We start from the raw sequence: 288,358 nt of genomic DNA, 5'->3' as shown, positions 1-288,358 counted from the left end.
CATTGTTTACATCTGGAAATCCTCTACTCCCCCCCCCCCCTTTCTCCTTTCTCCCCTGAGGGCCTATAAAAACTGGGACCTTTTTCCCCTGGAGGTCGACTCCTCTACCCCTGTGTGGGATATGAGTCGTCCCCAGAGCTCTGGCTTTCCCCAAATAAAGCCTCATGTGGTTTGCAACAAGCTCGGTCTGTCGTGAGTTCTTGGGTGTCCGCTATTGTCCTGAGGCCTGAGTGAGGGGCTCCTTTCAGAGTCTTTCAATTCCAACTCACTTCTTCATAGAGTTAGAAAGAAAAATTTGCAAATTCATTTGGAATAACAACAACAACAAAATCAGGATAGCAAAAACTTCTCTCAACAATAAAAGAACTTATGAGGGAATCACCATCACTGACCTAAAGCTGTATTATAGAGCAATAGTGATAAAAAACTGTATGGTATTGGTACAAAAACAGGCAGGTAGCTCAAATGAATAAAATTGAAGACCCAGAAATGAACCCACACACCTATGGTCACTTGATCTTTGACAAGGGAGCTAAAACCATCCAGTGGGAAAAAAAGACAGCATTTTCAACAGATGGTGCTAGTTCAACTGGTGGTCAACATGTAGAAGAATACATATTGATCCATTCTTATCTCCTTGTACAAAGCTCAAGTCCAAGTGGATCAAGGACCTCCACATAAAACCAGATACACTGAAATTAATAGAAGAGAAAGGGGGGAAGAGCCTCAAATACATGGGCACAGGGGGAACATTCCTGAACAGAACACCAAAGGCTTATGCTCTAAGATCAAGAATCAACAAATGGGACCTGATAAAATTGCAAAGCTTATGTAAGGCAAAGGACACTGCCAATAGGACAAAATATCAACCAACAGATTGGGAAAAGATCTTTACCAACCCTACATCAGATAGGGGGCTAATATCCAATATATACAAAGAAATCAAGCAGTTAGACTCCAGAGAACCAAATAACCTTATTAAAAATGGGGTACATAAAAATTCCACCAGAGAACTCCTAAACCTGTTAAACAGCTTCGGTGAAGTAGCTGGATATAAAATTAAGTCAAACAAGTCAATGGCCTTTCTCTATACAAAGAATAAACAGGCTGAAAAAGAAATTAGGGAAACAACACCCTTCTCAATAGACACAAATAATATAAAATATCTTGGCGTGACTCTAACTAAGGAAGTGAACGATCTGTACGATAAGAACTTCAAGTCTCTGAAGAAAGAAATTAAAGAAGATCTCAGAAGATGGAAAGATCTCCCATGCTCATGGATTGGCAGGATCAACATTGTAAAAATGGCTATCTTGCCAAAAGCAATCTACAGATTCAATGCAATCCCCATCAAAATTCCAACTCAATTCTTCAACAAATTAGAAAGAACAATCTGCAAATTCATCTGGAATAACAAAAAACCTAGGATAGCAAAACCGCTTCTCAAGGATAAAAGAACCTCTGGTGGAATCACCATGCCTGACTTAAGCTTTACTACAGAGCAATTGTGATAAAAACTGCATGGTACTGGTATAGTGACAGACAAGTAGACCAATGGAATAGAATTGAAGACACAGAAATGAACCCACACACCTATGGTCACTTGATCTTTGACAAGGGAGCTAAAACCATCCAGTGGAAGAAAGATAGCATTTTGAACAAATGGTGCTGGCACAACTGGTGGTTATCATGTAGAAGAATGAGAATTGGTCCATTCCTATCTCCTTGTACTAAGGTCAAATCTAAGTGAATCAAGGAACTCCACATAAAACCAGAGATACTGAAACTTATAGAGGAGAAAGTGGGGAAAAGCCTTGAAGATATGGATGGGCACAGGGGAAAAAATCCTGAATAGAACAGCAATGGCTTGTGCTGTAAGATCGAGAATTGACAAATGGGACCTCATGAAACTGCAAAGCTTCTGCAAGGCAAAAGACACCATCAATAAGACAAAAAGACCACCAACAGATTGGGAAAGGATCTTTACCTATCTTAAATCAGATAGGGGACTAATATCCAATATATATAAAGAACTCAAGAGGATGGACTCCAGAAAATCAAATAACCCCATTAAAAAATGGTGCTCAGAGCTAAACAAAGAATTCTCACGTGAGGAATACTGAATGGCTAAGAAGTACCTGAAAAAATGCTCAGCATCCTTAATCATCAGGGAAATGCAAATCAAAACAACCCTGAGATTCCACCTCACACCAGTCAGAATGGCTAAGTTCAAAAATTAAGGTGACAGCAGATGCTGGCGAGGATGTGGAGAAAGAGGAACGCTCCTCCATTGTTGGTGGGATTGCAGTCTTGTACAACCACTCTGGAAATCAGTCTGGTGGTTCCTCAGAAAATTGGACATAGTACTACTGGAGGATCCCGCAATACCTCTCCTGGGCATATATCCAGAAGATGTTCCAACTAGTAAGAAAGAAACATGCTCCATTATGTTCATAGCAGCCTTATTTATAATAGCCAGAAGCTGGAAAGAACCCAGATGCCCTTCAACAGAGGAATGGATACAAAAAATGTGGTACATTTACATAATGGAGTACTACTCAGCTATTAAAAAGAATGAATTTATGAAATTCCTAGGCAAATGGTTGGACCTGGAGGGCATCATCCTGAGTGAGGTAACCCAATCACAAAGGAACTCTCACAATATGTACTCACTGATAAGTGGATATTAGCCCAGAAACTTAGTATACTCGAAATATAAGAGACAATTTGTAAAACACATGATACTGAAGAACAACGAAGACCAAAGTGTGGACACTTTGCCCCTTCTTAGAATTGGAAACAATCACCCATGGAAGGAGTTACAGAGACAAAGTTTGGAGCTGAGACAAAAGGATGGACCATCTAGAGACTGCCATATCCAGGGATCCATCCCATAATTAGCCTCCAAACGATGACACCATTGCATACACTAGCAAGCATTTGCTGAAAGGACCCAGATGTAGCTGTCTCTTGTGAGACTAGGCCAGGCCCTAGCAAACACATAAGTGGATGTTCACAGTCAGCCATTGGATGGATCACAGGGCCCCCAATAGAGGAGCTAGAGAAAGTATCCAAGGAGCTAAAGAGATCTGCAACTCTGTAGGTGCAACAACATTATGAACTAACCAGTACCCTGGAGCTCTTGACTCTAGCTGCATATGTATCAGAAGATGGCCTAGTCGGCCATCACTGGAAAGAGAGGCCATTGGACACGCAAACTTTATATGCCCCACTACAGGGAATGCCAAGGCCAAAAAGTGGGAATGGGTGGGTAGGGGAGTTGGGGGGAGGGTATGGGGGACTTTTGGGATAGCATTGGAAATGTAATTGAGGAAAATACATAATAAAAATAAATAAAAATTTTAAAAAGTAAAAATAAAAATGGGGTACAAAGCTAAACAAATAATTTTCAACTGAGGAATATAAAATGGCTGAGAAATACCTAAAGAAATGTTCAACATCCTTAGTCATTAGTGAAATGCAAATCAAAACTACTCTGATATTCCACCTCACACCAGTCATAATGGCTAAGATCAAAAACTCAGGTGACAGCAGATGCTGGCAAGGATGTGGAGAAAGAGGAACACTCTTCAATTGGTGGTGAGATTGCAAGCTGGTACAACCACTCTGGAAATCAGCCTGGTGTTTCCTCAGAAAACTGGACATAGTACTATCTGAGCACCCAGCTATACCACTCCTGGTCATATACCCAAACGATGTGCTAACCTATAACAAGGACACATGCTCCACTATGTTTATAGAAGCCTTATTTATAATAGACCGAAGCTGGAAAGAACCCAGATGTCCTTCAACAGAAGAACGGATACAGAAAATTTGGTACATTTACACAATGGAGTATTACTTAGCTAACAAACAATGACTTCATGAAATTCTTAGGCAAATAGATGGAACTAGAAAATATCATCCTGTGTGAGGTAACCCAGTCACAAAAGAACACACATGGTATGCACTCACTGATAAGTGGATATTAGCCCAAAAGCTTGGAATACCCAAGATTCAATTCACAGACCATATGAAGCTCAAGAAGAAGGAAGACCAAAGTGTGGATGCTTCAGTGCTTCTTAGCAGGGGGAGCAAAATACTCACAGGAGGCAATATGGAGACAAAGTATGGAGCAGAAACTGAAGGAAATGCCATCCAGAGACTGTTCCACCTAGGGATTCATCCTATATACAGTCATCAAATGCAGACACTATTATGGATGCCAAGAAGTGCATGCTGACAGGAGTCTGATATAGCTGTCTCCAGAGAGGTACTGCCAGAGCCTGACAAATACAGGGGTAGATGCTCACCGCCAACCATTGGATGGAGAACCGGGTCCCAAACGAAGGAGTTAGAGAAAGGACTGAAAGAGGTTAAGGGGATTGCAACCCCATAGGAATAACAACAATATCAACCAACCAGATCCCCATCAGCTAAACTACCAATCAAAGAGTACATATGAAGCAACCCATGACTCCAGCCACATATTAGCAGAAGATGGCCTTGTAGGACATCAATGGGAGGAGAGGCCCTTGGTCCTGTGAAGGCTCGATGCCCCAGTGTAGGGGAATATGAGGGCAGGGAGGTGGGAGTGGGTGGGTGAGTCAATGAGCCCCCTTATAGAAACGGGGTCGGGGGTCTGGAGAGGAAACTGGGAAAAGGGATAACATTTTAAATGTAAATAAATAAAATATCCAAGAAAAAAAGATCTGTGTCATTTGTTTTAAGAAACTTTTAATCATGTGTGTTTTCTTGTTTATTTATTTATTTTATGTAGATGCCGGTGTTCATGGGTCATGTATGGTGTCGTGGCTTCTATGTGGAGATCTGATGACAATTTGTAGGAACCAGTTTTTTCCTTCTATTGTATGGGAACTTGGAATTGACCCTGGGTTGCCAGGTTTGGTGGCAAGTGACTTTACTTCCTGAGATATCTTCTTGGACTCCCATCTCCTGGGTTTTATTTTCATCGAGGAAATGCTAAAGAGGAGATGAGTAAAAGTTCCAGTTACTCAAGGCAAAACTGTTGAATGCAGGGCTGAAGGAAGAGGTGGCTTGGCAGTTAAGAGCACTTGCTCCTTTTGCAAGGACCAGAGTTCAGTTCCCAGTGTCCATATGGCAGGTAATCTACCACCTGTCATTAGTTGTCAATCATCTGTAACTAGTTCTCAGATGGGTCAGACACTTTTTCTAGCCTTTTGGGGCATGGCATATATGTGATGCACTTATAGACATACAGGCAAAGTACTCATATATGTAAAAAAATTTAATAAGAAAAGAAATATCATTGAGAACCTCTTGACTAACTAATTCCTAATTTTTTGGAAACTATGATTGGTACAATGTGGTGACTTTAATTCATACAAATTATGTATATATATGGATAAACTAGGAGACAGAGGTTCCTCAATGAAAGAAGTAATACATATTTGAAATGGAAAAGTTACTTATGATTCATGATTATATATTGTAAGCATGTACTGAATCATCACATTGGTTTGAAAATATGTAAAGCTAAATGTCAACTTAAAACAGTGGGAGGATGGAAATCCATTCCGACACAAAAGAAACAAAGCTTATTAGAGAAAACCAAGCTTGTTTTGTATTTGTAGTTGGTTTGCTTCCTCTCGAGAATGCTATGAAAGTGAATGAAAAATTGTATTGATCCCTCTCAACCCCATCTGTACCTTCTTTGTTCTGTGTACTTACAGATTCATTCCTTGCTTTTCCTGTGCTCTGTCCATGTCACAGGACATGGAGCCTGACCCCTGCAAGGCTCTTTTCTCAGGCTTGTGTGTGCTTCATTCTAGCTGGATTTGGTCTAAAGGGACAACTGGCATTGATATGTAGACAGGGAACAATGGAGACATGGGAGAAAGTAAGATAGTTTTCTTTCTTTCTTTCTTTCTTCCTTTCTTTCTTCCTTTCTTTCTTCCTTCCTTTCTTTCTTTCTTTCTTTCTTTCTTTCTTTCTTTCTTTCTTTCTTTCTTTCTTTCTTTCTTTCTTTCTTCCTTCCTTCCTTCCTTCCTTTCTTTCTTTCTTTCTTTCTTTCTTTCTTTCTTTCTTTCTTTCTAAGTTAATAATTCTCATAGAAGTTATTGCAAAGTCAATCAAACAAGTATACCAGATGGCCTGAGAATAGAGTTCTGGTAAATTAACTGCTCCATTCCTTTAACCCTTTATACCTGGGTTTGGTAACTGCTTCTGCTGTTGCAAGTTCCTGTGTTTGTGCGTTTCCCTTGTTCCTTTCTTGGCTTGTATTAGTTAATTCTTCTCACTGCTGTGACCAAAACACCTGACAGAAAGCAATCTGAGAGGAGAGTGATTTGTTTGGGCCCAAGATCCAGGCATCATGGCAGGGAAGGTTGGCTATCTGGACTGACTCCTTTTCATGGTTGTAGCTCAAGGCTGTTGGCTCACATTTCATCGATCAGAAAGTAGAAAGAGGAAAAAAACAGAACTCAGCTGGCTTTCCTCTTTCCTTCTTATTAACCTCAAGACTCATTGCTTAATACCACCCACATTCAGAGCATGTCATTCCCCTGTGGCAATCCTCTTTGGACATGCCTGCATACACATGCACACAAGTGCCTCACTGAGGTCCTGATCTGTTCTAAGTCCAATTAAGTTAAAACCCAAAATTGGCCATGCAGAGTTGTTATCTCATGGTTAATACACTGCTCATAATTCATGTGTTTTTAAACATAACTATGAAAAAAAAATCCTAAAACACACAATATATGATACACTAATGGTCATGGCCACATGTGCATTCCATGGTAACAACATCTGGAAATGAAATGAACAATAATTCCATTGATGCTTTACAAACTATCAAAACATTGGCTTTTTTGGAGACTTTACACAGATTATATAACTAATAAGTTCCAGATTCACTTAAAACATATCCACAATGAATAGATATAAAATAGAAGTTTACATCTCCATAAAAACAATTAAGTTTAAAAGGAGCAAGGTGATATACTTTTGCATAATTTTGAATATACAGTACTTTCTAAGTTCCTAAAGACCAGAACAAGAACACAGCTACAGTACTCCACCTGCTTCCTGTAGGAATCGGGTAAATAAGGTACCAGCAGAAGCTGTTTTTGCTAAGCTAACATTATTGCAGGGACTACAACAGCAGAGTCTACTCTCTCAAACAGCATTGATGCTGTGTCAAGGGAATCAGAAACACAGACCCTACGTGAATCAACAAAAGCATGCTACAACCCATAGAGAGAGGTTGTGACTACAGGAGCTGTTGGGAGAATGAGCACAGCCTTCCCCACTTACAATAGAAAGCATAGCATTAATGAAACTTTCTCACAATTATCTGAGACTCCATTAGGTGAAGGTTTCAAGAAAACAAAGCCATTTCTGTTTTACTCACTTCATCTCACAAATACCTATGTCTGCCTCTCACGGGATACTCAACGAATATGTGTTGGGCAGATTAATAAATAAAGAATGATGCTGTTTTAATTTTAATGTCTCAGGTGTTTAATGACAATGTAAATTGCTGATTTATTAAGAATGTCATTTAAATTAGTCTACATGAATAAAATTCCAATCCAGTCTGAGAGGCTATTAAAAAGGCTGAATCATCACCATGAAGTCTATTTCAAATCCAGCATGACTTCCCCTCATGGGTCAGTAGAGCTAACAGGGGCAGTGAGACCCTCTACCAGATAAAGAGTTCTTCCATTTCCTGGATCTCAGGGTATGTATATGTATTTGTATGTTTATATAAGATTTTTTATATATCTTTTACATATATTATATATTTATTATAATATATTTATATATATATATTTAATATGTATGTTTTATATAGGTCCCCTGCTCAAGATTTTTGTCCTTATTTTCCTTCTGTGAAAAGCTTGTAAATGACAATGTTAGAAAATTGACTTTACAGTTTCCTTAGGAAGACATTTCCTTTGGCCGTTTACAATAGAGCCAGGCATCCCTGTAGTTTGATGAAGCCCACTTGCCTGGAAAAGGCTAAAAGACATAATAGGAAACTGACCCAGTCCCTGCCAGTTTCATTCTTTTCAAGGAACGAACTGAACTCAGAACCAACCCTTAAGCAAGAGCTTCCAAACAACATCCCATACCAATTAATCTAATTCCCTTCTCATAAAAAGGAACGAAACGTCAGCCCCATAACCACGAAGAGACTGACACATTACTAGAACCAATAAAATTTAATAGTTTTTGAAACAGGGCCAGATTCTAAACACTGGCCTTTTTTTTTTTTTTCCTTTTCTGTAATAACCACCTAATTTCTATTCAAATATTTGGTAGAACGCTACACTCAGACCAGGCTGGTTTTCCTTATTAGCTGTTTGATTAAACACCAGTGTGGCAGAAGGAAACACATATCTGCAAACAATGCTCATGCAACAAACCTAGTAGACAGAATTGGAAAGCATTGCAAGGTGTTTTCTCCAGGATTCTGCATACTGTCTGTCATTCTGCTACCCACTGAAGCCACCAGTTGGAAGGGAGTATAAAGGAACAAATAATTTGAGGCTCCACCAGTAGCACAAATACAAAATATTCTCCTTCCTCCTCTTGCTTCTTGCCTGAGAGAGACAGGCAAACAGCAGGCTCTACCCACGTGTGCTCCCGGGGAGGAGACCTCATTCTATAATCAAACGCAAAAGAGACAGGCCCTTGCTTCTAGAACATCAAACACGAAGAGGATGCTTTTCTACAGAAAGTAAATAAGCAGATATCAAAGATTTATAGAAATGTTGATTAAGAAACTCTCTCAATCTTCCCACGCAGCACTGCTGACTGGTGCCACGGCTAGAGATAAGCAATGGGGCTTTATTTTTGCCTGCAATCATAAATTGCCAAAATAATGATCATTTTATGAACCTGGTCTTTTAAATAAAAAATAAAACCTCATTCATATAAGAACATGAAAATAGTTGTATTATTCAGCACTTCACCCAAGAGTGGCGTTTTAAAATCCTTAGAGAAATTGAAAAATAAGTGATTCCTAATCAAAAAGTGCTTGTTTCGGTGAAATATCAAGGCGAAATATTTCCTTGCTCAAGGTCATTATAGCACGTTTTATCACAATAAAATGATTGCCCAGGAAAGACAACAAATTGTGAGAATAATTGTCCTTATTTCTTCATTTAGGTCTAAGGAGCTAATGAATTAGTGAATGGCTAACAAACCTCAAAGTTGCAACTATAGCAATATGGGCATACTTCCAATCAACAACATCTAGCTACAAACATACTAAAAAGTCAAATCTGTGAAAATAACTGCATGGAAGAGAAAAACCTGTTCAGCAAATGACAGGCTCTGGAACTGAAATCAGGTGACCAGAGTGGATATCTGTTCCAGTTTCCACTTTGATACAATGTGTACGTTTTACCCAGAAGGTTTTCTTTGCCCATTGAGTTGAGCTTCATCTTTATTCTATCTCTGAATCCCACATGACACAGCAAGCAGCTTTTCTGAAAATAAATTAGATTGCATTGTGGAAGGTACAAGACCTTACAAATGACAGTTCAGGTAGAAATTTTAAACAGGATAATCTCCAGTTTGAATACTTCACCTGTGGTTATATAACATGTATGCACTAACACACACACACACACACACACACACACACACATATTTCAAATTCATCCATTTCCATGATATAAGACTTGATTGATTTACTATCAACAAGAAGACAGAATCCATAGTCCCTTGTCCTAATTACCTACTAAGATTAAATCAAAATTCAGACATGAAACCCCAAATTCTCAGCACACAGGACATATTTCAATTTGATATGTCGCAGAGAATATAAAATTTCAAGCGATCCAATTCACAAGCAAGTCATAAAAAAATAAAATCACTACCAAAGTAAATTAACTCTATGATATTTTAAAAGACAAGTTTCAATTTATTATTTTTACAATTAGTATGTAACTGAGTGGTTAGAAGTCCTAATGCAAATTCTAGTTTAAGCTGGGTGATGGTAGCACATCCCTTTAATCCCAGCACTCAGGAGGCAGAGGCAGAGAGATCTTGGTGAGTTCCAGGTAAAATTGGTCTTCAGAGGGAGTTGCAGAATAGCCAAAGCTACACACAGGAATCTTGGCAGGAAAAACAAATTCTAGTTTTAATGCTATGTGCTAAAATAACCTTGGAATAAGTAACTTATGTGTTACACATCTAGGAAAGTTTTTTTTTTTTTTTCATTTGTAATGGAACACTCATAGCAGGACCTACTTATAAGGTTACTGTGAATACTTTAGCACAATAAGATTGTAGATGTAAAAGCATGCCAAAAACATAATCTTACGAACTATTCTTATTTTTAAGAGTTATGTTTATGAGCTAGAAATGTCCTCTCTGCTGTCTAGATTTCATAATGTTGACAGTTACTAGGCAGGTTGGCCACTGGAGTAGAAAAATCAGAAATTACCCAGTGGTGCACACTGGGACAACAAAGACTTGCCTGACAGTAAGTGCACCATGATGTGGTGGCATGCAAGTAATGCAGTTGCCAACTACTTTGGATTTGAGATGTGTACCACAGCATGAAATGCATGTAAACCTGGTCAAAGCTCATGGACTCACAGATCACAAAATAATGATCATCTTATGAACCTAGTCTTTTAAATAAAAAAATAAAACCTCATTCATATAAGAACATGAAAATATTAGTATTATTCAGCACTTCACCCGTAGAAAGGAAGCCACCATTGTTATTTTGATAAAAATGGAAATCTTATCAAACTGCCTTCTGAAAATGTATGTTTCGCCTGATAGCTTGCTGCAGCTCTCAGTCTTGGTGAGTGCAGAAACTCACCGCTGGCCAAAGTCCTGAGAATAAGTGTGAGTGTTTTTCCTAAGTGTGTCATCAAGGTCACCCTTTCCAAGGCTCAGAAAACATCTTGAAGAAAGGATGAAAGGAATATAAGAGCTGAGTGATAAGGAGGAGTGCCTGAAACATGTCCTCTGGATGTGACATGGTGTTATACTCACAAATTCACAGTAGCTGTGGTGATCTGCACAAAAAAAATCTACACAAGATCAAACTGAAAAGGTCAGCTCAGGACCTTGGGAAAATTCCACCACGCACCCCTCCCCTCCTGGAAGAGAGAGGTCACAGAGCACATAGGTACCCCTCCCCCTCAGTAGGGAGAGGCTGATTACATTCCTCAGAAAGACCACAGGGGACACCAACCCCAGTGGCCACCTGCAGATAAGAGAAACCCTTACTACCTCATTCCCTCAGGAGCAATCAGTTTAAAAGTCACACTGTTCTGCCAATCAGATTGTGCCTAATTGCTTATGCTCTATCATGCCCCTGGAAACTGTATAAAAACTTGCCAAACAGGCCACCCACTTTCACCGCCTCTCCTTCAGGTGCAGGACAACCCCAGCGCACTGACACAATAAATTCTTCTTGCTTTTGCATCAATCAATCCCTGGCTCTGTGTGGCTCACTCAGAGGGTCCCCAGTAACTAAGGCTCATTAGAGTCTTACCAAACCTGTTTATCTTCCATCATAGACAGAGGAAGGGGTTGAAGACCCCTCCCTAACTGGGGTGTATTGAAATTCGATCATTATTGGGTGGAGAATATCTTCATCAGTGTAGACACGTGTAAGTTCTTCACCAAACAATTGCCAGCAACCCTAACAAAATTCAGTGACTCAGAAATAAAAAAAGATAAGAAAGCAACTTGTATCCGTAACAAGTCACACTAGCTGAGCTACAACCTTACTTAGCAATGTTTAGGTGTCACTTTTTAATGTCCCCAGAAGGGACCATGTCAAATGTTATTACACAATGTTGAATTTCTTAACTAATTAAAATCTAACTATAAATTCAATAATAATTCACACACATAGACACGCTCCCTTATGAAGAACTTCATAAGCCCTGGGTGTTCCTTTCATGTCATCAGATACCTTTAAGTTTTGTGTTTAATTTAAATGAAGGGTTTCTAGCCATAGACTTCTAAAATACATTAAAGAATGGTGTTCATGCAGTAACAATGTTGCATTCACTGAATATTTTAGTTGATTGTTGGTGTGATAAAATACTCTGAAAAGGAACTTAAGGAAGGAATGGTTTACTTGACTCAGTTTGAGGTCACAGGCGATTAAAGAAGGGAATTCACCAAAGCAGGAGCCTAAGGCAGCTGATCACATTGTACTCTCAGTCAAGAGCAAAAAACAGAAGCATGCTGGTACTCAGCTAGCTTTCCCTCTTTTAGGCCAAGAAAAATGGTGCTGCTCACTTTAGGCTCTTCCCACTTCTATTAACTGGAAGAAGACAATTCTCAAAGGCATGATGGAAGCTAAATTGTCCCTCCATTCATGCCGGAGGTGTTTACTAGATGATTCCAGAGCAAGCTGCCAGTAAACCGTAACCATCAGACTGATGCACTGGGTGTGGCCAGTATTTCCTTGTTAAATAATCAGTATTTGAAGTTTGAAATTGTGGTTGACATTTTCAAAACCTCTTGGTTTTATGATTAGTATTGATATGACTGCATGTTTGCTTTAAAGTTAAGGATAAGGAAGGAAATGTTATTATCTAAGAATACAACTCAGAGTGTGTGGGGGGAGTTGGAATTAGCAATAGGACATTGTGTTATATCTAATCAAATAAATGATCATTCAATGAAAATAAAAGGGCCACCATAAGTGTCCAAAGCTGATTGACTAGGCTGTAATAGGAAACTTTCCAGAAAGCAGATAATCAGTCCTCAGGCAATATCCATAATACCTCAGCAAAGCAGGAAGGAGCTAAAGTCCTTACAAGATTGTCTGAGGAATAAGAAACTTTACCTTTACATGTGTCTAATCCAAGAAATTTTTCTGAACCTCAACTCCAAATCTCAACTTGTTTCCTAGTAATTAACTCAGGCTTTGGAGCTAATCATAAATATCACTTGATATGATCTTCAGGTATTCCATTGTTCCAAGTACTCACTACAGTGACTTGCACTATTGAAAATTAATTATTTGTGTATCATCTGCCTAACAATTAGCTCTTCTGTTGGGCTTAGCACTTCAGGAGGCAGGAACAATGTGTCCTTTGTTCCCTAGTTGATAAAAAATGACCAATATTTATTAAATAATCAGTATATGGAGATCAAATCTCAAGATTGACAGTTCGTAGGACATACAGTGTTAGAGGTAAAGAAGATATTAAATTCTCAAACTCTATTCTGATATGATAATCATGAAGGACTTAGTTGATGACCAGCTGATTGCCTCTCAATGATGGTTGGTAAGTGACCTGTGAGACATGAATCCACCATTCAGTACTTGTTAGAATTCCTTCTGTCTAATTCCTCCTATAACTTGTATACACATGAAAGTTCCAATATCAGGAACATAAATCAAGAATGAGATGCATCCCTTTATATACTCAAGAGTTCCCAAATATGGTAAGATAACCAACATATACTCCAAATAGTCTGATGTCCCCTAGGCTTAAATCATTGATGGTTCTAGCTGCTCCTCATATAATTTGGTTTTGCTTCTACTTATATTTGCCATTACTATATTCAGATTGTTCCAGTTGACATCAGGTTCTGACAACACAAGTCTAAATGTGGCATGATCCAGGCAAAGTGAAAGCTTTACTTTTCTTAGTTTAGACCCTGAAATTTTACCAAGATAGCTTAACTGCATTGTGACTGAAATCTTATTCACCTTATAAAGCTGAGGTCTATCAGGTTTGGCACATCAAAGCTGAGAGATTTCCTTGAAATTTCTGAGCAATGAATTTTTTTTTCATATTTCACCCTTGTTGCCGTTACATGTCTATGGCTGGTGTAAACATATGAAGTGTCTCTTAAAAAAGCTTGTGTCAAACTACTACAGTAAGAGATATATGAGTGTTTTCTGTTTGTTTTTTGTTTGTTTGTTTTGCTTTTCTGTCCCTTTCTTTCTGGTTTCTTTCATTTGCTTCAAGAGAAAATTAAGTTAGGTCTGTTACAGATACAGGACCATTACTCCTACACTGTAAACTTTTTCTGAGGAGACAAACAAATATCTATCCACCCCAAAAAGGGTCCCAATGACAAATCAGAGACCATTTCACTTGAGTCTAGCTTGGTGAACCAATAGTTTAACTAGGTTCACTTACAAGAGCATGGTGAGCCGCTACCTACAGGAACATGAGCATCTTCAAGAAGCTGTACTACTGGAAAAAAATGTCTCCATTCCAGTAAGCATGAGCTGCTCATATCCCTTCAGGGAGGGGTTCATGAGCTCCCACTCCCACTTTTGCTATGATAGAACATTAAGGAACCCAAAGTAATTAAGATCTAGTACGATTGATCACAACAACTGAGGACAATAATTATGTTGGGTCCTGGGACAGCATTTCACAATTCCAAAAGACTGAGTTCTAACAATTGCTTTGCTCTACAAAAGTAAAGCTTTTATTTTTATACCGCCATAATATCTGGGACTTTGAAGCCAAGTTTGTATTGTTCTTTACATTTCTGTGGCTACATATTTGACAGATATAACTGATAAGCAAACATATTTACTTTGGATTATGATTTTAAAAGGCCTTCAGGCTATCACATCAAGGAAGGGAGAGAGAGTTCACAGAAGCAAGAAGGTAGTTCGTGGAGCTTCTCAAATTTTGGTAGACAGGAATTAAAAGAGCCTGGCACCTGGGATAGTTATAACTATCAAAGATCCACCTCTAGGCACCCACTACAGCTAGACCCTCCTCCTAAAAGCTCCATAGCCTTCAAAATAGTACAGACAAGCAGGACACTAAGCATTCAAAACAAAAGCTTGTGAGAGTCATTTCAAATCCACACCATTACAAAGTTCAGGAAAGATGCAGTACATGAAGTCTCTGGCTCCTGGTCTATAGCCATGTTGGTTCATTGACTTTCCGTTCCACTAGGGGTCCATCACACAGCCCCCCCCCCCCTTCCTACCAAGTCCTCAGATATCTGAGCATAAAGAACAGCTCACCATATTCACCATATTCAGGGCTCACATCCCTGCAAGTTATAAAGTGTGAACTGCCCCTGGAAAATAGATCATCTCTTTCTAAGCTGGAAAATGGCCATGCTTCTCTAGTCAGAACTCTCCTGTGCTTTCTTTCACTTAGCTCCAGTGGCTAAGTTCTTTTGCTCCTGTTTCTTCGTAAATTATGAGCATGAGGATAGATAATTTTGATTGTCGACCTGATTAGATTAATAAATGCAAAGCACCTCTCTGGCTGTGTCTGGGTGAGTGCTTCCAGAAACAGAACACGAGCTCTCTGAGCCAATGGGTTGACTCTTGCCTTGATAACTTCATGTGGTGGCTGTCTCAGTGTGCTGTCTGTACGAAGAGACACCATGATCAAAGAGCAAGCTGGGAAGCATGGGTTTACTTGGCTGACACTTCTATATCACTATTCATCATTGGAGGAAGTCAGGGCAGGAGCAAAAACAGGGCAGAAACCTGGAGACAGGAGCTGATGCAGAGACCACGGAGGGGTGTGGCTTACTGACTTGCTCCCCATGGTTTGCTCAGCCTGCTTTCTTATAGAATCCAAGACCACCAACCCATGGTGGCACCATCCATAATGGGCTGAGCTCTCCCCCACCAATTGAAAAATTCTCTATGCTTGTCTATAGCTCAAACTTATGGAGGTGTTTTCTCAGTTGAGGCTTCCTCCTCTCTGATGACTCTAGCTGTGTCAAGTTGACTTAAAACTAAGAAGTACAACAGCATTATTAGGAAGACTAAAAGTTAGGAGGATCCTGGCTGGAAGAAGCTGTCAGTGGGTGCTGTATCTGCATCTGACTCCTCCTGGCTTGTCTGCTTTTCTCTGCTTCCTAACCCCACTACCTGAGTGGGCTGCTAGACCATATTCCTCCTGCCACAAGGGAATAGCACCTCTGAAATCATCCAGCTAAATAAAGCTTTCTTCCTTTGGGATCAATTAGGGAGTTGTGAAAGCCCAGCATATCTGAATGAGCAGAGCTTTGTCTATTTAGCTCTTGAATTATTACTTTCGTTCCTCATAGTAAAATAATACATAGACAAACTTTAAAAAGTCAAACAGCTTATGAAAGCTGGTCTTGACCAACGAAGTCACAACTTTAACTTTTAGTTGTTTCTCTCTTCCTACAACCTATTTGTAAAGAAGATAGTGTCTCCCTTAATCCTTTCCCGTGATCTAATGCTTTCTAACACGGGGAGAAGACTGTATTCTGTTACTGGACCACTATTTTTCTCTAATTTTTCATTTCACTTTTCATCCTTTGTCTCTTGATGTCTCTGGAAATACTGCCTCTCAGATGTTTGCATGTTCAGATTTCTGTTACCTTGGCTATCGTCTGCCAGAGTGTTTTCTTGGTCATGGGATGTTTCAGTGTTGGAGAGCCCTGTGGCTTCCAGTACAGTGCCATATCTTACAAGTGCCAAATTACAAATTGTTTTTCAAGTTTTACTCTTTGTTTTATCAGAAAAATTTCCCTTTTCTGTTTTTCCCTTCTGATCTGTCACATTGGAGAGTTCATATGAAGGGCTTTTTTTCCCTGGCAGGGGTTTGAGTTCCAGGACAGCCAGGGATATACAGAGAAACCCTGCCTCAAAAAACAAACAAACAAACAAACAAAAACAAAAAAAAAAGAAAAAAGAAAAAAGAAAAAAAGGAAAAGGAAAAGGAAAAGAAAAAGAAAAAGAAAAAGAAAAAGAAAAAGAAAAAGAAAAAGAAAAAGAAAAAGGAAAAGGAAAAGAAAAAGAAAAAGAAAAAGAAAAAGAAAAAGAAAAAGAAAAAGAAAAAGAAAAAGAAAAAGAAAAAGAAAAAGAAAAAGAAAAAGAAAAAGAAAAAGAAAAAGAAAAAGAGAATGTGGTTTAAATTGAATTGGAAAATGTGGGTTGTAAAGGCTGTGAACCAACAGCTCCTGTGTTGGATGAGTCATGGTGGAGCCTTCCTCTTTCACCTGAAGTGCCCTCAAGACACCTTTTGTAAGCTTTGGGCTTGGGACCTGGCTTTTGACCTGAGGATAGGAGCCATCCAGTCCCTGACTAAAGCAGTGTCCATAAGCATTCTGAGAGCCAGGAAGGGGGAGAGGGTTGGCTAGAGAACTCCCAGGACTGAGCCTAGATTGTCTTTCCAATTCAAGGTCACCCCTGGCTCTTGTTTGGATTAGGTTCATCTTGCTTTGTTTCGTCTTGTTTTGTTTTATTTGTCTTGTTTTTCAGTACTGGGCATTAAGTCTAGGGACTCACATGTACTAGGCCACATAAACGTTCTATTACTGAGCTATACTGCCCAAAGCTCCTGATTTAGATTTGTTAGCTGAGTTTCTTTATATCAATAATACAAGAAAGAAATTTCTCCTCTGCTGGGTGGGTCACAGAATTCTTTCTGAGACAGGTTTGAGACAGTGGTCCAGGCATCTACCTATCTGTACTTTAAATGGAGCTTTGCCCAATTCTTCCTGATTCCAGTCTCCAGCATCATTTTCTAAGCATAAAACACCAACTACCTCAACTTTGGGGATTATGCAATAACTGATTGATTGGGTTTCATCTTTTCTTTCTTTCTTTCTTTCTTTCTTTCTTTCTTTCTTCCTTCTTTTTGAGACAGGGTCTCACTATACAGTATATGTAGTAAATATATATAGTAATTATATAGTAAAGATATGTATATAGGAGCCATATACATATTCATATACAACATATACATATATCATATATACAAATACATATACACATACACGTGCACATATTCTACATATACATATGCATGTACAGGTACATATACTACATGTACATATAGTACATATACGTATACGTATACAATTTCTCCTCCTGGCTGTTCTGGAACTTACTATGTAGAAAATATCAGCCTACCTCTGTCTAGCCCATTTTTTTATATCTCATTAATAAAATGTGTACATTTGCAAGTAATTATCAAAATATCATTAATCTGTTCATTTTTACAACTGAAAAAAATTTAAATAGTGCTATTTATCACAAAAAATTTAGGACACACACTAAAAGATTACTGTCTTTAGCAAATGTAATGATATGTTATATTTTGTCCTGATACCAAATGTAGGTAAACAGGTTAAGAAAATATTACTAACATTGATATTGCCATACCATGGAAGATCAGGAGATGGTTTATGAATTTGACAATAAAAATTAGTATTTTAAATTTAAGACAAATATCACACTTACCAGGCAAGTATTTTAAGCATGGAGGAATCAATGAACTAATGTATTTACCTATTATACTAAAAAAAAAGTCACTAGCTTTCTACTAACACCTAATGTTCAGACATAGAAAAAGCAATCCAACCTGAAAATAGCATAATGGCCAGAAACCTTAAAGGTGGAAACAGTTGAATAACAATTGTCCCCACGCATCAGGAAGCTGCTTCGGTGACATTTGGAGATTGTGGGTTTCATCATTAACCTGCTGTTCTACTGTTCCCTTAAAAAAAAAAGCCATTAACTTAGATTGACATCTTTAAGTGTGTTAGCTGAATAGTTTTAGCTCTACTGCAACATTTATTTGTGTGAAAAAGCAAAAGTACCACATCCATTCTGCCTCCAGCTACAGCACTGACTTCCATCTTACCTTGTGAGAGTTCAGGACCAGGATGAGTTTTCAAGGGGAGGAGCCTATTGGACATGTTGGAGTTTTTTTTCTAATAAAAAGAAGCCTCCTCCAGAAAAAAATATTGAATATGAAATCAAAACTCCCAGCAGTTGATAATAATCTTACTTTCATGAAAGAGCAGTCAAGAAAAACATACTCATTTATCTATTTCCAAGGCTTGCTGCAGTTACTGTCAGATAGCTGAGCAATGTTCCCATTTTCAATAATGATTAAATAAGTAATTGTTTCATTAGTCTTAATCTTGGGGTTTACTGTAATCTAGGTTTCATGAATAAGCATACTAATTTGTCTGATTAATTTCCTTCCTGCAGTAATTTCAGTTAATAAGAGTGATAAAGGAAATATACAGAAAATGGAACATTCCTGTAATTACCAACCAAAGTTATGAATATAAAAATAGGCAATTGTCAAAATGGAGAATGAAAAATAATAGAGTAGCTCAGGTTTAGTAATTTACATAATATTAAACAAACTTGGTACATAATGAATGGTCAATGAATCCATTTCAAATAAAACTAGCTGACCTCACACATAAAACCGTTGTTGTAGCCTTCATGTTCAACACCATAAGACCTCTGAGTGTATTTCCTTTATTAGGAAAATAAAATTACCCATATCCATATACACCATTATTTTATAAATAATTGGTGCTTCCTAGGGGCAAACATCCAGATCTATGACAGAAGTTCTCTCTATAAAATATTGAAACCAATTTCCATAGCACACACATGAAGCCAGACCTCCTTACGGTTCAAGTCTCACATTGAGTACTTGCTCGGCTCAGTCATATTTACTCAAGCACATCTTGAGAAAGGATCACAATGCCGAAGTCAGGTTTGAATGAATTATTTATGTTTAAAGGTTTATCCTATTTAGGATTCATAATATACCTTATTTTACAACAGAAAGAGAAATTATGGCTCAATTTACTAAAATAATTATAACCATAATCACATCTGCTCTTGAAGACTGTCAAACATCTCCGGAGTGTAGTGCTTATGTTTCCTTTAGTAGACTCCCTCTTTTATGAGTTAATTAAACAATTTCACAGCATTATTTGTACAACTATCCTGCGCGGCATATTGTCTGTGCAGAACATTCCCTTTAATAGCTCTATTCTTCAAACAGATGTTCATTTAAATTTTTCACAGATTTTATTTGAAGAACAATTAGTGCATTTATTCCACTCTGCCATCACCTTCCTTGGGATGGGAAGTGGTCCTTTTTCTACTATGCAGAATTCCTAATGTGGCTTTTTAGTTTTGAAAAGAGAAAAAAATTTACACTCACACGGGGCTGATCCTCTTACCTTCGACTGTAAGATGAAGTTGCAAGATCTGTCCTCAAAGGCTAAGAGAAATGAAACCATGAAACCATCAATAGCACATTTTCTCATTCTACTTTGATTCTAGATTTTTTTCCCCCTTAAGGTTCCATATATATTAGACTCGCTATATGCTGGACTAAAATGGCAGATTAAAGAGAGTGAAAACCACTTTGTCAAGACAAACGATCCAGTCATTCTTGACACGTATCCTATGAATTGTCACGATTCGTCCTATTTTAACATCCACCTTGTATATTAGGGAGGAAGAAGACGCCATCCACCAAATATATTGAAGAGGAAGATGTTCTCCCTGCTTGACTCCTATCAGGTTGTTCAGCCTTTGAGTTTTGCAGGCAGGTTTGCCCCTGCAGCTCTTGAATGTATAATTCTCTTCATTTTCTCTGTCCTAAGAAGCTGTGGTGAAGAGAAGAGAGAAAGCCGCCACACTCCCCAGTGGAGATGTTGCATCTCCAGTAAAGAGACAACATTGTGTTTCTTTTTGGGAGGAAGCTCATTAGAATAAATTTGTCTTGTTCTTAATCTGTCCTTGGCTTTGAACTATAGACTTTGAACCCCTGAGTACTGCTTTGAAAATCTGCCCTCACTTACAAGGAAGTACAGGCATGAGAAAAACCAGATATTCACGTCTTTCTATGTCACTTTTCTACCTGGAATTTGGTTCTGCTGCAATAAGGAAGTTTGAAAAGGGAGGATATGATAAGAAATGTTTATAAAATGAAAATCTGAACATATTCAGGTTTAAAAGTATGTAAGATGTTAATTGTTAGAACATTCTGGAACCATTGCACCAAGGCACCCCAGTCTCCTGAGCCAACATGGAGAGATCAAGAAATGACTCTTAAAACCATCGCTTTCCCTGGCGCTTCCCAAGGCTCAATACAGCACGTGTCTCTAAGAACACTGTAGCAGAGCACGCTTACGTCTAGGAAAGGCAATTTTGAGAAAGAGTCTCAGGAGCTTAAGGACGGGGCTGCAATAGGAGGATTCTCCTGTGAACAGCATGAGGCCAACAGAGAGAGATGGGGAGCAGAGTGCACGTGAGGTTGTTGGATGCTGTCTTAGTTACTTCCCCAATAAAATATCATGACTGAGGTAACTTAGACAAGGAAGGGTTTATTTTGGCATACAATTCCAGAGAGATAGGGGTTCACCTTGATGAGAACCATAGCATCAAACAAACAAACAAACAAAAAAACAAAAACAAAAACAAGCTGGTGCAGGATGCTGAGGGAATACATCTCAGAATATATGCCGAAAGCATGGTGCAAACCTTCAATGGACCTCCTCCTCCAGCAAACTCATGTTTCCTAAGCCTTCCTCAACAGCAGTACCAACTGGGGATCAAGTATTCAAATGTCCAAGATGATAGGGGGCATTGTCATTCAGAGAAGCCAAGCACCGCAGTGACCTCCAGATGAGGAAGTGCATATAAATACTACTTACATGGTCTGACAACTGTCTAAGCTGGTTCGTTAGATAAGGGTGGAATCTTAAACACATTATGATATATCTATATAACAACTGCTTTGAAAAACTAAAGTTGGTAATGTGCATTAGTACACAGGAAATGTCTATTAGTACTAGGAAATGATTATAAAATAATCATCTTTTTAATTTCCTTGCAAGACATGATCAAAGTGTTATTTCTTATGGGATTCTTTTATTTCCTCTACATTCTTAATACCTTAAGTACTGACATTTTTTTGTTTCTGTTTTTGTTTGTTTGTTTGTTTGTTTGTTTTTGTTTGTTTGTTTTTCAAGACAGGGTTTCTCTGTGTAGTCCTGGCTGTAACCACAGTATACATATTGATGACTAACATTTTAAATATTATTTCTGGCATTGTTAGCATTTGTTCCCATTTGTATGTATATGTGGGGTGAGTATATATTGTACACACATGTGTGCACAATCACAGAGCCAGAGAGGGCTATCAGGTGTCCTCCTCTCTCACTCGTCACATTAATTGTTCAAGGCCAGCTCTCAACCTAGGAGCCACATCTGCCCCACATTCACCCCTCTCACTAGAGGCTGGGAACCAGCTTGCGGCACTGACTGTAGGGTGTCTACTCCCCATACAGCAGCCATGGCGTTGCAGGTGCGTGCATGACTGTACTAGGCTTCTTATGTGGTAAACTCAAGTCTTCCTGGCTCTTGGCTTTCTCTCTTTTTCCTGATTCCGTTTTGTTAAAGACTGACCAACTATTAGGCCTTTAATAAATCCCATTTGGTTTACCTATTTTTTTTTATTTCATATTTTTCTTCTGTGTCATCAATCGCATTGTCATTAAATTTTATGTTTTAGCGAACTCTGTTTCTTTGATTTTCAGTTTTTAGAATTTCCTTCAATTTACTTTGTTGGTTTAGATTACATCACTTTTTTCCCTGTGTTTTTTATATGGGAGTATTATTATTGTTAGTCTTCCTTTTTAATGTGATAACTTTCTGCTAGGAAAAGATAATTGACTAATATATATAACTAATATATATTCCAATTTATGTTAGAAACACATAACTTAATGACAAGTGTTTTTGTTTTTGTTCTTGTTTTTGTTTTCATTTTGGTTTTGGTTTTGGTTTTGGTTTTGGTTTTGGTTTTGGTTTTGGTTTTGGTTTTTGGTTTTTGGGTTTTGGTGTTTGGTTTTTTGGTTTTTCGAGACAGGGTTTCTCTGTATAACCCTAGCTGTCCTGGAACTCACTGTGTAGACCAGGCTGGACTGAAACTCAGAATCTGCCTGCCTCTGCCTCCCGAGTGCAGGGATTAAAGGCATGCGCCACCACTGCCTGGCAAGTTGACAAGTTTTAACACCAACAAAAAGCAACAGTACAAATATTAAGTGTCATAGTGGCAGTAAAGGCCCATTATTAAGGGAAAGCTGTTCTCTTCTGGTCAAAAGAATTGAGTCTCTGGCCTGGGTGGAGAGCTAGCACTCCCTGTGGGCAGGTCAATCACCTGGTTAAAGGACCAGACCCTCAGAATGTCAGTCCTACCTTAAGCCACACTAAAGAGAAAGGAGGAATAGTTCTCACTTTGGTGACTTTCCCTTTCCAGATCTCTGCCCGCCTAATGCAGTCCCTCCAGAGACAGCATAAGGTTCTGTTGGGTCAGGGCGCAGAAAGACATGACTTTCCCTTTTACTCAGCTGTCTTAATTTGCACTGTCGGCCACTGTCTGGTACTTTGGTTTCCCTAACTCTTTCACTGTGGCCTCCTTTCCGGTCACCACATGGTTGCTGGTCTGCCATGTGGCAGCCGATACTTTTGCCTAACTCAATGGCATGGCTTTCTCTCTTCCTCTTCTCCAACTCCTGCTCTGAGTACCTGCCCAAGATCTGGAAAGTGCATGCTTTGAAGTTTTTTTGTTTTGTTTTGTTTTGTTTTTGTTTTGTTTTTTGTTTTCTTTAAACTCCATTAAAACTATTCCGGTCTTTTCGACGCCGCGGAAGAGAAAACTGGGTAAGGCCGAGAAAAGTGATGGCTCAATCAGAAGTGAATTCTGTCTGTGTGGCATCGGATAGAGCTGGAGATACTGGAAACCAAAGTGATGACTCGTCTGATGGCAGCTTATTTAAAACCCAGTGTGCTCCTTCACCTACACAAAAGCAAAGACACCCTACTGTGAAACGTGTTACTTTACCTGCAAGTGTTGAAACAGATTCATCAAGTGTCTCTTCTATAGAAAGAACCAAGGCCTCTGACTTTAAAGGCTATTTTTGAAAGATTAAAAAAAAAAAAGAAACGGAAAAAGAGGAAAAAGAGAAAATATGAGCCAAAATTAAGACCAAGAGGAAGACCACTGGGAACGAGGAACACTAGAAGGTCGCAAATATATGCAAAACAAATTAAAGACAAAGGAGCTGTGTTTCCATTCTTAGAATCTGAGAGTAGAAGAAAACCTTTACCTTGGAAGAAAATTTTAACATATGAGCAAGCTGTTGCAAGAGGATTTTTTCACCACATTGAAAAACTCAAGTATGAACACCACCTTAAGGAATGCTTGAAGCAAATGCATGCTGGGGAAGATTTAGAAAAGGAAGACCTTGACAGTCGTAGGCACAAATACATGGATGATGATGGTTCACTTTCTCCTATTGAAGAGCCATTAACTGAAGATGAAGCAACAAATCCTCAGTCTGAATGTGATATCAAGTTGGTTACAGTTGCTTCATAATAAGTTTAGAATTCTCAAGGAAGAGAAACTTGGAACAAGAGAAGATTAAGAAAGAATCTACATTTTCTAAAAAAGCCAAAGATGTCACACACACAGAGAAAGAGCACAGAAGAACCTTGAAAGGAGATGAACATGTGACTATTGAAGAAGGTAAAGAACATAGATAACAGTGTATGCCAAGTAGATCAAGAACTAATCTGGGGAAGAAGATAAACTTGTTGGTGGAACACTAATAAATACTTAGTAAAGCTTTTTTCATTGCTTGATTTCAGAGTAAGAAATACTATAAGGATTATTTTACTACTACAGCAAATATGATTGTGATTCTGGAAGGAAAATGCTAACAATCCTATACATGTCTAGATTCAAGAACCCCAGCCTCGCCCGTTTGCTCTCCTGCAGAGCAAGGTCATGAAGAAAGGAGAGTTAGAGTATCTGAAGGTTCACCTCTGTGGTCTGTCGCAGCCACTATGACTATGAGGAGGGTCCAGGGAAGAATTTGCTATTTTCAGTGGAAAACCAGTGGCGGGTACTGGCTATGATGACTGTGTCCTTTGGATCTGGATTTGCCACTCCTTTATAGTAAGACACCAGCTACTTAAAAAATAAGGATATTTAATTCATCCCTTTAACAGAATGAAGAAAGTTTAAGAGATGATCTGAAAATTGGATTAAACTTTTGAACTCTTATACTAGAAAAAATAAACTAATGATAAAACCTCCCAAAAACAAAACAAAACAAAAAAACCCTATTCCCTGTGAATCTGTTCTTAAATTGTCTTTTTTAATTGATGAGACTAAAATCCTCCAAAGGAGCCTAGCTTCCCTGGTAACATGTATGACTCTATCATGACTCCTTAAAATTTTCCAGTAGCATGAAGTACCCTAAACTGTCATCCATTGAACTGTGCAACAAATGCCTACTGAGTGTCTCCTTTGGCCAAGGAGCTGAAGACAGTGGTGAAGACACATTCTTGATGTTCACGAAACTCATAGTGATGGAGGCCAGCTGATAGGAATCACATGTATACCCACGAGAGGATGCTAGGCACCCAGGCATTCACTGAGTGCCTACTATTTGCCAGCATTTATTCAATAACTGTATTTTGAAATTTAAGAAAGGCCAGGATGATCATCAAGATGCCCCCCTCCCCCCAATTCAGACTTCACTATGCTAGGATGTTGTCATCATGGACTGCATTTTACTAATGAGACAACAATAAGTCCCCAGGGCCAAGGAAACACATTCTTGAGCAATGAATGGATGGAGAATCCAAATAGCAGATTCTACCCGACTCATCAAGTCTTTTTCCAGAGAGTCATATATTCTCTATTCGTCCTGTTATGCTCTAGGATTCTGAAACACTGGTAAGCCACACACAAGAGCAGATATTTCCAAGGAACACTGTAACATTTCCAATGGCCTGTTGGTTGTAACACTAGCATTCCAGGCTTAATTTGCATTCTCTAGCTGGAAGGGTCCAATTACTGAATGATGTGCAAACATGATCTTATTTCCTTCTATGGCTCACCAAAAGATATACGAAGACAATTATATCCATCTTGGAAATTTATAAAATGGTCACAAGCAGGAAGGGAGGAAATGTGCAAACAACCAATGTAAACCTGCTAAGGAAAACCATAGGCACAAAATACAGTCCTTAGCGATCATGAGCAAGGCATTCCAGAAAACCCGCACTCCACAGACGAGGCTCTCTGTCAGCCTCCAAACGCAAAACCTCATTATCCTGCATCCCATTTCCTTCCTTCTAAATAGTGCCTTGTTACAGACTCCTTTTCATGTCCTCCCAGCCCTACCCTGTGAAAATCGCCACAAATAAACAAAAGGCACAGTATGGGCTCCCTCCACAAACAAGCTCCTTGCAAGAATCTCTTTCCCCGGCTTGGTTTCTCCCCATTTGCTCTGCAGTTCCCGGAAGACAGCAGACAGTCTGCCCAGCTCTCCTGTCAGCAGATGAAACAGAACAAAGAAATCCCAGGACCCAAACTGTTCACGAGAGCATCTGCAAACGCTTCGGGGCTGGCGGTTATCAAAACCTGTGACTCTTGTTTTAAAATTAAGATGGACCAAGAAGGACACCAAGAGGGATGAGGGAGGGCTGAGAGAATAAGAAGGAATAAAGAGGCAGGTATTGTGCAAACATCCAGGAGGTTCTTATATTATTATGGTGGGATGCGGAGCTCTGGGGAACACTGAAGAATGGGAAGCACAGAGGTGGCCTATCTTGGGCATATATATACCCACTTCTTTCGAAGTCCTCTCCAGAGCCAACTAACCTAGATGGCTGAAACCTGGTTCTTCTCTCTCATAGGCTTAATTTGTAAGGTGAGGGCTTTTAATATCTCTGTGTGACAGAGAATGGAGCCTAATTAACACTCCCCCAATAACCTGCAAATAACAAAACCTGCTGTAGGGGGAAAAAAACCCATATTCACACTTTCTTATCAAATTAGGGTCCACACATGCTCCTAATTAGCTAAAAATCAATTATCAGGACAGCAAACTGAATGGAATATATATATATATATCCAGGGAAGTCTTACTCAAGCAGGTGGGTGAAACAACATAAAGCCACAGACTTGTTTAAAGGCAGTCAGTGAAGGACTGGTGCCTAAACCTAAAGGAACTTGTCAGTGGTACTAGAATCTGAAGGTCATTTGTCACAGCAGCAACCTCTGTCTCACATAAATGGAGAGCAGAGAGGACTTGGGTGGTTCTAAAACTGTGCATTAGAACCCATGGACATGGAGATCACGTGGGACATCAATAATGGTCATGCAGATCTTGGTGTTCACTTGAAGCCACATGTACAAATGCACAAATATGGAGCAAGCAAGAGAGGTGTTTATGGCTGTTTGTTTGAGTCTCTTCATGAGCTACTGGCTCTAGTTTTGTGAGGCCTTTGTAGCATGTAACTATTTAATAATCACTTCCTTTAGGACTATGTGCAACTCAGAACTTATGGTTTAAGGAAGTGTTCTGTTGCTAAGGATCTCAGATTGGGGGTTACAAACACCACTGTTTATGGTTTGTTCCTGCTGTGGTATTTTATTCTAAAAGTATTGAATAAATGAAGTGGTTTAACAGTTAACAGTGAAATGCCCACCTCACCTCACGGTAATTAGTTAAATGAAATATCAAATTACAACAGTGACACCTACCATGACCGCCTTCCTTTCTAAACCAGCTTCATGTTTCTAATGGGCAACTGAGCAGCTTCTATCACGAGGTTAAACACTTCCTCTTATTACAGCTAAAATCGAGGGTGTCATTAGTTCCTCCCTAATGTCAGCGGATGCTCTGCTCTGCCTGAACAGACTGTCAGTCTCTTGGCATGTTTGTTTACTTAATGAAGTATCTGGAGGCCTCTACTGGTGTTTAGGAAAATATCAAGCAGCACAAAGCCAGTTCCTTAAAGAACCCTAAGCAGGCAAGCCTTGTTTTCGCGTGAGCTTCATTCAAAATCTCAATCACACATTTCTCACCACTCTCTCGATGCTGTAAACACAGGCGAGCTGATCATTATCGCTTCCAATGTCACCTTTCCTGAGTGCACTGTGTTACTTCAGGTTACTCCATGTCCTCTGCTCTGGGAAATGCCATCCAGCCTGGTTCATCATTGCTGCACTCAGTCATCAGCCTGAGATTATATTTTTTTCACCCTCTGTCAGCTTATATCACATCTGAACTCACTGTTCTCTGGGGATTAGGGAAGCTTTTCCATCAAACCAGCTGTTTGCTTTTATTTATTTTTTTCCCCCGGCAATGGCAAAACAGCTTTGTTATAAATGAACAGTGTCCACATCAGATGGAGGGGGAATCATCTCCTGTTTTGTGTCTGCTGTATTTTCAGCCTGGTAAAACCAACAAGCATACAAAACACTGAGAGACAACTGCCAGCAGGAGAAATGGGGAGCAGGCAATAAAACCAGAAGCAGACAGACACAAAGGTGATCACAAAACGACTTTCAAACCACACAAGAAGAATGGAGGTGATAGCCATTAATTTTGGCCTAGCTATGTGCCGTACTGTTAGAAATGATCTCAAAAATATCAATAATGTGAGACACTCATGCCATACAAATTCATTAGAAAAACATTTACATTGTCTAACCCCAGCATTCTTGTATCGCCAGGAGACCACAATGGAGAAAACAAACAAACAAAAAACCTGAGTGAAAGGACATGACGAGTAAATAAATACATATCCAGTATTTATATCCAGTATCCCAGTGTCTCCAAATGGGTCTCAGGCACACTCTAAATCATAGACATTGGAGATCACTTCTGTTGGTTATATTGTAAAATGTCGTAGTTCACTTCGCTAAGAGCAGAAAGTGAGTCTAGAAGCCATTTAGATTGTAAGAGACAGCTCCCAGGACAGACCAATAGAAATAAAGGAGGCAACATGTAAGCAGAAAAGATAAGTCTGTACTGTTTTCTGGCACATCCACCCATAGGCTGGTCAGGTAGGATTATTAGAGGTGGCATCCATCTCGTGGAGTGGCTCTTCCACACCTATGGAATGCCCTCAGCTCCTCTGCATGAACCAGCTCCCTGAGAGAGACCACTGAAAGACTGGGCCAAAATATATGATTTTTGTTTTGTTCTTGACATTTATTATCAGTGTTCAAATGCATATGAGACAAAATTTTATGACTATGGGTAAGCATAAAGACTACTGAGAACCCAGTGGCCTTCTACAGTCAAGTATTCCTTCCTTCGTAGCTGAACATTCATTGTCTAGGCAATGTCACAAAGGATCGTCCTGGAAGAGTCTTCATAGTATCTTAAACACAGAATGACTCTGGCTGCTCCAGCCCTGCAGTTCATTACTCTTCTGACCAGTACCAGCCTGGGCTGTACCAGATCTCAGCTGTAGATCCAAGCACTCCAAGGACTGAGTAGGATCTGGGCTATGCAGCTGTTCATGGCAAATGGAAACTTCCTTCTCTATATTAAAATAAAGCATGCATAACCTTCCCTGCCTTGCAGAAATGTGAAGATTAAGGAAGAAAATATGATAAAGATAGTAATTAATCTTTTAAAATACCATGAACAGATAATAAATGCATTTTTCAAAGATTCAAAAATCACTAAAACACAAGGATTTAGTGATCTGTTTTGTTAGTGTTTAAAATAGAAAGTTTTCTGATGTAATTATCTTGAAAAGTGTAGTCTAGTCTATACTGTTCTCAAGAAGGGTTGAATTTAGCTACCAGTATCCACCAAGTAGGTTACAATTGTCTGTAAACATACCTCCAAGGGATCCAATGCCATCCTTCACTCAGGGGGACAGACACAACACCTAAATCAAAATAGAAGCAATTTAAATATATATATAACTAAATGTAAGAAAAGTTACTCTAAAAGAACGATGCTCACTTTGTCATTCTGAGCTGGTCAATGGAGAATAATAAGAGCTGGAAGTCAAATCCCAGCGCTGTCTTTTTCCTTAACATCTGAGAAGGGTGTGACTGTGGATTTCACAGTGTATTCTCACTGAGAGGTATTCTGCAATATCATGCATATGAGCACTTCATATTTCATTATATGATATATTCTAAAGCATAAAAATAAGCTAAGGGGACATATCGCTTTGGAAAAGAGCAGTCCTTTAACCATCATTATCAAAGTTACTTGATTTTTTTTTAACCTAGTATTGACTTTTTTTTTCTGAGCAAATGAAAATATTTACAAACTTAATTTTAGTTGTGTATGGTTCTTCAATATTTTTTTAACTTATGTGTCTCTGTCTGGAGTGTATTTTATGTTATACATAGGTGCCTGAGAAGGCCCAGAAGATGTTGGAGTTCCAGCAGCAGAAGTTCAGGCAGCTCTGAGTTGCCTCATATGGGTTCTGGGACCTGAAGACTCTGAAAGAGCAGCAGACACTCATAACTATTGAGCCATTTCTCTGGCTCCTAATGACAATTTTTAGATACTCCCTTACCTCTGGGCAGTCCAACCAGACAGAGATGCTCAAGGCTTCCCACCTAGTGGGAAGCAAGACCAAAGATAGATTTGGTCCTCCATCATCTATCTACATGATTCAAGCAAGCAAAACTCCAATCCCTGGACAGATGGGTGCAGTAAGGCTGAGTACAGAGTTCAGCCTTTTTTTTTCCTGACTAGGAGATGCAGTAAGAGCCCCAAGTGTCCTGCACATTGTGTGGGGAGGATCTAGAAGTGAGCTCACATTGGTCCAGCAGAATTTAGAAGTGACACAAGCCTCAACTCCCACATGGCAGCAGAAAACTCAAATAATGGAAAGCAGGATTCACCAGCACTTGCTCTATACCAGCACCTCAATATAACTGGTATGGCTTAAGAACTTGAGTCTTAACTGCCCCTGGCATCAAACAGTAGAAAAGATGGGGTCAGGTGGTCTTAACCTACACGTCCTTGCAACACCATGCCACTCTGGACATCAGTTCAATTCCACGAAAGTGACAATAATCTCATCCTTGGTGGCACAGACCTGATCTAAACTATGACCTGACAAACTGGGGAGATGAGAAAGAGCCATATTTTCTCAGCCTTCTGCCACAAACCATTGCAGGTCAGTGGTAACATATATGGCTCTCAGCTCTTGTGAAACATTTCAATGGAAAAAAATTAACATTTAAATATATAAAACAAAATCCAGAGTTTTTTGACATCCAAAAATGTCTAAGAAACTCAAATGTTGCTCATCAAAGCAAGATATATATATATATATATATATATATATATATATGAATATATATATATTCTTAGTATACATACTCTTAGCCAAAGGAAAGCTACAATAATCTGTGCTAGCAAGTCAACCTTAAAGAGTAGCTGTGGGAAGTCCCTACAGTAAATTAGAACACTACAGGATGGCTACAGCTGACTTTCAACAGCACCCAGGGGGTAGTCAAGATGTACATGTAGAAAATGCACAGATAATTACAGCTTAGTAAGGAAGTAAAGTAGGTCAAATGGAATTAATACTTCTATGCTTCATTTGAAAGTATTAATTGAACATTTCTATCATTTGACTACCATAAATTAAACATTGAGTCTGAAATATCTAGACCAGCCACTACAAAATGTACATCAACTAGGACCTGTAGACTTAAATGCTGTATAAATGATGATTGAACCCAATAAGATCCCATGTATCCTGAAAGAAGGCAATAGAAGAGAAATCAAGAAACACATGACAAAAGGAAGAGAAAAGAGCAAAATGGCCCTAGTATGTTACTTGCACATGCTTCCAAGTTTCTCAGTACCACTGGGTATACATTTAAAACAACTAGAAGGTCATTACACCACCACAGACTTCAAGAATGTATTTGAAGAACCTTCATTTACATCTATGTGTTTATTTAATAGACTCATGTCATCACATTCAAAATATGGAGGAAATTTTACACTTTAATTATTAAAAGAAAACAAGACCCGTGAGATATTTGACAGTTCATAAAAAGCAAACCACAAGACAAAAACGTAAAGAACATAAAAGGTTGTGTTCAGCTTGGTCTCTCATCAGGGAAGAGAAAATTAAAATCCCATGGAGAGAATAGCTGAGATCAGAGATGCTGGCAGTGCTCTAGGAGCCATGAGATTAGCACTTGGATCTTAGTTTCTAATACTGGAACAGGGGTTTCTTAGATACATGGCTATTCTGAGACTAAAGCAGGAAACACACAAACAATATAGAGTATTGAAAATGTTAGAGACTAAGGAAAGTCTCTAAATACCACCCCCTCTACACACACACACACACACACACACACACACAGAGAGAGAGAGAGAGAGAGAGAGAGAGAGAGAGAGAGAGAGAGAGAGAGAGAAATTGTAGTCTGCCAAAGGCACACAGGTCACTGCTACTGGCCCAACCTACAACAATTTGAGTAACAAAATGAAGTAGAATTGGATCAGAACTGAAAAAATAAAATATATACCTAAGAATCCATACTGATATAGTAAATAATTACATACATATATATTTTTTTTAAAACAAAGATTTATTTATTATATGTAAGTACACTGTAGCTGTTTTCAGATCTCATTATGGACGGCTCTGAACCACCATGTGGTTGCTGGGGTTTGAACTCAGGACCTTCAGAAAGCAGTCAGTGCTCTTACCTGCTAAGCTATCTCTCTAGCCCCCAACATAAATATATTTTAAGATAAGAGAATTTCCCATGTAGAAAAAATATGTGGACTCTCCTTTCTCAAGGAATTCAAATCTAGCTCTCTGTTCTTTAAGCATCATTAGACTACTCCTCCACAGAGTACCAGACAGAAAGAAGGCCAGTGAGTAGTGACAAAAGAAACATTATTTCAGTAAAATCTGCCAAACTATTTCAACCTAGTGATCACAGTTAGCACCAGCAGTTCTGAGTCGTGTTGATAATGTGTGTCCTTGACAATAACATGAAGACAAATGGCGTTACATTTCTGTAGACCTCATCTTCCAAACCCATGATCTCAGTCTAATCATGAAGACAACAGAAGATGAGTTCTGAAGCCCTAGTTTCTCTCCTTCCTATGAACTTGGCAATCAGCAAGAGGACCCCAGGGCAACAACTGCCCTGCTGTAGCCTACCAATTATGTATTATGTCAGAAATTGCACATCGGCGAAAAAATCAGTGATAAGAACATCCCGGGGAAATAATGGCACGAGTCTTTGAGAATTTCAGAACCTAAGCTGACAAGAATCAAAGTGCATCATGTGGTCAGTCATTTGAGAATGCTCCCTGTGCCCTGAGCAGAGAGTTAGCCATTAGCCACCTATATAAACCACTCCTAAATCAGCTGCCTGCCAAGATGGACCTTGGACAAGAGTCCTCTACTTTCTTGCTGAGTTGTTTTTTCTAATGCCATATTCCTTGCCTCTGAACATCATTGACCTATTTTTCTGTTGTGCAGAATGACTTGAGTCTGGTAACTCAGCAAATATAAGAACATTTGATGAAAGAGATAAATGTGAGAGCTTTAATCAAAGCAGACAAGTTCCTCCACAGCTAGGCATGTCTGAGAACTTGCTACAGCTAAGAGGAGACAAAGGAGCCATCACTACCTGACGTCAACATCAGATCCCAGAAAAACGAGAACATTAGATGACAGATAAGGGAACTTCAGGAAAGAAGACTGTGCTTCACTGAGCCAAGTATGAGCATTTGTTTCTTTGTTGTAAAAAATGGACCATGATTTTACAAGAGTCTGGGTGTTGAGTTTGTGAAAGTTGCTCTTTGTCATTTCTTTTAGAAGCTTACATTTTCTTTATAAAGACCAGAATGATACGATGATCCAATCGCAAAAAATTCAAACTCAAATACAATTGATTCGAGTGGAAATTAGTTTAGTAATTTGAAAAGCCATTCATCTGTATTCACAAGTGTCAGCTTGTGTCATGTATCAGAGCGCCATCTCTAGGAACAGTCCCCAAAGATAGAATGAATATGTTCACCAAAGCCTTTCACCACAGCATCCGTATCAGCTTTATTCTAAATAATAGAAACAAAAATACTGATTCTTAGGATGGTAGACAGCAAGTAGACATGGTCTGCTAGAATCTTAAAGGAGTAAACCAAGTAAAGTTAGATAAGAGCTATCCGAAGAGAGCTGTGGTACTGAAACTCTCTCGCATCAGCGGCAAAGTAAGATAGGGAACTTTCCAAAGCACAGTCAATCCCAAGGGTTGGCACAGTCAAGAAGATCTGTTCTCACAGTGAAGAGGAGAGCAACAGAAAAGAAGATGGACAGAGTAAAGCCACTAAAAGATAAAAATTCTAAAGGGAGGTAATAAGGCAGGTCAGGGGTTAATAGTACTCACTGCTTTTATGTAAGAAAGAAGCAGCCATGAGATGCCATTTTACCAAATACCCTTGCTGAATGGGTACCTTGACCACTCTCCCTGAATAAATACATTCTGTGACTGCAAAGCTGGTGTCGCGAAGAATATCTCTAAATAGTAGAGAAGAAAACTGTAAACAACGCTGTGCAGTATTTAGGAAACTGGAAGATGGTTGGCATCAAAGTCTACAGTGCAACACTTGCATAGACTCAAAGGTGCACTTCAGCATTGGGGAAGATTTTCCAAGGGGCAGGACTACTGTTTGTAACCTGATCCAAGAAGGATCAGTCAGAAAAATAAGCACCATTTGCTGGCTGAACCAATGAAAAATGGCCAAGAGGTAAGAGTAGAATCAGACTTACGAAAGACCACCCAGAAGTGTAAGTGGCACTGCAGACCTGTGGAGGACTCAGAATGATTCTGAATCCAGCCAGCACTCAGTGAGACACTCCATTCAGACTCTGCATTTATACTGCTTATCCATTCTAGGCTGTTCTTCCCATATTTACTACCCAACATGAATTTATCAGCCTGCTTTGTTCTACTCTGTTCTTATTCTCACTTTTCCCTTTCTCTTATTTTCATTTTCATTTTGTTAGGAGAGAGAGAGAGAGAGAGAGAGAGAGAGAGAGAGAGAGAGAGAGAGAGAGAGAGAAAGGTAGATGAGAATAAAGAGAAAAATAAACCTAACCATGTGTCTATAAGAAGAAAAACCAGTTATGTTATGTGAATATGTTTTTGTCTTTTTTTTGTTCATTAATTTAACTTTATTTGTAATTCATTTTATATACTCCATATTCCATTCCCTGCCTCTTCCCATTCATCCTCCAACTGCTCCACATCCCACACCTCCTCCCCATCCCACCCTGTCTCCATGTGGATGCTCCCACCCTCCACCCCATCTGACCTCTAAACTCCCTAGGGCCTCCAGTCTCTTAAGTGTTAGGTGTATCATCTCTGAAGGAACACAGACCTGAAGTCCTCTACTGTATGTGTGTTGGGGGCCTCATATCAGCTGGTGTTTGCTATCTGTTTGCTGGTCCAGTGTTTGAAAGATATCAGGAGTTCAGATTAATTAAGACTGCTGGTCCTCCTACAGGATTGCCCTTCTTCTCAGCTTCTTTCAGCCTTCCCTAATTCAACAACAGGGGTCAGCTGCTTCTGTCCATTGGTTCAGTGCAGATAACTGCATCTGACTCATTCAGTTGCTTATTGGGTCTTTCCAAGGGCAGTCATGATAGATCCCTTTTTGTGAGTGTTCCACGGCCTCAGTAATAGTATCAGGCCTTGAGACGTGCCCTTGAGCTGAATCCCACTTTGGGCCTGTCACTGGACCTTATTTTCCTCAGGTTCCTCTCCATTTCCATCCCTGTAATTCTTTCAGACAGGAACAATTATGGGTCAGAGGTGTGACTGTGGGATGGCAACCCCATCCCTCACTTGATGTCCTGTCTTCCTGCTGGAGTTTGGCTCAATAAGTTCCCTCTCCCTGTTTTCAATGTTTTGTCTTAATCCCAGGTATGGATTAAGAGGCTTCTTCATAGCAGATGACTATGATTTACCTCATACACTAGTGTGATTTTTGCCATTTGTAGATAGTTTCATTCTGGCAACACTGGAGAGGCTATAAATGGAGAGGCCTGAGAGGACCTGTGGCGTCTGCTCTTTGCCTTGCTACTCCTGGTTGTTGATGTAGTTTGTCAAGTAGTAGTGACCAAAAGACTGGAAGAAGTTGGCGATAGGCTAATAATGAAGATTGGACTTGTCCTAAGGAACTCAATGCCCCTAATCATCAAGAAGTAGTCAAAAGAGATTCATGTCCCCTTCCCCCTCTAAGCTTTATTCTGTCATACCTAGTGTTGAGGACTCAGAAGGGATTAGCGTGGAATAAGGAGTGTAAGAAGTGTAAGGAATAAAATAGCTAAGAAAAGAAAAGAATAGGACAATTGATTTTTGATGGTCTTAGACAACCACGGTAAAAGGGTTATTCAACTCTCAAATGTGTCACAATTCAGAGGCTGAGGACCACTGGTTTAAAGCTGTACCTACCCTTCCTCTAATTTGCTGTCTCTGCTTAGTGCTTGTAATGAAGATGAGAGTTCTGGGAATCTTATTCATACTACTGTGACTGCTTCCTGCTGCCAGGCTTCCAACTGTGATGGACTCTTATCCTTCCGGAAATGTAAGCTCAAATGAACTCATTCTTCCAAAAGGAAAAAAAAAAAGTTAAACCATGCTAGACCAGTAGTTAAATAAATAAGTAGTAGAAAGTCATCAAATACTATAAAAATAACAGGAACTAATCTTTCAACAATAACCAAATACGATTGCACTCAAGTCTCCCATTAAAAGACATAGGCTAGGACGCTGGAATAAATAGGAGCCAGGGCCAGTGTGATGGGTTGTAGGTAGAGGCACTTACTCCAAAGCCTGATGACATGAGAACAGACATGGTAGAAGGACTGAACTGACTGCTAAAGTTGTCCCCCATCTTCCCCATGTGTGATATGGACACATTCAAACACACACATGCACACACTCTCAATAGATAAATATTTTTAAAACCCAGGTTCCATGTATTTGTTGCCTCCAAACTCTGCACTTCACCAGCAAAGCCAGACACAACTTTAGAATTGAAAGGTATAATCAAAGATATGAAGACACAAATTAACTTCAACACAATAAGAATAGGTGACTTTAGTAACCCACCAATAGTTGGGTCATCTCACTAAAACCCAAATTGAAACATCTGAGATAAACGACATTGTCTTAGTTAGGGTTTCTATTATTTTGATGAAACACCATGATCAAAATAACAAAATTGGAGAGGAACTTTGGCTTACCTTACTCACCACTGAGAGAAGTCAGGACAGGGTCTGACACAGCCCAGGGAAACTAGAGGGAGGACCTGATGCAGAGGCTATCATCCAGAGGTGCAGCTAACTGGCTTGCTCTTTATGGCTTGTTTAACTTGCTTGCGTATAGTACCCAGGACCATCAATTTAGGGATGCCTCTACAAATAATGGGCCGCTCCACCCATCAGTTACTAATTAAGGAAATGCCCACAGCCCAAACCTATGAAGGCATTTTTCTCATGCATGTCCCTTCTCTTTGATGACTCTAGCTTATGTAAAGTTGACATAAAATTAGCCAATACAGACATCATTGATCAAATGGATCTCGCAAACATTTATAGAATACTTTATCCAAACACTGCAGAATATCTATTCTTCTCAGCAGCCCATGGAACTTTCTCTAAAATCGATTATACAAGTGAAAAATCAAAACAACCAATATGAAAAAAGTTGAAATTATTTATTGTGGTCTATCTGAACACAATGGAATAAAGGTAGATCAGTAGTAATTAAAAAAAAAAAAGACCTCACTGTTTATATAATTCAAAAAGATTGAACAATAACACTGTTGAATGAATGAAACCTTAAATAAATTAATACACAATTTAAAGTTTTGGAAAATGGAATAGCAATGTAAACAATGCATGTCAACCCCTACAGTGAAAGCTGTTCTAAGAGGAAAGGTCATAGTTACTGTGTCTACATTTAAACCAATCAAAGGATCTCAAATAAATAACTTAATGGTGTACCTTCATGCCTTAGAAAAACAGGCAAAACTCGAGTTAATAAAAATAAAAGCTTCTTTCCCAGCAGCCCTTTCAACCATTCATTTGATCCCATGCTCTTTCCTTTGTAAAATCCTCAGACCTGAAGAACCACCTCCACCAGGGATACACCCCCTTTCCCCCAGTGACCATACTAGGCTGGAACTCAAAAGGAAACTTCTCTTATCCTACCTGTGTCTCCAGACTTTCTCTTAGTCCTGCTATATCCTGCCATCAGAAGTCCTTCCTTCCAGCTCACCTCATCATCTGAGGACTCTACCACTTGGAGGAGACACAGGGTACTCCTCTTTCTTTCAGCCTTCCCTTTTAGCCCATCTCCATTTCTTTGTGATAACCACTGAACCATAGAAGCACTCTCTAACAAGGACCACATCATCATCATTCTTGGCTAGGATCTAGGGTAGACAACAGCAACTAAAGAATAATAACAGAACACATATTCAACAAAGACCATTATCTAAACCAAGAAACACTTCAAACATTATAGCGCCAGATACTGAGACCCCAGCACAAAAACATGAACATGAACAGTAAAGAGAACATGGCTCCATCAGAAGCCAGCAACCTTCTATAATAGGCCCTTAGAAAAGCAATTTAATTGAAGCACATGATAGGGACTTCAAAGTAGCAACTATTAGTATGTTCAAAGGCTTTAAAGATACTATGAATCCATTCATGTAATGTATAAATATACAAACCAACAACTGAATGAAATAACCAAAGCATTCAAGACATGAAAGTATAATTTAAAGAAGAAATAGAATCACTAAAGAAAATACAAATGAAATAAAAGTAAAAATGAAATTTTTACAAATTTTATTTTTTACAAATAAAAGTAGATATGAAAATGGGCTTAACTTCAGCAAATCCTACCGGCCTACAACACCAGAACCGGCAACAACTGGTTGTTATTATGTAGAAGAATGTGAATCGATCCATTCCTATCTCCTTGTACTAAGGTCAAATCTAAGTGGTTCAAGGAACTTCACATAAAACCAGAGACACTGAAACTTATAGAGGAGAAAGTGGGGAAAAGTCTCGAAGATATGGGCACAGGGGAAAAATTCCTGAATAGAACAGCAATGGCTTGTGCTGTAAGATCAAGGATTGACAAATGGGACCTCATGAAACTGCAAAGCTTCTGCAAGGCAAAAGACACCGTCAATAAGACAAAAAGGCCACCAACAGATTGGGAAAGGATCTTTACCTATCTTAAATCAGATAGGGGACTAATATCCAATATATATAAAGAACTCAAGAGGATGGACTCCAGAAAATCAAACAACCCCCTTAAAAGATGGGGCTCAGAGCTAAACAAAGAATTCTCACCTGAGGAATACTGAATGGCTGTGAAGCACCTGAAAAAATGTTCAACATCCTTAATCATCAGAGAAATCCAAATCAAAACAACCCTGAGATTCCATCTCACACCAGTCAGAATGGCTAAGATCAAAAATTCAGGTGACAGCAGATGCTGGCGAGGATGTGGAGAAAGAGGAACACTCCTCCATTGTTGGTGGGATTGTAAGCTTGTACAACCACTCTGGAAATCAGTCTGGTGGTTCCTCAGAAAATTGGACATAGTACTACCGGAGGATCCAGCAATGCCTCTCCTGGGCATATATCCAGAAGATGTCCCAACTGGTAAGAAGGACACATGCTTCACTATGTTCATAGCAGCCTTATTTATAATAGCCAGAAGCTGGAAAGAACCCAGATGCCCCTCAACAGAGGAATGGATACAAAAAAATATGGTACATTTACACAATGGAGTACTACTCAGCTATTAAAAAGAATGAATTTATGAAATTCCTAGGCAAATGGTTGGACCTGGAGGGCATCATCCTGAGTGAGGTAACACAATCACAAAAGAACTCAAATAATATGTACTCACTGATAAGTGGAAATTAGCCCAGAAACTTAGTATAGTGAGATACAAGGTACAATTTGCAAAACACATGAAACTGAAGAAGAACGAAGACCAAAGTGTGGACACTTTGCCCCTTCTTAGAATTGGAAACAATCACCCATGGAAGGAGTTACAGAGACAAAGTTTGGAGCTGAGACAAAAGGATGGACCATCAAGAGACTGCCATATCCAGGGATCCATCCCATAATTAGCCTCCAAACGATGACACCATTGCGTACACTAGCAAGTGTTCGTTGCAAGGACCCTGATATAGCTGTCTCTTGTGAGACTAGGCCGGGGCCTAGCAAACACAGAAATGGATGCTCACAGTCAACTATTTGATGGATCACAGGGCCCCCAATGGAGGAGCTAGAAAAAGTATACAAGGAGCTAAAGAGATCTGCAACCCTGTAGGTGCAACATTATGAACTAAACAATACCCCAGAGCTCTTGACTCTAGCTGCATATGTATCAAAAGATGGCCTAGTCGGCCATCACTGGAAAGAGAGCCCCATTGGACAGGTAAACTTTATATGTCCCAGTACAGGGGAACGCCAGGGCCAAAAAATGGGAATGGGTGGGTAGGGGAGTGTGTGTGTGTGTGGGGGGGGGAGGATGTGGGAGACTTTTGGGATAGCATTGGAAATGTAATTGAGGAAAATACGTAATAAAAAAAACACACAAGGTATAGCTTTCTACTTAATTTGTTTCCAGTTCCTCACTGAACACTGACAGAATCTACTTCTACAAATGAGTCAGTCAAGTGGACTAAAAGAACAAAGACAAGTCACCCTGCTTTCTGTCACCCTAAAGTTTTCAGTCAAAAGTAGTGATTCGATAACTAATGAGACACTAGTAGCTTCAGCCAGGCCTTGTAGTACAGAGCTGTAATCCCAGCTACTCAAGAGGCTGTAGGATGGTCACAACTTCAAGGCCAGGCTGAGCAATTTAGTAAGTTCAACAACAATGCAGAAAGGAGCTGGAGCTATAGCTCAGTAGTAAACGATAGCATTCAGAGGATGGGTCCAATTCCCCCCCCCCCATAAAAAAGAAAGAAAGAAAAAAGAAAATGTGCTTAACTAACACATCAAAAGACATGGAGAAGAGAGTCTGAGGTGTTGAAGTCAAGGTAATGTATATCTCAATCAATGAAAATGTTAAATCTAAAATAATAATAAGAAGAATTTAAAAAAAAAATCAGGTACAAAACATTCAGGGAATTGGGAATACTATAAAACTACCAAATCTAAGAATAATTGTTACAGAGGAAGAAGAAACCTAGGGCAAGGCAAAGAAAATTTTTAATAAAATTATAGAAGAAAATTTCTCCTGTCCAAACCAGAAGATACATATTAAGGTATAAGAAGCACAAAGAACACCAAATAGCCAGAACCAACAAAGAACCAACATATAGTCAAAACACTAAATGGCAGAATAAATAGATATTAAATTATACATTTAGTATATTAAAAGCTGGAAGCGAAAAGACAACATATAAAGGCAGACCTATTATAATAGTGCCTAACTTCTCAATGGACACTCAGAAAGCCAGAGGGGCCTGGAATTAGTTCTACAAATTTTGAAAGACCACAGATTCTAATTTAGACTATTATACCAAGTAAAATTATCAGCTGCAATTGATAGAGAAAGAAAAGCATCCCATGAAAATATCTATCTATCTATCTATCTATCTATCTATCTATCTATCTATCTCTATCTATGTATCTCTATAAAAGACACTAGAAGACAAACAAGTTTCTTTTATTATTAAATTATTTTATTTATTTACATTCCATATATTTCCCCTTTCCTGGTCTCCCCTCCTAGAGTTCATCACTCCATCCTCCCTCTTCTTGCCTCTGAGAGGGTGCTTCCCCACCCACCCACCCTCTCTCCCAGCATTCCCCTTCCCTCGTGCATTAAGAATCTATACGATTCAGAGCATCCTCTTTCATGGAGGGTAGACAAGCAGTCCTCTGCTACACATGTGCCAGGGGCCATGGACCACTCCATGTATCCTCTTTAGTTGGTTGCTTAGTCTCTGAGAGCTGAGAAGTCCCAGTTAGTTGCCACTGTTGTTCTTTCTATGGGGTTGCCATCCCCTTCAGCTCCTTCAATCCTTCCCCCAATTCTTCCATTAGGTTCTTCGACAACAGTCTAATGCTTGGCTGCAATTAACTCCCAGAAGAGCTTCTCAAGATCAGCCACGCTAGGCTCCTGTCTGCAAGAACAACATAGCATCAGTAATAGTGTCAGAGTTTGGTGCCTGCCCATGGAATAGATTCCAAGTTGAGTCAGTCACTGGATAGCCTTACCTTCAGTCTCTTCTCCATTTTAGTACCTGAATTTCTTTTAGATAGGAACAATTATGGGTCAAAATTTTTGAAAATAGGTGACTCCATTCCTCCTCTGGGAGCACTGTCTACTGGAGGTGTTCTCTTCAGGTTCCATCTCCCCACTGTTGGGAATTTTGTAAATAGTTCTACCTAAAGACCCATCTATACACTCCTGGGAATATACAAAAAAATGTTCAACCATAATACAAGGACATATGCTCCATATAGCAGCCTTATTTGTAATAGCCAGAAGCTGAAAACAGCCAAGATGTCCCTCAGCTCAAAAAATAAATACAGAAAATGTGTTTAATTTACACAGTGGAATACTATTTAGCTATTAAGAATGAGGACATCATGAATTTTGCAGGCAAATGGATGCAACTAGAAAATATCATTCTGAGCAAGGTAACCCAGACCCAAAGGGACATTTATGGTATGTATTCACTGATAAGTGGATATTAACCAAAAAGTACAGAATACCCATGATATAACCCACAGACCATATAAAGTATACCAAGAATAAAGGCCCAAGGGAGGGAGGTTGCTTCAATCCCACTTACAAGGAGGAACAAAATAATCACAGGAGGCAATGGGAGGGAGGGACCTCAGTGAGAGAGGGAAGGGGAAGGGTAAAAGGAGGGTCAGGATCAGGTATGGAAGGAGACAGGAGAGAAGCCCAGAGGGCCAGGAGAATGAATGGAAACACGTAACTGTGGGGTTTGGGGGGCAGGCAAAACCTCTAGAAAATCCCAGAGACCTGGGATGTGAGAGGCTCTCAGGACTCCGTGGGGATGACCTTAGCTGAAACTTCAATCTTAAGAGGCTAACTATACCCAGGAATATTCAAGGAACAAATATCAAAGTAGTAAAGAGTTTTGTGTGTGTTGGAATGATACATTAACAATAATATAACAGGAATCAACAAAACATTGCTTATTGATAACTCTTAACATCAATGGTCTCAATTCCTCAATAAAAAGGCAGACTAAAAGAATAGATCAGAAAGTATCCAAAAATAACTTCTTACCATCAAGCATAGACATCACTTAAAACTTAAAGCATTGGAAAAAAATGTATTACAACTAAACAATTTCAAGAAGCAAGCAGGAGTAGCCATTCTAATATTTTTAAAAATAAATTTCAAAACAAAACTTATCAAAAGAGATAGGGAAGAACACTACATCCTACATACTTATTAAAGGAAAATTTCACCAAAAGTATATTGCAATTATAAACATTAATTCACCAAAAACAAAAGCACCTATGTCCATAAAAGAAACACCACTACAGTTAAATTCGTATTTTGGTGTGCACACAGTGAGTGGATGCCTTCAATACCCAACAATCACCAAAAGACAGGTCATCCAAACCAAAACTAAGCAGATAAGGGTTGGAGGTAAATAAGCTCAGAAATCCAATAGACCTAGCAGATATCTATAGACTGTTTCAACCAGACACTAAAGAATATACTCTGTTCTCAGTATCTCATGAAACTTTTTTTCCCCAAATTGACTACATTCTTGGATACAAATTAAGTCTCAGCAGATAGAAAATTTAGAGAACCCCTTGCATCCTATTTGACCACCATGAAGTAAAGTTGGTGTTCAACAGCAGAAAGTATACAAACTCATGGAAGCTGAACAACTTGCTATTTAGTAAAAATTAGGTCAATAAAGAAATCAAGAAGTAAATTAAAAATATTTAGGAATTGAATGAAAGTGAAAACACAGCATATCCAAATCTATGCCCCATGTCTAAGAGGCAAGTTTATAGCACTAAGTGCCTACTTAAAAAAACTAGAGATGTCCAGATTAGTAAATCAACATACCTGAAAGCTCTGAAAAAGTAAGAAAAGAATTACAAAAAAAAGAGTAGATAGAAATAAAACTCACAGCTGAAATCAACTGGATAGAAACAACAATAACAACAACAACGTCCAAAGAATCAATGAAATGAAGAGTTGGTTCTCTGAGAAATAAACAAGACTGACCTAAACCCTGAGCCAAGTTAATCAAAAGACACAAAAGCAAGATCATAACTAATAAAGTTAAAAATGAAAAGGGTAACATTACAGTGAACATAGACACTGAGGATATTCAAAGAATTCTCAGTACATATTTTAAAAATCTGTATTCCTTCAAACTAGAAAACACAAAAGAAATGGATAATATTTTTACATATAATTTCCCCAAGATATCTCAGACATTGGACCATCAATCAGGCAGCATATAGCAGCTGATATGTGGCCCCCAACACAAATACAGCAGAGGATTAATGGGTCTAGATTTAGTCAGAGAAAATGCATCTAACCCTCAAAAGACACGAGGCTCCAGGGAGTTTATAAGTCTGGTGGGGGTGGGGATTAGGGGCTGGGGACATCCTTATGGAGACAGGGGGCAGGAAGGAGGTATGGGATGTGGAACAGTCAGAGAGTGGGCCGGTAAGGGAATAAAATCTGGAGTTTAAAACAAATACATAATTTAAAAAACAAAAAACATATAAGAGCTGAGTAACAAAAAATTTTTTCATTACTGCTTGTGATGGGTAGCTTTAATTTTTGAAATATAGCACAATCTAGAATCACTTTGGAGAAAGGCTTCTAGTAATTTTTGTGAAGGCTTAACTTAACTACTCACTGTGGGCAACACAATTCACAGGGCTTCAGAACCTGAACTGAAAAAAAAAAAAAAAAGACAAAAGCAGTGACCACTGGCATGCATGCCACCACTGCTGTCTGTTCCTGACTGGGGTGGCAATGCATGGGATTGGTTTCCTTGGGACTCTGATACTTCCCTGCCCTGAAGGGAACTCTGAGCTAAATAAACCTTCTTCCTCTCAGTTGCTTCGGTCAGAGCATTACAACAACTTGAGTGCACACATGTGTGTGCTCTTGCACACACACAAATAAATGGAAAGACGAATTTAAAGATAGCCTCTGCAGAACGTCAAAGGAAGAGGCAGAGATGGTACATCTTCTGAGATATGTCTCTAATTTATCTCAATTGTCTGTAACATCTCTTTCTAAATTTCAGAGCACTGTAAAGAAGCCTAAGATACGTGTAAGTATTTCTACCTACTTATCTTTATGTTAAAAAAATATATAACTTGACTTAGTAAATGTATTAACATTTTCCTAAAGTGTTTACCTTTCACATATGCATAAAAGGAATTTCTTTTAAAACATTATGCATTTGGAATGCAAATCTCAGAGGACCCACAGTGGATGTGACTTGATAGCTTTCTCCCTGAGGGGTAGCTTTCATGGTACCAGAAAGTTCTATATAAGATCCAAGGGAATACTATAGAATTTTCTATCCAAGAACCAACCCACAGTCCTACCCTTTTGCGACACCTATAAACCAGAATTACAACCACATGGTACATTAACCATAAGGGTACAGCAGTGACACTCGTGTCTTTGCTGCAGCCAACATTTCTCTAATGGGACTAATGTCCTCTCAATAGAGGGAAATCATGCTTTGTACTAGAAATACCCAGGCATAATATGTCATGGATTTTAGAGACAAATATACTACCTCCAATTTACTAAACTAGTATAATCCTAAATGTTTATTTTTATACACACAGGTAACATAGCCCACCACTCACTAAAAACTTCTCTTTTATACAAGTAGAGATAATTACAGAAAACAACAACTGGTCAAAAAGCAGAGACTATGTAATTATGAGATACCCAGACACAGTTACTATGTCTACAATGCAGCTCCTGAACTCAAGACTTGGGGAACATTGAAAGATGGCAGGAGTTAGGGGATGAGGAAATCTGCTATGATGATGTGTTTCTTAGAAATGACAAGGAAGCTATACTCAAAATGTCTTAGCAGTTTGGTTACCTAAGCAATACCTGAAGAAGTACAGCACCACCAGATATGCTAGCATAGAAAAGAGAAAACTCACGAGGTTCCACTCATAGACAAAGAACTACAGGCAACCAAGGAATACTGAGTGTGGGAGAAATAGTCTTCCCAAGAGAAGAGCTCCCTATTTGGTTATTCAATATCAAGTGGTTAGCCCTGAACTCAAATATATACAAGTAACACTAAATAGATTCAGCAGGTTGTATTTATATATTTAAGCATATATGCATGTATATATGTATATACATATATATGTGTGTGTGTGCATATTTATATATAATTATACACTATATATTTTATATAATTGCAAAATGCATTATGTATTATATATTGTATTACATATATATTATAGACAATGTCATTAAAGACAATGCCATGATTTTGAGAAGGAGCAAGTATATAGGTACAGGAAAGGTATTAAGAGAGAAAAAGGAAGTGAAAAAATTATGTAATTTCTAAATTCACAAACATTTTAAAAGGAATTTCTTTTAAACACACACTCCTCTACAGACTACACACCAAAAACCCATGCAAAGACATACAACTTGAGCCTCTGACTTTATCTTTCACAGGCAACAACTTCACAAATAAGACATATGCCACGGAATTTGGGAAGGTTAAAATAGCACAGACATTTCTTCATAAAATAAAAATAGCATACGCTCAGAGAGCAAGCAGATCATATTTGTGAGCAGTATAACTTCCCATTATAATATTTTTACTTACACCAAACTACTCTCTCAATGTACAGAAGCTCAGACTGCATCATCAGCAGTGTCTCCACAGATGGAGACTTTAAAAGTTTGCACATATCTCCTCTCTCCTCAAAGTCACCACAATTATGCCTCATGATCTGCTCCATGGATACAGAGAGGTTCTTTCCTATGCTCAGATTAAAGCATGACCAACTAAGTAGTTTGAACTCTGTGTGCATCTGATTGCAAACTGTGTGTATAATTCCATAGTTTATAAATATAATGATCTTGTAATAGACCTGCTGAGCGTAAGTGGGCAGCTTAATGCACAGAGTCTTCAAATCTTCATGTTAATTACTTTTGCTCCCAAACTCTGTGTGTGTGTGTGTGTGTGTGTGTGTGTGTGTAGGGACTAGATAGAGGTTAGAATCTGACCTCAGCAACTTGAACATCAACAGTCACTTAACCCCTTACAGTGTCAGTTTGCTTATCTATAAAATGAGGATTAAATATTTACTTCAGAGTTGCCTTTGTGGCTTAATGAGACATAAAGAACTTGTGAAACTACTTACTCAGTGCTAAGCACATAATCAGCCCACAATAAGTGCTAATTAATTTCAAATTTGACCCAGAGAGGAAATGCATGTGAAGAATAAGATTATGTTTTAAAGGCTGAGGTAGATTGCCCCCCCCCCCCCCCCCCCCCGTGCAGCTGCACTGGTGCTGGGAAGTGGGATAAGAGTAAGATTCTTTAGGATGCCTCTAAGTTCTTAAGATACGCTCCCTTTACTTTGATCCAGTCAACTGTCCCCTGGCAAAAGTAATCTATTGCCAGCTAACATGCAAACAGGGGGTTGGCTTTTCCTCATTACGAATTTATACCCATTTCTTGTAATAAGCTAAATTAAAACCTGTGACAGAGAAGTAGCAGGAGAAAATACTGGATGTTGAAACAGGGAGTAGACAGCAGCTCAACAATGGAGAGAGAGGAGAAGACCAAAGCCTGCGCTTGCTTATCTGTCTCACTCAAGGACCATTTGAGCCTGTGTTGCACCATTTGTAAACATAGACACAGCAGTTCCAGGGGCATTGAGGCCTTGCTACATCCACTCCAGTAGTGACAAGCATGACAGGCCCCGAAAACCTGGGCGTTGTCCCGAGGCGAAAAGTCCATGGAAACTTAGTCTCCTGGAACCGTGGCATCCTGTATAACAAATAAGTCCTTGCTTTAGTTGGTAAACGGATCTGTGTGTTTTCCCTTAATATTGCTTTATTACAAGCGCTCCTAAGGATTGATATTTTGACATATAGCTAAGTTAGATTCTAGGCAGTCCTTGATCCGACCTTGGGCATGAATAGCTAAGTCTCTGTCCTACACAGGAATTTCCCATTATCTAGGAAGAAGGAAGTTTGTGACCTAAAGAGGAACCAGAGTAGATTCTTAGAACTATAGATAGCTGAGTTACACCCATACACAAGTATTTACAATGGCCTAGGGGGAAGGTGGACTAGAGTAGGAACTATGGCAAGGGCACAAAGCCCTTGCCCCTGACTTCTAAGATTAAGTGGACCTTAGGTGGAGCTGTTTCTGATCCCAGTTGTTAACATTGAGTTTTACCCCAGTTGGTTCCTGACAGTTCTTCCGTGTTTGCATTCCTCTGTTTTGTGTAAGAATCCAGTAACCTCTTTGTACCTTGCCTGTGTGTCACCCAACTTCCCTATTTTCTTCTGTATAAAAAGTTTGATGCTCTATTTGACAAATTACATTCAGATCCACACTCCCTGGTGTCTGTCTGTCAATTCCCACCAACTCCTTGCCCACTTGTGACCAGACACCCGTTCCACGCAGACAAGGGACCAAGAGGGTCTGCGGCAAGGCCTGCTCCAGGTAAGCTGGCAGCCAAGTCTGAGAGAGTAAACTTGATAAAGCAGGAGTGTTAGTGAAGGTACTGGCAGCTGTACTGTGCCTACGGCTGCCCCAGAAGTAAGTGGTACAGTCTCTGCCAGACATCATCAGTTGGCAAGTCAGAATTGCATAGTCTTTACAACTTTGATTTAAAATGTTGATAAATGGGCCTGCATCTGCCCTGGCAAATCGAGGAAAACGTAAAGAGAATCAATTTTCTTAGCCGACAGATTAACCCTTTTCCAGAAGAGCAGGGAACAGTATAAATAGAATCCATACAGCTGGACAATAGACACCTGGTGTCTTTGTCCCCTCAGATCCTCCATGACATCACTCTAGATCATCACTTCTCTGATACAGGAGGGCAGAAAGGTGAGCTTTACTTGGCATTAGTAGACCCCATGATTGCCACTTAGGAAGCATTTCCTACCCACTATGGGAATTGATAGGACTCTTGCTGATAATGAAATAGGCAGGGTGCTGCCCATCTGGGCTTCTTGGGTAATATGAGCAAGCAGTGTATGTGGGCCGGTGCCACCGTTACAGAATATCTAAGTTGCACTATGATCTGATTGATCTGATTCCTTTCTAGCTAAGACATGGACCTATGTGGTAGCGGAAATGCGTCATCTGTCTTAGCTAGGAGTTTGGGATTTTCCCCAAGTAGCAGGAGAATGCTTAGGAGACTCTGATGAAGAGAAGAGGAATGGAAATAACTGCTCTTCATATAGAAAATGTACATCAAGGTCAATTCTATGAAGACATTTCCATACTGTCAAAGACTTAGTTCATGAGTAGATGATTCCAAGTTGGCATAGCCAAAGACACATGTTAGATTCACTCCATTTGTGGAAAATGGAAAAATATGCAATAAAGTCAAAACATTTGCTATCTACATCGAGCCAAGATGAAAAGCAGAGACCATGCCTAAGTGCCAGCTGTAAGCAACTAAAAGTACATAAAAGAAGCAGGAAAATACTGGATCTTAACGTATAAACACCCTCCAAGGAGGAGAAGCATGCAAGTAGAGCCCTTGATCTCCTTAACTTACCATGTGGTGTTTCCGGGCTCCAGTGGAAGGATGGAGCCCCAAATAGTCACAGGAAGCTGATACAATAGAGATGAATAGAGGAGAGACAAAAACACTGTAAACTATAGTCCAAGATCCTGGAGATAATCCTGCACAGAGAGAGATTTCCAGGTATCTGGAAAGGCTTTCCCCTTTGGATAAAAAACTAAGTATTAATCAAGTATAAACAAGGAGTTATCCACAGTCATGCAAATAACCATTCAAAAGCAATGGGGGAAAGGAAAATGCTTTCATGCTCACACAGAAACAAGAATAGTCTTTATACTCATTTATACACAAATTTATATTCTCACTTCTCGGAGTAGAAAAAAAGTGTGTGTGTGTGTGTGTGTGTGTGTGTGTGTGTGTGTGTGTGTGTGTGTGCGTGTGTGTGTGAGAGGGGGGGGGGATCTGTGTGTACATATGTGTGTGCATCCACATCCACATGGAGACCAGATGAAGACTGGGTGTTCTGCTCTATCACTCTCTGTGTTTGCCCCTTGAGACAGTGTCTTTCACAGGTACTTAAGTTCGGTTGATGGCCAGCAAGTCTCAACAATCCTCCTATCTATGCCCCATAACCGTACTGTGGTTATAGGTCAAAGAAGCTATGCACAGCTTTGTGTGTGGGTCTGCGATTCTAACCTAGGTTACCATGCTCGAAAAACAAGTGCTCTTACTTCCTGAGTTATCACTCCAGCCTGGAAGGTGAAGCAGCTAGGCAAAATTATATTAAAAGCTAATTTGGTATTGCCTAACAAAGCTACAAAGCAGACTTTGAAAGGAGTCATTGTTCCCCAGGAGCACATTCATGTTCCAGAACAGAGGTTAAGATTCCTAGATATTACAAAATAAAAGAAAACCATATAATGTCAGACATACAATAAACATTCCAGACCATGCAAACCAATCATGAGATAACAACAGAAGGAGGAACACAACCCACCCATAAAAACTGACCAAGAAATGGTACAGATGATAAAGCTGGACAAGAATATCAAAGCATTTGTCATAACTACATTCTGTGTGCTGGAGGGGTCAGTAGCCTTGGCTGCCATCGTGACTGAAGGGTTGGTTCTCCTTCCTTCTCACCTTCCACCTCCCTCTTTAAATATTATTGGAAGGGGTCCAGCTGTAACAATGAGAGACCTCAGGCTGTTCCAACATCAGGCTGAACTCCCCCCTCCCCCCTCCTCCCCCTGCTGCCTATGTAAAACAGGAAGCAACTCCTAAGTAAAATCTATAAGTAAAATAAATCCTGGAGAGTGAATTTAAAAAAAAAAAAAAAAGCCAGCAAACCAACATTCATTCTGACATAAAGAGAGCAGAGCTATGGGCCAGCTGAGCACATTTTGCCCCTGTGACCGACTTATTGAATGTGTCAGTCCAGCACCTTCATCCTGCTGCTTCCTGTAGAACCTTGAGTTCTCAGTGCCTTGCGTGCTCTGGCAGCTTTGCACCAGCTTGAACTCTTTAGGAAGACCCTCTCCTCCCTCAGATCAAAGTCCCCACAGTTAAGATTACATCGGAATTTACAGCATAACATTCTTTCTCTCATGTGGTTGAGGAAAAGAAGGAGTGTCACCATCCCTTTTGTAAAAGATGATTTAATCCTTTAAGACTTCATGCCTTTTAGTGGACATTTTATAGAAAAATTTGAAGAGCTTCAATGAATTCCATTAAAATGAAACATAAATGGAAAGGCATTCCTTCCTCCTAAAGTGGTTCCATAATATTCATTTGATTCTCACATCAATTAGGCTCTTAGTCACTCTTTCAAGGCACAGTTTGGTTGGGTATCTTCTGTGCTCTTCATGTGTTGTTCTAATAATGATCTGACGGGCTTACTCATTACTGAAAGTCTTTCACATTCAGAATCTTTCTCATCAAGTGGAGCTGAAGGCCTGGATGCTACTAATCTACTTGACTTTGGTTCTTCGCACTTGGATTTAAAGTCTAATCTGGATAGTTTCCAACAATACACCGTTATTTGGGTTTAGCTAGCTAAGTATGAAGGTGTCTTAGAATTATCACCATAGTGGGGCTTAAGTGAAAGAATTTAATTGATTTTGAAAGCACACACACACACACACAAATATACACCAATGAAAAGAAAGCCCCAATTTCAGAAAGAGTTGAAATTTCACCCTAATCTAGAGAGCAAAAGAACACCTCATCTCTCATGTGGATGATAGACTGAGATCACAAGTTCAGAGGTCAAGGTAAAAGCAGGGGGTGGGTGTTGAAATGTGTGCCTCCATTCTGCAGCCGTGCTTCTTGGCTCCTCTCCCGATAGCTTCAGCATTAAGACTAATGGCTAAGAAAACACCAGGAGGAGCCAGGCGTAGTGGCACACACCTTTAATCCCAGCAGTTGGGAGGCAGAGGCAGGTGGATTTCTGAGTTCGAGGCGGGCCTGGTCTACAAGGTGAGTTCCAGGACAGCCAGGGCTATATAGAGAAACCCTGTCTTGAAAAAAAACAACAACCAAAAAAAAAAAAAAACAAACAAAAAACAAAAAACAAAAACAAAAACAAAACAACAAAAACACCAGGAGGTTACAAAAGAAAGGAAGAAATCTTCCCATGGAGGGCATTAAATCGGTTCTTCAAAGAAATTCTGTATATACTTTGCATTTCTATCCACTTTTGGTCATTACTAGACAGCTCACAGGCAGAAAAAGAGAAGTGTAGAAAGTGCTAAAAACAGCCACCTAAAATATTTCAACCCCCCAGTGTCCTGGGTAACTGGGAACACAGTGGCCAAACAGATGACGCAGGGTCATATTCCAGAGACTGAAAGCATAATGGATCTTAGAAACAGAAACAAGGCTTTTATAGCCACAGCAGGGGGTGGTTATGAGAGCATGCTCATCTCCTCTGAGATTCTGTCAGTGCAGAGATATGCCCCACACAGGATGTGGAAATAAATGCTTCTAGCAGCTTGTTCACAGTAGCCTCAACCAACGTTCCCGGTCTTCAACAGGTGGATGGCTAAACAAATTGGGGTAAAAATAGAATACTACAGGATAAAAGAGACAAGAGAGCCAGACAAGAAGCCAAAATTCCTGTGTATACATTGGCCTTGCAAATGGTAAAATTGGCATGGTTTGTAAAACCATTCAGACACCAAGAGTACAAGTGACACGCTGTTTACATGAAAGTCTATGAAGGAAAATAAAAGCTGTATCAAGAGAAAAAACCCATAGGGTGAGCAGCTGGGGACAGGATGCAGCTGTTCACTGCAATAGGTGCAAGCACATTTGGGGATGGTAGAGATGTGCTTCATAATTATTGGTGCTGGTTTCAGAAACTGCACATAGCTGTCAAGCTCACTTAATATCACATTTCAGATGGGTATTCCACTATGTTGTGTGAAGTGGTGCCTCAATAAAAGAGATTCTTAAAAACTGGGATGTATTTACTTAACTAGGAGAGAAGGCTAAAATTTAAATATTTCTTTGATAGTCCATTCAAAAATCATTTGGAATGGGTTAAAAATATTGAAAATATTTGGCTATACACCATCACTTGTATTATTTTTATGTAAAACATGTCTATTTTCTACAAAAGTTGAAGGAGCCTCCTCCTCCCAAGGCCTAAGGAGGATTAGTGTTAGGTCTTTATGAAATATGATGAAAGAGTTGGATGTTTGGAGTTGCAGACTGGGCAGAGTCCAGTCTTCATTCTTTGACTCAAGACATTATTCAGCAATAATCACATGTTGCACACGGAGTAGGTTTCTCCATCTTCTGCTTGGGAGGGCTCTTCCATCACACAGTGGGAAATACTGTGTAGTACTGAGGTGAGCCCTGCATCTCATCACAAAGGGATGGATGAAGACAAATGGATCCATAGCAACTCTCCCACAGGTCATCTACTTCTGCTAAGGAGAATAAGTAGGAAGACATCCAAGTAATGGATAGCAAGAGTCAAGTTTCTCCTGAGCTCTGCAGAGGAAACAACAGAGCAGAACCTGCAAATGTTACTTTTTCATGAGGACAGTAGAGCCTGTCATCCCTCTGCCCTCTCCCTGTATAACACTGGAATTGATATCTGATAGGCACAGGAAAAATAGCCAAGATGTTGCTGTGACCAGAGTTAACTCATAATCAATATTAACTGGGTATTCGGCACTCTACTGTGTATTTTACATCTATTGACTTTCTCGTGTGCACAGCAACCGTGAGGTGGTTAGCACCATTATACATATATTGGAACTGGACTGTACAGAATAAAGGAAGTTGTACAGACATCACTTGGTGAAAAGATTCAAACTCAGGTCTCCACTTTGGTCATTTCTTTTGATTCTGATAGTTTTGTATTTTTAAAAGACAAACAAACGGGGTCACTCTGTTTAACCCAGGATGCACTTGAAATGGCTGTAGTACCCAGGTTTGTCTTAAACTTAAGATTCTCCTACACCAGCCTGTTAGGTTCTGTGGACAAACCTCTGACCTACTGTTGAAGTTACTACTACATGTCTGCTGTGTTTGTTAGGTTTATTAAAAAATGTGTTTTGTTTGTTGTGTTTTTGAGACAGGGTCTCATGTATCCAAGGCTAGCCTCAAAATTGCTATGAAGCTTGAATTTCTGACATACTCCTATCTCTACTTTCTAAATCCTGAGATGACAAGTGTGTTCTCAGCCATGTCTTCCTTCACATGTCTTTATTTTTATAATCTATAATCTGTAATAAAAAAGAACACAAGTGACTCTATATAGCCAATTATTTTCCCATATTATTAATCCATTCCAAATGATTTTTGAATGGACTATATATTTCTATAATATAAACTTAGGACTGACTTGTAAGTCTCACAAGAAAAGTGGTTTCATGACAATAGTAAGAAAGAGAGAGGGGGGGGAAGGAGGGAAGGAGGGAAGGAGGGAAGGAGGGAAGGAGGGAAGGAGGGAAGGAGGGAAGGAGGGAAGGAGGGAAGGAGGGAAGGAAGGAAGGAAGGAAGAAAGAAAGAAAGAAAGAAAGAAAGAAAGAAAGAAAGAAAGAAAGAAAGAAAGAAAGAAAGAAAGAGTCAGACAAACAGACAGATAGACAGACAGACAATATGGGTATGTTAAAATGATTAAAAGACCAGAAGATTGAGAACAGTATTCAGGGGCTGGAGACACCACTCAGCAGTTGAGAACACTTTATGTCTTCTATAGGACCTGAGTTCTGTTCCCAGCACCTGCAGCAGGAGGCTCACAACTGTCTATAACCCCAGTTCCAAGGGCTCCGAAGCTCTCCTCTGTCCTCTACAGGCACCCACACACAAGTGGCATACCCTCACACCTACATATGCAAACACACATAAAATATTTATCTTTTTCAAAAAGAGAACAATGAACAAGAGATGCCTGTTATGACGATTACTTACAATAGCAACTTTTCTTAAAACTATGGCCATTCTTTCATATTTTTGCTTTTGCTTGTTATGGTTTGATTTTTTTTTGAAATTCCGCCTCATTCTATAACCCAAGCTAAGTTGAATACTGTCTTAGTCTCCCATATATAGTAAGTAATCATTTTTAATATTTACTGTTCCCTGATTTTCCAGAGGAGTTTATTTCTATTTGTTCCATATAGGAAAGGTCACAGAATTAAAGCAAAAATCCATCCATGTCCATCCTAGTGATTCATTCAGTGGACTGGGGTTACTTATGGGAGCATGGATAGATATAACTGCATTAATTATTTATTAGCTAATTGATATGTGCATAAAATTTGACATGATCAAATTTGATCTGGCATAGGGATGCACACATGTAAAAAATATACACTTTTATATTAAGCATTTACAAACATTGTCATATTTAACAAACTGGGCATGCAGAAATTTCTGTAAGCTACAACTGGATGGCTAGAGAAAAGAATTACAAGTTTAAGGCCAACCAGGGATGCATGAGGAGGGAGTTGGAGGCCAGATTCCACTCTCTACAAAAGCACTGTCTCAGTTAGAAAGTAATACCAGTCTTTGTATATGAACACTGCTGTCAGTCGTCAGAAATTCCAAAGGCTTGGCACCCAGCAGAGAGGAACTCTCTTATCACAGGTGAACTCAAGGTGAAATCAATTTCAGAAGGTAACCAGGAAACCAGCAAATATTTGAAAACCAAATATTCCCTTTTGAGAGACCACAAGGGTAAAAGAAAATATTCTAGTAGAAATTAGAAAGGGTTTTGTTTTGTTTTGGTTTGGTTTTTTGCGGTGAAAATAACTACATTACAGCACGTCAGACTCCCCATGGTATAGAACAAACTTGAGGTCGTGGAGAAATCTAAGCTTTATAGGTGCTTATCTGGACAGAGGCTTAGTTTGTGGGCCAGTTGAATATTGTAGGAAGTTACCAACAGCAAAATCAATGTTGTCCTCCCCTTCTCTATCTGCAAGTGTTTTAAATCTTCGGGGTTTTTAAAAGAAGACCTTCCAAATCCATGTATCTGTCAAAGCGGTGCTGCTACTGGGTTTAGAACAACAGAGCTTCCTGTAGGCATTCGCTTTGACAATATGATGATTTTGGAGATTCAATTTGCTGTTTGGTGAACTCACTGTACATCTTTGTCTTAAGAGCCTTCATATGCACATATTTTTGTATCTCACAAAGCTATTTATAAGTACTAATACATGTTTTTAAAAGATCTTATAGCTCTGTTGATGATAAGAGCAATATAAATGCAAAAACATATGTATTCTTCAAACCACTTACAATGTTCAAAATAAAAGAGAAATGCAAGAAAGTGAAAGGTGAACTGAACCACAAAATTGGAGTGTTTCCCACCTGATTTCAGTTTTAAAGCACCCTAGACTTCATGGAATAAAGATAAGGATGAATATAGAATTTCTGCCCCAATACATTAATAATCATTGCAAAAAACAAGGTGAAAGGCTGAACAGGCAAAGGACGTTCTTAAATAAAACAAGCAATTACATTTCCTCAAATTCATAATAACAATACTGTGGATATCAATCTGATACAACTCCCTGTGAGCAATATGCTTATTCTCCCTTCACCAATTAGTCCATTCGTCTGTAAACCAGTGCAGCGGAGCAGTAGCCGCAGTGTTCCATGGTGGGCTCAACCACAAGTTTAGTCTCAAGAATCCAAGAATTAAAATGCTTGTGAGCATCTAGTTTAGGGAATAACTCTAGGCAGACAGGGATCTCTGCTTTAGAAAATCCTTCCTGGTCTACAGTCTGAACAGGAGCATCAGCCAGCTCCACAAATGGAGGGAAGTGGAGGGGAAGGCTTTCTGGCACAAGCAAAGGCCCTGTATAGATCTGGAGATAATGCATGGTTAAGGCCCACCTGAAGGATTCCTGGGGAGGATGATTGGATGGAAGGATCAGTGAAGAAGGCTAGCTAAAGGTTAGGAGGGTACAGAACACACAGGCTATAGAGACCATGTTGAAGGTTTGATTTTCCTTCCACTAAGAAAGGAAACTAGGGAGAGGTTGCACAAAGAGATGAAGTGGCTAAACCCAGCCTTTCAGAGACCATACTCTACCTTCCATGAACTGTCAATCTGGAGTCTAGTACATGAGTTATGATCCTGTGGCCTCACTGTAGATGAGTCCATGGCAGCTTGGCATGGCGTTCAACAGATCCCATTCCTCCTAGGCCAGCTTTTTCTCAGTGTCATCCCTAAATTGTTTCTAGGTTTTTACTCTTGTTCATGCTACACCTTCCTTCATGGATGCCATCTTCTTTCTCTTCTTTCTCTTCATGCTCCATCTCCCTGCTTCCTCATGCATGCTAGTCTCTCTCTCTCTCTCTCTCTCTCTCTCTCTCTCTCTCTCTCTCTCTCGTAAAATTATAAGCTACAGATGCAGAGGCAAGAAAATGTGGCTTGCATTTATCTGCATTCTCTCAAGGATAGCCATAGACTGAGATTATCTTCAAACACCTTTTACACTAATTAAATTCTTTTGCAATGGAAAGTATCCACAGCGTATGGGTGGTTATTTGAGGGAATTCTACATCTCAAGTTCTACTTTAAAAAGGCATTGTGTTAATTATATTATAAAATGTGTAGTATACAATATCATTTTTGATTAATATCCAAGTCATTCTAATTTGCCTTCTATGGACTATGAGTTTTTGTTAGTGAAACATGCTTTGTCTGCCTTCTGCATGTACACAGGCAGGCCAAAAACTGCCCCATGCCCACAAACTCAGCTTGTGGTTCAGTTAGTATACTTTTCAGGGTATGAGTAAAGCATGCCTTGGTTCACAGGTGCTAGTATTCTCAGTGTGGCTACGTTACTAAACTCCTGGATAGTGGTCTTATAAACCCAAAAGACTTCAAAAATAGGTTTTCTGAAGTCTGAGAGTGCACCCAGACACTATTGTGGATGCCAACAAGTGCTTACTGACAGGAGCCTGATATTGCTGTCTCCTGAGAGGCTCTGTCAGTGCCTGACAAATACAGAAGTGGATGCTCACAGCCACTCATTGAACTGAGCACAGGGTCCCCAATGGAGGAGCTAGAGAAAGTATCCAAAGAGCTGAAGGGGTCTGCAGCCCTATAGGAGGAACACAATATGAACCAACCAGCACCCCCAGAGCTCCCAGGGACTAAACCACCAACCATAGGGTACACATGGAGGGAGGGACCCATATCTCCAGACACATATGTAGTAGAGGATGGCCTTGTAGGACATCAATGAGAAGAGAGGGCCTTGGTCTTGTGAATGCTCAATGACCCAATGTAGGGGAATGCCAGGACAGGGAGGTAGGAGTGGGTAGGTTAGTGAGCAAGGGGAGGGGGGGGAAGGGTGGGGGGGTTGGAGGGAAATGAGGAAAAGGGATAAAATTTGCAATGTAAATAAAGAAAACATCTAATAATAATAATATAAAAATGATTTTCTTCCTCCCATTTACCAACCCAAGCACAGAAGCATTCCTGTGTTATATTGTGATTGTCTCAGGAACATGCCCCAGAGAGGACGAACTCTCCATTTGGGATATGTAACCCCCCCAAAATAAATACCACCAGAGACACAACAAAACATTGCATTTCAAAGTTCTTCCTGCATGTCAGAGTAAAAGACTTGAATCCTCATCCAATAGGCACACGACCATCTATAACTTAATTTACCCCCATGCCTTTGGTTTCCAATAGTACATAATTTGTACAGGTTTTCCTGATAAGTAGAATTAAAATTGCAATGCTTTCTAGAATTTATGGCATAAAGCAAAAGAACGAAACCTTTCTTCACTCCTGTTATTTGTCCTGTACATACAGTGTTAATTAGTTTTCTATTAGTTGCTCTTATGAAACATCGTGACCAAGTGAATTGTGGAAAAGAGAGTTTCTGTTGTTTGGTTCCAGAGGGAGACATCGGAACTGGAAGCAGAGAGATCACATACTAACACACAGAGCCAACAAACTGTGAACTCTCAAGCAATACACTCTCAAAGACAGTCCTCTATGATGTTCTTCTCTCCAGCAAGGCTTCACATCCTAGAAGTTCCATAACGTATACAGTCAGCGCCAGTAATTGAAAACCAAGTAATTAGGTACATGCAATTATGGGGAATATTTCTCATTCAAACCACCACATTCCACTCCCTGGTTCAGATATCATAGTCATAGTCATATCACAATAAATATGTATTTAGCTCAACTTTAAAAGCCCCCATCATTTTAAACAGTCTCAGCACGGTTGCTAAGTCCTCTGTCTTCTGAGACTCAAAGCAATCTTTTTACTGTGGCCTCCTTACGTTCAAAAAGAAAATCACATTATTTCCAACATACAATGGCACAGAAAACACAGAATTACAAAAGCAGAGAATTGAAGAACATCAAGGAAATACTTGAACCAAAACAACTCTAAAATCCAGCAGGGCAAATAACAAATCCTGTCGCTTCACAATCAGTGTGTGGGGCTTTAGAGTTAAAGGATTTAGAGAGCTCTACTTCTTTGGCTTTGTTGCCTGCAGCATCCATCTCTCTTATTGGCTGCTTCTATACCCTGTGTAAAACTTGCCTCAGCAGATGTCTTACAGCTCTGGAAATTCCAACATTATGTGGTCTCTACCATCACCCAATCTTCATTCTCACAGATTAATGCAAGAGTCTCTACAACACAGGTTGCCTGGCTACAGTGGTTCTCTAAAACTGCAGAGGAGAGTCTATGAGCCTCTTAATCTTTTGTGCTTCATTCCCCCAAAGCTAGTACTGTGTAAAAGATACCAGTAAGTTTAGGTGCCAGCTACAAATATACACTCACATTCCCTTGAATTACAGTTACAATAGCTTTTGTAAACCTACAACTGTAGCAATTGCTTTCTAAAACCAAGCAACCTTTTAGGCTTATGAAAGGAGAAGACTTTCATAAATTGGAAGCTTATCAAGGTGGGATCTTGACCTAATGGTACCTACCCTTCCCACTGTTCTAGGCCACTCCTTAGTGGTGCTAATTCTCATTAACAATTAAAACATCTTTTTCAACACATGAGTTTTCTGTAAAGTTAGGCTTCTTAGAGGTCTCTTTCTCTCTAAACCATACATTTTGTTTTTCTTTTCCCCCATTTGCTCTTGTTTCCATTGTACATCTGCATAAGCACAATCAGTAACAACCATTTCTCATACTTAACCATACGCTGTCTTAAAATTTTCTGTGCCAAAGAAATTAGTCCATTTATGTAGGCACCGGGCATGGGGTAATAAAGGAAGTGGGAGAAAACCCGCACCCAGCCAGAGTTCTGGTGCTCTGGGAGGGCAGACGTGAAAGAACTGCCACACACTTTCTACACGGCCCCCAGTGGGTGTCTGGCTGTGGGAAGTCACTGAACCTAGCCTGCCAGGGGGTGGACAAGGGGCAGTCTGAGGTCTCTGGGCCTCACTGAGGCCAAAGATAACAGGTTCTCAGTCTTGGGCATCTCAGACGCAGATGGGTACTGCAAAAGAGCTGAGAACAAAATGGGGGCCCCGGGGGTGACTTGGTCATCCCCTGGGCCAAAGGGAAGGGAGGACAGGCAGAGAAGGGGTGCTGTGTGGTTCCCACGCGGGTGAGAGTCCTTGGTCCAATCCATGGTTGGAGCATAGGAAGGCCTTCCAGCAGGAGGTTAGACACGGCTCTTTAGGGGAACCCTATCCCATCATCTAAGCACGATGGACCTTGATGAGCAGAGACAGTTTTTGGTTTTAGAGCTTTATTGTAGAAAGTCAGGGAGGAAGAGAGAAGGTAGAAAGAGGGAGAGAGACTGGCTATGGCCATGTGGAAAGAGGGGAGAAGGGAGAGAGAGAAAGAGGCTAGAGATGAAAGAAAAAAGGTGAAAGCTTAAAGAGAGCACTGAGGGGCCAAACAGTCCCTTTTATAGTGGGCTGGGCAACCTTGCTGTTGCCAGGTAACTGTAGAGAGGAGCATACCTGGCTATAGTCAGGTAACTGTGGAGGTGGAGTCTAGCCAGAATGCCAGGAGCTTGGGACATTGTCTTCGAGATTTATAGTCACAGAATTATGGAGTTGGGGGCTCTATGGTGTCAGGCACCTGTCTCTGAGAACATGGCTCATTGCTCTGTCCCTTGTAGAGTTTCCTACTGGGTCTCCGGAGCAAGCCTCATTCAACCAAAACAGGCTGCCTTTCACGGCCCCACACATTTGTATTTTTACACTAATTACTATATTATATTATATTATATTATATTATATTATATTACTAAATTACAAAAATGAGTATTGGCATGGAAACTTAAGGATTCTTTGGAAAGTCAGTTGGATGGTGTCTTGCTGGTACAAACACATGAAGGAACATTTTGTTAAAGTGGATACAGGCATGAAAGGCTAAGGCAGATTTGTGAAGGAACGTTTCATCGAAACAGACATAGGAGAGAGGATGTTCTGCTAAAACAAGCACATAAACAGACACGTGATGACGGATTCTTTGCTAATGATGTGCATGGATTGGTCTTCCTTACATTGCATAGTTGAGCTCCATTTTTCAGGACTCAGCAGACTCAGGCTGATTGGATGCACATGCTGAGGGGAGATTCATGTGAAGGCAAGACATATGCTAAGGCAAGGCACATGGAAGACATGTGATACTTGGAGGGTACAAAAAGGACTTGACAGTGACAGAGGCTGAGCTTGGCTTGCTGGTACAGCTAGCTGTGCAATGCTTGTGTGTCTCATGTCTTTGCTGATCTTCATTTCCCTGAGAGAGGCACAGCTAAGAACTTCTCCTGGTGTTCTTCCTGGTCCCTCCTGCTGACTCAAGCCAAGACTGAGGCCTACCTTTTTCTGCTAGGTTGTGTCACCTCTATTGCTAACATGACTCTACTGAATTGGACTGCTGGTGTATCTGTAAAGTGTTTGCTAGTGGACTGAGCTGTCACTGTTTGCTAACCTGTGAACTGAACTGTCATTTTCCAGACTACACAGATGTTGGGTGCTCCAAAGAACCTTTCTAAACCGGTCCACTTCTCCTGTAGCCTTCCATTTCTACTACCCCTGGTGGGTAGTGGACTACAAGGGAGGTTAAAGCATTTAAGAACCATCATTGAAAGTAGGAATTGAAAAATATGAAAATTACAAGTATTTTTGTAATTTAGCCTGAGACAAGTTCTCAGGACACTAGCAGAAATAAAACAGATTCTTTGCCAAATAACCCATGAATGAACTTTAGCACAGTTGCTAATAAAGTTCTTGCATCCCATTAAAACCTTCCAGCCTCCTACTAGAACATCATATTAAACTCTGCTTATAGCATTCAATCAATTTTCAAAGCCTTTCACATCCCTCCAGAAAACAATATGGTCAGGTTCTCTACAGTATAAACCCACTCTTAGTTACCAGTAACTTCTGTATTAGTTACTTTGCTATACTCTGTGATAAAATACCATGCCCAGATCCAAGTATTGGATAAATAATTTGTCTTTGGTTTATAGTTACAAGGAGAGAGTCCATTAATGATGGGTAGTCATGGCAGTAAGCAGCCAAAAATATGAGAGATCACTTCTTCAAAACAGAGAGAGGGAAGAGACTGTGAGCTAGAAGAAAAGTGAGGTTGCAAAGCATACCCCTAGTTATATGCTTCTACTAGCAATGATTCATGCCCTAAAAGTTCCATGATCTCCTCTGGCAGTGCCACCAACTGCCAGACCAATGAGGAGACCAAGTGTTTGGGTACATTTCTTCTTTAAGTTATTCCATCCCCTCTAATTTTTAAGTACACTGCCTAACTTGTTAAGTAAGAGCTTTGTGACTGCTCATTGTTTTTGATTGGACACCATCCCAATTATGTTATTTAAGAAGTGATGCCAGGAAATACATATTATTAAATAGGAAAGGCTGAAACAAGAAGAAAGCCAATGTAGTATTTATTAGTGACCACCAATTAGTCTGGATACCCAAAGCCCAGTTTTACTTGGTATCTCCACATGATTGAGTCAGTCTTACCGAGGACTGAAGTCCTCATTTGTCCTTTAGGGGTTACACTCAAGGGCATCATCTCCCTGGTCCCTACAACCCTGGCCTGCATGTTTGTTAGGCATGTCCCATTGGCCAAAAGAGAATTTTCTTGGCCAGAACAGTAGAACATGAAGAAACTGTGGCCAAGCACTAAAATGGTGTGTGTGTGTTACAAGATGTGAGAGGAACTTCAAAACTCCAATCCTCTTTCTTGTGTCATTATAACTGCCATTCAGGTTTTCAAATTTTTGAAAAACCTGTTTTGGGGGTCTATGGACCATGCCACCAAACAGAAGAATGGGTAAGCAAAGTTCAGAACCCCAATAAAATTTATAATTAAGAACAACAGGAGTTTGGTCTAGTTCTTGACCTGATTCCTGTCCTGGAGCACATGAGTACATCCTGTCTCCTAGCATAGAACCTAGAGTTCTCCTTGTTAATGCGGTACCTAGAGGCTGACTGTTTAGCCAATGTGCATCCTTTTCTAGGCATTCCTTCCTATCAAACGTATTTAATCTCTGGTTTACCCTGAGTAAGTCATATGCATCTTCATCTGCTATAGATAAAGCAATTTGGATAAGCAAGGACTGTCTCCTTCATCAAGAATCACTGTGAGTGGGAGGGAGTCCTATTTATATCCTCCAAACATCACATGTCCTCCACTTGCCTAAGCCTCCCAGTCCCTCTGCCCTCCTGGCACTCACTCTTAGCTAAGTCAGATTCCCCTACCCCAGGCTCTTCACAGGCCCATGGGCCCTGATTCCAACTCCTCAACATCCCCAGCAGTGTCTGGGTACATAAGAGGACAGGATCCCTCATTCTCAACTCCTAAGGCTCCCAGCAGTGTCTTTGTGCCCAGGAGTTTGAGTACCACAGCCTCTGTCCCAGCCCCCGCCCTTTCTCACCTGGAGAAATACATTAATATTGGTTGAATTACATTGTGTTTCAAATTGAGAATGAATAGGCACAAAATGCCCTTATCTGCTCCACAGTGCAGCTTGTGTATACATCGGTCTCTTCAAGAATATTTGATAAATCATCTCTTTGCCTTCTTCAATGTGTTTTGGTTTTACACCACCTTTAAATGCTTTGAAGTTCTAAAAGACAAATATATCTTCATGTAATTTAAATGGAAATCAGCAGGCTCTTTGAATATCCAGAAAGCCGATGGTCACAGCAGGTAACTGATGAGGCTAATCTTTCAATGCCCTCATAATTCTCCGCCTGATTGCTTCTAACGTGGGAGGATACACGATCACAGAGACATCAGGTGATTTGATCAGGATCAGAATAGATTATTGATTGTCCTCAAGTGAACTGCATGCCTGTAGATGATGATGTCTCAAAGGAACCCTAAGAAGAAATCAATATGGAGACTTCTTGTAAATGAGAGCTAAAGGAAGTTTCTATGAAGTGCAAACCTAGGACAACTTAGTGCGGTGATGTTATTATACTTCATAGTCTGTTACTCTAACCAAAAGCCTGTAGAAAGACCAGCAGGTCCCAATCTGTGACTCTTTATTTTGAATAATTTGCCTTTCATGTTTCATTAAAGTTTTTCTAATCAGTAGGAATAATTTTTTTTAAATAATGTTAACAAAAATTATTCCATTAGATGTTCTTTCCAAAGTGCAGAAAATAAGTAGAAGGCAAGGCCATTATAGTGATTAGGGCTATGCATATTCCTACCAGTGGTCTGCAATAAATGAAAATCTACATGCATTGTAATTTTATCTTTGCATTATACTTTAGATGATGGACATTTACACAATGAGATAATTCTACTCTGTGGGTTCCACAGACATGCCCTCCTTAGTCTTGGATTCTTCTTCCATGTCTGATATTTTTCCTTATTCTCATTTTAGCACATCCATAAGGAAGTCCTCTACTCTTCCTTCTGCATTTTCTTTAACCAGTTTATAATACCTAAGAACAAAGTTGGTAGGCTAATAAGATGCTCAGTTTTTATTGGTACCCTGTGATGTCACAACATGGTGCATACTTACAACTCAGCATTTCTCTTCTGAAGTTTATTTGTAGTTCATCTGCAGGTCCCAGTTTCTGAAGATATTGCACCTGCTATCCTGGGTTGAAGGTATTAATTTCGGCATGGCCATTAGAACCTAAGAATCCAGAAATACCACAGGGTTCAATCAGAGACTGTGCAATCTTCCACCAGCTTCCACCAATCTTCCACCAGTAGGGACCACTTTCCCAGGAAGGTCACGAAAACTCATATATTTTATACACAGCCAAATCCATGGATTCAATGTTTTCCTAAATGGAAGCTACTCTTCTCTGTTGCGACAGCTAGTCTCTTACTTTATCCACATACTATATGTAAAGCAAACCTTAGCACACCATCTCTCAAATGTCTTAAACTCTTGCAATGACTTAAAGTTTAAGAGTTTAAAATCACACTTGATTTATTCACTGAACTCTGTCTTTCAAACTTTAAGCTTCTCTTCTCTGTAGGCTCCTAAACTCACTTAACCCTAGCTTTAGAAAGCATTGCAGTGCTCACATTGTATCCCTGTTCCTCTCATTGCTTTGACTTATGTGATCCATCCATGTTTTGAGACCATTTCTCTACTTATTTCAGAGACAATACAGTTGCTGGAGTCAAATTATTCATCCCACCAAACTTGTTTTCAAGTGAAGTTTATCCTCCCAGATAGTTGCACTTTACCATATAGTTTTCCATTGCCTCCTTGAACCTCTTGAGTTTAGGCCATGGAAGATGAACATCATGGACCTGATCTTTGCCTCTTACAGAGGAAAAGAAAGGATTAACAAGTTCACCAAAAACTCTCCCTGTCACTACGAAAACCTCTCAAGGTGTGCACTTGGTGCAAGTAAAAGGTTAGGTTTTGTTTGGTTGTTTACACTATTTGGTTTACTCCATCTATGGTTTAGTCTATCTTCTAGAATACGATTTTTTTGGGTGTCCTTTGAAATCTCATTAAGATAAGAAATGCATTTGTTAAGAAAGAACATTTTTCTCTACTGTCTTAATTTCAAAAAATTTAAGAGTGCTAATTTAATTAACAATACACTAAATAACAGAAAATACACCTATTTTATTAATATTTTTGACAATTAAGAAGTGAAATTCGAAAAGTGATTAGATTCATCATGGTATGATCCGTCTAACAAAGGAAAGAAAACTGGATCTTCAAATATGATCAATTAAACACTGTGCTAATGTGGCTAAAACTATGTGGGCAATCTAGTCCCTGAAAGACAGATTCTCTCAGTAAAGTCAACGTATGCACACCCCTCCTGATACTGACATCTTTTTTCCATCATAGTAACAAGACATCCCTTTCTCTCTTATGGAAGATCAGGAAAGACTCTTTCTCCAAAGAAAATTTATACCTAATGTTTAGATGGATAAGTGAAGGCCAAAGAATTCTTCCTGTATCTGCTGGTTTCCAATTGTCTTCAGTTCAAAATAACCCTTAGGCCAAAGTGCCCTTCACTTTAATATATATCTTGTTTAGGAGCTATTGTAGAAGCTATTCAAATGTAATGAATAGAACTGCCTTCTAAGGAAGTACTTGAGTGTCTGAGACATAGAATAATGGAACCAAAGTATGATTTTACAACTTCAATCTTTACAGTTGAATGTATTCAGGGACAAGTAGGAAAATATAATTCAATAAATGTTCCATTAAATATCAAGTAACATTCCAGTTAATATTATCTTTGGAAATTACTAAGTATACACATATAAATTTCCCTATCATGTTTGATAATGAAAAATTCTCTACTGAAAAAAAAATGCTCTGCCCAAGCAACACACACCACTGAAGAATGTCCTTTTGAATGATTGAAATTTTCTACCTAGTTAGGCAGAGGGCAGATCGCACAGAGCCCTGACTGGCAGTGCAAAGAGCCTGTGTTTTATTTCACCTGAGATGGAAGGCACTGGATGCTTTCCAGCAGGAGAGACTCATATCTGATCTAGACTTTTAAAAGCTCCTTCTTGGCTGCTAGACAGAGAAGGGACAATAGAAGGCAAAGAATGGCAGTTATTAAGAGTCTAGTCTAGACAGAGAAGGTGACTTTTCCAACACAGTTGGCGCCACTGAGGCACTGACAACAAATCCCTATGGATCCACAGCCCTGTGTGGCAAGAGGCCTTGAAGTACTATTATCCTGAGAGCCTGGAATGGATCTGAAATCAGACTGCATTTGTCAAGTTTTCTCTCACAATCCACACTTTTGCCTCCACAAGGCACACTCTCACTCATCTCTCCAGCACACCATTTCCCTGACATGTACACCTTACAGGAGTTATCTTCTTTCTCTTCAGCAACAACAATCTGCACAACTCAGAAGGAGAAAACAGATCCTTTGGAAACAATAGCCATAAAGGCTTTTCAAGCCAACATAGGTACCCTTCTCTTTCTTTCTTTTTTTTTTTTTAAATGTCACAAGGACTAAGGTTATCTTATAATTTAAAATCAGATCTTTAAACCTAGGTACACAGAAACAATTGGTATTGCACAAATTATTTGTGTTCATCCCATTTCTCCTCTGGAGGCAGAAAACAAATGTTAAAAACAAGCAGGTCTTATTTTCCATGCCAGGAACATGCAGATTTTTTTTCTGCTTAGGATCAGCTTAGCTCATGGTTCTAGAGCAGTTGAACCTCAAGGTGCCCAGCAGTCTCCATACTCCAGAACAGAGCAGCTGATTGGAAGGGTTATATCCTAGGCAGGTGAGGAAGCAACCTCATAGCCTGTGAGAAGTAGAGCAGCCAGGTGAAAAGAAACCTCAGAGACAAAAAACATCACTGGCTTACAAATGGCCCTGGCCTTGTAAGAAGTAAAGTACCTTCCCCCAAATGTAGATCTACTGCTTGTGATCCAGAATAGATGCTTTTGTGATGATTTACCTGGATACTCAAAGAGAGTTGTCTATCTCATATGATCTAATTCATATTTTCAAGCTCATTTTCAAATTCACACACAATCAAGCTTATAGAAAAATCTTCCAAACTAGACAGCAATGTGTAGATTTCAACACATCAGTGATTGCAAATGATCTGCATGCTTTGATGGTGCAATACTGGATCCAAGGACTCAGAGGACCCACAAGCTTCCAGGTTCCTTTGTATTTAAGTAGCAACGGGAATGGCCAAGACCAAGACACAATTGCAGTTCCCAATACCAATTACTGAGTGGTTACAAATAAGCTTACATTGTTTTGCTCCATTTTCTATGTATGTTGTCTTTTAAATCTCTTATTGTTAAAATTTGTATTTTTAAAAAAGGGGGAGGGTGTGTGTTCCAATGGCAGATGCTGAGAAGAGCCAAGTTAATCTTTCCTTTGGTTACCACTGGCAAGGTAGAGGGATTACCACAACCCTGAGTAGGTAGATGGGTAGTCTATGGCTCATCTTCTTCCACAAGCAGAAAGGGAATAGGGGAAGGTAAACACTTTTTTTGAGATTTGTTGTCAGAGGAGACTGATCCTCAGTTCTTTACAGCAAGAATCTTCATGAGATTCTGTGCAAAACCAAAGTTATGATCTCATCAATCAATCCAATGATAACAATAGCCCAACTATGATGCTCAACATGGTCCAAGCCAACCTTTCTTATCTGTTGCTGTTGCCCATCTTTCTGAAGCTGAAGTATCACTGTTGAGTTGACTGGTTTTATCTTTGCCACATTGGGAGTGACTGTGCTCTAATTTTCTTCACAGGCATGGTATATACTACCTGGGTGTTTGTCAGGTATTTGATATTTATATTTCTTTGTTCCCTTTTAGAGCCAAGAGAGAAATGTATAGCATGCCTCTAAAGTAGCTGCATAGGCATAAAGATAGATAGATAGATAGATAGATAGATAGATAGATAGATAGATACTAAGTATGCCATGACCACCCAGCTCAAATATAACATAAATCTCTGCAATGACCTCATGTTTATTTCTTGACACTCTGGATGATTCTACTCCTTTTTCAGCCCCTGTGAGGTCACCTGAGTGCCAGACTCGTGTCTAAGATGAGTATATTTCACTCTGGGGCTAAGACAGAGGACACTGGAAGAGAAGCAGAAGTCACTGGCCCCTTTCCTATGTTTCCAGCTCCTATTAAAAGAAATTAAAGTATTTCTTGTCAGAACTAGGTATCGTGATCTTTAGGCTCCAACTGAGATAAATTAGTTGAATTGTTCATTAATTTTGATATTGTAACATGAAATGAAAGCAGTTAGGGAAAGTGTGCATTTGTCTGATTAATTATTAATAAGAATGAGGCATTTACATTTTGTACTCCAGCAATTCTTTTAGCTATTTTACTTAGATTCACATTTGAATAAACATATAGTGATATCTTATAATTTCAAGACAATGTGAATATTAATAGGGTTCAAGGAACATTTCTGAAAGAGAAAAGTGTGCAGGAATGATGTCTCCTAAATAATCAGGAAGAATAAGCAGAAAAGAAGGGGGGTTAAGCTAGAGCAGATAACAATGTCTGAATAAGAAGGGATGCCATGAAGGCAGCACCAGTAGCAATCTGTACCATTTTTAAGAGATTACTATGTTTCTCTGCTTTACTTTTATCTTCTTTATGTTTATATTGTTATAATGTAACAATACTAATTATGTTTCATTATAATAATATACGAATACATTCCTTGCACAAATCCCTTCTGGTTGGCGCCAGCACCAGGTCACCTTGGGTGCAGAGTCAGCTGAAACCCCCAAGGTCCCTAGACCAGTGAGTGGAACACAGCCTCTGTTCCATTCCAATCCCACAGGACCTGAGACAGCATTAGTGGAGCAGAAAACCTGGTATGACCAGGGTCACAAGTCCCTTCCAGTTGGCGCCAGCACTTGGACACCTTGGGCGCAGAGTTGGAGGACACCCCCAAGGTCTCTAGAGGACAGCTTCTGAGGCAGACCCTGTTTCGGGTTCCAGACATCCAGGCACCTTCCCTGCCAGAGGAGAGGTGTTCGCCCTGCCCTGGAGGGATTTGCCTGAGCACCTGAGTAAGCCATCTTGGTTCCCCGATCCCTGCGAGACTAGCCTGCACAGGTGAGAGTGTGGACTACAGAAGCTAACAGCTTCTGGGACAGGCAAAAGCAACACAGCTTCTGGAACAGGCCCTGTTTCAAGCCTTCATCTTCTGCCAGGAGGCAGGTCCAAACGCCAAATATCTGTGCACCTTCTCTGTAAGAGGAGAGATGCCTGCAGAAAGTGCTCTGACCACTGAAACTCAGGAGAGAGCTAGTCTCCCACGTCTGCTGATAGAGGCTAAGAGAATCACAGGAGGAATAAGCTCTAACCAGAGACAACTATAACAACTAACTCCAGAGATTACCAGATGGCAAAAGGCAAACATAGGAATCTTACTAACAGAAACCAAGACCACTCACCATCATCAGAACGCAGCACTCCCAACACACCCAGTCCTGGGCACCCTAACACACCTGAAAAGCTAGACCAGGATTTAAAAGCATATCTCATGATGATGGTAGAGGACATCAAGAAGGAATTTAATAACTCACTTAAAGAAATACAGGAGAACACTGCTAAAGAGTTACAAGTCCTTAAAGAAAAACAGGAAAACACAATCAAACAGGTGATGGAAATGAACAAAACCATACTAGACCTAAAAAGGGAAGTAGACACAATAAAGAAAACCAAAAGTGAGGAAACGCTAGAGATAGAAATCCTAGGAAAGAAATCTGGAACCATAGATGCGAGCATCAGCAACAGAATACAAGAGATGGAAGAGAGAATCTCAGGTGCAGAAGATTCCATAGAGAACATGGGCACAACAATCAAAAAAAAATGCAAAATGCAAAAAGATCCTAATTCAAAACATCCAGTAAATCTAGGACACAATGAGAAGACCAAACCTACGGATAATAGGAGTAGATGAGAATGAAGATTTTCAACTTAAAGGGCCAGCAAATATCTTCAACAAAATTATAGAAGAAAACTTCCCAAACCTAAAGAAAGAGTTGCCCATGAACATACAAGAAGCCTACAGAACTCCAAATAGACTGGACCAGAAAAGAAATTCTTCCTGACACATAATAATCAGAACAACAAATGCACTAAATAAAGATAAAATATTAAAAGCAGTAAGGGAAGAGGGTCAAGTAACATATAAAGGCAGACCTAACAGAATTACACCAGACTTTTCACCAGAGACTATGAAAGTCAGAAGATTCTGGACAGATATTATACAGACACTAAGAGAACACAAATGCCAGCCCAGGCTACTATACCCAGCCAAACTTGCAATTACCATAGATGGAGAAACCAAAGTATTCCATGACAAAACCAAATTCACACATTATCTTTCCACTAATCTAGCCCTTCAAAGGATAATAACAGAAAAAAAAAAACAAAAAAAAAAAAACAAGGACAGAAACAATGCCCTAGAAAAAGCAAGAAAGTAATCCTTCAGCAAGCCTAAAAGAAGACATCCACAAGAACAGAATGCCAACTCTAACAACAAAAATAATAGGAAGCAACAATTACTTTTCCTTAATATCTCTTAATATCAATGGACTCAATTCCCCAATAAAAAGACATAGACTAACAATCTGCCTACACAAACAGGACCCAACATTTTGCTGCTTACAGGAAACCCATCTCAGGGAAAAAGACAGACACTACCTCAGAATGAAAGGCTGGAAAACAATTTTACAAGCAAAGGGTCTGATGAAACAAGCTGGAGTAGCCATTCTAATATCTAATAAAATCGACTTCCAATCCAAAGTTATCAAAAAAGACAAGGAGGGACACTTCATACTCATCAAAGGCAAAATCTTCCAAGAGGTACTCTCAATTCTGAATATCGATGCTCCAAATGCATGGGCAGCCACATTCATTAAAGAAACTTAAGTAAAGCTCAAAGCACACATTGTACCTTACACAATAATAGTGGGAGACTTCAACACACCACTTTCGTCAACAAACAGATCGTGGAAATAGTAACTAAACAGGGACACAGTGAAACTAACAGAAGTTATGAAACAAATGAATTTAACAGATATCTATAGAACATTTTATCCTAAAACAAAAGGATATACTTTCTTCTCAGCACCTCATGGTACCTTCTCCAAAATTGACCATATAATTTGTCACAAAACAGGCCTCAACAGATACAAAAATATTGAAATTGTCCCATGCATCCTATCAGACCACCATGGACTAAGGTTGATCTTCAATAACAACATAAATAATAGAAAGCCAAAATTCACATGGAAACTGAAAAACACTCTTCTCAATGAGAACTTGGTCAAGGAAGGAATAAAGAAAGAAATTAAAGACTTTTTAGAGTTTAATGAAAATGAAACCACAACATACCCAAACTTATGGGACACAATGAAAGCATTTCTCAGAGGGAAACTCATAGCTCTGAGTGCCTCCAAAAAGAAACTAGAAGAGCACACAGTAGCAGCTTGACAACACACCTAAAAGCTCTAGGAAAAAAAGGAAACAAATTCACCCAAGAGGAGTAGACAGCAGGAAATAATCAAACTCAGGGGCGAAATCAACCAAGTGAAAACAAGAAGAACTATTCAAAGAATCAACCAATCGAGGAGCTGGTTCTTTGAGAAAATCAACAAGATAGATAAACCCTTAGCCAGAATCACTAGAGGGCACAGGGACAGCATCCTAATTAACAAAATAAGAAATGAAAAGGGAGACATAACAACAGATCCTGAAGAAATCCAAAACACCATCAGATCCTTCTAAAAAAGGCTATACTCAACAAAACTGGAAAGCCTGGATGAAATGAACAAGTTTCTACACAGATCCCAGGTACCAAAGTTAAATCAGGATTAGGTTAATGATCTAAACAGTCCTATATCCACTAAAGAAATAGAAGCAGTCATTAATAGTCTCCCAACCAAAAAAAAAGCCCAGGACCAGATGGGTTTAGTGCAGAGTTCTATTTAGACCTTCAAAGAAGATCTAATTCCAGTTCTTCACAAACTATTCCACAAAATAGAAGCAGAAGGTACACTACCCAATTCATCCTATGAAGCCACAATAACTCTGATACCTAAACCACAGAAAGACCCAAGAAAGATAGAGAACTTCAGACCAATTTCCCTTCTGAATATCGATGAAAAAATCCTCAATAAAATTCTCGCTAACCTAATCCAAGAACACTTCAAAACAGTTATCCATCTGATCAAGTAGGTTTCATTCCAGGAATGCAGGGATGGTTCAATATACAGAAATCCATCAATGTAATCCACTATATAAACAAACTCAAAGACAAAAACCACATGATCATCTTGTTAGATGCTGAGAAAGCATTCGACAAAATCCAACACTCATTCATGATAAAAGTCTTGGAAAGATCAGGAATTCAAGGCCCATACCTAAATGTTGGGAGCCGCCCTCACATTTGCCATTACAAGATGGCGCTGACAGCTGTGTTCTAAGTAGTAAACATAATCTGCACACGTGCAGGGGCAGTTTTCCCGCCATGTGTTCTGCCTTTCCCGTGATGACAACTGGGCCGATGGGCTGCACCCAATCAGGGAGTAATACGTCCTAGGCGGAGGATAATTCTCCTTAAAAGGGACAGGGTTTTGCCATTCTTTCTCTTGCTCTTGTTCTTTTTCTTGCTCTTGCTTTCTTGTTCTTGTTCTTTTTCTCTTTCTTGCTCTTGTTCTTTTTCTTGCTCTTGCTTTCTTGCTCTTGTTCTTTTTCTTGCTCTTTTTCTCTCTCTTGCTTTCTTGTTCTTGTTCTTTTTCTTGCTTTCTTGCTCTCTCTTGCTCTTGCTCTGGCTCTTGCTCTCTTGCACTCTTGCTCCTGAAGATGTAAGCAATAAAGTTTTGCCACAGAAGATTCTGGTTTGCTGCGTCTTTCCTGGCCGGTCGCGAACGCGTGTAAGACCTAAACATGATCAAAGCAGTCTATAGCAAACCAGTAGCCAACATTAAAGTAAATGGTGAGAAGCTGGAAGCAATCCCACTAAAATCAGGAACTAGACAAGGCTGCCTACTTTCTCCATACCTATTCAACATAGTATTTAAAGTCCTAGCCAGAGCAATTCGACAACAAAAGGAGAACAAGGGGATACAAATTGGAAAGAAAGAAGTCAAAATATCACTTTTTGCAGATGATATGATAGTATATATAAGTGACCCTAAAAATTCCACCAGAGAACTCCTAAACCTGATAAACAGCTTTGGTGAAGTAGATGGATATAAAATTAACCCAAACAAGTCAATGGCCTTTCTCTACACAAAGAATAAACAGGCTGAGAAAAAAATTAGGGAAACAATACCTTTCACAATAGTCACAAATAATATAAAATACCTTGGCATAACTCCAACTAAGGAAGTAAAAAATCTGTATGATAAGAATTTCAAGTCTCTGAAGAAAGAAATCAAAGATCTCAAGATGGAAAGATCTCCCATGCTCATGGATTGGCAGGATCAACATTGTAAAAATGGCTATCTTGCCAAAAGCAATCTACAGTTTCAATCCAATCCCCATCAAAATTCCAACTCAATTCTTTCCTGAGTTAGAAAGGCCAATTTGCAAAATCATCTGGAATAACAAAAAACCTAGGATATCAAAAACTCATCTCAATGATAAAAGAACCTCTGGTGGAATCATCATGCTTGACCTTAAGCTGTACTACAGAGGAATTGTGATAAAAACTGCATGGTATGGGTATAGAGACAGACAAGTAGACCATTAGAATAGAATTGAAGACCTAGAAATGAACCCACACACCTATGGTCACTTGATCTTTGACAAGGGAGCTAAAACCATCCAGTAGAAAAAAGACAGCATTTTCAACAAACGGTGCTGGAAAAACTGGTGGTTATCATGTAGAAGAATGTGAATTGATCCATTCCTATCTCCTTGTACTAAGGTCACACTTAAGTGGATCAAGGAACTCAACATATAACCAGAGACACTGAAACTTATAGAGGAGAAAGTGGGGAAAAGCCTTGAAGATATGGGCACAGGGGAAAAATTCCTGAATAGAACAGCAATGGCTTGTGCTGTAAGATCGAGAATTGACAAATGGGACCTCATGAAACTGCAAAGCTTCTGTAAGCAAAAGACACTGTCAATAAGACAAAAAGGCCACCAACAGATTGGGAAAGGATCTTTGCCTATCCTAAATCAGATAGAGGACTAGTATCCAATATATATAAAGAACACATTAAAAAATGGGGCTCAGAGCTAAACAAAGAATTCTCACCTGAGGAATACTGAATGGCACCTGAAAAAATGTTCAGCATCCTTAATCACCAGGGAAATGCAAATCAAAACAACCCTGAGATTTTACCTCACACCAGTCAGAATGGCTAAGATCAAAAATTCAGGTGACAGCAGATGCTGGCGAAGATGTGAAGAAAGAGGAACACTCCTCCATTGTTGGTGGGATTGCAAGCTTGTACAACCACTCTGGAAATCAGTCTGGCGGTTCCTCAGAAAATTGGACATACTACTACCAGAGGATCCTGCAATATCTCTCCTGGGCATATATCCAGAAGATGTTCCAACAGGTAAGAAGGACACATGCTCCACTATGTTCATAGCAGCCTTATTTATAATAGCCAGAAGCTGGAAAGAACCTAGATGCCCCTCAACAGAGGAATGGATACAGAAAATGTGGTATATTTACACAATAGAGTACTACTCAGCTACTAAAAAGAATGAATTTATGAAATTCCTAGGCAAATGAATGGACCTGGAGGGCATCATCCTGAGCGAGGTAACCCAATAACAAAGGAACTCACACAATATGGCCTCACTGATAAGTGGACATTAGCCCAGAAACTTAGGATACCCAAGATATAAGATACAATTTGCTAAACTCATGAAACTCAAGAAGAAGGAAGACCAAAGTGTGGACACTTTGCCCCTTCTTAGAATTGGGAACAAAACACCCATGGAAGGAGTTACAGAGACAAAGGTTGGAGCTGTGACGAAAGGATGGACCATCTAGAGACTGCCATATCCGGGGATCCATCCCATAATCAGCTTCCAAACGCTGACACCATTGCATACACTAGCAAGATTTTGCTGAAAGAACCCAGATATAGCTGTCTCTTATGAGACTATGCCGGGGCCTAGCAAACACAGAAGTGGATGCTCACAGTCAGCTATTGGATGGATCACAGGGCTCCCAATGGAGGAGCTAGAGAAAGTACCCAAGGAGCTAATGGGATCTGCAACCCTATAGGTGGAACAACATTATGAACTAACCAGTACCCCGGAGCTCTTGACTCTAGCTGCATATGTATCAAAAGATGGCCTAGTCGGGCATCACTGGAAAGAGAGGCCCATTGGACATGCAAACTTTAAATGCCCCAGTACAGGGTAACGCCAGGGCCAAGAAATGGGAGTGAGTGGGTAGGGGAGTGGGGGGAGGGGATATGGTGGAGTTTTGGGATAGCAGTGGAAATGTAAATGAAGAAAATACTTAATAGAAAAAAAGAGAATACATTCCTTCCTTCTGTATTGTCTCCATGCTTTTTAAGGAGTATCCCAGGGTTCTTTAGAGTTTTGTTTTCCTTGGGTATATAACATATCTACCTTCTGTCTCTCTGTCTATCTATCTGTCTGTCTATCTATCTATCCATCTATCTATCTATCTATCTATCTTCTATCTTCATATTTATAGATAGGTATAGATATGAATATGGTTATGAATATAGGTATAGATATATAAGTATATAGATATTTTAATTATCTAATAGTCTAATAATATGTGAGTTAACCAGGAGTGTTTGTCATTTGTTGACTTTTGAAATGTGTATTTGCTTTTTCATAGAGTTATTTCATCTATTCTTTCCTAAAACATTATTAAAAAATAGGTATCAGTGTCCTCAGAGGTAAAAAAATATTGAGGTTCAGGAAAGTGAATAGTCCAAGGGCATGCTGTAATTGGTATTAATAAGATTAGACGCTCACTCTAAGTTTAGTTTCAAGTAAGATCATCCTAAACATCCATTGTGTCATTTAGGGTTTCTATTATTGCAATAAAAGACCATGACCAAAAGCAACTTGGGGAGAAAGGGGTTTATTTGCCTTCTATGTCCACTTAATACTTTATTACTAAGAGAAGTCAGGGAAAACCTGGAAGCAGGACCAAAAGCAGAAGCCATGGTGGAGTGCTGCGTGCTGGCTTGTTTTTCATGGCTTGGTAAGCATACTTTCTTAAAAGTACACAAGAGCAACCATCAAGATGGGTGCTATTGCCCATCATGAGCGGGGTCTTCTTACATCAATCATCAATCAAGAAAGTACAGCACAGGATTTCCCACGGGCTAATCTGTTGGAGGCATTTTCTTAATCTAGGTTTCCTCTTTTAAAATGATTGACATAAAACTAGCCAGCACAATTGACCCCATGTTAACCTGATACATAGACACATCACTTTTCAGTTAGAACCTGTCCTTTCTCATTTGTCCCCAGTATAACATGTGAATATTAATATCATAATATAAAACCCATAAATTTAAAAGTCCTATAGTCTTTTAAAAGTTTAATCTCTTTAAAACATTTTTAAAGTCTAGTCTCTTTAAAACTTTTTCAGCATTCAAAGCATCTTTAAAATACCCAGATTATTGATACAACCAAAATCTCTCTAAAATTCTATAATCTCTTAACTGTGGGCTCCTGTAAAAGTTAAATACTTTCTTATTCCAAGTGGGAATAATCAAGGCACAGCCACAATCAAATCAAATCAAAACCAGAGCCCAATTGTTAAAAGCTCAGTGCCTGGTGTCTCAAACCCATTCACAATCCTCTGGACTCCAAAGGGATTTGGCAGTGTGCCTCTTGGAGTCTTCCATTTGAAACACACATAGCCCCTTCCTAGAATTGGGAACAAAAAACCCATCGAAGGAGTTACAGAGACACAGTTTGGAGCTGAGACGAAAGGATGGACCATCTAGAGACTGGCATATCCAGGGAGCCATCCCATAATCAGCTTCCAAACGCTGACACCATTGCATACACTAGCAAGATTTTGCTGAAAGGACCCAGATATAGCTGTCTCTTGTGAGACTATGCCAGGGCCTAGCAAACACAGAAGTGGATGCTCACAGTCAGCTATTGGATGGATCACAGGGCCCCCAATGGAGGACCTAGAGAAAGTAACCAAGGAGCTAAAGGGATCTGCAAACCTATAGGTGGAACAACAATATGAACTACCCAGTACTCCCCAGAGCTCATGTCTCTAGCTACATATGTATCAGAAGATGGCCTAGTCGGCCATCAGTAGAAAGAGAGGCCCATAGGTCATGCAAACTTTATATGCCTCAGTACAGGGGAACGTCAGGGCCAAGAAGTGGGAGTGGGTGGGTGGGATAGTGGGTGGGGGAGCATGTGGGGGACTTTTGGGATAGCTTTGGAAATGTAAATGAAATAAATACCTAATAAAAAAATTAAAAAAAAGAAAAAAATCCACAACTGTTTTCACCAAAAAAAAAAGAAGAGAAAAGAAAAGAAAAGAAAAGAAAAGAAAAGAAAAGAAAAGAAAAGAAAAGAAAAGAAAAGAAAAGAAAAGAAAAGAAACACACATAGCTTGTCTAGTGGGATCAGGCCAGATCAACTCCTTACCTGCTGCTGTTCTTGGTGATGTCTACAGTGTCCACCACACTGGCATCTCCAATATGCTGGAGTCTCCACTGCAACTGGAAAACACATCCATCTATTGGTGCAACCTCTCTTTGGGGACTCTAATACTACCATATGGTGCCAAGCCTCATCTTTTCTCCATGGCGTCTTCACTTCCGAAGCTTTTACATAACTGAGGCTGCCCATTCCCTAAGAGCCTCTCCTGATTTCTCGAGTTCTAAACCTCACCAATTCTCCATGATCACTCCACACCTTCAAAACCAGTAATGCCTGGGAAACTCTTACTCATTAGCAACTTTAAATGCCAGCACACGGTACAGCCTTAGCTCTTTCATCACAGCTTCCACGTGCAGACCTTGAGGAAATACTTCCATATTTGCAGGCCTCAATTTCCCGGTCTTTTGTGAGTCACAGATGCAGCTGACCAGCGTCAACTGGATCCCAGGAAAACAAAGTTTTCATTTTAGTTGTTCTTAATTCAAACCTCAAACCATTCTGATAAAGTCTTTGAAGGACTCTCAAAGTTCCCATTGAAACATCACAAGCAAGGCCTCCATTGTCTATATAGATCTCAGTATTAGCATCTAATTTCCCACAATATCCAATTAAGCTCCAAACACTCAATGGCTCTTCTCGCCCAAAGTTCCAAAATCCTTTCCCAACCCTCCCAAAATGACATGGTCATGTCTGTCACATCCTGGTACCAATTTTTGTATTAATTAGGATTTCTATTGCTGTGGTAAAAATACCATGGCTGAAAAAACTTGGAGGAGAAAGGGTTTTATTCCCCTGTACTTTCAGATAACATCGACTTCTGTTTACCAAGGGAAGTCGGGACATGAACCTGGAGGCAGGACCCAGAGCAGAGGCCAAGGAGGAGAACTGCTTACTGACTTACTCCTCATGGTTTGCTTAGCTTTCTTTCTTACTGAACCCAGGATGACTAGTCCAGGGCTAGTGCTGTCCACAGTGAGCTGGGCCCTCTCACATCAATCATAAAGAAAGTGTAACATAGACTTGCCCCATGGGCCAATCTGGTTGGGACATGACTTCAATCAAGGTCCCTTCTTTCAAAATGTCTCTAGCTTGTGTCAAGCTGACATAAAACCTAGTCAGCACACCTATCCTTTCATATGAGTGAAGCCATTCGATCATAACAAAATACCCAGGTAAAACCATCAAACAACAACATCTGAAGACTGGCCACACCAAGAGGTTAGAACACTTATTTGTGTACCTCTTTCTCTTTTGCCTTTTCTTCTTATGAGAGTGTCTCAAGAAGTAGAGCAGCTTGAGCATTATGAAGAGAAATGGAACTGGAGACTCAAGGGTGGAGAGGGATAGCCTGTTGTAAGTGGCCAGCCCCACTACCTGGAACCATGGTAAGGGCTTAGGCTTAGTTGCCACTGAAGGTCATGTCTGGACCTATGACTACACAGTGGCCATGGTCACTGTTGATGTGTGCCGCTCATGTGACCTTTAGAGAACATGGGGATGTCTCTGGTCAGGGTAGACTCTGGGGACCACATGGTTGTCCAGGGGGCTGTGCAGAACTGACCCTTCCACTCACTGGTTGCAAGTCTCTGGAGCTGGCTTTAGCTCTCACCTGCAACAGCACTCAGAAGAGATGGCCCTGTGCCTCACCCAGGCAGCACTGTGGAACTGGCCTTAGTGGCAGTTGAGAACTGTGAAAGGAACAGTCCAGCTGATCCAAAGCTGCAGGATCTCCATGACAAAGGACAGCAACAGGATAATTGGGAAGAGGCCCAGGGAGGATTTAATATTGCCGGTGTCCCAGAAACTAGAGATCTCTAACCGGAACAATGACTCATTGCAACGAACACTTGCAAGTGAAGATGTATGGATAAAGGGATATTCTGTGGGACACACTGTGGCATACTACAGCTTCCACACTGAGATGTTTTCTCTGCTTTTTTTTTCTCCTGTGTGTGTGTGTGTGTGTGTGTGTGTGTTTGTGTACGTGTTTTGTGTTTTATTTGGGGAGAGAGATGGGCAGGGCAGGGGTGTATTATATGAAACACATAATCAGTAAAAGGTTTTTTAAAATTGAGAAAGAGGAGGAGAGAAAGAAAAAGGGAGAGGGAGAGGGGAAATGGGAGGAGAAGGGAAAAGGGGAAAGGAGGGGAGGGAGGGTTCTCTCAAGATGAAAACACTCAAGAAGCTGAGCACAGACATCCTTGGCTGCCATGATGACTGGTGAGAGCTCTTGACGCTTAGAACCTTAGATACTAAATATTCTCTAGTGAGGATACCACTCTGCATAAGCACGAATAACTGTGCCTAGTGTCATTAGGCACAGTGGTAGAGTCATAGACTCTATGGGCTTTGCTTCCTTCTCCCTTTACCCATCTCCTCTTCTCACAGCAGCCCACACAACAACACCACTTCCACAAGTTCATCCTAGCTGCTTCCTTGAGGAAGAGAGCAAATGGGTTAACAATCACCCCAGAAGGCAGCCTGCTGCCCAAGTCCTATTCCTCCTCATTGAGGCTGTCCTGGTTTCTTGGCTTGTTGAGAATGCTGTTGTCCACTCAACCTGCTGAGTACTCTTTATTGGCACCTATGCAGGAATCCACTGCTCAAAAATTTCAGCCTTTGGGGCTGACTTTGCTGCCAAAATAATAATAATAATAATAATAATAATAATAATAATAATAATAATAATAGTTGAAGTCTGATACACATTGCTGATCATTCACAAAGGTCTTTCCTTTTTATACAATATGGAAACCTTTGTTCTCCCAAACTCATGCCTGTCTACAGCATGAGAGGTGACAGAATTCCATCTTCTTCTCACAGGTGTGAACCGTTAACCTCTATAAATGGCATTTTAAAATAATGGCTTTACCCTGAGAAATCTGGCATTACTGGAGAGCATTTTTGCAGACCCATATGAGCTATAGAAGGTGATAGCTGAGCACCAAGTAGGTGAGATTCTCCTTGTTCAAGTGTGAAGAATAAATGCCTAGGATATAAAATGTTGATAAAGGAACCTTGGAGACTCAGTGCTAGCCTGGTTACATTTGAGATATAGACAATGAAATTGAAATATCAAGATGGTAGTTAGGTATATGTGTTCAGACTCCAGAGCTGGAGGTATACATTTGAAGAGAAAATTAGTTTTAAGTCTAGCAACTGGTAAAGGTAAATTATAGAGAGAACATGCATATAAGAAAACTGGCATCTTAGGATGGAGTAACTTTAACAACAAGAGCTCCTGAATATGAAACAATTAGTTTCTGAGTTACACAAATACTAGGAACAGGCAGACTATCAGGTATGTTATTAAAACAGATAGCTGGAGTGTTAATTTTACTAACCTCATGTTTTTGAAAACACAAAAAAATAGTGTGTGTGTGTGTGTGTTCTAGTGTGTGTGTGTGTTCAAGTGATAAGAATATTATAATTTTTGGCTAGCCCTTTTTTCTTTATTTAAATTATCTCTACTAAACTTGTGACAATTTTATAGTGAGACAAACCAAAATAAGTAGTTGAAATAGTGATAGCTTTTACAGTGTACACAGTGCATTTAATTCAGTATTTCACGTGATAAACACATGAACATTGCATCACCTTACGATGTGAACTTACTGTGAAAAGGTATTTCTCTTTGATTAGCCAAATAACTATGCCTACAAATTAAGTCTTAAAAAGAATACGCGTGGAATAATAGTGCCTGTATACAAGAGGAAAGACCAAGATGTGGCCATGGCACTTGGACATTGAACATAATAGAGCATACTTATTGAATAAGCAAAAGTTCATGCTAAATGTCACCAGACACAGTCTACGAGTTATCTTGAGAATAGTTATAAGCTTGACTTGTGTTTTTTGTATAATTCTCAAGCCTCAAATGCAGAGGGATTGCACAAAAATGCAATTCGGGAAATAATTCTTGGCCACAACTTACATTCCAAAAGAAAGAATAACAACAACAAAATACCCAGGCAAAACCATCAAACCACATCCTGGTTAAAAAAAAAAAAAAAAAAAAAAAAAAAAAAAGCTTTAATGTGCTACTAGGGCATCATCTGGTCCCCATCATTACCAGCTGCGACTTGCACACCCGGGAAAGGCCAGGCTTAGCAATAGGAACTAAAATCAAAGGCCCATGACAAGTCTTTGAAGTTGAATGTGTTTAGCAGCATTTTTAATGAAGGTGGTGACTAGAGAATTAAAAGGAAGGACAGGCAGGGCCAGTTGAGGACCAAGTTGCTAGGTTAGATCATTTCAAGTCAAACAAGTTGCATACTTTTAGGTGGATCACAATACTCTCTCAGTTTCTTATTCAATTCCTGTCAATCAAAGGTCACCTTTGAGTAAAGTCCATGGGGTTGCATGGGGAAAGGAATACAAGAGCAGAAGTACTTTATATAAAGTAAGGAAGAAATGACTAAATGCTCTGACAATGATATATGAAAACTTGGTCCTAATAACCAGATTCCCACAGCTGCAATACATGGCTCCTAGGGCACACTCCACAGAGCAATTCCTCAGCATCTAACTCACGACCAACCAAGTTCATCAAAATAAGCTTCTTACAGCAGAACTTCATCACAATGTGAATGTCCCAAGGGGGATGTAGCAAGAGCAGCATTCCCCTACATTCTAAAACTCTACCACCAAGAACATCTTAGAAGCACTAGATTCTAAAAATCCATGCTTGGGATATCTTTCCAGGAGAGACTATGGCCATGCAGGACTAAGCAGGACAGGGCTTCATAAAAACTAGGACAGACTTAGGCAACAGAGAAGTGAATGGATGTCTTGATGGAGCAAAAAAGCCAAGCGAAGCTGATAAACCTCACAGTGGCTGAGAGGGTGTGATTACCAAAGACAAGAACAATCTGTGATTAGGAACAAAGCATCTACTCCATACTGGACTTGGATGAGTAAGCTATCTCTAAGTACAATGAAAACACTCAGGCAAATAAGTAACTGTAGAACTCAGCCATCACTTTGAGTTGTAACTAATATTGATCCAATGAAAAGAGAAAATGTAAAGCATGAAGAACCTACTAATGTTACAGATAGCAAACCACAGATTAGAATCCCTAAAATGGTCCTTTATAGTTATTGTTTTAAGTAATTCAAGCGATGCCACAAAATTTTAATAACCTGAATAGTTTAAAGCTAGAATATTTCTAAATTATCTTTATTAATTTGCTTCTATAAGTTGAACTTGTCCATCTATAAGGCTGCGCATGCTTTATAAAGTAATTAACTGTACTCTTTGGTGCCTTCATTTCTTTTGGAATCTACAATTATCACCATAGGGCAGTAGCCTTGCCAATTATAATCCAATTCCTTCAACACATCATGAAAATGCTGATTCATCCCCACTAAATAAACTGCATAGGAATTACTCATCTCAATGTGTTCATTATATCTGACTCTTGCCAAGGGAAAAGGAGATAAGAAGATGTCATGGTTCCAGGGCATTCCACTAATGTACAGTATAGTAAAAACTGAGTTGCTTTTTAGCTTTCAATGAATCATGTAGAACAAACTGGTGACCATTACAGTAGAATTGAAGGTTTCATCATCTGAAGGTAAAAATGGAGTTTCAAAAAGTTTCCTTTCTTAAATGTTTTTGCTTTCTCAAATCTACATGTCATGATCTGCCTAAGTCACACCTCTATGGTCTCCATTTCCTCCTAGAAGACCACCTGTCACTAGTGTAGCTTGTGCTGGCCATGTCAGGAGCACAATCGGAAGAGTTAAATATAGTAGAAACTAGACCTAGACATAGGCTCTGTTCACCAAGAAAGGCTCAGAACCAGAACCTAAGCTACTTTCCCTTCTGGTGCTTAGGATATCTGAGTGTGACTGAATGGTTTTGTGATCCAGAAGTAGATAGATCAGAGGCTGGGAAATCTATTTCCAGGAACTTGATCCCAAGGAAGACGATAGGAACATAAGGTGAATTAGTTACAAAGGTGTGGCTATAAGAACAGGCTCACAAGACATCATCAAAATGCTGATTCACCCCACCTAAACATCCTCTATATGGCCTTGTCTTAGACTCAGCATTGTCCCAGCCTCCCGCACACGAGTGTAAGATGGAGAGAGGAAGCTGGAGCTGTGATTATGTATTAAAATAATTACTTTTAATAAGTTATGTCATAATTCTGTTACAATTCTACTCTACCAGCATACTCAGAATATACTTAAAGGTCTATTCTCTTTTTTACCTCATGCCCCTTCTGTATGGTACACAGCCCCAGGCAGCTTTGCTGAGATACAAGCTTAGGCCTTCCTTGACAGTGAGTTAATCCAGCTAGCAAGGATGCTGAATAAAGAAACACGAGGGTTCTAAATGTCCAGATAAAGAACAGAAAGAGTGTAAACATCAAGGCAGGAAAATCAGACTTGTAGTTGTGTCAGGCAAACATGGTACCTGGGAGAACAGTGATAGGATGAATCTGAGAGTGTAAGAGCCTCCAGCATGAAACTGTTCATGAGCGCATCTGACATACTCCTTACTAAGATACATAAATATTGATGGGTATATACTAAATATTACAGAAATATTGGTGGGTGTGTTGGCAGAAGACCAAACATCCTTTCTGAATAGTAGAGAAAACCAGCATCTCATAGGAATTTGAACTATATGAATGTGACCCCATATGTATTGTTGTAGCTGATGATCCCCTAGCCCATACATCTGTGGTAACATGTGAGGCATGTTAAATCTTTAATATCACTCATTACTTATTTCTGATTATAAGAACAAATACCAACAACCAAATAACTAGTCACCGATTTACAGGTGACCTCCGGACAAATGAAGCAATTTGCCCAAGATCACACAACATTTAAACACCAGAGCTAAGATTTGGACAAAGGGCAACATGACTTTATCAAGTCCATACCTATACTCTGAACCATTAGCAAGACAGACTGTTAGGATATATAAAGAGGACATTAAAATTGTTGGTCATTAAAATTCTTGACCTATTGTATTGGTTAGTTTTTTTGTCAACTTGACACAAGTTAGAGTCACTGGCTTAGAGGGAATCTTGGTGGAGAAAATGTCCTTATCAGATTGACCTATGAGGAAGGTGGTCCTGAGTTGCACAAAAAGGCAAAGGAGCTAAAGGGATCTGCAACCCTGTAGGTGGAACAACATTATGAACTAACCAGTACCCTGGAGCTCTTGACTCTAGCTGCTTATGTATCAAAAGATGGCCTAGTCGGCCATCACTGGAAAGAGAGGCCCATTGGACACGCAAACTTTATATGCCCCAGTACAGGGGAATGCCAGGGCCAAAAAGGGGGAGTGGGTGGGTAGGGGAGTGGGGGTGGGTGGGTATGGGGGACTTTTGGTATAGCATTGGAAATGTAAATGAGCTAAATACCTAATAAAAAATTAAAAAAAAAAAAGAAAGAAACAGAAATGAGATAGAAAACAGTGATCTCCCATGGCCTCGGCTTTAGGTACAGCTTCCTACTTCCTGCCTTGAATTCCTATCCTACCTTTGATTTCCCTCAGTGATGAACTGTTACTTAAATGTGTAAGATGGAATAAAAGATTGTTTTCCCCAAGCTACTGTTTGGTTACAGTATTTGTCACAGCAACAGAAAGCAAACTAAGATATAAAGGGTTTTGTTCATAAAATGACTTTAGTCTAGATCAAGTGAAGACCTACCAGACCCAGTTCGAAGGATATTCTGAAGGAGGAGGAGTGACAGAAGATGATAATGGACTTATTCAGTTGTTAGCTTTCAGTGTGTTATAATGTACTCTATATTGTAAGCTCCAATTAAATCACCTATATTAACTTTTTTTTTTTAACTTACACACCACAGTGCTAAGAACCAGCCTCAGCTTGGAGAGGGGTTCTGAGAAAGACGTATTTGGGAGCAGCCAAAAAAAAAAAAAAAAAAAAAGATTTGAAGTCAAATTGTGAGTTCAGGCCGAAAACCTGTAGTCTGCTGGAAATGGCTCCCTAGACAGCTTTCTGTAGATAGCTCTTCGATCTGTAGTCTAGTTGAGATAGCTAGAGAAAGCTGTCTCTCAAGATAGCTCTCTCTGCTTGAGATAGTTTCCTTTTGCTAGAAAGAAATTTCTCAAATCTCTCTGCATAATTCATGAGTTTTCCAACTAAAGTCAGAAAAGCTGCTATTAAAAAAATTCTTGGATTTTTCTATAAAATATCTAAAAGAATTGTGTTCACTCCACAAGCAGTTCTCTCTGGAGAGCTGCTACAAAAAAGTCTAAAAGAGCTGTGTCAACTCTCTAAGTAATTCTTATAATTTCCAACCAAGGTCAGATATTGTGTTAGAAAAAAATGTAAAAGAACTATGAAAAATTCTTAAAGAGTTGTGTTCACTCTCCAGAGATCTCCAAACATTTCAGCTCTTGCTAGAAAAATATCTAAAAAGAATTGCTATTGCTCTCTGATAGCTCATCTCATGCAGATCAAAAACCCAGCTGTTTCTTTACATATCAATTCGGTCATTTACTCCAAGTTCCCTTTTGATTCTTCCTTGAATTAGCACTTTATTACATTAGCCCCTTGATTCTTAGAAAAAGTCAACAAATCCACCTTTTTTAAAAACACAGCAAGCGAATTTAGAGATCTCCTTATAGTACAAGCAATAAACTTAGCTGGGTAGGATCCTGTCTTGAGAGTACCGTTCTGACCATATCTGGATCTCAATTAGCTCTGTCCCAGCTAATTGAGGAACTCAGGAATCTGCCTGTCTTTTTGTCTTTCTGATAAGCTGGCTCACACTACAATTGCCTCAATTTTTCAAGGTCCATGATGTCCTTCATATAATTCATATTGCATCCTTATATTTTCCATAGTTGAGAAATTATATATATTTGAACTCTTGTTTTCAGAGTTTTTTCCCACAGTCTTAAGGGCTGTCCTGAAGGTCTCAACATTCTACTATTTTGCTGAGACATTAGACACACTGTTGCCTCTGATTATTATGTTGTCTGACTCATGTTGTCTCTGATTATTATGGAGTCGTTAACCTTGGCAGAGAGGACATTTCTCCAAAGGAGGACCATAAAATGAAATATATGAACAAGCCTTACGCCTAGCAACCAATGAACCTGAAGGTTCACACCTTGCTGGCTCTATTCCAGGAGCAAGAAACTTTACATCACACCTTCCCTTTCACATGGCCAAGCAAGACTCGGCACCTCAGAGGACAAACGTAAAGCATCAGTTTTAATAAGAACATGAATATTATATATTCTATGTCTTAATGTGAGTAGGAAGGGTATGAGCTCTTTGTCATTTATAAAACCATGCAGGAATAGAGATGATAGAGTTGGCTTTGACTCAAAATCAAGGAAACAAATTGAAACTAAGGGAATCACTTCTTGAAGATGCCCAATGAGAATAACCTCTAAGAGATTCATCTCCAGAAAGTTATTGAGGGTCAGTTGCAGGATTTAGCAGGAATCACTCCTCTTTGAAAAAAAAAAAAAAAACATAATATGGAGGGAAGAGTCTGGACCTACTTATTCTGTCAGATTGACTGAATTGGAGGTCTATGAATGGTCACAGTACCCCTGTCTCCTGAAAACATTTTCTTAATTACCATGGTCCTGAAGCTTTGCCTGTTTAAATTTTGAAATTATGGAGTAACATCTCTTAAAAAAATTTTGATCTATTTCAGGACACTACAAGGCATATTATCATGTTGTTATTTTGAATCAGAACAAGATAGATATGAATTCTAGTTCTGTCTCCTAATGTTGCTTATGATATCAGCCAAGGTATTAATTTTTCTGAGCCTTGATTTTTATTATTCATCAAATAGAATCATGACACTTAAGTCACTTCAGTGCATGGTCTCTATAGTTATGGAAATAATTTCCATATGGACACTAACTTACTTTCTTACTGTAGTTGACGTTTTCTACTGCCTTAAATTTGGCAAAATTTTAATCTACATTCATTTGCAATAAACTAAAAGACAGTTCAGTGTCCATCATTGAGGCCCAGTACAATAATACCATCTGTTTTTTATGAGAACTCAAGACAAACAAATTGGCAAACTTTCTGGATTATAGCCCAGAAGGTGAATTATTTTATAAGAGTTTATACTGAGTAACTTTTTTCTAAACCCATTTATATAATATGCAAATAAAAAGAAGTAAGGCATTAATGAATTTAATGTTAAGGAAATCACAGAAAAATACAATACTATTACCAAATGCTTGAGAGGAAAAACAGATTTCTTGAAAGCCTTAAAAAAAGGACCCCAAGGCAGAGAATTCTTCAAACCTCTGACAGCCCAATTAACTGACAACTCTAATCGAACTATCCAAACACCCCAGGTCCACAGAGAAGGAGAATTAGATTTACTCAGGAAGGTAGGCCTCATCCTCCCCCGATCACTGTCCACTTTCTGCCTCCAACAGTACAGAGCAGTGGAAGAGACCAAGCTGAGAATCTCCACAAAAACAGAAAACTGGATGCTACCCTTGTCAGAGTTTGTGTTCATGCATTGGCCAGTAGAAGAAGCCAAAGAACTAAATTTTTACCCATGGCCAGGACTGCCTCAGACAAAACAAAGTGGGAGTCAGTAGAAAGCAAAACTAAAGCTCATTGGTGTGGCAGCCTTGGCTACGTCCCAGATGTCTCTGCTTTGCTTCACTGTTTTCCCCTTGTTAGACACCTCCACTAAGTAATGTAGTAGTCACAAGCTTTGATCATCAACACAGAACATGAATTTGGGAAAAAATGGCAGTCTGTTGGGTATCAGCTCTTCATAGTTAAACTAGTTCACTTATATATAAAAGGTTGGAAGTAAATATGTCACAGGGAAAATTATGGGAAGAAGAATTAGTACAGGAACACCAGAAGGGGCAAAGACAAGGGACGTTTCATGGAATACTATCCAGTGTCCTCACAGTCATGTGACTTCCAACCCCACATAGCACACAGCCAGTTTGCCGCTCTGCCATGGCCAAACAGATACTTCTGATAACAAGCATTTAGATTAGAGATAAAAGACACCCCCCCCCCCCTTTAGTTCTGGCCTGAGAACATCTTAGATAAGCAAGAGAAAGCATTACCAAGTTCCCATGGTCTAAGATAAGGGTCAGGCAAATATAGACATGAAGTTAGACTGTCTCAGCCAGGAGCTGTAAGCAGTGATTTAGGGGCAGAGTTCCTAAGGCTGGGGGAGGTACCAGCCTCAACATCATAAACCTAAAGAGACAAGGGTTTTTAATCTACTGAACAAATGCTAAGTCAAATTACAGAAAACACAGTACTGTAGAGATAAAAGCACATTCCCTGGGGCCAGGAAATTGTAGAGCATTAGCAGGAGAGAATTCCCCCAACCCACTCCCTATATTTATCTTTCTCTTTCTCCTTTCTTTTATCTTCATTTCTCATTTCCTGTGTCTTACTGGCATTTTAAAATAATCATTCCATATGGAATTACTCAGCAGTTTATATAAAAGTGAACTAGTTTAAATATCAAAAGCTGTATTTTTCTCTAAACAATGATACAGATTAAAACTTCTCATCTGGAAAAATCCTTATTTCCTAAGGACAACTGAAATACAGACACTGCTGTGATAAGGAGTGTGCTATTCGGCTAAGATACTTTATTTAGTTTTTAACCTTTGCTTCTGAAATCCTTACTCTTTTACATACTTCTCTCTAAAGGGGAAAGTACTTTTGTTCTTCTCCTTATTAGCTTTTATGAAATTAGGTTTTATGAAATTGCCATTTGGGTTACTTTCTGTTTTAAACTTTAATATAAACCAAATCTAAAACGACTTTCTTAAATTACTTTCCAATATTCATCTTGCAAATTTTCAAGTTGCAGCACAGTTAATAAGTAACATTTACTTACTGATTTAGAGTTTTAAAAGTTCAGAATATGTTTTATTATTGCAATCCCTTAGCTTACCCTAAGTAGGATTTTTTTAGATTTATTTTATCATTTGTTTATTTAAGTTCACTCTAAAAGCTCAATCTAGTTAGAATTGTTTCATAGATTCTGCTTTTGTGTGAACATGAATAATATTTTCAGCACTTTTTTCCTGGTTCCTGCTTCTATTATGTGAGTGGGTACCAGGGATCAAATCAGGTTATACAGATTGGCAGCAAGTGCCTTTACCTGCTGAGCTATCTTGCCCACCCAGAATTTATATTTAGCAAAGCACATGTCAACTGTTTTACAGAAAATAGCTCATGAAACACCCACAATGACCCTACAAAGTTGATACTCTTGTTTATTTGCAGATGGGACAATCTTCAGAAGAAACCCCAGAGATTCCCTGTATCTGTGATCTGATAGAATTCAATGAAAAGGACTAAAATGGGAAATAACAGGGACTCTGAGGATGAGCCCAGAAGAACACAGCTGTCTCATCAGGGATGCTCAACAGAGATGATACACAAATGGTCCTCATGCAAAGACACCAAAGTCTCTTAAGATTATGTACCCCACCCCATCCTCCCAGATATCAAGGTCCACAGCTGTGTACCTTTACTGAGTACCATTCAAGAAGTTTCTTCCTTTCATATTTAGTATCTCAGCTTTTAAAATAATATTTTTAATAATTAGTGATCCCTCAAACATTTAAATGAAGAAACACATTCCAGACCTTCAATACTGGGCTCCACATAGTAAGAATGGCCCGTCCACTTAGAAGTATGATCTTGTTAACTTTTGTAAATTTAATTGTACCCCCAGTCCAAAAAAATAAAGATACATTGAGACAGTATCTCATACTCCATAATGTATCTTTATTTGAAACTATTTTTAAAGAGATCAACACGAGATCTGCATGGGTCTAATCCAGAAATAGCTGTTCTTAACAAAAGGAAAAAAATTTGAACAGAGACAAATGTATACAGAGAAAAAGACAGGATGATGGCACACAAGAAGAGCACTGCATGAAAACAGGAGTTTAAAAGGATACAATAATCCAAGGAATACAGAGATCACTGGCCAAGAAGCTTGAAAAAGTTAGGGGGACCCTAACCCTTACCCTTCAGGCTTCAGAGAAACACATCCCTGGTGATAGCAAGACTTCAGGCCTCTGGCTTCTAGAATTGAGGTAGTCACCTTCTGTTCTTTAGACACCTAATTGGTGCTGAGTTTTGTTTTTGTTTTTGTGGGAGATTTTTTGGGGGAGGGTCTGAGACAGGTTTTCTCTATGTAGTCCTGGATTTCCTGGAATTCACTCTGTAGACCAGACTGGCCTCAGACTCCGAAAACCACCTGCCTCTGCTGCTGACTGAACGTGTGCACCACCACCAGTAGCACTGGTGCCATTTTGGTAAGCTTCTCTTGGCTTCTCTCTCCCACATCATTCCCTGAGTTTGCCTAGTTGTACCTGAGTCACTGTTCTGACCTCCTCTTTTGGGAACATGTCTTCTCTGAATGGATTATTCCTAGCCTATCATTGCTGCAAAGGAAACTTCTAGAGAATACAATGAAGGCCCACTGCACGGACAGACCTAAGAAAGTTCAGGGATTGCCAAGTCCATTTCCAACTTAAGCATCACAACTCCCTCTAAAATGAAAAGCAGCTTCCCATCCTCCAAATATATGCAATGAAAAACCCTATTGATTGGCAGCCAGCTTGCACCAACACCAAAATCTTGTATCTGCAGATCTGCTTGTCCACAACACATTCAGAGGAGCGTGGGGATGTCTGCAGGCTTCAGAAATGCTTCCAGTAGCTGAAAACTCCCTCCTCCATGTACTTCATAGGACTGTAGGCATGTCAGTCAGGGCCCCACCTACATACAAATTTAAGAGAACCGAGACGAAACCGTGAAGTCCCAATTCCCTCTTTTTTGGGACTGCTGCTAAAAATGTAAGCTTTCATTGGATACAAGAGAAAAGCAATCTTAAATTAAACTTCAATTATAGTAAGTTTTTTTTAAAAAAAAAAACTTTTGATTGTTTTTCTGTATATTTTCTACTTAAAAACAGCTGTTGTGCCTGATCTCATAGAATACTGTCAAGATTCTCACCTCTGTTTCCAACATGACATGAAGAGCTAAATAAATGTGTCTTTCCTATTGAAGGATATTAAAAATACCATTTTCTACCTTGCTGTGTCCCACACACTGTGCAAGATCCTTTATGCTATCTTCTTGACCTTGATAATAATCATTTAAAGTACAGTAAAGATGAATAGTGATGGTATTTAACTGCCTTGCAAACACAGTGACCAAATGACATTCTCTCATCCAGGACTCCCATTTACTTTATAATCAGTGTCTAAGACCAGCTTTGACTTCTGAGTCCAAATTCTCAACCCCTCAGCACTCCCTGGGTGTCAGCCCTGGGCTGGGAATAGAGAAAAACAAGATCTCCTATAGGCTATAGGCTTGCTGCTCATGCACTTTAGAGTTTGGGAATGGGGTGTGGCAAAGAAATGTTTTTTATCCTAGTCCCAAGCTTTCAGAGATGTGGGTGTGTCCACACTGCCAAAGTCCATGTCAACGGTTTTAAAACAGGACCCCCGGACTCTCCATCCATAGCATTAGCTTAAAGATTTCAGTGAATATAATCTATCAACAGCAGGAGATAAGATTTTTAAACTACATACATACACTGATTTGACACTCAGGCAATAATGATGTGCAAGTTATGCCAATCTGCTATGTACAGAGGCTGCCTGGCTGGAATGGTCCTACCTTTGTTCTCATGGCCAGGATTCCTGGAAAAGAGGCTTGTCTTTCCCTTCTTTTGAGGCAGATTCTAGAAACCTATCAGGAGTATCCTTGCTATAGTCCTATGTGAGCTGTGTTTTGGGTTAAGTTCCCTAAGACTGGGTAATCTGATGATTACTAACTCATTCACTAATTGGCCATGTATAATCATTTATTATATTTATTAGCCATGTATAACCTATGTCATTATATCTATTAGCTATGGATAATCTTAAACTGTCCATAGCTGACTCATCCTCACAATTATTTCCTTGAGCCTGCTCATTCTGTCATACTCCAGCATTTATACAATAATTTACCTTTTTTAAATTTATATTTATGTGCTTGCCACTTTAGCAGTACATTTAAGGATCTTTGATCTGTGCAGTCATCCAGCTTAAGTGAGGATGCATTTGAAGATTCTCAGTGAGCTGCAGATGGGACTGGACTTCAAATATACCCTCATGTTTTTCCTCTATTTACATGACCATGATAAAGTTTACAAATTAGACACAGTAGGAAATAAGACTAATAACAAATAATAAAAATGTAACACTATCCTATAATAAAAATTACAAAAATGTCATCTCTCTCAAAATATGTTATTATACCATAAACTTTGACTGTTTCAACTTCCAATTTTCTTCCTCTGTTATTGAGAACTTTTACTTTTTACCTAAAGGACATTTTTTGTAGGTTTTCTGTATTAGGTATGTGTAAATTGTTAGTGTTGTTATTATAGTGTTGTTATTATTTATGAACACATAAATAAGTAATTTGAGATACTGGAGCACAGGAGCTATGAAAAGACAGTCCATATAAGATGTTGCTAAGTGATTAGCAGGTAGATAGTATAGACTGCGTGGACACCATGGAAAAAGGGAATGGTGAAAGACTTCAGCGTGAAATTTTTGGTGGTGCCCAATCTAACCCTTTTAAGCATTTTATGTCCAGAATTTCCCATTTATATATTCAAAGCACATTGATTGAGGGTAGATAGAGATGTAGAAAATGAAGCAATAGCTAAGACAGATCTGCTGGTGTTTTTCTTCCTCTCAACAGGATTCCACGTGCCCTGAAAGCAAAGTATAAAAGGGCACATATACATTGTTCTCACTTCTCTGCGGCGTTGCATTGGTACCATGCTCATAAAATGGTTGATGTATGTATCCCTAGTATTACTGTGAAATACTGATCATTCAGAACAGAAATCCATTAATAATTAAATAAGAAAAATGGAAATTACTAAAACTCCATAAGGGCTTGCTCCTCTCCTCTTTTCTACATATTCACTTTTGCACGTTTTGCTCTCAATTTTTATCTCTCCTTCCTTCACATTAGCATATGAACCAATAGGCTCCTTGTTAAAGGCACAGATGCAGAAAAAAACACTGTTTCTTGATGCTGATTCTAACTTCCTTAAGAAGAACATTCTGATAGACACAGCTTGAATTTTTGATAGCCCCCCAAGGGGTTCTAGCACAACATCTGTGACCACACCCTCAGCTACTTACTTATGAAAGTTTGATTCAGAGAAACATAAGTGTACTTAGATCATAGCTATGACTATTTGTGTATGAGAAGCAACCACAAGCAATGTGTGCAGGTCATGGCACCCTTAATAATCAAGTGTACTTCATCTTGAATTGATATCTCAATGCTTTATATGGAGGAAGAGGCCTCTAAATTCTGCATTGAATTCAACTTGCTTCTTTGGTCCTGTTGAAATGACCTGATTGATTGATTAGTGGCTGGGTCATTTAATTCTCTGTGGAAAATTTCAAAAGAAGGTGATGGCTTCAGACCAAGGGCTGTAGACTGCTCGATGGGGCACCCTAAAAGGACAGTCACTGCCATACTTACCAGGCGGCCATGTGAGTGACCACTTTACATGAGGCCCTTGAAAATATTTCAATAACTTAACAACAAATTCCTCATAAATTTAAGGACATTTTCTTTTATCTTATCCTGCATATATTAGTATAATAAATTCCACAAAGCACAAATGACAAAGGGTCATAGGAGTCGAATGGAGCCTTTGAGAATGAAAAAACTATCCTCTATACGACTGGCACAAAATACACACATGGGAAACAACTACATAAAGGTGAATGAGCATTCTGCAGCAAGAAACTCACTGAGAAGCCTGGCTTAGGTCTCAGGCTTCCAAACCTTCCTCCCCTCAGAGACTTGTGTCTGCTCACTCACTGTTTGGAGCTGGGGGTGACTGACTGCAAGATACACATATCAAGCATAATACAAAGAATTGTACTTCCTTGGGACTTCTAGCTTCTCCTGCAAGGCCATGCAGGGCATCAAAACATTAGAATCCACATTGTCACTGAACACAATAACATCTAACAATTTGATCTTGTCCCCACAAGTGAAGGTCTCAGAGTACGGGCTGACAGGGCTGATAAATGGCCAAAGAAGGATGATGAAAATGGATGTTGCCATGGAATCCAGACTGCATCCCCCTAGGTTCACCATGTAGAACTGTGTTTCTTTGAACCAATTTGGTGGCAAATATATTCTACACACCTCTCCTGGGATGCATATAAAAACTGGATGTTCCTGTGTGCTACACTGATCAGAAAACATTAATGTTTTTTGACTCGTAGCTGTTGTTTCCCTAGAACAGAATGGGATTATTGCATCAGAATGAAGACAGTAATACTATCATGCAGGATATGAAATTTTAAGATTCGAGATATTTAAGAGCCATTCCAAACCTACCCATTCTCTTAGTGTGAGTAAATCAGGGTTCTTAGTACCAAATGAAATCTATTACCAAATTATAGAGTAGCCTTTGGCAAATCATAGAGTCAGTTAAGGGGTTTACTTCTTCATCTGCTATAAGGCAGAACTGACCACAACATACAACACTGGTTTATCTCCTCTGAGTAAAGAAAAACCACAGTCATTTATAATTGTAGTATGTCATTGATTCTAAGATACATTCTGATTACAGACATATGAAATATGGCCAAAAAAACCCTCATGTACATTTTTGAATTTGTGCTAATTGGCAAAATTGAGCAGTGGGGCTTAGGGTCTGTGCCCCCCACCCCTTGTTTTTCAAGATATGTCTATTTTAGTTGTTAGCTTCCTGTATTTTAGAAACGATTATTGTCATGTAGTGTGTTGTCATGTGTCTATATGTATGGTTGTGCATGTACCAGTGTATGTGTGTGGATGTGAGATGACAACTTGTAAGAGTTGGTCTTCTCCTTCCACCCCATGGATTCTGGTAATTGAACATAGATCACCAAGCTTGGAGGCATGGGCATTTACCCAATGAACTATCTCACCAGCACTTTTTTATATTTATGCTAAAGCCACTGAAAACACCTACAAAACAGAGAGAAGCTGTAGTTTCTGGGAAAATGCACTTCTATGTAGTCACTGCACTAAGACTCTGTGCCAATCAGTATCTGAAAGCTGAATATTTACTCGTTCTCCTCAGGACCCAAAGCTACGTATTGAAAGACTCATTCCATGGTCCACACCTGCTCTCAAAGTATTGGTCTTCTCTGAACCATCATCTCCATGTTTCTCATGCACTGTCTCTGATCCTCTCTTTTCTTAACCCCTTTCTTCTCTCTTCCATCTCTCCATCTCTATTTATTAGGCACCCATGCAAGGCCAGGTTCTATGCTATGTGTTGAGGACATAGTGAAAAATCAGGCTCAGTATTAGCCTTGCCAGAAAGCAGGAGAGTACCCTAGGGGGAGCCAGGGCCATGCAAGTGGTAGGAGCGAAGTGCAAAATAGATGTGGAAATCAGAGAGGCTTCTGCTGTGAAATGACTTCAGCATGAAGACCTGGGCTGTAAATAGGAGGTTGTCAACACCCATAAATTCCTCACACTAGAAAACTGAATGCTCCAGGAAACCGATTTTTCTGCTTTACTAAAAGTCCCAGAAAGTTAGACCCACCCACTTTCTATTTCCTGCCATCCCTCACCTTATTTGGCAATCCTCCCCAGATCACCTTTGCAATAGACTGTCAGCAGCCTCCTCGCTTCCATCCACCGGTATTGCTCTGCACTCCACACTTTCACTTAGCTTTCTCCATTGTCTACTCTCCCACCCCTTTCCATTTCATTACATTGATTTATACAGCATCTACTACACGTCTCATCACAGTTGAGAGGCAGAGAGGTTTAGCAACTAGTCAAAGATAACAGAGCCAGCAAGCAGCCAGAAAAACTCACATTCTTCCTGATATCCCTAGACAGCCAATGACTATAAGGCTACCCTCTGATCCATTCCCATGATGGTTCTTCTGACAGTGTCAGCCCATAAACATCGTTCCTCAGTCTTCTTGTTTCCAACTGTGCCGTTTCCCAAGTGTTTTGTATATCTATGTGTGTCTGTCAGTCTATCTGTCTGTCTGTCTGTCTGTCTGTCTGTCTCTGTGTATGTACCTGTCTTCTCTCTGTGTCTCTTTCTCTGTCTTCTCTCTCTCTCTCTCTCTCTCTCTCTCTCTCTCTCTCTCTCTCTCTGCCTCTCTTTCTCTCTGTCTCTCTCTCTCTCTGTCTCTATCTATCTATCTATCATCTATCTATCTATCTATCTATCTATCTATCTATCTATCTATGACTAAGTGTGTGTCTGCCTGTCTGTCTTTCTGTCACTCTGTCTTCCTGTGTCTCTGTCTCTCTCTGTCTCTCTCTGTCTGTCTGTTTCTCTCTCCCCCCCCCCTCTCTCTCTGTGTATGTGTGTGTGTGTGTGTGTGTGTGTGTGTGTGTGTGTTTCTTTAACTAATTGCATACTATGTATTGGTATTTGAGATTACTAATGCATAGTATAGACACAGACAGCTTCTTTGAGGCAACTCCTCAGCTGGTTTCCTGGTAAGAGGCATTTTTGGTGATGCTGCATTATAAATGCCCCAGAAGCACCAACCAGAACATTCACACCCTTAACTGAGTTTTCTCTTTGAGCAATGCCATGAATGTGGTATCACTGGTAATGAACAAAAACTAAGGACTTAAAAGGCTTTCTGGGCTCTGCATCCCATCCCTGAGCAGCCATACCAGAAAAGCATTCCTCTCTGAATACAAATTGAATGCCATTGTGGATGTGAAATTAGATCTCTCCATCAAAATTTCTCAGGACATGAATCCTCAAGTGGATCAGTGCTGCTGTGTACTGGGCTCTATTCTGTGCAGTGCCTGAACCACTCCCAGAGTGTTTGCAAGGCACTTAGAGACATGCACCCACCCCACTAGGTTGCCAGTTGATCACTTAGTCCATTACCACATAATGTATTACTAGAGAGTGGTGAAAGCAGAATTTGTTTCCTTATCATTATTTACATGACATATATAGCACTTTCCACTAAAGAGCTTCAGTCTCTGTGCAGGGAATGTTTAATGAGCCACAGTAACATCTAGGCATCCAGAATGAAGTAACCTCAAACAGAAGAAACATAGGGGGGGAAAGAAAAAGAAAAAGAGATGGAGAGAAACAGAAGATCTCACACAAGCAAACTAAACAGGCATAAGTGAAATAAGGCCACTCAGCAAGATAACGGGTGCCCCTGATGAAGGAGCTCAAGGAATTGCCAAAAAAACCTCTAAAGAGCTCCACCTGCCCCAAATGTTTTATAATAGAGAACAGTTTGTTTCACAGTTGGCTCCCTGTTCTATAATTCAACCAACTGTTGGCTAAAAATATTTAGAGTGGTTGCATTTGTTTTGAGCAAGTACAATTTTCTCCTGTCTTTATGCCCTAAACAGTGCACTATATAGTGCTTGCATTGCATTAGACTCTGCAGAGACCTGATGATGATTTATTGTAGAGATGTAGTAGGCCAGAAAGAACTGAAAATATAAAGGATGGCATGCATAGGTCATTCATACAAGACTTTAAAAGGGAACTTCAGCATCCATGGGATTTAGCCTCTCTAGAGAGTTCTGGAAATATCCATTTAAGGAATCCAAAGGAGAAGAGCATTTGGTCTAGGAAATAAGAGAAGTGTTTTTCCGTGGTCATAGGTGTGCTAAAAGGTGAAGCAAAAGTGAGTACATGGAAATATTAGTGTGAATCCAAAAATATATTGGTCATCTAGTTAAATATATTGTAACTATCCAGAGGAGAGGGCATGAACCCTGAAATCTTGTTCTAAGAAATATTCAGAGCGATGGCCACATCCTTAGCCTCCCAGGAGTTTTCCTTTGTAGACACAGCCTTGTCAGTATTCACCAGACTAGTCTCTGCTCTGGTCTGTTTCCTTATTTGCAGCAAATAAACTATGCCATGTCACAGAAAAGCCACACCCCAGTCCATCCTGTGTACTACCTACTCTTCTGGAGTGTGCTGAATAAGGATCATGAGATCTTTAAAGATTATAATTCCAAGTAACTAATCTGGTCACACATGCATGACTTTCAGGGTTCTGCATTGATCGTGTAGGACAATTTAGAGAATGGGGAAATTAAATAAGATTTCCCTTTGCTTTTTGAAGCAGGGTCTTGCTATGTAGCCCAGGGTAGCCTGCAATTCATTATGTTGACCAGACACCTTTGAACTCAAATTCACAGGTGATCCTCCTCCTCCTCCTCCTCCTCCTCCTCCTCCTCCTCCTTATTCTCCCCCCCTCTCTCCAAGTGCTACTATTATAAGTATGTCATCATGTCTAGCTAACATGTTTAGTGGTCTTCTGTTTGTAGACAGAAGACCACTGTGTACATCAGGCTGGCCTAAAACACTCAACCCTTCTGCCATATCCTCTTGACTCAAGTGCTAGGATTAGAGGCATGTGCCACCACATCCAATTTGGATAGTTGTATTTATCAATTTTAGTCTGGGTATGTCTTAAAGACTATGTCAACTCCCAGCATCTTCTCAAACCACTAATTGCAGCCACATAAGGCTATATCAGCTCATCAAGGTCTCTTTAATCACATATAAGTCTCATTACCAGGATGCATTCTTTCCAAGAAAATGCCAAGAGGAAAGACACAATTTGAAGGGCTCTGGCAAGGATTCTCTGGTCATTTGCACAAGATAAACGGTTTCTTTACCTCATTAATTCACATCTTTTGGCATTAAGAACATGCATTATCCTTGCAGTTTATCACCAGCCTCAGAAAACCTTGGAAATTTTTGCAGAAGCTTAATAGCTCAGACTAAAAATGGCAAGCCAAATTCCCCCAGCTGGCATCTGCATGTGCTAGAGCCATTCATTGGATGGATATTTCCTTCCAGATGAAAATTAAGCTGGAAGATAAAATGGGAGATGTTTCAGAAAGTGCCGTGTAATCTCTGGATATATTTGGGGGTGGCTTAATTTCCATTTGTCTAGGCTTTCAGCTGTTTATCATAGAAAGTTCACCAGGGAATGGGAAACCAAACTTGCATAAAAATTATAGATATTTGTCTCAAAGGACATTATGTGCAGTGGCCACATTCTTAAGCATTTAGGTTCACCTCCCTGAACCAACTCATCCACCTAAGTTATTGTTAGGTGAGTTGCAGAGGCCTGGGATTCAGTAGAAATAAGTAGTATGGTGGTTAATATTGTGAAGCTGACAGGCTCTGCAGTCACCTGGGAGATAAACCTCTGTACACATCTGTGAGGTGATATTAAGCCCAGATTAATGAAGTTGGGAAGACCCTTCTAAAATGTGGGCATCATCATTCCTGGGATCTTGAACTGAATCAAAAAGAAAAGGCAAACAGGGCAGGGACATTCATCTGCTGCATACAGGCTGCAAAGCCCGTGTGACCCCCCGCCTCACCCTCCTACTGCCATGATTTCTCCGCCATGGTTAACTGCATGTTGTGAGCTAGCACAAAACTGACCTTCCCTAAGCTGACTTTGCCAAGTATTTTATCCCAGCCACAAGAAAGGCAACTAATGTAAGAGGAAAGGGAAAGGTGTTTGGAGCATGTTAAGTTTGCATGTGAGTCAAGAGTTTATCTCTCTGGAATGAACATATGCACAGCAAACATCTGAAAACACAAGACCCGTAGAAGGCCTTGTCAACATGTTGAGAGTTGGCATTTTTAGAGTTAAGAGGTATTTTGAGAGTTGAATAGTTGTGACCACTCAGAAAAAGGACAGTAGCTACAGTTAGAATCAAGGAAGAGAACCAAACTTCAAGCTTTTTTTTTTCCTTTATGTTAATATTTGGTCTGCATGTTTGTCTGGGAATTGTGTGCATCCTTGGTGTCTGTAGAGTTCAGTGGCATCAGATCCTCTAAAACCGGAATTACAGCTGGGTGTGAAGTAGCATGTGGGTGCTGGGAACCAAACCCAGGTCCTATGCAAGAGCAACGAGTGTTCTTACCCTCTGAATTGTACCTCTGGCCCTTGTTACATCCCCTGCAGGTAGAGTTAGAGCAGTCACTAGCCTCTGCAAAAGCAAGGGCATGCTCCTAAGTACTGAGTTGCTGATCTAGCCCCAAAGGCTGTGTTTTGAGAAGAATCATAAGAGTCAGAGGGTGACACATTCCTTCCACGTTTTCCTGAAGTCTTGAGAAGTAACAGCCTCCATGTCTTTTCAGGTCTCTTCCCACAGGGAGAGGATGGGGGTGAGGACAAGGAGAAGTCACTGGAGCGACAAGGATACCAGGAAAGATGTGATTCTATAACCCCAGAACTATAGAAAGGGAAGCAAAAGTGCAGTGAATTCCGAGCCAGCCCTGTGCCGCCATCACTGGAGCCTGCCTCTCTCACACACAAACATGCCCCCAAAGGAAACAAAGAACAAGAGGAAAGAAGAAGAAGGAAGTGAGCAGAGGTATGTGGTTGAAAGCCAAAAATTCCTTGTGGGTACTGAGAGCTAAAGAGGTGACTGATGATGGGTGGTGCAGAGCAGGAGGAGCTGTGCCAGGAACAATGGCCCAGAGATAACTATCCCTGTTTCCACTTCTGCCTGTGAGGGCACATAAGGTCATCCTTCCCAGGTACAGAAAGCCCTCCAGCTTCTGGCTAGGACAGCTCACCTGCTTCCTCACACCTTCTTACTACTCAGCCCCAAATGCTGAACTGACTGGTAAAGCTGCATGGGATGCTCTGGAGTGGCATGGAGATGTGCAGGGGGAAAAGGATGCTTGATTCAGCAGATTCTCTGTATCCCTTTATAGTGTAACTTGCCATAATTTCTACAATACCCTTTTGATATAGAGTCACGGTGCTCACTCAATTAGATAAATCTTCTGTCAATAGAGAGATGACTTGTTTCATTAGTCCGGGTTATTTTTCAGCTGAACAAACAGTAAGTGCAGGAGGTTCTTTAGATGTGTGCTCCTCGTGGAAGAGGCTTTCTAGAATAATAAGTCCAAGCTGCTTACTGTAACACTGAAAAGATAACACAGCTGAGCTCGATTAACCCACTTAGAGGTGCATCTGTTCCTGGGGGACACAGCAGAGCCATACCTGTCATGCAGACATCCCTGTTCTCATGTAATTAGACACTAGAGATGACACAATACTGCATTCATCACTGTGAACCCTAAAGCCTTCAGATAAACATAATCACCTTATGGATAACTGAGTAACTGAAGAAATGTGCGAATAAACATCCTCTTCATAGAAAGTTATTGCATGTGGAAAATGGCATACGAAAAATGAAATTTCTCCCTCTTTCCTTTTTCTCTCCTCCTCCCCTCTCCTCTACCATATGGAATAGGCTGTGGCTGTGGCTCTTTTTAGGGGGTACAAGGATGGCTGTCTTCCAAAGGCAGCCCTCAAGGCATGGCATGGATCAGAGAAGAAGAACAGAAGTTGAACACGCAACACAGGAGTCAGTGGGGTTCATTCCCCTGCCCTGCAGGCATGAATGATGGCTAATCCTGTGGCTAGAGGAGGTAGTTATGTCCCGGAACCTGCTGATGGCAGGTTTTTGATTATAAGAATTTGGGGGAAAGAAAATTGCTTGGAAACACTTCAAAGGGCAAGCTGAAAGTCTCTCACTGTGCCTGAAGGGGGCTGAGTACTACACAGAGCTCTGATGATAACGACTTCCACAATCTAGCTGACCAACAACTGGTTGCCAGTAAGCACTGTTCAGCCCAACTCCCCATCTGTGGCTCATGCTGTTCTGTCCATCAACTGAGGACTCCTGTCACTCAATCTCCTGCCTACCTACTTCCAAAGATCACTGCAGAACTCAGCCTTTCTGAATAGCTCCCTGGATAACTCTAGCTCTTGGCTTCCTTCTCCTTCTGAACCTCTACATTACTTACTGTCTGCTATTTCTGTGTCCCAAATTTATTTCACAAAGCATGATGATGCCAGTATTATAAATGGAGCTGGATTGTATTCTTATACTGTGGTTGTTTTGAAGCATAGACTTCAATACCATTTGTATTGATTCCAAGAACTACCTATAATCAGAGTACAGAGTTCCTTTTGAACTAGAGAACATATTTATATATAAATGCCCTTAGGTTAGTATGTATCCTTCTTGGTAGGAGGTCAGCCTCATGCCTGTGGCCTAACGAGGGATAAGAGATGGGCAGGAGGGAAGCTACCCAGCCACTGCTCTTCTCGATATGTTTAGACTCTACTACCCCAGAGAAATTGTCCAGCAAATTTCCATAATAAAGAGGATCTCTCATTGGTGGAACATGAACTGCAGCTGACCTTGGATTCTTTAGCACTGACCCTGGACCCTGAGCACATCTCTGTGACTAAGGAGATTCTCTGTCAGTTGAGTCCTTCCTTACAGCCATGCCTTTTGCACTGAACTGGTTCCATTGGGAGTAAAAGCACAAATAACCATTACCAAGTCCTGATCGTCATTCACAACCTCTGAAACCACAGATGCCATTCTTGTCCAGCTCAGATACATCACCCTGGAGGACATGTCTATGCCCTGACTCCGCCCTCTCCAGACTTCAGCTCTGATCCTAAACATTTGATACCTGTATTTCCAGTCACTCACTGCTGTCCCCTGACTAGAATAATTCAAGGACACACTGGAGACAGTACAAATCTTACTTTAAGACCCAAAGTCATTCACCTGCAGCTCTCCTATCTTCCATCTGATCATATATTTGGATGGTCCTCAGAGATGCCTACCATGACGCAACAGCCAGTTCACTGAAAGTCAAGGGGGCATCATTCTTACCCTTCACTCTAGTATTCCTTCTCAGATTTTATTTTTAATAAAACATTTGGAACCAAAACACACTTCTAAAGTCTCAGACACCAGATGAGCAATCGCTATATTAAAAGGCAAGCCTTTTTCCTCCTTTCATAACTTAAAAACTTAGACCTCACAGGGCTTAGCCAGCTCTTTAAAGTTACCAAAATAAATCTTAAGAGTATTTCAGGTTTTAGTTTTGATTCTCAGTCAGCTTAGAAACAGAGATGAATTTTTGTGCTTCCCATATCTTTTGAAGACAAGCTCTCCAGGGCAAAGAGTTTTTTCACAAGCAATAACAAAAATGGGCAAAACAGCGAGTCAGCTTCACAAGTTTATAGCACAACCTGGTTTCTGCCCAGTGGGAGCATTTCCTCAGGCTTGTTTTTCTCAAACAGCCAGTAAAGTAAAGCATTGCCTGGTTATCAAGTCACACTACCTTTGGTCTGTGTTCTAGAAGGCTCCATTCTGGCCCTTCCCAGATGAAAGGAGGCAAGCGAGCTTCCTGATTGCAAATCCATTTATGGAGAGAACTCTCCGTGTACTTAGGACTCCACTGGAACTTAGCAGTAGCTCAGTGTCTTTCTATGGCAACAATGTTGCAGGCCTGACATGGGAATTACTCATGGGACAGGCTCAATTAAAAGAATAATTCAAGTATTCTAGTAATAGTCAGAGCTAAGTAATTTTCTTAAAAGTTATTTCTGCTCATGGTCTTAAGAATGAAATTTAAGAGCTGTAAAGCTACTGGGAACCATTCACTTCAACCTTTCCCTGTAGAGTATCATCTGTAAGACTAGATTTCAGCTTTGTTTAGAGCCTCAGTTCTAAGTATTGTAGTGGCACAAATACTTTTCTGAATCATGTTTCAGAAAATATGTGAAGATGTGTTTTGAAGTTTAGAGCTGAACAGCATCCCATAACTGAACAGGGTATATTTGAAAAAAATAACCTTTGAACTTCATAGTTAATTACATCATCTACATCTGGACATCACAATGCTTTGACATTTGAAGATAGGACTTTCAAAAGTTAATTAAGCAAAAGGCTCTAATCCAATATGACTAGCAACCTTATAGGAAAAGAAAATTCTGACACAGTCAAGCCAAAGACAAAACAATATAAAAACCAGGGACAGACCAGGCAGGGTCTCACGCACACCCTTAGACCCAGCACTTTAGAAGCAGAGGGAGGTGAATCTCCGACATTCTAAGGTCAGCCTCCTTTACATAGCAAATTCTAGACCAACCAGAGCTCATAATGAGACATTTTTAAAAACCAAAACAAATCAAAACCCAGAGAGAGGTGGTTATCTAGAAGCCAAAGAGAGAGGCTCGGAAGTCAATCCTGACAATATTTGACCTTGGATATCTGATCTACATATCTGTGTAGGGCAAAGGTCCAATCATTTCAGTGTCCTGGTCAACTCCACAAAGTGAATACAATCTATAATTTTGTGCTAACTTGGGTCAGCTTCTACCTTCCCATGGTTTAGGAAAAAATGGTCTTCATGTCTTCAGAAGAAAACCAAGTGTGGACCAACCCTATCTGTAGGCCTGAGGATGAGTTATATAATCCTGCCATGAGTCTGGAGTTACAAACTAGGTCATGGAACAGCAGAGATATCAAGTCCTTTCTATCCTGTAGCAGTTCCTTCACAGCCTGGCTGCCCACTGTGCTATTAAAAGGCTTCAGAAGAGTACAAAGCATGCCAAGGAAATGACTCTTGTTATATAAGGCCCTCTGCAAGGAGGTCAGGAACTGGCCATTCATGAGCCTTTACAGTTCTGGATGCTTCAGAGTCTTTGAATTCTGCAGCCTTCCTGCATCTTCCATCTTAGCACCATTTTAGGTAACTGACATTCTCCTCTTTATTCTGCTCACATCTTGGTGTGGTTTCTTTAGTGTGTAACTATAACTCAACTTGTTTCCTACTCCTAGCAATACTAACAGCAATGCTGGTGATGGTGATAGAAGGCAACGCTCACACTTCTGCCGGCCACTCTTCAGACCTCTTTTTCATTCATGAGAATGAAGGGTAAGAAGTCTGTGTGTTCTTGTTGTCATTCATCCCTTTATAGAGCCGAGAATACTAGGGGATATCCAGGTAAAGGACTTTGTCCAACATGACATAATTAGTGGAAGAATTAGAACCTGTGCCCTGGCATCTAAGTCAGAGTCCAATGTAGGATCGTAGCCAGTCACCCTGCACATCTCCAGCTGTGAAGCTTCCATAGGCAAAAACAGAGTTTGTACACACAGTCCAATGATAAATATGCCTCTCTGTGCACACATGCAAATCTTTCAAATGTCCTAATTTGTTCTTAAAGTAAATTGTCTCAATAGTGTAGTTATTGGAAAGAGCATTGGACCAAAAAATTAAAATATCAAAGATTTGATTTCACAGTCTTCTGACCTAAGAAAATTATATGTATGTACTGGCAAAGGTAAACAAACATATAGTCAGAAAAAACAGGAACATAATTGTCAGCAGGACTCAAAGTCTTCTGAATATCTACCATGCCTCAGGACTCCATCACAACACATGGATCCTCTAAGCTCCATTTGAAGGGTAAAATATTGCCTTCAAGTCCCTTGTTTCCTGAAACTAGTTAATTGTACTTTTTGGGTGGCATGGGGGTAGTTCTTTGAATGAGAATATCCCCTGGAGTCTCAGATATTTGAACAATTGGTCCCAGTTGGTGGCAGTATTAGAAGATGAGAGGGGTCACCTTTCTGAGAAATATGTCACTGGTGTGGGCTGGCTCCATGTACTATTCTTTTTCTGCTCCTTGCTTGCAGTTCAGGATGTGAGCTCTCAGCTTCCTGATCCTGCCACAGTGCTTGCCCACTGTTATACCTGCCCACCATGTTGGACTCTTATCTTGATCCCTAGCCCACATAAGCTCCATCTCCGGTAAGTTGCTTTGGTCATGGTATTTTCCTGCAGATACAAAAAAGTAACTAATACACAGATGTGTTGAAGTATCTTAAGATTATAAAATAATTCTAAACTGTCCAGGTGGGCTGTAATTCAAAAGCAAATACCCTTGAGAGATGCAAGCCCAGCTTCCTCGTGTGACCCAGTGGACAAGAAGAGTTACAATAACACTTTATTCCACAAAGACATGGATTGAAAGAGCATTAGAAATCACAAAGTGAGTGATGAGACAGATAAAACACAGAGAATCATATGGGTGGCACAGCAAGAAGAAGCAAAAAGAGATGTTTCATTCAAATATTAGCAGGAGGTTCTATCTAAACAGAGACAGGCAATCCCTACCACACAACAGTTCCCAGGTCTACTAAGTTTTAAATCCAACTGAGGATTCTGGCAAAACACTGGATCCTCTAAAACACTGGGTCAACAGGAAGTCATCTTTGTCACTCTGGACTTTTGGACAGCTGTAGCTAGGTACCATATTCAAAGGGAACCTGATATTTGGTGCTGAGCTTCCCTTCAGGGTCCAATAAATAGAAACAGGCAAAAATAAGAGAACCTAAAGATAAATGAAGTGAATCTAGAGTAGAAGATAGCCATGAGAAGCAGTCTTAAATAGGAGGAGGGTCAGACACTGACATATCAAAAATTCAGGTGTCCAGAGGCTGTGTTGTGGTGATCTTTTTTTGTATATTTTGTAAAGATTGTCTTTGTATTATTCAAATGCTGATCTCTGTACCTGCAGAGATCTGACTTCAGGCCAGACTTCTTTGATACTGTCATTTTTATAGAGCATCTCCTGCCTCTCTTTTATTTATTTATTTATTTATTTATTTATTTATTTATTTATTTATTTATGGTTTTTCGAGACAGGGTTTCTCTGTCTGTCCTGGAACTCACTTTGTAGACCAGGCTGGCCTCGAACTCAGAAGTCCACCTGCCTCTGCCTCCCAAGTGCTGGGATCAAAGGTGTGGGCCACCACTGCCCGGCTCTGCCTCTGTATTTTGTAAACATTGTTCTCCATCACCTTCTGATTAGTTAAAGAAAGAGCTGAATGGCCAATATCTGAGGCAAGAGAGGAGAGACATAACTTCTGGCAGAGATAGGGACCCTGGAAAGAAATCTCAGACATGGTGAGTAGCTGTCCAGAAGCAGAGAAAGAAGAAAGTACCATAACTAGAGACTGAGCGATAATGGGCTGCATGGTGGGACATAATCCAGGACAGTATTGTTGGGTTAGCATATCTGAGAATCTGCTCAGCTATAGTGCCAAAGCTTATAATAAATGTAAAATGTCCCCATTAAGGAGCTGGCAGTCCCAGAGAAAGTCCTCTCTTAAGGCTGAGATCAAGCAGTTAAATGTAGAATCAGCAGAGATGATCGTGACGACTGGATCTTGAGTCCTTCACTTGAGGGTAAGTGTGGAGGTAGGCAGTCTGACTTTGAGTTGATTCCAGCAGAGTACTGGATGCTGAGAAGTTTTGAAAGCTAGGAGTCTGGAACTCCTGAATAAATCTCAATGTTGTTGGCTTCCCATACTCCCCCAATACACTTGGGAGATCTAACTTGGCCAAAGCAGGAACTACAGACAGGATATGAGTAGGAAGAGCATGCATGGTTCACAGGTCACACAACTAAGTGTTAGCAGGTTCATGGTTCACAAAGAGGCAGAGCATCTGAAAGGAAGAGAGGTATGAACACGTCTGCCGGTTGGCCAGTCCAGTTCAGCAAAAGCATCAATTGTAGAAATAGCAAAAGTCTCCAGAGTCAACTGATTCCTTCCCCCAGCATATCTCAGCCATTCCAACACCTCATTTTGTTTAACTTTTCAAAAATTTCAGTTGTTGTTCCTTGTGCCCACTCCTACTTTCTAAATATTTTAGTGATATTTTCATTGTTTTAGTTTATAGAACTTTAATGTTTATTTGGATTCTTCTTGGATTTATCTAACTCGATTATCTTGCTTTTCTTTATGGGGAAATTCCTTGCCCCTTCTTCATGGGCTGACATGCTTGTCACTCTAGTGGTGTGTGTGTGTGTGTGTGTGTGTGTGTGTGTGTGTGTGTGTGTGTGTGTGGTATGCTCATGTATATGTGTACACATCTGTGTGGAGACCAGAGGATGACCTCAAGTGTCATTACTCAGGTGACATCCACGTTTACTTTTGAAGAAAGAACCTATTACTAGCCTGGAAACTGCCAAGTACCCATCAAACACCAGGGATCTGGGAGTACAGACAAGTAAGACCAGAACTGGCTTTAAAGACTTTTCTTTTTAAAAAGTTTCTGGAGTTCAACTCAGGTCTCCATGTTTACAAGGCCAACATTTACCCAGTGAGCTATCTCCCTGGACTCTCATGCTTTTTCTTGTTTTTCCTTTTCTTTGTTTTTGAGAGTGTAATTTAAACACAACATCTCTCCCTCTTTCCTCCTTTAGCCCCTCCTATACCCACCTGGTCATGCTCTCCCTCAACCCCATGACCTGTCTTTTCATACCTTACTTCTCATTGGTTTCCCCTTCCACTGGTTGTCCTAAGAGCCAGGCAAGTATGAACATTCATGCTTTCCAAGAAAGTAATAAGGAAAAGACCCCTCTTGTTTTCCTCAAAAAAAAGTAGGGTAATGACTATTTAGCCATGAGTCACACCAGCTCTCTGGAAATTGCCATTACATTTCCAGTTGCACTTGGAATGTCTTTGTCTAGATTTAGACCTTAAGCATTTAAACTCGAATCAATGTTGACAGCAAAATCTGCCTTGTTTTCTCTGCACAAGGATTCTCTGAAATGTACATCTAAGTCTTTCTTTCCTTAAGGTGCTGCTATATGAAATGACAAAAGCCAGTGTCTAAGTAAGCAGAACAGAAATGCTTGGTAAATGTGTTCTCAATGCTTTGAAAAAGGAAGAGGGAGGGAATGTGTTATTTTGAACTATTGGATCTGTCTCCCTTTCCCCATGGTTACCTCTGGCCGAAGTCACCATCCCTGTGTACAGGGCATGAACTCAGCAATCAAGTTGCCACTGTACCCGTTCACTTAATTACAGCATCTTACTGAGCCCTCTTAATTTGATGCATGGCCCCTTAGTAAGTAAAGCTTCAAGAAGAAGAAATGATGGAGACCATTGCTGAAAATAAAGAAGACAGTTAAACCTAAGAATACTGAAAAGTCCAAACAGGAAGTAAAGGTTTTTGCTGGTTCCCACTGGTCAAACAAAAAGACCAGCCAAACAAAATAGTGATAGGGACAATCCAATGTTGGTCCCTGTCACATGTGTATCTGGAATTTCCAGAAGGCATTTATTTCTATAACTATAAACACTCAACAAATATATTCTATTAAGTAAATGGGGTTGGGGTGGGAATAAGGTAGATACTGTACAGCACTGAAGAAGGGACCCTAACAATAACTAAGTGTGATAGGCAGGGGGGATGGAAACTGGTCTAAATTAAGAACAGTTGTGCTTTCATTACTTTTCACTTGCCATGTTAAAACATCAGGATCAAGGAAACTTAAAAAAAATAGAGTTTAATTGAGTGTATGGCTTCAAAGGGTTAAAGTCTATGGTGGCAGAAGGAAGAATTGATGGAAAACACTAGAAAGATCACATCTTGAACCACAGGCACAAGGCAGAGAACACACTGGGAATAGCACTGGTCTTTTGAAACATCAAGCATGCCTGCAGTGGCACACCGCCTCCAACAAAGCCACACCTTTAAATCCTTCCCAAACAGTTCTGCCAACTGACCAAGCATTCAAACCTGAGTCTACGGGGTCCATTCTCATTCAAACCACAACAAATAGTAATACTTGTACAATATAACAAATATAACGGTAACTAATACTAATTGAGAACTTATTCTCCGGCATTACGCTGAGCACTTTATTTCATTGAATCTTCATATGGGCCTAGGAAATGAGCACAATTATTATCATCTTTATACAAAAGAGAGAATAGAGGCAAAGGCATAACATAGAGCCCTCTAAACACAAGGTATGTGATCTTAAATTTTGTGTTCACAGCAATCCATAACTGCTTAGAGCCAGCAGACGCTGTGCAGTAGGCCAGACCTGTTTCCATTCTAAGCATTCTACATGTATTATCCCACTTCACCCTCATGGCAAACACAGTGGAGTGGCATCAGAGCAAAGATAAGATTGTCTGTACTAAAGACCTCAAGTTTCCCAAAGAGTATTTCCTGTAGTCACCTCTACTGTCAGCACATAGATCTCATATAAATCATTTCAATTTTGTCTTCAATATTTACATATATCTTAATCCAGTAATAAACATCAATTGCTCATCTTTCTCTTACCTGGATATAGGCCAAGTTATGTGGTTTTTATATGCTACTACTCATATGATATATTTACAGTTTTGCTTTTATGAATGCTGGACTCTCCAGAATTGTTTTATTCTCCTGTTTCCTCCGAAGACAGGAATAAACAGCCCTATAAAACATGATTGTTTAGAACATGATACAGTAGAAAGAGCTTCAGGCTATTTATAGTAATTAGACCATGAATGGGGAAACAGACTGTATGTATATTGGTTATGTACATAAAATGTAACTCATGGAAACAAATTCTGACAGTGATGGTGGGAAATTTGTGTGTCACATGTCAGCATATAACCCTGGTGTTCACACTTGGAGCTTGTCAAGACGCTTCCATTTTGGACCTGAGAGCATCAGATCACCACAATAAATGCTAATCATGAGTGACATCTCACAGTCACATTAGAGTTTTTATCCCCTTCCCTTCCTCCTCTTAATTAGTTCCTATCAGGATAATGCCCCAATAACACACAGAGTCACATCTCCCTTAAACTTAGATTTTAGGGTCTACTAGATCACCTGAAGCTAATTTCTTAATACCCCAGGAACTATGACAGTGGCAGACACCCCACTTAGATGCAGTTGCTGCAGTGACTGCCTTCCCTGGTTCAGGGGTACCCAGTCATCTGTCTCTGCTCAGTACAAGAAACTTTAACCCCCATCCTCACTTCCTACAGTGGGAGCATCATCTCAAGTACAAGTCAAAAAGACTTAGTTACAGATGTGTTCCATCATCTCCAGGCATTATCATGCAATCAAGTGGTGCACTATGCATGCATATAAAATAATTATAGGATGACCCCACATTTTGTTAATTACAATTTCTCACTAAATCTGGAGATGGTCATATTCAGATGACAGCTGAGTATGGTACAATTCTTATTTTGACAGTGGCCTTTGGTAAGGGTTAAGTTGCTGGGGTAAGCAGTATTTTTTTTTTTTTTTTTTTTTTTTTGGCATTTGGGTGGAATGTTCTATAGATATCTCTGTCTGAGGAGATGCTAGGAAGAACAGAAAGATGATGCAAAATATGCAGCCAGAGGCAGCAAGGCTCCCAGAATCTCAGAGGAGCACTGAGAGAAGACCAATAAGTTTGACAAGCAAACAGGTAGGGGAAAGATGGAAGGAAGTCACCTGAGTGCGTAATGTAATATTCTCCTCCTGGGTGACTGTTAATATTTTCTTCACTTCCAAAAATGCACAGTTGAGCAGATGTTCTTTGAAAGGATTGCAAAGGTTTGCACACATCACACAGCAGTGGTATCCAGTACAATGAAGTATCTTAATGAAGTAAGTTGGCAAGTATTTGAAGCCTTTCTTCTCAGCAAGGCTTCATTCCAGCCAGTCCAGGAAGGTATAGTTTAAATGACGTTATCTTTCCTGGGATCCCCTGTACTTCCGCGTTGGCACCTCTGGCTGCATCCACTTCTTCCTGGGTGAGGAGGTACATGCAGAAGCCTGACTTTATAAGTTATACATGCCTTGAGAACGTTATGTATCTGGCATGCTTTTGTGACTTCTTGCCCAATATAGGATTTGAAGGCAGTAAATATGTGCCCAATGGCTGAAACCTAAAACAAAAGACTCTATGTGTCCTGTATCCAGATAGGAGGGACTTTGGGTGTGAACTGAACAGCCTGGAGTAGAGATGGCCAGTTAAAACACTTAGACACACATACCTTCTGAGCTCATTCATGAGGATAATAACAGCTTTGGGTCAGGTTGCTGCACATAGAGACTTCTACAAGAGAAGAGTGAGCCTTCCGGGAAAAGCACTGAGATTGCATTCTAAGTATGTAGCTCTTTGTTAACTATGGCCACACTGTACCTGTAGACAATGAGAAAAATAGGTCCTTTCAGGTTTGGGTTGAAGCTGAACCATTTGAGCTGAGGACGAAGAATGATAAAAAGTAATGGTAATTCTATGCTGTATACAATGCATACATATTTTAAGAGATGAAATATACTGTGTAACTTTAATTTTTTCAAAACCTATTTTTAATGATGGTCCTTAAACACTTTACCCTTCCTTGTAGCCCACCACCCACCAGAGTTAAGGAAAAAGAAAGGATACGAGGGAAGTGGACCTATTTAGAAAGGTTCTTTGGGGCAACTCCTGTCAGTCTTGTCTAGAAATTGGCAGTTCAGTTGACAGGTTAGCAGGCAGTGGCAGCTCAATCCACTAGCAACTCCTTCACAGATACACCAGCAGTCCAGTTCAGTTAGCAATAGTGGTGACAGGACCTAGCAGAGATAGCCAGGCCTCAGCCTTGGCTCGAGTCAGGGGGAGGGACCCAGAGGGACACCAGAAGAAGTTCTCAGCTGTGACTCTTTTAGGGAAGCAAGATCAACAAAGTCTCAAGGAGGCCCAGAAGTATTGCACAGCTAGATGTACCAACAAGCCGAGCTCTGCCTCTGTCTCTCAGTAGAGTCCTATTTATACCATCCAAACATCACATGTCCTCCGCACAGGTCTTGCCTCGGCACATGCATCCAATCAGCCTGAGTTCACAGAAGTGGCAAGAAACTGCAGCACACCACCAGAAGTGTTTGGTGTGTTTCTCTCTATGGTGTCCCAACAAATGGAGCTCAACTATGCAATGTAAGGTAGACTAATACATGCGTATCATTAGCAACGAATCCTTCATCATGTGTCATTCACATGCTTGCTTTAGCAGAACATCCTCTCTCTTGTGTCTGCTTCAGCAAGACATTCCTTCAGGAGTCTGCCTTAGCCTTTCATGCCTGTATCCACTTTTTTTTTTGGGGGGGGGGGGTTCAAGGCAGGGTTTCTCCATGTCGCCCTTGCTGTCCTGGAACTTACTCTGCATACCAGGCTGGCCTCAAACTCAGAAATCTTCCTGCCTCTGCCTCCCAAGTGCTGGGATTAAAGGCATGTCCACTTTTATGAAAGTTCCTTCACATGTTTGCCCCAGAAAAACACCATCCAACTGACTTTCTAAAGAACCCTTAAGTTCAATACTGAATCATCATACTGAATCATCATACTGAATCATCAATACTGAAAACAATGAAATATAAATAGTATTCAGCATTTCTAACTTACTATAGAATATCATTTTTATTTTAATTAAAATGTGATTCAATCACCATCCCCTTCCTTTTCCTCCCTCCAGCTCTTCCAAAGACCCCTTCCTCCAACTCCTTTCATGGCCTCCACTCTCAATTGATAAATTGAAAGCTTTGTTTTTTATTATCTTTACATATATATGTATGCACAAATATGGACAAATATATAAATACATTCTGCTAAGTTTGATTTGTTTGCATAAATATGGTTTCAAGGTTGACCACTCTGCACTGGATATCCAGTTCTTCCATGGGAGAGGCTAATACTCCCTCTCTTAGTGATCATTTGTTATTTGTAGTTCTCTGTCTATGAGTTGAACCCGGTGAGATGTTTTTCCCTTCATGTTAACATGTCTATTGATATTTCCATTGTTCTGTCCTGGTTCATGCTTTTTAGTTTTATTAAGTCCTACTTGTCAATAGTCAGGCTTAATTTTTGGACAAATGGACTCCTGTTCAGACAGTTCTTTCTTGCACATACATCTTGTAGAGTACCGCCAATGTTTTCTTCTACAAATTTTAGCATTTCAGGTTTCAAAATGAGGTCTTTGATCCACTTAGTGCGAATATTTTTGTGCAGGTAATAAATAGGGGCCAAATTCATTCTTTTCCCGGTGAGCACCCAGTTTTCCCAGCACTATGTATTAAAAAGTCTATCTTTTCTCCAATGTATGGTTTTGGTTTTAGGTTTTGCTTTTTGTTTGTTGGGGTTTGGTAGGGTTTTTCCCCCTTTGTCAAATATTGGATGACTGTATTTATGAGTATTCATGTTTGTGTCTTCTATTTATCCCATGGCTTACATGTCTGTTTTGTGCTAGTACTGTATTGTTTGTATTATTATAGCACTATATTATATTTGAAGGACAGAATGGTAATATTTCCAGTATTATTCTTTTTGCTCAGGATTGTTTTAGCTCTACAGGTTGGTTGGTTGCTGCATATGAATTCCAGGATTGTTTTTTCTAATTCTGTGAAGAGCATTGTGGGTACTCTCACTAGGATGGTATTGAATCTATCCACTTCTTTTAGTAGGATGACCATTTTCGCAGTATAAATTCTACCAGTCCATGGACATGGGATCCATTTCAATTTTCTAGCATCTTTCTCGACCTCTTTCATTAGAAATTTAAGGTTTTCATCGTAGAGTTGTTTGACCTTCTTGGTTAGGTTTATTTTGAGATATTTTATTGTCCTTAATGCTATATTAAATTGTTGTATCTCCATGATGTCTTTCTCAGTGTGGCTGTTGTTAGTGTTTAGAAAGGCTACTACATATTGTAGATTGTTTTTTTTTTTATGCTAACAGTTTCCTGAAATTAATTGTTCTAGAAATGTAAACAACCTGAGGGTTCTTCAGTTGAGGCATACATATACTCAGTAGAACACTCTTCAGCTGAGTTTTGGGGATACTTTATGTATAATATCATATACCATCTGCCACTGGGAATAATTTAATTTCTTCTTTTCCTATTGTGTCACTTCTATGTCTTGCCTTGTTGCTCCAGCTAGAGTTTCCAATGCTATACTGAAAAAGAGTAAGGATGGTGGTCAGTACTGTCTCATTCCTGATTTTCAGAGAATTGCTTCAAGTGTTTCTCCATTTGGGATTATGTAGGCTGTAGGTTTGTCATATAAAGTCTTTATTATGTTGTGCTATGTTCTTAGTCCAACTCTTTCCGGGACTTTTATTTTTGAAATTTCAATGTAATTATAACATTTTCCCTTACATAACCTCTCTCCAAATACCCACCCACACATACCCCTCATGCTCTCCTTCAAATTCATGGCCTCTTTTTTTCATTAATTATTATTATATACTTATATGTATGTGTATATTATATGTATGTATATTATTTGTGTACATTATATATTTATAATATATATAGTATTACATACAGTATATATAATTATATATATATTGTATGCATAATCACACACATATACATATGTATTCTAAATATAACTGGTTTAATCCATATAATGATACCTATATGCATGTTTTTAGGGCTGAATGCTTAGCATTAAACAGCCAATTGGTGTGCTCTTCACTGGGGAAGGCCACTTCTCCTATTCCCTGCCTTTCCCAATTGCCTGTCATTCTTTATGAAGTACTAAAGACTTATGACTCTTAATTACACATTTTGGCATGTTCATTGGTATTATTCTTATTCAGCTCATGTTGGGGCAGTCATGTTGGTGATACTTTATGGTAAGACTTTATGCTGGTCTAGTAAATTGGTGGTTATAGATTCTCCTCCAATAACCACGACTTCACTAGCACTGAGTAATTGCCTAGGTTTCTAGTACCAGGCATGGTCTTCTTGTTGAGGGAGACTTGAGTCTAATTAGAAAGCAGTTGGTTATCACCAAGGTATGCATGCCACTACTGCACTCTTAGGATTATCACACCATGTTTCGCTGATGTGGTACTACGAACTCTTTCATCATGGAAGTAAGGTGGATTTTATCAAAGAGCTTTTCTGTATCTATTGATAAGATCATGTGATATTTTTGTCTGTAAGTTCATTTATATAATTTATTATATTCATAAATATATGTATGTTGAACCAAATCTGTATTTTCAGGAAAAAGTCAGCTTGATCACCGTGAATATCTTAATATCCCTATATTTGGTTTGCTAGTATTTCATTGGAGACTTTTGCATATATGTTCATATGGGATGTGAGTTTGCAGTTTTGGTTTTTGTTCTTTTGGTTTGTTGTTGTTGTTGCTGTTGCTGTTGCTGTTGTGTCTTTACATGGTTTGGATTTTAGAGTAATACTGGCTTCCAAAAATGAGTTTGGGGGTGATCCTTCTATTTTTACTTTTCTGAATAAATTCAGAAGTATTGGTTGTAGTTCTTCCTTGAATTCTGATGTGACTATATCCTGTCCTTGACTTTTGAAGTTAGTTTTTTTTTTATTACTGTTTCAATTCCTTTCATTGTTACTGGTCAATTTATGTTCTTGGTTTAAATTTATTTGTGTTCTTATGTCCTTGATTTAAATTTGGTAGTTTAAATGAATCTAGAAATTCACCCCATTTCTTTTAGGTTTTCCAATTTAATGAAGTACAGGTTTAAATGTGTTTCCTTATAATGGTCTGTAATTCTTTGGCGTCTGTTGTTTCCCTGTTCATTTCTGATTCGGTTATTTGGGTCATCTGTATTTTGTTGTTGGTTTGGTTTGGATTTGGGCTAGTTCCACAAAGATCTATCAATCTTGTTTATCTTATCAAATAGTCAGCTCACATATTCATTGATTATTTGCATCATTTTCTTTGTTTCTATTTCATTAATTTCTGCTTTGATTATCATTGCCATCTACTGGGTTTGGTTTGTTCTTGTCTTTTCATAGTCTTGAGGCGCATCATTAAGTGTTCTATGATCTCTTAATGTGGTACCACAGGGTTATAAACTCCTTAGAATTGCCCATAGTGTATCCCAGAGGTTTTGTTATCTTATGATTTCATTTATATTTAGTTCTAGAAATAGTTAGAATTTTTAATCTTCCTTCCATTCACCATTCATTTGCTTGGTCTTTATGATATCATATACTCACAAGGGTTTTATTTGCTGCTGATTTTGCGTTTTGTTGCATAATGGTTTCATGGGATACATGAGAGCATTTTAACTGTTCAATATGCAATAAGGGATTCTTTTTGTTACTGTTACAGCATGTGGTTTATTTTAGAATCTCTTTCACATACTTATTCCTAAGTGGAATGTATATTCTTTGGCATTTGGGTGGAATGTTCTGTAGATATCTCTTAGGTCCTTTTGGACCCAATTGCAATTTAATTATGAAATTTCTCTTCTTCAACCTATCTATTAGAGAAACTGGGGTGTTGATATTGCCTGCTATTATTGAGCTTGTGTTCAGTTGTGATTTTAATTTTATTAGTATGCTTTTTATGAAATTGGAAGTACCAGCATTTGATGCCTATGTACTTAGTATTGTGATATTTTCCCGATTAACTGATTCCCTTGATTAAACTGAATGCCCTTCTTTGTAGCTTCTGATTATTTTTGACTTGAAGTCTATTTTGTCAGATATGATAATGGCCATGCCTATTTCCTTGCTGGTCCACTTGTCTGGGATACTTTTTTTTTTCCATCCTTTCACTTGAAGATGTATCCTGTATTTAAAGTAGACTTTCTTATAGAGATGGATTTTTGTTTCTTACTTCATTCAGGTAGCCTGTGCCTTTTAACTGGAGAGTTGAGGCCATTAATATTTCAAATTCTTATTATAAAAAGTCTTTGTAGTTCACTAACATATAGCTTACTTGTTTCCTTTCTAAAGGCTCTTAGATGTTATTATATTTCTCACAGATCAAAGTGTTTTTCCAGGATTCTTTTTAGGGTTTTGGTGTTGTTGTAGTACAGGGAAGTTTTTAGGATGTTTGTATCATGAAGGATTTTTCTTTTTCCTTAAACTATAGCAAACAGTTTTGCTGCATACAATACTTTAGCCTATCCATTGTGATTTGGAGTACACGGCTCTAGACTCTTCTGGATTTCAAATTTGCATTGAGAAATCACCTCTTATTCTAATGGGTTTCTCTTTATATGTGGTTTCTGTTTTCAGTCTTGCAGCTAACTTTTCTCTGAACATTTGGTGTTTTAACTACGATACTGCCATGAGTTGTTTCTTTTCTGATCTTGTATCGTTGAAGTTTTGTGTGATTCTTATATCAGGCTATGTCTTTCTTTAGTTTGGGGAGGTCTTCATCTGTAATCATGTTAAATATCTAGTCTATGTATTTCCACCCATGATCTATGTGTAAAATTCAAAGCTTTGTCCTTTTAATGGTGTCCCACATTTCCTGCATGTTCTTTCCTTGTGATTTTTAATTTTTCACATTCTTTGCTTATTTACTTTAGATCCTGTGTTCTATCTTGGACTCCTGATAATAGATCTTCTGCTTGATTCGTTTTCCTTTGAAGGCTTTTTCTTTGAGTTTTCAAACTGGGACATTGATTTTTTTTTTCTAGCTCCATTTTCATTTCAGCTTGTGTATCTTCCATGTGCCTATCTCTTTATTGGATTAAGTTTCAAGACAATTATCTGTACCATTCTAACCATTCTATTCAGCTACATATTTGTATTTTGGGGGCAGTCACTCAAGTATTTGTTGTTATCCTCTTGGAGTTCAATGAAGTGTTTGTTTCTTCAATTTATGGGTAAAGTTTATAATTATTATTTTAAATTCTATGTCTGAGGACTTAGCTAGGTAATTCTTTTTACAGAACACTTCTACTAGTAGCATGGAAGACACATTGTCTTGGTCATTCATGTTAGTTTTGCAATTTGACCTGGACTGTGGAGTTCTTTCTCCCATTCTGTGTCTGATATGATAACCTGACCTTCTTTTGATAGGGTCAGTACATGAGATACAGGGCCTGAGCCAGGTCACATAAAGCTGGTAGATACGCTATTTCACCAGACCAACAAAAGATGATTCACAAACTCTGGGTCTGAGGTTAGGGTGAAGATGTGGCAGAGAGAAGAGGAAAAGAGAGAAGAAGAAAGGAGTCTGAAAACTCAAAGGTGTCTTTCTATCAAATAGATTAGAAGACCACCTGTTCCAAGCTAGGCCTGTGTGTATGGAGCTAGCTACGGGGCAAGGAGGGGGATTGTGGGGTGGTGAGAAAGAGAAGTAATTTACCAGGAAAAGGTGGCTCAGGAATGAAGAGGGTTCATAGGATTCTGAAATTAGGCCCCTGAGTTTGCAGATGGTGGCAGAGAGGTGGGGGTGGGGAAGGCAAATGGAAGGCTTACCCAGGAAAGGTGACTTTCAAACCATGTGGGCTGAGGGTCTGGAATTGAGGATATCATTTTAAACCCACAAGCACCCACTTCCTGTGCTTCTTTACTCCATTTGCAGCTGGCACAACCTGCTAGAGGCCACTGCAACACGGCCATGAACAGACAGACAACTATAGAATCTTAATGAAATAAGACACCACGAGGAGCAGTTTGGAAAACTCCTTAAAGAATAAGGCAAGACACTCATTTTCACAAAGTTAGTTTGCTCAGAAGATGTCAGTTTGCAACTGAACATTATACGGTGTCCACTAACCTGTGAATCCAAGGCAACCATTTACAAAGGACTTCAGAGGTGGATCCAAGAACCAGACAGCCAGAGAGGTTCATGGGAGATATAGCTTTAATTTAGGATTTTAAGGAGGTTACAGATACAGAGTGATTTCCAGACATTAAAGAACTTTATAAAAAAAAAACACACACACTGCTATTTTTTTTCCACAAGCAACAATGAATTGCAAATTCTAGATCTACTGGATGGAAGGTGAAAATGGAGAATTAAAGTCAAACCAAATAAACAAAGGAAGAAGGAAACAAAAGGCTGTGCACACATTTCACTGGGGATCTATTGGCTTGTCCCAGAGCCTGTTTAATGCACAACATTTTCCCAACAACATGGTTAGAATAGAGATTTTCCCATGACTAGAATTTACCTGCGTTATTGAAAACAGCTGCTTGGCTTCTCTTGGGTAACTTTCCAATTTATTACCTTCAAGTATGGATTGTTTTCATTTAAAAAAAATTCCAAGCCACACAGCATTATGTATAATAATACAATCCTGCTCTGATAATATCTGTTAGCTATTCAAACGCAAAGGCGTTCCATTTAATGGAACCAGGTTCATTTATTCTGCAAATGTTGAGCACAGTCTTGTAGCATTTACACCAGCAAAACCAGAACCTCTGAAATCAATAACTGAAGGGTTAGGGTGTCAGTCATAATTTACATTCCCAGCTGATAGCCACAGAAATGAAGCCCTTCGGAATTATTAAAATGCATTTTGTGCAGAGTATTTATTACTTGGCATTTCTTATTTATGATTCATTGAAAGATGAGGCTAAGGGAAATAAAAGACAAACTAAACTTTTCCAGAGTAATGAGGTCCTATTTGCTCTAAGCCAAACTCACTTTTATGAGGGCTTAACTCTTATGTTGGTTTCATTCTCGAAAGCAATGATTTTCTCTTTATCTGTATGAGAGCCCTTTCTTAAACATACTTATTTAACACAAAGAAAATGCCATTCATAGACCTTGGTTCTAAACTGCATTATCTAAAATGCCTGATGGATAAAATTTTACTTGACATGAAACCACAAAGTGCGAGTTATTGTAAGCTTTCTGATAGAGTTACTTATGACTGCACTAGGACCGGCTGACTGCTGGATCTGTCTGAAGAACTAAGGACTGCCATCCCCGTGGTTAGAATTATGTCCCAGAGAAAAGCAGCAGGGCCCAAAACCACATTTTTAAATTAGTCTATCTCCTACTCACACAGGAGAGTAGAGTCTCAATTATCTGGCTCCATCTTTCTGCTCTTCTAAAGTTTTTATTCATATTTTATTTTTTATCATTTAAAGCAATTTTTAAAATTTAAACATTTTGATCAAATTCTTCCCTTTCCCCAGGTCCTCCCAGATCCTGCCCCACTCCTCACTCACCCAGCTTTAAGTTCTTTCTTAAAAATAAACAAAAACACAACACAACAACAAATCACCCCCAAACAAAGAAAACAAAATAAAACTACCACCCCATAAAAAACAACTACAACAAACTATAATCGAATAAAAGCACACGCATGCAGGCATACCACATTCTTACACATACACATACACACACACACACACACACACACACACACACCCCAACAGCAACAAATGAAAATAACAAACAAAAACTGCAGAGTCCATTATATGTTGATCACCTACTTCTGAAGGTTCAGCCTGACCTGGAGTGGTTGCTATATCTAGTGTTGCTCTATTGGGGAAAACTGATTTTTTTCCCTTTCCCAGCAGGTATACGTCACAGATCCGTTGTTAACCTTTACCCTAGTGGTTATTTCATTCATTCACCCATCCATTCTGTGTGTGTGTGTGTGTGTGTATGTGTGTGTGTGTGTGTATATGTGTATGTGTGTATATATGTATATGTGTATATATTAAAATAAAATATAATAAGATAAAACAAAAATTATCACTTTAGAGTTGGGCAAAACAAACCAACAGAAGGAAAAGAAACAAGGGAAGGCACTAGAATCAGAGACCCATTTGTTCATTCACTCGGGACTCCCATGGAAGGCGTTACAGAGACAAAGTTTGGAGCTGAGACAAAAGGATGGACCATCTAGAGACTGCCATATCCAGGGATCCATACCATAATTAGCCTCCAAATGATGACACCATTGCATACACTAGCAAGCGTTTGGTGCAAGGACCGTGATATAGCTGTCTCTTGTGAGACTAGGCCAGGGCCTAGCAAACACAGAAGTGGATGCTCACAGTCAACTATTGGATGGATCACAGGGCCCCCAATGGAGAAGCTAGAGAAAGTATCCAAGGAGCTAAAGAGATCTGCAACCCTGTAGGTGCAATATTATGAACTAACCAGTACCCCGGAGCTCTTGACTCTAGCTGCATGTGTATCAAAAAATGGCCTAGTCGGCCATCACTGGAAAGAGAGGCCCATTGGACAGGCAAACTTTATATGCCCCAGTACAGGGGAATGCCAGGGCCAAAAAAATGGGAATGGGTGGGTAGGGGAGTAGGGGGGTGGGTGGGATGGGGGACTTTTGGGATAGCATTGGAAATGTAATCGAGGAAAATACGTAATTAAAAAAATCTTTATGAAAGCAAAAAAAAAAAAAAAAAAAAAAAAAAAGGACTGGAAACTGTGATATTTATGCAGAGAACCAGCTTCAGATCAGTCCAGGCCCAGTGCATGCTGCCTCAGTCTATGTGAGTTCGTAGAAGCTTTGTTCATGTTGATTTAGAGGGTCTGATTTTCTTGGTGTCCTCCTTTCCTCTTGGCTCTATTACTTTCTCCATCCTCTTCTGAGGGGTTCCCTGCATTCTGAAAGGAGGATTTTAATGGAACTGTTTAGTATTGAGTGCTCTGAGTTCTCTCAATCTCAGCATAGCCTCTGGCTGTGGGCCTCTATATTTGTTCCTATCAGCTGCTGGAGGAAGCTTCTCTGATGGTAGTTGAACAAGATACTGATCTATAAGTATAACAGAATATCATTTATTACTACATATTTTCTTTCTTTCCTTTCTAGAACAGTGTTATTTGACAGGTCCCTGGGCTAACTAGCCTCAGGTTCTTGGTCACCCAAACACTGTTGGGTATGAGTTACATTTCATGGAGTGGACCCTAAGTCAATTCAATTGTTGGTTGGTTATTCTCACAAGCCTTGTACCACTGTTAGCCTAGCATAACTTGCAGCCGGGACACAATTATTGATAGACAAGCAGTTTGCAGTCAGCCTGGTGGTTATAGTACTCCTTTGATATCATGCGGAATATCTTCCTGTAACATAGACAATGGAATGTGGGGTGAAGGCTCTATGTAGGTAACAGCTTGACATCTTCATGTTCATTATAGGTGTTGCCTTCAGCAATGGGGCACTGCTGTCAGTTTGTGGAGAGAGACCTAAAGTCTTGGCCTGAGTTGTTTGGAGGTTCTCATAGATCCACTTCGACCAACAACTCAATTATATGTAACCCAGTCCTAGTACTAGAAAATTTGTTGGGTGACAAGTGGTGGCCTGTTGGGATTCTGTCTCCCCCATTATTCTGAAGTTTCAAAATTAGAAACATCTCAGATGTCCCCAAAACAAGAATGGATTTTAAAAAATGATACACAATAGACTATTGCTTAGCCATTAAAACATGGCATGAAATTTTCAGGCAAATAGATGAAACCACTGAAGAAACATCCTGAGTGAGGCATCCCGCACTCAGAAAGACAAATATGGCATACATTTATTTATATGTAAATATTATCTGCTAAGTCAATGACAACCAAGCTACAACCCATAGACCCACAGCGGGTGGGCATAGAATAAGGGAACAGAAAGAACTGGTTAGGAAAAAGAAATAAAATAGATAGATATGGATGGAAGGAGGGGCTAGAATAGGGGATCATCTGGGGGTGCTGAGGGAAGAGGGGGTTGTGGGAAAAAATACAGGAAGGGACAGCTGAAGTTAATGGCAATTTGAGGGATACTATGGAAACCTAATACAGTAGAAACCTTCTAAAATATATACATATATGAAAGCAATTGAAATGAATTCTTGTAAAGTTTTTCTTCCTCAAAGTGAAAAGATTCAGAGCCCAAGCATCCTTTAGAGCACACCACACACTTATGGCATGGTTTCTTGAGAGAAACCAAAATCTCAATCCTGGACCTATAACCCCATATAAACCATTTTCTTCCCTGGATTGTTTCCTTGGGCAGAAGAACAAGCAAATGATTTTATTCAGATAATGTAGCTATTTATCTTACTGATAAGACCTCAGAGTGTGAGAAACTCCTACCCATTCATGGTCCACGTGGCTAAGGAGCCATAGTCACATCTATGGGGTGGAGCAAGCCAGGAGCCTCCCTGCTGAGGTTCACATCCTATTCCATCAATAGCAGCCTTCACCATGGAAACACGCTTTAACTGTATCTCAAATTCCTCATCTGATAAGAAGTGTCATATATGCATCAAATAACTAACATAATAATGATGATAATTTGCAAAGAGACATAAACATATGAATAATTTATACCATTGTGTTTTTTTATAGCCTCATTTTCCATTCTTGTGTTAGCCATGCTAAGTCAGGTAGAAATCTGATTATTTCACCTAATGATTCTACTACAAATGCCACTTTTTCTAGTGGCTACCAGCTTTGAACCTGATTCATACACCCATAAATGCTCTGTTTTCCTTCCTCAGTAGAACAAGAAATCTATGTTTGCTGAGATGTCCTTGGCACGTCCCCAGGTAGTTGTGTTGCTTGCTTACAGAGCATTAGATGGAATCCATAACTAATGTAGAAAAGACATCTTTACAATGAAGTGTTGGCTCAAGATCGGGATGCACACAGGTCCAGTATTCTGTATGGCTCAAGCCCTACTCTTGGGGTGGATGAGAATCACCATGGCCACTTGACAGCAAGAATCTGAAGCAAGTTAAGTGCACCTTGCCTCAGTTTCTCCATCTTCAAACTGTAGCAGCCAATCATCGAAGGTTGTCAGGGCTATAAAAGAGGTTAATCTGTGGACACACTTAGAATAGCATACAGAAATTATCTCTGGAACCTGATATACAGTGTTCATTCTAGTTAATGGTTATCTTCATCATAAGATGCTATCATGCATAAATTTAGAAATCCAGGATAGGTTTGACTCCCAACAACCATGTCTTCAAACTATAATCTTAAATGGTTTTTTTTTAAACCATTTTTTTAGATGACTAATATTTACTGGATAGCTTATCCAAATGCTTTATCTAATTTCTATTTGTAACCATTCTATAATGTAGGCATTATTTTTATTCCTGTTTATAGATGAAGCAACTAAGATCAGAATGAGTTATAATTATCAAAAAATTCACAGGCTGGCAAGATGGCCCAGTAGACAAAGGTACTTTCTGCCAAGTCTGAGGACCTGAGTTCTGTCCTTAGGACTCAAATGGTAAAAGGAGAGAACTGACTCCTGCAAGTTGACACACACACACACACACACACACACACACACACACACACACACACACATTCAGGATGTGATTTTAAAAGATAGAATTCTCTCCTGGAGACCCTTCCCACTCAGCAACATAGCCTTTTTATGTTGCACACTATCTGTAATGCAAGAGTAGGAAAACTAGCCTAAATGATCAAGAGGGGCAGTTATTTCAATTAAGCTGCAAGCTACAATTCACTTCAGAAGAAGCCAGAGCATCTCTTGGAAGCAATGAACTTGAGAAGCATGGGAAATGAAAAAGTTTAAATGTACCACAGGAGTCGAAGAAGAAACATTCATACCTAATTCTGGTGTTTATAAAAACGTAACTGGGCAAGCCTAAAGTGGCACAGACTCCATGTGCTAGTTCAAAGATCTTAACAGCAGTTAAGTACACATCATAAAAGTTAAGTGCATCCAAGGGCCCTGTAAATACCATCCAAAATGTCCTTCTTACGTCCAGTTATTTGCTGACACCACTCTGAAGGAAATGGAATGCAGACTCTGATTTGCTCTCTGAAACAGGTCTCCCTGGGACACACCCTGAGGTACACATTTGTCTTGCCCTGTTTTCAACACAGCTCAAAGGCTTTAGTTGTTCTAATGCAGAGGGCAGTAGGTTTAGGAGACAGCATGAGAGTGAGAAGGAAGTGAAGAAGGATTCAGAGGAAAGCATGCTCGCTCATCGTGAGGTTCTGCCCTGAAAGTTCTGGTCAGAGGGTGGGAAATGCAATTGCTCCCACTCTCCTTCACAATAAGAATGCACTATGTCTCGAGGGAACAGACAGGAGGAACAAGTTTGTTTTACTGCAAGGACATGGTTAATATATAAATGAGGCTTCAGAGACATTATAAAAGTTGAGAAATGGAAAGAAAAGAAATAGTAACTGGAAACCCGGAGAAAGAGAGAGGAGGGAAAGGGAGGGAAGGAGAGAGAGGGCCCATAGTCACATCGGTCTCCTCCCGTGTCTCCTGGCAAAAAAACCTTCCTCTTAATTCTTCCCAGAGTTCCTTTCTCCCTCCCAGGAAGTCCTGCCTTCCACTTCCTGTCCAGGTAATTGGCCATCAGATTTTTATTAAAACTTATCTCAAAGAATGCCTTAGGTAGGTGAAGGATAGAGACATAACATTTTACAGTGTACCATAACAAGAAATTTGTTTTTAGAAGCTTAGTCCTATGCCTCAGACTTTCCAGAGCAGATTCAATATGAAATTCAAAGCAACATCAAGGAAGCAAAACTCAGCTGAGCTTCCATTTGGACCTAGGGCTTCAGATTTGCATTTGGATAAGGGTTATTTATTTATTATTTCAACTCTTTGGTTTTGTTTCTGTGTGTTTGTTTTAAGTATTTATGTATTTATTTTAGCTAAATGAGTACACTTTAGCTGTCCTCAGATATATCAGAAGAGGGCATCAGATTCCACTACAGATAGTTGTGAGCCACAATGTGGTTGCTGGAAATTGAAATCAAGACCTCTGGAAAAGCACTCAGTGCTCTTAACTGCTGAGCCATCTCTCCAGCCCCAATTTTGTTTGGTTTGTGTTATATTTTTAAGACAGAGTCTTGCTATAGATCTTGAAGTTTGAACAATGGAAGTGCCAGAGAAGAATCAACCAAGAAGGTTACTGCTAACTCAACAGCCAGGGGGGGTGGGGAGGTGCCAGTGTCATGCATGAGTTTTCCAACTAATCCTTATATCTGGTACAAAACACTTCACTAGGAAATACAATTTCCTCTGGTTATCATGTCAATTGAAAACCTTCTACTGCTGAGAGAGCTAGCCAGAGTTGAAAGCTTGTAGCCAAAGTCTTATATATAAGCTGTGATTCAGTTCGTTCCAATGCAAAGATTCCTTGTGGTGTGTACTTTCCATCAGGGTACTTTACTTGTCAACTAGAAATGGATTAAAGCCAACTTACACTCAATGCTGTGTGTGTGTGTGTGTGTGTGTGTGTGTGTGTGTGTTGTATGCTATTTATCTTGATATCAGAGCATCTCCACTGAAATATTTTACACAATGCAGCCACTTCAACAATCAATCATATATTGCTTTGTAACAGGTAGCCCCAATGGAAAGGGAGAGTAGGGTTGGCCAACAGCAGTGGTTGCCAGCACTTAGAGGAGTTCACAGATCAGTGAGAGCAACAGACATGGGTGTAGGGGTTCTAGTTTACATCTCTGTTGCTGTGATAACACCATGATCAAAAGCCAAGTGCAGAGGAAAAGGCTTTATTTGGATTATAAATCCCAATCTTAATCCACGAGTGGAGGGAATCCAAGGTAGAAACTAAAGGCAGAATCCTGCAGCAGAAACCACAGAGGAACACTGCTTACTAGCATTTTCCATGGCTTTCCTGGCTTGGTTACTCGTACAATCCAAAACCAGCTGCACTGTGATGGTATCACCCATTGTTTAGTCTAAGCCCTCCTCCATCAGGCACAAATCAAGAAAATGTCCCATGGCCATGGCCACAGTCCAGTCGAATGGAGGCAGTTCCTCACGAGAGATTCTTACTTCTCAGACGAGCCCAGTTTGTGTCAAGATTTCAGAAACTGTCCAGAGGAAAGCAAGCCTTAAGTTTGCAAACACTAAATTTGACATTTGTTTTAGTGCATTGACTGTTTAGGACAAAAGTCCTGATTTTTCTTCAAGTAATTCCCTAAGGAAAATTCCAGATGACTGGTAATTTGTATGAAAACATTTTAATCTTTTCTTTTTTTAATGTGTGTGTGTGTGTGTGTGTGTATGTGTGAGTGCGCGCATGCACACATGTGGATATATGTGCCACTTGAAGAATGTAGGTTTCAGAGGACAGTTTGCAGAAATTAGTTTTTCCTTTCCACAAAGTGGGTACCAGGGATCAAACTCAAGTCATCGGCCACTCTGGCCAAGCTATCTATCATTCAGTGCTCTTACTGAGTGTTACTTACTACATTCAGATGGGAAATCATTCCACACTGCTATCCCCCTGCCCAACTCTTCCTTATAATCTAGCCTCAAATAGGACAGCCATTCCTCAAGCAGACCTTCCCTGACCCACATTCCACAGTAGTTTCCATTCCACTTTCTTCTAGAAAGAATTCTTTTCCCGCCTCAGTTTCCCCCATCAGTCATGATTAGAGTCGCTAATGTGTTTCTGTAGTCAGACTTCACACTCAAGGATTAGTCCCAGATAGCAAGCCAACCACCACCACCTGGGACCTGCCCATGCCTAGCATGCAGAGGAGATACAAGTATGGCTCTGCTGAGAAAATATGTATGAGCTGAAGGAAAAGCAAAATGGGATGGGGGGTCATAAATTTAAAAAAAGCATCCTGTGAGAAATTTGTCATAAAGTATTTTTAACGTCATGGGTTCTTCCAATTCTGATAAAATGCTGTGCAACAAATCATCACTATTCACAGTTTATGAAACAGGAGACTATTGAAAAATTAAATTTTCTAATATGTGTAAATAACGGAAATGTTGAGGTCATTCCCCAAACTTTAGTTTCAACTCTAAAGTCAAGTCCATCTATTGTTCCCCTCAAAAGCCTGATACAAATAGGCAATTCTAAAAATTAAAACAACACACACACACACACGCACACACACAGAGAGAGAGAGAGAGAGAGAAAGAGAGAGAGGGGGGGGGTGCATATTTTTAATTCCAGCACTGTCATCCTCCACCACACAATGAATTTGGTGCCATCCCGGAAAGCCAAACAGAAATCAGTTATGAAACAGAAAACATTGAGAAAATGCAAGCATGCTTTCTATCTGCCTGCTTAGCTTTTCCCTTCTATGGCCAACCATGGATGTCATTGATGGGTGATGGGAAAACACAGTCTTTGTTAAACTCTCCACTTGAGGAACTCAGATAGACTGAGACAACACAGGTTTTAGTGGTCTGTGAATAAGAACAGAAACTAGACTAAATCATATCTAGTCTCCTCAGGATCAAAAGGATTTATTTTGAATTTTACTTTAAGTTTCAGAATAAACTGTTTTTCACAAGTGGTAAATGGAAAACCCCGTATGGCAAAAAAAAAAAAAGTTTCCAGTGGAAAATTTCTATCATTTAATTTCTAACAGAATTACTTGCAAGTCTCCAGCCATCATGTTAGTCTGGTATGAGACAACTTATCCTGGGATTGACTCCCCCCAACACCTAAGAATTTAGTCTTCATTAGAAATATCTTTCATACCCTGTACGTACTGGATATATCATTACACACACACACACACACACACACACACACACACACACAGGATGATGGAGTATGATAAAAATGTTCAACTCTAGATACTGCAAAAACAAATTCCCCTAGAGATGAGCTATGGCTTAAAACCTATCAGTTCATGACAGAATAGTCTTCCTATCCTCGGTGCTCCAGAGACAAACCCTCCTTCCTACAGATAGATGTGTTTACAGAAATGGTATTTCCCAAATGTCAATGGGCCAGAGTTCATAACGAAACCAAATTAGTTAAGCTATATTTTCAATCGTTTCCAGCTCATTTCCAGGATAAAGAATTAGGCACCCATCTGAGGTCGTTGAACAGGATCTGCCTATTTTCTAAGTCTTATTTTTATTTTTTGGACTCAGTGACAGTCATGAACATCAGCAAAGTTTGGAGTCACTGAATTTTCAATATTTAAGGTTTTTTTTTTCCATTCCATGGTGGTTCTAGTTGTACACTGTGAGAGATCAAAGACTCTTGGATTTTTTTTCTTCTCAAAGGATTATTATAAATTTAGATTCTTGTTTGGTCCCAGGAGATGATTCCACAGAAATCTCCATAGATTCCAATTTTACCCCAGGATACTGTGACTTCAAGAGAAGTTTAAACTCAACATTATAGATGCCTCTCCCTATCTTCTAAACTTCTTTGCCTCCAAACAGCATGGGTATCCAGAAAGTTTTTTTTTAAAGCAATACTTTTCTTATTACATGGTTACACACTAAGGCCTTCCTTTTTCTGTATGTTTCCAAAAATAAGAGGCATCAGATACTTGAACTGTTAGCACATTACCAAACTTGTTTATCTGTATAGTCCACTGACCCTTATTCTAATAAAACCATGAGACAGGAGGCTCAGGAACTGTGGAAAGCTACATATACTCCTCTTCTCGTGTCAGGCATTGAGCTGACAAGTCTGACTTGTATGCAGGAAGATTCTATCATAAGAGATTCTGAGCCTACCCTGGGGTTAGAGGCTGACCAACCCACTCCCGGACCCTAATTCTTCTGTTGGCATCTCTAACAGGCTGGTCAAGCCCCAGGTTGTTCATTTTGTGAGACAGTTTTGTGGAGGGGTAGGCCCACGTTACAGAAGGTAACAGAATTAAAGGCGTCCACGTGAGACAGCTTACAGAGGATATATACAGTGATGGAATTTATCCAACTCTGAAAAAGACAGCCCTCATTTCCAAGAGTTAGTCTGAGGGAAGTGACAATCTGATACTATATGTCCTAAAAAATTGATTGAGCCAGAAGCATACAGCAATGCCAGATTAATCCAACAACTAAGAAGTTGTAATCAGACATGACAGAGACAAATTTAAAATGAACCGGGAATGGAGGCTGAGGCAGAATATCACAAGCGCCAGGCTCTGCTGGGCTGCACAGCAGGTTGAGAGACAAAGAAAAGAATTTGGTGAACCTTAGGTGGTGCTGTACCACCCAGAACTACCACTAAAGCACATCCGGACAGTTTGCAATTATGTATTAATGTCTGTTTCTATACTAAACTGTTAAATGTGGGGAACTTGAGCTTTCTGGCTCATGTCTACACCCAGGGCCTGGAATAGAAGGACATAGGCATTCAGCAGTATTTATAGAATAAGTGAATACATGCTACAATGTCACTATAAGTGCTATATACACTATAAATGTTAAATGTGTTTGTCATGGTGTAAACCATAGAAACTATCTCCATTCCATAAGATATCACGTTTAAACCTTTTGGAAGTAGAACCCAACTGGAAGAAGTGGGTCTCTGATGTTGGTCCTGATGGGTTGCAGGATTTTCTGGGTCCCAGCCAAATTCTCTTCCTGGTCTAGAGTATACACTGTTGCTGTTAAGTCTCTGGTAATGACGCCTTTCTCACCATGACCGGCTGGAACTCCTTAACTCATGAACCAAAGTAAATCACCTTTAAACTGCTTATTGGTGTCTCACCAATTAGGAAAAAAAAAAAAGTGAATCCAATGTTTTATATTGCTTTTCTCAGCCTATCTGTTTTATATCTTTTATATTTGTTTGAAAATTGTGGCATGCTGGAGTGGAGAGTTATCTATCTGTTCCTGTACTCACTACGGAGTAACATATGCCAGGTTTGTTTGGAGTTAGACAGTCACTGGACAGAATGTTAGTAGGGGTAACGCATCTCTTCCAGCTCAGGGCATGAAGAGAGGCAATGCCTGCTTCATACCCCCCTTCCTCCCTCACACATGCTGATAAAATGCAGTGGCATGCAGGCTGCACAACATGATGGACCACACAAGGCAGTGAGCCTGCAACTGAGTAGCCCTATATTTCCTGGTATACTTACATTAATCCACTTAACCATCAAGGCTTCTTGTCAAGGCCACTGACCTATGTTAAGTAATGTACTGGAATTAAAAAGCAAAAGGCTTATTCAGATATTACACTTCTCAAATATTACAAAAATGCTAATGTAGTCAAATGTTAAATAGGAAAGCCAAGAATAATCAGTGTTCTTGAGAACGATGGAACCCAGCTCTTGTAGCCTTTATAGTCGGGGTGAAAAAAATATTCCGGGTAAACAGAAGTGAGAGTTGCACAGCATCCCTGCCCCACTCATTGCTAGCTGTATACCATCAGAGTTTCTTCCAAGAGGAAGCAGAAATCCTCGGCCTGAGAGTTTCATGCTATTCAGCCCACACATAAACCTTCATATTGTTATTTGGCTATGGACAGGATTTTCAATTTTATCAGTCATTCCAAAGTGCAATCCATGGCTCAGGTATCACCCCCAAATTCTTTTTTTTTTTTTAATTAGGTATTTTCCTCATTCACATTTCCAATGCTATCCCAAAAGTCCCCCATACCCTCCCCCCCACTCCCCTACCCACCCACTCCCCCTTTTTGGCCCTGGCATTCCCCTGTACAGGGGCATACAAAGTTTGCAAGTCCAATGGGCCTCTCTTTCCACTGATGGCTGACTAGGCCATCTTTTGATACATATGCAGCTAGAGTCAAGAGCTCCGGGGTACTGGTTAGTTCATAACGTTGTTCCACCCATAGGGTTGCAGATCCCTTCAGCTCCTTGGATATTTTCTCTAGCTCCTCCATTGGGGGCCCTATGATCCATCCAATAGCTGACTGTGAGCATCCACTTCTGTGTTTGCTAGGCCCCGGCGTAGTCACACGAGAGACAGCTATATAAGCTAACACCATTGCATTCACCCCCAAATTCTAAGACTAAGCAAAATGGTTAAACTGGGTCCTTGAAATTGCGGGTGCACATCCTAGGTCTTTAGAGCTGCATGGACTGGGGTTGTCAGGAAAGAGAAATGACAGATTTACATAATGCTTGGGACAAAGGGAGTATTTCTCTAATGTCACACAAACTATTATGAACCTCTTTTCTGTCATTTTGAGTTGATGAAACAAGAAAAAATTTCAACAAAATCTCAGGTTTTTTGAATGATTAGGCAACAGAAGCCTTAATTTTGTTCAGGCACTTCCCCATTCAGTATTTCCTTTGCCCATCAGGTGGCGTTTTTTGCAATAAACACTCTCATCCTCTTCTCCCATGGAAAGCAGGAAACATGGTTAAGAAGTTCTAATGGTCAATAATCTAGGAATGATGAAATCCCTCACACACACAGTCCTGAAAAACCAAGGAAAAGGAAAAGAATGTTACTTTGATTTGGGCCTATATCTTTGATAACTATAATTTCATATTTCACATATACTGCTCATGTGCCCAGATAACATGTTTTATTATAGAAGTTGATATCACTGCCTCAAAATAGACAATAATAAACCCAGCTTGTCAACGAGATTAATATGATCATCTAGACTTGGATTTTAGGCAACTATTAAAGATAAGTATCTGAAAAACACGTTTAAAATTCAGCATAGATCAGAAGAATTCAAGTCACCCTAACAACAACTCAACAGCAGAATATCTTAGGTATTCAGTAGGACTAAATTCCTACCAATTTTGGAAAGAAAAAAAAATCACCTGACAGTCTAGGAAAACAACATACTATTTTCTCCCTAAATAAACTTTCCTATTTCAATCTCCACACTTTGCTGGGATTAGACTTGTGACCTTAAAAGGAAGCAGCAGCTGCCTAGTTTTGCACTGTTGCTCTGTTTCATGGAGAAATCACTCCAAGAATGGGGCAGATATGTAGACCATTTCTGGCCTGTGAATTCCATATAAACATTTTAAACTTCAGAAGGCTGGACCTGGAAGGTATACAAAGTGCTCTGAAAATGGGGCAGTGTTTACAGTTTTCAAAAGTTCACTATTTAGACATCTTGGGAATTATGGCTAGTAGAAGCTGTGTGCATAGGGTCATCTCCGCTGTGAACACAGACCATTCCCTGAACACACACACGTTTTAAAAACACTCATTCATATGTGTGTGTGTGTGTGTGTGTGTGTGTGTGTGTGTATGTGTGTCTTCCTTAGCCATTGTCTTAGTCAAGGTTTCTATTCCTGCACAAACATCATGACCAAGAAGCAAGCTGGGGAGGAAAGGGTTTGGCTTATACTTCCATACTGCTGCTCATTACCAAGTCAGAACTGGAACTCAAGCAGGTCAGGAAGCAAGAGCTGATGCAGAGGCCATGGAGGGATGTTCTTTACTGGCTTGCTTCCCCTGGCTTGCTCAGCCTGCTCTCTTATAGAACCCAAGACTACCAGCCACCCACAAGGGGCCTTTCCCTCTTGATCACTAATTGAGAAAATGCCTTACAGTTGGATCTCATGGAGGCATTCCCTCAACTGAAGCTCCTTTTTCTGTGATAACTCCAGCTGTGTCAAGTTGACACAAAACTAGCCAGTATAGCCATTTAGAGCACATTTCAGTCTCTGCAGATCAAGAAGCCCCCAGCTAAAGAGAATGCTCCATTCCTTCCACAGGAGGCTGACTTTACAGGAGCAGCAAAACGTTACAAGGATTCCAAGAGAATATCAAACCTTTCCTGATTTGCTTGACTGACTTCCCTAAGACCTCAGAAGGGATGAACATCTTCATACATACACACAATTGTATGCACAGCACCTTATGTGAGGGAGGGAGAGACACTTCCTCCCTGTGCCAACCCCACCCATGCCAGTGCCCTAGGCTTGGTAAGAGTGAAGCTGGGAAGGGCCGATTCCAGTCCCTGCCCACTGACAGCACCGCAGTTGGTCCACAGCCCATAGGCAGTCTTATGCCAGGAACTTTTACAGCTTCTCACACCAGTTTCAGACCTGTAGACCAGCAGCTGCAGTTACATGCTCCACATTCCTTACACTGCATCACATCATCCCTATTTAATACACCTGGCATGACATCTTTTGCATGGTGAGTACAACATGTCACAAGATAATTTGTGTACGGTCCCATGTTTATACAGAAGTTTATCCACTTGTTAGGGCTGGTCTGACAATGTGCCCGCAGGCCACATTAAGCAGTAGGAATTTGTTGTCTGGTAGCTCTGGAGGCTAGAAGTCCATGATTGAGGTCTTGGGAGGGTTGCTTCATTCTAAGGACTGTGAATGTTTATTCCATGTCTCTTGCCTGCCTACTACTTGTTTTGGTAACTCTGTGGCATACTTTTATTTACAGGAACATCTTTGTCATGCTAACCATGCAAGCATGTCTCAATGTCAAATGTCCCCTTTCATGACAACAAGAGGCACACTGCTCTAGGTCTCATCCCAATGACCTCTTCCCTCCTTGTACCTGTTACTGACACAGTAATTGCCAACATGAGATGATATCCGAGCCTGTCAAGGGTTAGGGTGGCCACAGACACATTTTATTTTTAGGCACAGACTTATAGACATTTTATTTGTATTTAACTTTTGACAAAATAGAAACTTTGGTCACTTTTCTACAAATAATTCCAAAGTTCTTTCTGGTTGGAATACTATGTTAGCAAGTGATGCATAAGAACAAGAAAGTAAGCAGCCTTGTGTCTAATGTAACTGCAAAAGTACTTTTACAAGAGTCTTAAATGCAAGTCTGCAATGCTTTCTTAAGGAAAGCAGGGCCAGAATCAAGATGAGCTACTCCTTGCTCTGAAGGATTGGTGTTAGGTAGTAGTGTTCTCCTGGATGAACAAGATGGGAACCTAACTACCCAAAGTCATCTGGAAGACAACATCAGGTGACTGAGATTGCTGACATCCCCTTTGTGGAATCCACAGTAAGACATCTGTGACAACATCTGGTCTACATTTCAGCACTCTGGAGCCCCAGAAGTCCTCTCTCACAGACCTGGAAAGGCACCATGCAAAACGTAGGCAGGTTCTGTCACACCTTCAGTTTGAGTATACATCAAAATAAGCACACATTTCCTAGATGCCAAATTGTATGTAAATTAGCCAAGACAACCAATTGGAAATAACACTAGGTAAGCTTGGTAACGTTGCCAAAAGTCTTGAAGCTGGAGCAGCCTGCTTCGGTGTGGTTCCTTCTTCCCCAAGTGACACCACAGGATGATTGATAGTGGCCACAGTCACCTCTATGGGCCACACCTTGCAGTTCTCCAATCAATACTTTCTCTTCAATTTGACAGTGCTTGTTTCAAACTGCGAAGCACCTGCCGGTGCTGTCTCCACATGGTCATCTGACTCTGAGAGCATCTGGCTTCTAACACCGTTTGCACACTGATTCTCACATGTCAACCACCTCAGGTACTTGACATATCTACTGAAGTCTTCCATCTGCCCGTGGCAGCATGGGAATCCACAGGTGTGCCTGTAGTCATTTCAGCAGCGGAGGCAGGTGAGGCATCAGAAACCGAGCTGTGGAGATCCACAGACACATTTTGAAGAGATTCATGCCACCCTATCCAAGATAATGATAGAGAAGTTTCATGTATTCCTGTGCGGTAGTGTGTACACACAAAAAGGAATGGAAGGGTAGACAGCTAAGACAACTTCACTGCCAGTAACTGGCTGTGGAGTTAGTGGTTGAGGAGTTTATCTGATTATGTATTTGTTATATATTAATATTTCAATGAATAGGTGTTGACTTTGTCATTAAAAGACAGAGTCAAAACTGTAAGGGAAACTTTAAAGAGAATAAATATATATTCCTAGAAAAGCAGAAAACTTCTTAAATTATTATGTTACCTCTTTCTTGAGATTAATGTTTCTAGACAGCCTAAAAGTAAATGATCACTTGAAAAGACTGTACTACAGAAGCTATAAAGTAATGAGAACTGGGAAAACCTGATAGCAACAAAAACAGCTGATACAAAAGGAAAGACAAACAAGAAATGTAACACACTGCTGTCAGCAGCAACTGACTGGATAGGTACTGGTTTCAAGTGGGGTATGAAATAAAGTATTTACCAGTGGAAATGTAGATTCATCTCTCAAGACTGTTACATAGATGCAACCATCTATCCAAATGTTGGAATGTTGAGGGTAGGATAACCACAGATTAAAAGTACCCCCAAAATAGTGTGCTTTATTCAAATAAAAAGATAAGCATGGGAGAATAATGCTCATTCCCCCCAAGTCCCTATTCATTTATCATCTAGGACCAAATAGCAAATAACAGGACCCTTGATCCTGTGAAAGTTCTATGCCACAGTCTAGGGGAATGCCAGGGCCAGGAAACAGGAGTGGATGGGTTGGGGAGCAGGGGCAGGGGGGATAGGGGATTTTCAGAGGGGAAACTAGGAAAGGGGTAACATTTGAAATATAAATAAAGAAAATATCTAATAAAAAAGAAAAGAAAATAAATCTGGCTCAAGGCCCTTGCCAGATACTAATGAATTCTAATTAGAGGTAAATATTCCTGTACTTAACAGTGTCTCTTGGGAATTAAATTCATATATTTATGAATGAATGACAATTCATTCCAACTGTTAACTACCGATGAATTAAAATAGGCAAGAAAATTAAATGTAATATAAAGCATTATAAAGTTCTCAAATGGTCAGAGAACAAGCAATCCTGAGCTGCTGCTACAGGGGGATTTCAGGAGATCCTGTCTCGTGGACCAACAACGATGATGTCTGCCCTTGACCAAGTGTAGATCACATACAGACACCATCAGTCCACAGAGTCCCTCTAACTACACAAGCTCAACATTGCCCCCTTTTCTCAAATATCTATCCCAACAAAGTAGGAACATTATTGATTTGGTTCAGAGCTCATCCCAGGTCCCTGGCTGCAGTAAAAGTTCAATAATTATTTATTGAATGATGCCATGATTGAGTGAGTAGACCTAGACCAGTGTCTGATAGATTGGCTAGTTCCAAGAAAGCTGAGCTGTGACTGGACATACTAGTTTTTATTTGCTGCTTAGAATAGGGTTTGTAATTTCACCTCAATATATTGATTAAATAGGTCTAAAATATGAATAAAGCCCAAGTTAGAAAGGCAGTTCAAAAATCAGGAAATGGTTTACCCATCTAACAAGATGCTAGTCAACTGACTACTAAGGTAAATTAACTTGGTGTGAGAGCAAAGGGTAAATGAAGTGCTTGAATGATTAAATATGTGCAGAGTTTCTGTTGAGAAGAGTCCTGCATAGGTCAAGTAAGTCCTGTTACCCACCCCTCCCCACTGCCCCACTACCCCACAACCTCACCACCATTCTTGAAGCTCAGCTGCCATATTTATTGAGCAGACACATTCTTCTCCTGCCTTAATATCATCATGATAACTAAGAAACCATGTTTTTTTCTTCTATAGATTGTAACCCTCTGTGAGTCAATATTCCCAGCCATATAAGATCTGTGACACATCAATTGATTTGATAAGTGAATAGAAGACAATATGTTCCGGAAATGTACATTTCTGTATTGAGATTTTGTCTGTTTCTATGTATTGTAATGCTAAATTCTGTACCAGAAGGTCTATATGCCTATTAGTGAATTCAATAGCCCATAGCTTTTATCATGCAAACCTTGTTCCTTGACTTAAAACTATTGGTTAAAAAAAAATGGATACAGCCAGTTACTAGAGGAATTACAGATAGGTAGATTTTAAGTTACCTAGTTGAGGGTGAAAAAGAGAGAGAGAGAAAGAAAGAAAGAAGAGAGAGCAGGAGGAGAAAGAGGAAGAATGAGAGAGAGGAGGAAGCCACCATGAGGGAAGATGGACCAAGGTGGCCAGGAGAAATAGAAAGTGTCTGACATACACAACTCAGGAGGTCACCAAGCCAGTAGTTAAGAGTAGACTAGGGGTGACACCCCCCCCAGTAATTGTCAAAGCCAAATAAAATAACCACAGTCTGAGTCTCATCTATTTGTAAGCTAGTTGGGGATAAGTTTAAATTGGTTCTACTACACCTATTGAACTATTGAAATGCCATGTATGCTTTTTACAATTGTGATTTAGACCAAGATCACTCTTGCGGCCTGCCTCCCATTCCTAAATAAACAGTATATTCAGACTTATCTAGACACCTCCTCGCTTTCCTCATTTTTGAGATGTCCCCAGATAAAGGTAAAACTTGAAGACCCTGGATTAAGTTTGTAGCCTGGCCTTCCCATTCCATAGCAGGCCTAGAGAGAAGAGGCCCTGAACTCACAGATTGTAAAGGGCCACAAGATACTTACAGACCTCCTACCTCTTCACCTCTCACCGAATCTAGATTTTCTTTTCTTTCATAAAGAGCTGAAACATAAAAGAAACAAGTAAGAGAATTACCGGGCCGCCCTTCAAGCCTCCAGCCTAGACTCAAATGGTTTGAGAAACCCATGGCAAAAGTCAAACACAGCATCACTGATAAGGGAGGTTTAACCATTTCAGCCTCAAGAGAGCTGAATGTGTGTGCTCACACTCTCACACAATATATTAAACATGCCTATCTGTTGCAAAGAAGACTTTGGGGCAGGCAAACAGTCTGTCAATCCTAATTACCTCGCTGGAACCATGCTTGTTCCTCCAGGCCCTTTGCTGTCTGGCATCCGAGGCCCTGCATTAGCCAAGATCCTAACCAGCTGAAGAAGATTGAGAGGCCATCTTGCACTTGAGCCTGTGAACTGTCATTCTGTGTCTCTTCAGGCTTGTGACGAGGCATGCCTTTCCAATGAGCTGTCAGTTTGATGCCCGGCTTGTCAAAGCAGCTGTGTGCACAGACAAAGGCCTTTAAAATATCATACAGGGCTGGCCTGATTTTACCCATGAAATGGTAGCAAAGAAGGCACTACTCAATGAAGGAAAAGAAAAACTATAGAAGCATTCACTGATTAATTAATTGGATTTGTGGTCAATAACAATGATACAAAAGAAAAAAGAAAAAAATATTCAGTCACCATCCATACTCACAAGTTAATACTCTAAATGAGCCATAGAGATAGAAGCAGAAATTTTCTCTATTGGGTTAATGTGTTGAAAAATCAGGTTGAGTTGGTGGGTTGCTTTGACTTCTATCACATTCTACTCCACTAGCAGGAAAATAAATACACACACACACACACAAACATTCATAGATAGATAGATAGATAGATAGATAGATAGATAGATATGATTGTATATGTAAAGAGCTGAAAGACCATCTTGTGTATATGTATGTGTATATGCACATTATATATTGTATATACATATATGTATATATATATATATATGTATATATATATATATACATAAATACATACATACACACACATACATATACAGCATACACATATGGTGATTGGTGTCAATCATCATGGGAGTTGTGAAGCCAGGAATTTTTTTGTAGTGACATTTTCTCTGAGGTTAATATTCTTCAAATAGAGACATTACAAAGATCAACCAAAGGATTAGCACTGAAGCATAATTTTCATTATTGTTCTAATGTCAAGGTGGAAAACAAAAGATGCCTTTATTGTATATGTAACTCCTCCCTTTGGTCACCATTGAGGCAAGGGTGTGGCCAAAAAACTTGGGTTCTTTGATATCTCCATTGCTTTCTCCCACTTTTTACTTAAGAGTGATTCTCCATCACATGTCTGCATGTCTGGTGCATGTGTGTGTGTGTGTGTGTGTGTGTGTGTGTGTGTGTGTGTGTGCTCATGACTATGTCTAAGATGTTCACTCCACATTTTCAGGAAAGAGTAATACTGAAAAATGTGTCCCTTCAGAGGGGCATTGTTGCCAATCATAGTCCCAGAACAATGCTCTCTAGAAAGCATTGCTTTTTAGAAGCTGTTATGCCCCAGTATAGGGGAACACCAGGGCCAAAAAGTGGGAGTGGGTGGGTAGAGGAGTAGGGGGGAGGGTATGGGGGACTTTTGGGATAGCATTGAAAATGTAAATGAGGAAAATACCTAATTAAAAAAAAAGAAAGAAAGAGCATCTTGTAACAGGACCATTATCATTTTTTGAACTTTAGATGTGTGATTTTTGATCCCTTTTTTGTCCTATTTAACCTCTTTTTGACTCAGCTCACAAATATATAAACTATGGATACTTAGTAATATCATGAAGGATTGTCTGGAAATTAAATAAGGTTATATTTGCATGCCATTTATTAAAGAACCTTGTGCCTAGTAAATACTGCATCATCATTGGCTTTTGTTATGAAGCTATTGACAAATATTAGTTTGATCTTCTATTTTGATCAATATTTACTGCTTGTTACAAATAAATTTCCATCATTCTACTTAGCAGCAACCCAACCCCACCCCTGCTTTGCCTTTGACATTTGTTGTTATTATATTTTTCTGCTGAATTGCTTTTATTACTATGTCAGTTATACAAATTAAGGGGTTTTATTATAATATTTCCTGTACACATATAATATACTTTGCTCATGTTTACCCCTTTATTACATTCTTCATATGCTTATGTATTTTATAGCATCATATAATAGAATTACATCTATTGCTAAATGTATTAGTTTTAAACAATATACATTGAACTGACACAAAATTTCAGGAATTAACTATAGTATAGCATCAGACTCTACAGTATGTTATTAGGAAGTCTTGGGTGAGCATTCCTTATTTATTAACCAGTGTCACATAGTCTAACATTAAGCAGAGGACACAGTGACATCTCAGGTTATTCAGGGGAATCATTTTATCTCCAAACAAGAATACAGTCACCTCTTAATGATTTGGACACTCTGTCATGTGAATAATTATCCTTTTAAATGTAAGACAATTCTTTGAGAAAGGCTAGGGTGGCAGTGGGGAAAGAGCTCTATAATTTATTTGTACTAAGTCACTATGGCAGAAAACAAATTTGCCTAAACTTTGGATCCTTAAAAGAACAATATTCACTATTTCTCAGATTGAATGGGCTCCAGCCAGAGGTTCATTCATGGAGTCTCACCCTGTTAGCATCAGATGGAGCTGGCGCTGGCACTGGCCCATCTGAAAGCTAGACTAGGCTTTCTATGATGGCTTTCCCAATCACAGCCTTGTGCTTTCCAGTTTTCTGGATTTTCTCCCTTTGCATAGCTCAGGATGTTTTCATAACACAGTAATCTCAGAGTAGCATCATTTCTTACATATGGTGGCTAAATTTCAACAAGCAAAAAAATGGCTGAAACACTTAGCCAAGCCAAGCCTACACTTAGTGTTGGAAGAACTCTTCCACCACAATCTAAAGCAGCCCTTGAAAATACACAGATTCAAGTCTTCAAAATAATAAACTCCATCTCTTGATGGAAAAGGTTACACTAAAGAAGTAAATGATAGGTGAAAACCATTGTTCTTACTCTTTCTTAAGAGTGCAGTCTGCCCCAGGACGTATGGTATTCATAGGACCAAGGCTCTTCCTCATTGTAGGCATGAGTAATTTAGAAACCTTCCAAGGAATGTGAATAGGTCGAAAAGCTATGAGTCTTTGGAAAACAAAAGTCAAACCAAAATTCACACATGAGAATTCTTTTGATTGTGCACTGTACACATTTCTCAATGTGTTGTCACGTCTCAAAATAATAAAATGGACAATTTGGCAAGATGAGTAGGAAAGGAAGAAGAGAAGAAAGCCTCTGACATCGGGGATAGATACTGAAGGTGGCCACGGACACCGTTGTTCCTGGTGATTCTTTAGGAGTACAAAATTGGCCAAGGAAATTGAAAACTCAGACAAATTGGAAATATGCTCAGAAGCAACTATCAATTCAAACATCACATTTAAAACAGCAGATAAAATCAGTAATTTCTACTTGTATCATTGTCAAAAACAACAACAACAACTTTGCCCCAGTAATTACATGGGAAAGTTCTACTAAAACTTCCAGAAACAGATACTTTTAACTATTTAAATTAAAATATAATGATATTATTTCCCCTTCCATTTCCTCCTCCAAAGGCTCCCATGTACCCCTCTTCCCACACACTCTATGTGCTATCCAAAAATCTTGGCCTCTTTTACTTTAATTAATCATTCTTACATATGTTCCTAAATTTATAAATACAGTCTTCTCAGTCCACAAAATGCTGTATATGCTTGATGTTGGGTAACTAATTGTGTGGCTCTTCCTTGGGGAAGGCTATGATTCCCATTCTCAGCATTCCCTAGTTTTCTTTTGTTCTTTGTATGGAGTTAGAACTCTATGGGATTTCTCCCTTACATGTTATCATGTCTATTGGTGTCCTGGTCTTGTTTGGGCAACCATGTTGATGAGATTTCATCAGCATAACTTCTCTGACATTTCTTGGAGAGATGGACTCTCAAGAGAACTGAGTGTTGTTCTAGCTCTCACTATCTTTCCAACCACTTTGATCCCTGACCTTATGTGCAGAATTTGTATTGTAGATGTATCAGTTGGATCTGGGCACTATATGGTCACTTGTTCTCAGAATTTTGATCAGTTGTGGTTTTTCTGTAATGGCTTCTGTTTCAAACAATGTTCATTTAGTGAAAAGTGAGACTTATACTTATCTGTGGGTATCAGGATAAATATTAAGAATGTAGTTAGAAATTATACTAGTTTAGGGAAGTGGTAACTATAGGTTCTCCCCCAAGATCCATAACTTCACTAGTCCCTAGTAACTGGCTAGGTTTTCTGTACAAGATATTATTTTCCTCATGTCAAGTGGACCTTATGCCCACCACATTTTGGTGCCATATAAGCTAGTCAACAAAAAGGCTTTCAGTTCAGACCCATCTCAGATTCTTCATGGGGATATAACTTCAACTTCTGGGAGGCAACCAAGAGCAGTAGCAATAGTGTATGATGTTTTGGGAGTCTCTCAAGCAACCTTGACCAACAACTCAAAAGGCAGCTTCTCACACCTAGTGCTGGAGTTTCTGCTTGATAGTCTATGTCTCTTGTGGGTACGGAGGGCATTGACAAACCAGATAAGAAATTTTTATTTAGACTATCTAAGCATACACATACACACAAACACATATATATGTATATATGTATGGGTGTATGTGTGTAATTTATATAATTTTAGGTAAATAGATAATAATATGATCCCTTGTGAGCTTTTCAGACATCCTTACTGTCATAACCTTCTCCTTCCTATATTTATCTCCCTCCCACTCTCTAATTCACTGTAATTAAAGACTCACTTTATATTTCAACTTCCCTTCGAATCACTTGTACTCTGCTCTTCCCATCTCTCCTGCCCCTCCCCTCCCCCAGCTCCCCCTATACTTTCCTGGTTTCTATAGTTACTCCAGGATATGTACTCAAATCTGAAGATTTGGAGCTAGGGATCTCCAATGAGAGAGGACAAGCAGTATTGGAACAGATACTTTTAATATCAATCAAAACATCTCAAAGAATGAGAATAAAAAAGTTTCCAACTCATTCCTTAGAGCTAATAGCCACAATACCAAAAGGGCAGAAGATAATAATATAACAGGGAAAAGTTTAGGCATGTCTATTTGGAATGTAGACATAAAACCTCTGAATGGAATATTAGAAAATAATATCAACAATGTGGTCAAAGGTGATGTACGTGTTGTGATTAAATACATGTTGTTGCAGGAATGCATGGATTTTTAAGCCTTGGAAATTCTACAAATATGATTTTCCATGTAAACAGTTTATAAAAGAAAAAAACTGGGTACTTCTCAAATGTACTGAAAAACATCCAATGAAGTTTAATACATTTCTTCACAAACTTGGAAAAGGGAAAGGTTTTCTATTCTGATAAAGAGTGATCTGTGCTTAGCTTCCACAGCCACGTTAATTAGTGTTCACCCTAAAAAGAGTTCTCTCTAATGAGAAAATGGACCCCTCACCTCCTTCTCCCTATAACTACTCCTTTCCAGACTGATCTGCAATAGAGCAAGAGAAGAAAAAGAATAGGTAAATACAGTCACACAAAGAAAAGGAAACTGCTACTAACCTATTCCTAAGCCAGCACAGAAAATGATTATCAGCCTAGAAAAATAGCAAATACTTAGAATAATAGAGTTTGCATAGAAGCAATTCCCTTATGACAATGACGAGAAAGATGGTGATATTCATATACTTTTACATATGGAAACAACATCTTTATTTATAGATAGTAGAAAATTTACTAAACACAACTCCACATGATAGTTCATCATGGAGGGTGGGAAATGTAGTATCTAATGTATATGTATATTTATTAGTGAATAAAATATTAGAAGCACATATTGAAAAATATAGAGTAGTCTAGCTGCGGTATCAAGAACATGAGGCGGCTGGTCACACTGTGTCTACAGTCAGAAAGTAAAGGTTGATGGATACTGGTACTCAACCCACTTTCTTTTTTCAACCCAGGTTCCCATCCCACATTAAGGATAGGTCTTCCCACCTTAGCTCCATCAGCCTGGAAATATCATCAGAGACACAAGAAGGGGTGGGTCTCCTCAGTTATTCTAAATCCAGTCAAGTAGACAACAAAGACACACCTTGTCCATTAAAGAGGAACCACACAGGTTATATGCAAATGCTATTGCACTGTACACAACTCGAGCACCCACAAGAGTTCCTGGAACAAACACACACCATAGGTGCTGAGGGTGACTATCATTCTATTTCCTTGAAGAATTTCATGAAAAATTCTCATTTCTTGAGATATTGACAGCAATACATAAAGGCTGCCAGATAGTGAGAATATTTTACTTCCTTGAATAAAGTTTTCTCAATTTTCCAAATTTTGTATAATACAAATTTATTTTATAATTTGATTTTTTTTGACTAAATATGGTGGCACACCCCTATAACTCCAGTACTCAGAAGGATGAAGCAGGAAGATTAGGAGCTCAAGGGCAGCCTTAGCTAAATAGAATTTGAGACCACCTCAAGAAAAGAGTAAAATAACTTTAATCAAACATAAAACACTTTTAATATTGACTTATCGGAGGTCTCTTCTGTCTAAATTAATACTCCTTTAGATGCCCTCTAGTCCAAGCCCAACCCAACCAAATATCTATATATTAAATATCCTTTTTTAATAGCACAACACTTTATCACAACAGAATTTATATTTACAAACTATGCCCCCCTTTCTGCCTTTGGTCCTTAGAACTATAATTCACTAACAATTTATGGCTATTTGTCACTCTTTCCATTGTAATAAAATGCCATATTCTATAAATCTCTCCTCACTGATCCGGTGGCAAAGGTGCTCTGAAAGATCTCTGAGTGTGTCTTCAGGCAGACCCCACAGTGACACCACCAGAAGGCTCCTCCTTCCACATGCCTGAAAGCACATCTAATCTGAACACAGAACTAATCTGCAGAGACCTTGCAATTTATCTTTCACCATGATTACAATTTCTAATCTAACCAGCAGCAGCTCAAATTGAACTCTGATCCAAATGATCAATAGCCATGGGCAACCTATTAGACATGTGAATATTAAATCATTCTGGGGTAAGAACTATCCAAATGAAAAGCATATAATTACCATCTATTAACATATATTTAAGCAAATATGACGGAAATGCAAGATGTGTCTTATATAAACTACCAGAATCCCAATGATGGTGATGCTAAGGTTAGATGATGTACTTTGCATAGAAATTAGTGCAAATTATGACTAATGATTTCATGCACTTATTGTTAATTATATTGGAATTAGGCTATAAATGTTTCCAATTTCATTCTTTTTCTTCTTTTGCTTATTATTTCAACTTTGCTTCCTTTGCATGGTCCATAAGTGAAAAGATAAACTGTTCTATAAGAAAATGATTCCAGGTAGCTGACATAGATAGTTTATACACTTAGAGCAGTATAAAGTATACAGAGTCAAATCAAAGAAATACTGAGTCCCCAGTGTGAATAAGAAAAAATAATAAAGTTCTCCAAAGTTCCTCTGATAACTCCCTTAGACATTTAACCATGATTTAACCATGCAGTTGGAAATTTTTTCTCATGAAAACCCAAATCCCTAGTGTTCCGTGGTAAACCTAGACATGCCACTTTTTAATGGCATGTTGCCCAGACTTCCATGCAGTTTGCCAAAGGCCACGTGACAGCACTTAACATGATGCAGATCCACTTCCATCTCTATCTGCCTTCTCCATTCACCTCAACAGCAGTAACGGGGCACTCCCACAAATGCCAAAGAAAGAAATTCTCAGCTATACCTGCGCTCCGAAGTGCCCAAAGTAAGCTTTTTCCATAGTAAGCCCTGAAGCTTTGACTACATCATAGCCTGGCCTTTCCAGACATAGATACTTTAGGCCCTTCAGGCATGAATATAGGAAGACCATCTCCAAACCTCACCCTCATGTCTAGCAGCATTTCAGATCTAAAGCACAACCCTCAGCCCTTTGCCCATGCAATGCCTAGACATGGTTCCTTCCCTACACATGGATTTACTCTTTAGCTGTTTTCATTTGTGCCTGTTTCCTTCTTGTGTCCTTTTCTACATTTCAGCTGTCAAACTTTTATCATTTTTCTTGAGCCAAAAGAAGGAAGGTTGGGCAGGATAAGCACTGGTTCTGCTCTCCCACCATGCCCTAGTGATGCTGCCATGTTGAGAGAGGTTGTGTCTCTTTCTCAACTGATCAGGACTTGAGGACAAGCTCAGGTCTATTTTTGGAACTGTTCTGGATCCTTCTGGTAACAGGAAAGTACAAGCCTGCTTCTGGTTGCCTGGAGGCTCTGCTTATCCAATGTGACTGCTTGACCTGTGGTCTTTTGCTGGTTGTTTCACCGGTGAAGATGTTTCCATAGAATCTACTTCAAATAAAAGGAAATCTAAATTGCTTGCATGTCTTGGCCACTTTGGTGCTTGAACTCTCTCAGATTGTGGGATAGTATTTTCCAATTCTCTTTGCATGAGAGCTCCTTTCCTGACCTTTACCTGAGTGATAATTTAACAACATTTCCCCTACTTGCTTTGTAGGAAGCGTTCAATTTTCTTTTTATCTCTTTCTACAGAAACCATTTCAACACATCTGCCATGGAGAACTGGGGTCTTTCAGGCAAGATAAAGATTAGTTTGACCTTTTCTCCATCAATTAATCAATACGGTTACACCACAGTTACCTTTTAACCTGGGTGTTTCCACCCTGCAGCAGTAAAACATGATTTGTGAGAGTGCTCTGTTTTGTGTATGGTTACCAATAACCCGGTCTCTGGGTCTCTGTGATTAGACACCATGTCAGAGCACAAGGGAGCCAAGGAAGCAAGGGGGGGATTTTATTGTTTTCGTCAGCAATGCCCTAGTAAATCTGAGATTGGAGCAGCGATAATGGGAAGGCTTGATGACTGGAATGAACTGTTGGGCTTTGTCTATAGATTCCTGCTGTGAGGAGAGCCACTGCTGAGGAAGACTATGAACGGTGAAATTTCAGTTCCAAATATGCTCTACTGCCTGGGTTAATGTCTTGAATCTGCTTTGCTTTCTGTTTTGTTTTCCATGGCTCAGGGTAGTCTTCACCTTGTAATCCTCCTGCCTCAGCCTCCTTCATGCTGAGATGACAGGTGTGAGCTGCCAGGCAAGGGTGACCTGCTCTTCTCTTGGTCACAGGTGAGGGATCTAGAAAAGGTGGCCATGGGGAAGTATCTCAATATGCGCAATTCTTCTGTGACTCTCGTTAAGGCAGGCAACACTACCGGTTGTCTCTTCTGGGAGGTCTTCATGGGTAGAAAGATCAGACATCAATACCCATGTCTGCTTCATCAATTAATTTTAGGACTTACTTTCTATTATAACATCCATCTTTTTAGGTTTACAGGAGAGGGACCTAAGCCCTGGAAAGTGGCTTATTTTTACTCAGATCCTGCAAGTACTTAGATTTTAAAATTTGTTTTCTGACACCTGTGCATCATCTCCCCTAATATCATATTGTCACAATCATTCCTAGAAATGCCTATGATATTTGCAAAGTCACTGTATCTTCAGAAGCCAACAATGAATCCTCAAGAAGATGGTACACACTGCCCCAAACTTGCGTGGCAATACTGTTACCGCCTGACGCGTAGAGTTGGAAACAAAATGTGAATTACAGCCCTGTCACTAACCAGCTGTGTAACATTTTGGCAACTTATTTTAACCTCTTTGTGCTTTAGCATTCTCTTCAGTAAAAGAGAATACCCCAGGAAGGTGTCTGGGCATTTAAAGAATTAGCAAGCACACTGTTGAAGCCACCTTTGGCCCATCACAAATTCTCTGTGTTGGGTGTTCTTCTCCCTTCATTTCTTTGTCAGGATTTTCAGTGGATCTTGGGCTTCATTGCATATTATAATATTTTGTGTCTTTATAATTCCCAAGTGCTTTGTAGTTCTTGGGTTTCTGACAACATATATATTATAAAGTCCACCCCCCAACCCCTGTTTATTTGGAACAGTCACACAGGGGGCAATTATAGGAGGTGATCTTTTAAATATCAAAAACAAAAGTAAACCAGCAATGCCCACCAGCTCATTCAGAATCAGACTGTTCGTGGGTGGTTTACAGGGAGTAAACCTGCCTCATCCCCTCAATGTGGGCACAAGGTTTTTGAACACGTTCTACTTTGCTTTTATTTTTAAATGATGTGAAATACTGCCAGTGCCAATCTCCAGTAACTTGTGATTGGTGCATAAAGTGAACTTTATTACGGAGTCTATTTGGTTCCCAATAGCAACTCAATCATTAAAGTCTCCTTTTAATAACAGAGCGGCATCTTTCCCTTGAACCTGACTGACCAGTCATTAAAGCGTGCCTTGTTTAGCCAAGGAACATTCCCAGATAATGTGAGATCCAAGGCTGTAATCACAGATGGGAGCTGTTGATCTTTGTTTCCTTACACTTCATGAAAAGAAACTTCCCGATTTTGACTTACATGATAGCCATGGCTCCCCCTTCCTGGTCCTCCCTCCCACAGTTCCTCATCCCATTCCTCCTCCCTTTGCCTCTGAGAGAGTGAAGGGTGATGTCCCCATAGGAAACTTCCCATTTTAGGAAGCTTCTTTAAATATTACATTCCTCTAAATGAAAACTGTGCTTCTGATGACAAGCACAAATTTCTTTTATAAGATTTGTATTTAAACTGTTCACACAATAGAAAAGAGGGCTTCAATTTAGTGAAAATACTATGGTACCAAACCTATTTTGGACTTCCTTAGTCTCCATATTGATGAAAACTCTCTAAGAAGTCAGCAACATTACAGACATGTCATCAGCACAGTTGGGCCCCATGGTCCTAGCTAGACCCTGCCGTCAGTGGTGCCAGACCTTGCATTCTGACCTTCTCCTGGCTTCCACCTTAACAAACAGATTTTTGCCCCTCTTTACAGCTGGGCAAGAGTCACCCTACCAGATGGATTCTGAAAACAAAGGGCTGAGGTTTAAAAGAAAAGCTTCAGGACTGTCTTAATAAAGTTATGGACTACTATTAGCCAATCTTCCAAAAGGTCTTTCAAACTCCTCCTTAGGGATTATTCTATTTCAGAAGGATGATGGATATAAATATTTATGTATTTGGAGACTTTCCCTTTGACCTAAGGAAGTTTACATTTTTCTTAGAAATGTGATTAATTTATAGAACAGATAGACACAGGAATGCAAGGAAAAGCAATAAAGGCTTTCTGCTTTCTTTGTCTAATGGAGTCTTTAAAGATTAAAAAGGATGATAATCTCTGTGGGGAGTAGGGGAATGGACATCTTCACACGTTGCTAAGGGAAGTGTGCTCAGTCCTCCCTTTTAGAGAAGAATTTGACAGTGTATAATAGTAACAGCAGACCAGTGTGGAAACGGGGCTCACAGGTTGCATTTCCAGACATTGCCCTGAGATTATTTGCAAAGGACACAAATATTCATGTGCAAGAAAAAATAGCTTTAAAAGTAAAAAAAAAAAAAAAAAAAAAAAAAAAAAAAAAAAATCTGAAAACAATATTAATATTCAATACTGAGTAATTTTAATCAGGTGTTTTATACCATGGAATGATATTTTACCAATAGAAGTGCTTGTGTAGATGTACTTGACTAGTTTGGAAAAATGTTGATAACTGGCTAAAATACATAATCAAATTTTAGCATAATACCGTTATAGAGAGTAAATTATACATGAATACATATGAACCGAAGAATGTACACCAAAATACTGTGACTGTTAAGAAGTGAGTGTTCTGGAGGTATGTGCATATTTGCATTTCCTAATGTGTCTTTAATGAATATGCATTGCTTGGGTGCATATAAAAAAAAAGAAAGAAAGAAAGAAAGAATGGGGTTGGGGATTTAGCTCAGTGGTTGAGTGCTTACCTAGCAAGCACAAGGCCCTGGGTTCCATCCTCAGCTCTGAGAACAAAACGAAAACAAAGAATGTGATATATTGCTTTTATGTTCCTGCAGCCCACCACATATGAGCTTTATTACAGCAGCAAAGGAAGCATAATGGCATCCAAGCTGGAACTCCTTGAATAAACCCAGAATGCGATATGTTTAAAGGGAATTCTTGGTATTTGGAAAGAATGATGTTACTGGAATTTGGGGGTCATATTATGGTCCAGATGATATAAGAGAAAACAGGGTCCTTCATAGGCTTTTTGGTCTCATTGATAAAAGAATTTAAGAATAGACCCAAATGAAGCTGAAGGACAATTTTATAAGAGTTTAAAGAAGCCCTTCTGGTCCACTCGAGCACCAGAGTGCCTTACCAGCGGAGTCTCCGGACACCCGCAAGGACCCACACAGGATTCCCCACGGGATCCTAAGACTTCTGGTGAGTGGAACACAACTTCTGCCAGGAGGCAGGTTCGAACACCAGATATCTGGGCACCTTCCCTGCAAGAAGAGAGCTTGCCAGCAGAGAATACTCTGACCACTGAAACTAAGGAGAGAGCTAGCCTCCCAGGTCTGTTTATAGAGGCTAACAGAGTCACCTGAGGAACAAGCTCTAACCAGAGACAACTATAACAGCTAGCTTCAGAGATTACCAGATGGCGAAAGGCAAACATAAGAATCCTACTAACAGAAATCAAGACCAGTCACCATCATCAGAACGCAGCACTCCCACCCCACCTAGTCCTGGGCACCCCAACACAACCGAAAATCTAGACCCAGATTTAAAAGCATATCTCATGATGATGGTAGAGGACATCAAGAAGGACTTTCATAACTCACTTAAAGAAATACAGGAGAGCACTGCTAAAGAGTTACAGGTCCTTAAAGAAAAACAGAAAAACACAACCTAACAGGTAGAAGTCCTTAAAGAAAAACAGGAAAACACATCCAAATAGGTGATGGAAATGAACAAAACCATACTAGACCTAAGAAGGGAAGACATAATAAAGAAAACCCAAAGTGAGGCAATGCTGGAGATAGAAACCCTAGGAAAGAAATCTGGAGCATAGATGCAAGCATCAACAACAGAATACAAGAGATGGAAGAGAGAATCTCAGGTGCAGAAGATTCCATAGAGAACATCGGTACAACAATCAAAGAAAATACAAAATGCAAAAGGATCCTAACTCAAAACATCCAGGAAATCCAGGACACAATGAGAAGACCAAACGTACGGATAATAGGAGTTGATGAGAATGAAGATTTTCAACTTAAAGGGCCAGCAAATATCTTCAACAAAATAATAAAAGAAAACTTCCCAAACATAAAGAAAGAGATGCCCATGATCATACAAGAAGCCTACAGAACTCCAAATAGACTGGACCAGAAAAGAAATTCCTCCCAACACATAATAATCAGAAGAACAAATGTACTAAATAAAGATAGAATATTAAAAGCAGTAAGGGAGAAAGGTCAAGTAACATATAAAGGTAGGCCTATCAGAATTACACCAGACTTTTCACCAGAGACTATGAAAGCCAGAAGAGCCTGGACAGATGTTATACAGACACTAAGAGAACACAAATTCCAGGCCAGGCTACTATACCCGGCCAAACTCTCAATTACCATAGATGGAGAAACCAAAGTATTCCACGACAAAACCAAATTCACACATTATCTTACCAAGAATCCAGCGCTTCAAAGGATAATAACAGAAAAGAAAAAAAAAACAATACAAGGACGAAAATCACACCCTAGAAAAGGCAAGAAAGTAATCCCTCAATGAACCAAAAAGAAGACTGCCACAAGAAAAGAATGCCAACTCTAACAACAAAAATAAAAGGAAGCAACAATTACTTTTTCTTAATATCTCTTAATATCAATGGACTCAATTCCCCAATAAAAAGACATAGACTAACAGACTGGCTACACAAACAGGACCCAACATTCTGCTCCTTACAGGAAACCATCTCAGGGAAAAAGACAGATACTACCTCAGAGTGAAAGGCTGGAAAAAAATTATCCAAGCAAAAGGTCTGAAGAAACAAGCTGAATATCTACACTCCAAATGCAAGGGCAGCCACATTCATTAAAGACAATTTAGTAAAGCACAAAGCACATATTGCACCTCACACAATAATAGTGGGAGACTTCAACACACCACTATCATCAATGAACAGATCGTGGAAACAGAAACTAAACAGGGACACAGTGAAACTAACACAAGTGATGAAACAAATGGACTTAACAGATATCTACAGAACATTTTATCCTAAAACAAAAGGATATACCTTCTTCTCAGCACCTCACGGGACCTTCTCCAAAATTGACCATATAATTGGTCATAAAACAGGCCTCAACAGATACAAAAATATTGAAATTGTCCCATGCATCCTATCAGATCACCATGGACTAAGCCTGATCTTCAATAACAACATAAATAATGGAAAGCCAAAATTCACGTGGAAACTGAATAACACTCTTCTCAATGATACCTTGGTCAAGGATAGAATAAAGAAAGAAATTAAAGACTTTTTAGAGTTTAATGAAAATGAAGCCACAACATACCCAAACCTATGGGACACAATGAAAGCATTTCTAAGAGGAAAACTCATAACTCTGAGTGCCTCCAAAAAGAAACTGGAGAGAGCACACACTAGCAGCTTGACAGCACATCTAAATGCTCTAGAAAAAAAGGAAGAAAATTCACCCAAGAGGAGTAGAAGGCAGGAAATAATAATCAAACTCAGGGGTGAAATCAACCAAGTGGAAACAAGAAGAACTATTCAAAGAATTAACCAAAGGAGGAGTTGGTTCTTTGAGAAAATCAACAAGATAGATAAACCCTTAGCTAGACTCACTAGAGAGCACAGGGACAACATCCTAATTAACAAAATCAGAAATGAAAAGGGAGACATAACAACAGATCCTGAAGAAATCCAAAACACCATCAGATCCTTCTACAAAAGGCTATACTCAACAAAACTGGAAAACCTGGATGAAATGGACAAATTTCTAGACAGATACCAGGTACCAAAGTTAAATCAGGATCAAGTTAACAACCTAAACAGTCCCATATCCCCTAAAGAAATAGAAGCAGTCATTAATAGTCTTCCAGCCAAAAAAAGCCCAGGACCAGATGGGTTTAGTGCAGAGTTCTACCAGACCTTCAAAGAAGATCTAATTCCAGTTCTGCACAAACTATTCCACAAAACAGAAGTAGAAGGAACTCTACCCAACTCATTCTATGAAGCCACAATTACTCTGATACCTAAACCACAGAAAGATCCAACAAAGGTAGAGAACTTCAGACCAATTTCCCTTATGAATATCGATGCAAAAATCCTCAATAAAATTCTTGCTAACCGAATCCAAGAACACATTAAATCAATTATCCATCCTGACCAAGTAGGTTTTATTCCAGGGATGCAGGGATGGTTTAATATACGGAAATCCATCAACATAATCCATTATATAAACAAACTCAAAGACAAAAACCACATGATCTACTCATGAGATGCGGAAAAAGCAGTTGACAAGATCCAACACCCATTCATGATAAAAGTCTTGGAAAGATCAGGAATTCAAGGCCCATACCTAAACATGATAAAAGCAATCTACAGCAAACCAGTAGCCAACATCAAAGTAAATGGTGAGAAGCTTGAAGCAATCCCACTAAAATCAGGGACTAGACTAGGCTGTCCACTCTCCCCATACCTATTCAACATTGTACTTGAAGTCCTAGCCAGAGCAATTAGACAACAAAAGGAGATCAAGGGGATACAAATTGGAAAAGAGGAAGTCAAAATATCACTTTTTGCAGATGATATGATAGTATATATAAGTGACCCTAAAAATTCCACCAGAGAACTCCTCAACCCGATAAACAGCTTTGGTGAAGTAGCTGGATGTAAAATTAACTCAAACAAGTCAATGGCCTTTCTCTACAGAAAGAATAAACAGGCTGAGAAAGAAATTAGGGAAACAGCACCCTTCTCAATAGACCCCCAGAGTGAGTGATTCATGTAAGAAAAGACAAGAAGAAGAAAAAGAGGAAGAGGAAGAGAAGGAGGAGGAAGAGAGGAGGAGGGGAGGAGGAGGAGAGGGAGGAAGAGGAAGAAGACGAGGAGGAGGAAGAGGGGGAGGAGAAGGAGGAAGAGAGATCAATGCAGAAATGTCAGCATTCTTTATAAGCAAATGCCACCACTTCTGTGCTATGTCACTGAAAAGTTGGGAGGTCAATAATGTCTTGGTATTCTTCATGTTTATACAGTATAAGATTTCTGAGTACTGTAGTGGTGATTAATAAATTAGTTCTTGGATATTATTTAACATATAAAAGTATATCACTAAAAATTCCACCAGAGAACTCCTAAACCTGATAAACAGCTTCGGTGAAGTAGCTGGATATAAAATTAACTCAAACAAGTCAATGGCCTTTCTCTACACAAAGAATAAACAGGCTGAGAAAGAAATTAGGGAAACAACACCCTTCTCAATAGTCACAAATAATATAAAATATCTTGGCGTGACTCTAACTAAGGAAGTGAACGATCTGTACGATAAGAACTTCAAGTCTCTGAAGAAAGAAATTAAAGAAGATCTCAGAAGATGGAAAGATCTCCCATGCTCATGGATTGGCAGGATCAACATTGTAAAAATGGCTATCTTGCCAAAAGCAATCTACAGATTCAATGCAATCCCCATCAAAATTCCAACTCAATTCTTCAACGAATTAGAAAGAGCAATCTGCAAATTCATCTGGAATAACAAAAAACCTAGGATAGCAAAAGCTCTTCTCAAGGATAAAAGTACCTCTGGTGGAATCACCATGCCTGACCTAAAGCTTTACTACATAGCAATTGTGATAAAAACTGCATGGTACTGGTATAGTGACAGACAAGTAGACCAATGGAATAGAATTGAAGACCCAGAAATGAACCCACACACCTATGGTCACTTGATCTTCGACAAGGGAGCTAAAACCATCCAGTGGAAAAAAGACAGCATTTTCAACAAATGGTGCTGGCACAACTGGTTGTTATCATGTAGAAGAATGCAAATTGATCCATTCCTATCTCCTTGTACTAAGGTCAAATCTAAGTGGATCAAGGAACTCCACATAATACCAGAGACACTGAAACTTATAGAGGAGAAAGTGGGGAAAAGCCTTGAAGAAATGGGCACAGGGGAAAAATTCCTGAATAGAAGAGCAATGGCTTGTGCTGTAAGATAGAGAATTGACAAATGGGACCTCATGAAACTACAAAGCTTCTGCAAGGCAAAAGACACCGTCAATAAGACAAAAAGACCACCAAGAGATTGGGAAAGGATCTTTACTTATCCCAAATTGGATAGGGGACTAATTTCCAATATATATATAAAGAACTCAAGAAGGTGGGCTCCAGAAAATCGAATAACCCCATTAAAAAATGGGGCTCAGAGCTGAATAAAGAATTCTCATCTGAGGAATACCGAATGGCAGAGAAGCACCTGAAAAAATGTTCAACATCCTTAATCATCAGGGAAATGCAAATCAAAACAACCCTGAGATTCCACCTCACACCAGTCAGAATGGCTAAGTTCAAAAATTAAGGTGACAGCAGATGCTGGCGAGGATGTGGAGAAAGAGGAACGCTCCTCCATTGTTGGTGGGATTGCAGTCTTGTACAACCACTCTGGAAATCAGTCTGGTGGTTCCTTAGAAAATTGGGCATAGTACTACCGGAGGATCCCGCAATACCTCTCCTGGGCATATATCCAGAAGATGTCCCAACCGGTAAGAAGGACACATGCTCCACTATGTTCATAGCAGCCTTATTTATAATAGCCAGAAGCTGGAAAGAACCCAGATGCCCCCAAAAGAGGAATGGATAGAGAAAATGTGGTACATTTACAAAATGGAGTACTACTCAGCTATTAAAAAGAATGAATTTAAGAAATTCCTAGCCAAATGGATGGACCTGGAGGGCATCATCCTGAGTGAGGTAACACATTCAAAAAGGAACTCACACAATATGTACTCACTGATAAGTGGATATTAGCCCAAGACTTAGGATACCCAAGATATAAGATACAATTTGCTAAGCACATGAAACTCAAGAAGAATGAAGACTGAAGTGTGGACACTATGCCCCTCCTTAGAATGGGAACAAAACACCCATGTAAGGAGTTACAGAGACAAAGTTTGGAGCTGTGACGAAAGGATGGACCATCTAGAGACTGCCATATCCAGGGATCCACCCCATAATCAGCTTCCAAACGCTGACACCGTTGCATACACTAGCAAGAGTTTGCTAAAAAGACCCAGATGTAACTGTCTCTTGTGAGACTATGCCGGGGCCTAGCAAACACAGAAGTGGATGCTCACAGTCAGCTAGTGGATGGATCACAGGGCTCCCAATGTAGAGGCTAGAGAAAGTGTCCCAGGAGCTAAAGGGATCTGCAACCCTATAGGTGGAACAACATTATGAACTAACTAGTACCCCGGAGCTCTTGACTCTAGCTGCATATGTATCAAAAGATGGCCTAGTTGGCCATCACTGGAAAGAGAGGCCCATTGGACATGCAAACTTTATATGCCCCAGTACAGGGGAACGCCAGGGCCAAAAAAATGGGAACGGGTGGGTAGGGAAGTGGGGGGGAGGGTATGGGGGACTTTTGGGATAGCGTTGGAAATGTAATTGAGGAAAATATGTAATAAAAAATATTTTTAAAAAAAGAGTTTAAAGAAAAATCCCAGGGTGGGAAAGCTATAATACCTTGGTGGATGCCTGGAGGAGGAGAATGTCTTCTAAGTGGGCATCAAGGTCAGACACACGGCATACAAGCAGCCATGTGGTGGCGAGAGAAGCTTCTGAGAAAAAGTACAGAAAATCAAAGCATTGGGGAAGCCTAACATGCTATGGAAAGCATGCTTAGAGAGATGTGAGAGACAGAGACACAGAGAGGGACAGTGAGACAGACACACACACACCTACAGAGAGAGAGAGAGAGAGAGAAGTTATACTTTTCTGAATAATTCAGGAATGTGAGCAACCCTATGAAATCACATGGCTTTGGCCCTAATAAGTTTCTGCCCCAGATACGGGAACTCTGGAGAGGATTAGTACAGTATCTCAGTAAAAGACTAATAATTCCCCGTATCTCTTTAGTATGGCTTAGGGTGTCCCTACCTACCTTTGTAGAATGATTTCACGCAACTGGAATGTTCACCCCCGGCCAGAGATTCCATTCTCTTGTCCAGGAGTGTGTTTTTTTGTTTTGTTTTATTTTTTGTTTTTGTTTTGTTCTCTAATAATGATAATATTACATATACTAATATACTAAAATTGAAATATCTATTCATTCTACCTGATTTGATATGTCATCATTATTAACACCTTGAAACAAAGGCTTTCCAATGATACTAAAGAAAGTAAGCCTCTAAGAAAGAAGACAGAGAGAAGGGAAGAGAAAAACAGTCAACCTGACTGAATGGTCTCCACTCCACAGTAACAAACAGACCTCTTAGACTCAGCAAGCATGCAGCACACAGAGAAACGGAGGAAGAACAGCTAAACCTAAACTATATCCCGGGGAAAGCTGAGATGTTTGGACTCTCCATGAAACTCTTGTCACCCGACAAACTACTCTTGACACGTTTCGGTCCATAGAAAAACGTTGTGGAAGGAAAGTATGTGCTATTATATCTTGAAGAACCTTCTCTTTGTGAAGTCAATTCACATGTGTTCAATGTCCATTCCAAATGTGACCTTCTCCTTAGACCTAAATACATTTACATTTCCCCAACAGACCCAGCTAAACAGGATTCCTCTCTATTCTATGTGTTTCCCTTTTTTAACCCAGTCTGTGATACATTACAGAGGATTATTTATTCCAAATGTGTATGATATTTGTAGCTATTTAACTCCAAAACATTTAATGTAATATTTCCTTCCAAAATTTAATTACAAAATGATATACATATCATATCATAATATCATAAATGATATTCAATTCCAAAATAGCATCATTTAAAAGAAAATGTTTGCTTTACATCCAAAATATCCTCTAGGTAGTATGCTAGTGTTTCTTTTGGTGATAAATGGTATATAAACATACATAGACAGAATCATAATTCTGTGTCTCAATGGGGCCTTTGTGCATCAGACAAATGGTTAAAAGTAATCTTAACTAGTATGTTACAAGATATGCACAAATGACCTGACTGTGAGAGTTCATTAGGAACAGAGACAGTCTATCAGCATTATAAGGATCAATTTGATAACATGATGCTATCAAACAGTTGTTCATTTTCCCCAATTCTCTCCCCAATGAAAGCCACCAAGATGTGCAACATTATAAAAGAAATCAGTTAAAATCCTCTTAGCATGGTCTATAGTTAGATTGAACAATAATTTCTCTATTCATATTATTTGTGGTATCGATAAATTTTGCTTGGTCAGTATAAGATCCTGTAAAAATAACAATGCATACCCTGCCAGAGGAGAGTCGGCCACCAGGGAGGGCTCTGATCCTGGGACTCAGGTAAGATCACCATCTTGTATTCTGGGTTCTCTCAGAGACCAGTCCTTTCAGGAGGCCACAGAAGCAACAGAGTTTCCCTTTGGGCCTTCATCCTCAGCCAGGAGGTGGAGCTGAGACCCATGCACCTTCCCTGCCAGAGGAGAGCTTGCCTGCAGAGAGTGTTCTGACCACTCAGACTCAGGAGAGAGTTGGAACTCCCAGGAGTGCTGACAGAGGCTAACAGAATCACAGGAGAAACAAGCTCCAGCCAGAGACAGCTAGACCATATCTAACACCAAAGATTACCAGATGATGAAAGGCAAAGGTAAGAATCTTATTAACAGAAACCAAGACCAGTCTGCATCATCAGAACCCAGTACGCTCACCACAGAGAGTCCTGGATACCCCAACACACACGAAAAGCAAGATTCAGATTTAAAATCATATCTCATGATGCTGGTAGGGGATTTTAAGAAGGGCATTAATAACTGCCTTAAAGAAATACAGGAAAACACTGCTAAACAGGTAGAAGTACTTAAAGAGGAAGCACAAAATCCCTTAAAGTGCTACAGGAAAACACAACCAAACAGGTGATGGAATTGAACAAAGCCATTCAAGATCTAAAAAGGGAAGTAGAAATAATAAAGAAAACCCAGAGGGAGACAACTCTGGAGATAGAAATCCTAGGAAAGAAATCAGGAACCATAGATGCGAGCATCAGCAACAGAACACAAGAGATGGAAGAGAGAATCTCAGGTACAGAAGATTCCATAAGGAACCTGGACACAACAATCAAAGAAAATGCAAAATGCAAAAAGATCCTAACTCAAAACATCCAGGACACAATGAGAAGATCAAACCTACGCATAGTAGGTATAGATGAGAATGAAGACTTTCAACTTAAAGGGCCAGTAAATATCTTCAACAAAATTATAGAAGAAAACTTCCCTAACCTAAAGAAAGAGATGCCCATGAACATACAAGAAGCATACAGAAATCCAAACAGACTGGAACAGAAAAGAAATTCCTTCTGACACATAATAATCAGAACATGCACTAAATAAATGCACTAAATAAAGATAGAATATTAAAAGCAGTAAGGGAAAAGGGTCAAGTAACATATAAAGGCAGACCTATTAGAATTATACCAGGCTTCTCACCAGAGACTATGAAAGCCAGAAGAGCCTGGACAGATGTTATACAGACCCTAAGAGAACACAAATGCCATCCCAGGCTACTATACCCAGCAAAACTCTCAATTACCGTAGATGGAGAAACCAAAGTACTCCATGACAACACTAAATTCACACAATATCTCCCCATGAATCCAGCCCTTCAAAGGATATTAAAGGGAAAACTCCAATACAATGAGGGAAACTACACCCTAGAAAAAGCAAGAAAGTAATCCTTCAACAAACTTAAAGAATAGAGCTACAAGAACAGAATGCCAACTCTAACAACAAAAATAACAGGAAGCAACAATTACTTTCCTGTAATACAAAGATCTCAAGAAGCTGGATTCCAGAAAATCAAATAACCCCATTTAAAAATGGGGTACAGAGCTAAACAAAGAATTCTCAACTGAGGAATACCGAATGGCTGAGAAGCACCTAAGAAAAATGTTCAACATTCTTAATCATCAGGGAAATGCAAATCAAAACAACCCTGAGATTCCATGTCACACCAGTCAGAATGGCTAAGATCAAAAATTCCGGTAACACCAGATGCTGGCGAAGATGTGGAGAAAGAGGGACACTCCTCCATTGCTGGCGTGATTGCGAGCTGGAACAACCACTCTGGAAATCAGTCTGGTGGTTCTTCAGAAAACTGGACATAGAACTACTAAAAGATCCAGCAATATCTCTCCTGGGCATATACCCAGAAGATGTTCCAACTTGTAATAAGGACACATGCTCCACTATGTTCATAGCAGCCTTATTTATAATAGCCAGAAGCTGGAAAGAACCCAGATGTCCCTCAACAGAAGAATGGATACAGAAAATGTGGTACATTTACACAATGGAGTACTACTCAGCTATTAAAAAGAATGAATTTATGAAATTCTTAGGCAAATAGTTGGATCTGGAGGATATCATTCTGAATAAGGTAACCCAATCACAAAAGAACACACATGATATGCACTCACTGATAAGTGGATATTAGCCCAAAAACTTAGAATACCCAAGATACAATTTGCAAAACACATGAAACTCAAGATGAAGAAAGACCAAAGTATGGATACTTTGTTCCTTCTTAGAACGGGGAATAAAATACCCATGGAAGGAGTTACAGGGACAAAGTTTGTAGCTGAGATGGAAGGAAGGACCTTCCAGAGACTGCCCCACCGGGGGATCCATCCCATAAACAACCACTAAACCCAGACACTATTGCATATTCCAGCAAGATTTTGCTGACAGGACCCTGATATAGCTATCTCTTGTGAGGCTATGCCAGTGCCTGGCAAATACAGAAGTGGATGCTCACAGTCAGCTATTGGATGGAACACAGGGCCCCCAATGGAGGAGCTAGAGAAAGTACCCAAGGAGCTAAAGGGATCTGCAACCCTATAGGAGGAACAACAATATGAACTAACCAGTACCCCCCAAAGCTTGTGTCTCTAGTTGCATATGTAGCAGAGGATGGCCTAGTCGTCCATCAATGGAAGGAGAGGCCCTTGGTATTGTGAAGATCATATACCCCAGTACAGGGGAATGCCAGGGCCAGGAAGCAGAAGTGGGTGGGTTGGAGAGCAGGGCGGGGAGGGTATAGGGGACTTTTGGGATAGCATTTGAAATGTAAATGAAGAAAATATCTAATAAAAAATACAAAAGAATGCATTAGGCTGGATAACTTTTAGGCAGTGGAAACATAACTCACATATCTAGAAACTGCAACACTGAAGCAAAGTGCCAGCAGGTTTGGTGACTAGTGAGAGTCTATTCCACATCAAAGTGCCCTCACCTGACAGAAGGAGCAAAAATATTTTGCCAAGTCTCTTTTATAAGGGTAGAATGTCACCTGACCACTGCATGTCAAAATATCTGAAAAAAAAAAAAAACTGAAAATGGCAAAAGGTTCATTTGGGCTCCTGGTTTCAGAGGTTCCGTGGTTGCTTGGCTCCACTGTTCTGTCCTGAAGTACTGCTGTTCTTTTTATGGTGCCAGGAAGCAGAGGAGTAGGGGAAAAAGATGAGGAAGAGATGCCCACTTTAATGTTAAGCCCCCGTAAGCAACTGCCTCGAAGTAGGCAACAGTTCTTACCAATCCAAACAGGTAAAAATTTATCATCGGATTACCCTACTAAACCACCAATGAGCTTAACAACCAAATGATTCAGTCACTTCTCCACGTCCTCATCACCTGGGGCCAAGCCATCAACTTGTGACTTTGGGGGGAATATTCCAGATCCAAATGTAAAAAGCTTAATGCTTTCTCCTTGGACCACCTTCCAATGCACAAATTTCCAGGCGATATCACTGTTCATCATTACAAAGCTCATCCTATAATCCTATACAATTTTTAACCTAAAAGTACACTCATCTTCCAGGACCGCATTTCATTTTTCTTTTCTTTGTTTTATTTTATTTTTTATTATTTAAAACAATTTTTAAATTTAAATATATTTTCATCATATTTCCCCTCCCCTAATTCCTTCTATATCCTCTGCCCCTCCTTATTCATCCAACTTTAAGTTTTTTTTCTCAAAACTCAAACAAAACCCCAATACTACAACAAAATCCCCCAAAAGCAAGAAAGCAGTATAAGACAAAAACAAAACAAAACAAAACAAAACAAAACAAAACAAAACAAAACAAACCCACCAAACTGTAATTAAACAAAAGCATACTCACAAAACCTGTGGAATCTATTTTAAATTGGTCAACCACTCCTGAACATGAGGCCGGTCGTGGAGTAGTTGATATACCTGGTGTCATTCTGTTTGGAGAAAACTGATATTCTCTCTCCCTGTTGGTATAAGTAATAGTTCTGTTGCTAAGCTTTACCTTAGCTAGATTTTTCATTCATTCATTCATCCATCCATCCACCCATCAACCCATTCATTTTTAAAAATATAACAAAATAAAATAGAATAAGATTAAAAAAATTTTTAAACAGACAACATTGAAGTTGGTCAAGACAAACCAATGGTAGGAAAAGCTCCCAAGAGATGGCACAAGAACCAGAGATCCACTCATTTGCACACTCAGGAATCCCACAAAAACACTAAACTGGAAGGTATTACACGTGTGCAGAGGACTTAGTGTAGACCTGAGCAGGTCCTGCGCATGATGCTTCAGGAGGACAGCCTTCCTTACAGTGAGTCAGCTTTGCTATCTCTGAGTAAGACTTCCTTTTCTTTATTCACATGGTAGCTTTAACCTCTTATGTCACATACTATATTCTACTTGCCCTGTACACCCACAGTGCCTTACCAAAAATACTGGAATTTAGCAATACATTAACATGGCATAAACCAAGTGTCGCATTGCAGCTCCAGCAGTGCTCACAGGAGGCTCAGCTGCATTATCCACGAGGCTTTCATCCATAGTTCAGAGTTAGTCTCCTAGCAGACACATTATTTGCAGACATTTACTTTGGATGTACTCTGTCCTTTTCTTATGTTGATAGTGTCCTTTCCTTCCTTTCTTGTTTCATGATCTTGATGTCTGTGTCCTCAGTGTGGTGATCATACACCATCTTTTGTGCTTGTCCCTGAGCCTTTGGGAGCCGGTATAATATAGATGTTCCATTTGTAGCTGAACACTCTGACATTTTGACCATTTGTGAGATTCTACATTACCACCCTCTACTAGAAAAACAAGCCTCTCTGATTTAGAATGAGAACTGCAATCGTCCCAATTTAGATACCATGCTTGTTTAGCCAATACTAGTGGTGGGTTCAACCATGAGGCCTGTGAACTCCCCAATCATAGGTTCTGGCCTTGAGTTTATTTTTATATGAGTCTATTTTAATTCCTTAAATGCACATGAGTAGTTTTCTCAAATCTTAACTTAATAGAAACATAAATCAATAATCCAACCTAAGAAGGAGCAAACAACCAAAATAGACTTTTTAAAAAACACATACAATATCCAGCAATCATGTGAAGTGTTCTTAACATAAGGAATTATCAGAGAAATACAAATTATAACTACTACAAATTATCATTTCATGCCACTTGGAATTGATTTCAACAAATGTAAAGATATAACAATAATATATTATTCAGGGTATATATAAAATAGAAAGTTGTATGCTGTTGTCAGGACTGTGAGTTGATAACAATCATTTTTGAAGATAGATGTTTCTCAAAAGTAACTGAAATTATTGCTACCACATGACCCAGTAATTCCATTCCTGATAAAAATCCCTGAGAAATGAAATCAGCACCTCACACAGATATCTGCACTTCCATATCCGATTGATTTGAATGAGAATGGCTCTGTCACTCACATGCTTGGTTCCTAGTTAGAGAACTATTTGAGAAGGATTAGGAGGTGTGGACTTGTTGAAAGAGGTGTCAAAAGTCCAAACTAAACCTAGTGTCTCTCTCTCTCCCCCCATCCCCCTCCCCCTCTCCCTCTCCCTCCCCCTCCCCCTCCCCCTCTCCTTCTCCCTCTTGCCTGCCTATGAATCAGGATGTAGCTTTCAACTACTTCTCCAGCTTCATGCCTGCCTGCTGCCATGGTAATACTAGACTAACTAACGCTATGAAGCTATAAGCATGGCCCCAGTTAAATGTTTTCTTCTTTAAATTACTTTGGTCATCATGACTCTTCACAGCGATAGAACAGTAACCATGACAACATCCATTGTAACATTATTCTTACTAGCTATGACACACAGATAGAATGTGTCCATCAACATATGAATGAAGGAGATATATATGAAATATGATTTGCCTTTATAACAACATGGATGATACTGGAGGGAGTTATACATGAAAAATTCCTCATGGTCACTTATATGTTGAATCTAAAATCTTCGAACTCAAAGGATCAAAGAATAGGATGATGGTTGCCCAGTGAGTGAGAGTAATGAGTAGGCGATAGGAGACAGAAACCAAATGCTATGAAGATGTGGCTGTATAGAATGACTAAGGACTGACTTTAGGTAACTGTATCAATTACCTTTCCCTGCCATGATAAACACCTGACCAAAGACAATGCAAGGAGAGGGACCATGTTGGATTACGGTAACAGAAGGCTAAGGGCTCATCATGGTGGGAAGGCATGGAAGCAAGCTGTAGGCATGGTGGCAGGATCTGAACTCTGAGAGATCACAGCTCGTCATAAGCACAAGGGAGAGAGAGCAACCTAGAAGTCCCATGCGACTTTAAACTTTCAAGGTCCACCTCCACTACACTTCCTCCAGTAAGATTGTACCTTCCTGCAACCTTTTCAAACAGAGCCACCAACCGTGCTCTAACACCTGAGCCTATGGGAGAGATTTTTGTATCCGGTCTGGCACAAATGAAGATATTTTAAAGAGATACTTGTATCTCTTAATTTGACTGTGAGACTATTGAAAGAGTGGACCCAAAAGAAATGGGCATTTCTTCAAAAATATCATATTGGGAGAAGGAAAAGGCCCCAGTAAAAAAGATCTGCTGGAAAGAGTTTTCACACAGTTCTGTTTGTTAGACCACTTCGCAGGATGAGCCTGAAGCTCAGTCAAGTAAGATTCAGCTGTAGTCAGGATCACACTTGGACTGTAATTGCTTAGATATGCTCATCCTTAACGGTTACTGCTTCTTCTGGACTGCCCTACTGGCATATGTGCAGGGGGGGGGGGGGTCACTGGATCTTTGTGTTCCTCTTCCCAATGTAGCCACACTGAGTAAAGCTCCACTTTCTGTTTCCTGCTTTTCATTTGGCTTTTAAAAAGTGGCCTATTTAGAACATGCGGACAGACCCAACTTGAGGCACACAGGCACACGTTAGATATCCCCTCCCCCAGCCCAAGCTCAATAGCAGTTTCTCATTCCAACCACTGCAACTAAAAGTATAAGTATTGTGTTGTGTCCTAGAGATCTGCTAAAAGAGTACATTTAATGGGTCTTGCCATCCAAGAAAAAAAAATGGTACCTAAAATGAAGTGTTGATTTTCTCCACCAATGTAAACATGCAGTCTAATCTCAAGGACACATGGTAAAAGCATGAAATTATGAAACATCATTTGAAGGGCTACAGTTATACCAGGTAGAAGAAAAGGAACATACAAACTCACAAATAATCAAAGAGAAGAGCGTTCTTTCGTTGCCAACCAATTCTCCCATAAGAAGAGAAATGATAGCTGGGCGTGGTGGTGCACACCTTTAATCCCAGCATTCAGGAGGCAGAGGCAGGTGGATTTCTGAGTTCGAGGCCAGCCTGGTCTACAGAGTGAGTTGCAGGACAGCCAGGGCTATACAGAGAAACCCTGTCTCAAAAAACCAAAGAAGGAGAAGGAGGAGGAGGAGGAGGAGGAGGAGGAGGAGGAGGAGGAGGAGAAAAGATGGCAGTGAAGCTTTTGTGGAACAAAAGCCTGGCTCCCAGAATCCATTGCTGCCTTCACATTAATCACCTGAGAACATTTTCTAAGTTCCCTTAGGTCAGACAACAGTCATACAACAAAATAAATATGAGGCAGAAGGCTTCATAAACACCTCGATGAAATTCTGCTGCAAGTGGCAAGTCACTAATGACAGCCCTTCCGTTCCCTTTGCAAGCGGTCAAATTAATGAAGAATACTGAATTCTGTGCCAAGCTGATTAACAGCAAGTTCGCATGAGATCATTTAAAACAGGAGAAAATGAGGCTTGAAAGGGTCCCTGATGCATTTTTCTCCTTTTCCTAAGAGACTCTCAATAGCGTTCTGTTGCTGCATTTTAAAGACCACTTTCCCAAATTGGGGCCCTTCATTATCCTGCATTACACTCATTCTCTCCACCGAGGGGGCTCCGTGGAAGAATGGCACCCTCGTTGTGTGTTCCCATTAAGTGCACCCTCTCTCTCGTTTCATCTCTGCTGTGAGGACAGTTATTTCATTTCGCAGCAACTTACTTCTTTGTCTCTATTTTACCAAATGCAGAGTTCTAGAGCAACACGGGAGTGGCCATTTTGGAGGCCCTTCAAGAAACTAAGAGACTGGCAGCAAGATTCACTGGCCGCTTCGGCTGGCACTAAGCTGAATCAACTGAATTGTGTGAGGCAGAGCAGCGGCACTGGAAATAAAGCCTGAGGTTATCTGTTCACACTCTGCCCGCTCTTTGCTTCAGTGAGATCATGTTAACAGACAGCAGGTTACATTTGCCTGAAGTAAAATAAGCAAGGTGACTCTCGGAGCCTCAGGAACCAGTGTTCCCTCTAGGAAGGGTATGCTTTGGCCCAGGACTCAAACTGGGGAAACTTCTAGCTAAGCAGAAGCTGATGAGTAGCCTCTGCTTTAAAAGGAAAGATAGGTGTAGCAACAAATATAATTCTCAGTGACAGAGAACATTCTTCAGTTTACCCTGGAGCTATGCATGCCAATTACAGGAAAGTGCCTAACGCATTAGCTCACCTAGAGCTAAAATTTACAGGAGAGAGTTAAAAAAAAATATATGGATCCAAGAATATTTTTAATTATGTTAAATATAAGCAAATAGTATTACAAACAATATATTCATATCTAGTATAATATATCAACATGTTTGTTAGGCTGCACATAAATCCTCTAGATTATGCTAATGTGCAAATAAAGTGATTTGCTGTGTTTTAGAAAGTGAGCAACAATGGCATTCCTCATCGGCTTGTATCACCTGGTAATAAAATTCTAACATCAACAACAACCAAAACACAAAACAGAAAACCCTGGACTTATGACGGCATGGAGTTCTCCTCTTACTCATTTTAACAGACTCCGAGGGAAACACTGTGATCTGAGATATGCCATGGCAGTTGTTCATAATTAATCAAGAAAAAGTTGAAATTATCCACCTCCTATAAATATTCCTAAGGAATCAAAAAGATTGTCTCCTGTAACTTATGACCATTTCTATGAAATTATTAATGCAAACACAGTGTGGTGCCAATTTCACCTGGAAAATCCATTAACATAGAACAGCTCATTCTTCAAAAGATGTGTCATCCCACTTACATTCTTTTACATATTTAAGATAAGTCAGGGGAATTCTGAGAGGGTAAGGGAAATGATTAGTCCAAGAAATATTTGAGGAGAAGGGAGTTAGGGCTTTCAAATTAGGAAAGTGAAATCCACAGAGTTCCCCCGACAGTGGATATAAAAAGGACTCTGGGGTGTCAGAATGGTGGGCATTAACCTGATCTTGCATTTGGGGGACAAGCACCTGGGACATCGCTGATTGCATAAGGCTCCCCTCCCCATCCTTGGTACAGAGCTGGGAGTAGCAGTCCAATTTCCACAGGGCCACAGATCTCCTGACATCCATCCCTACCGCAGAGCTTCAGGCCACTGGGATCCATAGAAAGAAACCCAGAGGCTCTGGGGACAATTTCATTTTTGCTGTGAATCATTGCAGGAAGGAGTAAGACCACAATGATCTTGCTAATTCGTCCTTCTCATGGAAAGTGAAAAGTAAAGGAATTACGAATTATTTGTCAAGGGTCTACCATCATAACATTTACTTCCGTGATTCTGACTACTCCCAGGTGCATCCCATGGTCCTTTAAGTCCATAAACTAATATGATCTTTAAAAATAGCTGTATTGAGCAGGCACTATGTCATCCTCATTACCCAAGAGGCATTTAAACAAAGAACTGAACACAAAACAAGTAAACTTGAAACTTGGGATACAAACCACAAACCTGTAAATTGGAAAGTCAGTCCTGGGGAAGTCTTTCCACACAAATAGCAAGGGAAAGATGCAAACGTCAGGTGTTCAGGCCTCTTTGATACTTCAATGCCAATGAGAAGGACTCTTCCTTAACCCGCCAAGTGATGGTGATGACTAGCAAGGCTCCTCAGCTTGGAAAAATATCTGTGCACTAAACTCTGGCTAATCCTGGTCCTGTGTTGTGTGACACCAATGTAGAGCATCAGAGAATTAGGTCTGCACTAGTGCTTTAGACACCACGCACAGCTAGGTTTCCATGAAGCCATACATACATAAGCCTGTTTGGTGGATGCTAGTTTTTGAATACCCCTACGAAAAATGTATGTTGCTGATTCACTGACATGGAATACATGATCAACTACACCATGACTCCGACCTTGAGAAAACATGGCTAAGACACGTATTGCTGTCACAAGACAGCACACAGATGCCCTACAATTAGAAACACAAAGCCACATTTGAGCACTACAGTTAGCAATCACCTCTAACAGTGAACTGTCCAATGAACAAGCACACAAATATGAAAAATGTGGCATCCGAGTGAGCCAGGCAGGACATTGTGGAGTCCGTGCAGGCTGAAGCAGCAGAAATCGATGGTGTTTGGTGTCAGCCAAGCCCTGCGCATGAGGTCGCTAGAGTTTTCACCACTCTGTTCCCTGCTTTTTGGATTACTAATACATCTCAGTGACTAGGCAAACTAGCATACATACAACCTGTGAATGCTGAGGACCCACTGGGTTTACATAAGGGTTCAAGTAATTGCCAAGGCTATGCAGAAGCGCCAAGTCTGCTCAGCATCTTAATTTACAGAGAAGCCTCCGACTAATGAAGAACACACACACAAAGCCTTCAAATAAGCTAGGGACTGAAATGCTGAAGAGGATGTCAACAAAACTCCAGAAACAAATGACTGTTGAACAAAAGTTGTAAATATGGCTTAGAATAACAATAACAAAAATTAAACAGAGAAATGAATTTTATTCCTATATAAAACTTCAGGGGATACAATGTTTGCTTAGTAATGCATTAACTCTCAGAAAACATAAATGTGACCTATTTCTGTCCTGTGCTTTCAATGACACATTTGTGCATTAGGAAAATAGGTCCACAGGTAACATTCAGGAGTAGCATTCTTGATTAAAAGTTGAGTTACATTACAAGGAAAACAGAAATAGCAAATGTCTTTCTTTTAATCTGGGTGTCTCAAACAATATGTTACTATTATACCTAGCCACCTTCTACACTCTCAGTCAGAGGAAGCCTGCCATTAAACTCCAGAAACCTGATCTGAGATCTTACAAAGGACAATATAAACCTCAAAGATTAAATTGTTCGCCCCAGGGGTCTCCAATCTCAGCAGACAGAGGAATAGAATAGAGTAAATATCTCTTCAGCTCTCTCTCTCTCTCTCTCTCTCTCTCTCTCTCTCTCTCTCTCTCTCTCTCTCCTCCTTGCCAGCCTGTCTATCTGTCTGTCTGTCTCTTTCTGTCTCTCTCCTCCCCATTTCCTTACCTTTTGTGGTAAATTGCCAATGTACATGTGCATGTGAGCATGCACACACACATACACACAATTTGATACAGTACTAGGAGACTTTACCTTCTGATGTCCCCGGAAAGTTTTTTACTCCTTAGAAGTAGAACACACAACATCTCCCTGCCCTGACGATTCTGGTCTCTGCATTATTGACTATGTTTTGTAAACACTTTTATGATTACTTAATGCTAAACACAAACTGTTCTGATCAGGGGGACAGGGCAGGGTCCCCATGATACATCTCAGGGTCTGATACAGCCCACAGCTGTATGAGAACTCTTCATACAATACTAACTGTAGATAAAACATTATCTTTTGATTTAAAAATACATGATTAGATGGCATAGTATGTTTTGGATTTTTTTGGAATATAAAAACATGTATAATTTTCAGAATCCCAGATTTATGTTTCTCATAAAACTTTGATTGATTGAAACAAAAATTCATAATATATATATACATATATATATTTATATTGTACAACACTGTATGCTAAAATCAGGATATGAGATATGAGATATAATGGTAAAAGCAACAGGTGTGGAGACTCTAGTTCAATTATAGAGAAGAACATAGACACCAGTTTTAAGCAACAAATTCCAATACTTAAGAACCACATTCTTTAGTATGTCCAAGACACACTTTGACAAAATGCCCAGGAAGTAAGTATCATAAGATAAAGTTACTTCACCCTAGATTTCCTTCAGCATGATCTGTATGATTCTGTGAAATACAGTCCATGCCAGAAGGGAAGCAGGAACACTCCACCTGAGAAATTTCTGTGCCATTCTTTGAGCCCGAGTGCTGTTTATCTTGACAACGAACTGCTTCTGGCCTTGCTCCAATGCAAGCAAGCCAAAGATTCATGAAGCTTTGCTCTTTGGGGATCAGTTTTAAGCAGCAATGGCAAGAAGTCTGTCCCAATAAAAACATGTCTCAAGGAAGAAAAATTCCATATTTTTCTTTTAATAGAAAGAAGGCTTATAATTTTTAGAGTGAAGAAATTCCTCTACTCAAGTGGCACTGCCCCAGGTTTCTTTCAAACACGTCTGAGATGGAAAACACAGACCTGTTCTTTAAAACTACAAGAACATCCTAAAGCAATATTCCAATTTATGCTTAAAACAAAACTGAGGACAGAATAGAAGAAGGAGGCATAGAGGGAGGGCTAGGGAATGTAACGAAGTGGTAGAGAGCTTGCCTTGTACACACAAGGTCCTAGCTTAACTCTTCAGCAATGAAAACAGATTTGAACTAAATCAGGACACTTGACAAGTCCGGCTTCGCCTGTTTTCCTAACTCCTTTCTGTCCTTATACCCTTTCCATGTAAATTCCCTTATTCACTTGACCTTCAGGGTATGACTCACACACTTGGGCCAACATGACCCAGTCTTTAAACAATTAACAAACTAGACTGAGGAAATATCTGATTGGGAACACATGTTCACATGTATGCGCATATACAGGTCAAAGGTTGACATCAGTGTCTTTCTTAATTATTCTCCACCTTACTTGTTGAGACACGATCTCTCCGTGAATCTAGAGCTCGCTGATTCAGCTAGACTGGTTGGCCGGGATCCCCTGGATCTTCCTGTAACTGCCTCCCAAGAAGTGGGATTACAAGCATGTGCAAGCATGCTCAGCTCCGTATGCACATGCTGAGGTTCCATTATAAGCGTGTGCAAGCATGCTCAGCTCCGCATGCACATGCTGAGGTTCCATTACAAGCGTGTGCAAGCATGCTCAGCTCCGTATGCACATGCTGAGGTTGCAAACACTTCAGATCCCCGGGCTTGTGCAAAAATTCTTATTGACTAAGCCGTCTCCCAGAATCCCTAAATCTTTTTAAGAAGCAATGATATCAGGAGCCATGTCGAAGACATTAAACACAGGCTTTTATGTGTAAGATAACCACTGTATTACCTTCACCTCTATCTAAACCAAAGTACAAATCTAAACTCTTCCTTTGTAAGCCATAGTGTTGTCCAAATTCACCTTCTAATAAGAAGGTACATTTGTAAATGCTATTGTAAGATAATATAATAGCAACTGTTTTCTCTAGTATGGCATAAAAATCATTAAAATCAAATTCCTTAGCATCCTTAACAATGAAATTGAATTATAAATGTATATATCAAAGAGTTCAGTGGGTAAAAACTGCCCATGCATGAGAACCTGGAACCAGAATCCTAAGACCCACATAAAAGCCTGGAATGGTCTTGCTTGCCTATAGCCATAACACTGAGCTGGGGAGGGGAGAGGGAGATACAGGAGGATCACTGTCCCTTACTGAATAGCCAACCAAACAACCAAACAGAAAAACAACAGTGAACTCCAGAGTCAATGAGAGACCCTATCTCAAAGGGATAGGATAGCGAGCAGTAGAGCAGGACACCTATTGCCCCCTCTGCCCTCAATGGGCACACATGGGCACATGTACCACTCTGCCACATGTATATACTGCATACGTACACACAAACACCTATTTTTAAAGTACAAGTGAGTAAAAAGATAATGACTATTTACTAAATAATCCGTTCACTAAATATCAGTACTCTTGCACTTGATGAGTTAAATTCTCTAGACATAAATAGCAGTTAAGTTCTTTGTGTTAATAACATTCATTACATTTATAGGATCTGCAGACACTATGCAGTAATGAAAATTTTAGAAAAGATAAAATTAATACAACTAGCCACAGGGTAAGGCACGAGGTATGACAACAGCTCAGCCCGCGACTACATGTAAAATCTCTTCCCAAGTCAGCATCATGGAAAGCCCCAACATACCTAAACACTGTCCTAATAAGTTCCAATCTCTCACAGTGCTTAGGAGCTAACCCAAAGAAATGGGAGGATATTTAATACTGCCAATAGACCAAAAAAGGAAAAGCAAACAAAATCTTTTAAATGGGAATAATATAAAATGGTCACAAGACAATCATTTAGACCAATTGTCACTCATTCCTATAGAAAACAGAAGGCCAGGCAGTGGTGCCACATGCCTTTAATCTCAGGACTTGGGAAGTAGAGGCGGGTGGATTTCTTAGTTCAAGGCCAGCCTGGTCTACAGAGTGAGTTCCATGACAGCCAGAGCTACACAGAGAAACTCTGTTTCAAAAAAAAAAAAACAAAAAACAAAAACAAACAAAAAACAGAAACAAAATATGGGTTGTATTGAAATGCAAACCATTTAGGAACATTTTCCTGACAGTGATATTTACTGAACCCTCTCAAAGTAAAATAATAGGACAAAGAGATTTGGCAAGAAAATTTAAAATTGGGCAGTATCTCAGTGACATAGAGTGACATAAGACTCTGCATCTAAAGTAGGAAAATGACTAAGAGTTCAAGAAAGGAACTCTGAAACGACATGGTGGCATGTTCCTGAGGTTCTACGGGATGGCTGGGCACTGAGCATCTCCACAAGAAAGAAGGTCAGACAAACACACCGAGTCTGGGTTCTGAGACTTATCTAATGTCAACACACAACTGAGATTCCCAGAGATCTTTTCTACAATTTCATTTTATAAAATGTCGATATTGTGGTATTCATAGTCATAGATTTCCTTTTGATGTAGTATGACCAAATTTTTGGAAAAGTTTAAGACGATCATTGCAGCGCATGACTAATACATACTCTGTTTCTGCTCCCATGAGAGTTCAAAGCACCACGCTTGATGCAATGAGGTCCTGTGGCACTTCCTTTGCCATTTCAACCAGTTCTTTACACTCGTGGTTACAGTTTCTGGCAATTGCATTCAAGTTTTCTCTTGAACTGATCGCACTTTGGAATGGATTACGGAAAAGGTTATAGCTTGTTACATAGTGTTTATTCTAAGTAACATCAAATAATGTCTCAGGCTGCCTCTGTAAACCTGGCTCCATTTTTCATCAAACAATTTATTTTGATAAAATACAAAAAAACTGTCCCAATGATTCATGTTACTCATTACTTTTATAAATTATTCAACAAAGAAATAACAAATACTCTAGGAAATATAAACTAAATTGAACTAAACACATCAAAATAAATGAATAGTTCATCCTTGATTTTATTGTGTTTATTCAATTGCTGCTTAATTAGAAAAATGCCATTATTTAGACTACAGATCCCTATCACTGTAAAATCCATGAGCCTCTCCTATAAAACTATTATTAACTTTGGAACCAGTGATTGTTTCCCTCAAGCCAACGATAATGAAGACTAAATTGGTATTTCAATAAAATTAAAAGTTGGGAAACAGAAGTTATAGACTTCAGACAGGTGGGGGCTCACCAATAACTATGCAAATAGTTTCTCCTTTCCTCAGCATTTGTTTAGCTCCTCTTGAAACCATTCTGATTTTACTTTGGTTATTTAACAGCAGATGGCAGAAATTCAATTTCGTAGATATAAATTCTTAAAAAAATAGCTCTGAGTTCCATTTCTGCCTGAGACTACAGAAATACATAACTCAATACCAACCTATTTGACCTCCATAATACTGTGCAGGCTTGAGGTCCGTCATAACTTCCAGGAATAGAGCCAAAGAGAAGCATAGAATCAAATCAGTTCAACCTACTTTTGTAAGCCTTGATCCATTTAGTCAGTCATATGTCAGTTACCCATCAGCAATCTGTTCTGCTTCATACTGCAACTTTTAACGCCTACTTGTTTTGATCTGCACATGTGACATGAGAAAACAGCAATGAACACGGTTGTTAAGTTCATAGTAAATTTACCAAGTGCCATCTTATAAGGAGATCTGCTATGACAAATTCAGAGTCCCCAAATTCCTATACTTAGCAATATGAATGTAATCTGAACATACTAGGGTGGTTGAGCTCTTCTTTATTCTTCTGTGACCATTTTCACGGCACACGTGTGTGTGTGTGTGTGTGTGTGTGTGTGTGTGTGTGTGTGTGTGTGTGTGTGTGTTATATAGAAAATCTCTATAATGTTTGGGGACAATCTTTGTGATGAAGCACCAGGATTGGTTCCTAAACTCTGAAGTATGTTAGTCAACACATACCACTGCAGTTATGACAAAAACCCAAAATTCAGAGTCTTGTACAATCTCACTGAAGCCAATATGGAGCAACAATCACTCATTACCATATCTAGGCTCAAAGGAAAACCAAAAACATAATCTAAGACAATGACTCCATCTAGCTAAATACCTATTCATAGCACACAGATAATGCGTGATTCTGTATGTAATAATAACTTGAGATGTTCTTTTCCTCCTCAGGCTTGGGGCCAGGGGTGAGAGAAAGGGGGAAGGGGGTGATTTCACTACCTTCTTTAGCTTTTGTTTTGTTTTTTCCTCTGGCATGGAGGAAACAACAACTACAACAAACGTTATTTTAGTGAGCCAGTTTGGCTTTTGTGCCAGCCATAACCAGTCAGAGGCATCGTGGTCCACGAATAGCCAAATGCTCATTGTTGAAACATGGCCCAATTTCCTGGAGTCCAAGTTCTAATTAGGGGTTTTCTCTTTGAATTTTAAAAGGCAAAAAGTGAAGACACAAACTCCTAATACGTATAATTAAGAAGAGCAGCCTTAACCTTGCAGGGTTTTAGAGGCTCTTACTGTCACTCTCAACACAGGTCTCCCACTGAGAGCGTAATTACAGTTTTGCTGCACTTCATACTGTCTGCCTTCCAGAGAGTGAACACTGTTTGTTATTAAAAGAAGACTGCCATATTGTGCTCCCCTCTGCACATAACATCTCTCCCTGACACCACTTACCTTTTATCTAGTCTTTTAAGTGTGAAGGGGGCAGGGGGTAAGACTCAAGAACTACAGAGACTTGGTAAATTCTAACAAGTTGGCATTAATCAAGTGCCCCCACACACACCAAAAGGACCCTTTTCTCCTCAATTTGACACACTTGCATTCAACACCCATAGCTGCCTTTTCTTTATCATTTCTATAAACCAAGCTAAAATAAAAAGCAAAGCCACAGACTCCTAACTACCTAAGTTTCAACAGTGGGAAATTCCATTTCTAATTAAATAGCATAGTTTAAATCACTATGCCTGCGGGCCACATTTGTAACACCGAGGTGGTAGCCAAGTCTCCTCTACTGATTCACAACAAGTGCTTTGAGCAGCAGCTGAGTGAGGTAAGTGCATTCTTTCTCCACAGAGGTTCTATATGCCTTGTAAAACGAAGAACTTGACATTTATTGAAGTTCTATAACTACATATTTTCAGTCGTGTAAATAGAACGATAGAAAATGGATTTCCCAGATTTATCACCACGAAGTCACTTTGCAGCATGGTTAGGCTTCCTTAACTGGCTTTGCCTGTCTCGAGCTGTGACATCTCATTATGTGTTATAACTTGCTCCTACAGTCTGCATCCAAAAAAAAGACCACGCCATGGGCTTAGTATTATTTTTTTTACTAGCACTTTCTAATCTATTAGGGCAGTAACATATCTGAGAAAAAAAAACACTCAGTGGTACAATACTTAAAGACTTAGAAAGAAATGGAGCAGTAAACGAGAATCTTGCATCAGGCAAGATATCCTAATACCATCTTCTCCATTTGATAAAATAAAGTATTTGCAGGCAATAATGAAAGAAAAAAAACACCATTTAAATCTGTTTTAATTTTGTAATAATATTGCAAGGAGCTCAAGTATACATTTTAATATATAAAAACATATTTAGATGACAATACAGACTACTGAAGACATATAGAATGGAAGAGTTATCGGGCAGTCCAGTTTTGTCATGGAACCAATAGCAACATCAACAGACTACAGAGGGTAGGAAGACTTACAGAGTGACTCCCAGGGTGGTAGTTCACTCCTGACATTGGAATGTTGCCCTCTGGAAATACCTTCTTCAACACAGGCACGGACCTTCATTTAAACTAATTGCTGGGTTTTTCCTATATTGAAAATAGATTTGTTTCCATACAATATAGTTTTCCCTTCCCCTTCCCCTTTTAAGTTCCTCCCCCTCCCCCTCCTATCTAGATCCATACTCTCTGTTTCTCATTAAAAAATGAACAGGCATCTAACAAATCATAATAAAATACGATAAGATAAACAAAAAATAAACAAACTGAAAAGAAACAAAATAATCAAACAAACCAAAAAAAAAAAAAAAGAGCCAAAGAACATTTGCACACATAAATATCCCATAAAAACCCCAAACCAGAACCCACAATATATATGCAAAAGATCAAATTTTCCTCTCTAATTGCTAATTTTACTGATCTTAAATACTTTTTTCCCCCAAATCTGTAAGCTCTCAAGAGTCAGCATATTTGGAAACTATTTTAAGGATCCACTGTCATCCATTCCAGTGTCAACTGGCTTTTTGTGGGAACTAAAAGGGGGGTCTAGGGTAAGAGGGGAAGGAAAGGCCCACACCCCACCAGAGTTCCACCTATGCTCTGGTCAGGCAGATGTGGGAGAGCTGCCACATGCTTTCCACTCAGCCCCGGGTGGGCATCCAAGCCTCTGACCCACTCTTTGGGGGGTGGACAAGGGGCAGCCTAACCTGGGAACCCTGGGGCTACTCCCTAAAACCCCAGGGTTATTGGAGAGAGGGAAGAGAGGTTCCCATGCGTGCGAGAGTGAGTGCAGCGGATCTTGATGAGCAGAGACTATGGTTTTAGAGCTTTATTATAGAGAGGCAGGGGGAAAGAGAGAAGGTGAAAGAGAGAGAGAGAGAGTAAGAGGGAGAGAGGAGAGAAGACAGAGAGAGAGGTGAGAGGAGAGAAGTGAGAGGTAAGAGAACAAAGGAATGAGAAAAGTAAGAGAGGAGAGAAGACAGAGAGGAGTGAGAGGGTGAGTGAGGGCTAAGCAGCCGCTCTTATGGCCTTTACTGTTACTAGGTAACTGGGGAGGAATTTAGCCTGAAGATCAGAAGCTTGGGACATTGTCTATGTGACTTCTAGCCATGCTTCTTTTGTGAGGGCTGTGGGGGGGCGGTAACTTAGGCAGGAGCCAGAGTTCCAGGAGCATGAGGGAATGCCTACTGTGTCAAGTAGGTGAGTTATCACCATGCCAGGGTTCAGACCTCAGCTTGACTGGAGACCAGCCTGTCTGTGCATAGCCCAATGCCCTACAGCTTTTAGTTTCAGCAGCTGTGACAGGAATACTATAAAAGCTTCCTGGTAGCACAAAAAGGATTCCATAATCTGTATCAAGTGCTTACTTGGAAGAGCAGTTCTAGGTACAGTGGCATGGATGGGAACCACTATCTTACTTCTGTAACCCAGTCATCCTTCACAAGCCAGCCCTCTTCCCCATCCTGGGTTGTGTCTGAGGAGCGTGTCCTTGCACTGCTTTGTCAGGTCTAAGGCTAAGGAAAAGCTGGTTGCAATCTCTCCTGCCATATCTAGCTTTAGTGACAACCTGACTGGCTGGCCTGACTTGTCACAGTGGCTGCATGTGCATGTGATGGGACTTTTGGCTGGGTCTGTAATTACAATTTCCACCCCAAAGGGAAAGGTTTATGCTGTACATTTTGGCTAGATGGTTGCCTACATCTGAGACAAAATTCATACTGTTTTACCTATATTGTTTAGTGATTGAATCCTTCTTTTATCCCTATGATGAACTGTTCTTTGGTCTCTGAAGACTTCCAGAGGCTCACATGCACCAAACTGGATTCCTAACCATTTTTTTTCCTCCTTAGATACTCTGGCTCTACAGAGATCTTATCATATGTTCATTTGAGTGACCCACACAGACACATGTGTCTACTTTGCCCTTCTTTTACAGTGTTCTGGGTGATTAACATCTTAGAAACACTATTTATAAGTTGATCTAAATCATTCAGATACACAATTTCTCCAGCTTTGTAAGGTTCACTCAGCAGAGAAGAAGCTCCATATTGGCCATGACGTTCCTGCTACATAGACTTTCTGAATGATCCTGTGAGTATAGCTTCATTGGGCCCAATGAACTGAGTGTCAAACACAGCATTTCATATATTCAGTTCTCTCTTTCTTCCTCTCCCTCCCACTTCCCCTCTCCCTCCCACACCCTCCCTCCCTCCCTCTCCCTCTCCCTCTTTCCCTCTCTCCCTCCATCTCTCTCCTGTCCTGTCCTGTTCTGTCCTGCCCTTCAGTTCCCAACAACCATGAGGATCTCAGCTATCGACGTCCAAGTGTGCCTGATGACTCGTATTCCCTCAGGTTATACAGTCTTCGGGTCAAATGAGGTGAGCAATTATGTTGCTCAGTGGCTCTACATCCCAAGGATTCAGATTGATTCCATCTGGCTCTATGTCCCACAACCACACAGACCAGTGTGTGGTGCGTTCTCTCATTGCTCAACTAAAAGTCTTCCCAAATTCAAGCAATGACTATCACAGTCTCTGTGGTTATCATAGCTTGCTATACGGGGCCATTGCTAAGGCATCTAGCTGTATGTTAATCATGGACTTTTCCCTTCTACTGTGTTTTAGGTCAGGCTTGAAAAATATCTTCTAGGAGTTCCTTGCTCTCTATCCACCCATGCTTCTACTCTGTCCATGGGTTCTAAAATGTTTGATCTCAGAAAAGTCTCTTTGATGCACATATATATAATTTGCACTCTCCTCTTGCACCCCACCAATACTGAGAAACACAAACACTCCAATCTCATCTCTCCTTTTTCCCCACATTTCCTGCCAAATCAGAAGCCAATAATAAGGATAGTTTCCACATACCTTCCTTACTTATAAGTCTTGTTTTATTTTTATTTAATTCATTGGGGGGGGGGTGTCTGTGTGTCTGTGCCTGTGTGTGTTTGCCTGCATGCATATAAGTGTATTGTGCAGTGTCTATGAAAATCAGAATAGTATTATATTGATTCCCTTGGAAGCAGAGTAACAAATGTTATGAGACACCACATGGGTACTGAACCTGGGTCCTCTGAAAGAGAAGCTAGTGCTCTTAACAGCTGAGCCGTCTTCCTATCCCCCTGTAATTCTTTTATGGGTCAGTTTCTTTTTGGGCCTTGGTTGCATATATTATCACTCACAGCAAAATCACACAATTGCCACAGCCTACATATGATCCCATCCTATACATGCTAATTCCAGATGTTATAGTGTGAATGACAATCATTCTTTTGGAGTATACTCCTGCATGCAGGTAGCAGACCTCATTCATCAAAGAGGCACACACCGACTAATACATAGCAGAGGATGGACACCTGAAATTCCATCTAATCACACTCTATCCTCTGTTGGTTTGGCATTGGCTGCAATTCTTATAACCTGTTAGAGTAAGCATACAACTGTCACTACAGCAAGAAGACGCTATACCCCATACCACATGGGGAAGGTAGCCACACTGGCATTGTCCCACAGATGTTTCACTCTCTGGCAGACCAACCTGTTTTCTGGTTTTTCACCCAGAGTAGTATCCATGCAACTGTCTCCTCCAAACTTACCTTAGGACACAGAAAAGTATCAGGAGCCAAGTGTTGGTTGGCAGTCCAGGTAAAGGTAATTACTTTGATCGAGCCACAAACAATATGTAATATAATCAAGTGGATGAAGGACTACATTATCTTCATGGGTTAAAAGTAGTCTGGAACACCAATACCTTAAAGAGAGCAAAGGCACTCATTTAAATCCAACCATAATGTTTGAGCACTAGTCTCTTGATACATGAGAATGATGAATGGGTTTAAGAAAAAACTAAATGATAGATAACCATATAGAGTTTTAAGCAATTACCTAGCAGTGGTATATAGGAGAATTGGAGATGGAAGGGACTAGTAGATGAATACTGAAAAGAGTATCATAATATGGAAGAGTGAGATGAGATCAGCCAAAGATGCATCCCCACAACTCATTCAGATTACAGGTCAAATCTTTCAGCTTGGTTTTAGCTCAGAACCCCTTAGAATCCCTGTATCCAAACCCAAACGCTTAAAATTTGCACATGCTTTTATATGATTCACTGTGGTTGTAGTTGGCTGATAATTGTTATATTCTTTCTAGTGTAAGGACCCAGAAAGATCTCCAACATCAAGTGAAAATTAAAATGAAACATAATGGTCATATGCCCATCTTGTCCTTTTTGGTAGAAAAATGCATCATTGTCCCCTAAAGAAAACTCTCTAAGCATTAGAGAAAATGACTCTAATAATCTGTTAAATCTAAGTCTTTTCTTTCTCTTTTGTTTTCAGAGAGATGCCACTGTGGGGAAAGTGATAAGAATGAGCCATAGACTCATACTGTGAATGTTTAGTCACCAGAATGCTTAGTCACCAGAGAGTAGAACAGTTTAAAAAGATTAGAAGGATGAAGAGGTGTGGCCTTGTTGAAGGAAGTATGTCACTAGGGGTGAACTTTGAGGTTTCAAAAGCCCACACCAGGCCCAGATTCTCTCTCCCTTCCCCTCCCCTTCTCCCTCTCTCCCATCCCCTCCCCCTCCCCCTCCCTCTCTTCCTCCTCTGCCCCCTCCCTTCCTCCCCTTCTCCCTTCCCCTCTCTTCCCCCCTCTCTCTCTCTCTCTCTCTCTCTCTCTCTCTCTCTCTCTCTCTCTCTTTCTCTCTCTCGCTTCTCTCGCTTCTCTCACACCTGTCTGTCTGGACACTGTTTTGCATGCATCCATGTCTCCACTATGATGATAATGGTCTCTGACTGTAAATATACATATATATATATACATATTATTAACTAGCACATAAAGTATTAAATATCATTATGACATTTTCAAGCAATGAACATTTTAGTAATTCCTATTTACCCAACCTACAACCCTGCTCCTCCTGGTTCTCTCTAATACCCTCTTCAACTCTTATATCTTTTGTTTACTCTGTGTCCTTTTCCCCATCCCATCCTTCTACATGACCAAATATTTCCCTCTCTTTCCTTCTCTTTTCTAAAACAACTTCCTGAGTTTTAGGCCTTATTCATAGCTGTTTATACTATTGCTTAATATTATACTTTGCAGACCCACTCATTTTACTGCAAATTTCAGACTTTCATTTTTCTTTACATCTGAGTAAAATTCCATTCATATATACACTTCTATGTACACACACAGGTAGAGAAATTAATATTTGTTTCATTTCTTCTAGCTTGGTTTACTCCTGTTAGTGTAAGGAAGAGGTGGAGTTATTTTAGAAGAAAAACAATGAGAAATGGCAAATCAATAGGATGCAAGAAGAGGAACCTGGAGGGTGAAGCCTAGCAGAAGTCCAGTGCTCTAGAGCCATAGCACTTCCTAAAGAGATTTTCATTGATTCTTTGTGAATTTCACATCATGCACCCCAATGCAACTCATCTCCCCATCCCTCAATATCTCCCCTCCACCATTGTAACCTCCCCCCCAAAATAAAATAAAAATTAACACATGAAAAGAAAAAAAATAACAAAAATCTCACCACGGAAGCTGCACTGTGTCATGATGTATCACCCATATACTCTTTTGTCCACACATCTTTACTTATAAGTGTTCATTTCAATGAGTCGTTGGTCTGGCTTGAGGCCTTCAGTTTCTGCTACACTATACTGGATCCTCACAGGGACTCCTCTTGGATATCCTGTTGTTGCCCCATATCATAGAGATCCTGCAACTTTGGATCTGCAGGACAGGTTCCTTTATGCACTCTAGCAGTTCATAGATGGGGTAAATGTGGGGCTGGGACCATTCAAAACCCTGGATCTGGGCCTAGGTCGTACCTGAGATGCCCAGCCTGCCAGCTCTCTCATAGGCACACCTCCAAGGCTAGCTCACCCAACTGCCACAGCCAGCCAGGGACAGGGACAGCTCCCGGACTCTCATGTCTCCTGAGCCAGCTCACCAGCACTCCTACCACCAGGGTCTGCTCTACTGTGCTGTCCCAGCCAGGTGCCAGGCCTGATCTCCAGAATGTTGTAGCCAATGAGAGGAGGGGCCAACTCTCCCACCTGCCTCAGGTAGTAAGGGTGACGAAGGACACATTTCTCCAGCACCCATGCCACCTCAGGACAGATGAGGGACAGAGCCTGCTCTCCTGTGTTCATTCCTTCTGGACAGGCTCACCCACATCCATTCCACCAGAACAAGCTCTGCTGTGCTGTCTAGGCAAGATTATAGGCTCTTCTTCTGCTCTTCCCCGCATGCTCCATTAGTTCTGATGTCCGACATCTGTGTGGTTCAAATCCTCCCACCCACTCCCAGCCCCCACCTCATGTTTCCTGCCTACCAATACTTTCTGCTTCCTCAGGTCTCAGCATCCTGAATTTGCCTTTCTCACCACACCTACTTATCTCATGGCCTTTCTCCATTTATCTGTTAAACAACATACCTAATTACAATCAAACAATACATAATAAAGCTAAGGCTACAACTCTACAGTCAGAGCTCTGGAAAGTGACATATGGTAAATACTGCTCTTGGTAGGACCTAATAGCAGATGTGAATTGATTTCTCCAATTTTTCAAGGCTGATTTAAATTTTTAGATGATTTTGTTCCTTTCATTAATACTAGAGATCAACAATTTCCCCCAAAGTCTCTACTTATTGCAATATAATACTGAAATAAATTAAAACTCAATATGCATCATCTTTCTGCTTAATTCTCATCACTCCAAGCTACAATGTTATTAGGTACAAGGTCATCTAAATTAAGTTAAAAAATCTGTTTTCAAATGCCTTGAAGCTGCATAATACAGATCTTCATTACCCAGGCTTCACTTGGCTCCTTTCCTAATCACACTGCTAAAACAGTTTAGTTGAGAATCATCTTTCTTTCTTTCTTTCTTTCTTTCTTTCTTTCTTTCTTTCTTTCTTTCTTTCTTTCTTTCTTTCCTTCCTTCCTTCCTTCCTTCCTTCCTTTCTCTTTCTCTCTCTCTCTTTTGTTCTTTCTTTCTTCCTTTCTTCTTTTGTCATTAATTTATGTATTCATTTTACATCCTGATCTCAGCTCCCCTTCCACCTCTCTTCCCAGCCTAACCCTTATAAATTCCTCCCCCTATTAAACCCTCAGAGAAGGGGAAACCCCACTTGGGTGTCACTTTGCCCTGGGACATACAGGCCCAGCAGGACTAAGCATATCCTCTCCCACTGAAGCCCAACCAAGCAATCTAGTTAGGGGAAGAGGTTCCACTGGCAGGCTTCAGAGTCAGAGATAACCCCTGCTGGCTAGAGAGTCAGAGATAGCCCCTGCTCCAATGGTTAGGGGACCCACATGAAGACCAAGTTGCATATCTCCTCCAAATGTGTAGGCTTCCCTGAATGCTCTTTGGTTGGTGGCTCAGTCTCTGAGAACCCCCATGGGCCCAGGTTAGTTGAGCCTATAGTTCTTCTTGTGGTGTTCTTGACCCCTCCAGCTTACTCATTTTTATCTCCCGCTCTTCCACAAGACTTCCAGGCTCTGCCTGATGTTTGGCAGTGGGTGGGTCTCTGCATCTGTTTCCATCCACTGCCTTATCTGATAAAGCCTCTCAGGAGACACTTATGCTAGGTTCCTTTCTACAAGCATGTCAGAGTATCATTAATAGTGTCAGGGGTGGGCTCTCTCCTACTGGGTGGGTCTCAAGTTGGTACAGGCATTGGTTGACCACTCCTCCAGTCTCTGCTCCATCTTTATCCCCACACATCTTGTAGGCAGGACAAATTTTAATTTGGAGGTTTTGTGGGTGAGTTGACTTCCCTCCATTGGAAATCCCTAGTCTCCACATCCTCTCCCCACCCTGGTAGAGTACATTTCTAGTATGTATCTTGGATATCGGAATAATAGCAATTGATAAAACAAATTCAAAAATGCCAAAGTAAATGCTATGGGTTTTTTTTTTGTTATTTTCTTTTGTTCTTTCTCTCTTTCTTTCTTTCTTCTTCTCTTTCTTTCTTTCACAAAACCCCCCACAATTGGTATTCTCTATGAGGAGGAGCCTTTCCTCTAAGCAGAAATTTAAGAGTACAGTTTTTTTTTCATGTATCTTGAACATTCTCACATTTGGTCTAATTCATCTTATCTTCAAATATCTGGAGAGGGAGTGGTTAAAACCTATCCCTAACCAAGGAACTGTTTGCAATTGGTACCTGATTCAAGAGGGAGGACCAATTTTATTTAATGAGAACATCAACAACACTCCAGAACAGGCCCCATGCGCAGAAGAAATCAGCCAACACACAAACCCTATGGCTTTTTATGTGTATTTTGTTTTGTTTTGTTTTGTTTTGTTTTGTTTGTCTGATTGTCTGTTTTGATTTTTTTGTTGTTGTTTCCTAGGGATTTTTGAGAGATAGCAAGAGATAGATAGATGATAGGTAGATGGATGGATTAATGAATGAAGAGAGGGAGGGAGGAAGGTAAACAGAGAGAGAGAGACACAGACACAGACACAGACACAGACACAGACACAGACACAGACACAGACACAGACACAGACACAGACACAGACACAGACACAGACACACAGACACAGACACAGACACAGACACAGACACAGACACAGACACAGACACAGACACAGACACAGACGAGAGAAAACTTAAAGTTGAGTGGGTAGAGACGTAGGGAGGATCTTTGAGGAATTAGGAGACGGGAAGGTATATGATTAAAATATATTATATGTAAAATTTTCAAATAAAACTGTTTTTAGTGGTCTGTGATAGGCTTGGGATGCAGTTCAGTTGATAATGCATGTTGGTACAAAGTCCCTGGTTCCACTATTCAAGATAAACGGGACATAGGAATATAGAGAGAGATAATCCCAGTTTTCCGGAGGTGGATGCCAGAGAATCAGTTTGAAGTCATCCTCACAACAAACTTTAGTGGATAGAGAAATAGCTATCCTTTCTGACTATTGGGAAGAATAAATGTTAGCTATTATTTAATTTCATTTTCATTAGTTAAATACTACCCAGTTGCTTTATATTTAAGTCATAAAGTAGCTAAGCTATAATGATATCTAAGGCCTTCCTTTGGGACACTTACCCTCCACCCCTTGCATTTTGATTGACATCCTGCCTCATGTCACACTCCTAGTCTGCTCTCATAGAAATTCATGATTGGGAATATCTCTCATGATTGCCCTTACCATGTGTGCTTTCAATTTAAAATACATTTTGCTAACATTAATTATTTGCTTTCCTCAGAAAGAATTGGTAGGGTTTTCTGTTTTTGAGGAGTACCAAAGTGTAAATAGTTTTCTGGGTTATACTGCCTTTATCCTGAAGTCTCAAAGCAACTCTGCACAGCATTTAAATGAACACAGTGGTATTTCCATAATATTTAAGGTATTGACATGGATTTGTCCATATACTATAATTTTTAGACATTTGTTCTATAAGTGAACAAATGTTTTACTTTTGAGCCTCTTTGGTTTATCCTGTTGTGACATATTAAGAAACCCTGACTTAAGAAATAAGGCAGATGACTACTGACCAATAAAACCTGAGGTCCACTTATGGCCTTCACACACACACATACACCCACATACACATGACCAATGATATGGCAGAATATTTTTGTAATGTGTTTGAAAGAGGGGGCTAAGGCACAAAGATTATAAGTTCAATGTTAGCCTAGGCAATATTGTGAGATCCCTTCACAAAAAAAGCAAAAATAATCTTGGTGTGTGTATGTGTGTGTGTATGTATGGTGTGTGGGGTGTGTGTGTGTGTGTGTGTGTGTGTGTGTGAGTGTGTGTTCATTCTAAAGAATAGGTGAAAATACTGCAATTTAATATGGAAAATACTGTCTTCCTCATGTCTGATTTGTGAAAGCTGTATGAGCCCAACATGTCCTGGGCAGCTGATGTTCCTCTTCTGTATAAGAGTAAAATTTAGGTCATTCTCTAAGCACAACACAATTTCCTTCTGTGTTTTTGTTTCTCTGATCAGATTTTATGATAACTTATGGACATACTTATAATGTTTACACCAGGCCTCTCTACACTTCACTTTCAGCTTGTTTCTGTTATCGATGATGATGTTTGGAGGATGGAGAGAAACTGAATCTAAGGGAATGCTTCCCAAGGTCCTCCTTTGGTAAAAAGGCAGAAAGCATTCTAACTACAAATAAAATTCTGGTTCCACTTGGCTCCTGTGTTTCTTCCTTCTGACTTAAAACACTGTCTGATGGACGGACAGTGAAGATGAAGGTTACACTTAAAACTGGAAATCACCTTTGATAGAATACTTACCCCCACGATTACCAAACCAATATGTGGAAGAACCGAGAGTAAACCTCGAACTTACAAACTCTGAGTCTGCTGTGCTTTAGTTTAGCCACACCAACTAAAGATAGATGAGATCATTTTATTCTGGTCTGTGAATGGACCTCTCCACGTCTCCATCATATCCACTATTCACACTAATACACCTCCCATGACCTGAGTAAGCCATAGAGTTATAAGACTTGACTTAAATAAACATACAGGAACCATCTCAGGAAGCAACTGACAGCTAATCTCAATGGTCAACTTGATGAGATCTAGAACATCAGATGAAACAAGCCTCTGTCTATGTATGTGATGGATCATCTAGACTGGGTTACTTGAGGTGGGGCGAACCACCTTACTATTGGCATTGTCGTGCCAGGGGCTGGAGTCATAGGTTGAATGACCAGGAGAATGTGAGAAAGTGGACTATGCACAAGCATTCCTCGATTCCTGACTATGACTTCCTTGCCCGGATGAACTAGCCTCAAACTATGAGTCAGAATAACCTCTTCTTTCATTCAGTTGTCTCTGTCAGGGGGTTCATTACAGTGAGACAAGTAACCCACCACTGGTGATGAAAATTACTCATTCTCTGTATCTAAACATTATAAATAATATTTCTAAAAGCATAACTCATACTATTAAGAGGATTAGGATGATGGAGAAGATGTCTAAAAGAGTTTAACAAAAGAAAAAAATGACTTAACTTTGTGCCTTTAGCTATCTCAACATGCAACTAACAATGTGCTAAGTTTGTCCTTAGAGGAAACAACAACAAGGGGTCTCCAGAGCACAAAAACTTTTGCTGTTGAGGTCAGTAGTGCCCTTGTCTACCTTGCCTTCCATCTGGAACAGCCCCATTGGTTTTGGTATCCCCAAAGGCACTATTCTGACACATCTCATTAATTTTTAAAGGATCTTGACCCGTAAGAAGAAATGATCTATGCTTCAGTGTCTAAATATGCACATAAAGAGAATAGTGCTTAACTTAAGTGCTAAATAGGTATTCTGGGGACCAAGAAAAACTATATATGTTTAAAGAATATATGTTTCTTGAAGCAATTATTAAGATTTCAAGCAAATACAGTGCAGCCTCGGACATTCCAAATCTATACAGAAGGAAGTTCACAAGAGTATTCCCTGACACACCTCCCTGATGGTTTCTTATGCAGGGTGTCCTCATTCTACCCCAATTCATTCTGATGTAGTCCTGGTTTGTTGTAACTGGATCTGTCTGTGGGTGGGAGTGCCAAAGAAAAGATGACTACAAAATGAAATCATCTCTCCAGCAAAATCATCAAGTACTGAAAAACTTCAAAACTTTGTATATTGTAGAGTTGATCATGCGACCCAAACTAAGTAAATGTTCACAAAGGAGAAATGAAACCAGACCACAGTGACTTAGGACTGGTCAATACCAAAATTGACGAAAGAAAATCACATTGTAGTTCTAAATTATTAACTTCATTCAAATGGATTATTTTTAACACAATGTTGGCAAATAGGCAAAACAAAACTGACACTCTTTCAAAATCTTATCTTTGCTTAGAGCAGTCGAGATAAAAGTGAAATAAGGAATGGTGAAATGGCTCAACAGGGAAAATCTCACCAAGAGGTGACCAAGCTCAGTGACCTGTGTTCAATCCCTGACATCGCATAATAGAAGGAGAGAACGGAGCTCCCCTCTGATCTCCACACATTGTATTGTGCACACCCATGCACATACACACACATACAACCATATACACAATACATAAATGTGATGGAAATTGTTAAAGTTTGCACTTTGACTAGTTGCTACTCTTAATGTTACTCTCATCCATTGCAAAAAGAACTTCATTGAAAAGCTGCAGAAACCTATGAGTTTAGAGGGCAACTTGATACTATGTCCATTTGTAAAAATAATAGTTCTAGTTTCCACCTTAGGGCTCATGATCTACCATCATAGATAGGGTTTCATTGCTGGGAAGAGACACCATGACCAAGGCAGTTTTTATGAAAGGCAACATTTAATTGGGGCTGACATAGTTTCAGAGGTTCAGTTCATTATTATCATGACAGGAAGCATAGTAGCATCCAGGTGCTGGAGAAGGAGCTGAGATGTCTACATCTTGATTCAAAGATAGGCAGGAGGAAACTCTTCTACAGTGGGCAGAGCTTGAACATAGGAGTTCTCAAAGCCCTTCTATACAATGACATTCCTCTTCTGACAAGACAGAACCACTAAGCATAATAAGGCCACACCAACTAATAGTGACACTTTACATGGGCCAAGCATATTCAAATCACCATATTCCACTCCCTGGCCCCCACAGCCTTATTCAAATACATGAGTCTATGGGAAACTTACCTAGCCATGTTATAATGAAAACATAAACTTAGTCCAACTTCAAAAGTCCCCATAGTCTTATCACAGTCTCAACAATTCTTCAAAGTTCAAAGTCTCTTCTGAGATTCATGCAATTTCTTAACTGCAACTCCCTATAAAATAAAATAAAATAAAATAAATAACCAGATTTTTGGGCCCTGCTAATTAAGGTCAAAATCTACTATTGTCCTGCCAGCTCTCTTGAGCTTAGCACAAATTGAGGTCTCCCTTTACCAGAGGGGCTTCTCTTCTGCTGACCTTGTCTGTGGAGCCTGAAACCCTCACACCCTCTACTTGAAGAATGTCATGGAGCCTTGGTGAGATTACAAGTTCAACTTCTTTCTCTCCATAAGAACCTGGCCAGCAAGCACTAGGAATTCCTGGAATGCCTCTCCATCTAAATGAGATATTATCTGCCACCCTAAGCTGTAGTCAATGCATTTACCCGCCCTAAGAATCATTACCTCATTCCCAAAAACTATATAGCCCTTGCTCCCCCCCCCCCAAAAAAAGTTGAGCTGCCTCTCTGAAACTGACCCCAGTAGTGATTTCCATTGTATTCATGGACTGATGGAAGCCTGTTCTTTGTTTCTGTTTCTGTTGTCCTTGTGGGCAGGTGGAAGAATGAAGGAGCACAAAGATCACATACTTCCATTATCACAGGATATACATTACCATCCCGAAATATCACAGTGAGGAAATACTGGACCAAAGCAAGACCAAAACCCATCTGAGCAAACCCCAAACTGCATCTTCTTGTTAGATATCCAACTCCTTTCAGTTTTGCTGACTGCAGCACACTTCTTTCTCTTAGGTTGGTTCTACTCCCTGTTAACAAGCTTTCTTAGGCAGGTGCTCCACATCTCTGGCACTCTAACATCTTGGGGTATCCAAGACAACTTCAACTTCACAGCTTAATGTTCCAATATCTCAGGTCCACATATGATCTTCTTGGGCTCCTCCAAAGGGTTTGGTTCAGTTCTCCAGCTCTGCCCTCTGTAACACTCTGGGCTCTGGTTAACTCTACTCCACTGCTGCTGCTACTCTTGGTGGTCATCCCATAGTATTGGCATCTCTAATACACTCGGGGCCTCTTATGCAACTGGGCTTTAAAAAATTAGCCTCTCATAGGCTTTCTTCATGGATGGCTTCCAATCCTCAACCTCTTTGCAAGGTCCCTCCAGTCCTGGGCCATCAACTACAACTGAGGCTGCACCTGCACCAATGGCCTCCAACAGTGCCGAGTCTCAGCAGCTCTCCATGGCCCCTTCATGCCTTCAAAACTAGTACAACTTGGATGACACTTACACATTGCCGCACTCAGCTGCCAGCACAAGTCTACCTCTGGAACACAGCTTCTTTATGCTCTCAGAAAATACTTCCCAGGAGATTTCACCTTAGTGATACTGGTTTCTTCTTAATCATTGCTAATTTCTTTGGTCCAGTTAACCAGCATCAACTGTCCCAGTAACCCCTTCTATTCCTGACTCTAAATCCGGAGCCACAGGTCCAAAGTTGCTGAGTTCTGCTGCTTTCTTGGGTTGAAACATGTTCTCCTTGTTCTATTACACCATCACCAGCTTTCTGTTTTCCAACTCCTTCACTGCCTAAGCTTGGATGTCCTGGAACCTGCTCTGTAGACTGACCTTGAACTCAGAGGTCTGCATGCCTCTGTCTCCTGAATGCTGGGATTAAAGGCTTGTACCACCACACATTGATCTAAGCCTTTCTTTACCTTTTCAGAAAATATTTATAAGTTCAGGATTGTAGTTCATGCCAGATATAGTCAAGTTGGCAACTGAAAATATCCATCACAATCCATACCTTGTAAATTTGACACATGATCATATTCTTATGTGCAAATGAAACCAATAACCAGGTCATAATAATGCCTAACATGATTAACTATCCCTTACTCAACTGTAAATGAGTAAACAATAAGTGTATCTGGGTGGGATCTTGCCCCAAGGTTACCACTCCCTTAAATCTATTTAATATCCTTGAACACAGGAGTTAACTCCATTGCACTTCCTGGTACCCCTTTACTCTCTGAACCATACACTTTTTATTTTTTTCTTTCTAAGCTTGCTATGCTTGATTAAAATGCTCCTCATAAGAGTGAACCACAGGAAAAAGTCTAAACTATGCTTTTTTGAGACTTCTTTTGTCAATGCAATTAATCTATATTGCTTCACTTTAGCCTCAGGCAGAGGTGTCCTTTTTCAACAATGGCAAAAAGCAGTCGATTCCTCACCACCTCTTAAGCAGCACCCCCAAGAGTTCAAATTACACTCAGCATGTCTTCCATGTTCTTACTAGGAAAATCCATTAAGAACCACATATAAAATTCCACTCCTTTCTAATTCCAAAGTTCCCAAATACATATTCCTCCAAACAAAACATGATCAGGCCTATCACAGCCACACCTCACTTCATTGATGTGAAGAGACACCATGACCAAGGCAGCTTTTTTTTTCTTTTTTTTTAATTTATTTTTTATTAGGTATTTTCCTCGTTTTCAATGCTATTTCAATGCTATCCCAAAAGTCCCCCATACCCACTCCCCCAATCCCCTACCCACCCACTCCCCCTTTTTGGCCCTGGGGTTCCCCTGTACTGGGGCATATAAAGTTTGCAAGTCCAATGGGCCTCTCTTTGCAGTGATGGCCGACTAGGCCATCTTTTGATACATATGCAGCTAGAGACAAGAGCTCCGGGGTACTGGTTAGTTCATATTGTTGTTCCACCTATAGGGTTGCAGTTCCCTTTAGCTCCTTGGGTGCTTTCTCTAGTTCCTCCATTGGGGGCCCTGTGGTCCATTCAATAGCTGACTGTGAGCATCCACTTCTGTGTTTGCTAGGCCCCGGCATAGTCTCACAAGAGACAGCTATATCTGGGTCCTTTCCAAGGCAGCTTTTAAAGAAACATTGGGATTGGCTTACAGTTTCAGAGTTTCAGTCCATTATCATCATGGTGGGAAAGCATGGCAGGGTCCCTCTCTGAGGAGCTAAGGGCAGTTGATGGCTGGTGGGGAGTGACAGATTTCTTCTGGGATATGGCCTCTGATAGGTTGCCCATGCACCAGTGGATGGTCCTACACCCACACACATACTCTCAGTACTAACTAGATTCAGAAGGTTAAAAGAAAAATGAATGAAGTTGGGAAAAGACTTGGTAAATAGATTCAATTGGAGTTGTAGGAGAAAGAGTAGGAAATAGATTTGATGAGAACACATTGTACACATGCATGAAATTCTCAAAAATCAATAAAATAGATATAAACTATGACATATTGAGTTCTGATTGAATGTCAAGTGTATTGCCATTGTTTACATAATAACATTATTACAATCTATTTTCAGGTTATATAAAGCAGAAACCACATGACTGACTTGTTCAAGAACAATCATATAATCAGAAGACACAGTCTAACATTTTCAGAATATGTTCTCAGAAATTCTATTTTTGAATGTCACTCAGAAAACACTTGAATGTCACTTGAAAACTCAGAAAATATCCTTCCAAAAGAATAGCCGTGTGTATATGTCACTAGATGCCCAGCAGGAGATAGCCAGCAGAAAATTATCTCAACAGCATCATTAGAGGTTTCTTTTCTCATAATGTCATGTCCCGGCTTTTTTCTTCTTTTTCTTCTGTTTTTTAATTTACATTATTTACATTTATATTTCTTTATATTTATATTTTCACCCTTCAGGTCATTTGAATATATATATATATATATATATACATATATATATATATATATATATATATATAATATTATATGTATAATATTATATGTATAATATTATGTGTATCTATATGTATATGTACATGTATAAACACACATATATTATATATTAATATTATTCTATTGCTGTCCCTTAGATGCATATTTTTTTAATGAGGGGCAAAAAAGGGGATAAATCCAGACAGAATGGGTATGGGGTATTAGAAGGAGCAATGGGGAGGGGGAACATAATCAGAAGATATTGAGTGAAAATTTTTTTCAATAAAAAAGAACCATTCTGATTGTTGAATTCTATCATTTATTAGAAAGCTCTGATGATGACCTACTGCTTCTGCACAGATACACTCCCTCAGGATACACTCCTTAAGAACATATGGACTTTTTATGGTATTTGTATTATATGGTATATGGTTATTAGGTGCTACACCTTATAAGAAGTCTACAAGTTTGGAAGAAACTAATCAACAAAGCCATAGGAGGCCAGAGATACATACACATCCAATAGGATATCAAGAACCGTGTGGGAAACAGAAAAAAAAGAGTGCTTTTATCTCCTAAAACTTTATGTATGCCATCAACTTCTACATTTAACATGAAAGTAACAGACCAATAAGGATCAGGAAACCACAAGGTTCATTACAGTCTATTGTGGCATAAGTACCTTTAACTCTCTCCTAAGTAAAATTGACATGAGAAAGCTTCCAAACCACAAAAATAAAAAAGTGTTGCATTTTCAACCAACTATATTCCAACTCCCTTTTCAGAATAAATATGCAAACACCAGATCAGGGTCATTTGGTGTGAGCTGACAGAGTGCCAGAAGAGTCAGATAAAGAAGTAGGCAAATGATGATGAGTACAAGACAGCCACAGAGCCACTAACAAGCGAAAAGAAAACATTGACGATGACCCTATCAGCCCTGAATCAGCTGCATCACACTGCTGGCATGCCCAGCTGAAAGAGTCTAAGGTCTAGGACCAGACTGACCAAAACATAACTATAATTAGATCAGATCATTTTCTGATAGTTTTCTTCTGGTCTTCTAATGCAGAGGCTCCTGTCTTTAAACAAGGTAAAAGTAGGGTCTAATGCTATTCAGGCTCAAACAGTAATTATCCAGTATGATTTGTTCAACTGCTGGATAATTATGTATCCCCATAATAGAGAACAATGTGATATGTCAGAAATAATATAGACCGAGGTATTAACCCCGTTTTTGAATCCTAGTTGTTACACTAAGTAAATTATTATTAATACTTAGTTGAGCTCAGTTTGTGTATTTACAAAATTGTAAGTAAAATCTATAGAGTTTTGTGAAGAAATAAATAAGGAAATATACATAAAAATGGGGCATATGTCTAGGGACCCAGAATTGTGTAAATAAAACTATCATTCACTGGAATTATATGTGCAGAATTGCAATTTTGAAGGATACCAGCCCTTATAGGAAAGAAAACTTGTTAAATAAACTTAACAAAGTCTCAGAAAAAAAAAAAATCCCTCTCCATCCAAAGTCTGTTAACTGAGAATCTGGAGCTTAACAAGATCCAGGGGGATCTTTGCGTACATGCGGAAAGTATACAAAAACCCTTAAGCAATGAGGGTGTATTTTACATTCAGAAAGTACAAGGATGTTCTGAGCATCTCTTGAGATGACAACGATTGCTCTGAAGTCCTGTCTTTCACAGAGTGAAGATGAAGCTTGACATGTTATAAAGACTCGTTGAGACAGGCCTATATAAAATAAAGCCTACATAACTCTTACTTTCATGGGAGAAACTATATTTTTGATATCTTCATATTGCTTACCAGCACTAGCATGTTTTATACATAATATTCAATGAACTTATTCAATAAATGTATTAAGGAGTTTTATGATGTTAACAAATACATTTTGTAACAACAATGAAGCCAAATAGTGGTTGACTATCAGGTGCTTAGATAGAAACGAAAGGAGAGACTAGAAAGCTACTTGCCAAGTAATATGCAATTATCATCATATAGGAAGCATATAAACTTTTAAAAAAATGTTACAGTATAAGCAAATACATAAAGACAGAAGGCTGACCGGTGAATGTCTGGGTTCAGGAGATGGGGGAGGGTGGAGAAATAATTAATAATAATTAATAATTAGTGATTGTAAAGTTTCCTTTATATGTGATGAAAAGAACTAGATATGAGGGTAGCAGTTGAACATTGTGAATATACACAAAAAACTCACTAGATTATACACTTTAAGGTGAATTGTGTAATATATAGGCTATATCTCAATAAAAAATTTTAAAAAAAGAATGCTGAAACAAAAAAGCACTTCCAGATCAAAATATGCATGCTCATTTAGCTACAAAATGTTTCTTTGCTGTCTTATAAAATAAAATGGCAACAAAATAAAATGGTGGAACTTAGATTACAAGATAAATTGGTCATAGGGAATTAATTATCCCTTGACCTCACCAGTCTTTTGTGGGCTTATATCAGTACTAAAGGTACTGGGCACATTCCATTTCCAGTTGCAATGTCTCTCAATTTTCTTCACTGCCTTCAAAACTGCTCTATGCAAGCTCACTATCAACAGGACTTCTTTCTGCATCTATTTGCCTCATTTGGACTCCAAGAGTGTGTTATCCATCCTACCACCTTCCCCATCTTCTCTGTCACTGTGACTGGCAGCTGTTGAGGACAAGTAGGGTGAAAGAATCTTCTTTTCATCCGCAGACCTTTTCTGATCACTACCTTGCGAGATCCCATTTACGTCTCTATTTGCATGTATGTAAATAACTGGTTGTAAAGGCAAAAACACACTAGGAAATGAGATAGAACATGGGAGAGGAACGAAGGGTGTGGGGAGGGGGCAAAAGTCCCATGTGACATAAGAGTCGGAAGGAGGATACCAGGGGGTGACACACAAGGAATGGAGGAGGGATGGAGAAACGGGAGAGAAACAATAAAAGCCAATTTATTTGAAAAATGCCAAAATGAAAATTAATTATTTGTAAGTTAATAGGTTTTTGCCCCAAAATAATAAAAAAGAGAGACTAAATATGATAAGCTTGAATTGCTTGGACATTTTATATTTTAGGATAAGCTGCTGCTAAAGTAAGAAGTTATTGGACACATTTCCAAGGTTTCTAGAAGCAATAAAAAATGGCATGTTTTGAAGCATCAGTAAAGGTAAGAATGCCCATCTATTGGTCCAGGCAAACAGAAGCAGGAAGCCAGCCTGTGGTTTAGATTGAGCAGCAAGATGTAGGCCATACCCTGAAGCTGACCTGTGTATGTTACCTGACACTAAATGGAGCCAGTGATTATAACCAGATTTCAGATATGTGCAGTCTAGCATATTCCCTCCTACGGTTCTCGGTATCTCTGGAAACTCAACACGATGCGTTTCTTACCGAGCGCTCAATAGTCACTTCTGGAAATGATTTTTTTTTTTAATGGCGAACATTTTTATGCTTAGTATGCCAAAGTGAGTAAAACTTGCTTTTAAAAGTTGTAGAATAGTAAATGAGAATACCCTTTGAAAACACAATGCTAAATGCAAGTGATTCCTGCCATTAGCTGTAACGTGATACTGCAGCAGCCCTACTGGACAGCCCATAGCCAGCCGGCCTGTCAGTTCAGCAAGCTTCATTAAAGGGCTAACAGATGGGCAACATATCAAAGCTGACATTTAGAAGATCTTGGGTTTGCCCTTTGGCTCTCTGCCCTCCATCCCAGAGTGTGGCCCTTAAATCCATTCCCCCCAAGAGACTGCAGGAAATGCTTGTGTGGTCAAACTGGTTCCGCCATTGGTCTTATTCCAACCAAAGCTCATTAGTTTTACTTTTCCCTTTGGATTTGGGGGTTACAGTTCTATTTGTTGCATAAGAGGAGGCACTAGCAGCTTGTATATTTCTTGAGCTTTGGCACAGAGTCAGCCATACATCCATTACATTACTTCTATTAAGATTAAGTGTTGGTTTGCTATATGTCCATAAAGTTGGTTGTCATTTTAAACATCTATTAATTATTTTAAGGATAATAACATGCTACACATTCTCTGTCTTTCATCAAGATAAATTAAAAATGAATAGTACTTTAGCTTCAATATTAAAAAATCTAGACATGCGCTGTTCAATAAGGTAGCCTTGGATGTATATGGCCAGTGAGCAGATGACTGCTCTAAATTATAATACACTGTGGGTATAAAATAGAAGACCAGATTTCTAACACAGTATGAAATATATTAAATATCTTGCTATTTTCAATAGATTGTAAGTTTATATGATAATATCGCTATTATCCTGAGTAATATAAAATATATGTTTAAAAATAATGCTTACTAAGTCATTTTTCTTTCTAATGTGGCTGACTGGAAAACTTAAACTTACTTATGTAACTTACATTATATTCCCACTGCGGAACTCTGGTCTAGATCTTTAGAGTCTTTCCAAAGAGTTCAATTCTGAATGACTCTAATTAATCTTAATTTCATTAATTGCAATTCCTCTTTCAAACGAAATCAGCCAACGATCAGCAGTCATACTTCAGTGGTGGCAACCTGGGAAGTCCTTTAATTGTCAGGACACAAAAGTTTCCTGACAAATGACAGCAGAAACCAAAGCAGAAATGTTCCAACACTACTCCAGCCTAGAGTGAACCCCTTGGCCCTGAGCTGCACTTTGAGTAAGTGGACAGTAAGTGACACATAACTGTCCTACCTTGATTACATGTTGAGCAAATGACACAGTACATTTTCTAGACAACATCAGGCGTTTAGAAACTTGGATGTGTTCTTAGTATTCATTAAATATTCCCAAACTCAGCTTTCAGTGTGCGAATAATGTGAAACAGGTATTATGACCACCTATGTGTACAGTGGAGAAATTTAAAATGAGTGACCACAACGCTGATGCATACTGAGTGGTTGCTTTCCATTGCCAAGTTTACTAAATCTGAAATTCTCTAAGAAACACTTGTAGGTCTGTCTGGAGGGCATTTCCAGAAAGATTTAACTCAGGAGGAAAAATCTGCCCTAACTGTGGTCATGACCATTCTGTGCACTGGGGACCTAGACTGAATAAAAAGAGGACAGGCAGACAGCAAGCTGTCCGCCAGCTGTCACATCAGTCTGCTTTTTGACGCCATGATGGCTCCTGTATCTCCCGCCATGCTTTCTGCACCATGGTGTACTATACTCAGGAACTACTAGCCAGGGCAAAGCCTTGATTCCTTCAGTTGCTTCTTGTCTGGAATTTGTTACAGCAATAAGAAAAAGTAAGTATGCCCAACACAGAAACAAATTACATTAAGGAAACTATGCTATAGAATGAAAATAAAACAAATACAAATGTGGGGAGGATGTGGGGAGAGGAGAAACCTTCATCCATTGTTGGTGCAAACTGGCACAGCCCACTAGGGAAAACAGTGTGGAGGAATATCAGACAGCCTAAATAGATCTACCATATGACCCAGATGACTCCTTAGATGTGTCCAAAGGACTCAATATCCTAATTTACAGACAACTGCTCAGTCATGTTCACTACTGCAATATTTGCAGTAGCTGGGAAATGGAAAGACAAACACTGCCTGTTCACTCTTATTTATGGATCCTAGCTCTGAATATTCAAATGTGTATATTACCTAGAATAACATCAGATACTAGAAAATCAGATACTAGTAAAAAAAAAAAAAACGGGGGGAGGTAACCAATAGTCCCACACAGCTGTAATGCCTATGAACAACAATGTCTAGAATGTCAAGATATACCAAGGGGTGTAATACTAGCATTTATATTCTAGGAGCAACCAATAGGCATTTAAATGAACTTACAGCTTGCTCAATAGGAAAGCACTCATGCCTGGTACAATAAACCTAGCCCATTACTCTTGGCTGGTGAGATCATATATTCTACAAGAGGGTCAACAACTGCCACTTCACTAAGCCAATATAATTTCTAAATGCACTCTAAATACTTAGGATTATATCCACAGATAAGTTAAGCTCTTACCTTTCACCAAAGGTTCTTTTGCAATAGACAGAGACCATTACAGAAAGCTACAAATGGCCAAAATGCAGATAGATCACTGTAGGATACCCAATGGATACAACTATAACACAACCCTTATACCTAAGACTCTGGGAATATCATGGAAGGCAGAGGATGAGGAAGAAAGATTGTAGGAGCCTGGAGGCCAGGAGGCCAGGAGGCCAGGAGGCCAGGAGGCCAGGAGGCCAGGAGGCCAGGAGGAGACATTTGCTGCCAGGTAATTTCTTCTATGTATGACTCTGATTCCACACACATGTATACATAATTTAAAATGAAATTAATACTTACATTTTCTAAATAAATAAAACAAGTAAAAATTTTATGAACACCTCAATTCACCACGACTAGTTTTACGTATTGAACTAAAATGCAAGAATCATAGCAAAACACTTTTATGTAAAATAAGAATGCTGTTCTGGTTTAGAACATAAAGTTTATCAAAATCACCAAGGCTAAGGGAGGGTAAGCTGGCAATGAACCCATTCGGCAAGAGAGAGAGCTTACGAGGACCAAAGAGAGAGCATCATTCTGGGTAATCTCTTCGCTTTGGAGACGGAGACAAGGGAAGTACACTTGGAAGCTACGGCAGGGCACACAAAGAAAAAGAACACTCTTTTTTTTTTCTTTTAACCAGACTGGCATGTAATAAGAAATTTAATGTTAAGTAATTCAGTGCATTTAATACTGCAAAGATACTATACACAGAAAAACTTAGAGATGGGTGTTTTCTTTCTTTTGTGTTGTGTTTTGTTTGTTAAGAAACAGGTTCTGAGGTAGTCCAAGCTGTTCTTGAACTCCTGATGTCCTATCTCCAACTCTGGAGTTCTAGGGCTGCACAGGACTCCAGACATGTGCCCTGATGACTTATATGTTGTTTGTGGGCTGCTGAAGACAAGCCCAGAACCTTGTGTGTGCTAAGTAAACACTCTACCAACTGAGCCACAGCCTCAGCCCAAGACACCCACATTTTAAAAAAACAATTCTCAAAGATAGAAATTAAATTGGAGCTAAAGATTTGTGTTGCATGCACACATAGAAGTACTTAGTACTAATTAATTTCAGTTTATCTTTAAGCTTACCACTTTCCAGACAAACAAACTAAAGCCTTGCATTTATTGTGCCAAATTATAAACTCTCATGAAAGGACCAGAGCTAGAAGTAAGCTAATTTCCAGTTACCTTTCACTAATTTCTCAGTCAATTCTTTTTCCACAATCTCAGCAGTAATTCTAGATGGTGGGATTTTAATAGATTAACAAAAGTCCAAACTTTTACTGAAAAGAATATAGTCCTTAAACCAAGATCAACATTTTGTAAAGTTAATAAATTTATATAACTATTTTTAATAAAAAATTAGAGGATGCTCCAAGGTGGCTCAGTAAGTCAAGGCAATGCTGACAAGTCTAATTTGTTCTATCCATGAAACTCACATGTGGAAGAAGAGAAGCAAGCCCTGCAAGTTGCCCTCTGACCTCCACGTGTGTAACGTGACACCCTATGAATAAATAAATGTGAAGAATGTAATAAAAATGAACTGAGCTATGGTAATGTTCTAAAGTTTCCTTTTACACTATATCAGAGACAATTTTTCTTCGTCAAGAATCACGTTCCTTTTAAGTCTACATAGCTTAGCACTCGGTGACCGTTCCTAGTTTCTCAACTACCACCTCACCCATCACGATTTAGACACAGCAACATTTTCACCACTGCAAGCAACGCCACACTGCAGATCTTTGGCTTATATTTTTCTGCACATATAGAGATTTTATGAGGAGAAATTCCTAGAGGTAGAATTTCTGAGTCAAATATTATTACCTTTCTTAGAGCTTTTGACAGATATTGTAAAAATTATCCTGCACATTCCTGGGGTCAGTTTATATCCCTACCATGAATAAGCAAAAGGGTTTTCCCATATCCTCCCCAAGAATGAACGGCAACAACTTATTAATCATGCCTTGCAGGAAATGAGAGACAAGTCTCAACTTTAATTTTGTTTTTTTAATAAATAAACACTGGGGAATTTTTTTACCTTAATTTTATCTTTTATTCCTCATATTCCCACTTAGTGGCCTTTTTTGATGCCATCTGTGAGAAGGAAAACCACGATAGCAAGGTTTGAGACTTATCAGGGATAATGAATAGTCATGTGACTTCAGAGATTAGTAAATAGAGTGCAGTTTTGATTAAACCATGAGCCTCATCATCCCATACCTTTCAGACAGAATTCAGCCTTATTCCAATTTAATTTGGCCTCCAAGAAAAATAAAACTAATATATTTAATGTTACATAATTCAACATTTCAATTCATACTCCTTATTTTTTTCTCTTCAAATACTGTATATTTCATAAACATAGACTATATTCCAAGCAAGAATGTTTTTAATAAGCTTAGGCTTGAAAAGGACACATCAAAACATAAAGGCGCTCATACGATATGTCTTAAAAACAAGATGTGAGACGTTTAGCTTTTGAAAGGTTAAATAAATATAATTTAAAAACTTTAATTTTCTTTTAAAGCTTTCTCCTTTGCAAAAATATTCCATGTCAATCCTACCAATGGTTCTGGAAGGAAGGAAGGAAAAATTGATCCTAAGATGTCAGGACAGTTGAAGATGAGATTTAAAAAAAAAAGAGAGAGAGACTTGATATCTCACAATGTGGAATTAATGTTAAGATTAAAGTAGAGCAAATATGTGTCGTGCATAGAACATAAAAGTTAGCCACTGAGAGAAAATAATTATCAAATTACAAGAAACTGGAAAATAAATCCCATCATTGAACTCGAAGACTTGATGGCAATCTCAAAGGGATCAAATTCAGCCTCTTATCAATACAAGGCTTAAGTCTCTTCCACAGGAGACTAATCAAATATACGCTCACCAGTATTTAAAAACACACAGGGGTAGGACTGCATCACCTTCGGGCACAGCCACCATAGTGAGCAGTGGGTCCTTTCTGATGAAATCTGTTTTCTTTTAGTTGGTATTTATCCTCCTTACACACTGACACCACCTGAGAAGTCTGACTTAATTAATTTTATATGCATTCCTAAATTCAATCAATTTCACTTTCTACCATATGGGCAGAAAAATGAAATATTTGCTACCCAGGTTTCCATTTCAGCTAGCGCTTATTGTTATAATCTAGACTAACTACAGAGACCTAAGAAAATTCTGCACTACCTCACTGCCCTGTACCATCTGTACCATCGTAGAAGAAAGCTCACAGGTGAAGGCACTGTCAGGGTGCCCACAGGCCCTAACAGCCACCTGTTGCAGGTTCCTTGTTACACAGAGAAGCAAATACCACCAGCCTTGAGGATGTGAATTCAGTAGTTCTGATGTTCGTACTTGAATAGAACCATTTTTAATGTACACATCTTATGGTTGTACTAAAGAGTCTGTTAGCCAATCTATCTGATAACACCTCATGTTTTGTTGTAAAGAAAATATGTCTTCACAAACTAGATGTCTACACTGGAGATTTCTCATCTTTCATGTTGGCTAACCTGAAACACGTGTGGAATATTCTCACAGTTTAAACCACAACACAGCCAGACATAGTAAGATGGGGCTAGAGAACACTACGTTCTGAGGAAAAGCCACTGTATGTAATTGATTCATTGTCTTTGGCCAATTTCTTCCTGCTCTTAGCATTTCGTTCTTCATCTCACCTTACCTCCAAGTTCACATTAAATTAAGATTTCTAAAACCTGTAGGGACTGATAGAACAACCCAATTTGTTTTCTTGTCCTTTTTGTGTGCTTTGGTCTATCAAAATGTCACTTTAAATTGCAGGAAGACATAGTTTACTCTCATAAATGAAAGAGCATATTTTAGCTTTTCCAGAATCAACAAATTTGAACCCCACATTGCAATGCAATTTAGAGATAATAATCTACTTAATCTTTGTAGTCCAATAACAATCACACACACACACACACACACACACACACACAGCTTTAAAACTCTGGCCTATTTTCCTAGCTTTTCTTAATGGGTAATCCCATTACTGTAAAATAATGTCTAAAGATGGTGTCTTCCAAATTTGTCCTTGATTTATACCCAACTTGACCATTTAAGAGATAAGCTATAATTGTACCATTATAGGATTATGACATAATCAATCACATTTCTAAGTTAATAGTGCTGATTACATAGTGTTTACTGTTCAGCAGACAGTGGAACCTGGGAGAACGGAGCCAGTAAATGAGGCAGATATAATCACGTGAAATAGCGAACGTCACTCAGAGCACCAGCCAATTGATACTCTGACGGTTAAGAGAGTCACAAGACTCAAATGTACATTGACAAGGGCAAGCTGCACATGGCCCACAATAACATGATTTTTGCCTGGAGACATAAATAAATAACAACAGCCAGGTGTAATGAATAATCTGAAGTGAAGTCATTCTGATCTGCTCCACCTGGGAGGGGAACAAAAGCACATTTCACGAACAATTTCATGTTTTTGAAGATGCTGGGATCACAAGAGTTTGTATTGTTTTCTTGGAGTTTTCTCATGAGCACTCAGAATTCACACAGGAATCCATTCTTAGACTATGTTCCTACACATACCTGTTTATCTATTTTAAAGAAGCCTTTACGGCAGACAGAAACTAATCAAGTTCCTTTAGCAAGAGTTTGAACTTGGATTTTGACTTTTGTGAGATGATTGATTTGGGGCAAACTACTTAACTCCTTAACCCCATTCATACTCATAAGTAGCAAAAATAGAATGATTATACTTACCTGATAGCTTTAGTATGTGGATAAGCTTAAGTATTATATAAATGTACACACACACATATATATACATGTATGTGTACATATATATCATATACACACATAATTATGTATATAAACACATATACATACATATATATGTGCATCACATACATATGCATGCACATGTACATACACACATATATAATCACTATCAGTTTAACATGATCAGCTATTATCATTTCCAAAAAGGCATTGAGACCCTCTGCCACCCTTACCACCATGGCTTGTTTGGAATTTCAACAACCCTTGTTGTGTTTCAAAACCATTGAATATCTGAAAAATCTGAACAATAAGTGTAATTATGAGTATACATTATTGATATATTTACATAATTTTAAAATTCTCTGACATGCTAGCAAGAGGTTTTGACAAGACAAGATAAAGGAGAAGATGTAAAGTCCCCTTAAAATTGGTGGTATGCTCTAGTTTTCATTCTCCCAGTAGGTCACACGGACACACATATTGTAATGTTAATAGCTTCTTTGGAAATGTTAAAAAAAAAAAAAAAAAAAAAAAGGAAGTTGGAAAGGGATACCTAAGGGAAGGTTTACCAAACTATCATTACAGGCAACTTGAGTTTTATCTCACTGAGAACTTTAAAAACCAGTGTGAAGCACACTTTCAAGCTATTCCACTCATGAGGTAGAAGGTGAAATATATATTTTTTTCATATTCATGTTTTATTTATATTACACCTCCTGGGCCCAAGTTGAGGGCTACTCTCAGAGTTTGATAATTACCTGATACTTCTGATTATGGTCAGAGACCCAGCTGTTTCTATAGTTCTGGGGGAAAAAGAAATCCAACTTTTTGAGATGTAAATAAGAAATGGAAGTATATGTGTGCCCACTGCTTGTTTAGAAAGATACAGGGGAATGTAGACTGGTGGTCTATGCTTCACAGAACCAAAGACTGACTCAAAACAGGACAACAGACACTAAAAAACCACCATGCCTTGTAACAGAGTAAGTGTCAATGGTTAAAACTATTGCAGGAGTCCGGGCAGGGTGGAGCATGCCTGTAATCCCAGCACTTGGGAGGCAGAGGCAGGTGGATTTCTGAGTTTGAAGCCAGCCTGGTCTACAGAGTGAGTTCCAGGACAGCCAGGACTGCACAGAGAAACCCTGTCTCGAAAAACAAAACAAACAAACAAAAACCTATTGCAGGAGAGGAACGTGAGCCAAGTGAAAACCACTGGCGTTTCTAGTGGGTTAGAAATTAACCTTACCCAAACAATGCAGAGCATTTGGCTTGAAACATAAAATACACTAAAGTCAGCAATGTACCTTGATGCTCTGTAGCAAAACAAAACAAAACAAAAAATACACTTGGTAGTTCCTTTGGCAAAGCCACATGGGCACACCTTTGTCATTAGGTGTCCTGTTACCCTGCCTGGCCTTTGTTACAGAGCACTCCTCAAAGCCTGTCCATGCATGTTGTCATGACAGACACACTTCTCAGCCTTTGCTGAGCCCTAGTTTTGAGCTCCTTTTCAAGCCATATGTCTCTTCTCTGATACTTCCAGATTCCAGAAATCCTTTAATACTTAAACCTTACGTCCTTAGTGTGACCTTCTCTGTACATTTCTGACCTGATATACACAATTTGTCCAGTGTTAACCTCTTCTGCAGTAGAACTCTGGATTATCAGCTGAAGCCCAGAGTCTAGGTTGCAGTAAACCTAAAGTATCAGAGAATATATATATATATTTGGTTGTGAGTCTAGCCTTTAATGGCTGAGCCATCTCTCCAGCCTCAGATCCCACTTTTCCATAGCTTGCCATTTATTCCTTCTGGGATAAGGAGGTCAAAATCATAGACTAGATTGTCCTGGTACAATTGTCACTTAACATCCATCGCCCGATTACCAAAACATCAAACATCTAGACCTACTCCTCTCTATTCCTGGTTAGCTCGTCCCAGCAGAACACTTAGGACACTCATGTACTGTTGTCCTTAACTGTCATCAGTACTATCCTTGCCAGTTCCCTCCTCTGTTAGAATTACTATAGGAACTTATGGAATAGCAGCAAAGAGTTAGTAATGTTAGTTGTTGGACTTCTTTTAGAAATACCAGGACTTTTAGAATTTAGTACTTTTCTAGTAAGAACTATAGGACTTGCTTTACATTGAACAACACCCCCTGGACATTGTTGTTATTTATTGAATTGAATTTTCATTTTTAATGAATATGTTTAATTTTAATAGTCAAGGCATCTTTAGATGGGAAAATTCTTGTTTTTTAAAAAAACTGGCTGGGGCTGGAGAGATGGCTCAGAGGTCAAGAGCACTGACTGCTCTTCTAGAGTTCCTGAGTTCAAATCCCAGCCACAAACATCTTTTTAAAAAAAAATGGCTGTTTACATATTAATGTAACAAAGATTTCTACTCAAAGTCTATTTGAAATTAATTTGAGGACATTCTACAAGAAAGAAATCAATTACTATTATATTTCTATTATGTCTTTCTCTAAAAAACAATTTTATAGCTTTTTCTTTATAATTTCTTTTTATTTAATTATTTCGATATATTTTCCCCTCCTCCAACTCTTCCCAGATACTGCCTAACTCCCTACCTACCCAACTTTCCACTCTCTCTTTCTCCAGTAAAAGGCAAAGAAAAAAAGGAAGAAAATATAAGCAAATTAACTAAAAACAAAGTAAAGAACAAACAAACAGGCAAAAGCATGCCAAAAAAACATGCAGTCCATTCTGTGTTGGCAGCTATTCTTGGGCCCTGGAATGTAGTTGAGCCAATGAATCCAACCCATTGGGAACCAATCTTCTCTTTCTCAGCAGGGATCCATTATAAACAGATTCTTGGCTAGAGGTGGAAATTTGTGTCCACTTCCTTTCTCCGTGCTGGGATTTTCTTTGTTTGTTTGTTTTTAACCTGTGCAGGTCATGTGTGTGGTGTCATAGTCTTTGAGTTCATATAACCAGATGGCAGGAAGCTTCAGCCCTTTTATCAATGTCCCTCAACTACAAAACTTATAGCAGTCTTATGCCTGTAAGATACACTGTTGCAATGGTGGCAATGTCCTGCCGATGATAACCCCCACCCCCGTTTTTTGTTTTTTGTTTTTGTTTTTGGTTTTTGGTTTTTTGGGTTTTTTTGGGGTTTTTTTGTTTTTTTAGATTTAAGGCCTGCTCTATGAAATGGAACCCATACCACTCTAAAGTGGTCAAAAATGTCAGACTAGATAGAACAAAAACCTTATGACAAAAGCTATTACTACTATCCTGCTAAAGTAACATAGAGATAAAATGACCCTTAATGGCATACTGTTATACCACATAGATCAACGCATCACTAAACTCTCATCAGAGAAACTTCTTCTTGCAGGATAAGGTAATTAATGCAGAAACCCACAACTGGACAGTGTTAAAAGAATGTGAGACTCCAAGTACTCAAACCTAAGTAAAAAATCTTTATCAACACACACACACACAAACACACACACATCAAGGGGTCAGAAATTTATGCAGAAGAGTAGGTAGAAAGAGTGTAAGAGCCAAAGGTGGTGGATCACTTCAAAAAAACAATGTCTTTCAGACATAATAGGCTTCATAATCTTTACACTTTTCTGAAGTGAATTAATTTTCAGATACATGGAATCTGAGTGAGCAACTTTTGAAATATATCTAACTATTTTTGAATATCTCATTATTGTTAAAAGAAGCTATCAGACTACTAATAGTACTATAAACATCAATATAACTCACTGTCAATAACAAGAAAAATGTTTACTGGATAACTTTTAGGCACACACAATAATAACAAAAATTCATAGACATTTTACAGAGATTATGGAAAGAACAGAGGAGCATATAAAATTGAAAGTTAAATTTTGTTTTCATTATACTGAGCTAACTAGTAATATATACTAGTAATGTATATGTAATATATATTATATAATATATACTGTAGATATACTATATAATATACACTAGTTATTGCAAAGGAAAGTGGTAGCCCTTTACCATAGCTTACTTGATTCTGATTTCTAGGGACACACAGTAATTCTCTATGGAAAAGCCAAAGTGGTTTTAGAAAAGAGAAGCTCTTGTAATAAATAGCCTTAGGAAGGACTTCCTTTCCATTTTTCACAGATTCCATTATGCCCTAGCATTCATAAGACCACCCAAAATTTTGCTCTTGTTTATTCATCCTGGCCAGTGTAGGCACGTGATTTCCCCCACCCAGCCACCTTATTCCGTTTTGAATCCAAGAACACCATTTTCCAAGTATATTCTCAAATAGCCTGTGTAGTTCTTCTCTGCCTGGCAAAGTCTCATTTCTCTATAAAACCTAGGCTTCATGAAGGGAGAGTTGAACTTTGGCCATTTATTATTTATTAGCCATCGTATAGTAATAAATGTTTAATAAGAGCCTCTGCTGATATCTATAGTGGGAAATATACCCTGGCCAATTTTATAACTTGGAGTCAGAAGATGCACTCAATCTGCTCTTCAGGGTCAATGAGAGCCATATTCGGGATGTAATAATCTTGTAGGAATAAATGGCCTGTAATGCTATTCTGTAATATTATGTAAGGACTTTGCTGTGTTTGGAGGAAGAGACAGTGTGGTAGAAGCAGCACTGAGCCAACAGAGAAGTAAGTTCTAGCTCTACCTGGTCATTAAGCAGCCACACTAAATGACAAAAATTGAGATAGGAAACTGTTGAATGTCCCTGGGCTCATGATTTTATGCAGCCCTCAAATGGCCATGCTGTCTCTCCTAACACAATATGACTTCTGTACACTTTGAATGTAACAGGTTCTTCATAAATGGTTGCTGATTGACTCACACAGGCTACACTGTAGTTCTTCTGAATATCAGGTGAGTGAGTGGAATAGCACAAATTATGGAATTGTGTTTGAAGTGTGACCTTCCCTGGTGAGATGTAAACAAATGTCTGTCCATCCCAGATAGGGCACCAATGACAAGCCAAAAAAAAAAAAAAAAAAAAAAAAAAAAAAAAAAAACACGATTCCACTTAAATCTAGTTTAGTGGAGATCACTAAGTCACTTACAGGCGTATAAATATGGAGTTACTTTCAGGAGCAGAGATAACTCAAAGGCAGTTGCACCACTAAAAAATATGATAACTAACAAAAGCTGCTGCATCTGTGAAGTTCCCTGCACAATATGCCAGCAGCTTAGCTGGAGATAGAGCCTGCTCTTCCCAGCAATTACTAGTGCCACAGAGAGCAAGTCCTTGTAAGCCTTATAAGTAAGACCTTGTAAGTCCTGTGCTCTCCAGGAGCATCCTGAGATTTGCAAGTTGTCCTTACTTCCTAAGTCTTTAAGAAGCTCTCTCTAAGACTGTGTTATGATGTAGAGGAAACAGCTATGCAACAGTATCAGGATAAAATAGAAAGAGAATCTGGTGACTAATTTGAAGAATAATTCCCCCTATGAATAAAGGTATCTCTTCCAGACCAGCAATAGCCCAATAGGAGAGTCCAAGTCAAGTCATACATAATTCTTGTTCTTTCCCTCCCCTGTGGGTGCCACCTTAAATTAGATATCAAGGCATCTTCACCTATGCTCCCTTCATGCCTTTAGTGTGTTTTCCTACTTCCAAATTATACAGGGTTGTGCTTTTAGCATTTCTTTGCCATTTGAACTTCCCCTGTCATACAACACGGTCAAATTTAGAAAGAATCAGGTTTGTGTTCATTAGTTTGTTTTAGCAATTATTTTTTGTTTTACTCATATTGCCACTTGTGGTCATATGAATCTGAATTGTGGCTGTTTAGGAAACTATTATTAGGACCTGAATGCAAAAGACAATATAACTTGATTTGATGAAGATAGGACAGATGGAAGAATAACAAATGGGATGTTTTTACTTCAGCTTTTCCAAAGCTTGAAGAGTACAGTAAGAAGAGCCTTGTGCATACCTGCTAAGACTGTGAAGCCACTTCCACCACCACTAATAGTTTCCAGCCTGTGGAAAGTCTGCAGGTAGAAGGACTGAGGAAGAGGGACCCGATAGGCAGGATTGTTGGAGGACTAGCTCCCTCAGAAGAAGACAACTTTGCCTTAAGCCAAATGAGAAAGACGTCACAGTGACATCTGAAGAGTCTGACAAGCGTCTCTCGCACTTTCAGAGCATTTAGGGCTCTTAGGCAGCCCAGGTTTATAGTTCAGCCGGTAGGAGCAATGCAGAGATGAAAGAAGGAACCAGATTTTTTCTGGTACATGCCACGGTGGGGAACAAACCTGGGATCTCTCGCGGGGATTCCTCAGATTGACAGCTGACTCTGTGACTTGAGAGAGGAGAAACTGAGAATGCCACAAACAACTCACTGCAGGAAGCACCTTCTCTTAGAAGAATCATAGTCACAGTGGGGGTCTGGGATGGAGAGTCAGCCCCCAAATCCTAGGATAATAAGTTGGCTTTGAACATCTACAACGCCAAACTCAAGCAATGCTAGTCAGATCCATACAGCATCCTCGACACTCCCTCTTCAACAAACTACAGTACAGAAGGACCCAGCAACCTTCACATACATGCATGGGCATGCACCCTGCATGCTTCTAATCCTTGAAGAGGTCCTCACTGTCAATGGAGAAAATGCCAAGAAGACAATGGGTTTAGATTACTATATTGGACTGGACTCTTCTTTTTTTTCTTCTTCAATTTTTTTATTAGATATTTTCTTCATTTACATTTCAAATGCTATCCCGAAAGTCCCCTATTCCCTACCCTGCCCTGCTCCCCTACCCACCCACTCCCACTTCTTGGCCCTGGCATTCCCCTGTACTGGGGCATATAAAGTTTGCATGACCATGGGGCCTCTCTTCCCAATGATGGCTGACTAGGCCATCTTCTGCTACATATGCAGCTAGAGACACGAGCTCTGGGAATACTGGTTAGTTCATATTGTTGTTTCACCTATAGGGTTGCAGACCCCTTCAGCTCTTGGGTACTTTCTCTAGTTCCTCCATTGGGGGCCTGTGTTCCATCCAATAGATGACTGTGAGCATCCACTTCTGTATTTGCCAGGCACTGGCATAGTCTCACATGAGACAGCTATATCAGGGTCCTTTCAGCAAAATCATGCTGGCATGTGCATTAGTGTCTGCATTTGGTGGCTGATTTGGGGATGGATCCCCGGGTAGGGTAGTCTCTGGATAGTCCATCCTTTCATCTTAGCTCCAAACTTTGTCTCTGTAACTCCTTCCATGGGTATTTTGTTCTCTATTCTAAGGAGGAATTAAGTATCCACATGTTGGTCTTCCTTATTCTTGATTTTCTTGTGTTTTGGAAGTTGTATCTTGGCTATTTTAGGTTTCTGGACTAAAATCCACTTATCAGTGAGTGCATATCAAGTGACTTCTTTTGTGATCGGGTTACCTCACTCAGGATGATATCCTCCAGATACATCCATTTGCCCAAGAATTTCATAAATTCATTGTTTTTAATAGCTGAGTAGTATTCCATTGTGTAAATGTGCCACACTTTCTGTATCCATTCCTCTGTTGAGGGACATCTGGGTTCTTTCCAGCTTCTGGCTATTATAAATAAGGCTGCTATGAACATTGTGGAGCATGTGTCCTTATTGCCAGTTGGAACATCTTCTAGGTATATGCCCAGGAAAGGTATTGCTGAATCTTCCTGTAAGGACTGGACTCTTCAAACCATTAAAAGACTGGAGGACTGACTACTCATTACCTGAGAATGAAAAATAACGTAAAAAAATCTTAAGATTGGCTCAAAATATAACTCAAGAGTCAGGAGGGGAAGTACTCAATGGAATGTGTTAAATAGACAGTGAAAAAGACCCAAGTTGCTTCAGGAACTTATAAAAAGCCAGAGCTTTTACTATAATGATTGCAGACTTACCAAAAAACCACTGGCTTCTAACGCTGAAAGTCCTTGAATGTTTCCATAGTGACTTTAAAATGTCTAGCGTACTGATTCATTTACCTCATTAAACTGTCCCTAACCAAACAGCGAAATTTTCGAGAAAAGCCCAAACTGTTCTTTAACGGTACCATCCCTCTATTTTGCCTAATAGTATCAAAACTGTTTGCTTTCTATTGATTTGCATTGAAAATGCAGATTATATTACTACTCTCATTGGATTTATAAGCAGGCTGAAAACTAGGATATGACATACTGCCTCTGACATTCTTTATAAAATTTCCTTTATGAGAGGGAAAATGTGTGCAGTATTCCAGAAATGATTAGAAGCCAACTCGTTTTGGAGCCTGTTTCCCTGGAACCTGTGACTATTCTGGTGGTGACTGCAGGAGTAAAATTAAGCTGCAAAATGATGTTGGTAGAGGGCTTGCTACATTAATCTGCAGTCTCTCAGAAGACGAGATGTTTTCCCCAGCAGGTCTGGTCTTGAGAAGAGAGACTCATTATTCCAGCTGCGTCTATTTGTCATGGTGTGAACAGCCTGCTCCCAGCACAGAAATGGCACAAGCAAAGACGACCAGCTGCCTGTCCCCTGGGAACGCAAGACACCATAAGTTGACACACTTGATAAAGATGTATTCCAAGAAATATGAACCCACCTATTATTTGTTCTGGGACTAGCAGCCAAAACCAATAGCCAAAAAGGGATGTGACATGGGCAGGCTGGCAAGCATTTCTCTCTGCTCTCCGAGCCAATTATGTCTTCTCTCATGACAAGCAGCCATTCATTTTCAACCCCTGACCTACATTTCACAAACCTGCATCTTAGACCAAGAGAAACACTAGCTGTCATAAAAATACTGTGACAACCTGCCATCCAAGGAGGAACCCTTTTAGACTCCCAGTGAACAAGTTTGGCTTGAGTCTGCAAAACTTTTATAAGGTGGGAAGATGAGGTAGGAGAAAGGATATAAATGTTCTTCTTTCCTTGAGATATCTTATTTATTATAGTAACTACTACATTCACACATATACACACACACACAGAGAGAGAGAGAGAGAGAGAGAGAGAGAGCCACTGATGATTCAATTAAAAAAGAACTCTGGAGGAAAGAGCAACTGCATGCCTGAAATAATCTAAAGCCAGGGGACAGGGGTCAAAGAACGCTGCAGATGAAATGTTAGAGTGGAGTGTGGGTTTTGGCACATTATAGCTAATGGTGCTTGCACTAGCTGACAGTGGTTTGAATGTCTCTGGTAAGTGACTCCCCAGGTGCCCTCAGGAAGAAGAGAGAGCATGCCCAATATGTCTCCAAGTGAAGCAGTTTCAAGGTAGAGTCCAATTCTGTGAGGATCCAAAATGTGCCAGACTAAAATTACAGTGAGGACTTATACTCAAAAACAGGCCCCCAAATGCACAAAATATCCTCATCATAGCCAGCTTCTAGATGTGTCAAAGATCAAGGAGAGATTGATTTGATTTTTTAAGAAAACAGAATAAAGAAATGGGTTTTAAATGATACACTTTGTCTAACTATAGGTAATGTCCATAAATGTCTATATCTAGTGGCATCCTTTCAAATATCATTTCTAGGCATAAGAAAATCATAAGGGACAAGAGGCATATTGTTCAGTGATGATTTAGTGTGATAGTCATGCCTGTAAAACAGCACTTGGTGGGTAGAAGTTGACAGATCGGGAGTTCAATGCCATCCTCCACAGAGTATGCACTTCAAAACTAGCCTTGACTGCAGGAAGCTCATCTCAAAAAGACCCAAAACAAAACCAAGTAGTCTCTTAATATCTGTACTCAATGAAGTATTCACTTATAAACATATATTAGTTATTACCTTCCAAGATCTTAGGGCCTAAGCTGAAACAGGACTACAGCTTCCATGCCCAGTGGTTGCAGGGGAAGCAGTTATATTTCAAATAGAATTTTGGTGGTTGAACCAAATCCAGTACCACCCTTGATATACTTAATCAAGGTGGCCAAGTTTTAAAGAAGGAATTCTAAGCCTGACTGTAGTCTCTGTCACTAACCTAATGTGTAATCTTAAGCAAGCAATGCATACAATGGCTCCCGACTGAGAGACACAAAGTATTCATTGCTTGCTTAAGGTTACACTTGTCTATGAAGATGAAAATCAAAGAGGGAAGAGTTGAATTAAAAATGTGTAATTAAAGTATCTCATTATAAATACTAAGACACAGTTGCACAAAAAAAGTTTTGAGTTAACATTCTAATTGCTACCTAAATTGAATTTTTACCATTAAAAAAAAAAATCCCACTGTCACGAGATAGGAGCCAAATCCAAGAAGTAGGTGATGATTGTAACAGTTTATTCTAAGCACATACAACAATCATCCCTGCACAATCACAAACTTAGTGATGTTCAGCTGACTTCCTCTGAAGTATTGATAGAAAGTAAATGGATTTTCCATCCAGTAATATTCATAGTTAAAGGAAACGAAGAGAAATAAGCCAAACAGGTCTTTCAAAACTGACAAATATGCATTTCACTGGTCAACAAATAAGTTTGTTACATTTAATATCTGATGACCCCAGAAAAAGAAATGAGGGAAATAATTCACGAGGATTTGAGACTTGTTTTTTTATCATTTATCTTTACTTCTTGATTAAAAGAAAGAAAATGAATTTGAGAGGGAGTGGGAAGCATGACAAGAGGGGCTGGGGGGAGATAGGGGAAATGCTGGAATTGCATTTTAACAAAAACTAAAATAACTTAAAAAGTAAAGGAGCCAGGGGCTGAAGAGATGGCTCAGTGGTTAAAAACACTTGACTGTTCTTCCAGAGGTCCTGAATTCAATCCCCAGCAACCACATGGTGGCTCACAACCATCTGTAATGGGATCCGAAGCCCTCTTCTGGTGTGTTTAAGGACAGCTACAGTGTGTGTGTGTGTGTGTGTGTGTGTGTGTGTGTGTATTTCTTTAAAAAAATAAATGAGCCAAGAATGGCAAGCTGGGACTCTCTTTTCTATTCTTTCAGAATTAGTTCACTCTTTCCAGCTGAATAGAGGGAACTTCTGCAGTGACCCAGAAAGCACAGTTTCCCATTCAGAGATGACAAAAAGCAGTCACAGAGGGGCTTAAGATTTTGGTGGCTTTACCTTTTTAAACTCTTCATTTCTTGTTTACTGTTCTTTTTCTTTTTAATCTATCTATAGAGGTTTTTCTTTTTTTAATTAGAGGCTTTCATACATGACTATACTATATTGGCTCCTATCTACTCCCTCCATCTATCCCTACAGCCATTCATTCTCAAATTTCTGGCTTATTCTTCTATATCTTTATTATATTTTATGTACACATACACATGCATGCATACACACACACACACACACACACACACACACACACATGCACACGCACCCAAACATTCCTGTTTCCTAACACTTAAGTAGTAAATTCAGGAGCACCAGGAGTTCACAGTCTAAGCTATTGTAGAGGGGGGAGGAATAGGAATTTAAAACATAGGCGCACAGGTGAGCTTACTGTGATCTATTTAGATAAGAACTGTGAACCTAGGAGTTCTTACTTTAGGACAACAAATCCAAATCCACTAGAATCAAAATGTCCCATGTGGAAGTAGTTGGTCAAAATGCTTTGCAACTGATGCTTTAGCGATGGTGATCCATTGACTATAGTATATCTCGTGAGGACCAGCTTCCCTGTTTGCAGTCTTGGAACATACATGTGGGGATGCTCTGACACTTCTGTGAACAGACAGCTTGACTCCTTCACCTTTAGTATGGTGGGACTCACCTTTCTCTACAGCACACGTCCCAGGTTTTTGTGAAATGATTATTACCTAGTTATCCTAGGTTTGGCAGAGCAGCTATGACAAGTGGGCATTAGCATGCACTCGACTCCAGAAAGGCACAGGAAAGGCAGAGGGGACAAATTTATTGGGGTAAAGGCTTTCAAAGCAGCTCTTTGCCAGTGTTAGTAAGAGATGAGCATGAAGAACCCAAAGGAAGCAATTGAAAAACCACACACACGCATGCATGCACGCACGCACACACACACACACACAAGCATGCATATGCATGTACACACCAGAGTTCTATCCATAACAGAATGAAATGATATAAAGAGCAGAAATGTAAAGCAGCAAGTTTTCAGTCAAGATTATTAAAATTCAAAGTATCATTGTAAAGATACTACACAAACATGGAACAGAGAAAAACGGTGAGCAATTAGGTAATAATTGACTCCCAAATACAATGTCAGACAGAAACGTCCGCTTGAGCAGGAAGAGAAACTACATCTTAACCAAAACCATCTGATGGCTGAACTCTGGACGCCTTGTAAACAGGACTCTCCCAGCACCTGACTGCAATTCTGCTGCTTTAAAGGAAGGCTGGAATTGTTCTCAACAAAGGAAACATATATATGATTTCATTTTTGAAATCATTCCTTAGCTATTGAAAGGCCTTGTAGATGTGGACATTAATCACACACATACACACACATAAATAAATAAATAGATAGATAGATAGATAAATAAATAAATAAATCAAAATAAATAAATCAAAATAAATAAATCAAAATAAATAAATAAATCGAAATAAATAAATAAATAAATAAATAAAATAAAATAAACTTATCCAGATCTTGGAAACATAAATGTACTTTCCAATGATTCAAAATATGATCATTCTTATGGAAATTTTTATTTTATAGTTTATAAATATTGATAGCTTTTTCTTTAACATTTTTGAGTTCTTATCTCAGACAACAAAAAAGTCTGATTTTCCTATAGTAGATTTTAATCTGATAGATTCACCAACATCTCCCAGTCCAGGGGAGTGTAGGATACATTATAACTGAGAAAAAATTGCTAAATGAGTTTACTAAGTAGTGAGACTAATTCCAAGACCATCACTTATTAGTTTTACCTGATTTTTAAACAAGAGTTACCATAAAAATAATACAAGTAATGAACTAATAAAGGTAGACTTAGAAAGCCAAGTGTGGTAGCCCACACTTTAAAACCCAACCCCATGCAGGGCTCAGGAAAGAACATAGTATGTTGGAGGTTAGCCTGAGCTATATAGCAAGTTGGAAGCCAACTAAAACTATACGTGGGGACGTTCAAACTTCATGCCCTTCTCTTTCCCAGCATCAGCCAGGCCTTTTTCTATAACTGTATGGCAATGTTTGAAGAGGGTCTCATTATATATCCCTAGCCAGCCTGGGAATCTACATAAATAAGACTGAATGCAGAGATCCACCTGCCTCTGTCTCCCAAGTGCTTGGATAATATGTGTATACCACTAAGTCTATATAACTTAATAAGATAAATAAAACTAGGAGATAGGAAGCAAATGTATGAAGTATTATTTGAAAAAACATAAATGATTGCATAAAAATAGGTTTCATTCATGACTTTCCCCTGGTGTGATCCAAAGTTGCCACCACTGATATACAAATTTAATTGAAAGCACTCAAAGGATAGGACAAAAGACAAATGTATTAGAGCTGTAACTGGAGTTCTTAGCCCTTAGCATATAGTATGAAAGGAGGCTTAATGTAAGTAACTGATGCAAATGTTCTTGCTTGTACATCAGGTCCACAACCATCCCCATTCTATCCTCTCATCTACAATAAGCCCCATTGTTACTGGGTCTTCAGAGGACATTTCAGTCTCTGCCTAAGTAATACGGATATGCTCAGCTCCTACGATGTCTTAAGCTTGGCTGCAGAAATTAATACCATTAAAGGAACTGAGCAGCAGCATCAATCAATATCTCACTTCCATTGTGTGCTAGGCATGGATTCTAAAGGACTGTGCTTGTGTTCTAGAGCTTTCAGAATCACTTACGCGCGCGCGCGCACACACACATACACCACATATCACACACATAAGTCACATATTGCACACACATCACACAAGCACATGTCACACACATATTATACAGCATACCATGTCACACATCACACCTACCACACATCGCATACATATATATCATACACATAAATCACACATCTCACATGCACATACCACACTCATCATACATCTTACAAGCACGTAATACACATATCACACATGTGTAACCTATTAGATACATCACTCATGACTGATCTGGCTCACCCTTTGAAAGCTAAGGTTCCCTACCCCAAGCCTGCACAACCTGCTCGCTTCTCCCAGGACATTCCTCCATGTTCATGCAAGCATGCTTCCAGAAAACACAATATAAAAATAAGATCTCATCTGAGACCATATCTGCATACAAGAAATTCAAAAGCTAAGTATTAACATTGCATCGTCCACAAACATTTTCATGAATATTAGACTTAGATTTGGATTACATTTAGGGAGTCCATGACAGGGAGCAACTCTCAGAATAACAGGATCAATCATTTGATGATGGAGACAGGCAGGGACATATAAGGGCAAAAATATTAATAGCTGGAGATTGTCCCAGCAAATGAAACCCAGAAGCCAGCTGCCATTGAGGTTTCCTGGGTTGCCGCAGACCCTCTGGGTCCCTTTGTCTGCGTGGAACGGGTCTCTGGTCACAGGTGGGCAAAGAGTCGGCAAATGACAGACTGACCAACAGGCAAGATTGTGTAGAATCTGAATGTAATTTGTCAAATTGAGCATCAAAATTTTTATACAGAAGAAAATAGGGAAGTTAGGTGACACATCGGCAGGGTACAAATGAGGTTACTGGATGCTTAATGACTCTTACACAAAACAGAGAAATGTAAACACAAAGACTGGCAGGAACTGGACAATAAAACAACTGAGACAAAGTCAGCCCTATCTAAGGTCAGCTATAGTCTTAGAAGCCAGGTGTGAGGTCTTTACACTCCTAGGGCAAGGGCTTTCACACCCAAGTCATGGCTCTAATTAGGGAGCTCCCACTCTAGCTAACCATCTCATGAATAATGCATTACCCTAAAACCACAGCCCGATCTACTTCCTAAATCATTGTAAATTCCTGTATATGGGAGCAACTTGGCTTTTATTTTAAGTGATAGTATAATACCAGAGGCAATTCTGAATGTCACTGAACAGGCAACATTCTTACTGAATTCCAAGCCCATGGTCATCTCAAGGACTTTCTAGGACGTTGGAACACTGGCAAAGGCTTAGCTATGCCAGAATTCAATCTTAAAAGGCACTTATAATAAGATAATACTAAAAGAGAACACGTGGATCCATACACCAGACTAACGCGTGAATAGGGTATGAGTATATGGGTTAATGAGGACGCCAAACTTCTGTGAAACTCTTTGCCTCGTGCCAAGCAGACTTCACCGGAGCGTTCGTGGCACTGAGTAGCCTGAAATTTCAGGATAACCAGCAGGAACACCTGATTATAGAGCTGAAACAGAAGGAAGACCTAGACATAAATTTGTCTAGTCTAGGTTCTTCTGAAACTCCATTTTAGACACAAATAATCATCTTTTCTGGTGAAATTCCATACAGAGGTTTCTTTTCATAGATTGGTTATTGGTTTTCCCCATGGCTGGCTCTGTTTCATTTTTAGCCAGTCATAACATCAGTCTCCATGATACTAAACAACCAGCCAATTCAGCCATAATCAAAGCGCTGGAGACTTAGACAGATGTTTTTTGTACTGAACACAAACAACAACGGGAGGAACGTCATGCCAGGATTAATGGGAATGACCACGTGTCTTGGCATTGTGTAAATGTTAAGTGCCAACTGAAATCGGGAGTGTTGGCTGTCACTTTGCATACACTCTTAAAATGAGAACTTACACTTTTCTTATGACTGGGCGATAACCTCAACAAAGACCTCAGACATGCACAGGCAAACACATGTGCATACGTGCACTGAAAATGACAGAGAAGGAGTATGTGAAGAGGATCATGTCAGATAATCTTTAAAGATTCGTTTATTCTCTCTCTCTCTCTCTCTCTGTCTCTCTCTCTCTCGTATATGTCTCTTTGTGTGTGTATGTCTCTTTGTGTGTGTGTGTGTGTGTGTGTGTGTGTGTGTGTGTGCACGTGCGCGTGCTCCAAGTGTGTACAAGTGTCTGAGAATGCCAGAAAAGGGTGTGAATCCTTGGGAAAGGAGTTACAGATAGCTGTGAGCCTCCCAATGTGGGTGCTGAGAACTGAACTCACATCCTCTGCAAGAGCAGTAAAAGTTGTCGGAAGTCCTGAGCCATCTCTGTAGCTCTTAATCTGCTTGAGTTTAATTCCATAAAAATGTATCCAATATCCCTGTGTCTAATTACTGTAAGCTCTTCCTGCCTTTTCCTTGATCTGTCCTCAACCTGGGGGTGATTCTTTCATGCTTTTTTTTTTGCCTGATGTCTTGGGAATATGGGAGAAATTGCTGGGAGATTAATATCCAAAGGGAGAAAATAACTAGAGTTTTCCACCTTTCTCTGTCTCCTATCATAGTTCAAGAAGGTCCAGCCCCTGCCAGGCACCCTTCATTTCTGAGGTCTACTTTCCACCTGGAAACCCCTCTCATCACTAGTATAGTTAATTCCCTGGACTATATCTCATCTACTAAGAGGCTTGACATCATCACATCTCCAGCTGTGCACAGACTCATACACAGAATAGTACAAGGGTCTCTGGGGAAAATCTGAGGCTTAATAAGGAATAGGCCAGGTGCTGAGCCACGAAGGCAGTGAGCAGGGCTCCTCTCCTCTATGGGTAAACTTTTACATCTAGTAGCAAAAAGAAGTACCATGGCTTAATCCTTGCTTCAACAAGACACAGAAAAGCTGGAATACCACAGGAAAAATGATGCACAGATTCATTCATAAGGGCCCATATTTTTATTACCTGTGTTCTCATAATCTTGACAACATGTAGAATAAAACCGATTTTAAATGATTCATCAAGATCAACATTCAATTTTTTTCCTAGTGATTCTTATAAGACAGAACTCCTGAATAAAGTGACAGAGAGGGAGCACTTCCCGAATCAGCAGGTTTCCTTTCCTCATCACCACCCTGCGCATCTACAGATACCCTCGGTATTATACAGTGAGTCTGTCATTGATTATTTGTTTACAGTCAGGAAGAAAACAATATCTTCTTCAAATGGCTCTGTAATTAATAATTCGGAGTTAATAGATTTTCGGCTTTTGATACTCTCATTTATACATTTAGCCAATTGATTTATCTAAAAACATGACTTTATACTTTTTCTTAATGTTTGGTTTTCTCAGAACACTTTGATAAATAGCATTCAAATACTCCCTTAGAATTAATGTTGATGGGGGTGGGGAATTAGACTATCAAAGGAAAAGGGACTTTGCTAAATGAGGAGAAAACCTTAACATGAAAGAAAGCAAAGGGATGGATAGCTCCAATACTCACTTGTTGAGCATCTCTATTGTGCTCACTCTGAGTTGTGTACAGAGAGCACAAGCTCAGAACAGATACCTGCTCCCCTTAAGCTGCTTATATCTGTGAACAGCTGTCTGATTGGACTTAAAGCACACTTAACAGGATGGAATAATGGGATGACAAGATATAGTGAAACAGGAACACTTAGACAACTGGAAAGATAAGTTAATGAAAAGGTATGAACAAAGATCTAAGGGACATGATGAAGGACAAAAGCCTGTGAATCATGAGCATAGAAGAATTCTACACAAAAGGCATAGAAAACATTTTCAAGACAGAAAAAAAGTACAAATCTAGAGTGTGATATGCAGGTCCAGGTACAGAAGCAATTTAGAACCCCAAGTAGACAATATCAGAAAAGAAACTCCCTATGTCATATTATAGTTAAAACACCAAATATACTGAGGAAAGAAAGTATGTTGAAAAATGCAGAACAGCACTTCATAGCCTAAGGGCAAGCCCATCAAAATAACACCAAATTTTCAACAGAAACTTTAAAATTCTGGAGTGTCTACAATGGTATATTCCAGTTCTGAAAGATAACTATCAAGCCTATTATACTCTACCTAGTAAAATTATCTGTCACATTCGAAGGAAACCATAAAACATTCCATGATGAAAAGGGTAAATGAATTCATAACCACTGAGTCAGCACTACAAAAGATACTCGGAGAAACCAATTTGACCAAAGAAATGTAAATACATCAAAAAGGATACAGAAAAGAATAAAACATGCTAAAGTATTAATTAGGTAAATGAGAGGTAGAAATACACTAAACCCCACAACATCAACAAAATGACAGGGATTAATACTTAAATCTCACTAATGATCTATTAATGATCTCAGTTTCCCAAAAGACCCAGACTTGTCAATTGGATATAAAAAAGAAATAAGATCCATCTATTGCTGCCTTCAAAAATAATGCAACTTAATATCAATGACAGGTGGACCTTTAGGGTGAGAGGAGAGAAAAGGGTATTCTAAGCAAATGTACTTAGAAAAAAGGAAAACAGGTATCAAGCCAAAATTATTCAAAAGAGATACAGGCTACTTAATTCTGATTAAGATGGAAAGGTCTATCAAAAGGATATTTCAGTTCTAAACATATACACACTAAATATAAATGTATCCGATTTCAGAAAACAGCTATTACTAGATGTAAAGACATAAGGCACAGGACTGACCCAAACAGTAATATTAGGTGACTCGATATCCCAACAAAAAAATCAAAAGAGAAAGAAATACCTGTGTTATACAACATCATCGACTACATAGCTCTAACAAATATTTGCAGTATCTTCCATCTAAACATGGCACCATATATATCTTCTCAATAGTCCATAGAACTTGTTCTAGAATACAACCATAAAATAGGATACAAAACATGTCATAACAAATACAGGAAAGCCGAAATAACTGCTTGTATTCTTTATCTGATCACAAGGGGGTCTTTAGCAAGGGAAGCTAAGCTCATACAAAAGCACATGGAGATTAAACAATATGTGCTCAGATGATGAATAGGCTGTTGAAGAAGTCAACGATTTGAGATAATAAACAATTTTTAAGAAAATTAAAAACATTTAAAATAGAAAGAAAGTGAAAAGAAAACACTGAAACTCTAGGGTATAATAAAAGCAGCCGTAAGTGGGGGGTTTATAGTTCCAAGCATATACCTTTAAAAAAAAACATAATAGGGAACTCAAGAAACTAATTAACCATATAGTGTAGAAACATGGGGGAAGTATACAACCCAGACCCCAAAAGGTAGAAATAACTAATTAAGAGCAAGGTAAAAATCAATTAAAGAGAAGTGAATATAAAACAATAAAGTAAATCAAAAAACAAATAGTTGGTTCTTTGAAAAGATAAGCACGATCAACAAATCCCTAGCAAAAGTAATAGAAAGAAGACCCAAGTTCATAATATAAGCAATGGAAAAGGAGGCTTTAAAACAGATATCAATACAATTTAATAAGTCGTTAAGACATACCTTAAAAACTTGTATTCTTAGGGCTGTAGAGATGGTTTAGTGGTTAAGAGCACTGGCTGTTCTTTCAGACATCCTGAGTTCAGTTCCCATCACCCACATGGCGGCCCAGAACCAACTATAACTACAGAATCTATTGTCCTCTTCTGGTGTGCAGATGTACATGCAGATAAAACCTCCATATATATTGAACAAACACATCTGTTTTTAAAAGTTACTCTCCTAGAATAGTAGTAGCACACATCTTTAATCCCAGTACTCAAGAAGCAGAAGCAGGCAGAATACTCATACATATAAAATAAAAATGAAAATCTCGAAGAAAGAAAAACTCCTAAATGGTCTGGACATGTGGGTGTGTAATTAAAAGTGCTCACTCCTCTTCCAGAAGACATGTGTTTGGTACCCAGCATCTGGGCAGCACAACTCACAAAGGCTTGCAATTCAGCTCCAAGGGAATCTGACATCTCTGGTCTCTACAAGCACATACCCACAAGCATATACACATAATTTAAGATGACTGCTCTCTCCCTATCTACTTGATATAGAACTTTAAGTTCTAATTAGAGCAAAAAGACACCAAAAGTAGAACAAGGGGATACAAATTGGAAAAGAAGAAGTCAAGGTATCACTATCTTTGGGTGATACGATAGCATATACATCAGCGAACCCCAAAATTCTTCCTACAGCTGATAAAGAACTTCAGCAAAGTGACTGAATATAAAATGTACTCAAATCCATTGCCTTCCTTTATACAAGTAGAAAATGGGCTGAGAAAGAAATTAGGGAAACAACACCCTTTGTAATAGCCACAAATAATATAAAATGCCTTGGTGTAACTTTAACCAAGCAACTGAAAGACCTGTATGACAAGAACTTCAAATCCCTGAAGTCAGAAATCAAAGAAGACCTCAGAAGATGGAAAGATCTCTCATGCTCATGGATTGGTAGGATTAACATAGTTAAAATGGCTATCTTATCAAAAGTGATCTACAGATGCAATGCAATTCCCATCAAAATTCCAACACAATTCTTCATAGATATTGAAAGAGCAATTCTCAACTTCATATGACTCAAAATTAAGTAAGAATGAATAAAACAACTCAACTGGCAAATGAGTAATGAAATGAACAGACAGTTCTCAAAAGGATGAAATACAAATGGCCAATAAACACACAAACAAAATTTAACCACACTGGCCATCAAGTAAAAATAAATCAAAACCTCATTGAGATTTCATCTTACCCTAGTCAGAAGGCCAGCCATTAAGGAAAACAAAACAAAAAACATATGCAAGCAAGGATGTAGACAAAACTGAGTCTAGATACACTGCTGATGGGAATGTACTGTAGTTCAATCACTATGTAAAACAGTGTGGCGGTTCATCAAACAATTGAATATAGATCTACTGTATGACCCAGCTATACCCAAAGGTATACATATATCACAGGAATGCTTACACATCGATGTTTCTTGCAGCCCTATTCACAATAGTTAAGTTATAGACCCAACCTACATGTTCATCAAAGGAAGAATGACCAAAAAAAAAAATATCAACTCTAAATCCACAATGGAATTTTTTGGAATTTATGAATTTTCTTCATAAAAAATGAAGATATGTCATTTGTATGAAATATATGTAACTGAAGATATCATATTAAGTGAATTAAGCCAGCTGCAAAAGGTAAATATATGTTTTCTCTCATTTATAGTTCCTAGATGCTGTACCAATAAAAAAAAAATCAGGTATGAGGAAATGACACAAGAGTAGAAGTGAAACTGACTTGCGAGTCAGATGTGGGTGTTAACAGGGGTATTAATAGGGAGGGTGCAGAGGCAGGCGGATTTCTGAGTTCGAGGCCAGCCTGGTCTACAAAGAGAGTTCCAGGACAGCCAGGGCTACACAAAGAAACCCTGTCTCAAAAACAAAAACAAAAACAAAAACAGGGAGGGTGGAAGGAGGAAGAGAGAAAGCTACAGGGGAGTATACTGTATGTAAAAAACATACTTATACAAAAATGTCCTTATGTAACACAGCACCATATACAATGCATATACAAAATGAAAATTTTAAATAACAATAAAACAAATGAATAGGGCTACAAGAAGAGACCATCTTCACACACAAGAAAATAAACTAAGAAAGAAGAAGATAACTAGGGAAATGAGGAATGGGAATTGAGTTCTCTGCAAAAGCAGCAGTGATCTTAACCACAGAGACAGCCTCCAAAAGCATTTAGAAATTATCTCCATGATTGAGGGAGAATTTGGACTGAAGTATTATGACAGCATAGAAAATCAGGAGCAAAAATGGTAATAAAATAAAATTTATTTTAAAATGATTATGGTACAGTGGCCGGCTCACCCATGAGTGGTTAAATAGCCACAAAAATTTCACTGCATTGGACTAATCTGTCTGCCATATAGCCATTCTGACACGAGGCTGAGCATGGAAATAGACTGAGTATGATTGAAACGACGAATGGAAAGCAGTTAAAGCTTGCTCCTGCATGATGGTAAGTCAAGACATCTTCACCTCCTAGTCTCTCTTCAATCAATGACTTTACAAATGTCCCCTCTCCTTCTACATTCCTGTTGTCTACAAAGAACACTGAGAAGGTGTGGCAAATAAAGTATTCTACTGATAAGTCAATTGATTACCTAACTAAAGATTACACACACACACACACACACACACACATACACGGGAATGTAACAGTATTTGTCCCTAAGTTCATGTAAAAATATCCCTAGGAGTTATTTTATACTCAAACCTGTTTTGAAACTATATAATCTTTTAATCCCAGTACCAGGGAGGCAGAGGAAGGCACATCTCCAGTGTAGTCTGCAGAGCAAGTTTAAGGACAGTCATAGCTACAGAGAGAACCCTGTCTCAAAAACGAATTTTTGGATTAAAATGGACACTCCAGTTTTAATTCAAAAAATTAAAAGAGCAGAAAATTATAATGTAGAATATTAGAAAATGCAAGTTATGAATATGATTCCAACTAGAAAATCATGTTTGTAAGATATGTATACTTATCCTATAAATTCTCAGTAAGAGCACTTATAGCTAGTTATTACATCTGATGACGTTTTCTGGTGGGTGATCAATTAATGTAGAGAAATCAATACAACAACCAAGGAAAATGACACTGTTTTCTCCTTAGATTCATTTCCTTTTCTTTCTTTTTTTGTTTCTTTGTTTTTTTTTATTTAGTTTTCTTTCTCATTTTATTATTATTTATTATTACTTATTATTATTATTTTACTTATTCACTTTACATCCCATTCACTGCCCCCTTCCAGCTAGCCCCTCCCACAATACTTCCCCCATACCCTTCCCCTTCTCAATGAGCAGGTGGAGGGCCCCTGGATATCTCCCCACCCCAGTGCTTCAAGTCTCTGTGAGACTTCCTTTTCCACTGAGGACAGACAAGGCAGCATAAATAGAAGAACATATCCCACATACAGCTTTTGGTATAGCCCAACTCCAGTTGTTTGGGACCCATATGAAGACCAAGTTACACATCTGCTACAGGCACTGGGAGTGGGCAGTGAATGGGATATAAAGTGAATACATAAAATAATCATATGTGTGGGGAGGCCTAGATCCACCCCCTGTATGTCCTTTGTTGGTGGTTCAGTCTCTGAGAACCCCAAGGGTCCAGGTTAGTTGATTCTGCTGGTCTTCCTGCAGGGTTCCTATCCCCTTAGAAACTGAAATCCTTCCTCCTATTCTTCCATAAGAGTCCCCGAGCTCCAACCACTGTCTGGCTGTGGGTGTCTACATCTGTCTGAGTCAGCTGGTGGGTGGAGCCTCTCAGGGGACAGCCAGCCTAGACGCCTGTCTGCAAGCATAACAGAGTATCATTAATAGTGTCACGGATTGGTGCTTATCCATGCGATGGGTCTCGAGTTGAGTCTTCACCTATACCTGTGTGCAAGCCTTCAGTGCATCAGCAGGAGCAGCCCATGGTGAGATGGAGAAGTACCGCCTACAGAATGGAATTCGAGTCCAAAAGCCTGCTCAGTCATTTCTGTTTCTGCATCTACAAATACTTTTAAAATCCTTCCTGGTTATCTCTCACTTCCCTAGAACTTCCTATTTTTTCCTAGCAAATGAAAAGTCTCCAGAAATTTAATAGAAAGAGAAGACAAACTAGAAGTCTCATCAAAGTAAGACTGAGTATCTTCCTGACATCCTGTTCAAAGAACAATGGCATCTTGAGAAGCTAGAAGGCTTCCCTCACTCGTTCATTTTTTATAATAAGCCTGTAATTGGACCATTTGACTCTAACTGCTTCTTTGATTTAGAGATGCAGATTTGTTATAATTGGTATTTAAAAATTTATGTCAAAGAGAATTTTATTAAGAATCGTGGCTAATATTTGCGAGTGCTAGTATAAGAAATATGTTCTACTAATCTTGAATTTTCTGCTACAGAACTTTATTATTTAAGATACAGCAACTAGGTGAGTTAAAACATTTTTAGAAGACAGTTTAAACTGTCACAAAAAAGGAAAAAAAAGAGTCCCATTATTCCCATATACCCTATCAGAAAACCACAGCAACCAAGTGAAAGAGCGATGGATTTGCATCTCATCACGCAGAAAGTACCTCTAAGTGCACCAAATAGGGAGTAATCTTATTTGAAAATTCAAGATGCTGTGAAAGACTAATAAAAAAGAATGTTAAAGTTATTATCCTTTATAGAGCTGTATACATATATTCATGTGTGTGTGTTTATATCATACCTGAATAGGATTACAGTGCTCATAAAAAATGCAGTGTATTTTTTTTTTAAAGAAAGATTTAGATACTCAATTCTGTGGTGAATATCTTAAGAGTTGTGTCAAAGCTAAAGGAATGTATCAGAGCAATTTCATAGGAAAAGCTGTTTTTATACAAAAATGAGTTGAAAGAAAATACATGTTTATTGGAAATTTAAATACACGATCTTCTAATATGAAATGAGGAGACTACAGTTTGCCTTTCATTTACACCCACCATTAAGGCAATTAGCTGAGTTCTCCTTTGGCCTTTCCTGCTCACTGCCTGCCAGACAGAACAAGGATGACCTGACTGAACAGCCATAATTGCATCTGAAATATTTTATAAAATTCTACAATGTTCTGAGACTCTAGAAGAAAGGCACTTCATTTCTTGATATTGCTCAATCTTTCTAATTCTGCTGGTCTCTGGAATACTTCTGTTTACCAATTCCTGGAACTCACTGTTGTGCTTAAATGTGCATTGGTATTAACCTACTAGACATTGGTTTATCATGTATTCTGAAGCATTTCCTAAGTCTTTAGAAGGAAGATATGAAGAATCAAGAGGCTTCTACAAAATGGGGTTAAGGAGGATGGATTTAGCACACTCACAGAAGCACGAGAAACCATGGTCTGCAGATATCAGAGAAGAAGCACTGAAAAACCACAAATCGGGGAGGATGAATCTCACCTGGCAGCTCACTTCCTATCGGCAGTTTTCAGGCAAGAAGACAGACCCAAGCATCTTCTGAATCGGGGAAGCAGGACACAGAAGATAGGGAGAAGGGGAGAGATAGAGTGTAGAACATAGTATCCCGGTGAAAGAGAAAGCCTAGAGGTTTGCCATGGAATCCACATGACATTACTGGCTGAGCCCTGAGTTGGGTATACATGACAGGAAATGACCCAAGCTAGAGAAGGAACCACATGAAAGAAGTTGGAAAAATCTCTGGAGCTCATACGGGGCCAGAAATAGTTTGGGTTTCCCACCAGCGAGTGGTGAATAACAAAATGATGAAGGGCATTAAGCTGAAATCCTCACAAGGATATTGCATTCCAAAGCACTACATAATCAACATGCCACAAACTAGTGGCAAAACGAAAAGCTTACAGTTGTACGAGAAAACAAGCCATCGTGATACCCCATCTACAGCAGGAAAGAAAATGACATCCACTCTTTGCCCAAACCATGAAAGCTGAAGGTATTTCAATGAAAATAAAATCTACCTAATAATTCTTTACCAAAAAAGATCCTTCAAACAGAAGAAAAACTAGAAAATGAATAAAATTCATTGTCAAGAGAACTGCCCTCACCAAGGTTAAAGGAAGTTCCTTGGGCAGAAGCTAGATGATTAGCAGGTGGAAAGCTAAGCCTCAGATGAAAGTGAATACTAGAAGAAATGGTAAATATATGGGAGGGTGGTGGGTTTTTTGTTGGTTTGTTTGTTTGGTTTTTTTTTTTTCTTAGATCTCTTTCAAAAATACCTTCAGAATATAAATGGCTATTACAGCAAAAATAAGTGCAATGTAGTGTGATGTTTACGGTGTATATGCAAGTAAAATCCATAGCAATAGAGCTAATAAATATACATCGAGTGTCATAAAGTTTGTATATTGTATAGGAAGAATTATAATATCTGAAGGTTGGCTGTGCTAAGTCAAATATGTATATTCCCAATCCAGAAAAATCACTTAAGCAAATGAGGAGGTATAAACTATCACTATAAATAAAATGGAAATAAAATTAGTCCATGAGTATTCTCCATTGCTGCAAGAAAGGAAGAGGACCTGAAAAGATAGAGAGAGAAAAGAACAGTGAGGATTTTTTTTTTAAAGAACAGCAAATCTGAGGATTTAAATCCAACCAAATGTACAAGAGCACTAATGCGTATCTAAAGATTCTATGTAACAGATAAAATAGATAGATAGGTAGGCAGGTAGATGGATGGATGGATGGATGGATGGATGGATGGATGGATGGATGGATGGATGGATGGATCATCCATAAGGGCCATTGATTAAATGGGACTGTCACCAAATCCGATGACTTTAGTTAGTTCCCTGGGACACCCGTGATAGAAGGAGAAAACTGACTCTCGCTAGCTGTCCTCTGACCTCCACACTTATACACATACATCCACAAACACAAGCACAAAGAATAACAGAAGCCACATTCACTTTCCAGCACCCACATTAGGCAGCTCAAAACTTCCTGTAAGTCCAGTTGCAGATCTGATGCCCTCTTTTGGCTTCTGTGAACAACACCAATTTATTTTCACATGCACATACCCACACACAAACACAGACACATAATTTAAAATAATTTAACCACATAAAAGGTTAGAAACTTATTTATCAAGGAAGAATTTATCACAAGAAACTCTGAGTGGCATTATTAATGTCAGACAAAGTACAGGAGAACAAGGGAAATTATCAGGAAACGAGACTTTCATTATAAAAAAGAAATTAATTCAACAAAAAGGCTTAATAATTCTAGGTGTCTATGTACCTGCTAGGAACTGACTTGTGCCTCCTAATTCATATGGTGAAATCATGTAATGTATTTATGTGATTTCAGTGACCAAACTATTAAGATGATGGTTAGGATTCAGTAAGATCGTCGGGACTGAGCACTTATGTGTTGCCAGTACTCTGTATTATTTGGTATGGGAGCCTGAGTAGAATACCTAATAAAAGAACTACAAGGTTACAATTTGTAAAATTGGCTGAATTAAGAAACTTGGATAACTCCCTTTATAGAATAGCTATTAGTTTCACTATCTTCAGTTTCAATTAACCACAGTTATGAGCTGAAAATATTAAATGGAATTTTTCAGAAGTAAACTACATGTCATGAGTGGTATCATGAAATCTCATACTGTCCTACTCTGTCCTGCTCAGACAGGAGTCCCTCTGCCCAGCAGGCCCAAACTGCACATGTACCAACTCTGTCGCCAAATCAACTATCTTGAGCCTCAGATTACCAGGCACCAGGAACAAACATGGTACGTATACACATATGCACATAAAGCACTCAGACACATAAAAACTAAAAGGAAATAAACCTTTAAAAGTTATTTTTAAAATGCACTCATAATTAAGGGAAAGCATTGTGTGTGTGTGTGTGTGTGTGTGTGTGTGTGTGTGTGTGTGTGTGTGTAAAGTTTTAGTCATTTAATAGAAATGCCTACTAAATATTGGGAACCCTTTGAGAGGTTACCATTAGTCTTGAAGACTGACACTTCTCAATAGTTAATAAAATAAGAAGTCATAGAAGTCAAATGTTCGGAAAAGCAAAAAACAAAACAAAACAAAACAAAGAAACCTTGATTAACACCATCAACTATCTTAATGAAATGACATAGAACACACAAACCTTTCAAGAACACATCAAAGGTTCATGAACTCAATATATAAACTAAGTCTAAGTAAATATAGAAGTAAGAATATACAAACTGTGTTCTCTTTCTACAAAATACTTAAACTGGAAGTCAACAGAGAGGTAGTTGGAAATAGTCTTCAAATAATTGAAAATGAATTATACTTCTAAGTAGAATAACTCACAGGAAATAAGAAATAATAAGAGAAAACAGGAAATATCTGTATTAAGTGAAAATGAAAACAATATCAAAATGTAGTGTTGGGTGTGGTGGTACACGCCTTTAATCCCAGCCCTCTGGAGGCAGAGATCAGCAGTGAATTCAAGGCCAGCTCCATCCAGCTAGCTAGCAGAGCTACACAATGAGACTCTGTGAAAAGAAAGAGGGATAAGGGAGAAAAAAAGTGAAGGAGAATTTAGTGGAGAAATTAAAATAAATGCTTGCATTTGAGAAGAGAAATCTCAAATTATCCAAGTTCCCTTTAATTTTTCTTCATTTATTGGCAATAGATTCTTTTCTTCTGCATAGGGATTATAGTTTCTCCTCCCTCCATCCCTCTCAGTCCTTCCCCACCTTCCATCTCCTGCAGATTCATTTCTGCTCTGTCTCTCATTGGAAAAGAGCAGGATTCTAGGAGATAGCAACCATACATAACAAAATAAAATATAATAAAACCAAAACCATCACATCGAGACTGGACAAGTTAAACAGCCCAAGTAAGCACAAGAATGAGAAATCTACTTGTTCCTATGCTCAGAGATCCCATTATATACTAAACTATACACAGATCTGCTGCAGACCCATGTAGGCTCTGTCCTTGCTACTTCAGTCTCTGTTCATTTATATGAACTTCGTTCAGTTATTCAGAGGGCCCTGTTCTCCTGATGTCCCTTGTTGGGATCTGAAAATAGCTGCACAAACCACTCAGACACTGATCTCAGTCAAACAGGACTGGTTTATTTAATGCACATCCCAAAACTGATTGATCGTGGATACAGCCAGACTAGGGAGCTAAACTCTGACACACAACTAGAACACTATAGCGCTTTTTAAGCCTGAAATCCACAAACATCTGGGCCAAGTTATTCCACCAATCAGGATTTAGGAATAGGATATTTCCTTAGGAACACATCTTAGTTGTATGTTTATTCTGTTCTCATTGGTTGAGATACTCAACTATGGCAGGGGACTTGTGTTGCCTAACATTCATGTCTTAACTTGCTAATCTTGCTATACATCTCTGTCCAGTAGAATGACAATTTCAAGGGAGGTCTTGGGAACTTAAACTTTATTCGACTCCTACCAAAATGGAAGTTTTACTCCAAATGGCTTCTTATATTCGTGCAGGTGTCTTTCTTATGTTAGGGTTCATCCCAGGGGCGGCTTATAAAGGCAAGTAAATATAAAAGCTTATACATAGGTTCAGGAAGTGCTGCCGGGCCATTGCTTCAGGTTCAACTCTATTGTGGCTAACTATACAAACCAATTTTAACTGATTTCTATTGTGGTTGTTTCCAAAAAGACCAAAGCACAGAACATGACAGAATATGCAATCAACTCAGGCATATTTCATAGTAACAGCACATGAGAAAGTTTCATTATAACATTAGTAACAGCACAAAATGGCAGCAACGGTTACCTGGGCCTTAACATCCTTCATCACTAGTGGATCTTACTACACTCTTCCCACTTCCTCTTCCATGGGTTCCCTGACTCTAAGAAAATGGATTTGATGGCCAAATCCTATTTAGAGACCTGTGTTCCAAGATCTCTCTCTCTCTCTCTCTCTCTGTCTGGATATGGGTCTCTGTATTTGTTCCCATCTGCTGCAAGAGGAAAGCTCTCTGATAATGACTGAATAAGGTACTAATCTATGAGTGTAGCAGAATATCTCTAGGACTCATTTTATTGTTGCAGTTCTTTTAGAGCAATATTGTTTTATCCTAGATGTCTGGGCTACCCAGTTTCTGGTTACTGGTCACCCAAACACTGTCCAGTATTGGTTCCATCTCATGGAATGAGGCTTAAGTCAAATTAGACATTGGTTGGCTATTCCCGCAAGTCCTGTGCCACCATTGCCTTAGCATATTTTGTAGGCAGGACCTGTAAAAGGTATTGAGGCTGGGCTGGTGTTTCTCTTTTGAGAGCCTGCAGGGTACCTTTCCATACCAAGGACACTAGAGGATAGGGTGAAGGTTCCAGCTCATCTTCTCCATATTCAGTGAGTTCAATGAGTTGTGTAGGTGTTGTGCTCAGCAATGGAACCCTGCAGTCAGTTTGCAGAGAGCAACCCCGTTTTCTTAGCAACAGCCTGGGTTGTTGCAAGATTTCCAAGGGAACTCCTTGGCCAACAGCTTAACTGAATGCAACCCAGTCCCAGTTCTATAAGACTCTTTTGGTGACAAGATGTGGCTGCTGGGACTCCATCAATTCCTTTATCAGAAGACCTCAGTAGGATCACCTTCATGTATTTTTGTGGATTTTCTACTAAAATAGGTTTCCATGGCATCTCTCAAATGCCCTTCAACTCTAGCTATCTGTTGATGCTGCATTTGAAAGTATAACGTAAAATCAAAATTCTAGGCCTTTAGGCCCAGGCTTGGGAATGTGACCTCTGTGACTTAATGCTCCAAGGTATGCTAATCATAAAACAGCCACATTCCTCCACCCACCCGCTTCCTGGGTCCAAAGAGTGTTCATTCAAAGAAAGTCACCCTGACCATTGCCGGAACCCGCTATGCAAATGTGCTATGGTTAGGGGCTCTTAGAAACTGTCTTGAGAGATAACCGGAACAATTACCAGGTATTCCTTGTGACTCTTGTGACTTTGCACTTCCTTGGGACTCTTAACTGGTATCTTTGGTATTTTCCAACAACACCCTCCCCACTTCCTTGAGTTGTGGTTTCTTCCTTTAAATACCTCCTTACCCAGCTACTGGGGCGCCACGGTCCTCTACCCGAGAGCACTCTTGAATAAAAAAAAATCCTCTTGCAGTTTGCAGCAAGACCGTTTCTTGTGGGTGATTTGGGGTGTCGCCTCTCCTGAGTCAGAACGTGGGGGAGTCCTCACGTTGTGGGTCTTTCACATTCCCTCCTTCAATCTTATATCTCCTCTCCCTCCCCAACTGATCCTCTGATTTGTGTCCTGTGCAGCACCATACCACCCATAAAGCTCATTCTATTTCTTCTCGCAAGGACATCCATCAATATGTCCTCATAGTTCCTTCCTCTATATCTAATCTGTGTCTATGGATTGTTACTTGGTTATCATTTATTTAATGGCTAATATTCACATAAAAATGAATACCTAACATAGTAGTCTTTCTGGGTCTGTGTTCCCTCACTCAGGATTGTCTTTTCCTAGTTCCTTTTGCCTGCAAATTTCATGATTTTTTTTTATTAAGACAATCTTAAGATTTTCTCAATAAATCATAATGAAAATAAAAAGTAGGCAGAAGAAAGGGATGAATAACACTCAACAGCATTTATGTCAAAAAAAAAACTCAGCATTCAAAAAATGTATTCTAGAAGGAAAATTATGGGAGCAACAAGTCTATAAGTAGTGTAGCCTCCCTCAGCCTTGAAGCAGGCTGATCCAGACTTTGACCTTGCTGCCACTAAGAAGGAGATTACCTAGGGTAAAGCCTTCTGACCTTGATGGCTCTATTTGCTCTTCTCCAAGACTCTGCTTCCTGCTGAAAGGTCCTTGAGACATTCCGGAGACACACCCTGTAGATCACCTATGGGTTGGTTCCAGGCACCAAGAATGGGCTGGCGGGGGATGGGCCTACCCTCTTTATAAGCACGGACTCTCAGTAAACTTCAGGGTACTTGACCAGAAATGTGTCTTGGCCTCCATTATTTCTCTCGACATTCTCTCTCATACAGCTCCTGCCTCCCACTCAGGAATCCAGTTAGTGTGGCCGCAGGCGGCTACAGGTAGACTAAACATAAAAACAAAGGAAAATCACAAGTCATCTATCTGTACTGAAATTTAAAAGTGACATTAGAGATTTACTGATATTCCAAAGAAAGAGTTTAGAACATAGATGGTGGGCAGATTTCACTCACAGGAAGCAAAGAACAATACTCTTCTGGATGTTCAGGGGTTTTTGTTTTTGTTTTGTTTTGTTTTGTTTTGTTTTGTTTTGTTTTGTTGAGACTGGGTTTCTCTGTGTGGCCCCTGGTTATCCTGGAACTCTTTCTGTAGATCAAGCTGACCTTGAACTCACAGAGATCCACCTGCCTCTCCCTCTAGAATACTGGGATTAAAGATATGTACCACCGTGCCCAGAAGCAGTGTGTAGCAAACAATATTATAATCATACCAATACTCATAACAAGAAGTATGTGGTCTGCAGGGAAATGTGCTTGCCACTAAGCCTGACTGCCGGAGTTCAATCCTCCAGACCCACATAGGGAACCCACCCCCACAAGCATGTCCATGTGTCTGCCCTGGCATGCATGTGGCCACCTCCATCCTACTAACAAATAAAGTAAAATTAAAGAAGTAATCAATTCCTTATTATGTACCCAGAAGTCTTCAGTACCATTTATGTGTGTATATTCACTGAAATATCATAATCCTAATTATATATAGGAAAGGAAATAAGAATTGCATTGACTTGAGGAAGTTGCTATGACTGAGATAGGCTAAAGGTTGAAAGGTCCCCAGTGATGAAGTTATTCACACTGGGTCACGCTGACCAATTTTGTCAATGATTCAGTATTCGACCAGTTTAAATAGATTCCTCAGCTATCCCAACAATCCCTTATTCTACTCTATTCTAGGTTCTGGGATCATAGAGATGAGCATATTTGTCTTGAAAGTGTATACACAATTTACACTTACGTCATTGGCGTTACACTCCTTGGCCTTAGAACTTTATAATCTAGTTAGTTGTGTACAGATGTGTGTGTGTGTGTGTGTGTAAATCAATCCAAAAGCAACAAAGAGTGAGCTAAAATCGTGACTTAAACTGAGCATTTGACTCTTCTTGTCTAGAATCCATGGATTGAATCACAGATGGAACACATTTTTAAACATTCTTCTATACAAACTTTTTCTCATTATTTTCTCTTTAAAAAATGCACTATAGCAACTATTTAAGTAATGCTTGCATAATTGTGTCAAGAACTATAATCATTTAGAAATGACAGGGTATTTGAGGTTATGTATGTAGATTATACTACAATATACCATGTTATATAAAGGACTTGGACATGAACTGTACTGTCCACACCTCCTGGAGCCAATCTAATGATACCAGGGGACAATTAGATGCAAGGCCCAGGCTGCAGATTTGTGACATTGTTTCATGAAGAAAATGACCTGGAACTCAATTTTGAAAGAGCCATGTTTTCATAAGTGAAGGAAGAAGAGAGGGTATACCAGCTAGTGATAACAAGAGAAAAACTCAGGAGCGAATAAGTGCACAAAGGTTGACTATGGACAGGGACCACTAAGGAGAGCTGAAGATGAAGCCAAACATGTAAACTAGGTATGAAGTACACAAAGCTGCAGCACAAAAATTATCTAACACATTATATTTTCCTTACGTAGATAGAGTGAGAGCAGAAATATCAGAGGGGTTACATGAGATGCCCCCAAGCAATACAGCAGAAGGGTTCAAAGATTATTTGATATACATGTAATCTCTTAGAACACAAAATACCAGAGGCGGGGGGAAAGGAATTAGACTTTACCTGATTCATCCTTGTTCATTTTTTAAAGCCAAAAGCTTACTTCAGCAGTTAATAAACATTTATTGCTGCTTCCACCAAAGATCAGCAAATTGCACTAGACACAGGTGTTTTATGCGAGGAATAGCGTAATTGTTCTTACTCTTATGGGCCAATGAAGTGCCTGCTATGTTCAAGTGACAAAGTCGTCAGTTCTTCCGCGTGTCCATAGGATATTCCCTCTGCAAATTATCAGCAAATTAGTAAATGTTCTCCTTGACAGGAGCACACAGCCCGGGAATACATCCTTACCTTTGTGCTTGGCTCAAATCACCTCAGTGCAAAGTCCCTCTACTCTCCTGGACCCTTCTAATAGCCTTGACTGCCAATTAAACAGCTTCTCTCTCTGGAGCTAGATTTGGACATAGGTATCAAGTTTATGCCTGATGAGACTAATTAACTCTTTTGCACAGACATGAAGTTATCAGTCCTAAAGTGGAAGAAAAAGAAAAGAGAATAAAATCCCCAGGAGCGAATCTGAAATGGCTCCCGTCTCTATAACATTTATAAGATCCCCGCTGAAAGAACGTTCTACCATAAATTGAAGGTCTCTGTTAATAACAGGAAACAGCCCACCAGCTAGGCACTATCACCCCACATTCTAAAGTCATTTGTCGGCACCTAGTGGCCAGAATGAAGTGAGTCTAAGGAAGGCATTTTCCTTAATTATCAGCAAGGGTTTTCTATTAGAACTGGAAATACAAGCAGGTATACAGCAGCAACCCAGGTTTTTTATGTATGTGCTGGGGAACTGAACTGGGGTCTCAATGCTTGTACAACAAGTGTTTTATTCACTGTGCCATCATCTAAGTTTTTTTTTTTAAAATCAACTTGTATTAATAGCATTAGTTGATGCAAAAATATAATTTGAAAGCATTCTCTATTTGCTATAGTATGTATACCGAATATAAAAAGCTCTAATTTTATTTTCATTTTGAAGATTCATCTTCCAATTCCCACCACAACCACATAGCAAGACAGGAGAGACATGTTGATGGATAAGCAAACATCAAAACAATATAGCATATGTCTGAGGCATTTCTCAGGAACTGCAGAGATGTTTGAAGATGTATGCTTTCAGATAGCAATTCTCTCCCACAACATTTTAATGAAAGGTTTTATCCCTTCCCATTTTCAGGTCAGACCTTCCCCCTACCAGGTAATACAGAAGCTCTATGCATTTCAATGAGGCTGGAATAGAAACGGGAACACGGGCAGCTTTCTTAGTTCACCCTGGGGGGAGATTTACCGGAGTGTCCTATAACTTATTGACAAACTTACACTTAACAAGTTTTCATTATTTATTGAATTTCAGTGGATGTCCAATATTTCACTGAAAAATCCCATCTGGAGTGGAATAAAAGATCTGCCAGTTTAAAAAAAAAAAATAGGTTGGCTCCTAGCAGAAGAATCAATCACTTTTATGGATCAAAATGATATGTTTGTAGGGTAGCAAAATTAAATGGAAAAGCAAAGTCATGACATCCTGAGAATCCAAATACTTGACATATATCTGATGCTTTGTCTTTGAGAAAGCACTTAGCATTTATTATCCTCATACTGACTTCAGAGTTCCAAGGCTCAGGGATGTTACGGAATTATTAGTATGTGCCAAACGCAAAAGCCAGGACTAAGTCCTGTTGTTTCCATAACTCCAGTACCTATGGTATCTCAGAATCTTCACAGGAAGAGAGATTTCATGGAGCCTATACCTATGGATGAGGTAATGTAAGGCCAGGAAATCAAATGATGCACCCTGATACCCACTGCATCCTTTCAGACTGTAGTATCCAGTTTGAGTTTTAAACTGAAAGTGTTTGCTCTATCTCCCAAGTACTTTTTCCTCATTCAACAAACACATCTGTGCAGCCTATTTACATCTCAGAGAGATCTTTTAACAAAAGCTCAGGGTCATACATAATGGTTTGAAATGGAATTCATGTTGTCCTAGACCTTTATGCTTCACATCCAGAAAATGTTCTTAACAACAATTCTCCTCCCTGGTAACCACTCAGGGTGGCTTTGTAAACTGTAGAGCAGTGACAGCTGGTGTTCATAGTGCATATTGCACCTGTGGTCTACACTTCTAGTGTCAATGGAGGCTCATGGAAGAGCTTAATCCTACTGCTCATGAATTCCTAGTCTGTACATGACTTCCTTGCTTTACAGGGTGGATTCCATCTTAAAGAGAGAAGAAACTCTTCTTTCTTTAAGTTGTTTTTGTCAGGTGCTTTGCCACAGTGATGAGCAAAGTAGCTAGCAGCATGGATATTACCTTTAGATACATGCAGACAGAAGCCATCTCCTAGGCAACTCCACATCTTGGCAGGGTGATGTTATTAATGATAAGCAGAGATGTAACAGTTAATGGACAACCTGGTGTGACTATTACAGCCTAGCTTTAGATTTGTGAGTCACAAACTAAAAACAAACAGACAAACATTAACTCAAAGGCTTCTCTTCAGAGTGTCCCAACAGTACAACGTCCACTGTGATTTATTTATGACAGCCATGCCATCTATCAAGAACAGACTAGAAAATACAAGGTGCTTTCTTCCAGGTCAGCTGTGGGTTTCCTATAAGAAACTGAAGTGCATGCTGTCTCAGTGTGTCAGTACTAGAGGGCTGCTGGCGCTTCTGTGCAGGTCATGTTAAAGATGGATTTCCAAAGGCCGAGTTCTGTGATCGGGACAAACGAAAAAATCGTGCTAGACTTTTCTTTTAAAATTCTTACTATTGTCATCCTTATTTTACTGGAGTCAAGTAAAAGTTCAATAAAACCTTCATTAAAACAACACAGAATGCTTTCTCTAAGTTTCTAATATGTTTTAGATCTGCTTAGTTGAGCATAAATTCTGTCTTTTGTCTTTCTGGTTTGTTAAAACGACTGTCTTCACGACGCAATGGTCAAGCACTCAGCGATGCCTTAGTTTGCTTAAGTGTGTGTGCACCCTTCCTTATTGAGACTTGGTCTTCTCTAGAAGGAAAGGAGCCCATATGTTGATCAGAAGGCATTGATACAAACAGCTTCGAGGGAAGATGCAAAAGAAAACCTCACGGATTGCATATTAGTGTCGGAATAATCTCATCACCTGGGACTTTGATCAACCTTTAGAGCTCCGTGAATCCCTGGTAAGATTCACCCTACCACGGACAAGCAAGGACAAACTGGACTAACACTAGACAGAGCCGTTCACCCTCCTTTCCTCTCCACTCCTCAGTTTTGTTCTCATAGACAAAATGGAAGTTTTGAAAGCACACAAACCCAAGTTCAAATTTCAGATTCCTCAACGCACGTAGCTCTGTGGCATCTGGCAGTTCACTCTGTATCTGAGATCCACTTAATTTCTTTGTGAAATGTAGAAATTCCCACCTCCTTTGAAGAGTTATTGGAGCGATAGATGCAGGATAACTGCGACACCCAGGAACAGAATGTCAGAGCACAGCTGTGATTGATAGCTGCCATCGTGACTTCATCTGTTCAGCTTTCAGGATGTATCTATTGACCACCTGTGGCAGGACACTGGTCAAGTCCAGGAAGCATTGAGGTAACACAAACATTTCTGTCTTTGGGACGGGGATATGTTTTTTCCTTTGAATAGCACAGCAATCAAAACTTCATCCCCCACTATTCACTAGAAGTCCTTCAGCAAGTCCTTCCCCTCTGTCCTAGTGCTCAAATAAGAACTTCCACAGACTTGTTTTAATTTCATGTGTATAAGTGTTTGTATGCACATATGTAAGTGTACCATGTGCATGTCTAGCTAGTAGCCCTGGTGGTCACCAGGGGGCTTCAGATCTCCTGGAACTGAAGTTTACAGACAATTTTAAGATGCTGTGTAGGTGCTGGGAACCAAAGCAAGAGCAGCAAGTGCTCTTAACATCTGAGCCATCTCTCCAGCCCCTAAGAAGGACTCTTATTCTTCAGTGAAATGTCTGTGTTCCACATATTATATGGTTACTTTCCCCGTCTGTGAGTGTGTGTGTGTCTGTGTGTGTCTGTGTGTGTCTGTGTGTGTCTGTGTGTGTCTGTGTGTGTCTATGTCTGTGTACGTGTACATATCTGGCTGGTTGGCTGTCTCCTTCTAGGTAGTCTCTGTTGTTAATTTTCTTTCTTGCTTTATTCTGTTAATATTGCCTAGAGTCCTAACTTTTGCCCCTTTCCCTTTCTACTTACCATTGCCAGGAGTCTATAGTGTCTCTGTAAGCATAGACTCTTTGGATAGAATTTGAAGGAATATGGGTCCTCTCCTTAGAGGGAAAAATAGATGTCCTTAAAATTATAAAAATATCCATACATGGATTTCAGAAGTTTCATAGTTTTTGTTTCTATTTCCAAAGCCTCTCATCTTTCACTAGATTAAGGTGGGGGGTGGGTACAGCTTCACAATTACATGTGTCTCAGTGATGCTCAAACCCTCATCGTCCACATAATCCATGAATCCAATAAGCCCGCTTTCAAACAACTAGCTGGACAATTACACACGAATATCCTCCAGGCATCTTGTAACCCATAGCAGCACATTGTCTTCCCTCTAAATCCATTCTCCTGAGAGGCAGCCTCCTGTTTTTAAGCCAAACAGGCATAGATTTATATCCTCAGTAATAAACTTAACCTATTAGTGCTTTAATTTCTCCACAGAACAGTATATGAATAACAATGTCATCATTCCATGCATGGTTATCAGGGACTTTTTTTTTTTTAAGTGCTGGGCAAACACCCAAGAATGTACTACAGATCAAATATCCTACAAATACTAATCTAGCTGATTCTCAGTATCAATAGAAGCAACTACATTCCCCAAGTACCTGAAGCCAAAAATTTAAAGTGTTTTCTGTATTGAAGCCAGAGGATTTTTCTAAGATACAAATCTGGTAAGGTCATGATACCCCTTAAGTCTTGTCACTTGTGTCTCTCTGCTTCCAGCTCTGTGTCTACCTTAGTATTGCACTTATGGTCTATTATGGGCTATGCCTTTGAAATGCCTATGTGGTTATACATCTCTCAAGCTGCCTACAGTGTTTGGGATTCTAACATGGTACTTGTACTGTGTATAATCACGTCTACTCTGTATATCTCTTCTTGGTATTTAAACAAACACCTACCCATCTTTCAAAGCGCAGTTCAAGGACCACCTCCACTATGACATGACAGCCAGCCCCCTGTCATTGTGTTGGCCACTGCCCCTATTCTCCTAACTGTGATTTCCTATTACAGCAAAGAATTATGTTAGGGGGGAAAAAAGCTTACCATAATCAGTGAGAAACTCTTTTATATAACAAGGCAGACAGGGTAAGTGTAAACATTACAGCTGGGATAGCAAATGTATCTTGGCAATCAGGAGCCAAGGAATACAACAAAATCACACTGCACAACAAACCTCCCAAGAGATTTATTGGGAGGGAAAAATCCAGAATCGTGGATACCACTGCTTGGAAGAGAAGCAGCAGAGAACTGGGCAGAACACAGGCTTTTGTATAGGGGTATGGGGGGGGGGGGAGACAGGGTCCAGGAGGGTCTGGAATTGAAGGGATTATATGGTCTGGTCTTGGCACAAGCTCAGGGATTGATGGAAATATTTTTTTTTTCTTGTAGGCCAGTACCTGGTCACTCTCCCACCTTGGGGCTCTCCCTTCTACAGCCCTTAGAAGATGGCTGATAGAGCCTTTTGGGTTTGTTAGGGCAGTCAGGGGGCGGGGCCTGGCCACTAGGGCTCCTCAGGGGCCTGATCACCTGCGAGCCTTACGAAGTTTACAAACTATATAAAATGTACTAAGTTTTGGAGTATCTGGCCAGGGAAGGTGTTGTCTGACTATTGAGGTAGTGTGAATAGCCTTAAGCAGCAAAGTGGCTGGGCCACTTCCTAACTCTGCATGGCTATCACACTCTACTCCAATATTCCTGAGGTATTACTTACTAAAATCTATATTTTATCTTTCCTGCCCTGGACCTTGCTGGGCAGCTCTCCTGCAGATGCTTCCTCCTGCACCTACAGGTCAGCAGGTTCTCCCTCCTACACCTTTTCCCGAGTGTGGTCCTTCTATGTCCTCCTCATGGTGGAATCCCTCTTCTGTCTCCTTGGTCCCTTCTCAGGAATCTTAAAGTCCCACCTCTATCTCCCTGCCCAACCATTGGTTGCTGGTAACTTTGTTGACCAGTCAAAACCCAACTGGGAACAGACTTCTTTTAGTCCTAAGTGCTAGACTCTGCAAACAGGTTTTTTGGTAACATAATTAGAGTGAGAAAGCAAGCTGCTAGTAAGTCCAAACCGAGAACGACAACCCCCACCTCTTCCCTGGTTCTTTTGCTCTATAGCTACTCTTTCTCTGAGAAAGCAGTTCCCCTTCAACTGGAAGTCTCAGTTTAAGCCTGACGACTGCTGTAACTGATAGAGTCATAAACGTTTCGTATTAAAAAGCAGCTGCTCCCAGAAACAGTGGCTTACACTGTCAGTGGTGTATGGAACCAAAGCAAAAGGCACAGCTCTCCTGTCTGCTCCTCACTGATCTCAGGAGTTCTGCTAATTCTTGAGGGACCTTGACTTAGGCCAAACCAGGATTTGTGGCTTTCATGCTGAATAGAATTTCAAGGCTAGCCAGAATGATGCAGAGTCGAGGACTGATAAAGACATTTTAATATAGACTTGGAGCATGAGGGTTAAAAAAAAGGGGGGGGGGAGAAAATAAGAAAGAAAGACACACCCAGAGCAGGGATGCGAGCTTCTCAAAGATGAATCACACTTCACTATCTTCATAGTCATCATATGACCTTCAGTGAGTTAAAAGGTTGTTGAAGACTAATTGAGATCACACAGATGCAGGAAGAGAGGACAGCTGACAAATATAACAGTCTTGTTTGAGACCCCTCCCCCTCAAAAAAGAAAAACATGGACAGGAACGAGGCCTTGTGCAGAGTCAAATATATTCAGGCCTTAAGCTTGGGTCATTATGATTTTTAAATTAAATATCCATATGTAAAAGTAATATTTCTCTGTATGTTGATAATCTTTATAGAAAATGTTGTAAACAGTGCTGGAATTCTTGCTCTTTAGGTGGCTAAATGTTTCCATCAAACTCCAGAAGGCAAGGATCCTTTTCTTCTGATGTGTCCAGACGTTCCCTGACTTTCTGTTCTGCCCCAAAGCAATATACCATTGTTAGGAGGCTGAGACTGAAGGATCATCAGTTCAAAACCAGCAACACCGTGAGACAATAAAGACAGAAGGAAGGAAGGAAGGAAGGAAGGAAGGAAGGAAGGAAGGAAGGAAGGAAGGAAAAAGGAAGAGAGGACAAGAGGAAGACAGGAAAGGAGATGCAGGGGAGGAGAAAGGAAATGGGGAGAAGAGAAAAAAGCAACAATAATAAAGATAATTTGATACAAAAAAATTTGCCAGGGCGAGGGGTGGGGAGGATATCCAGGAGGGCCCCCACCCGATCAGAGGAGAAGAGAAGGGGGAAGGATTGTGGGAAGGGTGAACGGGATGGGGACAGTGAATGGGATGTAAAATGAATACAGAAAAAATAAAATTCAATTAAAAAAAAAAAAAGGAAACTTTTCTTTCCATCCTAGGATTGACCAGCTGTATCCTACTATAGAAGTTTAGACATAAAACTGAGAGAAGATGTGGAGGGAACATTTTCTTTATAGGGTGAAGTTTTTCAACACACCAGATGCTGTTCCTTAGGAAGATCATAAACTCCCCTTCCCTGGAGAACTTTAGCTAGTATAATCTGTTTTTCCTGGGATTGAATATTCATTTCTCTAGTTGGCTGCAAGGGTACCAGATATTAGAAGTCTGTCACACTTACTTATTTGAACATTACTTATCATAGTAACTGGACATGGATGAAAGCTCTATGTTGTCAACACCTATGATGAGTTATTACATAAGTTTGAAATGGTTGCCTGAAAAAAGGCTCAATCTACCTAATAACAATCTTCAAATGTATTCTAAACTTACTTTTGAGAAATTATAACCCTAGGTACTAACCAACTGATTTAAACCTGTGTCTATGGAAAACCAGCACACAAGTCTTTTTAAAAAGCTTTATTCGTGGGCAGCAAAAATTAGATGAAAAAAACTCAAAGATTATTTAAAACAGGAAAGAAAAAACAATCAAGCCCTCATACATTGTAATACGATTACAATTCAGGCACTGAGCAAAAAGGACAGGAATGAGCTATCAAAGCACATAAAAATAAGGATGCTGACTGAAAATAATTTTAACAAATGTAACATATGCTAGAGTGGTGAGGCAGGAGAGGGTGAGTGTGTGGAGGAGCACCCTCATAGAGGCAAAGGGGAGGAGGGAGGGGGGATTTGTGGAGGGGTAACCAGGAAGGGGGAGATCATTTGAAATGTAAACAAATAAAATGATTAACTTTAAAAAAGTAAAAAACATACAATGGGCAAAGAGATGATGGGCATTAATGATCAATGATGGTGAAGGGGTTTGATAAAGCAAAGGGTATTTTTAATAGCAAAACTATTCCGTATGAGATTTTAATAATGTATGCATGACACTGTGTATATATTTGTCAAAACCAGAAACAAAAGATACTTAAAGAAGTCTTAGAGCTCAAAGAATATACAGATAAATAAAAATGACTTAGAAATAAGGACAACAAGGAAGAAGAGGAAAAAAGAAAGACAGTTCACAGTATTTTAAATTCCTTATAAAACCATATTTTAACAAGAGTTGAGCTGCTGAACTATCATTAGATATAAATGTAGTGTGTAAGACTAAAGACAGAAGAACTGCCTAAAAACATTGCACATAGTTGGCACTATGTGCCAACTCCCACAGGCTTAGCTGTTCATATAAACCCACTATATGAGTACACTGAATGTAGTTTAACAGTTCTGAACTCGCCTTACATGTACACTAGAATTGAAGTTAAGCAAATCAATTACAAATGGGAAAGTCAACTGTCTCACACTGGTTAAAGAAGACAACTGTGTCTCCTGAGGAATGTGGTTAATACTAGGACTGGGATAAACAGGAATAGAAGAAGATCCTGGGGTATCTAAATGCCAAAAATTTTCAAAACAATCTCAAGAAATAATGAATGACAAACAAAAATATTGATGAGTACCAAAAACAAACAAACAAACAAACAAACAAAACCTATGAGGTTGTGTCAAAAAGCATAGGTTCCAAGTAAGAGAAACCAAAACTGGATCAATATGAAAAACAAAATTAAAAAGAATTTTTAATTAATATGAACCACATTAATATAAATGACTGAATGCATAGACAAATGGAAGCAGACAATCCTTCCACAAGACCTCCAGCTGGTTTATGAAGACACTCTGTGCTCAGACAAGTGAATGAGTGAGTGACACCCATGCCAACAAGTTGGGCTTAACACCCTCCTTGAACATCCCTAAAACAGTAACTCCACAGTGGAGAAGCAGGGTTTTACCTCACCAAGCTGATAATCGGCGATAAATCAAATCCACAGTAAGGAGCCTTGATGTGATTGAGTAAAAAGTACATTTCATATCATTAAGCCCAAACACTCTTTCTTCAGTCAATACATGAGAAAAATGGCAAGTTCCAATTCAGAAAAAATGTCTGATGAATACTTTCTCAAACTGCTAAGGTTACTGTTTGCCCTCTATAGGCTCAGGTTTTGGAACACTTGGTCTCAAGCTGATATGGGGGTTTTGGGGGGGAGGGTGGTTAGAAGGTATGGCAATGCTAGAGGAAGTATATTACTGGGGTGGGGAGGCGCTTTGGAGTTTTAAAAGCCACCCACCATCCCCAGTGAGCTCTTTGCTTTCTTCTATAGTTCAAGATAGGAAGCCTCGGCTTCTGCTTCAGCCTCTACATTTACTACTTGTTGTCAATCACCCCCTCCCCCCGATTTTGGAGTCTTAGAATGGTAAGGCCAAATAAAAAATTCCTTCTATAAGTTTGACCATTGTGTTTAATCAACACAACAGAAAAGTCATTAATACAGTTATCAAAATCAAAGAAACTTCAAAATTAACTATGAGGTTCTTTTAAAAATACATTAGATAAGCTATAGGCTATTACTGATACATACATTATATAATGTATGTATGTTTACCAAGCCTATTAAGAATCTAAGGCTGTCGCGGAGCTGGGGCGGGGGGGGGTGGGGGGGGGCGGGGAGCTGTCCTCACAAACAATAGTTCTTGACAAACAGTTGTCATGCAAACAACAGAAGGCAGAATCTTCGGAAAGCTGTAGGAAAGTCCTACGGGAGGATAGAGAATCTGTTGAAGGGAGTTGAAGAGTCGGCTTGGCAGTTAAGAACAAGCTCACCGGATCCAGCTTCAACTCCCAGTACTCACATGGCAGCTCACAACCAGCCTTAACTCCACTCCCAGCAGAACCAACACTTTCATCTGCACATATATATACGTGCAAAAAAAAAAAAAAAAAAAAAAAAACAAACCAAAAAAACCTATAAACAAAAAATAATTTTTAAAATTTAAAAACAACAACAGCAACAAAAAAATGTCAAACGTACCAAAGAGTCAATGAAGCAAAGACTCACCAAAGACGGGTACCGAGTCCTGTAAATATTCCCAACTTGGTCCCGCTCCGCCCCGATCCACCAGTTTACCCAATGAAACACTAGATCGCCTTCTGGAGCCCAAGATCATCCTCTACTCGAAGATCGACCGACGGCATCGATGGGCTCGGAGGCAACTACTCAGGCCTGGGCGTCAGCAGCGCCTCTGCCTGGACCGCAGTAGCCGCCATCTTGCCAGTGGACGGGGTGAGGGCCGGGGCGCGGAGGCCGCGCGGTGACTGGTACGGATGGTTCCCACCCGCGGTCTCTTCTGCACACTCACGGGTGACCGTGCCCCTGCTGGCGGTCTTGCCCCCCCCTGTCGACCCACCTCTGTCCTGGGCTCTTCCGCTCACTCCCCACTCAGCTCCGCCCGAGCCTGCGCTCGGAGCGCAGACCTGCTGGGCCCGGCCCGGCCCGGCCCGAGTGCCAGCGCCCTAGTGTCCCCCGGCTTCCCGGGGACGCGGGGCCCGAGGCCGGGCTTTGGGGAGGGACACGCCTATACTGCCTGGCCTGAACCTCTGTCGGGACAGCTTGGCCTGTCACTAGCCTGTCTTGTTTTTGCTCTCTCCCAGGGATACTTTGCAGTGGGGCAAGAATTTGCGTCCGCCTTCTTCACTAGAAATGGCCCATGTAAGTCACTCTTTGAATAAACTTGTTAGGAAATGGAGGGACGAGTTTATGATGACGTTGGCATAATGGTCGCCTTGATGTATCGGCGGTGTCGGGGAGCAGAGGGTGTGAAATTAGGTTTTTATGCTTTGAAATTAGTTGAGCACATTCTATTAAATTCGGGTGCGTTTGTTTCTCCAATTTAATATATACATATTTTATACTCATATAATCCAATTCAGTGCAGGCATCCTTTCCACAATTTTAAAAGTGATTTCAGTTAATATTTAGAATGTTTTGAGCCCTTTACAAAAGAAAACAGCTTCGGTTAGGCTGAAGTTTTGAAGTTAGTAGTATAGTAAGCGACTTTACAATTTCTACAAATGCACAGCAAAAGTTCTTATTCAGGCTCACAGACTTGACTGTATGCTGTGCACATCCTACCTTAGATAGTTCATAAGTAAGGACATAAGACGTAAGAAGACTTTTAATAGAAGTAGTACATGGTAGGGGCAGGAAAGAGGGCTAAGCTCTTAGGACCACAGGCTGCTGTTGCCAAGGACCCAAGCTGGATTCCTAACTCCCACAAGGCTGGTCACAACCTTCTGTAACTCCATTTGTGGGGCACCAGCGCGCACTTCTGGGCCACATCAGACCCCAGGTACATGTGGTACACATGAGGTACACATCCATACTTTCAGACAAACACTTTTTAAGTAACACATAACAGTTGTTTGAAAGCTTGAAGAAGATGTTGTGAGAGTTACATGTGTAAGAGAAAATTGGAGTTTCGGATCACCTAATGGGAAAAATGTTTGCCTTGAGTTTTGAGAGATGAGTGGAATTTAGATCATCAAACGTTTAAATTAGAAGATCAGACATTGTATACAAAACAACATCAACTACACTTTCCCCCCCTGAGTTGTTTAAATATTGGGGTGTCATTTCTGTCCATCTGAATATAAGTTGTGTGTTGTTTAAATATTAGGGTATCATTGCTGTCCATCTGAATGTAAGATGTGTGAGGGACGTAATACAGGAGGTGAAGATGGATTGGGAGATAAAGGAATATTCAGGAACCTTGAATGCTTTACTCAGTAATTTAACTTCATTCAAGTTGTAATTTAACGAGAGCTGTAGTAGAAAAATTAATGTAGAAACAATTAGTTGAGGTGGCATTCCTGTTGCAGTGTTTGAAGGTGTGACTGTAGAGACAGGTCCTAAGAGGAGACTGCCAGTATGAGCTGAGTTTTAAGGTGAATTCTTATCCACCTGCCCTGAAGGGACGTAATAGGAAGAGGCCTCTGATACTCTCTAGAAGGAGGGAAGTTGGGTGAAATAGAATAGAATGCTGATATCTGTACTTTGTTTTAAATGAAGACAGTAGGATGAATTTATCAAACGATAGCAATTCTTTGTTAGAATGACGTTTATACTGAGTTTAAATGTTGCCATTTAGATGTGCATACATAAGGGTTTTGTGTTGTCTTATATGTGTTGTAAATTCTGGACAGATAGTAGTGGAATATGCATATACATATGTCTTTAATAATATCATGAGTTTTTAAAAAAGTCCTTATTTAGCATCTAGACAAACTGAACTTGCCACCCTTCTGGATATACCTATTTCAGACTTTAGCCTCTATTTCTTGAAACTTAAAAACTTTTAATAAAATGTCCCAAGTTGCATGATTCTCGGTGAAGGTACAAGTCTGCTTTCCTGTAAAGTCAGAAGATACTGCAGCTGAGTTAGTGTGCTCAGATGGTTTTAGTTATCTACAAATGGCTGTCACTGAAGACCCCTTTTTTTCATGTGAAAGACACATTTCTGTGTGCCTAAGCATTGAAACATGGGCATTCATAACTGTGTGGTAACTCAGTCCAAATAACCCAGGCCAGGTGATGTCAGTATTTTTTTGGATGTAAGTGGCCAGCTGGCAAATAAGCTAAGCAGATAGGCTAATGCCGATGTGGTGGTGTGAGAAGTGAGTGACTATGCCTGTGTTATGGAGAAACATCAGTTCCCATCAGCTGTATTGAGAAATCATCTGACAACTTGTACGTTAAATATTCTGACCTAAGTATTGTGCTAGAACCTGTCCATGCATAGTTACATCATACATGTAAGATCAGAAAGTGCAATACAAAGATATGCCAAAATTGAGGAAAGTAAGCATTGCCACCAAACTAAGAGGAAATAATAGCTTGGGGGTTGATTATCACAGTCTGCAGCAGGAAAGGAAAGGATCAAAAAGGAAACATTTAGGTCCAAGGATAAATTCTCAACTCTCTGGTTTAAGGATCTCATTAGTTGTTCTACATTTTAGTATTTATTTAATAAGGTAGTATTTATAGATTCACTCTGTGACCTTTATTGGAAAAAACACACTTTTATCCCAAAATAATGTTTGTTCTTTTTGTGATGCGACCTCAGGTGAATCTGAAGGAAAGCGTTTATCTACGAGTGAGAGAGTGATTACAGGAACTGTGGCAAGCCAAGTAGGCCATAGGCAACCCAGAGGAAAGCCAAGGGACAAGGGTTTTTTAATTTAAAATACAGCAGGTTGCATCATTTGTTGGATTGGTTTTTGCCCTGTGGATCAAACCCAGGTAGCATCAGTCCAAAGCTGAACAGGCAGATATTGGCTAGGCACCCCCATAAAAGTGTTTGACTAATTTGCAGAAGCAAAGCTACAGTGGCCTGTGTTTGAGGTTATGGTTTGGATAGTCTTTCTGTGACAGTTCATTTGATATTCTCAGACACCTCCCTACATCTCACCATGGCCTCCTTGATAGGGTTTGGCATATGTGCCCCCCCCCTTTGATCCTGACAACTATCAGGAGTGTTTTTGTTTTAATTGTAAGTACACATATTGTTTGTCACGTAGTGGGTATTCCACAGCAGTAGTAAAGTAGTTTGTGTTGTTTTTTAAAAATACAACACAATGGGATGAATTAACTTACTGCATAAACATGAGAACCTAAATTTGAGTTTGCACCTGTGTAAAAGTGCAGGTATAGCTGCACATGTTGTAACACCAGCACTATGGGGGAGATGACAGGAAGTTCACTGGAGGAACTTGATGACCGCCATAGTCCAGGCTCAGTGAGAGACTATCTGAAGCAATAAGGTAGAGAGCAATAGAACAGGACTCCTGCTGTTCCCTGTTATACCCAAGCACACACCTGTGCAATCATCACACACATATATGCACATACACCACATGTGTGTCCATACATACAAAGATAAAACAATATGAAGGTTTGTCAGAATTTATTATTTATAGCCAAAAACTGTCAATTTCTCTGTTATTATTAGGTGCTCTGTAACAGAGCCAGACTGGTTTCCTATCTCCCAGGATTTTGTTCTTTAGTGAAAAGAGTCATCAATCCAAGAGCCTTTTCAACTGCAGGATCTTCAGGTTCTGATGAGTCTCATGTGGCCACCGCACCTCCAGATATATGTAAGTAAAAGAGTTATTGCTTTTATTAAATATATATACTTGTTTCAAAACTTTGTTGTGCTTACTCTACTAGTTTTACTTGGAGTTTTATAGTCTTTTTAAACTTTTGTTCCATTGAAAATAAAGTTCTGCCTAGATATATCAGAAAGATAAAATATTACAAAAATACATTATAATAATGTTCCTTACAGGATTTTATGCCAGTAAACATAATATAATTGAAATATTATGAGTTAAAAGTCCTTTTGATATACTTAATCTCTAGAATATCATAGTTTGGTACATAGTGTACTGTGTATTTCCTAAAGGTGTCATATGACTAAGAGCTACATCTCACACCTAATGACAATAGAGAGATCATTGTATAGTCTGTTGCTACCTGAAGAAAAATGTCAAAATTCAATGTTAAGTGCATATTGTATTCCTACTGTAAAATACTAAATTGAGCCATTGGAAGTTCAGTACTATCTACACTTGGTTCCAAAACTTCTGGTTGCTTTTTTAAGATTTTATTTTTATTTTTATTTCTGTATGGAAGTGGGTCTGAATGTGGGTGTGTGCATGTGAGGACAGGTGCTCGCAGAGGCCAGAAGAGTGTTCAGTCCTCTGGAACTGAAGTTACAGGCAGTTGTGGGCAGCCCCACTTGAGTCCTGGAACTGAATTTAGCCCTTCTTAGGCTCAGTATGCACTCTTAATTGCTGAGTCATCTTATCAGTCCTAAAACGGATTTCATGAACTTAGTTTCTTTCTGTCATCTGACATACAGTCTCTGAACCAGGTCTTTTGATTCTGTAAGCTGTGTTGCTAATTACAGTTCTTTGCTAAATCTTTTCAATGAAGCAAGCATTTTGTATGTTTATTATGTATTTGTTGAATAATTTACCTGCCATCTTCAGCAACTCTTTTAGTCTGTTATTTGCATCACTATCATACTAATCATTTTAAGGAATTTTAATTATGGTATTTTCTTGATAAATATTCTTTATTATTTCTCTCAGCAGTAGTTTCTAAATTATGAGTCATTGTCCAAGGCTATTTAAAAAGGGTGGGTAGTGATTAGAAAATTTTTAAAAATTATACGTTTCATACTTCAAAATTTGTAAGTCATGCTAAAAAAGCAAAGGCTTTTAGAAGCTTAACCTAATGTGTCCCAAAAGTATTAAACATAGAAGTCGTGTGCTTTGAGATCACCAGGGCATTTAAAGCACTACAGCTCCCTGGTTTTGATTTTTGTTGTTTTTAACAACTCCCCAGTTTCTATTACCTGAAGACTAACCATGTATGACCAACCCGTGTTCTCTTCAGGCTCTCGAACAGTGTGGCCTGATGAAACTATGGGACCCTTTGGACCTCAGGACCAGAGATTCCAGCTTCCTGGGAATATAGGCTTCGATTGTCACCTCAATGGGACTGCCTCACAGAAGAAAAGCCAGGCCCATAAAACTTTGCCTGATGTTCTAGCAGAGCCTCTTTCAACTGAAAGACACGAGTTTGTGATGGCGCAGTATGTAAATGAGTTTCAGGTGGGTTGCTAATACTGCTGCTCTCATTAATCTGCACTACTTTCCTGTTACTTCATACATTTATTGAGAAGATGGAAAAGAAGGCAGTAGGTATAAAAGCAGCATAACCAGCCTTTTCCAGGCACCATCCGGTTTACATGCTTAAGTTCATCTCTCAAATAGTTCTTCCATAATTCATCCCTACTGACTGCTTACTCCAGATAGGACTGCGGAATTGTTTTCTGTATTGCTAAAGACTAAGGAAGGTTTCTTGTCTTTCTGAAATTCTAGTAATCCTAAAATTACTTATGGAGCAGTCATGATGGCACATGCCTGTAATTCTACTACTTGACCACTAGGAGAAAGATCTCTGAAGGTTTAAAACTGTCCTGACCTATATTGTGCATTTAGGCCACCTGGGACAATTATTTTTTGTCAACTTAAAAAGAAAGCGGTATAAATGTTTGACTTTACAGGGGAAGAAAAGAAAGAATAAATCTAAAGAATTAGGGGAGGGGTTTTGTTTTTGTTATTTTCCTTTTGGAGAGAGAGTGTGTGTGTGTGTGTATGTATATATATGAACATGTCCATGTGTTTGTGCAGGTATACTTGCTCAAGAGGGCATGAGTGGAGACCAAAGTTAATACAGGGTTATCTTCCTTAGTTGCTTCTCCACCTTACTCTTTGAGGCTGAGTCTGTCACTATATCAGAGCTTTCTGTTTTGGCAAGGCTGGCCAGCAAGGTCTCCAACATGGAACACAGATGTATGTGCCTCCATGCCTAGCACTGTAGGTAGATGCTGACAATCCAAGCTCAGATCCTCATGTTTACATGAGAATACTTCCTGAGCCCTGTGTTATGATTATGTAACTGGAGTTCTTGTTTTTGTTTATTGTTTTTTGTTTTAGCTTTTTCAAAAGAGAGTTTCTGTGTGTGACAGTCTTGACTGTCTTGGAACTCACTTTGTAGACCAGTCTGACCTGTAATTCACAGAGATTCACCTGCCCTTGCCTCCCAAGTGCTGGTGTTAAAGGCATGTGCCACCATGCCCAGCTCACCATTATTCTTGGAAATAGAAGGCTACATACATTTCAGAGATTTGGTCAAGCTCCTAAGATAAAACATTGCTACATAGTTTAACTAGAGAGTTTTTTGGTTGGTTGGTTCAGTTTTTGTGATAGTAATAAGTTTTTGTTTGTTTTTAAAGATTTACTTTTAATTATGTGGTATCTATGTCTCTGTTTGGGTATGTGCACATGAGTACAGGTGCCCATGTAGACAAGAGGCATCAGGTCCTCTGGAACTGGAGTTGCGGGTGCTTGAGAGCTGCCTGAAATAAATGTTAGAAACTGAACTCGGGACCCCTACAAAAGCAATCATGTTCTTAACTATTGAACCGTTTGGCAGCCCCTGCAGGACAGATTTTTAAATAAAGCTATATTGTTTGGTCACTAGTCTCTCAAAGTATGTGTTGTATTGGATGCTAGGACACTGGGATGTTGCTGGCTTCCTGGACCTTTTTATATCAGATGATTCTTGCTCAGTCCTCTCACTTCTTGGTTCTTCCTCTTCTTACCAAATACTTGATCTTATTCTGTTCTTAATCTTCTCATTTCAGTTATTCTTTAGTCACTAGTTCATTGGCATTTTCAACTCCTAAATTTATAATTCCTAAGTCAGTATTATTTCTGACCTCTACCCAGTGGGTGTCTTTATTTGAATATCTGGTAAGTCCCAGATTTTGTGCTTAATACTGATTTGGTCCTTTTATTCCCTTAAAGTTTGTCTTTATTCCTGTCTAGCCAGTCATGTGAATAGTATAGCCATCCTTCCTCTATCTTAAGATAAATATAAGACAACTTATAGTAGAACTTAATATCTAGTTAATTATACAATTAATATAATTGTGAAATTATATATAATTTATATATTAATATTAATATGTATTTTATTTATTATAGGACCGTCCTTGGCCTCCCATTTCTAGTATGTCTCCACAAGTACTGTCAGAATCACATGGCTCCATTCTGTGAATTTGATCCTAACTTACTGTCCTTTCAACTTTGTCAGACTTCAAGACCTGTTTCTTTTACTTGCATTTTTAGGGACATTATATTACAGCATAATGGACTAGCAAAAGAGAATGAATCTAGGTTTTAGTGTTGGCTATAGCACTTTGAGACTTTGAAAAGTCATTTAATCTTTCTGAGCCTTTGTTTGCTTATATGTCAAACTCAAAATTTTCCTTTCATCCTTGTCCTTGTTCGCACAGGATAGTGATGCACCTGTTGAACAAGAAATTAACAGTGCAGAAACTTACTTTGAAAGTGCCAAAGTTGAGTGTGCGATCCAGACATGTCCAGAGCTGCTGCGGAGAGGTACTGTACTTTTTATATCGAAACGCAAAATGTGTATTAGATAGTGGTAGTGATGTCTTCATATGCTTAGTGAGGAACTCCAAGTACTTGAAAGGCCATATGTTGATATTTAATGTCTGGATAGAAATGATTGCTTGAGCTTTCACAACTGAACTCACATACATTAATACAGGAGTGATAGGATTTATAATAACTTTTCCCTTAAACTTCATGTTTCTACTCTTGTAACTATGATCTTTATAAGTTTATGTATAATATGCAAAGAAGAATCTTTGAGAATTTCATACAATGAGTTTTGATTATATACATCGCCATTCCTCTCTGCTCTTGAGGATCTCCTACCACCTAGCTGAACTACTCCCAGCCCACCATACTCCATATCTTTCTCTTTTTAAAAGATCAACTATGGAGTCCATTTGGTGCTGCCAAGATCATGCTCAGCCTACCAGGAGCCACATCCTTAAAGAAAACTGTGTCATCTTCCCCTAGATGCCATCAACTGTCCATAGCTCCTCAGTTAGGGGTAGGGACTAGTGACCCTCTCTGCTTCGTGCTGGAATGTTAGTAGTCTTCATTTTGTGCAAGTCTTCTGCATAGCTTCTCTGAGTTCATAAGAACAGAAGGTCCTGTCGTGTGCCATCCTTCCTGAATTCTGGAAGCTGGTATGGTATAGATGGCCCATTGGTGGCTGTATATCCAGTCACTTATTCTCTGCACTTTGGCCAGTGGTCAGAAAACTCTTAATAATAAATTCATTTGAACATGATGTTAAAAGCGAACCAGTGTGGTGTGGCTTAACCCTCAAGGTTGTTTGTATCCCTATCTCAGCTCATCCAGCCAAGCTGCATTCGCTTCACTGTTCAAAAGCAGCCACGCAGGCGCGCGTAAATCTGCCTTAGCAGAGTGTAACTTAATTTCATCTGAGGAAGTTATTCTAGAGACTATAGCTCTTTGTGTAAAGCTAATTGTTTTCTTCTTGGGATTTCTATTATTGTTTTTAGATTTTGAGTCACTTTTTCCAGAAGTGGCTAATAGCAAACTAATGATCCTGACTGTAACCCAGAAAACTGAAAATGACATGACTGTCTGGAGTGAAGAGGTGGAGGTTGAGAGAGAGGTGCTCTTGGAGAAGGTAACTCGTCAGTGTCCTTGTAATGTTGTCATACTCAAATGCCACACCAGTCGAGGTGACACATAATTAGGAAATTCCCTCTTATATGAATTAATAGTACACATTGAGGTTACTTTAGATTTAGACTGCTGTAGACTTAGGGGGTTTTGTGTTTGTTTGTTTTTTAAAGAATTATTTATTTTATACACACACACACACACACACACACACACACACACACACACACACACACTTTATGTTGCTGTCTTCAGACACACCAGAAGAGTGCATCTGACCCCATTACAGATAGTTGTGAGATGCCATGTGGTTGCTGGGAATTGAACTCAGAACCTCTGGAAGAGCAGTCAGTACTCTTAACTGCTGAGCCATCTCTCCAGCCCCTTTAGCCGGTGGTTTTGGTTGGTTGGTTTCGGTTTGTTTGTTTTTTTTAACCTGCCTTTAAGAGAACAATATAGCAGCAACCTTACTTGACTTGGATTTCCTATGTAATCAGCTTTCACAACCAAAACTACTGCGTAGCTGTAATCTTATGTACTCTTTCATGTCCTAACCCAGAATAAAAAACGTGTATATTTGTGTTGTGGTAATCATGTGCTGAAAGGAGCCAGCAGTTTGAAAGAAACCTTACATAATAAATGCTGGAAACAGCACATGGATATTATTTGATAAGTGAATGTTAGCTTTTCTGATTGATTCTGGGGCAGTAGGAGTAAAACTCTGCTAAAGGTTTCTGTAACGTGTCCTTCATTCCTTCCCCGTGTGATGCTTTTCTGTCCAATAAGTAAATACAGAGCAAAAGCCCTTTGTGGGGGACATGGACATGGGGACAGATAAGATATAACAAAATTCAGGCAGAAACAGATTCAGACTCATGGAGCTGACAGATTTATAGATAAGCCAGAAACCAACAGCTACAGGGAGACAAGTAAAGAATTGAAATCCAGACTCTGTTAAACGACCGGAAGAGGAAGTCTGATTTCCTTTCCCTAACCCAACACCAATACATACTGGTAATCCTTGAGTTATCACTAATGCATTTAGCCAAGGCAACTGCTACCTTTTGCATAAGAGATTGTCTTTTCTGGTCTGTATGTGTTCTGTGAAGTATTTCAAACACTGAGGAAATAGCGCCATTTTTTCAAGGGAAAAAAAAAGTGCTACTTTCAGGGGCTGTAGAGATGGCTCAGCAGTCAAGAGTACTTGCTGCTCTTCCAGAGGACATGGGTTTGATACCCAATACCCACATGGTGACTTGTAGCTATAGTTCCAGGGGATCCATTGGCCTCTTATGGCTTTCATAAGCACCGTATATGCATATTGCCCACAGACATATATCCAGGCAAAATAGCCATACTCATGACTTAAGTAAATAATGTTTTTCCAGTGCCTCCTTTCTTAATATTCTTGAAACATTTAGTTCCATTTATTCCTTTTCTAAATTTTTCTAAAATATTACTCCAACACTCTATCCCTCTTCTGCATCCCCTATACCTTCTGTAACATACCAAGTAAATACTGAGAAGCAACCCAGTTACCTCTAAAGAAGAAGTAATAACACTGAACAGCATGACAGGAGACCACAATGTATGCATCTTTTTCCTGCCCTGTGCTTTTAACCTAACCTTTTTATACCAGTATATGTAGATATATTTTATTTCTTATAAAATATGCATTGTATTATGATTAAACTAAAATTTTGAAGTTATTTTAAGACTTCTTTTGTGATTTATAAATTGAAAATCCAACTTTGCTGTTACTGGCACAGCTATGGAAATCATTGTTATCTCCTTTTTTGTGAACACTAATCTCCATAGACTCCTAGATAGAAGATGGCTGAAGTTCTGTCATTTTAAATTTTGATAGATGGCTTATGATATGCCTACCCTAGAAATTAACTTAATATTTATGCTATGACCTAGCTTATCTTCTACCTTAACATTCTTTTTGTCAATCAGATAAAATGTTCAGATAGTTACTTATGTACATATGTATTTAATAATTTTAAACTATGTAGTAATTACCTTAAAATTGATGATGGGTAATATGAATTTTTCTGTAGGACAAGAGAGAGAATTCCTCTGTGTGATAGATTAAGAATGACTCATTTGAGTGCCTTAGCTTGCTCCAGTTGAAAAATCCCCTTACTGGTTTCCATGCAAGACAGTGTCAGGCATTGTATTACTTATTAGGGTTAACTGGATGCTTCTCTTCATTTGTGATAATATATTAAAGTTTACATAATCAGCACGATTTTATGGTAATAACATGTTACTCAAATGTACCACATAGAGCTTACTAATACATGTCATAGTGTTTTAACAGGTGAAAGCATATTTGTTATATCCTAATTTAAATGGAGTTATATAGAGGCATACAACATTCAGGCTGGTGTGATAGCCAGCACCTTTTATCCCAGCACTCAGGAGTCAGAGGCAGGCGGATCTCTGGGAGTTTGAGGCTAGCGTGGTCTATATAGTGAGTTCTAGGATAGCCAGGAAAACATAGTGAGAGAGACATTATCTAAAAACAGACATACTTTCAGATTTAAGAGAATTGGAGTAGGCAATATTAACAGACATCTTATTTACATGTTAAAAGCTTAATAAATGCATAGTTGTTGTCACATCGGGAGCTGCCACAGAGCTCATTCTTCTGACCTAGTTGGTTCTGACTCCAGTATAGTTCAGATTCCTGGGACAAGTGTGGACTTTGACTTGTACAAGCTAAATTTCTGTGGAAAAACATTTTAATTAAAGTATGTTAATGAGTTTGTTGGAACCACTTGTAACATATTCTCCATGTCCAATTCTGATTTTTTCCACCAGATGTCAGTGTTTGCTTTTGATGAATAGAAATCATAAGACATTTGCTGGCGCTTGTAATGAGATTCTTTTAGTTAACTTTTATACATGCTTGACTATTGTTTTGTTTTGTTCTTTTTAGTTTTTAGGAATGACTTTTTTCACTAAATTGGAATATGGTATAATGACTTACGTTTAAGACATACAAAGATAATGAAATACAGCAACCGCTGTTAATGTTGAGTGTGGCTGATAATACAGCATTTTTAATATATATCACCAGATTACAAATGAATGTGGAGAGAAAAATTAGTGTAAGTGCTATGCCTGTGTAGGAGTCACTCAATTTTTTGTAAGACATGAAAAATAAATAAATAAATGATAATAAATGTATTTCTGAAAAAAGAAAAACTTTGTGGCAAGTAAACTTACAGTTTGAGTAAAGTGACTTACCAGTGGCACAGCCCTCAGAAGAGGAAGTTAGAGACCTCCCCCAGCCATCTTCTCAGGCAGCATTTATAGACAGAAAGCAAACAACGCTATGATGGTAGCTCTAAGTTTGCCTTACTGAGCATGCAGTGATCAGTTGGCAGCCTGTGAGTGAACCGTACTCAGACTTGTGTTATAAAACTTACTCCTAAGTGAGACTGGCTCTTAAGTTTGTAGTATGTTAAATTGAGAGTCAAAATAGGAAAGCAGGTCAAAGTCCAGATTCCTTACGTAACTGCCTTTCTTAGTCTCTAATGCAGATCAAGTGCTGTTTGCAAGCTGAGCAGAAGACTTTAGCAGTGTAGAGAGAGGGAGGGGCTGAAGGCGGTGGGAGCAGACCAAGGAGCAGACTGGCTCAGAGTTACTTCTTAACGGGGTCAGAATAGGGAGGACTTTGTTATCGTGCTGGCTCAGGTACACAAGGCCCCTTCTTATTGACTGCTGTCAGTCTTCTGGCTGTTTTTGAAAACTGTGCTGTTGTAGATTCAGTTTGATTACTAATTATATGACAGCAGTGTGAATAATTCCATTCTGGCTTGATCTGGTCTGCCTCATTAGTGCCAACATGGTGGCCTCCTATAAATTTTAACAAGTTCCAGTTGTCCTCTTTATCCACTGATGATAAGAGCAAGACCATAACTTTGATTAGAGTGTATTTATAAGCCTATGATAGAGCTGAGTTTATGTCAGCGGCACATTTATCAGTTATCACTGACACTCCAGAATAACAGTTGTTATAAACAAAGTTACGTGAATATGGTCTCTTTCAAAACATTTTTTTATACTTTTGCCTTTTACTTAAAGGGAGGTTTTTTTTGTTTGTTTTGTTTTTTGTTTTTTGGTTTTTTTTTTTTTTTTTGATGTGTGCTGATTGCAAGCATCACTGGTGTTGCACAGTGGGATCATTATTAAGGAAAATAATGGTTAGTTTTCATAGTTACTGGACTACCTCCACAGTCAAGTTGATAATCAGGACAGTTACTAAGTGTCGAACAGGTAACTAGCATCTGTATGATGCAGTGGACCAAGAGATGGTTCAAATCCCAGTGGACCAAAAGATGGTTCCTATCTCAGGCAGGCTGGCCAGGTCACTACTCAGCATGGCTTGACATTTAAAACCTACAAAATATTTAATCATTTCTAAAATTTCTAGATTAGTGTGTTTTAAGGGCAGTTGACCAAGATAAAAAACAGAAAATAAATCCTTAGATGGGGGACTTGTGTATTATAGGCATCTTGGACAACCTATCTCAGCTGTAAACTCTGCCTTATACTTTTAAAATAGCCATAGACATTAAGTAAATGAACAGATGTGGCTGTGTCAGTAAAATGACTTATCCAAACAGGCATTGAGCTTGACTTGCTCTGGGACTATAATTTGCTAGTGTTTGGTATAGAATATATTCTGCATTTCTGAGTCTTGGCCATTAGAGTCAGTGTCAGCTAAAATGCCAGAAGTGCTGTGTCTCTTCACTCTTGATGGACCAGAAATCCATGTTCCCCAGCCTGTGTGATCCCTGTAAATTACCTTCAGTTCTCAAGTTTCAAATGGGTATTTGCTAGGCCTGTTAGAGTAATCTTGCCTCTTGCTTACTCAGCTGAGCTTTTTGCTAAACAACCAGAGCACCTCTCAGGAGCTTGTCGTGTGTCTACCTCTTTGCCCTAGTCTGCCAGACAAATTGCAGGTGTTTCAGCAATCCAGAATTTTTTTTTTTTTTTTTTGCCTCCTAAACTCAGTGACATCACCACTTTGGATTACACTCTGTCCTAGTTTACTTTCTGTTGCTGCAATTAACACCAAACCCAGCTTGGGAGAAGAGTTTAATTGGTTTACATGTCCTGATCACAGGGGATCACTGAGGGAAGTCAGGGCAGGGATTTAAAGCAGGAACCTGGAGGCAGGAACTGAAGCAGACCTCATGGAGAATCACTGCTTACTGGCTTGCTTTCCAAGTCTTGTGCAGCCTGCTTATAACCCAAGACCAGCTGTGTAGGGATGGCACCATCCATAATAAGCTGGATCCTTCCATGTATATCATTAATCAAGAAAATGCCCTACAAACTTACCTACAAGCTAATCTGATAGAGACATTTTCTCACCCTCCCAGAAGACCCTTGTGTGTGTCAAGTTGACCAAAACTGCTATGTACTTCAAAAAATATGTTTCTAGAGATGAAGGTAGACATTTGCTCTCATTTTCTCAAAGACCAGGACTTTTGAAGCATAAGAATATTTGTCTTGCATATTTTGATCAGTTCATAGCTTTCAACAGGATATAGATAGAGTTTTGGTCTCTCTGTTTCGACTGGAGTTTACAGACATGTCCTTGGGTTTTAGACATCCGTTGTGCTTTCTGTCAGTAGGATAGTCTAGACTTCCAGCTTTTTACTACTTACAGTTCTGGTTGGCAAGTACATCATAGAAATCAAGATGGTAAGATCAAATTCCTGATTTGTACATGGGGTATTCACATGTATACACAACATCTATAAGCTCATTCCTCTGCTCCAACTACCTGTGTCTTCAGATTTTGGGGTTTTTGTTTTGTTTTATGTAATATGCTGGTGATTCATTCTAGGGCCTTGGGTAAACTCTGTGGTTGAACTATGTCACAGTCCTATTTTGATTGATTTTTAATTACCTTTTCAGAAATATTTTGTGACTATATGGGTGGATAGATACATTTGAAGGACACACAATAATTGAATCTTTACAACTTCATTTATTTATGGGTGTTTTGGCTACAGTTATATCTGTGCCTGGTGCCCATAGAAGCCAGAAGAGGAAGTCGAATTCACTAGAACTGACATGTTTGTCATTTGTAAGCTGACATGCAGGAGCTAAGAATCAAATCCAGGTCTTCTGAAAGAGCAGCCCTTAACCACAGGACTGTCTCTCTAGCCCTGTTTCACACCCACTATTAACCAGTAGATAGGTGAGCTTCTGTTTTTTTTTTTTTTTTTCTTTTTGCTTATCTATTGTGATCTTCTTTATACAAAAAATAACTGATAGTTTGAAATTTAGGACATTTGAGTTAGTAGTACAGAGCTGATTTAGATATACTTTGTAAAGAAATAAAAGAAATTTGAAGAAAAGTACAACATTTAGGTTTTATTATAGAGGTTAAACTTGTATATTAACCATGTTTTGAAGTCGTGAAAATCTGACTATAGACAGTCTTAATTTGACTTTTTTTATTAATCCGATAGTTTTTTTTTTAAGCAAAAGATAGTCATTTATCATTTTATTTTAAGAACTATCAACCAATCTAAGGGCTGCTGGGATGAGCACTGACTTCACCTTTTCCTCCTGTAGTTCATCAGTGGTGCTAAGGAGATCTGCTATGCCCTTCGGGCTGAAGGATACTGGGCTGACTTCATTGACCCATCATCTGGTGTGGCAGTAAGTAAATATATTTTGAAAGCTATATTATATGGAGTAGATACAGTTCTTATTATAAAATTATAACTGTCCTATTGGTCAAAAAAATCCATTTAGACTTTTTCATAACACAAAATATTATCCAAAGAAGTAAGATTATTATTATAAGTCGATTGGTTTCACTATTCTAGGAGGCACATACAGCACTGTTTTTGTTAATGATATATGTAGATATAGATATATAGATATATGTATAGATAGATAGATATAGATATATTTACTCTTTGTAAGCTAAAGCTTAGAAAGTACTGTGGTCTAATCTAGTTTCTTAAAAGGCCAAAGTAGTTTGAAGTTAAGAAAATAATAAAGTGCAAAAAATTAGAGAAGTAGTTTTGGAAGTTTTTATATAGTTGTGGCCACATACTTCAATCACAAGAAGTAGTAAAATCATTTTTTAATTTTAAGGTAGAAACAGATACTTTCTGCTTCTCAGTCAAGTACAGTGTCGTATAGACTAGAAGACTTATCTTCCTTTAGTAGAAGAGATGGAGGTGAGTCATACATAATTAATTCTCTTAGGTTTCATTCCTCTTTAAAGTGTGTATCATGCTATGCATTCAACTCTAGGTAGCTTGAAATGTACTAAACAGTTCATTTTCCATTTCCAGCATGCATAGGAACTTTCTAATGAAAATATTACTTCATTTCTCCTTTCCTCCAGTTTTTTGGACCATATACCAACAACACACTTTTTGAAACAGATGAACGGTACCGGCATTTAGGATTCTCAGTTGACGACCTTGGCTGCTGTAAAGTGATCCGTCACAGTCTCTGGGGCACTCATGTGGTTGTAGGAAGTATCTTCACTAACGCAACAGCAGACAGCAGTATCATGAGGAAGCTCAGTGGAAACTAGCAGCTGGCACTGTGATCCCTGCAGCGCTGTTTGTCTGTCATGGATTGCTCTATATAAACACTGTCATGGACAGCAGCTTCTAGAGGATTCTTGTTTCTAGGTATTTATTGTATCATTTATGGGTTTACATGGACAGGTGACTTGGGGTTTCAGAATTGCAAATGCTAGTTCCTATTCTGGAGTGCATGCTGAACACATCCATATTCTGCAAAGTGAGGTCATCAGCTTGTAACCAGGGTATGTGTGTTCTCTTAGGGTTGATTCTCCCCTTTATTGGGAAAACTTTAATTATTTTTTCCAAAAATAAATCATACATTTGTCTATGAAGGCTTGTGTTTTTTATTGCAATAGCTTAAATACTACAGCCATTTAGCATGTTAAAGAAACTACAACATTAAACTAAATAGTTTTTTAGTACCATAGATAATTCTAGATTCACTGAAGACTTTACTCTTTGTCATGGTTTGTATATTCTTGGACCAGGGAGTGGCACCATTTGGAGGTGTGGCCTTGTTGGAATAGATGGGACCTGGTTGGACTAGGTGTGTCACTGTGGGCGTGGGCTTAAGACTCTCACCCCAGTTGCCTGAAAGTCAGTCTTTCACTAGCAGCCTTTGGATGAAGATGTAGAACTCTGAGCTCTGCCTACGCCATGACAGCCTGGATGCTGCCATGCTTCCACCTTGATGATAATGGACTGAACCTCTGAATCTGTAAGCCAACCACAAGTAAATGTTGTTTTTTATAAGACTTGCCTTGGTCATGGTGTCTGTTCACAGCAGAAAAACCCTAAGACACTCTTCTAATATTTTTAACTGCTAATCAAACTAGCCCTAGTTTATTATTTTGAAACAATGTTATCAGGAAACAATAATATTAAAAGTAGTATATCTTTTATGTATAAAGTGTTATCAGTTTCAGTCTTAGACTATAAATCAGTCTTCCCCCTGTAGTTGAGTCAGTTAAACATACTTTGTTTTCAGATGACTTGGTGCCTCAGCTCTTCACATCCCTAACTCCATCCCTCTAGAGGGTCTCATTCTCTTGCCCCGCAGAGCTTATTACACTGTCATAAAGTCTAAGTGAGAGGCGTCTGCCAATAAATGACCTGTTGATAGGAACAGTAGGAAGCGGTTGGTAATCAGGTCCTGCAATCCAGGAAAATGCTTCAGCTATCCATTTCATCTTACACAAGGCCACACGAACATGAAATGTTTAATGTTATCTGGCTAAATGTAAGACCCAGCACAGGAACATAGCTGTGATTCTTTCATTTATAGATGTTTGTTCACTCTTAATGGCAAACAAGAGGTCTACTAAGTATCAGAAGGGTTGCATAATTTATGTTGAAAGAACTTTAGGGTTAACTAATTCTAGTGCTACATTTAATAAACAAACAGGAATTGTACTCCACATGCTTCAAATTCCTTTTAAAGTTTACTGAAATATATATCTTTAAATTTTTAATTAATACATAACTGACAATTCAACTGTAGAATGCTACACTTCAAACAAGTTCTCTCGCTTTAAATTTAAAGCATGTTTGTCTTTCTTGGCCTTCCATCACTTTGAACACCAACTGAATTCTCATACTTAACACAGAAGTACTTTTCTTTTAGGGCTGGTTCTATTATTGCTTCAAGTAAAGTGTACCCACCACTGAACTGCTTACACTTTGAGGGGATAAGACTTTATTTGGGGGCCTATTCAATACAATGTATGGTTTGTTTAGCATCACCCTGGCCTCTGATTATATTGTATTAAGGGACAGCTTTCCTTTTTGAAGTCAGATATAGCCAAACGTAACATATTTATCTAACAGCTCTGCATGCCCTTGAGAACCTTATACCACAACTCCAGCTATATAGTTGGGTTAACCTAAGATAGTATTACATAATTTGCCTCCACAGTCACAGATTAATCTCAAGGGGGTGAGCATCAGTGTTTTGTCTTGTTTTGTTTTGTTTTGTTTTGTTTTGTTTCAGCTTTCTGGGCATGAGGGTTGAGCCATTACTGTGTTCTAAAATACAGCAATAGTGGGCAAAAAGGGTATTTAAGGAAGTAAGAGGAGAGTGCTATGGATTGACTATTAAAGACAAGTACAAAATGAGAGTTCTAGGAGTGTACATTTATGAATGATCTTATCACATCCAAATCAGTTCAAGGACTTCTGTAATAGTGAGCCTCTGATCTTGTCTCTTCCCCTGTATTGGATAGTAATTGGTTAACTGCACAGTATTTTGAACTTTATCTTTTCTTTTTTTTAATAATGCATAGTCCTTGATTAACACCATATAATTTTGCTCTATACAAAAAAAATTTTTTGAGGTTTTGGTTGGTGTTAAATTTTACTTCTCATATCTGGGAAATAAAACTCAATTTTGTACTAAAACAGTACTAAACTCCCTCATGGTTGGACTTTTTAAACTTTAATAAGTTATCTCTCTCCCTACTTTATGTCAGTAGCATACCTGTAAGTTATATAGGTTACAAGGACTTAAAATAAGGCTTCAAGCATTTTGCTCCAAATTTCAAGAATTTGCTCAAGAGGTTAGAACCATATCCTATCAGATGGCCACTCCTTTAGCGAGCACATGAAGTGCATGGTTCCTTGGTGGCTAAGGGAGTAGGATGATGTCTTAGGGTTTCTGTTCCTGCACAAACATCATGACCAAGAAGCAAGTTGGGGAGGAAAGGGTTTATTCGGCTTACACTTCCCACATGGCTGTTCATCACCAAAAGAAGTCAGGACTGGAACTCAAGCAGGTCAGGAAGCAGGAGCTGATGCAAAGGCCATGGAGGGATGTTACTGGCTTGCTTCCCCTGGCTTGCTCAGCTTGCTTTCTTAAAGAACCCAGGACAACCAGCCCAGGGATGGCACTACCCACAGGGGCCCTCCCCGCTTGATCACTAATTGAGAAAATGCCTTACATCTGGATCTCATGGAGGCATTTCCTCACCTGAAGCTCCTTTCTCTGTAATCACTCCAGCTTGTGTCACGTTGACACAAAACCAGCCAGTACAGATGGTGAAAAGGAATGATCTTTCCAGGACCTGCTGTGAGCTAGCAGATAGAGGGAAGGAATGTACCTTCCACCATGTACCTTCCACCACGCACACAAATTACTTACAAATGCATTAATTAAGGCTTTCTGCGGGGCAGTGGGTGTGGGGGAAAGAGGAAATGGGAGAAAACCCAAGTCCAGCCAGAGTTCTGGCACTCTGAGCGGGCAGATGCGGAATGCTGCATGCTTTCCGCATAGCCCCGGGTGGGTGTCTGGCTGTGGGAAGCTTTGGAATCCCAGCTCGGCGGGAGGTGAACAAGGGGCAGTCCTCGTACCAGGTTCTCAGCCTAGGGCATCCCAGACATCGCTGGACACTGAGGAAGAGCTGAGAACAGAATGGGAGCCCCAGGGGCCAAAGAGAGGAGAGGGCAGGCAGAGAGAGAGGCACTGTGTGGTTCCAATGTAGGTGAGAGTCCTTGGTCTGGTCCATGACTGGAGTGCAGAAAGTCAATTAGATAGCTCAGTTAGGAGAAAGCCTATCTGATCGTTCAAGCACAGCAGGCCTTGATGAGCAGAGACAGTCTATGTTCTTAGAGCTTTATTGTAGAAAGGCAGGGAGGAGAGAAGGTAGAAAGAGGCCGGCCAAGGCAACGTGGAGAGAGTGGGTAAGGAGGAGAAAGAAGGAGGGCTAGAGATGGGAGTAAGAAAGGTAAAAGCTTAAAGAGATTGAGGAGAGCTTAGCAGCCCCTTTTATAGTGGGCTGGGCTATCAGGTAACTGTGGGGGTGGAGTCTAGCCAGAATGCCAGGAGCTTGGGACATTGCATGACTGATAGTTACACACCTCTCCTGGGGGAGGGGGATGCTGGGGGAGGGGGCTCTGTGGGGGCTGTGGGGACTTCAACAGGAGCCAGGGGTCCAGGAGACATGATCGAATACCTTCTGTCCCATTGGGTTTTCCAGGATTCAAGACCTCAAGACCTAGGCTCGACTGGAGACCAGGCTGTCTGTGTTCAGCCCACTGCCCCACAGCTTTCAGCTAAAAAAAAAATTACTTTTGTGAACTTAAAAATAAGCAAAAAAAAAAAAAAAAAAAAAAACAACTATGAAACAATATAATGATGCAAGGGAAATTTGATAAATTTGTATTAAAATTAGGCTTTGATCAAAAACCAACCAAGAGTCGGAGATTACACACACATATACACACACAAATTAAGCAATGTACATAGAAAACAAAGGACTCATGTTCATAATTAAGAAGCCCTAAAATTGGTAATAAAAAATAAGTAAAAAATTTACAAAGAAAAATAGCCAAATGGCCAATAAATATGTGTTCTGGTCCATAAATCATCAGAAATACAATTAAATCTACAGTACTGTTTTACTACATGCACTCCAGAATGGCTAAGATGAAAAATTATTCCAAATACTGACAGAGTTACACTCTGGCGCAAGGCATGCCCCCAGCAGAACTAAGTGCATGGACTCTAACAGCTCTATGCTGATGCTTTGATTATGTAAGTCTACAGCAGTCGTATAGCTGCTGAAGTAAGAAACCGCCGAATGCCCATCAACACTGGAGTGGATGTGTCAGCATGGCCAACTCACAGAAACACCATGTTTAAACAATGCAGAAATGTTTATGATCGCCAGCAACAAAAGGGAAGAAAAGGCATGAAAGAATTCCAAAGCAGCTGCTGGTGCTGAGTCAGGGGATTACCCGGGAAGGGGAGGCAGTGCTGTTGGATCTGGAATATACTGCAAACACTCATGTTAAATTTAAAGGTTTACTGCAGGTGGTAGAACCTTTCAGAGGCAAGTCCTAGAGGAAAAAAAGTTAAGTCATGGGGGCATGGCCTCTTCATCTCTTTGCCTCTGGCCACATGAAAAAGTGAACTCCCTCTGTCACTTGATCCCATGATAGACAGTACTGCTAAAGGCCGAGAAGATATGGGCCAACTAAGCTGGCTGACGCTACCCAGGTGAACCTTTCCTCCTTGACATTGCCCAGTGTGCTGCTGATGTTTTCCATAAGCAAAACTAGCTTAAAAGACAAAAAGGACTCTGGAGTGTTGGTAATGTTCTCTTTTCTGAAGTTGGGCATCTGCTTAGCTGATTTAATTGTGCAAACTTACATGCACTTTTTTTTATATATGTATGGTGTAATTAAAATGGGTTTAAAGTGCATCCAAATCTGTTCATTAAACAGTGATAGAAACGTTTTAAAAATTCTAGTTCCAGCGAAGGAACTTAAAATAATCGACTTCTTCAAAAGACTCTAAGATTTGCAATTAACTCATAGAATTCTGAAACCAAATTAGGAGTTTCTTTTATGCATTGAAGCTATCACAATATCAAATTTGTAAAACATTTAAGTGTTACTTGCAATATGTATTGTACATGCTTTAATTTTTGTCTAAAACGTGACTAATGCTTGTAAATATTTTACAAGATTCCTGAGACCTTCCTTGGGAATTCCCAAGATTCCCTATCTCCTCCCTTAGATAGTTAACTTATTCTCTGACAGGATCCCCAATGCATTCCCCTGGGAGCAGACCTGGCAGTTTCTTCTATTCTGTTAACTCTGTGAACGCTGGACACATTTACAGTCTTACTTTTACTGTCTTCATATAAAGTAATAATAATAAAAAGTACTTTGTTCTTCTGTGCAGTAAAATCTATATGGATTTTACCGTAATAATGTTAAGAAAAGTAATGTAGTGATAGGGTGTAAGATTGTGGTGTTTGGGTCTGCTTTGATCTCTTTGTTCAGTATAAAGTGTTCTAAGCACTTTTAATTTGGCTTTATACAGGGGTTACATACATTTAAGTTACTGCTTACATTGTGTAGAAAGATGTTGTGACCCTTTATCAATACAAAAATTGTCCTTAAGCTTGTTAGACTCTACTTTAAATCTCTGCCCCATTTTGTATCTGTATAGGCCATTTTGCTACAATTGTAGCTTTAGTGGTCTTGAGTGACATAAACCCATCATTCGTTACAGACATATTGAGAAAGTACACTTACGGTCCAGTTTTGTCACTGGAAGAATGGTTGACAGAATCCATGCCACATAAATGTTTAGTAAACTTAAGGATGGTTCAGAGTCATAACTTGAGACTAAGTGGGTTCAAACTGGAGCTTTGTCCAGAATCATAGCAATCTAATAGCTAGGTGTAGGGAGATCTCCCTTTAGCCTCAGGTCAGCTCTGACAATAGGTTATAATTGTTGCATTGGGGTTTGTTGTTGTTTTGTTTTTATCAACAAAGTTAAAATATGGTATCTCATGAAATATGCTGCCTGGATCCTAAATATGGTACCTACTTATATTAAAAAGTTCTTTTTGTTCTGGAATGTAGAATTAGTCTACTCTCTTCTATCATGCTAACTCTGTTGACCTTATATGAATGACGACAGTCACTATTCAAACAGTGGCTACAGTCGATAATAAGATCATGAAAAACTTGGAGGTACTGAGTGTTGTTTTTAAATAGCAATGCTCGGGGAAACTGAAAGGCGCGTCAGGATTGAGTAACATGGAAAACAGGTGCTTGGAGCGTAAAGATCACCTCCCTGGCTCTGCAGGAGTGTGGCTCAGGATTTTACCCTTGGGTGTACTTTGTTCCTGTCCATTGACTGCTTGCATCTCTCCTGTGACTAAGAGCCTCAAGATCAAAATCAGCAATATTTTCAGAAGAGTGTTGTTCTCTACATTCCTGTTTGACTGCAAAGGGCAGGAGATCCATTTGTCACAGGGATATGCTTTTACTTATCCTTGTTTAAATGCATTTTTTTTTCAAAAATATAAACTCAAATGTCACGCTGTCTTAATTGAAAATTGAAGGTTCATTGGGATTCAAACCGAGTTAAATTACTTGTAGGGTCACAAAAAGGAGACATGGGTCCAGCCCTGAGTAAACGAGCTGGGGAAGAGAAGGGAAACTATGTTTATTGCTGGATAACTAAGTTGGAGTAATAAGATTTGTCCCACATTAAGTCTGGGTAAGTTAAAACGCCCTCTCAGAGTCAAGTGGTAACTCATGAGAAATAAATTAACTCTCCTGGGACACTGGAACAGGAATTAGTGACCTGGAAGAGGCAATTAATCTTAAGCAACTGACCACTTGGCTTTTAAACTGTTCTCTGTGTCCTTAGAACCAAGTGACCATCAACCCACAGTGTAATGTTATGCAGACACCCAAACTCAACACTGATTCAGACAATGTCTCCAAGTGGCAAAAATCCTTTTAGCATATTAGAAAACAAATTTTGATAAGACTACTAATATATACCAGGTTCCTTCTAGCAAATTAGAGATGAGATAATGAAATAAAATAACACTCAGGGTATGAGACGTCCTGGCCTCCTTCTCAGTCCTTTCCTGCATTTCAGGTTCACGTAGAAAACACATTGAAGGTTCTATACAAGCTTCAGCTGATAGCCACTCTTCTGACACTGAGTTGCAAGAACTGATGTTAATTCCAAAAACGGTATGAAAATACCAGTCTTGTGATCATCATTTCAGATACTAGATCCTCAGAGTACTTGATGTTTTGAGTCCAGAACTGCCATTGGTTCTCAGCCTTCCTAGCATGGCTTTCCAAGTCTTGGTAAAAAGTAGCCTGATGCCAATGCCGAGCACCCTTAATACTAACAGCAAAATAGCAGTCACGTGTGTTGCCTAGCTCAGTAGGTTACATTAAAGACTATTCTCAGGTGTGAATATCTCAAATCAAATAGGAATTCTAAGTTTGACCTGGAAGTTGGGGAAGGTTTTTGTTGTTTTAACGCTTCTCCTAGATGTTTACAAAGATAGACACTTGGTGTATTTGACCAGTAGGTGTCACCATGCAATTACTCAGAAATTCTTCTGAGTTTCTATTCCTAGTATTGGAGGCCACCTAATTTTGTATCTAGTAGGCAGCTTTATGAATCGCATGTTTGAGATTTACCTTATATTGTTTAGAAAGACAGACTCCTAGCGTTGCTAGTGACTTCTTTGCTTTTCCCTGATGTTGTTGGTCATTATTTTAGATGCTGTTTTCTTGGTTATAGAGTATTGTCTTCAGCAGCCCTGAGAACAGACCTGGCAGTTCCTTGAAGAAAATGCACTTCTCACAGTAACTCCTACTGTTCAATATTTTCACATCATATTTCTTCTGTATAGTGTGAGTTCCTGGATAAGAATGTTCATCACAACACCATCACAACTAATTCCTGGCTAATAAAAACGGGAAAATGGCGTGGAAATGGAAAATGGCGTGATGTGGTCTTCCTTCACCAGCAAGACGTTCTAGATCTGCCAGGCAGAGAGCACTGTGTTTACTTTCAAGAGATCTGACAAATTCTCACATTTAAATTAATTCACAGTTGTTAAACAGCTACTTAGTCCTTCCTACCCCATTTTAAAAAGAAACTATCTTTGAAATATAAAGAGGGAGTTAAGGGTGAAACTATTGAGTTTCAGAAGTGTTGTCAATATCATGATTTTACAGAATCATCAAGCCGAAGTATAAAATTAGAGAAATGCATCAAAAGGAACAGAATGCTACAAGTTATGACAGGATGTGTCAGAAGCCAATCTTCTGAAACTTACATTTTTAAGAACTAGGCATGTAGGAATATGTAATTTCTAAACTCAAGATCAATATAAGTAACAGAACTAACACTCAAGTAGTTCACAGCTCCCTCCCTTCTTTCCTCTGCCCCCTCATGTATTTGTGTGTATGTGCGTGTGTGTGTGTGTGTGTGTGTGTGAGAGAGAGAGAGGATGTGTGTGTTGTGTGTGTGTGTGTGTGTGTGTGTGTGTGTGTGTGTGTGTGTGTATAGTGGTCAAAAGACAACCTTGGGCGCCTTTGCCTTTCTTGCTTGAGACATTATCTTGTTTTCCATTGTGTGAACCAGACAAGCTGGTCTGCAACTCTTGGCTCTTGGGGATTTTTCTATCTCCACCTCCCTTCTCTTGGTAACAGCGTTGGAACTTCAGATGCCACACATGTGCACACTCGCACATACAGACACACACGCATGCACACAAAGCATGTCCTCCTGTTTACATGAGTTCAGAGAATTTAAATTAAATCTTTATGTTTACACAGCAAACACTTTAACCAACTGAGCCATTTCCCTCCAACTCTAACCCAGACTTCTGTTGTGCTAGAGATCAATTCCAAGCTGGTACACATGCTAGGTAAAGATTCCACAACAAAACTCCAGTTCCTATACAACCCACTCACTGCTGAAAGACTTCCCAAGTCCAGCATGGCTGTTACAGTGTCATCTATTTGCATTGTACAGTCATAAATCTGGAAAATAGTCTTAATTAGCAAACTCCAGACCCCGCAAGGAAGATCGCCCATTCCTGCTTCACTTGAGCAGCTCTGCCTCTGTGTCACACCAACATTTAGGATTTATTATAGAGGTTAAACTTGTATATTAACCATGTTTTGAGCTTCTATCCAAGGGTGGTTCAAATCCTACTACAGACAGAAGGCCAATACGCTTGCAGTGATAAATTATTGGCTGGGCTCATTAATGTTTACATGTTTATAGTTATACATTTATGGCCAAAAGAAAATGCCTTTGTTATAAAAATTCATTCAGAAACAGTGTTACAAATCTGAAATTCCCATTTTGAGTCCTACCTTTATTATTTTCTTGTTGTTTTGGATCATGCAAGATTTCTTAAGAAACAGAAACCACCAACGTGATAAGGCTATTTTATCTTAAGCAAATATCCCAAGCATTGTGTTGTTCACAATACTTACTAAAGTTGGCAACAGCAAACCTTGCTCTACTTCCTCCAGCCCTTGCTTGCTAGTACTGTATGCTGTGGTTTGATGGATGCATCCCAGAATGAATATGTTAAAACTTAAAACCCAAGAGGATGGGAGGAAGAGAAAGAGCCTTTGGAGGAGTAGTAAATTCATGAGGAATTGAAATGAACCCTTTTTAAAGAAGCAGCAGGCAGTATCCCTGGCCCCATCTGTTTTGTCCTTTTCAGCCACAGGAGGACAACTTGTTCCTCCACTCAGACTCGGAAGCAGAGAACCTTTCCAGACACAGAACTTGCACCTTGATGTTGAACTTCCCAACCATCAGAACTACGGAGCAGGGAGGGCAGAAGTCTTATTTATTAATGTCAAGTGTGAAGTACTTCATCGTAGCACTACTGGTCAAGGTGTGAGTTTGAAACAAACTGAGCAGCTTAAGACATTTTAGCTCAGAATCTTTCCTTAACTCCACACCTCTGCTTTTTTTTTTTTTTTTTTTTTTTTTTTACTTTAGACCATGCAGAGTTACTGAATTGCTGTTTTGTCTGGTGTCCTTTATTTCTACTCTAGGATGGAATCTGTGCATGTCTAGAGGCGCTGGGAGGAGAAAAATAAGGGATAGGTAGGGCTTGAAGAGGGAGAAAGCATATTGCAGACCTTAGGGGTCATGTTTAGAGCACAAAGATGGAAGTAGACTGGCTTACTCAGCATGGAGTGTGGACAGATGAGAAAGTGAGAAGTGGAGCAGAAAGGTAGGCTGAGCCTGGACTAAAGGGATTTGTAGTTCCAGGATGAAGAATAAATGCCTTGGAAAGTTTTCAAATTAAAAGACAGACCTACCCTGTGGAAGAAAAGGAACAAGAAGACTGCTGTTGTAATGGGGGCACTCAAGGATACTAAATTGGGTTGGGGGTAAAGAAGGACATTGTGTATTCTAAGAGAAAATATGAAGCATGTGAACTCTTACCTCCACATCCCAAATACCTGCCTGCTATTTCCTGCAACCCAAACAGAATACAGTTTTCACCCTGGATAATTAAGGAACTAAAAATAGTTAATAGTTCAATAATCAGTATTTCCCTGGCTGTGACTACTCACTCCCTATTTGTTTAATCTTTGCCATGATCCTCCAAAACAAACATTGCTAGTCCCACACGGGAAATGAATGGCAGAGCCAGAACTGGTAGCTCCTTTGGTGGTCTTATCAACACAAGCTCATGTGACACATAGACTCTTCTTCTTGATGCTAACGTAGAAAATTTAAGAATATGCAACCAGTTAGAGACAGGACTCTAAGAATTTAGAGAATAGGACTGGGGATATGGAACTGGATGCCATGTTTAACCTGAAATTATAAAACATTGCATTACTGAATTTGAGCCTGGAAATTAAAACATTGGTGTGGGGGATGTAGATGTCAACTTTGTGAAGGAAAAAAATGGGATGGAGAGTAAGGCACTGTACATGGCATTAGATCTAAGATCCCCAAACACAGCATTAGATTTAAAATGACTTCTGGAACACTGGTGAGCCAGCAAAAGGAACCTAGGCCAGGACAGTGGCTAAGAGATGCTGCCCTTCCCACCACCTCCCCTGCTTCTTCTGAGTTACCTCATCAGGCAGGGCTTTCCTTGGGGCACAGAGATAGTGTGCTGAGACATGATTGGCCAGGGACTTAGGAGCTTGGGATTGGCTCAAACACTGCATATAATTATGTTCTGGGCAATAAACTCAGATCTGTACCCTGATGTTAGTCTCCAGAGTTAGAGTCCTGGGATTTGTCATGTAATTCTATCACCTCCCCCCCCCCCTCCCCACACACACACACTCCCCTCGGTCCTGCTCTCACACTTCGGTTTTTCATAGAGAAGTGCTAGGGGAGGCATGGTCAAAACCAGATTTTCAGACTCATCAGAAAGAATGTTGACAGATGTCACCAAACCACTTAGTTTACAATTTACTCTTGTTTTCCTTTGTAGTGAATATTTATTTCCTCATGTACTGTACTAATTTCCATTTGATTCAAGAAAATCAGGTGGCTTGGAGTTTTTCACGCGTGTTTCAAACTGTTTTAGAATCTGAAATTCTCAACATAGGAGCATACTGTGGAATATTTTTATGAGTTCAGATACTCAGACATGTGAAAATTAGAGAACTATATAGCATCATGGTCAAGAGACTGGTTTCAGGAAAAATGGGCTTGGCTCTCTGCTTTGTGGTTTGCAATTTTTCTAACCCTAAGGAAGCGTCTTTCTATAACCCACCTTGTAGGAGGTTTACCGGACAGTGACACTCACATGCTATTTGTTGCAATGCTTGCGGATGAAGTCAGACTATTAGATCACTGAATGTGTACAAATTCTGTAGTGCTCTAAAGAGAAGAATTACCAAAAGATATTCATTTCTCTAAGAATACAGCACAAAACCTTCAAGAGAAAAGCTCACCAAAACATCTTAGTTCTTAATCTAAGCACAGCTTTGAAGGAGGGAAATATACCACCAACACAAACAGTTCATCACACTGAAAACAAGGGAAAGGTACACTCCCATTAGCTGTTCACACACAGATAGTGCGCTGCTAGGAAACTATGGGCTTCTCTGCGTCAGTTTTGTCCACTCTTTTCATGCCAGAGATGCTTTCCAAAACATTTTTATTGACATTTGAAATAGTTTCCTATTGGTAAGGTGGGAGTTACATTAATACTCAACACACAAACCCTAGACTGGACAAACCCCTATCCTCTATTTAGAATACATGTAGTGTGAGAGAAGTGAAGCTTTTGAAAGTATTAATAGTTATAAAGACAGGAGCCATCTGTCTGTATGGTCCAGTTATGAAAAATGTCCTGCCAGACTGCAAAATATTTCCATCTACAGAGAATTTCCTAGGACTCTATAAAGGTCAAACTATTATTCATATCTGTTATGATGACTGTTTGTAAGTCAGTGGGAAATTCAAAAGTAATGATTTTGCAAACACATTATCTGTGGTATTTACATAAATATCTCATTTAATATTTGAAAAAAACAGCATGGAACAAGTTATAGCATCTGCAGCTATAGAGGAGGAAGTTGAAACTCAGAAAACAGTAAATTGCTTGAGGTCACAGGCCTTTGAGTAATGAAGCAGGAATCTAAACTCATTTTTTTTTTTATGTGAGAGTCACATTCATTCAATACTGCCCCAGAAAACCAGTGATGAAGCTTCTCACTGCAGGAAATAGCCTTTGGGTTATTTTGTTAGGAGGGGGCTGATGATTTCAAGAGATGTGATCTAAACTGATTTTAATAAATGATTTTTTTTCAGTGTCCTGGAAGCCATGAGAAGAGACTTGCTAGTACAAGCCTATGTGGTAGAGGTTTTGGCATGCTGTACTGATTTCAGAAATTCAAAGTTCAAGGGCTTTGAGTCCTAATTTTAAAATAAATAAAAAGTATTTTTAGACATATTAATGAAGTTTAAATGAGATTAAACTCTAGCTGTACATCAATTGTAGGGCACTTATCTGATACATGCAATTTCCTGGGTTCAGTCCCCAGCACCAGAAGAATGAATGAATGAATGAATGAATGAATGTCTTAATATTACAATTCTCAGCATGGAGGCCAGTTCCTGCTTTATACAATTTGAAACAAACAAAAACAAAACAACAACAACCCAAAACCCCAAAGTGAGATTATTGTTGTGTCACTTCAGGGATATCTTCTAAGAGCATGCAGTGTTCCTTCTGTGGTAGCGTGTGAGGAGCATGGCAGCAGGCAGACAGTCATGGCACTGGAGTAGGAGCTGAGAGCTTAAATCTTGACTGACCCACAGACAGAAAACAGAGAGATAAGATAGAGCTACCTGGGAATGACACAACAAGGCCTTAGCACCTCCTCGGGCAAAGCCACAACTCTCAACCCTTCCCAAACAGCTCTGCCAACTAGGGACCAAACATTCAAATATAGGAGCCTCTGGAGGCCCTCTCATTCAAACTACCACAGAAGGAATACTGCATGCTCTTAGAAGACATCCCAACAGTGACACAACACTAATCTCACAGTTTGGGGTTGGTTGTTTTGTTTTGTTTTGTTTTTTTGTTTGTTTTGGTTTGACAAGCATTCATCAATGCCCATACATCACCTCCTCATAGCTGCTCTGTACAGGGCAACAAAGAGCCTAAGATGTAAGTGATGGTTAACTAGATCCTTCACAATCGTGGTTTCTTTTAAATGTCTTCTAAGGTAAAACTAAGAGTTTTCCTGATATTCTATACTCCAACCTTCCTGAGATAAATCCATGTTGGGGGAAATATTAAAAAAGATCAGCAAGTTCCTGAGCTTGACCCAGCTACTCTCAGTACTCTCACCAGCCAGTTCTTATCTCATAGAGACTCTCTGACTCAGAGCTCCAAAATCTCTCCAACTAGCTCACTAAGTTCCCATACCAGTCCCATGCTTCAAAACCCCCACAGCCTTCGGTGGGGCACATGAGACAAACCCTTGCTTTGCTCCCCCCACCTCTCCCACATACCTTTCTCTCAAGGACCCGATCGTGCTGCTGCGTGAAGAAAAACACCATATAAACTTAGTTCAGAAACAATGGTAACCCAATCTCTGGGTGCAACAACTAGAATCCTGAGCTTGTAAACGATATCAAGTCTAAATCCTCCAGTGGTGGTGGCGAATCCACAAGGATTCACCATCTAATCCAGAAGACAATAGTAGCTACATCTTGTCCTGTTACTATCCCTGCCTCCTCTCTTCCTTGGTTCAACCTGGAAGTCCCACCTACTCCCCCAGTGATTGATTCCTTTATTCATTAGGGGATGATTCACAAGAAGTCCTGACTCATTCCTCATTCATTCCTCATTCCAGACAATCCTCCTAGGAAAGCAGAATTAACATCAAAATACAACAGCACCAGGGCCATCCACAACAAATCTACTTGGCTTTGGTGGACAAATGTCTTTGCATAGTGCTAGGTAAGTATAAATGAAAAGTGTGAAGTAGCTAGTCACTTTGATTTGTGGGTGGAACCTGAGCTGCAAAGCCTGGAGTCATCTTTGATGAGCCCTTCTCTCTCTCTCCCGAGGTGGTCCTTCAGTGCCAAGTCCTATTTACTTTACATCCCAATAGAGTTTAAACCAGGACTGCCCCTGCCTTACAGCAGGTCCTGTAAATTCTCAGCAGGACCACTCCTTTAACAGTCTCTCTTCTGCTCTCCAGCTTCAGAGTTGTTCTTCTCCCAAGGCCATTTTTCTATTGGTAGGGTCCTAGCTTTTAAAACTCTGAATGTTTGTGAGAAGAAAGTAATTGAACTCACCTCCTTACACGGACACTGTTTTATTTATGTTATGTATAATTGTTCTTGCACTATACGTGTAATGGAAAATGTTCATAGCAAAGCATTTTATATGGAGAGATTAAAATAGAACTAGAAATAGAAATTCTAAAATGATCTAGTGAAGGTGGTGGGTAGTCAGATACATGCACGTATCATTTTGATATAAACTATAGCAGAAAAGCTACCAATACCACAGGAGGAACAGAATAACAGTCTTCTGAGACCCAGGAGAAGCTAGGAAGAGAAATAACTGTAAGTGTGTGTGTGTGGGGGGGGGGGGGTTGTTAGAAGGTTAGAGAAACAGCAACCGGTTCACTTTAAAATAGAAAAGCCAGAGTTTACAAGAGAGTCTTGAGGAGCAGAAGAGCGGGCTGGGGCGGGTTGGTGGGGGGCAGACTGAGGGCTGCTGCTGCGCAGGTCTGGGAAGGTGCTATGACAGCCCTCGGGAGCCCCCTAACCCTCTGAGTGCAATGGGTCTTGCTTTACCTTTGCCTTCTAATAGTCCCTAAATTCCTCTAATTATAAAAATGTAATTAGAAAACTACCTCATAATTCTCGTGCAAACGCATTTCTGAGAAATCTCTCCCATTTTCTGAAGACTCTGCACATAGTGGGCTCAATAGACAGTAACTGGTCCACACCGTGTGCCTGGGGCACAGTCAGCTATTTCAGATCCACAACTATTTGCGATTGAGAACAACTTCCCACATTGCATCTGATTTCAAAGCCTTTCTGTAGCTGTCTTTTGCCTCAAGGTTTACCATCGCAAACAGTATAAACAACTAAAATCCTTACATTTGTTAGCTCTCTGAAGGGGAACTGCCAATGTTCCATAGAGCCTGTTAGGAATAACCACGCTAAATGTTGACATCCAGAGTGATCAGTGTGGCATACAATGCTCTTTACCATCAGCTGCCTATGCACCTTCTCAGTCTTACCTCAGGTAGCGTTTAGATCACCCTGCCTACAGTTGTCCCTGATTTAATTACTCTTGGCTCACTTTTCCCATGGCATGTCTACTCCCCTTCACGTGGAACACTCCTCCTTCCTTATCCAGCTAATTCACAAATCCTCACTTCCTCTTGTGACAGTACTTGATATTAAGAAAGGTTGCAGAACTGTGGCTTCTATGAATTAGGAGACATGCCAAATACACAGGACCCTTGATCGTTTCCTCCCACGTATCCATGCTGTAGCTGCTCAAAGGTACAGTTAGTTGATAGTTTTAATTCTGTTGTTCTTTTGCTTGGCACACAGTTTCATGCCTCAGTGTAATTTTGCCAAAACCAAGGGGCTGGCTGAAACTGTATCCATGATATTAAGATATTTTCTTTTTTAGGCGTGTGAGATGGTTTTTTGTTAACTTATCACAAGCTAGAGTCCTTTGGGAAGAGGGAACCTCAATTGAGAAAGCGCCCCTACCAGATTGGCTTGTAGGAAAGCTCATTGTGTGTGGTGCTAGCCTCCAAAGGTCATCCTGGCATGTATATAAAAACCAAACAAAACAAAAACCCAGAAAACAAAAAACAAACAAACAAAACCAAAACAAAACACAGAGCAAGCAAGGAGGAGCAAACCAGTTAACAGCAGTCTTCCCGGCCTCTGCATCAGATTCCTGCTGTTTGAGTTCCTGCCCTGGCTTCCATGGGTGATAGACTGTGATATGGAACTGTATGCTAAAATAAACTCTTTCTTTCCCAAGTTGCTTTTGACCATGGTGTTTTATCACAGCAACTGAAACCCCAAGCAACACTGAAATATGAAACAGCATTTCAAAAAAATGGCAAAATAGACTAGAGGGATGGTCCAGCATTGAGTGTATGCTGTGGTGTAAGGATAATCTCTTGGGTATTGTGTGGAAACATCATCTGTCAATAAAAATCTGACAGCCAATAAGCTGAGGCAAGATTAGGAGGTAGGACTTCTGGCAGAGAGAGAGGAACTCTCAGAAAGATTCAAGCACAGGAAGGCTAGGCAATTCATAATAATAAACCTCTGAATCGTTATTTGGGAACTGCGGCATGGGTGGAAAGCCCACAGTTACCATGTGGGGCTGGCGAGATGCTCAGCAGTTAAGAGCACTGGATGCTGTTCCAGTGGATCCAGGTTCAGTTCCCAGCATTGCACTTCACAACCATCTGTAACTCCATTTCCAGTAATTCAATGCCCTCTTCTGGCCTCTCTGGGCCCTGGCATTCATGTGTACATACCTACACACACACACACACACACACACACACACACACACACACTTTAAAAATGAATCTAAGAAAGTGGTTAAAAACGTGGGGGGCACTTCTTGATGCTGATTTTTATAAATTTAAAATCTCCCTACTAATTGTCCAGTTCCCAACTTGTCCTCCAAAATTTCCCTGACTCGGGGCTCTCTGCTCACAGAAAGCACTGGGGAGTACTTCCAAGCCCCTTCTCCTACCACATCATCTTCTAGAACAGCTTGGCCTCCCGTAGTTCACGCCCATATATTTTCCAACAAGAAAGACCCAGTTCACAAACCACTACTCCAAAGCAGTGCACAATGACCTTCCCTGCCTTAACTTTAGTCTCAACATTTGGCTGCTTCGTTTTGTCTTGCAGTAGCCCTAACTGCCTTGGATCACTTTTGTTTCATGTTCCCCAAAAGGCCAGGAGCCTTGAACTTCAGAGATGTGAAGAGTATATATATGTTCATCAAGATGTGCAAATGAGTTCTACCTATCATTGTTTCACACCTGTATATGTTAGAACATATCCAATGACTAGGGAAGGTTTTACCTTTGTGTTGTTTGATTTGTTTAGCAAAGGTTTATAATATATGTGAGTGGATAAATGAACACTACTTCTTAAGACATGGATAGCATACACGAAACCTAAGATTTTAATGAGAAAACATATAGACTTTAATTGATGAATGTTGGCGAGTAGCTGCCTTTGGTGGAGTTATATTGCCAAGAACACTGGGTTAAAAGATAGCAAACTTTGATTTCAGTTCTAGACCCTTTATGTTGGAGATTGGTTCTAATGCTTTGATGAAATCAGGAACCTGCATGTCCAAATGCTAAAGGTCCTTGTCCCCAGTTGGGTTTTGATTGATCAATAAAGATCCAATGGCTAGGCAAAGGGAGATGAAGAGGGACCCTTAGAGTTGTGCTGAGGACATGAGAAGGAGAAATCACCATGAAATGGTGGAATACAGATGGACATAGGAGCTGCAGGAGTTAAAGCTAACCAACCATGTGAGATTTCAGGTAAGTGCCCACTGGCCACTTTGCCAATTGGGCCTAGGGTAGCAGGCAGAGGATTAGAAGTGCCCAGCCATTGAGCTAGACAGCATATTTAAAATAAACTTTGTGTGTGTGTGTGTGTGTGTGTGTGTGTGTGTGTGTGTGTGTGTATCTTTCATTTGTAGGTCCACGGATTCCCTGGGCGGGAGCATAAAGCAGAGTAGCTAAAGATGCATGCTACACCCTCATACCTGAGTTTCAACTTACACATTTATAAAAGCTCACGAGACCCCTCCCCACCAAAAGAGTACACCTGGTGATAACAATTGTCAGTGAGAAAGAGACTGCAGGCCTTGAGTGATCAGCTTTCTTGAGTCATCACCAAACAGTAGTGGGCTTTTCAATGATGTAGCTGCCTGAGTCGCCTGTAACAACTAACCCAATAAATTAATCAGTGTATCAATTAGATGAAGAGGATATAATTAATCTTTGCTCTGACTGAACCCTGTCTGGAATGTGGAGGTACTTCTGTGTATCTTCCCAGGAAAAATAGCACAACCAATGTCTCTTGTTACAGCAGCAATGGGAAACTAACACAACCCCACCAAACAAAATAGAATCATAAAACCTATGAAGTTTTTCCAGTAGAGCAATTTGTAAAGATAATAAACCAACTTGGCACATAGGAGCAAGTAGCCATCATTTTAGGGATGGTGAAACCTTCCTTTATTAAAAAAGCAAACAGACTAATTTAACCATTTGTATACTTTACAAAGCATTCTCTTGAATATTCCTGGTCTCAGGAGTTGTTTCTTTTTGAGAATAATAAATACTACAGAATGTTACCAGCATTTTCTTTTTTCGTTGATTGGTAGTTTTAAAACAGGATTCCAACAAATAAACCACCATGTCTATTCAGTGACTTCAGGAGCTTGGAAAACAACCCAGATTGAAGAGGGCATTGATGGCCATCTTGGTCTACTCCATTCATTTTAGAGTTAAGTGATTAAGATCCAGAGCTTAAGAAACTGTCCCCAAATCACTCGGTTCTTAGTAGCGAAGTGGTGAGCAAAATATAACTGCTACCTGGTCATCAAGGCTCGGATAAATTGCAGGCAAAAAGAGATAATTGGGGGAAGATGGGCAAAGAGGGAGCTACCACACATAGGCATGTGGGTTTGATGTGAACGCAAGAGGGAGCTGTCTTAGCTGGGGTCTCTATTACTGTGATAAATCACCACTACCAAAAACCAAGCTGGGGAGGAAGGGGTTTATTTGGCTTATACTTTCAGGTCATCATCTACCCTTGGAGGAAGTCAGGACAGGAACTCAAACAGGGATGGAGACTGGTGGCAGAAGCTCATGCAGAGGCCATGGAGGGTGCAGCTTACTGACTTGCTCCCCATGGCTGGCTCAGCCTGCTTTCTTACAGAACCCAGGATCACCAGGCCAGGGATGGCACCACCTACAATGAGATGGTCCTCCCCCATTCATCACTAATTGAGAAAATGCCTTACATCTGGATCTCATGGAAGCATTTCCTCAAGCGAGGCTCCTTTCTCTGTGATGACTCTACCTTGTGTCAAATTGGTAGAAAGCCACCAAGTACAGAAGCTATAAATCCACTGTGTGCTCCAATGAAGAGATTTAACATAACTGGAATAACATGAATATACCACTTTAATCCTATAGAGATATACAAAAGAGAAAGGAAAGAGACCCTGGCTGCAAGTGATTGTAGTGGTTGAAGTGGTAGATGATAGCAATTTGGATGAGCATGGCAGGCAATATGATAAGGAAAAACAGGTGGGTACAGTATCTGCCTGGAGTTATAAACAATACAATTTGTTGATAGGCCAGATATGTGCTTAGAAGTAAAAGAAGGGACGCAGCACCAGCAGATGTGGCTGAATGGTACCATGTACTGAGATGTGAAATATCAACGGAGTGAAAAGCAAGAATTCAACTGTGCCTGTTAAGCTCAAAATAGCAATTAGACCGCACTATGTTATTTCTTCATTCAGTCCTTGGGCAAAGCATTGCTCTATGATTGATAACATATATTCCCTCCTTTTATGTAGCTTATAATTGAGGGGAGGTCTAAGTGGTAATATATTGGCTAATAAGAGTGCAATAAGTGGATATTAGAAAGAAAAAAGAAACCTACAGAATACCCAAGATACAGTCCACAATCCACAGAACTCAAAAAGCTCAACAAGCTGAATTGCCTAAGTAAGGACACCTCAGTCCCACTTGGGAGGGAAAAAAAGCTATCACAATGGGGAGGGAGAGAAGGACCTGGAAGAAAAAGTGGACAGGGTGGAGGGGGTGGGGGAGGGAAACCTGATCTGGTATTGGATGAGGGAAAAGAACTGAAGCCCTGAGGGCCAACAGAAAGAATGTAAACAGGCAACCTCAGGAAACAGGAGGTTGGGGGAACCCCACCCCCTCTCCCCAAAATGTACCAAAGACCTGGGAGGTGAGAAACTCCCAGGACTCAAAGGGAGGCACCTTGGATGAAATGCCTGACAGTAGGGAGAGGGAACTTATAGAGCCCACCTCCAGCAGGAAGACAGGACATCAAGTGAGGGATGGGGTTGCCATCCCACAGTCACATCTCTGACCCATAATTGTTCCTGTCTGAAAGAATTACAGGGATGGAAATGGAGAGGAGTCTGAGGAAAAGAAGGTCCAGTGATAGGCCCATAGTGAGATCCAGATCAAGGGGAGGTCCCAAGGCCTGACACTATTACTGAGGCTATGGAGTGCTCACCAAAGGGGATCTATCATGACTGCCCTCCAAAAGACCCAACAAGCAGCTGAAAGAGTCAGATGAAGATATTTGTACCCAACTGATGGACAGAAGCAGCTGACCCCTGTTGTTTAATTAGGGAAGGCTGAAAGAAGCTGAGGAGAAGGGTGATCCTATAGGAGGACCAACAGTCTCAATTAATCTGGACCCCTGATATCTCTCAAACACTGGACCACCAAACAGACAGCATACACCAGCTGACATGAGGCCCCCAACACACATACAGCAGAGGACTTCCGAGTCTGTGTTCATTCAGAGATGATGTACCTAACCCTCAAGAGACAGGGAGTTTAGAGGTCAGGTGGGGTGGGGAGTGGGGGCATCCACGTGGAGATGGGGTGGGGTGGGGAGGAGGTGTGGGATGTGGAGCAGACGGAGGGTGGATGGGGGGGAGGGGAATGGAATATAGAGTATAAAAAAATAAACTAAAAATAAAATTAAATTTAAAAAAAGAAGAATGCAAAGATGTCAGAGTAGGAAAGTATGATGAGAATTGCTGTGAGACAGACAGTAATAAAGTGACTGTGGAGTCATTCTTCGATGGGTTTGTGGAAGAAAAAGATCATGGCACTCCTGATGAGAAAATATCCTAAAAGGCAAGCCAGTGAGGTAGCTCAGGGAATAACCCCAAGAAACAGAACAATTTGGCTTCAATTTATTCATGTATCCATTAATAAATACTCACAAGTGCTTACTGAAAAGTTAGTATCTGTCAGTGATTGTGTTACATAATTAAGACTCAAATATGTTGAGCTTCTGCCCCTGGAGCCAGGCACTTCAGGTTACCACAGTCAGTCACTGCAGCCCAGATATAGTAAGAAACAGAATTCTCTCCACCCTCCCACTTCATTCCTTCCCCAAACCACCCAGTGTAGTAACCAACTTTGGGATTCTAGCCCAAAGGAGTAACAACTCATATAAAAAGGCAACCAGCATCCTAACTCTACAATCCCAGTTCTCATAAAAACAAGAAC

General features: G+C 39.6%; 1 protein-coding gene, 2 long non-coding RNA genes and 1 pseudogene across 14 annotated transcripts; 2 read left to right on the top strand and 2 right to left on the bottom strand.

The window, feature by feature from the left end:
• On the top strand, window positions 23,411–24,643 carry Gm13487 (predicted gene 13487; annotated as a pseudogene).
• Gm13483 (predicted gene 13483) lies at window positions 112,482–249,639 on the bottom strand. 2 transcript variants are annotated; one of them, NR_040362.1, is made up of 3 exons: window positions 249,547–249,639; window positions 113,206–113,354; window positions 112,482–112,958 (listed from the first exon to the last, which is right to left on the bottom strand). It is a non-coding gene; the product is annotated as a predicted gene 13483 (long non-coding RNA). The 2 variants fall into 2 exon arrangements; NR_040361.1 differs by lacking the exons at window positions 112,482–112,958; window positions 113,206–113,354 and adding exons at window positions 181,449–182,384; window positions 191,294–191,424.
• On the bottom strand, window positions 136,393–191,424 carry Gm48908 (predicted gene 48908). Its single transcript, NR_154590.1, has 7 exons — window positions 191,294–191,424; window positions 182,230–182,384; window positions 178,614–178,724; window positions 176,405–176,503; window positions 140,233–140,438; window positions 139,929–139,986; window positions 136,393–137,197 (listed from the first exon to the last, which is right to left on the bottom strand). It is a non-coding gene; the product is annotated as a predicted gene 48908 (long non-coding RNA).
• Mmadhc (methylmalonic aciduria (cobalamin deficiency) cblD type, with homocystinuria) lies at window positions 247,428–266,568 on the top strand. Of its 11 annotated transcripts, none has more exons than NM_001348200.1 (9): window positions 249,648–249,806; window positions 250,140–250,197; window positions 253,551–253,640; window positions 254,947–255,164; window positions 257,417–257,522; window positions 258,524–258,654; window positions 265,260–265,346; window positions 265,791–265,876; window positions 266,047–266,568. In NM_001348200.1, exons 4-8 carry the CDS (start codon window positions 254,976–254,978, stop codon window positions 265,836–265,838), a joined length of 561 nt encoding a protein of 186 aa, NP_001335129.1. In that variant the 5' UTR covers window positions 249,648–249,806; window positions 250,140–250,197; window positions 253,551–253,640; window positions 254,947–254,975; the 3' UTR covers window positions 265,839–265,876; window positions 266,047–266,568. The 11 variants fall into 11 exon arrangements, with proteins under 11 accessions (XP_006497661.1, XP_006497660.1, XP_006497659.1 ...); XM_030246620.1 differs by having other exon boundaries at window positions 249,695–249,806; window positions 253,536–253,640; XM_030246615.1 differs by having other exon boundaries at window positions 249,695–249,806; window positions 253,496–253,640.
• The last annotated feature ends 21,790 nt before the right edge of the window (window positions 266,569–288,358 follow it).

Source organism: Mus musculus, chromosome 2 (genome assembly GCF_000001635.26).
Source record: "Mus musculus strain C57BL/6J chromosome 2, GRCm38.p6 C57BL/6J".
NCBI lineage: Eukaryota > Metazoa > Chordata > Mammalia > Rodentia > Muridae > Mus > Mus musculus.
This window is presented reverse-complemented; position numbering and strand designations above follow the sequence as displayed.

Bases quoted from the DNA above. Each gene is read 5' to 3' on its own strand.
- Mmadhc (XM_006497596.4), top strand. From the start codon at position 249,813: ATGGTTCCCACCCGCGGTCTCTTCTGCACACTCACGGGTGACCGTGCC. The intron at 250,198-253,550 runs GTAAGTCACTCT...TTTGTTCTTTAG, and splicing joins CTTCACTAGAAATGGCCCAT to TGAAAAGAGTCATCAATCCA. The intron at 258,655-265,259 runs GTAACTCGTCAG...TTCCTCCTGTAG, and splicing joins GAGAGGTGCTCTTGGAGAAG to TTCATCAGTGGTGCTAAGGA.